The 258,658-nt window shown below is 54.7% G+C and overlaps 16 protein-coding genes and 1 non-coding gene across 39 annotated transcripts; 4 read left to right on the top strand and 13 right to left on the bottom strand.

The window, feature by feature from the left end:
* Window positions 1–19,723: 19,723 nt before the first annotated feature.
* On the bottom strand, window positions 19,724–29,962 carry Efna2 (ephrin A2). Its single transcript, XM_021175191.2, has 4 exons — window positions 29,730–29,962; window positions 22,593–22,906; window positions 21,142–21,207; window positions 19,724–20,981 (listed from the first exon to the last, which is right to left on the bottom strand). The coding sequence occupies exons 1-4, from the start codon at window positions 29,855–29,857 to the stop codon at window positions 20,860–20,862; spliced, it is 630 nt and encodes a 209-aa protein (XP_021030850.1). The 5' UTR covers window positions 29,858–29,962; the 3' UTR covers window positions 19,724–20,859.
* A 4,763-nt stretch (window positions 29,963–34,725) lies between these two features.
* Window positions 34,726–37,914, bottom strand: Fam174c (family with sequence similarity 174 member C). The gene is made up of 4 exons (XM_021175067.3): window positions 37,341–37,914; window positions 36,685–37,216; window positions 35,531–35,647; window positions 34,726–35,040 (listed from the first exon to the last, which is right to left on the bottom strand). Coding segments are annotated over exons 2-4 (327 nt in total). The 5' UTR covers window positions 36,894–37,216; window positions 37,341–37,914; the 3' UTR covers window positions 34,726–35,039.
* A 282-nt stretch (window positions 37,915–38,196) lies between these two features.
* Window positions 38,197–42,697, bottom strand: Cirbp (cold inducible RNA binding protein). Of its 2 annotated transcripts, XM_021174040.2 has the most exons (7): window positions 42,570–42,697; window positions 39,948–40,056; window positions 39,747–39,853; window positions 39,529–39,667; window positions 39,363–39,444; window positions 39,091–39,161; window positions 38,197–38,873 (listed from the first exon to the last, which is right to left on the bottom strand). In XM_021174040.2, exons 2-7 carry the CDS (start codon window positions 40,048–40,050, stop codon window positions 38,857–38,859), a joined length of 519 nt encoding a protein of 172 aa, XP_021029699.1. In that variant the 5' UTR covers window positions 40,051–40,056; window positions 42,570–42,697; the 3' UTR covers window positions 38,197–38,856. The 2 variants fall into 2 exon arrangements, with proteins under 2 accessions (XP_021029699.1, XP_085699114.1); XM_085842988.1 differs by lacking the exon at window positions 38,197–38,873 and having other exon boundaries at window positions 38,880–39,161.
* A 10,395-nt stretch (window positions 42,698–53,092) lies between these two features.
* Window positions 53,093–62,480, bottom strand: Midn (midnolin). Of its 5 annotated transcripts, none has more exons than XM_021174335.3 (9): window positions 62,348–62,480; window positions 60,387–61,019; window positions 59,226–59,313; window positions 58,966–59,028; window positions 57,002–57,130; window positions 56,588–56,905; window positions 56,237–56,375; window positions 55,373–55,645; window positions 53,093–54,313 (listed from the first exon to the last, which is right to left on the bottom strand). In XM_021174335.3, exons 2-9 carry the CDS (start codon window positions 60,620–60,622, stop codon window positions 54,036–54,038), a joined length of 1,524 nt encoding a protein of 507 aa, XP_021029994.1. In that variant the 5' UTR covers window positions 60,623–61,019; window positions 62,348–62,480; the 3' UTR covers window positions 53,093–54,035. The 5 variants fall into 5 exon arrangements, with proteins under 5 accessions (XP_021029994.1, XP_021029991.1, XP_085699113.1 ...); XM_021174332.3 differs by having other exon boundaries at window positions 56,237–56,378; window positions 62,348–62,479; XM_085842987.1 differs by lacking the exon at window positions 62,348–62,480 and adding an exon at window positions 61,109–61,126 and having other exon boundaries at window positions 56,237–56,378.
* A 2,412-nt stretch (window positions 62,481–64,892) lies between these two features.
* Atp5f1d (ATP synthase F1 subunit delta) lies at window positions 64,893–68,425 on the bottom strand. Its single transcript, XM_021174220.3, has 4 exons — window positions 68,105–68,425; window positions 66,724–66,877; window positions 65,399–65,487; window positions 64,893–65,287 (listed from the first exon to the last, which is right to left on the bottom strand). Exons 1-4 carry the CDS (start codon window positions 68,243–68,245, stop codon window positions 65,165–65,167), a joined length of 507 nt encoding a protein of 168 aa, XP_021029879.1. The 5' UTR covers window positions 68,246–68,425; the 3' UTR covers window positions 64,893–65,164.
* A 2,914-nt stretch (window positions 68,426–71,339) lies between these two features.
* On the top strand, window positions 71,340–79,894 carry Cbarp (CACN subunit beta associated regulatory protein). The gene is made up of 10 exons (XM_029482510.2): window positions 71,340–71,626; window positions 73,288–73,387; window positions 73,493–73,632; window positions 73,737–73,801; window positions 74,181–74,325; window positions 75,142–75,313; window positions 75,442–75,570; window positions 75,910–76,117; window positions 77,524–77,704; window positions 78,460–79,894. Exons 2-10 carry the CDS (start codon window positions 73,295–73,297, stop codon window positions 79,418–79,420), a joined length of 2,094 nt encoding a protein of 697 aa, XP_029338370.1. The 5' UTR covers window positions 71,340–71,626; window positions 73,288–73,294; the 3' UTR covers window positions 79,421–79,894.
* A 347-nt stretch (window positions 79,895–80,241) lies between these two features.
* Stk11 (serine/threonine kinase 11) lies at window positions 80,242–94,695 on the bottom strand. Of its 3 annotated transcripts, none has more exons than XM_021174235.2 (10): window positions 93,584–94,695; window positions 85,840–85,923; window positions 85,157–85,246; window positions 84,565–84,697; window positions 84,361–84,497; window positions 83,944–84,071; window positions 83,621–83,678; window positions 82,618–82,814; window positions 80,600–80,806; window positions 80,242–80,455 (listed from the first exon to the last, which is right to left on the bottom strand). In XM_021174235.2, exons 1-9 carry the CDS (start codon window positions 93,871–93,873, stop codon window positions 80,613–80,615), a joined length of 1,311 nt encoding a protein of 436 aa, XP_021029894.1. In that variant the 5' UTR covers window positions 93,874–94,695; the 3' UTR covers window positions 80,242–80,455; window positions 80,600–80,612. The 3 variants fall into 3 exon arrangements, with proteins under 3 accessions (XP_021029894.1, XP_085699112.1, XP_021029895.1); XM_085842986.1 differs by having other exon boundaries at window positions 93,775–94,695; XM_021174236.3 differs by lacking the exons at window positions 80,242–80,455; window positions 80,600–80,806 and adding an exon at window positions 81,951–82,327.
* An 11,027-nt stretch (window positions 94,696–105,722) lies between these two features.
* On the top strand, window positions 105,723–154,367 carry Sbno2 (strawberry notch homolog 2). 9 transcript variants are annotated; one of them, XM_085842982.1, is made up of 33 exons: window positions 105,723–105,786; window positions 107,714–107,799; window positions 125,146–125,321; window positions 127,115–127,188; window positions 128,669–128,780; window positions 138,878–139,039; window positions 141,322–141,405; window positions 141,666–141,762; window positions 141,939–142,093; window positions 142,186–142,319; window positions 142,403–142,493; window positions 142,707–142,850; window positions 143,762–143,879; window positions 144,219–144,324; window positions 144,452–144,605; window positions 146,551–146,727; window positions 146,814–146,911; window positions 147,302–147,381; window positions 148,270–148,461; window positions 148,696–148,865; window positions 149,790–149,921; window positions 150,114–150,249; window positions 150,333–150,445; window positions 150,573–150,644; window positions 150,736–150,844; window positions 150,999–151,073; window positions 151,161–151,304; window positions 152,505–152,599; window positions 152,672–152,767; window positions 152,858–152,989; window positions 153,069–153,145; window positions 153,252–153,442; window positions 153,534–154,367. In XM_085842982.1, the coding sequence occupies exons 3-33, from the start codon at window positions 125,241–125,243 to the stop codon at window positions 153,980–153,982; spliced, it is 4,050 nt and encodes a 1,349-aa protein (XP_085699108.1). In that variant the 5' UTR covers window positions 105,723–105,786; window positions 107,714–107,799; window positions 125,146–125,240; the 3' UTR covers window positions 153,983–154,367. The 9 variants fall into 9 exon arrangements, 8 of the variants coding, with proteins under 8 accessions (XP_085699108.1, XP_029338291.1, XP_021029392.1 ...); XM_085842981.1 differs by lacking the exons at window positions 105,723–105,786; window positions 107,714–107,799 and adding exons at window positions 109,261–109,351; window positions 119,477–119,620; XM_029482431.2 differs by lacking the exon at window positions 105,723–105,786 and having other exon boundaries at window positions 107,701–107,799.
* A 624-nt stretch (window positions 154,368–154,991) lies between these two features.
* Window positions 154,992–157,951, bottom strand: Gpx4 (glutathione peroxidase 4). Of its 2 annotated transcripts, none has more exons than XM_085842985.1 (7): window positions 157,803–157,951; window positions 156,910–157,004; window positions 156,674–156,818; window positions 156,404–156,555; window positions 155,481–155,505; window positions 155,329–155,388; window positions 154,992–155,245 (listed from the first exon to the last, which is right to left on the bottom strand). In XM_085842985.1, exons 1-7 carry the CDS (start codon window positions 157,884–157,886, stop codon window positions 155,213–155,215), a joined length of 594 nt encoding a protein of 197 aa, XP_085699111.1. In that variant the 5' UTR covers window positions 157,887–157,951; the 3' UTR covers window positions 154,992–155,212. The 2 variants fall into 2 exon arrangements, with proteins under 2 accessions (XP_085699111.1, XP_085699110.1); XM_085842984.1 differs by lacking the exon at window positions 157,803–157,951 and adding an exon at window positions 157,218–157,719.
* A 14,758-nt stretch (window positions 157,952–172,709) lies between these two features.
* Window positions 172,710–176,903, top strand: Polr2e (RNA polymerase II, I and III subunit E). The gene is made up of 7 exons (XM_021174174.3): window positions 172,710–172,878; window positions 173,849–174,023; window positions 175,428–175,624; window positions 175,865–175,923; window positions 176,021–176,099; window positions 176,253–176,324; window positions 176,551–176,903. Exons 1-6 carry the CDS (start codon window positions 172,822–172,824, stop codon window positions 176,316–176,318), a joined length of 633 nt encoding a protein of 210 aa, XP_021029833.1. The 5' UTR covers window positions 172,710–172,821; the 3' UTR covers window positions 176,319–176,324; window positions 176,551–176,903.
* Window positions 176,904–181,788: 4,885 nt separating this feature from the next.
* On the bottom strand, window positions 181,789–197,366 carry Arhgap45 (Rho GTPase activating protein 45). 4 transcript variants are annotated; one of them, XM_021173902.3, is made up of 23 exons: window positions 197,133–197,366; window positions 195,967–196,291; window positions 193,270–193,413; window positions 193,064–193,148; window positions 192,905–192,977; window positions 192,635–192,701; window positions 192,406–192,543; window positions 192,232–192,296; window positions 191,922–192,032; window positions 191,754–191,834; window positions 188,728–188,916; window positions 187,979–188,116; window positions 187,147–187,337; window positions 186,936–187,060; window positions 186,750–186,827; window positions 186,557–186,661; window positions 186,280–186,452; window positions 185,756–185,944; window positions 185,525–185,662; window positions 184,592–184,818; window positions 184,291–184,501; window positions 182,892–182,979; window positions 181,789–182,521 (listed from the first exon to the last, which is right to left on the bottom strand). In XM_021173902.3, exons 1-23 carry the CDS (start codon window positions 197,223–197,225, stop codon window positions 182,205–182,207), a joined length of 3,351 nt encoding a protein of 1,116 aa, XP_021029561.2. In that variant the 5' UTR covers window positions 197,226–197,366; the 3' UTR covers window positions 181,789–182,204. The 4 variants fall into 4 exon arrangements, with proteins under 4 accessions (XP_021029561.2, XP_029338718.1, XP_029338717.1 ...); XM_029482858.2 differs by lacking the exon at window positions 197,133–197,366 and adding an exon at window positions 196,948–197,111; XM_029482857.2 differs by lacking the exon at window positions 186,750–186,827.
* A 1,139-nt stretch (window positions 197,367–198,505) lies between these two features.
* Abca7 (ATP binding cassette subfamily A member 7) lies at window positions 198,506–217,455 on the bottom strand. 2 transcript variants are annotated; one of them, XM_021173810.3, is made up of 47 exons: window positions 217,329–217,455; window positions 216,227–216,299; window positions 216,048–216,141; window positions 215,754–215,895; window positions 215,553–215,665; window positions 215,388–215,461; window positions 215,069–215,149; window positions 214,319–214,529; window positions 214,090–214,229; window positions 213,083–213,199; window positions 212,815–212,982; window positions 212,184–212,413; window positions 211,692–211,868; window positions 211,226–211,448; window positions 210,903–211,124; window positions 210,622–210,823; window positions 210,043–210,153; window positions 209,391–209,562; window positions 209,093–209,224; window positions 208,848–208,987; window positions 208,155–208,292; window positions 207,760–207,947; window positions 207,409–207,466; window positions 207,018–207,295; window positions 206,796–206,832; window positions 206,478–206,570; window positions 206,255–206,406; window positions 205,928–206,052; window positions 205,745–205,843; window positions 205,276–205,563; window positions 205,145–205,177; window positions 204,876–205,053; window positions 204,619–204,788; window positions 203,654–203,831; window positions 203,423–203,538; window positions 202,479–202,623; window positions 202,261–202,384; window positions 201,820–201,949; window positions 201,627–201,747; window positions 201,476–201,538; window positions 200,660–200,766; window positions 200,318–200,459; window positions 200,099–200,233; window positions 199,745–199,848; window positions 199,516–199,608; window positions 198,884–199,124; window positions 198,506–198,764 (listed from the first exon to the last, which is right to left on the bottom strand). In XM_021173810.3, exons 2-47 carry the CDS (start codon window positions 216,290–216,292, stop codon window positions 198,612–198,614), a joined length of 6,504 nt encoding a protein of 2,167 aa, XP_021029469.1. In that variant the 5' UTR covers window positions 216,293–216,299; window positions 217,329–217,455; the 3' UTR covers window positions 198,506–198,611. The 2 variants fall into 2 exon arrangements, with proteins under 2 accessions (XP_021029469.1, XP_029338556.1); XM_029482696.2 differs by having other exon boundaries at window positions 206,255–206,382.
* Window positions 217,456–217,859: 404 nt separating this feature from the next.
* Cnn2 (calponin 2) lies at window positions 217,860–225,413 on the bottom strand. Its single transcript, XM_021173809.3, has 7 exons — window positions 225,161–225,413; window positions 222,421–222,542; window positions 221,541–221,607; window positions 221,300–221,437; window positions 220,574–220,690; window positions 220,330–220,476; window positions 217,860–219,530 (listed from the first exon to the last, which is right to left on the bottom strand). Exons 1-7 carry the CDS (start codon window positions 225,221–225,223, stop codon window positions 219,267–219,269), a joined length of 918 nt encoding a protein of 305 aa, XP_021029468.1. The 5' UTR covers window positions 225,224–225,413; the 3' UTR covers window positions 217,860–219,266.
* Window positions 225,414–228,246: 2,833 nt separating this feature from the next.
* On the bottom strand, window positions 228,247–228,353 carry LOC115032273 (U6 spliceosomal RNA). Its single transcript, XR_003837913.1, has one exon. It is a non-coding gene; the product is annotated as a U6 spliceosomal RNA (small nuclear RNA).
* Window positions 228,354–229,648: 1,295 nt separating this feature from the next.
* Window positions 229,649–236,644, top strand: Tmem259 (transmembrane protein 259). Of its 3 annotated transcripts, none has more exons than XM_021174799.3 (11): window positions 229,649–229,940; window positions 234,030–234,269; window positions 234,380–234,479; window positions 234,557–234,667; window positions 234,775–234,897; window positions 234,971–235,071; window positions 235,159–235,216; window positions 235,340–235,372; window positions 235,444–235,576; window positions 235,702–235,801; window positions 235,911–236,644. In XM_021174799.3, exons 1-11 carry the CDS (start codon window positions 229,719–229,721, stop codon window positions 236,343–236,345), a joined length of 1,656 nt encoding a protein of 551 aa, XP_021030458.1. In that variant the 5' UTR covers window positions 229,649–229,718; the 3' UTR covers window positions 236,346–236,644. The 3 variants fall into 3 exon arrangements, with proteins under 3 accessions (XP_021030458.1, XP_021030457.1, XP_021030456.1); XM_021174798.3 differs by having other exon boundaries at window positions 235,289–235,372; XM_021174797.3 differs by having other exon boundaries at window positions 235,159–235,372.
* Window positions 236,645–236,659: 15 nt separating this feature from the next.
* Window positions 236,660–243,393, bottom strand: Grin3b (glutamate ionotropic receptor NMDA type subunit 3B). The gene is made up of 9 exons (XM_021174796.2): window positions 242,968–243,393; window positions 240,839–241,431; window positions 239,383–240,415; window positions 237,970–238,115; window positions 237,773–237,888; window positions 237,544–237,695; window positions 237,203–237,367; window positions 237,059–237,126; window positions 236,660–236,969 (listed from the first exon to the last, which is right to left on the bottom strand). The coding sequence occupies exons 1-9, from the start codon at window positions 243,391–243,393 to the stop codon at window positions 236,660–236,662; spliced, it is 3,009 nt and encodes a 1,002-aa protein (XP_021030455.1).
* A 1,531-nt stretch (window positions 243,394–244,924) lies between these two features.
* On the bottom strand, window positions 244,925–254,401 carry Wdr18 (WD repeat domain 18). The gene is made up of 10 exons (XM_021175036.2): window positions 254,157–254,401; window positions 253,421–253,531; window positions 249,078–249,211; window positions 248,782–248,923; window positions 248,024–248,167; window positions 247,878–247,942; window positions 247,679–247,803; window positions 247,421–247,587; window positions 246,760–246,828; window positions 244,925–246,677 (listed from the first exon to the last, which is right to left on the bottom strand). Exons 1-10 carry the CDS (start codon window positions 254,364–254,366, stop codon window positions 246,549–246,551), a joined length of 1,296 nt encoding a protein of 431 aa, XP_021030695.1. The 5' UTR covers window positions 254,367–254,401; the 3' UTR covers window positions 244,925–246,548.
* Between the last annotated feature and the right edge of the window lie 4,257 nt (window positions 254,402–258,658).

Raw genomic sequence — 258,658 nt, 5'->3', positions numbered from 1 at the left:
CCTGAGTGACAGTCTGGGGCTTGTGAGGTGAGTCCCTGATCCTTCTGTAGCCATGGTAATATATTACACGCCAGTCCAAATAGTCCATGCACGTGCCTGTCCCCCATGCTGACCCCAACTTCCTTTGGAAAACATTTTTGTAGCAAATGACAGGTTTGAGTCCAGCTCCGTTTTGGGGAAACAGGTTCCCTGGTGTTGTGAAAAAAGCTTGCAGAACTCCCAGGGAGGTGGGAGCCCCTTCCTCCCCACCTGGCCTGCATGAGGCCAGCTGCCCACGAGTTATAAATCCCATGACCAGGACAGACCCGCTCCCCTAGCCTCCTGGAAGTGGAGACAAGATGATCCAGAGTTCAAGATCATCACTGGGAATTAAGGACAACACAGGCTGTAGGAGTCACTGTAACAGGAAGAGTATCAAGTGGGCAGGCAGAGACACTCATCCTTAATCCCGGCACTCAGGAGGCAGAGGCAGGCGGGTTTCTGAGTTCAAGACCAGCCTGGTCTACAGAGTGAGTTTCAGGACAGCCAGGGCTACACAGAGAAACCCTATCTCGAAAAAAACAACAACAAAGAGAGAGAGAGAGAGAGGGGAAAGGAAGGAAGGAAGGAAGGAAGGAAGGAAGGAAGGAAGGAAGGAAGGAAGGAAGGAAGGAAGGAAGGAAGGACGACAAAATGTGAAGACTGAAGGAAGAAATAAGGGAGGGGAGAAGGCAGGGACGAGGTGGGGAGGCGGCAGGAATTGAGGTGTTCAGTGGGGCAGAGCACTTGACCACAAGCCTGGCAACCTGTGTTCGATCCCAGGGCCCACAGCGTGGAAAAGGAGCCTGGACTCCCACAAGGTGTCCTCTGACCGTAAATTAAAGTAATGCAAAATAATAAGCCCGAGGGCATGGCAGCACACATCGTTCTCAACCACTACTGACGGCAGCCCTCCACCAGGGCCAACAGTGCCCCCTGAGCTTTAACAGGGTCAAGGACAATTGCCACATCCCATCCCGTTGTCAGGTTCCATCACTGCTACACACACATTTGGGACTGAAGACAAAGCTCCAAACGGGTGTTAAGGTGATAAGGATTCTCCCAGATTCCTACCCACACAGTGCAGGTGGTGGGAAAATTGTTGCGGATATGAGCGCACCAAACCCCACCGACCCTTACATCCGATCTGGCTTGGCTCAGGCTGGGTGACATGACAGATGGGCCTCGGGGGGGGGGGGGAAGCAGCCTGGGCTTCCAGAGGCCACCCGGAGCCAACAGGTATGGAATGCCCCTCACGAGTGGGTCATCCCAGTCTTGTGCACCCCAGCAATTAGAGGATGAGCGACGGCTCATTGATTGCTGCCTGGGCATCTCTGTGCGCACTCCAGCGAGCCCGGAGCCTCATCTGTCTCTCAGCCTGCGGCCTGATTATGCATTCACTGTGGGAGAGGAGAGCTGGCTGCAAGCCTCCTGTTTTATTCATGGAACCGCGCTCCCCGGAACCATTACCGGTTTTTAACACGGAGGCCTAGGCCTGCGTGTGCAGGGTGTGGAGTAGCGGTTCCCTGCGGTCCACACCGTAGAGGATGGAAACTTATGTAAACATCGTGTAGACCTGGGATCCTCGCACAGCATTAGGGTCTGATGTGGAACACAGGACAAACCCTGGAAACCAAGTGAGCAGTGAGCAGTAAGCTTCTTTAAAAAAAAAAAAAATATATATATATGGGAGGGTTGGTTTCTTGAGAGTCAGGGTTCCTGGCTGTCTTGGAACTCTCTCTATAGAGCTGGCTGGCCTTGGACTCAGAGATACTTATGCTCCCCTCTGGAATACTGGGACTAAAGACTTGTGCCAACACTGTCCATCTCCGTTATGTTTTATATCAAAAGATGATGAGAGACAGCCCAGTGGTTAAGAACTCTTGCTGCTCTTGCAGAGAGTCCCAGTTCAGATCTCAGCACTCAAGGCTCTGCTAGCAACCACTTGTAACTCCAGCTTTGAGGGGTCTGACACCACCTATTGCCCTCCAGGGACACACACACACCCAAGCTCACGCATACACATATACAATAAATAAACAAACAGTTTTAAGATGTATATGACACATGCCTTGCTCTCTTCTGTATTTGGTAATGCCAATCTTCCCCTTGGCAAGTGTTGTGTCCCTTGCTCTTAACCACAGAGCTCTGGAGGCAGAGGGAGGAGATGATAAGGTCAGGTCTACAGACTGAAACTCTTGTCTCAAACAACAGCACAAAGTCCTGATCACAGTTCAGGATACTGTGGGGCCTGGACCCATCTCTTCTTGGGAAGGAAAGGGCTGGCGACCTTGCAGGAGCTGAGTAACTGAGGGCCATCCCCCCCCTTCCCATAAAGGCAGCTAGCCTTCAGACACACATGGGTCAAGCGTGACAGCCCCCCTGCTGAGAGCTGTCACCCTGGCCTTGTGCAGTGGGCGGCTAGAAAGAAAGCGTACCCTACTGTCTCCCAATGGGGACACAAAGCCCCAATAAAGACAGCCTGCCTGGAGGAGGCTCAGCTCTAGTTTCCTTGGCTGCCTGGGGGCAGACAGAGAACTACAGAGATGGAGATTGCAGAAAACTCGGGTCGACAGGCGACATTGTGCACCCAGCTTGAGAGACCAAGATGTCTGCAGCCGTGGCGGTCTGATTTGGGGGAGATCCAAATCAATAGAAAAACTCAAGGGGTCTTTTATAAGTCCCCATGTCCCCTTGGCCTACCCCAGACCCTTCCTGGCTCCTGGGGCTGCTCCCCCAGCAGATGTCTACATGGGGACTTTTGGACAAGCTGATCAGGGTCAGTCTGGGACCTGGAATCTCTGCCATCCCTAAAACTCACTTGGAAGAAAAAAAAAAAAAATCCCCAGCTGCCTTCTTTCTATCCCTCAAATGGGACCAGAAAAATCTTCAAGAAGAAGACATGGGTCCCAGAGTGCACACAATACACCTCACATCAAGCAGCTGGTGATGGACAGACAAAAACACAACCAACCACAACTGCCCCGGAAAACCAAAGCCTCCAACTGAGCGATATGCATATTCAAGTTTCAATGCCAACAGACCTCTGGGACTTTCAAATCAGGCAAGAATTCAAGTTAACCCAGTGCAGCCCCATACACTGCAAGCTCAGGGTGCTGTCCTGAAAGCCCCCAAAGAGTCACATGTGTCCTAGACCCTTACTGTAGGGACTGTCCCCAATGGTAGGGTCACCCCAAGCCTCCAGGGTACAGCAGGTTTTACCCAAGGCCAGGGAGGGGAATCAGGTGGCCTCTATAGTCAAGGGGCTGAGGAGTGCTATAGCCTAGCGTGCAGGAAGTCCTGGGATCTCTCTCCAGCACAGGCTAAACTGGACCTGCTAGTGTGCACCTGTCCTGGGAAGGCAGGTGGACAGAAAAAGCAGGAACATCCTTAGCTGAATAGTGAGTTCTAGCCCAGCCTAGACTACATGAAACCTTGGTTAAAAAAAAACAAAAACAAAAACAAAAACAGCAACAGCAGCAATGACAACAAAACCCTAGCCTTAGAGAACAAAGTACAAAGAAAAAGGCATGATGTTCAAGAAGTGTTGAGTGACAGATTTGAGATTAGCATGCATACATTCCATCTCTGCTCCACATGGTTTGTTATGTATTGTATGTGTGTGTTGGGGCTGGAGAGACAGTTCAGTAGTCAAGAGCACCTCTTTCCTTTTCTATTGCTTTTTTTTTCTTTGTTTTTCAAGACAGGGTTTCTCTGTGTAGCTCTGGCTGTCCTGGAACTCACTCTGTAGACCAGGCTGGCTCAGAGATCTGCCTGCCTCTACCTCCCAAGTGCTGGGATTACCTGCAGAGGACTGAGTTTGGTTCCCAGCTCCCTCCTAGGACCCACTTCATACAGCTCATAACTGACTCTGCCTCCAGAAGATCTGAGAGGCCTGAGGGGGGGTCTGTTTCCAGGCCCTGAGCTGTGTCTTCCAGCCTGGGGTACTGTTTGTAAAAACCTTTAAATTACCATCCAGGTTCAGGTATCCAATCCCCACACAATATACTGACTCCAATAAAGCTGCTATCCAGGAGAGGGAGGTAGAAAGCTAAAGGCTTGGGAACGTGGTCTCTTTGGATATGTAAAGACAGAGACAGAGAGATGGCATGGGGGACAGTAGACACAAAGACACAAAGATAGACAGAGCCAGACAGAGACACAGAAAAAGGCAGAGAGACAAAGAGCAACAGAGACAGAGAAAGACAAAGGCAGGGAGACAGATATACGGACAGATATATTTGGTGCCCGGCAATTGACCTGAACCCCATCTCCCTGGCCCTGCCTCCCTGGGCCCCAGGCTAGACAGCTGCAAGGTTAGGATTCAGCCCAGGAGCCACTCAGCCCTGTGTTTCCTGGTCATCAAGGACCTGCTGAGAGCACTCTACCCTTCCCAGGTATCACATGCCTCCAGCTGCTGAATGCGACCCAGATGGAGTCTGCTCACAGTGAGAGCCCAGTGTAGCTCAGGCCCAAGCTAGGAACCACCCTTAGGGTGTTCCCACTGTCTCCTGCATGGGTACCTAGGTGTTCCAGAAGGATCCATCCAGACCCTGAACCCTGGAACCTGTGAATGTGACCTTAGGAGTTGAGTCATTGCAGATGTGAGTGAAACCAGAGAACACCTGCATGGCTGACCGCCAGCTGTGCATTCTGGGTGCGAGGTAGCAGTAGAAGGAAACTCCTGACGCTTGGATCCTTGGTAGTTTTCAGCATCCCCCTAGCCTCTGAGAATGGAAAAGAGAGGCCTGAAGCTCTGATGGGTAGGACCCTTGTCCTGAGTCCCTTCTTCATCTCAGCACAGCCGTTCTTGCTGCTCCCTGCCGTGGCACATCTCACACTAGGTCTCAGCTGCTCACATGACTGCTCTGACTCCACTTCACCCTCCGCATGGTGGGGATCCGCTTCCAGGCAGCCCGGGAGGCCCAGGTCCTGCTTCAGGCCCCAGTACAGGTTGTTCCTTCTGCTGACCACTGATCCTTATAAGAGGCCTGGCTTTCCCCTTTCAGTTTCTTTTTTTTTTTTTTTTTTTGGTTTTTCGAGACAGGGTTTCTCTGTATAACCCTGGCTGTCCTGGAATTCACTTTGTAGACCAGGCTGGCCTCGAACTCAGAAATCCGCCTGCCTCTGCCTCCCGAGTGCTGGGATTAAAGGCGTGCGCCACCACGCCCGGCCCCTTTCAGTTTCTTTGAGCCCTCCTGCCTGCTCTACCAGGGTCTTCCAAGACAGGGGACAGGCCGGGCAGTGGTGGCACATGCCTGTAATCCCAGCACTTGGGAGGCAGAGGCAGGTAGATTTCTGAGTCTAGGCCAGCCTGGTCTACAGAGTGAGTTCCAGGCCAGCCAGGACTACACAGAGAAACTCTGCCTCAAAAAAACCAACCAAGCAAACAAACAAACAAAAGACAAGGGACAGACAGCCAGACAGCTCAGGCAAGTTTCACCTGCTTTCTGTCTGTCTTTAGATTGCTCTTTCTCCCCTCCCTTGCTTAACTTCTGCCTTCCTTCCACGGGGGTCTCACACAGCTCAGTCTGGCCTCCACATTGCTGTCTAGTGGAGGATGGCCTTGAACTCCTCATCCTCCTGTCTCCATGTGGGATGCTGGGTGTCACTACCAGACCTGGTTTATGAGGTGCTGGGATAGAACCCGGGGCTTTGTGGTGCTAGACGAGTGCTCCACTGAGCCGCAGCCACTTTGGCATCCTCTTCAATATTTGATTTTGAGACACCGTAATCTGATCTTCCTGCCTCAGCCTCCCAAATGCTAAGATGGCAGGCCTGGGCCACCAAGGCCTTCCCTGTCTCTCTGTGTCTCTATGTCTCTCTCTCTCAGGATTGGACAGGTATGGACAAAGCCCAAGCTAGCCCCCAGCTTCACACACTGCTTGCCCATCCCGGAACTCTCCCTCTCAGCCATCCCTGAGGCCCTGCTGATGAGGGGCTCCTTGGGGGTTCACTTAACAGATTGGAGAAACTGAGACTGGGACTCTTCTCCCTGGACAAAGAGCTGGAGCAGGAATCCGGGTGCCCTCGGGTTCCCAAGCCCAGGTGTGGGTGTCTGGCTGGTGACCCACTTTGTATTCTCATTCGGTATTTCAGGTTCAGGAGCAGATGCAGGGACAGAAATTCTCCCTCTGTGCGTGTGCGCGCTTTCAAATCCTAATGCATTGTTTAGACAGCAGCTTTCAAACCGCGGGGGAGGGGGCTGGGAAGGAGGGGCTCCAAGAGAAGGTCACCTTTTTTTTTCCCTGCCACAAAGGTCATCCCAAAGACTGTTGCCAAGAGGCAGCTGGCTTAAAGATGAAGGTTTAAAGAGGAGATGGTTTCACCCCCCAACCCCCCAAGATGCTGTGGGTGGGCTGCTCAGCGGACCCTGGGGACAGAGTGGAGGGCTTGGTGAGCAGTCAGATAACACTGCGGGCAGGAGCAGGGTTTCAGGGAATCTGTTTCCAGTCTCCCTGTGCTTCTCATTCAGACTTGGAAGACTAGGGGTAGATTGAAAAGGGATCCAGTGTGCATGGGAGACACTGGTGCAGGGACTGTGGGCCACCTTTGAGAGTGATGGCAGGCAGGGTTGTTCCTGGCAGATCTGGGCAGGAAGCACCTGGCTTCCACTATAGGGAAAGAGGACTTATGCAATGTCTGGTTTTGGGTAGTTACCAAATAAAAAAAAGAATATTTGTCTGTATAAATATTGGACTTATGCAAAATTCAAATTTAAAGTAAATTGTATCTATTATCAATGGATTATTTTAGGTTTTTGTTTTTTGAGTTTTCTGGTTTTGAAGTTTTTTTGTTTTGTTTAGTTTTGTTCAATTTTTTTTTTTTTTTTCAAGACAGGGTGTCACTATGTAGCCCTGGCTGTCCTGGAACTTGCTCTATAGACCAGGCTGGCTTCAAACTCAGAGATCCAATTGCCTGCTTCTGCCTCCCAAGTACTAGGATTAAGGGCACGTACCACCACTGCCTGGCACAAATGTATTTTTTTTTTAAAAAGATTTATTTTATTTATATGAGTACACTGTAGTTGTCTTCAGACACATCAGAAGAGTGCATCAGATCTCTTTACAGATGGTTGTGAGTCACCATGGGTGGTTGCTGGGAACTGAACTCAAGACCTTTAGAAGAGCAGTCAGTGCTCTTAACCACTGAGCCACCTCTCCAGCCCCAAATGTATTTTTAAATAAAGAAAAGAGTGGGGCAGTGGTGGTTCAAAAAGAAAGATGGCATATAACGAGGTGTGATACCCCACACAAGTAATTCTAGCACTCCAGAAGCTGAGGCAGAGGGATGTCTGTGAGTTCTAGGTTTGCCTGGAATACAGCAGGAGACAGACACCAATCTTTAACCTTGTCACAAAAGGGAAGGCAAATGGAGACAAGGTAGGGGGTATGTATGCTACTGCTGGGGACATTTGTAATAGAACAGAGAGTACAGGATGCTTGTCAGCAAGCCAGCCTGCTCAGGGGCCAGAGACCCAAGCAAGACATCAAAGGTAACAACGCAGGGTCCTAAAAGTGGCAAGTCCTTTCTTGTGTAGCTTGCTGTCCCACACTGGCACCAGGATTCTGGCCAGTGACTAAGGACTCTCAAGAACAGGCCACTTCCCTGATGACTAAAACACAATTTGGAAATTTAAAAAGATCATTAATAAAGCACATAGGCTTGGAGACTTGGTGACAGCTCAGCGAGTACACTGGTCACCATGCAGGCGTGAGGGCGTGAGTTCAAGTCCCCAGCACTGTGGAGATGGAGCCAGGCGGATGCTGGGTCTCTCTGGCAGCCAGCTCAGGAGTACTCTGGAGTGGGAGTGCTGGGCTCAGTGGGAGGGACTGTGACACAGATGACAAGGTGTGTGTGGGGGGATTGAGGAAGACAGGGATCACACACACACACACACACACACACACTCACACACACTCACTCACAATATTCTCAGCACTCAGGAGCCTAAGGCACATGGAGTTTTGTGAATTCAAGACCAGCCTGTTCTATATAGTGAGTTTCAGAACAGTCAGAGCTACATAGTGACATCCTGTCTCAAAACAAAACAACTACTCAGTGGGTAGAGACGGCGGCTCAGGGGTTAAAAACATTGGCTACTCTTCAGAGGACCCAGGTTTCCTTCCCAGCACCCATCACAAGCATCTATAACTTCAGCTGCAGGGGATATGGCTCCCTCTTCTGGGCTCTCCTGGCAGATAGATAGATAGATAGATAGATAGATAGATAGATAGATAGATAGACATAATTAAAAAAATAATTCAAACAGTAAATCTTTTTAAGCCAGGCAGTGGTGGTGTACGCCTTTAATCCCAGCTTTAATCCCAGTTTTGGGGGAGGGGGGGCTGAGGCAGGCAGATCTCTGAGTTTGAGGCCAGTTTGGTCTACAAAACAAGTTTCAGTTTCAGGACAGCCAGGGCTACACAATGAAACCCTGTCTTGGGAGAAAAAAAAAAAAAGGACTTCTGAGAGGGCTTAGTGGGTGAAGTGCTTGCTGCCAAGCCTGAGTTCAGTCCCTGGGTCCCACATGCTGAAGGGGAGAACTGACTTCCTCAAGTTGTCCTTTGACCCAACCCTGTATGTAAAACATACACTGATAAGTATGTAAGTAAATATATTAACAAATGGTTGGTTTGTTTGTTTTTAGTTTTTCAAGAGAGGGTTTCTCTGTGTAGCCCTGGCTGTCCTGGAACTCACTCTGTAGACCAGGCTGGCCTTGAACTCAGAAATCCACCTGCCTCTGCCTCCCGAGTGCTGGGATTAAAGGCGTGAGCCACCACGCCCGGCAACAAATATTTTTAATTGGTTATTTTATTTATTTACATTTCAAAGGTTATCCCCCTTGCAAGTTAACAAATGTTTTTAAATAGACAAAATCAAGACAAATCTTTAAAAACAAGAAACATTTGACTCTGAAATGATTTTTTGTTTTTTCGAGACAGGGTTTCTCTGTGTAGCCCTGGCTGTCCTGGAACTCACTTTGTAGACCAGGCTGGCCTCGAACTCAGAACTCCGCCTGCCTCTGCCTCCCGAGTGCTGGGATTAAAGGCTTGCGCCACTACAATGAACAGACACAGATTCTCCCCTGCCCTGGTGCTGTGTCTCCTGGTCAACAGAAACCTTGTCTAGAATGTTCTGCTCCTGAGGGAAGTATGGAAGCCTAGGGCAGCAAGAGCTGTCCCCTACATCCTGCAACCAGCACTCTTAAAAATCCCAAAATTCCTAGTTGTGGTGGCCCGGGAGGGGCCTGAGAGACCGGAGCCTTCCAGCTGGGCCAGGGCCTGGCGTGGCGACACTGCAGATGAAGCACCCTGCAATTTCCCCCTTTCTTTTCCTGAAGTCAGACCCTGTCTCAAGCAAGGACTGTTCTGACACCACAGATTTTCCGGTTCTTTTATCACAGCAGCCTGAAGCTACAAGGAGCCCAACCCTGCTCACAAAGGCCCCCTAAGCCCTCCTCATTCATCCCTACACCCCAGATTCTCAAAGTAGCAGCCTTCTCTCCCATTTCCTATTAACTTCAAAAGTCTCAATCCTATTACAGTGTAGGGCGGAAAGCTGCCTTTTTCTCCACCTGAGCCAGGCTGGGTGGGGATCCTGGGGATGCCCTGTGAGGAGACAGGGCTGTCTTCTGGCCTCCACCTGTTCTCAGGCACACATGCAGGACAAACCCACATACGGCGCATTCTACCTGCCCTCTGGAACATCAGTCAGCAGTGAACATGATGGACAGACTGACAGGCCAGCTCTCGGTCCCAAGGCTCAGAGTGATGGGGATGGACCTGTGCAGAGGCCAGCCAGGACAGCTGTGCTTTGATTCTAGGATGAGAGAGAGAGAGAGGTCTGGGATCAGAAGGCAGGGATCCAGGGGTGGTGACATCCCGTAGGGACCCAGAGGTGCCTGCTACAAGGGAAACCCATGTGGCCATTATCCAGAGGGGAACCCATAGGTACCAACACAGGGAAATGAAAGCTCATGGTGAGTACGTACAGGGGATGCAGGGGTGCCCGTTACACGGAGACCCTGCAGTTGCTTTCTGATGTCCCTCCCTCTTTCTTTCCAAAATTTATTGAGAAGTAGAAAGACAGTGAAAGGTGTCTCAACCATGTGTTTTCTGTCAGCCAGGTTTGTAAGAGGGTCATGCAGATGGTACCAAATAAATGTTGAATGAATGAAATAATGCCAGAGGAAGGACCCCACGACCTTGGTGTCCGCTCAGGGTGTGTCTGTGCAGAACTGGCGCCTGCATTCCACACTCCCCACTGAGCCTAGCACTCAGGGCTCCCCTGTTCGCACTGTGGCTCAGCCTCAGTTTCCCTAGCCATACCTGCTCAGCCACAGGGATATTGGCTATGCTGGGCTCAGCAGTGGCTGGGTCCCTCTGGCAGGCACAGGCGGTCACATGTCCCAGGGGAAGTGTTCTGGCCACTAGTAGCATTCTGGAGGCTCTTGAGCCAAGCTGGGTCTCTGTTGGCCTCTTCACTCCCCCTAGTGGCCACTGATGCTGTGGGTGACACACAGGCCAGGAGACAAGACACAGGCCAAGAGACAAATGGGCAGCTGCTGGGTTCCACTTTACCTTCCAGACTCTAGGAAGCTGGAGGCACTAACCCAGTGTCTCTATGACCTTCTGCAGAGACATCCTTCCTCTGTGGCCCTCAGTTTCTCTTCTTTATAAAATGGGTATAAACAAACAGTTTTGTGGGTCCAGCAAGATGAAGAGGGTTGGTTGTTGGCACACAACGGGCACTCCATCAATGTTGATATCGACAGTTAGTAATAATATTACCACCTTGGCGTACCACCCTCGGTTCTCCCCTCCTGTCCTCCCCCTGAAAGGACTAAACTCCTCTTGCCTCTCAGGTGCCTAAGGACCTTTCCATATGCCATTACACCTCTGAGATCACCTTCTCTCCCCACGCCCCCTTCTTTAAATTAACAACTTCAGTTTTTACGGTGCGATTCCCATCCTTTCCCTCTGCACAAAATCAAGCATACAGTAGGCATATAATAAATAGAGGACTACCTATTAAAGGTGGTAGCCACACCTTTAATCCCAGCACATGGGAGGCAGGAGCAGGCGGATTCTGTGAGTTCAAGGCCAGCCTGGTCTATAGAGTAAGTTCTAGGCAGTAGCTATGTAGATGGAGACCCCCATCCCAACATAAATATATAAACAAAAGTTTAAAGGATGAGAACAGGCAACAGCAAAACTAGCTCTGGGATTGCACGTCCCCTTCCTTCCTCACCCAGGGAAACTGAGGCTCGAACAGACTCAGTAACAGTAGAGCCCCCTACCCCACCTCCCACTCTCTTACCCTCCAGGGAAGGGTCCGGCTTCAAGGCAGAGACCAGGCCAAATTGAAATTGATCGTGGGGAACAGCTCAGCAGGGTGGAACAGACATGAGCCCACCGGGGAGCACACGGGCACCGGAGCATGCGAGCACTTTCCTGCTTGTGGCGGAGGAGGGCTTAGCGCACGAAAGGCAGGGGTCGGGTGGGTGGGGGAAGCTCCTACCAGAGGCCACAGAGGACCCAGAGGGCAGGGACACACACACTGTCATCCACTCATTCATTCATTCATTCATTCCATAGCTTGAGGAAATGATTTCTTGTATGTGGCTTCCCCAAGGAAACCCTCTAACTTGTTTGTGGCTTTGTTTGTTTGTTTGTTTGGGTTTTTGTTTTGTTTTGTTTTGTTTCAAGACAGGGTTTCTCTGTGTAGCCCTGGCTGACCTGGAACTCACTCTGTAGACCAGGCTGTCCTCGAACTCAGAAATCTGCCTGCCTCTGCCTCCCAAGTTCTGGGATTAAATGTGTGGTATCTGCGTGTGTGTTCATGGAGACCAGAAGAGGGTGTCAGATCCCTTGGAACTGAACTTACAGATGGCTGTGAGCTGCGTGACACTAACTGAATCTGGGTCCTGTTCTGTAACGGAGGAATCCGCTGCAAGGGAGGCAGTCAGGGTACAAAGTCCTTCCTGTATCCTAGGCGAGGTGTCCTCTCTCTTCTCAGGGAGCTGTTTGATTATTCCCAGTGGTGTGTGGTGATACAGAGAAGTCAAAACCTAAACTGCCTTCAATGACTACAGAGATCTCCAGGTCCCCAGGATGACTAAGAGACAGCAAGGCAGAGGGGCTCTGACACACAGCACTCAGGCAGCAGGTCCTGCACGGATGGCAATATCTGCAATATCTGGGCCTTCTGCAGGCTCTGCCTGTCCTCTGTACCTCAGTTTCCCGCAGTGGCCTCCCAGCTGGGGTGACCAGGCACGTGGCCAAGGGGCAGCCATGTTCCTCTGTAAGCCCGCAGACCCTGACCCGGAAGCCTCCCCTCGGTGCCTGGGCCGAGGGTCGAGCCCCAGATCATCTCCTGGGACTCCTCTTGGGGAACAGTTTCAACTCTGGGATTAGGGGGCCGGGGTCAGGGGTCAACAGCATTTGCCTCGGCTCCTTTCACTCTGTGAGGGGATCGGTTCTCCCTGCCATCACGAATTTCCTGAACAAAAGCCAAGCCAAGGGAGCACAAGGACTGTTGGTGCGCCCTGGGGATGCCCTAGAGCTCTGGGACATTCCCACAGTCTCCTCCGCCCACGTGACCCGCATTGCACCCTCGGACAACTCAGGGAGAGGAACAGAAGGGGCATCCACATTACAGGTGGGGAAACGAAGGCAGGGGGTTGAAGGAGGGGCTCAAGTGGGGGCGCTCCCCAGTGGCCAGGCAGACAGGGGACCTCAGCTAAGTGACCGAGGACCCAATGCACAATGCACCCAGGCTCAGGGAAGAGGTGGCGGCCGTTCCAGCCAGTGGACAAAGGCGGGCAGACCAGCCCGCAGGGGCGCGTTCCGCTCGTCAGCGTCTGTTCCACTTGAATCCACCCTGGACAGGCCAGAATAATCCCTCCCTGGGCCACTGCTGGGCCGTGACGACTTGAAGGGGGCCTGGTGGACCTGATTGACAGCTGGGGGTGGGGAGGTAGGGGAGCCCTGAGCCCCAGACACCCTGAAGCCTCCCTCCACCCCCACCAGGGGCTGGGAACAGCAGGGAGAATCATGGTGGTCATGGTAAGTCACAGAGCCTACCTAGGCCTGGACTCTGAGGTCAGCCATGGGGTTCCAGGGGTGCGCCTGAGACATCTTTTTCTGGGCCTGGGTGAGTTCTGGTAATCACTCACCCCCTGTTCATTTTCTGTGCATCTGGGTACCCAGTTTTGGCAGGTGTCTGGGCCTTAGGCCAGAAAACAGGCCCTATATGAGGCCAGAAAATACAGTCCTAATCAACTGAACTCAGTTTACCCAATCATCAATGAAGCAGGTTCTGAACTCCATACACAGGGAGAGCTGCCCCTTCCAATTTCCTATGTATGCAGTTGGGTAGGGACCCTGGGGAATGGTAGGCAACTTCACAGCCATGGTTGGATGTGGGAGAAAAGAGTTGGGACACACAGCCCCCACAGCCCCACAGGGAGGCTTAGAGGTCAGAGAATTCTGGGAGAAATGCCAGAGCCATTTAGGGATCAAAAACCCTCTGCAGCCTCAATAGGAGAAGCAGGGCATGGTATCACACTCCTGTCTTCTTAGCACTGGGACAGGAGGATTGTTGTGAGTTTCAGGTCTATAGCCTGGACTATAGTCTCAACCAACCAACCAAGTGGGAAGTTTGCCCTAACCTAGCAATGCAGGAAGCCCTGAGTTCTGTCCCCAGCACCCCATAAAACAAGGTTGGTGACTTGAGACTGTCACCAAAGCACTTGAGGGGTGGAGGCAGGAGAATCAGGAATGCAAGGTCATCCTCAGCTACATAATGAGTTTGAGGCCAGCCTGGGCTACATAAGACACTTTCTCAGAACAAAACAAACACCCAAACCAAACCAAACCAAACAACATCAAAATAATAAGAGAAACTCCCCAAATAAAAAGAAATAAAAGGGAAAGATAAACCCGCACCAAGCATCCTTCTCCTCCAGGCTTCCGTCAGCTCCCAGCTCTGAGCAGAGCCGTTCTGTGACCCCTGCCCACCCCCACCCCCACTGCTGTGGGACAAGGTTCCCCTGCAGCCAGTCCTCATCTGCCCCAGTTGCCCACGGGACCCTGAGGCTCACAGCCTTCCCTTTTAAGGTGGCGACCTCAGCATCTGACCTAGCAAGCAGTGACATTTTCAACACTGTCAATGTCATGGAGGAACATGGGTAGCTTCAAGGAAACCGGACACCATGGTGGGCTCCACAGACTTTCGAGCTCTCTGGGACCCCTGCTGCTCTGGAGGGCCTTGCTGGTCAGGATTGAATGCTACATGTTTGGGCCTGGGAGACCCAGCCCTCACCAAGACTCCTTTTTAGAAACCGAGGGAAGGACAGCCAACAAAAAGAGCAGCCCCTGGCTGCCTTAGAGAAGACGTTCTCGGAGGGACACCTGCACCCACGCTCTGGGCTTCAGTTTCCCCAGCTATAAAACTGACATCTTCAGCCTGGCAGTGGTGACCCACGCCTTTAATCCCAGCACTTGGGAGGCAGAGGCAGGCGCAGGCAGATTTCTGAGTTAGAGGCCAGCCTGGTCTATAGAGTGAGTTCCAGGACAGCCAGGGCTACACAGAGAAACCCTGTCTCGGAAAAAAACAAAAAACAAAAAACAAAAAAAACAAAATTAATAAAACCTCCAAAAACCAAACCAAACTAAAACAAAACAAAATAACTGGCATCTCCAGGGACTGCTCTGTCCCAAGCCCTCAAGGGCTGCCCCCCTCCATCGGCTAATCCCCCCGCCAAGCCCGCACCTCGGTTTCCCTCCCAATAGCCTAATCCCGGGATTGTCCAGGCCATTTACATTGTACAGGGTTTTCAGAAAAGATTCACTGGGCCCCAGAGCGGCCCTCTCTGGCGATTAGCTGATTCCTAATTGAAAAATCCCCTCCTGCCCTCCGCCCCTCTCCGTGGGGCTGGGAGAACCCCGCAGTTGTGTGGAGGCCCCCGGGGGGCCTCCTTGGGTCCGTGAAAGCAAAGGAACAGACTGCAACATCTCCCGAAGGCTGGAGGCCTGGCTAATGCCCCCTGGAGAGACTAGGACCCAGAATCAGGAATCCTGAGCCCACAGATCTCCCTCGGGCCCCTCTGCATCCGTCCCAAGTCCCTGGCAGGGAGGAAGGACATGTGTGGGAAGGTCGGCCCAGTAGGATGGGGACAGCTGAGGCGTGAGAGTGGGCTATAGTTCCCAGTCCTTGCATGCTGTCCCAGTGTTCACTGCCGGGTCCCCAACCAGGCAACTTAATTCTGCCTGTCACCAGGATATGGGCCTGGGTTATTTATCCGGTGTATATATGTATTTTAATTTAAAGATCTGCCAGCCAGCACCACTGGCTCCCGCAGAGTCCCCCGCTGCCTCCCTCATCCAAGAGAGGCCTTGCCTGCTTACCAGCCCTGTCCCTGGCCTTCCGAGGGGGGAGGGGACAATGGAGAATGAGGCTAGTACCTCCAGCCGTGTCCAACTGATAGGGGAGCAGTTGACTCAGAGTCCGCCCTAGCGCTCCTTTAGATATGTAGCAAGTGTTCCTGGATGGTGGCTGGTTTTGTGTGAGATACAGGGATGCCTGGGTCAGGGCCTGGCCACTCAGTTCACAAAGGAGCCCTCCATGTTCTCAGGTGTATCCTGATTACCCAAGCGGAACTGCTAGAGGACAGGGACTCGGCCTGTGGTGGGTGGTAAGGAAGGTTCTGGAAGCCAGGCTTCAGTCCCCGATGGTGCCATCTCTGTCTGAGTGCCACTGGACATCTCTGTCCCTCAGTTTCCCCTTGTAGCCAGTGACATGGCTACCGAGCCACAGTCCTGTTCATGTATGATACAGGACACTAACACCACCTGAGTGTGTGTGTATCATTGCTCACACAGGGCTGGAGGATGTGACATAGTCTTAACTCTAGCTGGACTGTGGTGGACTCCTCAGACAGGACAAGGTGGGGGTGGGGCCCAACACTGGGACAAGTACTGGCCCAACCCTGCCAGGACCAGGGTTCCCAAAAGTCGCCAGACTCCCTGGTAGGGTCCCTTTGCACACCTGGCTCTGGCTCCCATGTCTGTGAGAGAAAGGACCCTTGAGGTCTGTCCCATGTCCATGAGCTCCGCACACTGGCGCAAGCCTGGAGGGCCGGGGGGGGGCAGCGCCCGATGAGAGTTGGCTCCCCACTGGCTGGGGTCTCCAGAGACCCACCCACAAGTCACGAACAGGGTCCTGACTCACATGGAGCCTGTGGCTGAGCTCTCCTTCCTGAGATACAGTAGGTCTAGACTGTGGGTAAACTGAGGCCCAGATGGAAAAGCAGCCATCTCTTTCCCTGAGAGAAGAGGCCGAGCCCAGTGAGGAGCACCTGGAGCTAGACAACATCACTTTGTTTTCTGGTCTATTCTGGTTTGGTCTGGTTTGTTTGTTTGTTTGTTTGTTTGTTTAGGCAAGGGTTTCTGTGTATAGCCCTGGCTGTCCTGGAACTCACTTTGTAGACCAGACTGGCCTCAAACTCAGAGATCCACCTGCCTCTGCCTCTGGAGTGCTGGGGTTAAAGATGTGCTGGAAGTGTCTTTTATCCCCAGGAGTCAAGTTTACTCCGTGAGAGCAGGGCTGGGGTAGAATTTTAGCCCCTTTAAAGGCAAAGATGGAGAAAGGCCAGCGAGAGCAGCAGTGCAGGGAAGGGACCCTGTGTGTGTTCTGGCTCCCTCATGCTCCAGCCTTGTCCACCCGGAGACCTCTCTACTCATCCCCGAGATCCTCGTCCTATAGTCCTGTAGGCTGTAGGGCATCTCCACCACCCAGCCTTCCTCCCGTTGGATATACGGCACATAAGGCCAACGGAACCGCCCTCTTGGGGTTCCTTTGGGGTTCCGTTTTCCATAGATGGGGTTAGGACCCTTCTTAGAGGACCCAGGTGGGGTCCTTCTCTCTCTTAGGATTGGTCTGTGGGCCTGTAAGTGTGGAGGGTGGGGGTAGGGGAGCCCAGAACAGGGATTGGGTCCCAGGCCTGCAGGACCCACTGAGCAGCCTGGTCCCCAGCCCTTCCTCCTCCCAACACCCTCCCACCTCCTGCCCTGGGTTCAATAAAAATAGAAACGCCTGCCTCTGTGCAACGGGAGTGGCTTGTGGGAGAGCCCCAGAAACCCTATTCACCAATGGCTGGGGGATACAGCTCTCTTCCAGCACCTGCAGAGGCTCCAGGAGGCGTCTGACCCCAAGACTGAGAACCCAACCCTCCCCAGACCTCCTCTATCCCACTCTGCACCTACCTTCAGAGGCCACACCCCTCCCACCCAGGACTTGCTTCCAAGCCCCGCCCCATCTGACCCCAGTCCCGCCCTCAATGAGTGTTTGCTACCCCCACCTGAGACCAGGCATCCCCTGAGGGGAAACAGGATTAGGGGTCTGAAGCCCCAGGTCTGTGCGTGTCCCTATGGCCACGCAGGGTAGTTGTGTCAACTTTCTTTCGTGATTCACGGTTCCCTAGTGGCTTCGGGCTATGTCTGGGTGGCCCCTGTAGCTCTATTCCAAGACAATGGAATAGCCCCAGAGGCCAGGTGCCGAGATGGAGGAGAGGCACTCCATAGGGTCTCACTTCATGCTTACAAGGAGCTCTGACCTGACTATGAGAAATGAAATGATTTTTCATTTAATTTTATATTTTTACTTATTCACATTACAAGAGAGATGAAATTTTTTACTTATTCATTTAATTTTTTCATTTTCTCTTTTCATGCAAAGGTTTATTTGTTTCAAATGGGGGCTCTTGCTATGTAGTCAAGGCTGGCCTCACTCACTGCCTCAGTCTCCCGCCTCAGCCTCCCCAGGACAATTTGTAATAAATGCTCTTTTTTTTCTTTCTTTTTGATCATGTGGCTTTGCCTGCATAAACATATACAACATGTTTTCAGTCGGTCAATGAACATCGATTGAGGGCTCACTGTGTACCAAATGTATTCTAGGTGGCAGGAAGGAAGGAAGATGGCGCTGGATCCTAACCCACAGGGCAGAGGGTCTAAAGATAAAAAGAAAAGAAATATCCATACAAAGGAGATTTAGTTATATAAGAGAAAAAAAAAATTTCAAGTTGGGCGTTGCACACACCTGCTACCCCAAGCACTGGGGTAGAGAGAATCTGGAATTCAGTGTCATCCTGGGCTACATAGCAAGGACAGCCTGGTCTACCTGAGACCTTGTTTCCAAATGAAAAGAAAAAGAGAAGGAGAGAGAGAGAGAGAGAGAGAGAGAGAGAGAGAGAGAGAGAGAGAGAGAGAGAGAGAGAGAGAGAGAGAATAAAAGAAAGAAAAGAAGGGCGTGGCGTTCGTTTGGGGTCCGGTCTGGGAGTGGGAAGTGGGTGCTGTCTTCAGTTGCTGGGACAAGGGAGATCTGATGGGCCTGAGCCGCCATCAGGATCCTGGGGGACCTCGAGCCTTGCTGTCCCCCACGCCACCACCCCCTGTCCACGGCGGCTACCGAGGCGGCAGTAAAGGGCTGCGGGAGAGAGATTGCTTCTCTCTGGAAGCTTCAGGTGGAAAAGACAAAGACGCGGGACCAGCATACCGATGCCGCCGCGCTGCGCCGGGTTGGGGGGTGGCGAGAGGGGGCGCCCCGGGGCGGAGGGACAAGGGACAAGTCCTGAGTTTCCGGCCTCGGACACCAGCACTGGCCCCGGCTGGACAGCGGCACACGGAGAGATCCCTGCGCCCGGGTCCCCAGCTGGGTCACAGACTTGCATGGTCTGGCCTGGCTTTTGCACGGACTCTGCAGCTTGCGCTTGGGGGTCCTCGGTAAAAGGGGGCCCTTCTTCATTCTACAGGGGCTCACTCTGTAGCCCAGGCTGGACACGAACGCAGACATTTCCCTGCCCCTGCCTCTGGAGCCCTGGCTCGTCGGTAGCGTTGCTCCCGGGATCCCTTCTGAGCCTAGCACTTGTCCTCGGTGCGGCGGGGCCTCTCCAAGGCCACGTCCGCCGTCGGTCCGCCTCCGTGGGCAGCGCCGGCCGGGCTGCGGACACAAGGTCCTTTGTACGGTCCGCGGCCTCATTAGGAAGCGTCCCCCGTTGCAGGGCCCAACGCGGCTGAATTAATGCGCTCGGAGCGTGGCCTCAGCTAACTGCCGGCGCTGCGGGTGACACGCTGGCGAGGGGAAACCGCGGGGATCTCAGGCTCGCCGTCGGATTACCTGTCGCCCATGAGCCCAAGTGGGGCTTAGCTGGGGACTCCAGGTCTCTCTTCCCTCAGAGAGACATTTTAAAATCGCCACAGCTCACACCCCTGAGTCAGATGGGGAAACTGAGTCTCAGCAATGTCCATTCATTGTGTATTCGCCTGTGGGAGCGCGGGCACAAAGGCCAGGGGCGACCTCGGTGTCAGTCTCACCTCCCACCGCGCTGTCTTTTGTTTGCCGGTGCTTGCTACCGCTGGCCCGAATAGCCTCAGCTGCCATGTGCCACCGAGCCGCGGGTGACAGGCCCGCCATCAAGGCCGACCCTCCCAGTAAGTAACCGTGAGAGCGGACAGGAAGCAGTGGGCCCTGTCCGCAGCCAGGGGACTCCCCGGAACCCCCAACTCTGTCGGAAATCTAGCACACCTGAAACAGAGAGGCCCACGCTTAACAGTTTGTCCATTTTATTATAAAAAAATACAGACTTCAAAGCTGATTGTGATGAGGGGGCCGGGCCACCCGTCCCCCGCCCCTAGAAAAGCCCCAGCCACCACTCGCCATGGCGGCCATCCACAATATATATTTATATAGAATATATAGAAAACAGAGTGAGGAAACGTGGGTAGAAATCCGAAATCCGTATAAACGTGTGGTGTGGCCAGCTTCACTCAGTCCTTTGCCTGCTGTATTTTTGGTAGGTAGCTCCCCTTCCTTTCCAGTCCTGTATTTTTTTTTCCTTCTTCTTCTTTTTTTTTTAACTTTTTTTTTCTTATAAACATTACTAGGTCACATGATCAAGGGGGAGGGCTCCAACGGAACAAAAAAAAATGAGTTTATTGCAAAGTGCTGCTTCTATCCTAAAAAGTCCACCCCGCTCCCCCCACCAAAATAAATGACCCCTTGAATTGAAGGTCGGAAAAAAAATTTTTTTTAAAGAATTTCCATTCTGTCCTTAAGAATACATTAAAATAAATCACAGTATACACTTGCTGGTTTCTATTTACAGAAATAAACCGACAACGTCCCGGCTGGCCCCCGGGATGGTTGTGCCTGGTGGGGGTCCCAGGGGGCGAGTTGCGAGGGCTGAAAGGTTTCTGAGATGATGTGGGAGTGGGGCTCGACAGTGGCTGGAAGAAGAGTGGGGGGATGACACCCCCAGAGTCCCCGAGAGGGGCTGGCACCATGCACCCTTTCTGGCTCAGGCTTGCCCGGCCTGAGGAATGCAAGGCAAGTCTGCGGCGGGCTCCATCTGGGACCCAAATAACAGGACACAGAAGAAAGGAGCAGCTGGAGGTCCCTGGATCTCCGGCCCTCCAGGAAGGCCAGAGATGGCTTCACCTCATCCCTGTGGCTTGTTCCCTTCCCAATGTCACCAGCAATGTCAGGGAATAAATTAAATTAAAAGAAAAACCTTAAGTCTTTCTGACTGTAATCAAACAACACTGGGTGGCCCTGGTGGCCCTGGCGAAAGTGAGTCAGCCTTGGACGGGGGAGGGGGGGTCTCCTCCTCAGGCATTGGGACCCCATGTTGCATCCCAGGGACGGATGGATGGCCTCCTCCGGCGGGACAGCACCATGAAAGAGAAGCAGCAAGGATTTTGTCTCGGAGGTGGCCGTGGCAGGTCAGAGGGCAAAGGTCACGGGGTCCAGGTGGGGCTGGTGTTCTCTGGTCTGACACTAGGAGCCCAGAAGGGACCACAGCACAGGGACGGTGGTGAGGAAGAGGTGGCAGCCACCCAGGCCGCTGCAGGAGCTGTTACTGGTGAAGATGGGCTCTGGAGCCTCATACAGGGTCTCATCTGTGAGCACAAAAGGGGACATGTTGTCAGCCAGTTCTGGCTATGCACTCTCAAAGGTCCCAGGATTGGTAGTCCCCGACCCCAGCTCTTTGGATTAGTCATGGGGTCAAAGGGAGGGTAAGGGGACCTGAGTCTTTTCCATACCCCGACTGACACTTACTGGTTGGACGCACATAAACCTTGAGCCGCAGGCAGGGTCGGTCCACGAGGTTGGGAGGTGTGGCAGCTGGAAAAGAGGGCACATCCTGGGGCTGTATGCTCCCTTCTCCACACTGCTGACCTTACCCACAGAACTCCTAACCATGTGTTAAAACCCCAAACACAATGCCCTATGGTTTTTGTGAAGTCTCATGTTTCCTCCACCCAAACCTGACTCCAAAGGCTGAGTTATGTCTCAGACCAACTAGCCTAACCCCTGGCAGGACAGGGTAAGATTTATTTATTTATCTATTTATTTACTCAGGCTGATTTGCCACAGGGTCTCTTTATGCAGCCCTCGCTGTACTGGAACTCTCTATGTAGGCCAAACTAGCTTGAAAGTCAGAGATCCCCTTGCCTCTGCCTTCCACGTGTTGGGATTCAAGGCCTGCACCACTGTGCCTAACCGAAGGTGAAGTTTGAAGCAAAATAAAAATAGAGCAAAGTGGGAGCCGAGGGGGTGGCTTAGTGGGTACAGCGAGCGAGCAAGCGAGCAAGCCCTGGGACCCAAGTTTGGATCCCAGCATGCACATGAAAAGCACCTGTGGGGCCTACCCACTCATGACCCACAGAGCCGAAGAGGCAGAGACAAGGGGTTGACTGGGGCTCACGGACCAAACGGGCTCTGCTCCTGGTTCAGTGAGAGCCTCCAAGAACAAAGGTGGAGAGGGAGAAAGACAGGACACTCAGACCCAGCCTCTCGGCTCTGTCCACATGGGCACTCACATCAACATGTATATGCACAAATACAAAAATAACCAAAACATTTGGGTGTGCACATGCCGTCATAGAAAAGGGGAGAGCATAGCGAGTTCAAGGTCCTGGGCTCCATGTGGAGTTTGAAGCCAACCTGGGCTACATGAGGGTGGCTCCTTGGCAGCTGGAATGGGAGATCTGGAGCCCAGGGAGCAACCCCTGGTACAGGGATACCACCTCATGGCCTGTTATAGCCACCCTTACCCATCTCCTCATGCCGGGACTGAAGATTAAAATGTACAAAATAAAAATAACATTCGTCATGGAGAATGGAAGAAATTATTATACTCATTATCTTTCTGGGATTCCCATCTTGCAAAATATCATTTTTTTTACCCTCGTATTCTAGGATTTCATTTTAAACACCTCCTGCCCTCCCCACCCACTGAAATTAAAAGGAGGAGGTGGCGGAGGAGGAAGAAATGGGTGGGGCCTTTCAAGGTTTGATTTGAGAGCCTGTTGGCAATGCAGGATCTGCTGCAGCTTCAGGGGCTCTGAGGCCCTCTTCCCCACTGAGCCTTCCTAGGAGACACTCAGAAATGGGATCCCTCTATTCCACTCTTCTTCTTCCAGGGTCATTGGACATGGGGTCGACAAGAGCTGAGAAGACCGCCTCGGTTTCACCATTTGCTAAGGGGGCTAGCCTGGGCTACTCACAGATGTAGTAGTATTCGTGGCCAGGCCGGAACTCAAAGCCCAGGGAAAAGGGGGTAAAGAGTTGGAACTTCTCTGAGAACTTGAGGGGTCCCCCGGGCGCTGCTGGCCGGTTGCATTCCCAGCGCTTGAAGCCTCGCTGCCGGTGGTCACAGGAGGCGTGGCCCTCGCCGTTTACCATGTACAGGATGTACCGTTCCATGCGCTCAGCTGGGGGCAGTGGCGCCCCGTAGTGCGGGCAGTAGATATCCAGGTAGTCGTTGATGCTCACCTCCACCGTATAGCCGCCGCCATCACCCACAGCGCTCACCTGAAACCTGCCAGGGAGGGCCGGTCAGCGGGAGATGGATCTGAGGTCCACACCCATCCACACTGCCTGACACCCCAACCCCCCCACCCCGCCCCCCCCATCGGCATCATCCCTGCCTGGGTTTCCCTGCGAGGAGGCAGAGCTCAGAGGACACCCCACTTCCCTCTCTTAGCCTCTCACAGGGCCAGATCATCTTGGAGATACCTGGGGATCAAGCCAACGTGCCATGCTGTGTGACTCTGGTGTGTATGTTGCCCTCTCTGTGCCCTTTTTTTGTGACAGAATATCTTGAAACATAGGCTGGCTCTGAACTCTGAAAGCCGCTGGAATGACCTTGAACTACTGTCTTCCTTCCTGCCTTTGGGAGTGACACCAGTGCACCACACAATCTTTCTCTCCAGCAGGTTCCCAGGCTCATGGCCATTGCACCCCCCCCCAGTCCTGATTTCAGCCTCAGCCCTGGAGGTTGCTGGGTTGTCCCCCAGCTGTCCTCAGGGGGGGGACGGGCCTGACCCAGCCTCATCTTAGAGGACAGAGGTTGGCTTGCCAGGTTGGCCTGCTGTTCCCCTTCCATCTCTGCCTCAGGCTAAGGCAGCAGGAACCGTCAGATCTCTCCAAGTGTCCCCCGGGTCCCTGTCATGTAAACGCAGGCCGAGGGAGGCAAAGGGGGGCCCTGGGAGAATGTTTATTAGCATATAAAAGCCTAGTAGCTGGGAGTGGGAGGCTGCCAGACTTTCCTTTACCTCCCATAACAGCTGGGGAAACTGAGGCCTGGCTCCCTGCAAAGGGGATGGGCGCTTCCTGGTGCACTGTGTGGGATTCACTGCATGGCACAGCAGTGACTGAGGGCCATAGGGTTCAAGGTCATTCTCAGCTACGCATCGAGTTTGAGGCCAGCCCTCAACCGTGAGACCCTGTCAACAAAAGCAGAAAGTGCTGTTCTTGCTGTTTGCTGGTCCATGCGTGCAGCCTGTGAGGTGTGAGCAACGGCTGAGTGCGGACTGGACTGGGTGGCTCACGTGTGGGTATCTTTAGGATTGAGGGGGCGGGCTGGGCGTTGATGGCATTTCGTCTGGGCTCCGCCCCGCCGTTACCTGGCAACAGCCAGGTGTGCTCCGCCCCACAGTTACCTGGCAACAGCCAGGTATGCCTGACTCACTATAAAAGGGGCTTTTGCCCCTCCTCTCTCTCTAGCTTTCTTGTTCCAGTTCTGTCTTCTGGCCCCTTATCCCCTCTCTCCCCATTCCCCTCCGTCCCTACGTGCTCATGGCCGGTCTCTACTCTCTCTCTCTCTCTCTCTCTCTGCCTTTTTCTGTTTCTAGTCCCCTCTCAACTCCAGTCTCCATGCCCTGAATAAACTCATATTATACCATATTATACCGTGGTGTGGCTGGTCCCTCAGGTGAAAGGGATGTCTCAGCATGGGCCTGCAGAGGCACCACCTTCCCCCACACCTTACTGCATATCCAAACATATTCCTTCCCTCCTTACATTTTTATAAAATACAACAGGCGTGTCCATAGTCCTGACTCTATAAGGGTCAGCACAGCAGGTGGCAGGTCCCTGCTCTGCCAGCTCAGCCATATTCTGTCAGCCTGTTCTCAATGCGCATGGTCACCAACGCAGGCAGGTAGGGTTATTCTCGGAGGTGGGGGTCTCTCACTGACCTGTGGCTGTTGATCAGCTGGCTCACACCACCCCAGATGCCTTGCCTAGATGCTGGGATCCAGGCAAGCACTTCACCCACTGAGTCATCTCCCCTGCCTAACCCCTGCTCTGTGTATGCACAAGTGTCTGTCTGTCTGTCAGTCTGCACGTGCACGTTTGTAAAGATCATTTTCTCGGCTCCACTCACAGGCAGCACTGGTGTTACAGGTGCACAGAGCTATGCTCACCTCTTTTTTCTTTTTTTTCGAGACAGGGTTTCTCTGTATAGCCCTGGCTGTCCTGGAACTCACTCTGTAGACCAGGCTGGCCTCGAACTCAGAAATCCACCTGCCTCTGCCTCCTGAGTGCTGGGATTAAAGACATGCGCCACCACGCCCGGCTAGGCTCACCTCTTACGTGGGCTCAGGATTTGAACTCACATCTTCACTTCTCAGCTGCCCCCCGACACCTGGCCTTTCAAAAATCATCGACACTCCTTTCTAGATCACAGACAGAATTGCAGTGGACCACAGCAAAGGCCTGCCACGCTCATAGTCCTCCCCCAAACCCATGGCCAGGTTTTCTAAATATAAACCAGACCCCCAGACCCAGAGGCCTAGCACTGTTCATTTTTCTTGGTAACTCCATATGACCCATGGTCTCCAGGTTGGGACTCCTCCTTGGGGCACTGTGGTCACTCTGCTCCATAGCACTGTCTACACCTCAGGACCTTTGCATGTGCCCAGGACAGTACTTACACACACACACACACACACAAAACCGGCATGTACCATTATCCAGTTATTCTGTCCTAATCTGTAACTGAGGCCAACCCAGACCCTGCATACAGTGGTGCTCAACCCATGTTTGAACAAGAGAATTTAATAAAGCCAAGGGTTGGAGGCCTTAGGGATTCCTAGGGAACAGTTCCAGGGTGGGAGACTGAGGAACGACCCTGGTGGCACCCCTACCCACCGGATGGACAGTACAGGAACAAATAGGCCATTTTCTTTTTCTTTCTCTCTTTGACTCTAAAATTGCAACAGCCTTGCTGTGCTAGTGATTCTGGTTCCAGGTAGGCGCGTGTGTGGTTCAGGAGCCAATACCATCACTGACTCTTGCTCCAGGTGGTGCCAGCAAGGGTGTCTCAGAGGCCGGAGTGGGGACTGTGCACCTCTAAAACAACCCCCTCGGAAACAAAACAGAGAAGCACGCAGATGGAAATACTTCTCATTAAGGGGTTAGCGACTGCCTTGAGGATTCTCTTTCTCACAGAGAGGCCTAGGTCCCCGCAGTCCAGTCCTTGAAGCAATCTGACTACCCCATGATCTTGGCAACATCTCTCCTGGGGACCCAGATGGACTGGTGAGAGGCACATGAGTCCTGAAGCCCAGGGGAATCACGGCCATGCAGCACGCACTTTGGACATAACCACACAAGGATAGACCATGATGGCTGACTCATGGATGACAGGATGGGCCATGTTTCTTCCTATGAGAGAGAGACATGACAGAGGGACCCATGAGGTGCCTGTCAGATCCTTAAGGACGGGGTGCTGGAGGGCAGTGACAGACAGCTTGCATATGGCCTGGGAGAGACTGGGGATCAAAGGCCCCACATAGCCCAGGCTAGCCTCTAATTCACCATAGCTGAGGATGACCCAAAATTCCTGATCCTCCTGCCTCCACTTGCCGATTGCTAGTAGGATAGGCCTTCGCCACTGCCTGCTTTGTGTGGCAGTGGAATGAGCCAAGGGCTTCACACTGTGAGTGCTCTTCCCACTGAACCTAGCTCTAGGCCTTCCCACCCCACCCACCTATGTACTCATCCATCTTAGGGCAGGATTTCATATCACTCAGGCTGACCTGAAACTTACAGCAATCCTCCTGCCTCAGCCTCCTTCCAGTTGGCAGATGGCTCCTTCTGGCTCGTCCATCACGGAAAACAAACATTTGCCTTATCCCTGGCTATAGCCTCCATTTCACTCTAAACACTTTGATCGTCCACACAGCCTCTCCCGCAAGGTCCACTACCCACAACGTCCTCAGACCCCCAAACCCTCGGGCCCTTGCCCAGAGCTCCGAGCACCCCTAATCTTGGAGGACAATCTCCCGTGAAACACAAAGAAGAGCACGTGGCCAGGTCCCTCCGCACAAACCACACACTTGGGTGCGGCTCACAACATGGCATACACTCGCACATGCGTGTCACATGCAGAGCTGCGTGTACACCCCTCCCATTCTAATCTAGGCACACACGCTTTCTTGCTGGGAAGGGCGTCATCTTCCTATTCAGATGTCTTGGTGGTGACATTGTTACTGCCCACATGAGGTCACCTGGCACAGGACCACCAGGCTGCCCCATGCCCAGAGCCTGGCCAAGCTGAGCAATGTCTCAGAGGTGAGTGACACCTGGAGGGACTGGGCTTCTCGTGTGATATCAGCTTTCCATCCTCATGACCTGTCTAAAGGGAAGAGTGGGACCTGGTGAGGCCACTTCTGTGGATGGCCTTGTGGCCCTGGGAGGGCAGAGCTGTCCCCGTACCAGCAGCCCTCCTCTGCGCAAACCATACAGCTATGACCACACAAGGGTGTGGCTCATAACACGGCATAGATTTGCACATGCGTGTCACATGCAGATCTATGTGTGCACCCCTCTACTCTAATCTCTGTACACACGCTTTCTTGCACAACCATGCACACACACACACACACACACTCACCCCAGCTTGAGCTGCCGTGTCACATAAAGTCTGCGGCAGCCAGCTCCATGCAGACACACACACATCCTGGGTTCCCCCAGAATTGTGGAGGAGAGCATGCAGCCGCAGACCACTGCAGACTCCATGAACACAGGTGCCCGAGCTGGGGCAGAAGCCACACTAGCCACAGTTAGGCCACAGAACAGCCGAGCGGTCAGCACCGGGGGGGTGTCCTGGTCAGTCCTGGTAAGCAGGCGGCATCTGGGAATAAGTCTAGAGATCTGCATAGGTCAGGACAGCGAGCCTGCTGGGCTGGTCAGACCTGGATAGGGGCTTTCAGGAGTGCCTGAGCAGGGGGATGGAGTGACCCATTGTGGATGTCCACCCTTCTCTGCAGAGCCATCGCCTCTGGGAAATGCACACATAATCAACAACCTTTGGGTAGCTGTGGCTGGCCCGGTGGCAGAGAACATGGCCGGTGTATGTATATACCCGTCCTAGTTGGACAGGCACTTCACCCTACACGGATGTGGGTGCTCTGGAACAAGTCCACCCCTCCCCCACTTCTGTTCACAGTGTCTTTTGTGTGTGACCCATACTCAAGCTTGGGGTCCCAGCGTCCCCTACATTTTATGTCATCCCTATCCTGCTGTACCTCAGCTCCCCAGACTGTGCCCTGATACTGGGCCCCTTAGATGCCAACCTGGAATCTAACCTGTATCCCCCAGCCACGAACACCCATTGAATCTTAAGATTCCACAGCACACCCACACCCACCATGTGCTGTACCAATGACAATGTCATGGGCAAAGCTGGGGTATGGTGCTCATCTGTCCTCAGGCCCCACTGTCGGGTGCTCAGCAGGGTCAACAACAGAAAGAAACCCAAGGAAGAGACAAGGACCTAAGGAGCCCTCCAAACACACACACACACACACACACACACACACAAACCTTAGGGGTTGGCTCTGCTACCTGCCTAGCTGTCTGTCCTCTCAGGCAGCCTGCCCCGATACACAGCAACAGGAGGTGGCAAGCCTGAGCTGGAACCTGGTGGTGGCAGGGGACACCTCCTTCCTTCCAGAGTCAGGGTTCCAGCCTGCAGCTCCATGGCCTTGTCTCCACGGCAAGTAAGGCCATTAGGGGCAGCCATGACCCCTTTCCTTCTTCTCCATACCCCCTCCCTCCATCCTCTGTGCTTTTTCCAGACAAAGGACAGGCCATACTGGGGACAGAGACTCCACAAGCTAAAACTAGAAAACTTAGGCCAAGGAAGTCTCACCCTGCTCCCTGCACGGCCACTGAGTGTTAATCAAACCCACATGTGACCAGTGTAGCTGGCGGGCCGTGGGGGTAGGGGGCCCACTGAGCGATGGTCCTGCCAGGTTGCTGAGAGGACCTGGGGTCCCTGCCCTCAGCCCAAAGGAGCTGACCTCACAGCTCTACCTTGATGGTAGGGGACAGAGAGCTCCCACTCCCAAGGAGAGACACTGGTGGCCCTTGTGCCATAGCTTGCCTCAAAGACCAGCTTTTTTTGCAACTTTCTGTCGATGGATCAAGAGGGCAGCTTGGCTGATCCATCAACTAAGTTCCTCACTGGCCAGCCTCGGACACATGGGGACTCTCGATCTATACTGCACCCAAGCCTTGGAACCCCAAAGCCTATCTCCCAAGACCCCCTCCAGCATGCCCCCACCTCTGAGACCCTTCAATGACCCGGGAGGTTCTATGCTTTCCAGAATGTGGTAAACTTTTTACTCAGCCTGTAACAGTGGCTTCTGCTGTGTCCCCTGACTGTACCCAGTGCCTGGCAGGGTCTGACCCACAGGGTGCCACCAAACAGACAGGCAGGGCCCGGTGCCTTGCTGGGTGTGGCAGGCTGGGTACTCGACCACCAGGGTCTCCAGCCCTAGCTCCAGCTCTCTGGGCATGACCTTGAGGCAGCCCCTCCTGGCTCCTGCATCTCAGTTTCCCTGGCAGCTAAAAAGGTGGAAAATGATAAGCCTAGGCTGCACCCCTCAAACTGACCTCTGTCTCTTTGGTGCCTGGTCCCCTCTGTTCCTCTAAAGTGTCTGGGGGATTGGAGCACCCCTTGGAGTGAATGAGTGAACGTAGGGGTAGAAAGGGGATGTTGTAACTTCCCCAAGTTCATCTGGGGAACCAAAAACTGGACTCTCTGAACCTTCTCAAAAGAGCCAAGTCCGGGGATTCCTTGGGTGGAAGGGAAGTCCCCAGGGATATTTGCCAAACCTTCAGCCCTCCAGGGTGCTCCCTCCTCCAAGAGGCCAGGGGTTCAAGGGTGTCCCCCAAGCAAGTCCAGAGAAGGAACTCCTGAGTCTCAGGGTGCAGAGGGCTTCTCCCAAAGTCCAGGAGCCCTTTGGGGAATACTAGGCACCCCCGAAGTTCAGGAGGAGGTCTGTGCGCTGCAATCCCCAGGGCTAGGGCCTCTTGGGGTCCCCGGGGGTTCCCCCAATCCAGCTCACCTGGGGTTGCTACGGTTCCAGTAGACTGCGTATCGGTCAGCGTTGGCCCGGGCCGGGTCCTCGTTGCGCGCACGCAGCGGCAGCAGCAGCAGCAGCAGCGGCAGCAGCGGGCGCTGCGCGGGCGCCATGGCCCCGGTGCTGCCGCCGCGCTCGCTCCCTCGCTCTCCAGCCGCCGCCTGGCCCCGCCGTCTCCGCCTCCGCCTCCGCCGCCGAGCGGGCGGAGCGCCGCGCGCGCTTGGAGATCTGCCGCCCCGCCTCTGCGCGCGGCCCCCGCTGTAGACCCTGGGCGCCGAGAAATCAGGCGGCGGCGGCGGCGCGGGACAGAGGCCCGAGCGGTGCACTGCGCAAGGCGCTCTCCCGGGTTCCCCGGGCGCGGGGGCTCCCCTCGCCTTTGTCCCCGCTGGAGCGTCTTGGAGGGTCGCGGGCGCCCCCTCCCGCCGCGCCCCGGACCCTCCAAGCCTCAGCCCGGGCCCCGCCCCGGCCAGACTCGCGCAGACTCTGCCGCGGATCCCCAGGGTCCCGCCCTAGCCTCCCGCATCGGGAAGGGGACCCCCAGAGCGCTGAGCTTGTACGGGGGTTGGGGGGGCTTTGAGGCCCCGCCCTGTGCGAGTTATAGCGAAGTACTTGTTTGCGCCGCGCCTGGCATCTCAGTACTTAGGAGGCTGAGGCAGGAGGATTGACGCGAGTTCCAGGCCATCCTAGGCTACAGTGTAAGATCAGATCTGAAAAAACAAAGAAGTCGTAGGCCAGTTGTGGTGGTGCACACCTGCCCTCCCAGCATTCGGGAGGCTGAGGCAGAAGGATCAGACATTCAAGGTCATCCTCAGCTACAAAGAGAGTTCGAGGCCAACCTGGGCTACATGAACCCCCCAAAGTTCCAAGTCACCCTTTCCTAGCTTTCCATCCTCCTCGACTGTACATCCCTGAGGCCTCTGGGAGTCACTTCAGGAACTCTGGGAACCACCCCCATTCCTGGCAGGTGAAAGGATGCTCCTTCCACTTGCCTGCTCACTCCGGGAGGGCTTTCCCCGACAACAGCCAGATCAGAGCTGTTTGAACCAGATGGGTTTGCTGGCTTGGTTTTCATTTGCTGGGTCCTGTGCTTGGTGTTGGGGACCACAGAGCAGTTGGATTCTAAAATGTCCTTCTGTGTGCCGACTGGGAGAAGCCAAAGCTGGTCAATGTTATTATTACCTGGGACCAAAAAGGCTAGGGTGGCACTGTAGAAATTAGATATGTGGCCTTCTGTGATAAGTTCCCCACATGCCACACACATAAACGTGTGTTCACGTGTGCTTGTGTGTGTCACACACACACACACACACACACACACACACACACACACACACACACGGGGTGGGCACAGATGTGAAATCTTTACCCAGACCTGGAAGTGATCTATCCCCACTCTCCACTGAACTACGTCTCTCCTCTTTGTAGGCCCGGCTTTACTTAAGGACCTGAACTTGGCTGTCAAGGATATTCTGGGATTTCCAGGTCAGGCCCTGGTGGCACCCACAGGACACAGGGCCACATGTCTAAGCATTCTGCCCATAAAGGTAAATGTTGGGGAGCTGCCCTGTCTGGGACATGAGCACCCCCTTTGCACTAGGGAGGGCAACCAAGACATAGTCTCATCTACTTGACTGTATCTGTTAGGTTCTCAATCACCAGGGCCAGTCACAAGGACACCTAGCAAGGAGGCCACATCACCAGGCCTCATTTGCATGCTGGGGCCACCGAGTTGAGAGCTGCCTGCCGCCAGTGGATTTGAGCAGAAAGCTTTGCCTTCTGTTCTTGTCTGTTGTCTCAAGGTCAGATCCAGAGCGAGGACAGGAACAAAGGCGGCTGTCCCCCACTCTACCTCCCGAGCCTGCCTGTCGTTCCTGAGGACACACAGATGAGGGGAGAGCAGGGCCTCAGAAGGCCTTTTGTTCCAGGGAGCCCTGCCTGGCCACCATAGTGACAGGGAGCCTAGGAAGCCCCATGCCCTCCGCAGGCATCCTGCCTCAGACCATGAGGCCAGTGGTCACTGGAAATCAGACCCTGCCTTGGAGATAGTCAGAGGTCAGAGGCCTACCATGGAGACAAGCATCAATGAAGGTCAGGAGTTACCAGGGTCAAAGGTGGCTTCAGATCCATCAGGTGAGATCTGTTATGGGATATCCGGGTCCTTCAACCATCTGCTGGGGCTGTGTGCTCAGGCCATCGCTCACCCTATGATTCAAACCCACACTGATGGTCTTCAGTGGCCCTGGGCCAACCCTGTCTCCAGGCTTCACTCATCAACCCTGGTTGGTCACCCATGCCCCACCCATGCCACTCTGGTACACAGGGCAAGGCCTCAGGTTCCTGATCTCAGTGTCTGGTGACTCTACAGCCATCAAAGGCCACATTGCCAGGCAGGAGGCTAAAAATATGCAGAGAGAAATTTCTCATTACAGAATAAATAGTACCAAATTGCCCGCCTGAACTGAGACAGAACTGGGCAGTTGGGAGTTGTGGGTGGGTTATGGATCCCACAAGTGCCCCCCCTTCTAGCTTGCCACCTGCAGAGTAAGGACAGGGTGGATATTCACCCAACCCAAGCAATAGGCACCCACTGGAACCCAAAGAAATAATAATCTTTGTGTTACTGGCAAACAGAACCCCAGAGGGAATCCTCCCTCCCTCTTGCCTTCTTCCTTCTCTTCTCAATGTAAGCACTCCCCCCTCCCTGTCTCTCCTCCCTTTTCTATACTCTCCCACCACTCATCCTCCCTCCCACCCCTTCTCATTCTCTCCTGCCTATCATCTTCCCCTCCCCTCAAGCTCAAGACACAGGTCAGGCTTTGATCCCAAACCCATCTTCCCACAACTAGAACTGTCCAAGTCCCGGCAGACTGCTGTGCCTACCCAGGCCCCTGTTGGGAGAGGCTAGCCTTAGCCCTACAGAGGGACTCAGGGTACCCTGGTCTGCCTTCCCTTTGTGGAACTCCATCCATGTAGGGTCACATCTGTCAACTCTTGACTTCCAAAGAAAATGTGATTGGTCTGCGACATGCACCTGTCCCCATGTCCCCAATGGAGCAGCTGACAGCTAGCTATTTGGGGGCGGGGGGAGCACCAAGAGGCTTGGTTTGCCCATATCTGGGGGATGATGATTCGGGGGACAGTTTTTTTATTTCCTGTATTGTGGTGTGGCACTGTGAAGGCAATTTACAGGAGTTTGTTCTCTCCTTCAACCACGTGGGTCCAGGGATCAAACTCCGGCTTGGCAGCATGTGGCTTCACCTGCTGAGCCTTTCTGCCAGCCCAAGGCTCAGATTCAGGATGGGTACAGGTGGCAACAGCATTCTGAGTCCAAGCCCCTGGCTCTGCTGTGTGTGCTGGTGCTGAGAGCCACCCCAGGTGCACACATTCACCCCAGGGGCACACACTCACTCCTTGGGCACTCACAGGCTGGCCAGGGCCCAAGGCCTTCCATCTTGCCTGACAGGCCCTTCTCCCGGCTTTCAGCTGTGCAAGAGCACTGGCTAATAGTGCATTAACCTTGATGGAACTGCCAATTACCCCTGCTAATGCTGGGGTGCAGTGACTGCTGATGGTGGTGGGGCCACCCTCCCTGCGAGCAGAAGCAGGTGGGGGCTGGGGTCTCTCCTGACCTCATTAGACTAATCACCCTCTCTTTTGAAGCTCCAGCAATGACTGAGCTGAGGAGCCTGGGGCACAGATCATCAAGTATGGGGGACTAGAACCAGGCCCATCTCAGCAGTCACAACACAAAGATGGGGAATGACCAACAGGGCACAGGACCCCCAGAGCTGTGACTCAGGAGCTCTGGATTCCCCTGGTTACAAGTTGGGAATGCAGAACAGAGGTTTCCTGCGGGGAGCACCCCTGGCTGAGGAGAGACCCAGCCACTGAAGGGGGCAGATAGAGACATACAGGGTGGGCTGTGGCCTGGCTCTCTGTCACACCCAGCCTGACACCAACATTCATAGTAAGTAGACTCAGCCAGCCTCAGGGACCCAGCTCAGACCAGCGGGAGTATCAGTGGGTATGGAAGTGGATTAAGTCTGGACACCCATAGGGCAGGAGCTGGACAAGGAGTTCCGACTATGAGGGTTCTGAAAGAGGACCAATAGAGGGGCTAGAGACCTAGTCCCAGAATAACGGGGGGGGGGGGGGGGGGGGGGCTGGGAGGCAGGCTAGGTGGTATGTGGCTGCCACCTGGTGGCAATTCGTTGTTATGACCAAGCAGAGTAGACTCAACACTGAGGAAAACTGAGGTTAAGACCTCAAACTGCAAGTGACTTAGCATCCCTATCCCTCTTCCCTAAATTTAAGCACCAGAGAGGCAGGTGACTGGCTAATTCTGAGCTGTAGCCCATAGGCTCCTGAGAAACTCTACAGTAAGTGCCTAAGTGCCTATACACTGAGCCAGAGTGTCACAACTGGAGCCTTGGAACAAGTTTAAAGAATGAATAGTCTCTCTCGCTCTTACCCTCTTGCCTCTTGCCCCCTTACTCCTAATTCCCTTCCCCCCTCCCTCCACATGGCCATTGGCTGGCCCCCATTTCTCTATTCTCTCCTTCTCTCTGCCTTTCTCTGCCTCTGCTACCCTCTTTTTTTTTTTTTAAGATTTATTTATATGTAAGTACACTGTAGCTGTCTTCAGACACTCCAGAAGAGGGAGTCAGATCTCATTACGGATGGTTGTGAGCCACCATGTGGTTGCTGGGATTTGAACTCCGGACCTTCGGAAGAGCAGTCGGGTGCTCTTACCCACTGAGCCATCTCACCAGCCCTCTGCTACCCTCTTAACTCCCCTCCCCATGCCCTGAATAAACTCTATTCTATACTATAAAAAAAAAGAAAAAGAAAAAGAATAGTTTCTAGGGACAGTGACATGAACAGGAGAGCCCTGTCCTAGGCAGGGCAGCCAGGCATGACACCCTCATTCACTTCACCAGGATACCTGAGTGTGGCATCAAGGGGGAGGTCTCAGATAAGCTACAAAGCCACTCTTCATTTATTATTGCCAAAGCAGCAGGAAGGCGCACAGAGATCCCCAGGCCCCCCTGCTCCATCACACCTTATCAGACAATGCTCTTGTCCCTTACAGGAGGCAGACTGATGGAGCAGCCCGCATCAGCCTGGCCTTGGGGGCCTCTAGTCTGTGGGCTAGTCTCAATGAGGTCTCTATGCTGTCTTGGCCCATGCAGCCCCCTAGGGCCTGTGCAGGCTCCATCCAGGAAGGTTGACATCAGAGCTCACAGAACTACATGTTCTCTCTTGTTCTTGCAGCCTGCCATCTCCATCTCAACATCTGCAAGGGGAGGAACAGGACAAGACAAGGGATTGAAGGATGGGACTGGATGGACCTCCTTCCAATCCAGCCCAGCCCAGCCTTCAGAAGGTTTATGTCCCTTGCAGGTCCACCAGGGTAGGGAGAAGAGACCACAGAAGATGCTAAAGTTGGTGTCCAGGGCCCTTGGAAAGCCAGATCTAGTGCCTATTGTGGTCCTGGCTCTATACCAGCCATCACCAGGACAGGACAATCAGCTCTGCTCAGAACCCTGAGGAAGCCACCTCTGTTCTCATTGCAGTTCTGCTCTACCCTCTGTGGTACCACGTTCCCTGTGTGGCACTCTCCTCCAACATCTGTTTCCATTAGAGCTTCCAAAACCCCTATTAACACTACACCTCCTTGGCACACTCCCAGCCCCTCATTGGGGGATTCTAGCTCTGAGCTAGACCCTGAGCCCTTTTAGAGACATTGTCCCTTGAGTTTGTCTCAGTGATGAAGTCCTTCCTACCATCTCAGATTCCTGGTTTCAAAGACAGTCTCTTCCTCGCTGTCCTGAGAGGCCATCTCTTCATGCTCCTCCGTGTTGGTCAGGAGCCCATACCTCCTTCGCTGTGACTTCTTGAGTCTGCAGGACAGAAACACCCTCAGAAACAACTTCAGCACAGGTGACACCAAGTCCACGGGACCCACTCAGTGCTTCCCTCCACCCCCAAAGCACTTGCCAGATGTGAATCCTTTGTTATAAGAACTACAAGTGCTCAGGGCGTGGTGGCATACCTTTAATCCCAGCACTCGGGAGGCAGAGGCAGGCGGAGTTCTGAGTTCGAGGCCAGCCTGGTCTACAAAGTGAGTTCCAGGACAGCCAGGGCTACACAGAGAAACCCGATCTCGAAAAAACATACAAACAAACAAAACCAAAACAACAACAACAACAAAAAAAAAACCAAACTATAAGAGCAACTGTTGGCATAGTGAAAACTACGGAGGTAGAGGCATGGATACTATTGGGTTGGATTGCCAGCCACAGCTTCCTAATTCAAGCACAAGGCACTGTCATAGCAGCTAAGAAAAAAAAAAAAAAAAAAAAGGAAGATGAAAGGCTGGTTCCTTTTTAATTTGAGTCAGTGTCTTGCAGCACAGGCTGACCCTTAACTTCTGATCATCCTGCCTCCAGTTCCAAGTGTTGCGATGGCAGGCATGTATCAGCACACAGCATTTTGCAGGTGTTAGGCAAAACTTTTATCAGCCTCAGCCAAGGAAAGAATTTCTGCAGTTTTTGCAGCACAGCACGTTTTTTTTTGCACCCCCATCACCACAGCACCAGAGAGGCTGCGGTAGAAGGATGGCCATACTCCGGTCGCTGTCCACCTCGTCAGCCTTAAAATCACAATTAAAGAGACAGGAATAAGAACCAGTCCGGCCGGGCGGTGGTAGCACACGCCTTTAATCCTAGCACTTGGGAGACAGAGGCAGGTGGATTTCTGAGTTCGAGGCCAGCCTGGTCTACAGAGTGAGTTCCAGGACAGCCAGGGCTACACAGAGAAACCCTGTCTCGAAAAACCAAAAAAAAAAAAAAACAGTCGGCAGCCTGAATTACGTGCCCTCCCGCCCATTTCCTCCGCCCCCTGACTCACTAGATGCTGATTGGCCGCGCTAACGCACCTAAAAGCCCGGATGAGGAAGTAAAGCGAAATCAGGCCACAGAGCCCAGTGATTACGTAGAACAAGCGGAGCAGCGCGGAGCCCGTGTCCCTGTCCGGGAGCCTCCCGCTTGTGTGGTTATAAGGTGGGGCCGGCAGGCTGGAGTTTTCGGCGGAACCCGGGGTGCTACACCGGAGGAGCAGCAGCAGCAGCAGCATGCGCCGTGCCATGCCGGAGCTGAGGCGGAAGTGCACACAGCCCCGCCCCGCCCACAATGCCCTGCGCAGCCCCAGGATTGTTCATCTTAGCGCCTTATTATGGAGTTGGGTGGACACTAAGACTCCTCCCCGCTGCGCCCTAGTCACCCCATCCCTGCCACGTCTCAGACCCAAGCCACACAGTCGGGGGTTCTGGGTCACAGCCCTTTATTCAGGCAACGCCCCCCCCCGCCCCCGCAACATTCTGTCCCAGCGACCACGCCAGCCCAGCTTCTTTCTCTTTTCCCACAGGAAGCCTGCATCGCCCACGAGCCAGGTGCTAGCTCAGGAATTGCCTGGAAAGGAAGAGAAGAGATCAATCAGGGAAAGTCCAGTTCAGCTTCTAGGGGTGGGGGCTCCCCCAACCCTCTGAGCACCCGGAGTGTCCAAGGACCCCAGGCCTTGACCTCCAGCACTCACCGAGCAAACTGTGTGCAGTCTATGGCTCCAGATCCTGTGAAACCCTCTAGGACCCAGAGTCAGCCATCCTTCCATGGCTCAGGTTGGCTCCCCTTCATCCTGCCAAACAAAGGCGCGTGACTCTGGCATCCCCATGGGCCTGCAGCGCCCTCCCACTTCCCACCCTCACGGCGCCCATGTGGTTCGTCCCAAGGTGGCCATGCCCAGGGCGTCAGCGCCCTTTTGCAGCCCGCCTCGAGCAGAGCCGGGCTCTGTCCCGCTCAACAGCCTCACGGACTCTGGGCAAAAACTAAAGGCAGCAGCTCAGGTCTAAAGCCTGTCAAGCAAGGAACAACAAAAACATGCCCACAAAGGCAGGGCGCCCGGTTGCTCTGGCCGGCCGCGTTAGACTGGCAGGAGGTACCACCAGTTTGACTCATACTTCCAGGAAGCAAATGTCAACCCCAAGTCTTAAGTTTCTGTCCAAGTGAGCTATAAACCGGAGGGATGCGACACGAGCGCGAGCGAAAGTGTTACCTCGAGGCACAGGCCAGCTGCAGAGCTAGCGGGGGAGCAGCGGGCGAGTCTCGGAGGGTCTGTGGCTCGCGTCTGTCCCCCGAGGGCTGCGGCTTCGGAGGCTAGCAGAGAATGCCTGGAACTGGCGGGGCGCAGCCGCTAGGCAGCCTCGCTGGCCCTGCCTGCACCCGGCCCTGCACTGGGCGAGGCCTCTGCCGCCCCGCTGCCCCTCAGCACTGCCCACTCCCGTCCCCACTTGGCTGCTTGTTGCCTCCCGCACTGCCCTGCCTTCCTAGCTGCTCTGCTGGCCACGGAGCCGCAGCTCAGTGTCGGCAATGAAAGGGAAATGGTCAGAGCGAGATTCATTTCACACGGTCTTTTAATCGGCTTCGTGAAGCCAAAGAAACTGCGTACAAGAATTCCTCAGCCACTGTGAATACAACATCGATGGAGTATATGCATGTCTTCGGTAAAAAAGGACAATATAAATAAACATTTTCACAGCCTCCCGGACTGCTATGCTCCCCACGGGCTTGAGACATGTGCCCGATGGGCAGGACCTGCTGCAACTCCGCAGCAGGGCTGGGGAGCTGGAGGGCCATGGCTTGCTCAAATCGAGTCCATTCCATCTCAGGAGGGGTGGGGCGCCAGACTTCAGGGGCGACCACACAAAAAAAGAAAAGAAAAAAAAAATCCACAACCAAAAAACCTGAAAAAACAAAAACGAGTAACCAAAACCCACACAACCCGACAATTTAGAAAAAACAAAAACCCATGGCTCATGGTAAACAGTAAAATCTGAAGTGCTTTCCAAAACGTTTTTAAGAATACTTAAAAACAGACAGCGCTTCCTTAAAAACAGGTCTAGTCACGAGGCCATCTTGGGTCAGAAGCAGGCTGCTGACGGGTCAGAACGGAAAGGACTACAAAAGTGGGAACAAGGTGCTCACTACACAACGATCAGCGAAGCTCCCCCATCTTAATTACAGCCATGGAAGGACGATCTGGACGCGGAGGGCTTTTACTCGTTGTGTGTAGCTGAGGACAGAAGCGGGACAGTGTAAAGTCACTGGAGCTTGTGCTCCGCCCGCGCGCGTGGGAGGTGGCACAGGGTTTCATGCACCTGGTGCCCTGACCTGTGCGGCAGGCCTGGTAGCTGCGCCCCAGGCTGAGCGGCTTAAGATGCTCTGAGGACACAAGGGTTCACCGAGCCCAACCGCAGCCACTCAGATGGCATCCTTGGAACTAGACTTACCATAACTGTCATAGCTGTCTCTGTAGGACCCTCCCGAGCTCCGATAACCATAGCTGCCACCCTGACTCCGGCTGTGGAAAGACACACATGGACACCCAGGCTCAGCCCCATACCAGGTATAGTTGGCAAGAGTTGGTTCTCAGCAGAGAACAAAACCAAATGACCTACACTAGTCTGCCCTTCCCCTGGTGCACCCCCCTCCCTCTGTTCACAGCCCAGGCCCAGCTGCCACCACCGAGGCTAAGCCTTCGCGAGGCTCCCATCTGGCTCACCTGGCATAGTAGTCTCTGGAGCCTCCATAACCCCCACTCCGGGACTCAAAGCGGCCACCTCCATAGCCCCGGTCTCCTCCTCCTGTAGATGACAAAGAACAGAGTCAGGGAGTCCCTACTCCTGCTGCAGTGCCACCACCAGCTGCCAAGGCACCCCAGCACTCACCTCTGGAGAACCCTCGGCCCCGGCTTCGTCCCCCACGGAAAAAGCCCCGGCCTCCAGCAGAGCCACCCCGGTATCCTCGGGACCGGTTGTCAGAAGACTTGCCAGCTTGGTCAACTCTGATCTGCCGCCCGTCCACAGACTGCAGGAGAAAGGTAGGGTCACTGTACTCCATTCCACACCAGGTCTATCCAAGCTAAATTGGCTGACCTGATCCTCACCTTCCCATTCATAGCCATCATGGCGTCCTTAGCGTCATCGATATTTTCAAAGGTGACAAACCCGAAGCCTCGGGATCGCTGGGTCTCCCTGTCCTTTACCACCACCACTGCAGGAGAGAGGCATTAGATGTGCCCAGTCCACCCTCTGCCCTCCCACCCCCAAGCAGAAACTGAGAACAATGATCCTGACCCAAGACTCACCTTCGGAGATCTGGCCATACTTGGAGAAGACCTGCTCCAGTGCCTGCTCGTTCGTGTCGAAGCTGAGTCCTCCCACGAAAAGCTTGCCTTCATCTGATGCCATGGCAGCCTATGCACACACCATAGATGTTTGCCTTAACCACCACCCCTTCCAGAAACTGAAGCCAAATAGCATATTCTTAGCCTTTTTTTAAAAAAAAAAAGGAGTAACATATTTTATGTGCACTGGTGTTTTGTCTCCATGTATGTCTCTGATGTTGTCAGATCTTGGGAGTTAGTTATGAGGTGCCATGTGGGTGTTGGGAATTGAATCTGGGTCCTCTGGCAGGGAGGCAGTGCTCTCAACCACTGAGCCAACTCTTCAGCCCCTCACATTCTTTGCCTTTAAAAAATTGTTGAGACAGTGTCTCCTTTTATAGTCCAGGGTGGCCTTGGAACACCTGTAAGGATAAGTCACTGAAAGCTTTAAGGAGTTAAAGCTGCCTCTTCCCATCCCTTACCTACATTATGTATGTATGTATGTATATAAATAAAAGTAACTCACAGCTGGACATGGTGGTGTACGCCTTTGATCCCAACACTTGGGAGGCAGGCAGGCAGATTTTGCTGAGTTTGAGGCCAGCCTGGTCTGCAAAGAGCACTCGGGAGGCAGAGGCAGGCGGATTTCTGAGTTCGAGGCCAGCCTGGTCTACAAAGTGAGTTCCAGGACAGCCAGGGCTATACAGAGAAACCCTGTCTCGAAAAACCAAAAAAAAAAAAAAAAAAAAAGAGAGAGTCCAGGATAACCAGGAGTACACAAAGAAACTGGGGGAGGGGCTGGCGAGATGGCTCAGTGGGTAAGAGCACTGACTGCTCTTCCAAAGGTCCTGAGTTCAAATTCCAGCAACCACATGGTGGCTCACAACCACCCGTAATGAGACCTGACGCCCTCTTCTGGTGTCTGAAGACAGAAACAGTGTACTTATTTATAATAATAAATAAATATTTAAAAAAAAAAAAGAAACTGGGGGAGAGGGGGCGCTGGGAGGGGCAGCAGGGGGAGGGAGGACCCCATGGTCTTTTTTTTGTTTTGTTTTGTTTTTTTTTGTTTTTCGAGACAGGGTTTCTTTGTGTAGTCCTGGCTGTCCTGGAACTCACTCTGTAGACCAGGCTGGCCTCGAACTCAGAAATCCGCCTGCCTCTGCCTCCCAAGTGCTGGGATTAAAGGCGTGCGCCACCACGCCCGGCTGACCCCATGGTCTTACTGGGAAACCTCAGCCTCAAGTGGGGTTTCTTTCACACCTCTCATCCAGCCATTCAAGTCACCGAGATGGGAAGATCAATGAGAGAAAGGTCACTGTGGATCAGTTTGAGAGACTGTTTCAAAACAAACACCCATCTCGCCTAGCCTGTGGGAGTTGGAGGCAAAGGAACAGAATCCAAAACCAAATACAACTGCACAGCAAGTTCAATACCCTTCTGGGCTACACAAGAGGGAACTCTTTTTGCTTTTATCATCCCAAACGCATATGGAAGACTTTGTCATACAGCTGACAGCTTTTTTAAAAAAAAAAAGCCCACCGTTAAAGTCGGCCTCGGCCCCGGGGGTGATGCGCGGTGGAGGACACCCTCCAAACAAGCGTGAGGCCCCAGTGTCCTGCTGCCTTAAATGATTCTAGGGCTTGATACTCTAGTTCCTTTCCTGCTGTGGGCCTTTATTACACCTGGCCAGAGAATCCCATGGTTAGGATCAAAACGGCACGGTCACTTTGCAAATGTGTGTGGTTGGGGACAGAAATGATAGTGACTGCCTACCCTCACTAGCATAGAGTTGTTGGGCCAGAGAAACTTCATTACTGAAATACGCTCTTAGGGTACTGTCTGGAGGTGTGCCAGTTGTGGGATGCCTTGCTTACTCAACCAAGGGCTAGAGAAATGTTTTTGCATGATGGACTCAAGGGAGAGAGGAGGTTGGCCCAAGAGGCGTGGCTATCGAAAGGGGCGTGGTATCTAGACAAAGTCATTATTGGCTAGGGAAAACCAAGACCGGACAACTTGGAAAGTAAGTCCACTATACCACGAAACCAGTCTACCTTGGGGCAATAAACTTGGGGCACAAAAGGGCAACATTCAAACCTACATGTGCTTTTTTGTTCCCCACGTGGAACCACAAGGGAAGAGAAAACCGAGGTAGAGCCAGCTGGAGTAAAAGGGTCGCACGCGACACAGCTCCACATCTACCGACAACCGGACTTTGGAGGTAGGCGCGCCCCGCCCCCGGAGCAGCGCATGCGCCAAGCGCGCACCCTGCGCCATTCCATCCGGGCACTCGGCAGTCCCGCCATTTCGCCGGCGAAGCTTTTCAAAGCATCGCGGCGGCCATTTTACAAAAATTAAAAAAAAAAAAAAAAAGCCCACCGTTAAAGTCGGCCTCGGCCCGGGGGTGACGCGCGGTGGAGGACGCCCTCCGACAAGCGTGAGGCCCCAGTGTCCCGCTGCCCGCCTCGCCGCCGGCGGGGCGGACTCCAACCCGGGCCCGCCCCCAAGTCCCAGGGGCGTGCCGCTGCGGCTCCGCCTCGCCCGAGAGTCACAGGCCGCCCGCCGCCCCGGGCCCCTCAGAGCCGGTGCCGCCAGAGCCCTCACCGCTGAGTCGGGCAGGTCCCTGACGCGGGCGGGAAGACAGCGCGCCACACACACCCAAGCTTCCTAAGGCGCGAGTGCGAGGGGGAGCGCCCGAGTCCTGCTTGATATACTCCACCCCTGGAGCCACGCCCCTGAACCCGCCTACCACGCCGTACTGACCAATCCGATGCCTCAGATTCGGCATCTGCGCCTCGATAGAGGGGCGGGACTCCGTTGGCTTTGCCCTTGTCCGCGCGGAGGCGCTGAGTGTTTTGATTGGCTGGAATCTGTCCTGGCCGCATCCCTCCCCTCCTCCCCCGCCCGCTAGAGACTAGGAGGCGGGGACAGCTGATTTGGGGGCGGAGCTGACCCACTTCCGCGTTCCCGGCCCGTTTGTCCAGCCGAGGGAACAAAGAGCTTTTGCTACCTCAATGAGACTCTCAAAAACGGCTCCAACCTTGACTCATCGACTTAATACTTTTCCGTTCTTTTTTTTCTTTTAATATTTTATTACAGTTATTTAACTGAGGCGCATTTGTGAAGCCAGAAGACAGATGGAGTCTCTCCTTCCATCATGTAGATCCTAAGGATCATACTCAGGATTAGCCACAAGCAGCTTTATCCACTGAGTCATCTTGCTCGCCCCTCTTCCCCATTCTTGCCCATGAAACCAAAACCACCGAATTACTCTAGTCCAAAAGAACCTCCCAATACAACTACTGCCTAACAGTTCTTTGGACCCCAAGGACACTCCATAAGATCAGCCCTAAAATTTCCATCCCAGTATTAATCACAATGTCAAGATTTCCTTTTTCTCTAGATTTGCTGCAGCACTTCTTCTGCACCCAACTCAGTTTTCCTACAAATCTCAACCTGCTCTATAACGACCTGATTTCTGCCCATCTACAACCAAGTGTACAGTACCACATCACACAGATGGCAAAACACCGCTCTTTTCAATGTGTACCTGCATTTTCTAGGAGAGACCCCAGAGTCTCAAGCATGCCATGGAAGGCTTTCTATCCCTGAGCCACACCCCCTAACCCTTCACTGCAGAATTCTAAACAGTGGCTAAACCAAGCTACATCCTTAGCCTTCTTAAACACACACACCACAGAGAACAAAACAAAAAAGTGCATTTTAATTTTAATTTTATGTATATGGGTGTTTTGCCTGAATGTCTATGCAGCACTCGCCTGACAAAGACCAGAAGAGAGTACTGGATCCTCTGGATGCAGAGGTCCAGAGAGCTGTGAACCTCTATGTGGATTCTAAGAACTGAACCCACATCCGCTGCAAGAGCCCTTTACCACTAGGCCATTTGGTCCTTTGAGACAACCTACATTTTTCAATCTATCCTTGAAATCTGTAGTCTCACCTCCCAAGTAGCTGTGATAGCAGACCCTTGTCTCCAGGCTACATTTTCTTCTCCCTCCACTGTGGTTTTGAGAGTCCTGAGTCCTGAGTAGCCTATGTAAGGATCCTTTTGTTTTTTTGGTTTTTGTTTCTCTGTATAGCCCTGGCTGTCCTGGAACTCACTTTGTAGACCAGGCTGGCCTCAAACTCAGAAATCCGCCTGCCTATGCCTCCTGAGTGCTGGGATTAAAGGCATGCGCCACCACGCCCAGCTTTATGTAAGGATCCTAACTAACCCCCATCTAAGGCAGTTCACCTCTCACTTCAATGGCTTCTGCTTACTATACGGCCTGAGAAACAAGCCAGTGCAGACATCTCCCTAGATATCAGTGATAGGAAATCCACACTTCAGCACTGCGCCTTGGAGAGAGTACAGTCTGGTGACATTGAGAACTGAGACATCCCAACCCTGCTTTAAGCCTCAGACTCACTGACCTTCAGATGAAGTTGGTCGAGGTGACCCAGCTGTCACCAGGAGAAGAATGCCAGGACCCCTCAGGGATTTGATGCTCCCCTCCCCCTAGACAGCAGCTGGTGACTCATGGCCACCCCCTCTGCACTTCGCTCTCTGCACGCAGCCCTCCTATCCCCGTCAGAGCAGCCTGCTGCGTCAGCCACTCACGCAAGGAGGTTATTAAAAAGAGCTGAGAGACCAAGATGTGTTCCCTCCCTCAATGTGCGCAATCCAGGAGGGGAGGGGATCGTGCCTTGCAGGGACCGCTGGACAACAAGCCAGCAGAGCCAGAGCAACAGTCCTACTATGTGCTCACAGGAGGGAAAATTGGATCCCTGTAATCCCAGCTCCCAGGATCATGCTGGGCCCCTAGCCTGGCTCACATTCTGGCATCTTCCAGTTCCTGGTTTTGAGAATTGCTGTACTTAGTCTTTGATTCATTCATTCATTCATTCAAGCAGCACCCACTTACTAAGCTTACTACCAACCGGCTCATTTGGGCCGGGCTCCACCATTACCCATAGCCATTTTCGAGCCCCAGAAAAGCGTGAAAATGTCTGACCCATGGATAAGGCTTCAGGGTGCATTTCTTGCGCCTTTGGCGTACTTGTGTCTAAAGCGTGTCCCGTGTACTTACCTGTGACTACGTGGACAGGTGGCTCAGCGTGCCACCATGACCCTTTGTTTCTTTTGGTGGGCTTTAAAGGAGGCTGAAACTCTCTCTTACACACACCTCATATCCACCAACGCTGTAAATCCCTGAACCACCGGCCAATCCAAAATAGTGCTCTCTGCTCGATAAGGACAGGAGAGGGCGCTACAGCCTCGGCTGGAGTGTTCAGGACTCATGTCCCACCTCTTTTCAGGCGGCCACAAGCTGCTTGGGCAGGCTATGGCCACTAGACGTCGCCATCGTGGACAGTTATCACTGACGGAAACCAGAACTGTCAGTGTCAGTGCTGGTTTACCTTCGTTGTGCCCAGCTCGGTGGTAGCTGGACTGCACCCTCGAGGTTTGCTCCTGCGCGTCTGGGCAGAGCAGTTGGCCCAGTGTCGCCCATCGGGACACTAGTGACTGCTCCCAAAGGGATCCCATGTGTCTTGTATAAATCCGAGATGGGGGCAGGGTGTCAGCCTAGAAGGAGAGTTCAGTCAGTCCTGATCTCGGGCTTACCCTGCACCCCACTCCGCTGCTCGGCGTCGCTATAGAGACGATGAGGGATGACGCCTCCACCTCCCCATCCCCGGTTCTCCGTCCGCCCGCGGAGTCCTCCCGGACCCAGGCTAATGACCGGGCGGGAGATGGTAAATAAGCGTCTGGGTTGGGGACGGGCGTGGCCCGGGATGAAAGGCGCGCGTGTGGGGGGGCACCCCGGGGCCCGGTAATTACCGCCTCCTTCTCGGCCGGGCGGAGGCCGGGGACACTGCACCTGGCCTCTGCCCGGCGGGGGCGCACAAATGGGACCGTGATGGCAAAGCCTGGAACCCGCCCAGTTAGCCCCGGATCCTCTGGGACCAGAGCCAGGGTGGAAGATGCAGCCTATGCATGTGTTGCCAGGTGTGGCGCACATGTGTGCACGTGGGCAGAAGACCTGGAGGGACATAGATGGAAATGTAAGGATTCAGAGAAAACATCTGGATCCTGTGGACAGAGGAAATGGGTTTGTCAAATATGTGTGAAGTGGACACAGTCACCTTTGCATGACTGACCTGTGTTCCCTAAGGACAGGATGGGTGGGCAGGGTGCTGTGACGCCAACATACAGGAACACAACCTGGATGTAGATGCAGGGTTAGGTGTGCATGACTGGGTGGGCCAGCACCCACAGAGGTAATGTAGCCATCTATGGCTGTGACTCACGTTCCTAGGTGGGCACAACAGAGCTGTGTCAGAAGCACCTGGGCTCTCCCTATTAGTGAGTCCAGAATCACCTGGAAGGGTTAAGCTTGCCTTTCTGCTACAGAGTGGGCTCTGATTTCTCAGAAGGCCCCAGATGTCTGGGGCCCTGCCACTCAAAAAGACTGCATTTTGCTTCTGGAAGGGGTCTGCGGCCAGAGCGGGCTAGGCTCAAGTTCCTGTGACTCATCCCTCCTGCAGCCCTGAGTCACACCCCAGGAATGGAAATAGGAAAGCCTGGGAGGGCCAGGCCCTGCAGGCTCTTGCCCAGACCTGGGCCTTGAGCGGCAGAGGGACGCCTCAGACAGCACACACATCCTATGACATGCCACGCCATACACATGCACACCCACGCCCTCTGCAGCAGACTTGTTGGGCTCACAGTCACAGACTCGACATGCTTTTGGTATCTGATAGATCTCGTGGAAGGTCCTCACGGGTTTCTATACCTGCTTGCCTTTTGTTTTGTTTTGTTTTTTTCGAGACAGGGTTTCTCTGTGTAGCCCTGGCTGTCCTGGAACTCACTCTGTAGACCAGCCTGGCCTCGAACTCAGAAATCTGCCTGCCTCCTCTGCCTCCTGAGTGCTGGGATTAAAGGCATGCGCCACCATGCCCTGCTACTTGCCTGCTTTTTTTTTTTTTTTTTTTTTTGGTTTTTCAAGACAGGGTTTCTCTGTGTAGCCCTGGCTGTCCTGGAACTCACTTTGTAGACCAGGCTGGCCTCGAACTCAGAAATCCTCCTGCCTCTGCCTCCCGAGTGCTGGGATTAAAGGCGTGCGCCACCACCCCCGGCACTTGCCTGCTTTTAATAAATGGCTGGGACTGGAAAACAGTGCACGGAAGCCAGGTCAGGGATGTAGGAGCAGGAACATGCACTCATTCTAAAGGCACAAGGTCTGTATCGGATGTTGAAAAACCACCAGCGACCCTCCAGTGATGCCCAGCAAGCCCTGGAAGCTAGGTTCATCAGCCTGGGAACTGACCTATTTGGGTTCCTAAAACTAGTGGAAGGGAGGGGATGGAAGGCATCTACCCCAAAGGGTTCTCAAATGCTGCTGAGCAAGGGCCACCTCCACCCCATCACCCCTGGGGCAGGAAGAGCCACCCCTCCTCCATCCTGTCCACTTACAGTAGGCCCCCTCAAACACATATCTAACAGTAGTGTGACCTTCCATGTAGGGGTAACACACTAACAGGCTCCCTGGAAACAGAGGTAAGCAAAGCCACTTCTGCCTCGGGCTGGTGGTTTGCAGCACTTCCTCTGCACTTAGCTGCATAGGGACAGTCACATGTGTGCACAAATCCCCAGGTCACCAAGCATCTGTCCACCTCAGGGTGCCTGGAGGGTCCCCATGCAAGTGGACACCCTGGAACACCTGTCCACCCAGGTGCAGAGGGTCAGCTGTAGCCCACAGGCCCAGCTGTCTGGGTAGGCGGCACCCAGGCACCTCCCTGACCCCATTGCTTCATCTGAGAAGTGAGTGGGATCCGGGGAGCCTCCAGGGTCTGCCGGGGACTAGGTCAAGGGTCAAGGGCAGCAGCTGGGCTGCCTCCTCCTCTGCGATGTCTTCTCTGGCTGTCAACTCTTGAGCTGACACCTAACTGCCCCAATTTGTGTGGATTTCCAAGATTCTGCAAATTTCTTCCTTTTTGTTCCTGTGAGACAGGGATTTGGGAAGGCCATGTGTAGCGGACAGTGACCTAGAACTCTGATCCTCCTGTCTCTGCCTCTCCAGTGCTGGGATGACAAGATAATAGTCACTTTCTTAGGGCACATCTGTCTCCAGCAAACACACCTATTTCCCACCAGTCGGACCAGAGGCAGTGCAGGGAGACCCTGACTTCTCCTTGGCTGGCCTGTGGTTGTGTTTGAGGGAGGAGGCTGCCTTTAGACCGGGGTGTGAATATCCCAACTCTTGGGGCAAGAGCAATATACCAGCAGTCAAAAGCACTGGCTGCTCCTCGGGGAGGGGGGGGGCGTCTGGTGGACTCCCAGCACCCACATAACTTAAAACCATTTGTAAGTGCAGTCCCTGGGGATTCAACCCAAGTCCTCTTGTGGCTTGCCAGCCTGCAGTCATGAACATGGTGCACATACGTATTCTCACACAAAGCACTCATACACAGGAAAGAAGTCAACTTAAAACAATAAACATAAACAAATGCTGACTCTTCTTCTTCCTTTTTTCCTGTGGGGAACACAGAACTCCAGGCATGCTAGACTAGCCCTTACCACAAAGCTATGTACCCAGCCTGCCCAGCTGTGTGTGTGGGTGTGTGTGGGGTGCATATCACTAAATTGCCCAGGCTGACCTTGAACTAGCAATCTCCGACCTCATCTTCATCTAGGAACACTCACTAGGACATGTATGACCCTGGATGCTCAAGAACCAAAGTGTGGGGTATGGATGAGTTACATGGGGTGTTGTGCAATGGGAGCCAGGCCCAAAGTCCTCAGTAAATGCTCCTGGCCTGTGCAGCTGCACCGAGTGTCTGGAGGCCTCTTGGTTAGTGGTGTTCTGCTTCAGTATTGTGGGGCATGACAGCTGTCTGCGGCGGCCTGCTGGGGTGAAGGCTGGGCTCCTTCTTCCATAAGGGCCTGTCCCGCCCACATTCCAGAAGGGTTAGGGGCCCCATCTCCTGTCCCCCCCCCCCACTCCCTGCCTGTTCTCAGAGGACCTCTGACCCACCTCCCTATCCTTCCCCTGGACACCCAAAGCAGCAGCTGGCCCCACGTCTGTGGGCGGGGGAGGAGGTTGGAATGTGAGGGGGGGAAGGGTGAAGAAGGGGGCGGAAGTGGGGGAGGGGAGGGGTGGGACAGCCAGTGAAAAGACGAAAATAGAGGGGCTTGGATGGAGACAGAAATAGAAAAAAAACCTTGAAGGGACCAAGCCAAGGAACCAGCCAGCCTTGCCCTGGAGGAGCAGCGAGTCTTGCAGGTGACAGCCTTCCTCCTCCACCTGGCAGGCTGAGCGGCTCACCTGCCCCGCGTGACACCGGGGAGGACTAGGTGGCCGTGGGTGGGGCTGGAATCAGACTCCTGGGAAGATCTCCACGCCCAGCCGTCGCCCGCATAGCCTCCTTCCCAAGGCCCGGCAGGAGGGTGGTGCTGTTTGGGGCCCCACGGAGGCGGCTGTGCCCTGCGGGTACCATCTCTGGCCTCCTCCACGGGTTCTGCTCCTCCTAGCTGCCCACGCAGAGCCACCTCCAGACCTCTGACATCTCAGAACTTACTGCCAGGTCCCCAAGTCCCGACTGGAAAATGGCCACCCCTCCCCCCAGGGGACTCCAGACTCTGGCAGGAAGCCATGACCCGTAGTGACCTCTTTCTGCCCGCCCCCGGCTGCCTGGTCACAGAGACCTGCCCATCTGCGAGGTTACCCTCTTGCGGCTTTGGCAAACACCACCATTCCTTGTCGCCAGCCTCTACTCTGGTCTTCTCACCCTAGGCCAGCCTGGGCATAAGCACCGACTGGTTTTGACCTTGCACTCATCCTTCTACCTCAGCCTCTTGAGTGTTGAGATGACACCTGTGCGCCACCCACCTCTCCCTGACTTCTTTATGGAGACCACGGGCAAGGACAGCTGATGATGACCTGATGTCCCGGACCGGGGGTCGTTCTCTGCTCATCCAAAGTGCGAGCATGCATTTTAAAATCTTTGCCCTCCCCATCCTCCATCCCTTCCATCAGCCCTCGCAGCTTCTTCCGGATGATTGGAATTTCGTGCAGTGCAAACCTGTTCTACTGTTTCTGCCTCCACCTTCCAAAGGGTGATTATAACCAGGGTCATGGCCAGGAGCACCACCCCCATCTACTCAAGTCTAGACTTGGGGGATCTTCTTCAAGGCCCTTTACCAGCTTTTCTTTTTTCCTATCTCGTTAACCCCTTCACAGCTTGACCTGAATGCAGCCGCAACACACCCTATCTCTCTTCCAACAACACATGGCAAACTCCTATTCGTCCCGCAAAGCCCCCTCCTACTGGTTGCCTTCCATCCTCAAGTCCTCCCATGAGGCAGGGAACTGCAGGGGAACGGGGAAAGGTCAGTCAACTGGAAGTTGATGCGGCAGGAAATGCCAGTGTGCAAAGCGGGGGTGCTCGTTGCACGCCTGTGCTGGGGGGTCCACGTGCGACGCCCCCAGTGACGCCCCCTCTTCCGTCCCCGCCCAGCAGCAGCCGTCAAGCCTGCGTTGCGAATCCCGCCCCCAAGTTTGCATACACGCGGACAGTGGGGCGGGGCCCCTGCGCCTCCGCGCTCGCGCACTCGGCTTTACCAGGCTAAAGTCCCGCCTCCAGAAGGCAACCTCGAGCTATTGGTACTTCTGGAAGACGGAAAGGAGGTTTCACCAATAAGCTCTTTCCCATGGGGGCGGAGCCTGGGCCGAAGCTCAGGCGGGGGCGGACAGGGCGCCCTCCCCGCGATGACGTCGGGAGCCCCTCCTGGCGCGTTGCCCTGACAACCGCGTTTCCATCTCATCGGGTTTCCGGGGGGCGGCCCCCTCCCATTCAGCTTTTTCCTCAATGGGGTGTTGTGGGGGGAGCGGAAGGAAGTGAAGGCATACCCCGCCCCTCTGCGATTTCGGCAACCATTCCTGTCTGAGCCTCAGTTTCTCTCTCCTTACTACCGTACGCACTGGGTCTCCGCCTTGGGGCTTGGGTGATTGTACCCTGGGGTTGTGGGTCCTTACGCGCTGTGCAGGAAGCACTGTGGTTTGGGAGTGTCACACCCTCACAAGGTTATCACATTAGACTCCCCAACACATGTGCACCTTTAGGACAGTCATCTCAAGGACCAGACCTTGAGGTGCCCTGGGACATCTCTCATCGCCCTGCTAGTGGACTTGATTGGCAGATTCCTGCCTGGCTGGTGATGCAGGCGCCTCGCCTCCCTTCCTGGTCCCTCAAGTAGCCCTGAGCTACAAGGGGCAGCTGTCCCTCCCCAAGCCTGACACACGGGTACTTCCCACCCTCATCTACGTCGTGTGCCCTCAGATGTCCCCAAACATTTTGAGCCCAATGATCATGAACTCTCCAGGGATCAGGACATCCGCCTTCCTAGTGTGGGCGGGCGCGGGACGATTTGGGTGTTACTTGGTGGAGGGAGGGGCAGCAAACCCTTCAGTTGTTCCAAGCCACCCTTGGGGAAGGCAGCTTTTCTCACCCAGTGAGGCTCAGGGCGAGGACTAGCTTCCAACCACAGGCCTAAACCACCAGGCCCAGCGCTGTGTTGGGGGCCAGGGGGCTCAGTTTTCTGGGCTGGAAAATGGGAGTGTAATTACTTGTGACTGTGGGCCTCGGAAAGCACTGAACAAGAGAATTAACAGTCTGATAGATAACTGTCTCAGCCCTGCCCCAAGAAGCACCTTATGGAGCCGTGAGGAACATCAGGTCGGCCTGCCGATGGGGGCAGGAAAAGGTGGGCGTCCACCTTGGCAAGTTCCCAGGCGTAACCAGAGATTGTTGTGCCCATATGGGGCATGGCTGGAGCAAAGGCCTGGAAGGTGCATGATCCTTATGGGTGGAATGCGCAGGTGTGGCCACCGAGAGGAGAGGCAGGTCACAAGGCTGATGAGGTTTAGCTGCTCCCTGAGAACCTCAAGTCACAGCGCTGACTCCCTCTGCCTGGCTGCCTGGCGTGCGACTCTCACAGGCACTTCCCAGTTTCTGGGCTGGAGCAACACCTCCCACTCCTGGGAGCTGGGAAGCCCTGCCCCAGTACTGACTCCTAAGTTCCCGTCTTCAGCCCACTTCAGAGCCAGGAACTGAGGGTGAAAGCGTCGCCCAGGGCAAGCCCCGGCCCCACGCCCAAAGGTACTTCCGTCCTCGGTAGCAGGAAGTGGCCAGCCCCCCCCCCCCCCCAAGCAGCTTCCTGCCGGTCCCAAGCTGGGGGAGCTGCTTGGGAAACCATTTGCAGGAACTAGGGCTTGCTACTCACCAGACAAAGGGCTTGGGGACTCCTCAAGGAACAGCCAGGGGCAAGAGGTCATGTCTCATTTTCGTTTATTTGAAATTCGGTGCTCGTGTAAGGTTTTTCTTTTCCCCTCAAATTTTATTTCAGTAAAAGGAGACTTGGGCGAGGTGGATCCCCCACAGCCGGATTCTTCCCTCCCCCCGAGGGTGGCTAATGCTATCTGGTGAAGTCGTCATAGGGAAGAGAACTATGGGTGGGCTCCTGCCTGAGGCCTCCACCCTCAGCCCAGTACTGGGACATATCACAGGCAGCTTAAAAAAAATCCTAAAAAAAAACCCCCAAAACACATTTAAATAGGTATTCAAGACAGCTTTAAAAAATGCACCCACTCACCCCCTCCCTTTTCTTTTTGGGAAAAAAAATAGAAAAAAAAAACAAAACAAAACCGAATTCTCGCTTGGCCTCTACCGTTCAGGATCCCCTTCCCACCCACCCACCCCAAAAAACCTTTACAGCTAGTCAACACACGTTCACATCCCAAACCATTAAGGTTTAAACACACAGTGGGGGAAGAGACAAGGACGGGTTCACAGCCTAGAACAAAGGAACCGTGGACAGGTGGAGTCTAGACAACATGGACAGATGTCAGGGGTGGGCACATATCCCATTTATCACAAAATCTCAAAATGTGGAGGAAAAAAAACCTCCCCACAAGATTCACTCCTGCTGTATCAGCCCCAACTCAAGGGGAGGGCTCCCCCATGGAGCCAATGTGGACCAGCAGAGCGCCCTCCCCAGTGTGGAGTTAATGCAGGCACAGTCCAGCACCCCTCTTCCCATCCCCAGCTGCAGGCTGGGCCTGGAGAAGAGGTACAGGGGTGTCTTTCTGGGCCCCCCTCCTACAACCTACCCCAGTTTCTTTTTTTTTTTTCCTAGAGGATAGCAACCATCACTGGCTCAGTGAGAAAAATGAAATCTATAAATAGTCCCCCAAGCTCCATTGGGAAAGAAGGTTAAGGAAATAAGTGGGTGTGTGGAGGGAGGAAAGAGACGGTGAGACCAGTGTCCAGAGAGGGTGGCCGCCTCGCCTCGCGAGGAAAAGAGGCATCCCCCCCCCGACCAGAGAACAGCCACTTGCTTCAGCTTTTTCCATCCAACGAGCTTTTGTGGCAAGAGCAAGGCCGGCCAGGCATAGTGGCAAAGGCCCATCATTGTAGCACTTGGGAGACTGAGGCAGGAGGAAGGCTGTGAGTTAAGTGGGCTTCGTGGACAAAGGTATCCTCTGTGAGTCTATCAGCTTTCCGGGGTGGGAGGGGCAGGGGAATCCAGCTGGCCTGAAACAGTGGCCAAGTCTGCAGACTGGGGTGGGGGTGGGGGTGGGACTCATCCTGGGGTCCCCAACCCTCATCTGTAAAGTGCTTGGAGAATCTACATTGAGTTAAAAACCTGAATTGGGTTATGGAAGGGGGTGGGGAGAGCTAGGCAGAGCGGAAGGGCTGGGGGGTGGGTGGCTTCCTCCGTCTGGGCCATCCGGGAACAGACTGCTACATATTTGGAGCTGGAGAGGTGGGAGGGAAGGGCCCTGTCGCAGAGGCCGTGACCATGGTAAGGGAAGAGAGAGAGTGGGCATGTGACCAGGGATGCAGGGTAGACAATCAGGGAGCTAAAAAAGAATCAGAAAGGCAGGTAAGTGGCATCGGAGGTGACCTCGTGCCCCCCAGAGCTGGGCCGCTCAGCGTCCAGTCTGTGGCGTCCTCCTGCCCCGTGTATGGGATAGGGGATGTACAGACCCAAGGGGACTGGATCCTTTAAGCCACCACAAACTCGGACTGGATGTCCGGGTTGACTTCAGGCTTCCAAAGGGAGTCCTCGAAGTCGAGGCCCAAGCCTGTGGCCTCGCTGGGGCCACTTCCACCCCCACTGCTGCTGCTGTCGCTACGGCCAGCTTTGCGGCTGGGGGTCCAGTGGTAAGGCCCCCGGGCGTCCCGCCGTGCCTTCCTGCGCAGGCGCTTCTGCTGCAACAGGAGCTGGAGGCGTTCCACTTTGCAACGTGTGGCGCGATTCTCTGTCTGTCGAAGACGGTCTCCTACGAAAAGAGACAGACACCTGTTAATCTTGAGGCCCATTCTGAAGGGCTGGAGCATCAACTGCTGACAGCAAGGACCTCGCAATGTACAAGGAAGCACAGGGCCCCCGGTCTCTCTCCTCCAGTTACTGGAGCACACTGGGAGAGCAGGCAGGTCTGTGGGCTGAGTAAGTGTTGCACAGGGGTTTAGTCACAAAAGAAATGCAGGAAGTCAGCTGGGCTCCGTGATGCACACCTTTGATCCCAGCACACAGGGAGGAGAAGCAGAGGCTGGGAGATCGAAGTGAGTTCCCTGGACAGCTAGAGTTTCCTAGTAACACCCCGGACCAAAGAGCAAAGGGGAAAAAAAAAATGCAAGCTTTGGTTGGGTACACCTGTCACCAGTTATCTAGGAAGCAGAGATGAAAACTCAAGTTCAGGAAAACCCCTCTGAAAACAGGGCTGTAGGCTTGATGGAGCGAGAGGAAGCCTTGGGGAGGATTCCCAGAGAGGGGCTGGGGGGGGGGGGCGGGTCTTGCTTATGACAGAAGCCAAACAAACAAACAAAAAAAAAACTGAGGAGGATTCCCAGAGAGGGGCTGGGGGTGGGGGGTGGGGGCTGGTCTTGCTAATGACAGAAGCCAAACAAACAAAAAAACTAGAAGAATCTTGTTTCCAGAAAAAATTGGTACAAAGCTTGTGCCTCAGTTTCCCTTTTGTGACTAGGGCTTGGAGGCAGGTGATCTAGGTAGTGCGGCTGTAAACCACCCCACAGCCTGGGTTGGGCTGGGTTAGAACTGAGTCAACCATTCAGGGAAAGTGCCAAAGGCCATCTGGAGAGGGGCCTGGTGTGGGGGTGGGGGGGAAGGAAGTGGAGGGAGCCCTTCAGGGGACACAAGGGGACACAAGGGGACACTGTGCAGCAACAGTTGCCTCCTTTTCTCCTAGCTAGGGCAGGTCTGGGGGGGAAGCAGCTGCTAGCTCCAGGAGGTCCCCTGGCAGGTCAGCTGTCCCCTCAGGAGCCAGCATGCACAGAGGCAGCCTTGAGGAAAGGGAGGCTGGGTGGGGGGTAGGACTCACCAGGGGGCTTGCACATTCGGATCTGGCTCTGGCCCTGGAGCAGGGATGTGGGGGAGGTGGCTGCCAGCTTTTCACAGGAGGTAGTTTTGGGGGTGAGGTCGGGGGCTGGTGAGGCAGGTGAGCACTGAGCGTGGCAGCGGAGCTGGGTCAGTGAGGGTGGCATGCCCTGGTAGTGCCTCGTGGCACTTAGGAGGTCATTGAGTATCTGCAGAATGGTGCCGATGTCACGCCGAGGCCGCCCACTGCTGTCCTGGCAGTTGGGGTGTAGTGTGCCTGCAGGAAGAGAGAGAGAAAGAGGGTTATGAGCCCAAGTGGTCAGAGCTCTAGCAGGGTGTCAGCAAGAGAAGGCAGACACACCTGCACGCACTGACAGAGTATGCAGGCGTCCAGGGCTGCGCAGTGGTGGCTTACACCTTTATAATCCCAGTACTTGGGAGGTATGGGCATAGGCAGAGACAGACAGATCTCTGCAAGTTCAAGACCAGCCTGGTCTACAGAATATGTTCCAGGACAGCCAGAGCTACAGCAAAACTCCATCTTGAAAAACACAAAACAAAACAACAAAAATCCTTCCTATCCAAGCGGGAGAACTAAGGATGCTCCTACCTCAAAAAACAAAACAAAACCCAAAAACCCCAAGGAGGCTTGGAGCTTGACGCAGGGTAGAGCCTCTGCATAGAATCCCCCACTGGAGAAGGCGCTGAGGGCGTGGCTCAGCAGCAGGGTAGCCTAGGGAGGCACTATCCCAATGTCCCAGTCCAGCACACATAACCACAGTTACACGGGTGCATGGCCCAGACTCCAGCCAGCACACAGGATGTCAAGTTTGAGATGCCTACACCACTTGTGTACAATGACACCTACCAGAGAAGGTCCCTGAGAAGACCCCTGGAGCATGGTTCACGAAGCTCTCAATGACCGCACCAGGTTTGCGGGATCGAGGGGTGGGGCTGCTGCCTGGGGTGGATGTGGAGCTGCTGCTGGCGGGTGGAGAACAGTCCATCTGCTGGTGGGAGATTGGCAAATGGGTATAGTTGTGATGTGTCTGTTCCTCGGCTCTGACTTCCCCAGCCTCTAGGGCAGTCGGTGTCAGAGATTGTCCAGGTTCCAGACTCACTGTATCAGCTCAACAGCATTTGATACAAGGCTACAGCTGGAGCCCTCAAAATCATCCCCCATGTAGTAAGTAAGAATCTGTATCCTCTGCATCCTCACCTCAGGACAGGTTGTGGAGGCTGCGTGGGATCGGAAGGAGCCAGCAGTGACAGGTGAGGGGGGTACAGGTGAGGAAGGGCTGCTGGATACTGGGGGTACACGGGCGGCACTGGACACTGGCCTACAAGGCGAAGACACTGGGGTGGCTACACTGGAGTCTCCCCGGGCGGCGGCGGCTGCTGCGGCAGCGGCAGCGAGCACATGGCGGTGCTGGAGTGGGGTGTGCTGGGCTGCCAGTTGCAACTGTACAAACATCATGTGATCCCCGACTCGCAGGGCCAGGGTCAAAGGCGAGCGGCCTGACAGAAAGTCACTGACCTGCAGAGACAAGTGGGGGCCCTCATCAGCCATCGCGGCTCTCGCCTACGATGCCCCCGGCCCAACCCTGCCCAGCTCTTCCCCGCAGTATGTGACCTGGGGCCTCTCGCCGCCCCTCTCTGGGCTCTGGGGTCCCTGTCGGTGCCACGGACGCTTAAATAAAATCAATCTGTATTTCCGGAAGCCTCCTCCGGCAGCCCGGCCTGGCCCGGGTGTCGCTGGGGGCTGTGGGGGGGACAGAGGTGGGTCAGATCGGCCTCTGGCTCTTCTCAGCCAACTTGGGTCCTTTAAAGGGGAAACTGAGACCAGAAGGGGTGGGGCCCAGCTGATGGTCACTGCCCTCCCTGAAGTGTCACACACCTGTCCCTTTCCCACCTCAGTGCCCAGATCCTGTCTGCCTATGAATCTAGCAGAGGAGGAGCCTGTCAAGCTAGCCTTCACAGCTAAGCTGTACCAGAGGCAGGCTGAATCCAAAAGGGACTCCTCCGTTAACCTTTGCTTTCCCAAGATAAATATTTATGTGTCCCAGGCTGTGAGAAGACAAGGGGAAACCTGGAGACTGTCCCCAAGGGCCTCCACATGCTCTGCTAAGCAGCTCTCTGACCTGCTCATACACACCCCCACTCTGTGGGGGCTGATCTGTGGGATTACCTGACCCTTGGATACACTGGGCACCCTCCCTCCCACCTCTGGGGCCCTGGCCATCAGCCTTGTTCTCCCCAGAGGCCAGGGTGGGGGGCGGAGGTTTCTGAGAAGTGACATAGAGGCTATGAGTCACAGCAGACCGCCTGGCAGAACTCCCTCCCCTGGCTCTGTTGGCAGGGGGCTGGAGGAACCTTCTTCACTTGGGGCCCAACGGGGAGGGGACAAAGAGCTGGGTGGGGAGGGAGGCAACAGACCCTGAACTCCCCCCATCTTGCCAGCCACAGAGCCTCAATCCTACCACCCTTCCCAGGGAAAGGCCTGAGCACCTGGGGTCACCCCTCTCCACTGTGGGAATCTCGAGGCTCCACCCACAAACCCCCTCTGACTTCCTCATACCAGGCACATCCCCCACGGGCCAACAGGCAAATCTGCTCAAAGCTGGCCCAGAAAAAAAAGCCCCTGCTTCCGGTTTCTAGGACCTCCTTGTTCTTCCCAGACCCCTCCCACAGAGGCAGGACCACCCAGCTCCCGAGCCCGTGTGCCCCCTATACCAGGAGGCAGGACAACGGAGCAAGGGTTGCTGTATGTAGGCCCAGGCAGGGGAGTCCACGGACCTTGCCCAGTCCCCCTCATCAAGGCAAGCAAGCAGCAGTGAGTGCACACCCCGCTCCCCAGGGCAAGCTAAGGACGACTGTGTCACTGTACTGGAAAAGCTAGAGGCTGCTAAGGAGGAGGGCCCTGTTGTGGCCAAGAATCCGAGAAAAGGAGGAAGGAGGGGGAAGCCCTCAACAAAACTGGGAGTCCTCCTGAGAGCCAGGCCCAGCCTCCCTCCTGGCTGCTTACTAAATATTTTCTTAACATCCTGTGGAGGCCTCCCTGGCCCAGGGCTGGGTGCCCCTGCCTGTCCCTCCCCGTGTTGGGGCAGAGAACAAAGACCAGTGAGAGGAGGAGGGAGGGGAGGAGGAGGAGGGAGACAACCCCCCTTGCACCGGCAGAGTAAGTTTTGCCATCTTGTTCTCACAAAGGTGAGAAGGCATTGAGTGACTTATCCTATGGGCTGCGTCCTCCACACTGGGAGAGTTTATGGGGCCTGTGAGCATGGCCCAAGGTCACCCACAGTTAGGGCTGGTCTAAAGATTGCCCCCACACACACACCGTGGCAGCCACCGTGGGAGAGAAAACGTCTCAAGGTCAGGTGGTCAGGTGCTGGGGGAGGCAGGGAGGAAGAGGAAGCGGGGTGACCAGGCCAAGCTGGCACCAAGGCGGGGCTTTTATCCCCTCCCCCACAGGCCACCAGGGAAGCACAAACAACCGGAGACTCTCTAAAGGTGTCCTGAGAGTTGCCAGGTCCCTAGGTGTGGCCACTGCCTCTAGTCCCCCCTCCCCTTGTTAGGGGGAGGGTGGTGGGTCCTTACCTGGGTCTCAGTCAAACTTTCCAAGGCTTGCATAACGGACTGTTCCGGCCTCGAGGCCTGGGACTACAAAGAGAGGGACAGAAGAGTAATCTCAGAGTGTGTTTAGAGCAGTGGGGGGGGGGGAGGTTTGGGGGGGTGAGCCTTGCGTGCTAGGGGCAGTGGGAGAGCTTTTTGCAAGGGGAAGATGGTGGGTGCATTTGTGGAGTGAGGTGGCCAGGGGATTATAAAGCCTCCTGGGCACGCGCCCCTCAGTCATTTACCATGAGGCCAGCTTCCACCGTGGGCACGAGCGTCAACTTGCTCCCATCCCCCACGCCGAATTCCTGCAGCTTCCCCGAACTGAGCCGGCTGGGGGTAGGAAGGAAGAGGGTGAGACGGGAGACAACACAGAGACGCGGAAGCGGAGGCCGAGGAGGAGGAGGAGGAGGGCTGTGCCTGCCCAAGGAGAGGGGAGGACAGAGGAGCGTTTTCCACCCCACCGCTCTCCAGGCCCAAGTGCCTGTGGGGAGGCCTACTGGCCTGGGAGCCCCCTAAGCCATGACACTTAACTCCAGGTGAGAGCACTAAGCACTAACCCATCTGCAAGAGACAAGAGACTTTGCTATCACCTGAACCCCTGTGGGCTCTCTGCCACCCTCCCCCGCGCCTCTCTTCAGGCCAGCTCCTGCCTACAACTCTCCAATTCTTGCCCGGGCTCGTCTTTGTGGGCGCCGCGGGGCTCCAGCCCTCTTAGAGAGGCCTTCGGGGGCTCTGCCGACCCAGGCTCCCCCTCCTCCCTCGCCAGCGTAGGCCCGCTGCTCAAACAAAGGAGACCCTCCCCCTCTCGCCCCTCCCCCACTGGGGCCCCTCCGCTGGGGATGGACATTGCGTGTCCCCAGAGGCCCGCCAGGGGACGGGGGGGGGGGGGGGGCGACGGGGCTCCCCGGCCTGGAGGCGATTTAAATACCAGGTGAGGAGGAGGTGTGGGGAACCGAGAACAAAGGGGGGTAGAGAGACGCAAGTGATGGGGAGACAGCCAGACGCAGAGGGGGCCGCCAAGCAGATGCGGAAGCGGCGAGACCGCCGGCATGAGAGGGGGTGGCTGTGCATCCCCCCCCAGGCACACAGCTTACGGACCCCTCCTCGTGCCATCCCGGGGGCCCACAACTCCCCTGTCATCCCTGTATTTCCCGTGCACCCTGGGGCCCCGCAGGGCGCTCCTGCCTTTGTGCAGACCCCGGCGGGGGAAGGGGCCCAAGCAAGTAAGGCCGAGCAGAGGGCGCCCGAGAGCGTGCGGCGCGCCCCCGACCCCCTCCCCCCCCCCCCCGTCTGGCTGCCCCTGCTTCCCCGCGCGGCGCGCTCTTTGTTCCCGCCCGGGGCCCGGGCCCGAGGGGGCGGCCCGGTGCCAGGGGGCGCGCAGGCGGGGGCGGCGCTCTACCTACGTGTCTTTGTGAAGCAGCGCTAGGCGTTCCTTGGGTACTTTGAGGCGTTGGGACAACCTTTTGCGCAGCCCTTCCACGGTCTCGTCGTGGGGCACCGACAGGTCGTAGCGGGTCCCCGTGGTGCTGTGGATCGCCAGGCTCATGGGTGCGGCCGACTCCGTGGCCGTGCTCAGCTCGCAGGCGCCGCCGGGGGCCCCGCGCCGGCAGCTCCGGGCACCGCCGGGCTGCGGCTCCATCCCCGGCGCGCGCTGGAGAACTGGGGGGCCTGCGGGTCGCCTCCAATCCTTGCCGGGACTCCCCCGCCGAAACAAGGTCCTCCTCCGCTCCGCGGGCACCCAGGGACAGGAGCAGTGCGTGCGCCCCTTGGGAAAGGTCCCAACGTTAGGAATTGAGCCGGCAATCAAGAATCCGAGTGGTGCTCCGGGGTCGTGTGGGATCCTTGGGTTGCGCCCCGGGGTGGGGTCTGTGATCCGTTTTCAAGGGCGGATGACAGCGACCTGGGTACGGCACGGGGAGGGTCCTAGAGAAACGGGGCAAGCTATCCTGGTTCGCACGGTGCCTGGATCCCTCTCGGGTCGTGCTACCCCGCGCGTCCCTTCCCTTAGCAACAGCCGCAGCCGCCGCTCGCAAGATCTGGGGGTGAAAGTACGAAGAAAAAAAAAGTTATCATGTATCAACGTTCCAATGGGCGGGACCACCGCCCCCTCCCATTCACTACTTACTCCGCCGGCCTGGCGGCGGCCAATCAAAACACACAGACCGCCCAGTCCGTCGCGGTACCGGGCCAATGAGAATCGCAGTGGGGCTACCCCACGTGGCAGCGAGACCCTCCCTTTCTCTCCGCCCCGTCCCTTCTGCGTCCAATGGAGATGCCAAGAGGGTTGGGCTGAGGCCGCTCCTGACCAGCCCCTGCGACCCCCCACCCGCTCCCAGAGCCATTCATAAGGCCCAAAGACCTTAACAAAGGGCGGGCGGGCCCAGAGGGTAGCGGACCTGAGTATGAGGACTTAGCACCCTCCCTCCCCGCCCCTCTGCGTGAGCCTAACCCCTTCGTCCGCAACCAGAGCGGTCTGGAGAAAAGGCAGGGAGCCGGCCATTGTTCCCGAATAAGGAACAGGAAATCGTGGCGCCTCCCCGCAGGGTCTGTCCGGGAAGCTACAGCCTGCGGAAGCTGTCGCTTGAGCCCTGAGCCTCATGGTCAAGGGTCGCGAGCTGGCCTCTCAAGGACAGGGCCTTCTTCCGCCCCCGTGGGTGGGTGGATGCAATGATATTGGAGAACTTGGGCGGAACCCACAGCTTGGGCAGGGCCATGCAGGTCGGTGACGTGGCTTTGATTAGATCCGTCCCTCCCGAACCAGTGCCACTTCGCGTCCTAACCTAACTCACCCTCAGTTTTTTTTTTTTTCTGACTTCCCCCCCTCCCAATCCCGGGTCGGCCCGTTTCCCGAGGTGTGCCCGCCCAAGCCGTGACGTGATGCGGCGTCCCCGGCTGCGCCCGCGCGCGCCCCGCTTCGGGCAGCGGTGAGTCAGCAGCCCCGGCGCGCCCTCTGCAGTCCCCACCCGGGAGCGCTGCCCGAGTCCCGGGGGAGGAGTGCCGTGCGTCTTGGCTGGGGAAGGGGTGCGCCAAGAATTGGGGGTCTGCATGTGGGGAGGGTCCGTTGAGAATACTTAGCAATGCAGAGAAGACTTAAGACCGCACATAAAGGGAAACTGAGTCTATCTACAAATAGTTCAAGGTCACTGGCTGGAAAAGCAGAGTGGGGGGGGTTGGGGGCGTGGGCTGCAGCCCCGCCAGGGCGGTGCCCATAGCGGGCAGCCCCTCCCACCCCACAAGTTGGAGGGCTCCCGGTCCTGAGGCACACTAGGTGCAGACGGTTCAAAGAACAAAGAGTGGGGCAGCCTGAGAAGTTTACGGCGGGTGGGGGCCCCTCTCCATTTCGTGCGGCTCCGCCCCTACTCACCGGCTCCGTAGGTCCTGGGTCACCACTGCTCCAGATGACCTGCGTATGGGTCGTGGCGAGAGGTGGCCGTGCCGGTCTGGGGCCGGGCGGGCGGCCCCTGAGCCTTTATCCGCGCCGCCTTCCCTGGGGTGGAGTTTGGGCGGGCAAGGGGCGGGGGGCCGGGCAATGGTGACGCATTCCCTAACCCCCACCCCACCCCACCGCCTGCTGGCCTGAACTGGGACACCGGCCCTAGGGCTTCGCAGCACCCACAGAGCAGTGCCTCAGGGGTGTCACCGACCTGGGTAACTCCTACCTCCCCAAGTACTGGGGTTCACCTCACATTAGGATTGGGGGTTGTCTGGCTTGCTTCCCTGCTCCGCCCCCTTTCCTGTTGGCCTGGTGCTTCCGCCTGGGGGCGCCCGCGTGTGGAAGGGGGGGCGGAACGGGAAGGGGTTCCTTAGTCAGCAGCCTGGGTCCAGGAAAACAGGGTAGTGTCACCTGCTAGGCAGTAGGTGCCCCTGACAGCTGCCTGGCCTCCTCATCCTTTAACGATGACTTCAGAGGCCATTTCTGTGACGATTCATCCATCCCTGGCCTTGCTTAGGCCAGTCACCTGTGTGACCTCTGAGTAGCCCAGTCCCTAATGCACCCTACACCATAGCATAGTTGGTTCTCACTCCAACATATGGGTCTCAGAAGTCAGTTCAGGTCATCAGTGGGCTTGGCCGAATGTGTCTGTATCTCCAGGCCCCTCTGGGTTAATTACAAAGTACCAGACAAGCAAAGGAAGGCCTTCTGCAGCCTCGAATGTGTGATCTGTTCTCACAGCACAGATGCATCGGCACATACTGGCCCTGGCCTTTGGGGTGGATACTCACTCACCCACTCTATGGACCAAGGAGCCAGCCCTTTGTCATTTGAGCGGCCTCCAGGCCGCTTCCTGATGATGACTTTGAGTGTGGCCAGACCCTCCATCACTTCCCTAACCTTCCATCTCCTGTCCACGTATGCGGTCTCCTGCACTTATCTGGTCTGAGCACCACCACCACCCTGGGTGCCCCTCCCAGGCCGGTTCCTTCCTAGGTCACCTTCCTCTCTGGCTGATCATTCTGGACAGGCATGCTGGGCCCCCAAGCAGACAGGCGTGCCCCGACACTCCCAGTTTCCCAGGGTCATGGTCAGGCCAGAGAACACTTGGAGGCCCAGAGACTTTGAGGGATGAGCAGGAGTTTGTTCAGAAGTACAAACTGAAGCTTTGCAGTGTGGAGGTCAGAGGCAGGGTTTGCCTCTGGAGGGACCTCAGGGAAGGGACAGGTGAGGTGGGCTGGCTCTGACACCATTCAGACTGAAAGCCAGTGTAATAAATGCAGGGTGCCCAGACTGCTTGCTTCCTGTCTCTTCTTCCTGTGTGGTCCTTTGTCCTTAGCATGAAGCCCAAGACTCAGTAATCTGTCCAGGCCCTGCCCTCCAGGAAGGTCCCAACCTCCAGGTTCTCAGTCCCGCCCTACTGCTCTGCTGTCCCAGGACACAGCCCAGCCAGCACAGGCTGTCCTGTCCTGAGGCCAGGCTCCAAAGCTCACACCTCCTCGTAGGAGATACCTCCCTGAGTTTTGGTGGGGAAGATATGAAGGATTCAAGATACTAGGCCAGGCCAGGCTGCTCTGAGGGCCTCCTGTTGACATCTGTCCAGCCCGATGACCTCAGTGACCTCTGTGGCCCACACACCACTGAGCTGGGAACGTGGGGCTCTAGATGACCATGTTGTGACTTATCTTGGAATACCCCCAGGCTGCAAGTGTCGGAAGGGAAGGGTTCTAGCACACTCATGCCCAGATCAGGCACATGTGGTCATAGGGAGTCACCCACACAGGGCCCTGATACAGTGCGACAGGCCTCACTCAGGCCCTAGCTCGCCTGGTCACTGTCCAGGTGTTTCAGATGACCCAGTGATGGCAAGCTCAGACCTACTCACCACCCTCAAAGCCTCCCTGCTCCCCCTATCCCCCATGGCACTCTACTCGGGTTGCTGAAGAAGTGGGGATAAAAGGAGGGCAAGCCAGCATAGTACCTGGCCATGGGGGTGGGGTGGGGTGGGGTGGGGAGGGGTGGTTGTACAAAGATATGGGGTGGTGCCAAGGCCACCCCCTACCAGGCCTCCCCACCCCACCCAGGGGCAGCTAGGGGCCTAAGTGCCTAAGGAGGTGCCAACCGTATCAGGGACTGGGAAGGCAGCCAGCCAGGCTAGGGCCACCCACAGGTTGGGTGTGCCTAGGGCGGAGCCTCTGTGGGAGCAGGTGGTTCCCGCTTCTTCCCAGAGCCTGTGGGGTGGGGCAGGGGGGCCTGGCTGGTGGTCAGGGCGCTTTGCCTGGCCGGCAGCACTAGTCACACCCATTACTTCATGCCCTGCCCTCAATGCTTGCCCATCCCACCCATTCCAGCAGCCAGCACCCCAACAACCAGCCACCATGTTTCCTACCCAGAGTCGCCAATTGCCTCTGGGGGCCCAGGCAGGGGTGAAGAGAGCCCTAGCTTTGTGCTGTGCAGTTAAAAACAGAACACTCAGTTGGTTCCTGGTGTTTAATGGAGACAGGCTGGGTAAGTTGATGACGGTTCAGGTGGCTTTGAGGGGCAATCAAGGCCATCTCTCCAGAGGGATCGTGGGGATCCCAGACTCGGGGGAGCCCTCCATGACCTGGCAGGCAGGCACCAGGAAGCTTTAAGCCCAGCAACTGGAGCACTGCTGACCCCCTGGTGGCCACTTCAGCCCACTGGGAACTTCTCATAGGCCTGGACCTGGCTCAGTTTCCCCATGGGTGACAAGACAGTAGGTACCATCTACTCCAGGGCCTTCACTAGGGCTTCATTGGCCTCAATACGGATCTGGATCTCGGCCCGTGCTGCCTCATCCGCCGCACCTGACAGTTCTGACTGCGCCTTCTCCAGGTTGGCCCGGGCTGCCTGCAGAGGAGTGGGCCAGTGTGAGGGAAAGGCAGGGCCGGAAGCAGGACAGCACACTCCTGTGAGCAGCACCTGCCCTGCCCTGCCTCAGTTTTCCCATCCACTGCTCACCCCCAGGTCCAGCATGTCCAGCGTCACAGCTTCTTCAGCTAGTAACTGCACAGAGGAGTCAGCATTCACAGTGACGGAGCCGCTGCTCACTGTGGAGGAGAGGGTCTGAGCAGCCTGCTTGGGCAGCGTGCACACAGCCTCACCGCCCATGTGTGCTCAGGGCCACCAGCCCTCCGCCTCCCCAGGCCAATGCCCACTCTAGGCCACTTGCAGAGTGACCCTGCAAGACTGGGGCTCAGGCCAAGCATGTGGATGGTGGCAAAGGACGGCTAGGCCCGGTGCATACCTGTTGCCTAGCCCCCTGGGGAGGCTGAGGTAGGGGACTGCCAGTTCAAAGCCAGTCAGGACAACACAGAAAGGTCTTCCCTCAAACTAAGTGTAAAAGAGGAGCCAGGACTGAGGCTCAGTGGGTACTGTGCTTGCCTGGCATGTGCAAGCTCCTGGGTTCAACTTCCAGCAAGGCAGAAACTGGGTATGCCGACATAAACCTGTCACCCCTACCACCCAGGAGGTGGAGGATCAGAAATTCAAAGTCAGCATGGCTAAGGAAACACTACTTTAAAATCAGAAAGCAAACCAAAAAGGAAACTGAAGGGCCCCAGAACCAACGCAAAGAGTACCCACTGTGCAGATAGAAGGAGCAGAGTTTGCGGGAAGCCAGAATCCTAATGGTGAGGAGTAGGGCAGGAGAATGTCTGTGACTCACTGGCCAGCCTGCCTAGCTAAGAACGTGGCAAACTCAGGTTCTGCCCATCTCAAAGGAACAAAGACAGAAAGAGCTTATGAAGGAGGGTGCCACCAATGTCCTTCCGTCACATGTGTGCATACACCTTTCCCACCTTCACCGCCACGCCTACTCTGGTACTTGCCCAAACATAACCATACAGAACAATATTGTGTGGGAGCCTGACTCGTGGACGGAGCCCTCGGCTGGAATCCCCCAGTGATGACCGTGGGCTGTATCCCCTGCCTAGAAAGCTCCAGGCCCTGGGCTCCATGGTGGGTATTGTTAAATAGTGAGATATGAGAGAAGATAAGACACACCCCTTCATCTGGAGAAGGGGCAACATGGAAGTCTAACCTGGAAACGTGGGTCCTTCAGACCGGCTTCCTCCTACACCAAGGCTATCCTACCCTAAAGGCTAGCTCCTCAACAGTCATTTCTACATGTCTTCCTGCCCAGCTACGGCGAGGTCAGCTGCTGGCTTTCCTCTGTGCCCCAGATGACCACATCTTTGTCATGGCAGGCTGGGCAAGCTTCTTCCCTTTGCTTTCTCCCTGCCCTTCTCAAACCTGAACCTCTATTCATCCTGGGCCACACTCACCAAAGTACTTAGTTGTGGTGCCGTCTTCTGCGTGAACCACTACCAGCCCAGGCCGTAGGACCTGTAGTGTGGGGACATGGGATGCCAAGATGCCAAAGGCTCCAGTCAGCGTAGGCACGTCCACTTGCTTGACATTGGCACCGTCAAAGAACACCTGCAGAGAGTGTACACCATGGGGTAGACATTACCCCATGCCTGCTGTACAGTGGGCACAGGGAGGATGGAATTCTTATGGGACACAGACACTACCAAGAGCTGACGTTAGACTCAGCTTGCTCACCTGTGAAATGTCTATGTCTAAAAGAGTGTCTAGAAGAGGTGACTGAAACAGAGGGCAATGCAGTGTAGTGCAGCAGGTGCTGATCCAGCCCCTGGTATGGGGTTTCTGAGAAACCCAAAGGCTGTCTCACAACTACTCAGGAAGTTGCTATGAGGGAGTCAAAAGTGTAAAACCAACCCAGGCTTACAAATAGCATGGCAGTAAGTTGGTAAAACCCTGGCTAAGGTCTATCCAATTAAGGATATTAGGTCCAGGGCTGGAGAGATGGCTCAGTGGGTAAGAGCACTTCTGCAGGTCCTGAGTTCAAATCCCAGCAACCACATGGTGGCTCACAACCACCCGTAATGAGAACTGATGCCCTCTTCTGGTTTGTCTGAAAACAAACAGTTTACTTACATACAATAAATAAGTAAATCTTTAAAAAAAAAAAAAAAAGGATATTAGGTCCAGGCAAACCCAACAGGACGAAGAGCTTGGGTCAATCCCAGGTGACCCCAACAGTGGCCAGGTTTCTGTTCTGAGTCCAGATGACCCTTCAGGATCTGGGTCCAGGCAATTTCCAAGAGCTCCAGGTCTGGGTACTGGTGACCCCTATCTGGGCAACAGCTTGTGGACTTGGGGAATCCCCCTACGGGTAGAAACTGTGAGCCATGTAAAACCCAAAGGCATTGCTCTGTGCTCCATGGTTCATCCTAGCTCCAAGTGACACCACCTAAGCCTTGAGTAGAGCCTGGGGTTCATATGAATCTCGGGTACAACACCCAAGGACGGGGCCTGAGTGACCACCACCAAGGTGTAGAGCCTGGAACACCCCAAAACAGAAGGGTTTGCGAAGGCAAAATCTGGGTTCCAGGTATAGGTGATCCACCTCCCAGAGGGTGGAGTCTTATGTCCAGGCAACGCCCTCAGGGGTGGAGCATGAAGTTTTAGTGAACACAGAGGTCGAGCCCTGGGTCCAGGTGACCCCGTTCAGGGGTGAGGTCTGGGGTGGGAGGAGGTTCACAGGGCCCCATGGGGATGAAACTAATGACCTAATACAAGAGAACCTCTCCCAAGGGTCAGATCAGGGGCTTGACGAGTCTGGGGGCTGTAAGTTCGTACCTGCGTCGGGGAGGCAAAGGTGAAGGACATCTGTCCCGGCCCGGCGGCGGGGGCAGGTGCAGCGGCGGCCTCGGCGTACGTACGCGCCTGAAGCATCAGGCGGCGCAGGCCCGGGTGACGAAGCAGTGAGGCGGGCAGCATGGTGGCGGAAACGTCAGCGGACTCTAGCTTCGCGGGCGGCCGACACACTGGGCAAGCGAGGCGGCCTTCAGGGAGGGAGAAGGACGACGCGCGGTGCCTTCTGGGAGGCGCAGTTCCCACAAGAACGCACGCGCACACGATTCTCCGAAGGCTGCGCGATGCAGCACGCGCTGAGCATTCTGGGAGGTATACTTTCCCTTGGACCCACCCCTTGCAGCGATGCTTAGAAGTGGGATCCTCCTATGCCGGGTGGGTCATTCTGGGAATTGTAGTTTTCTTCGCCTTCTAACAGCAAAAGACTCTCTGGGTTCTTGGGACGCGGTTCTTTCTGCAAACGAACACATTCCTTCAGGAGGGGAATGTTTGCGCGGAAATGATGCGGGCTTGATATCAGGTACCAAGCATTCGAGGCCCAGAAGAAGCAAACCTGTAAGTGTTGGAACAGAAGAATTAAAATGTAGAGTGTGGTGACACACTCTTGCAATCCCCGCACTCGGAACAACCTATTTCCAAAAGTGCATCAAATATAGATGGGCAGTGGTGGCGCGTGCCTTTATTCCCAGCACTTGGGAGGCAGAGGCAGGAGGATTTCTGAGTTTGAGACCAGCCTGGTCTACAGAGTGAGTTCCAGGACAGCCAACAGCCAGGGTTATACAGAGAAATCCTATCTCGAAAAACATATATCTATATCTATATCTATATCTATCTATCTATCTATCTATGTATAGATATATATGTGCATATGCCAGGCGCAGTTAATCCCAACTCCCCGGAGGAAGACTCAAGCGGGGCTCCGTGAGTTTGAGACAAACCAGGACTACATCATGAGAAGCTGCTAAATAAATAAATAAATAAATTTCATGATGCCCGCTGCGGTGCGTGCTGGGGAGAGGTCGTGCCAGGAAAGAAGTGCACCGAAGAGGTTACTGGGTGGCATGCAACCCGAAGGCGGCAGAGGGCGCGCGAAACCTGGAAATGTACTCGCTCTTCTCCGCAGTCCCCTCCCTGCGGGCCTCCGCCCCTGCGCTCCACTGACGCAGGAGCCCGTGCGCAGGCGGCCAAGGGGCCCCACTGACGCCAGTCGTGTCCGCGCAGCCTCGCTCTCGGTTATGACGTCACCACCCTGCCCCCGCACTCACGCAGGTTCCGGCCTCCGCTCAGCTCTTGGTCCCCATGCCCCACCACGTAGGTTCACAGAAAATGCAGGCATAGGCTTGATGGGGCAAACAGAAGAAAAGCCATTCGTTTTGTTGGATCTTAGAGGAGCAGCTGGCAGCTAGAGGGTCGTGGTCACTCTTGAACCAGAGTCTGGCAGATGCAAGACTACAAACTAGACTACAAACTTATAATTCTACAAACTAGAAACTCTGGAGCTCAGACCTGCTCAAAAGCCAGCAGTCCTGGCCTTAATCAATCTCTGTGAGAGACACCTAGTTCCCAGTCTCTATAATCTGGACAGTTTCCCTGGGCAGTGGGCAGCTAGAAACCCCATTCCCTTCCCTACTCCAGCTCTTAGACACACGCACGCGCACACACATACACACACACACCCACACCCATATCCGTCCCAGGATCCCATATCTACTCAAATGCTCCATGAAGCAAGAACTCAACCCTAGAAAGATCATACTTGTCCGGTGGTGAGTGTCCTCTTCCCACCCCCACGGCCACTGTGCCTTACCAGACAAGTCTTCTAAAAACTAAACCTAGAGTGCTGGAGAGATGGTTCAGAGATCAGCAACGAGCACTGTTCTTCCAAGGGACGTGTGCTTCATTCTCAGTGCCCATGGGGGACATCTAACAGCTGCATGTAGCTTCAGAAGATCCGACATCCTCCTCTGACCTTCAAAAGGATGTGAATTCACGACCCCTCCCCACACACAGAATATTTAGTATTTGGAAAGTCTATGTGTGCTGACACACTCATGAGCTTGAGACCAATCTGGTTGGGTTCGGAAGTCCATCATGGTGGTGTGGGCCAGCCTCGGGTCTGTGGGTTAATCCCCTTCACTGAAACGAAAAGGAGGATGGTGTCCTGGAGGTCAGTGTAAACGACCCACCTTCATGATGACACTTATCAGAAATAAGCAGGTATGGTCTGGGAGCATAGGCTCTTCTTTTTTTTTTTTTTTGGTTTTTCGAGACAGGATTTCTCTGTGTAACCCTGGCTGTCCTGGAACTCACTCTGTAGACCAGGCTGTCTTCGAACTCAGAGATCCACCTGCCTCTGCCTCCGCAGTGTTGGGATTAAAGGCGTGCGCCACCACGCCCCGTGCATAGGCTCTTATAATGAGACTGACCCTGGGTTCGAACGCAAGCACCACCGGGAAGAGAACTGTCTGCAAGTGGAAGGAGTTATAAGGTATGGATCATTCCATAACAGACCTCTATGGATGCAAGTTTAAATGTTATTACATTCATTTAGTTAGTGGGCAAGGGGATAGCAAATCTTTGGGTGTCAAAGGAAAACTTGTGGGGGGAGGCACTCTTCCTTTCCTATTCAGGACTGAGGGATGAAACATGGCTGCTTGGGCTCGGCCGCAGGTACCCTAGCTTGCTCAGCCCTTTCACTACAGTTCTCTTGTTTGAGAAGGGGTCTCGTGCTGCTCAGGCTGGCCTAGAATTCTGTGTAGCTGAGGTTGACCTTGCGCTCCTGATCCACTTGATTTCACCTTACAAATGCAGGTGTGCGGGACCATCACAGTTCTGAGGGCAAGTTCTGAGTAGGTGTTTTACAGCACTAGCTATATGCTGGACCCATAAAGGAACCTGCCAAAGAGCAGCATAAGAAAAACATGCAAGTGGGGATGGGGATGTACCTATATCTCATGGCTTGTAGACCAAGGGGATATGCAAACTGGAATTGCACATCTGGAGTGGCAGGTGACAAACTAGATAGTTGAGGGTCCCCAAGACCTGAGATACCCGCGTTAGTTTAGGGGCGTAATGCGCCCCAACAGCACCGGGTTCTGGGACAGCACCAGGTAGGCTGAGTCGTGCAGGGGTGAGGGGGGCGGGACTGCGCGACAGCGGGAGGGGGCGCGGGAGCTCAGGCTCCGCCCCACGCCCCCGCCGGAAGGGAAGGGGAGGCGGTGGCCATCGCAGTGAGAGCCAGACGCGGCGGCGAGAGCGGCGGGGGCGGTCAGGCTGCGGGACCGGGCGGTTACCGGGTGCACAGAGCCAGGGGCCGGAGCGGGAGCACCGCCAACGCGGTCACGTGCGCGGCCCCACCTCTCCTGCGCGCCTCCCCCGTGCGCTGCTCTCCCCATTCATAAATTCTCCGTCGGCTCCGCGGCCACCGAGCTCCAGAGCCAACCGGGAGAGCCGTGTATCTGCCGCCCGCCCTCCCGCCGCCCATGGGCCGCACGCCCCGGCGCTGAGGTAGGCGCGGCGGGCCCTGGCGCGCGGGGCCGGGCGGGGACGGGCGGGCGAATGCGCGCGGCCAGGGGATGGCGACCAGTTCCAGGGTCCGCCCTGGCCCACTGGCCCTGTCGCGCGCGGCTCCGGGAAGGGAGCGGAGCGTGGGAACGGCCTGAGCCGCCCTGCACCCCGCCCACCGCCCGCAGCCCCGAGAGGGAGCCAGCCCACGCCTGCCCTTGGCCTCAGTTTACCCTAGTGACAGGGCGAGAGCGTTGTCGCCTTGGCCTCCTGGATCCTCACGCGCCTGGCGTCGCGTTCTCTGCGCTTTTCCGCACCGTATCCTACTTGGGGGGCCTGGTGGACGTTCTGTGGGGACTCCATGTCTAGGCTTGCGTTCTCGCTGGCTCTCATGACCTGGCCTTCCTCGCCTTGGGTCTCCAGCCATCTTCCTCCCCCACCTCTCATTACCATCCGCACCATGCCCCACCCCCTCCAGCCTGAATTCATTTGCCGATCTACGGATGCGCCCCTTGCCACCCACCGAAATTGATGCCCGCTGCTCTCTGCCTGGGTGTGCTGAGGAAACGTAGCCTTCTTGGGGGGGGGTGTACATCGTTTATTCAGGTTTCCCCCCACAACTCCTCCACCATCCAGTCTGAAAAACACTGGTGACGGTGGAGCCTGCGGGCTCTTCTTCCATGGGAAAGGGGTTTGCATGCTCACGCTGGTGTGGGAAGTAGGGATGGATGGCCAGAATGGCCTTTATTACTCCAGAATCATCTTCATTCCCGGACTGAGTCAGGTGCAGTTTTAGCAGGCCCTTTCTGAATCCACCCCACCCCATGATGTGCCCTAGCCTCAGTTTCTCCACGCTTCTGGCAGAGGCCTGGTGAGCAGCCATCTTGGCCAAGCCTTGGGGCGCCCCTGTGGGCGGCCTCCCCCGCGCCCCCGCCCGCCTCCCTCTGCTTGGCAACAGTCCCCCCCACCCCCCCGTCACTGCGAGGCCCTGCGCACCGTTGCCATGGGAACCAAAATTTTCAGGCCAGGAACAGATGAGCGTCTTTTGTCCTTTGCACTCCCACCAGTGTGGGGAACAAGGACCTTTCCCTATCGAGTCGTGACTGGGGGTGGGGGAATCATTAGTACAGCCCCGCCCACACCTCAGGTGCACTACCTTCAATTCCTTTTCTGCACCATGAGACCCTGAGACAAGAAGGACACCTGGGATGTTGCCTGAGTGTGCTGTGGAGGCGTCGTGTGTTTGTTCCTCCAAGGGTGCTTTCCCTTCCTTGGGCATGGCTGCGCTACCTTGCCGGTCCGGCCACCCCAGCCAGCCAGGGAGGTGGTTGGCATTTGGGAAAGCCACATTTACACACACACACACACACACACACACACACAGAGAGTTCTGCGCAAGCGTGATGCCACCTTTTATGTGATAAAAGATGGCGAAAGAGAGGTCCTGGCGTGGGGGGGGGGAGCCTTGGCTCCAGGCACCCCTGCGGGGATGGGGAGTTGGGGGGGCACTCACATTGTAAGACTCCGCCCCACCTGTCCATGAGTCACCCCAGTGACGGCGGCGGCTGCTGCTGCACGGGGACGTAGGGGCTGACTTGCAGGGGCTCCTGTGGGGAGGGGCAGGCAGAGCTGAACCTGAGCTGGCTCTATGCCCTACTTTGTAGCCTCAAAATGCAGCCCACGGCCACCATGGCCACAGCGGCCGCCACTACCGCCACTGTTGCCCTGACGACTTCGTGGGACAATGCCACCAGCCGCCCCACGGTGGGTTGGGTGACTCCTGGAGACTCGGGGTAGAGGTGGGATGGAAACCCCACTCTGCTGTGGAGCCCTGACACGCCCCGCCCTGTGCACTCAACCCCGACTCAGGCGGAGCCTGACCCCATCTTGGACAACTATGTGCTGCTGGTGGTGGTGATGTCGCTGTTCGTTGGAGGCACGCTGGTGGTGCTGTCTGGCGTTCTTCTGCTCTGCAAACGCTGCTGGGAGGTGCACCAGCGCTTCAACAGGTGCTTGCCCTGGGAACCTCTTGACACATGCCCAGGCGCGCTTGCAGAGCCTCAGAGTGGAGACGCCCCATTCCTGCTCACTCTTCTTCCCATCTCTTCCTCAGGGCCATGGAGGAAGCAGAGAAGACCACCACTACTTATCTGGACAACGGCACCCACCCTATACAAGGTGAGGGGCCCGCGCGGCTTGCAGCACCCCTAGCTGCACTTGACTGTGCCTCCCGCCGCGCCCCACCCCTCGGCCCCCTGCCCGCCCCCTCGGGCCGCCTGACGGTCTGTCTGTCTGTCTCCCCCACCAGACTGGGCGCAGTTCGAGTCCGACTCATCTCTGTTTCCTTAACGCCCAGGCGTAGGTGCGCACAGGCGCGTGCTGAGAGCGAGTGAGTGTGTGAGCGGATGAGCGAGTGCCCGCCGCCCCGCCCAGCCCGCCCCGTCCTGCCCTCACTCGGCCCGTGCCCCCCTCCCAGCCCACCCCGCCCAGCGGCCTGCCTGGCAGCCAGACACGCGCGGCCCACCCCGGGCCCACCCTCTCTTGGCTCTCCTCACAGACCCCGACTGCAGGGGGGAAGACCCCGAGGGCCAGGACACCGAAACAGAGCGCTTCCTAGCCACCAGCTCCACTGGCCGCCGAGTGTCCTTCAACGAGGCTGCCCTGTTTGAACAGAGCCGCAAGGCTCAGGACAAGGGCCGCCGGTGAGAGAAGTCAGGGGGAGGTCACAGCAGCTTGGTGATGAAAGCTGGGGATCCTGGCTCATGTCTCTTGGTATGGGCTGGCAGGGTGGAGAGTAGAGTAAGTATCAATATCGAGGTCTAAGCAAAGCTGAGGCAGAATTACTAGTTATTTTTAAAATTTTACCTATTTATACGTCTTTGTGTGGGGGTATGTACATGTGGTTTCAAGTGCCCACAGAGGCCAGAAGAGGGCGTCAGAGCTCTCTGGAACTAGAATTACAGGTGGCTCTGAGTGGCTCAGTATAGATGCTGGGAACCCAACTTAGGTCCTCTGCAAGAGCCATAGTGCTCTTAATTCCTGAGCCATGGTTCCAGCCCCAATTGCTACAAATTTGAGACCCCGACTGGTCTGCATAGAAAATACACATAGAGAGTACCAGGTCAGCCATGGGTGTATTTCAAAGACCTGCCTTTAAAAAGAACACCCGCACATGGTGGGCAGAGCCAGGAAGATTGCTGCAAAGTTCAAGGCCAAACCCAGGCTAGAGAGTGAGACCCGGTCAAAAAACAAACAAACAAACAAACAAACAAACAAAAATGGCAGTCTCCAGCAGAGGCAGGTGGGTATTTAGTGAGTTCAAGCCCGGCCTGGTCTACATAGAGAGACCCTGTCTCAGAAATTAAACAAAAACCTGTCACCCCAGCATTTGATAGGTGGAGGCAGGAGAATTAAAAGCTCAAAGTCTTGAACAGGGAGAGACCTGTCTGTCAAGATGTTAAAGTGTAGGTGCTATGCGAGGGACTGCCAAGGGCTGACTGCTGGGGTCTCCAACATAGGTACACCCTAACAGAAGGGGATTTCCATCACCTCAAGAATGCCCGCCTCACCCACCTCCACCTGCCGCCCCTCAAAATCGCTACTATCCATGAGTGTGATTCGGGGGAGGCCAGTGCAGCGGCCACACCCCACCCAGCTACCACCCCCAAGGACAGCTTGGCTATTTTCCAGGTGAGGTCAAGGTTACAGCTGCCTGTGGTCTTCAGCAGGTCTTGGCAGGCTGGGGTGGGAAGGTGGGGTCACCCCTCACATACTTGTACTCTCTGTCCCTCCTCCCTCACCAACCTCTCTGTTCATAGCCCCCTGGGAAGACCCTCACCGGCCACTCAGTCGGCCCCAGCTCTGCCCTGCCAGGAGGTCCCTACAACTCCGTGGACTTCTCAGAGATCAGCCCCTCAGCCTCCAGTGACTCTGGGGAGGGCACTTCGGTGAGGGTTCCCTCTGGTGTCCCTATAGCATCCCAAGATCATGGTGACTTCTTTCTCAGAACCACTCTGCTCCCAGACCTTAGGATTCCCTGTAAGAGCCAGGCTGGTGGGAAGAGTGGCCAGCTTCACTTCAGCCTAAGGAATAGAAGTTGTAGGCAGGATCCTTGCCCATTGAAAGGCAGGATTCAGGGCAGGATGGCAGAGCTGGCTCAAGAAAGGTTGCCAGAAGGGATTGGCCAAAGGCACACTTCATAGGGACCCAGGGATTGGGCCAGGGCCTGCTGGGGAGGGATCCCGGGCCTGCCTGACAGTTATCCCTACTTCCCCCCACCCCTCCAGTTAGATGCAGGTACCCGGGGTGCCAAGGCTGCTGGGCCTGAAACAGTGCCTGGGGAGATGGGCACAGGCTCCTCCGGGTCGGGCACTGTTTTGCAATTCTTCACTCGGCTACGCCGACATGCCAGCCTGGATGGAGCCAGCCCCTACTTCAAGGTCAAGAAATGGAAGCTGGAGCCCAGCCAGAGAGCGTCCAGTCTGGACACGAGAGGTAAGACATCCTAGAGTGACTATGACCTCCAGGGGCCATCTTGATGGAGGTCTCTCAAATGGCCAGGGACTCCCAGGGCATGAATCTCTTTAGGAAAGCTGTCAGTTGCTGGTACCCTGCCTCTTAGGCACATGACCATCCTGTCACCGGTGCTCCAAGGCCCCCGGGGTACTCAGAGCTGGTGTGGTCCCCCCTTCATCCATCAGCACACCGATCCCCTAGCTCCCTGAACCTCCACCTGGCCCTTTTGCCTGTATGACTTTGAGTCGTTGAAACAAGTCATTGGGGTAGAGGACCTCGCCAGCCTGCATGAAGCCCAGGCTCCCTCTCCAGTGTTCTGGTGCACATTCCCAGTACATGGAAGGGCAGCGGTTGGAGGACAGGAGCTCATTGCCAGCCTCAGCTATGTAGATTTGAGGCTAGCCTTGGCTACATGAGAGCCTATCTCCAGAAAAGACAAAAGGACCATCGGACTAATTTTAGGATTTATGAATGCCTTTTATTTTGAGGTGTCTCATTGTGTGTCCCAAGTAGACCTTGAACTTCCTGCAACCCTCTTGAAGTGCTGGGATTAGCAGAAGCACACGCCATGCCCAGCTAATCCCCAAACACTTTCGATAAGGCCCTAGACCGTAACAATCTGGGTATTTGTGAGGACAGTGTCCCATCTCAGCTGTGGCTTTAGGGACTATGGACACGGAGGGTCTCCCATGGGGTCTGGGCCACTCCTAAGGGACTCATATGCAAATGAGTGTGGCCTGTGCCCACAAACAGGTGGCAGCCTGCTGACCCTAGGATACAGGGCTGCCTAACTGTAGGGAGGGTGCCCTGGCTTTGCTTGAGACAGTGCCACCTAGGTACTGGCCTTCCCTGTGGGGGAGGAGGTGGAAGACACAGGGTGAGGGAGTACCAGGGAGGACCTGGGTGGCAGAGGGCTCACTTCACTTCCTTTCCGGGGTGCTCTGGTCGGAGGGGCAGTCCTGTTGACTGCCTGGTGAGAACCTGGGCTCTGAGCTGGAGTCAGGATTCCTGGTGCAGATTGGCCATAGCCACTGGTGCAGCCCCGTGGCTCCCAGCCCACCTGGAGGACTGCCCACTCTGGCAGTTCTATTTGGGGTAAGATCCTGGCTTCTGGCCAGGAGCTGGGGGCACGGGTGGTGCAGTTCACCCAAGCTTCCCAGGGCACGGTGCGACCTGCAGGTGGCATCTTCCTCCCTCCCTCCCATGCAGGCTCCTTACAACCCCAGCTTGCTTAGGCAATGACTTCAGCAAGAGCTGGGCCATTCGAGGCTCTGGGCATCCTTCTCATGGCCACACCGGTCCAGCCAGGGTCGTCTGGACTGCTGTCCTGTAAGGGCTTTCAGCTCACGCCTAATCTCTGGTCCTGGCCTGATCTTCAACTGCAGGTTCCCCTAAGAGGCACCACTTTCAGCGGCAGCGGGCAGCCAGTGAGAGCATGGAGCAGGAGGGGGACGTCCCCCACGCCGACTTCATTCAGTACATTGCCAGCGCAGGCGACTCGGTGGCCTTCCCACCCCCCCGCCCCTTTCTGGCCAGCCCCACCAGCCCGCCCCCCACTCTCGGCAGGTATTTTTCAGTAGATAGAGGTGCTAAGGGTGGGCCTGTGGGCCCCTGCCCTGCCCCGTCCCCCATAGGTGGCCCAGGGACTGCCCTCCTGGCCCTGTGGACACGAACTCGAGTCACCCTGGCCACCTCGTGGGGGCCACCTCTCCAACGCAGACCGGAGAAGGAGGAGGGAAGCAGGGAGAGCTTGGGTAAGGGTAGGTGGGCAGTTGATGGTCCCAGGGTTTCCAAGATGAGACACCCGCCAGAGCAGGGCAGTGGGCTGGGGCCTCCCGTGGCCTTGCCGATATGTGGCAGGCTCCGAGGCCTGAAGGCCTCCTCGGTGGTGCCAGCATCCCTTCTGCCTACCTGCACTCCTGATGTATGCCTGACCCCAATCAAGGAGCGGCCTTGCTAACAGCTGCAATCAAAAATAACCTCCCTTCCCCCAAGCCAAAAACAAAACTCCCAAATGCTTAAACCACTGGGATGCAGGCTGAGGCCTTGCAAACTTGGGGCTGACCCTTAGCTTCATTGATTCACACCTGGCTGTATCAGCCCTTGACCAGTGGGTGCAGTAACCTAGGACAAGGGGCTGATGATTTGGAGTCTGGTTCAGGTCCATTCTCTTGGTACCCTTGCAAATCAAGAGAGTTACTTAGGAGTGGCCCAGACCCCACGGGAGACCCTCCGTGTCCATAGTCCCTAAAGCACAAACATGTGGCCGGCAGGGCAGGGCAATGCCTCCAGGCTCTGACCACATGGGCCTGGCCTTGCAGGCTAGAGGCAGCTGAGGCGGCGGGAGGAGCGAGCCCCGAGACTCCTCCGGAGCATGGCATCAGTTTGGGGCCCGAGCATGCGCAGCAGCAGGACCCGCAGCAAGAGCAGGACGCCGAGCATGCACAGTGCAGCTACCGTGACCTGTGGAGCCTTCGTGCTTCGCTCGAGCTCCATGCAGCCACTGCATCGGACCACAGCAGCAGCGGCAATGACCGCGACTCAGTGCGCAGCGGAGATAGCTCGGGCTCGGGTTCCGGAGGTGGAGGCGCAGCACCCGCCTTCCCGCCCCCTCCCGAGTCTCCACCTGCTTTGAGGCCCAAGGACGGCGAAGCTCGCCGCCTGCTACAGATGGACAGTGGCTATGCGAGCATCGAGGGGCGCGGAGCAGGCGACGAAGTTTCGGAACTTCCTGCTCCAGCCCGCAGCCCTCCCCGCAGCCCGCGAGCCTGGCCACGCAGGCCGCGCCGCGATTACAGCATCGACGAAAAGACGGACGCTCTTTTCCATGAGTTCCTGCGCCATGACCCTCATTTCGACGATGCACCGCGTCACCGCACACGTGCGCATCCTCATGCGCGGAAGCAATGGCAACAGAGAGGACGGCAGCACAGCGACCCCGGTGGTGCACGTGCAGCCACGCCCCCTGGGGTAGCCCGCCCTACACGTGCGCCATTACGCCGTGGGGACAGCGTTGATTGTCCTCCTGAAGGCCGTGCGCTGCCCATCACGGGTGATGACCCATCCATTCCTGTCATCGAGGAGGAGCCTGGCGGTGGAGGTGGTGGTGGTTGCCCAGGCTCTGGGTTGTGCGTTGAGCCCGCCGGGGCCCTGCTAGACAAGCTAGCAGCCAGCCTCGACGAGAGACTCTTCTCTCCCGGTCTTGCTGAGCCAGTTGCCTCATCCCAGGTGCTGATTGTCGCTGCTGCTGCCCCTACATCCCCTGACCACAGCCCGGCCTAAGCTCTGTACTGGACCTGCCTCTCTGCTGCTTCTCCGGCAGCACATGGGGCTGCTGTGGGAATGGTGGCGACAGCGGGTGCAACCTGAGGTGGCCGTGCATGGGTACACGGCCCCCAAATCCCAAGTGTGCACATATAGTGTCCCCTGGGCACTTAGCAGGGCGCAGTGGCCTCCGGAAGCATGAGGCTCCAGGACCCAGGCTCAACTGCAGGGAGGATGACGAGATTGGACTCTCCAGTCCATATATGGTTGACCCCAGCACCCAGCCTCTGGCCACAGATGCTGGTGGAGCAGGTTCTGAAGTGCATGTGCAGCCTCCCTCCAGGATCAGCTGACCCTCCACTCGTGAGCACATGCTAGCAGTGTCACTGCTTGCCACTGCGTGAGCGAACCTACTGGAGGCGAAGTGACTGTGGGGCACTGAGGATCAGAGAGGAGCTCGCCGCCCCAGATTCTGAATTGATTTACCCTGTCCATGGTATGCGCTCCACCTTTCCTCTCTGAGCAATAACCGACCGCGCCTGCTCTCTGCATGTGCACAGGCTCCCCGTCTCATTCCTCCCCGAGAGCCTTGGGCTTTGGACACACGGACAGAACAGCCCAGGTGGCAGCTTCAAGTTTCCCAAGCTTTATTTATTGCCAAAAGATAGGGCAGCCTCGCTGTGAGTGCCCGCCCACTCCCTGCCCTGCGCCCTCTGTGGTTGGTCATGTTGTCTGGTTAATCATAAATGTCTCTGCATATTTGTTTGCTCTGGGTTTTCTCTGCAGGCCACCCTGTGCCCCGCCTGCTCCATATTTCCAAACACCCTCATAGCCACAGCTCAAATCCACCTGTTTTATTAAAAAAAAGAAACCAACCCAAAGACAGCGAGGCTCGCAGGGCGGCATGCAGGCAAGGCCGGCCAGTGGTCTCGACATAAAGTGCTTCAGGGGCGGCAGGTCCGCCCTCGGCTCCAATGTCCCAAAGTGAGTGATCAGGCAGGTCCAGAAATCACAGCCTTGCAGGGACACCTGCCCAGAGATCCTGGTAACACACTGTTGGTAGAATGGGTGGTCACTTAGTACCACCTCAGCCACCAGACCTTCCCCCTTGCAGCCCTGCCCTACAGGAAGGAGCTAGGAGCCCAGCAGACACCCACTGTGAACACCAGGCATGGCTGGACCCGGGCCCATGCCCACCTGTAGGCCTCAGTCACTGCTGCTTGCAGGCCGAGAGCCGGCGGATCTTGTTGCTGGAGCACACCTTGCGTGCAGGGTTGGCGGTGCCAGGTCGGCCTTCTGGCTTCACCTTGCTGCTGAGCTGGGGCTCTGTGCCATTCACACAAACAGCCTTGGGCAAGCTGTGGCTCTGTCCATTCTGACCCACTTCCTCTTCTAGGACCTGTCCTGCGGGAAGATGGCAAGCATAGCTTGAGCCAAGGGGCAGGTAGCTCAAAGCCCCAGGGCCCAGCCAGCCCCAACTGTGCCAGAGGCTGGTCAGAGGTGCTCTAGCCTCTAGTGCCACCCACCCCTCAGTAGCTCCAAAGGCAGGCAGGCCCACTGCCTTCACAGTGCTATGCCCTGGCCCTCCTGCAGCATGCCCACGCTCACCTGCCTGTCTAGCCTGGGCAGCCCAGCACCAGCTCACAGAGCTCTCCAAGGGAGAGGCTCTAGACCCTCAGTACAGGCACAAGGAGATGAAGCATTCGGCCTGGGAGCTACTAGCTGCGATGAGCACGGGGAAGGAGACCATCAAGCTGGGGGCTGCAGGCCAGCTTGCTCTGTTGGCCTGCCCTCGCAGTGGGACAAAAGGTGGCCTCTCCTGAAGCTTCTCAGGCTCCAGAGGTCAGTGTCTACATGTAACTACATGTCCAGTGCTCGGCAATGCAGCTGTGGAACCCAACACACACACCCCACTGTCCATGCTCCTGGATCCAGAATTTCTCTCCTAGACCCTCTGACTCGGCTACACTAGCAGCACCCACTCTGGCTCACTCTGCACGGGACTGAGGCTTGAGGTCAGAGGTCAGGTGGACTCTGAGAAGGCATCTGTCCCCTCCTTCACACAAGGCACTGAGTAGAAAGCCCCTGTCCTGTTGCTGCAGAGTCCGACCCTCATGCCAGGTACAGAGGGATCAGGCTATCCTCAGAGCACTGTCACTTCACTCTGTGCAACACTACCCCAGTTGACAAATGGGCTCCATGGCCAACCAGTGTCCCCAGACCCTTGCCTTCCTTCAAACCACAGGAGCCTTAAGGGTCCCTCATGCAACCAGCACCTAAGTACATCTCCTCCCCAGCAGAGAAACCAGCTCTCAGCCAGGAGCCCAGCCTGTGGGACAGTCTAGACAAGGGCTCCAGGTGACAGAGTAGAAGACACTATTCCCACATAGGGATGCCTTAAACCTTAGGAAGGGCTGTGGCCAAGGCCCATAATGGACACCAGGTGTCCACCTGTCCTTGAGGATCCCACCTGGCACCCAGCGGGCACTGCTACTAGAACCCTCAATTGCTACAGGAGACATAGTAGCCCAAGGTCCTTACCCTCCCACCAAAGCTATTTGAAAGGCCAGGAGCTGAGTGGGACTGGCCTGCAGGCCACAGGAACAAAGGCCCCAAGAGCCCTGGCTGGCAGCCACTCTGGCACTGAGGAGCTGGCTCAGGCCTTGGACCCAGGCATGTTCTCTGAAACCCTGGTGAGGAGCCTGTCAGGGTAGTGACAGGAGTGAAGTCGCGACAAGCATCCACCTGCAGACATAGTGGACAAAGCTTTATGGAGGACATGGGTGGGGCAGCAGACAGGGAGCTACACTAAAGCCCCAAACCCCTCCTCGGGCTCCTCTCCAGGAAGGCCTGCGCCCTGGCTCTTCCACATGCATATGTCGCATGCATCCTCGCTAAGCCCTGCCTCGGCCGCCTCCTCGACACCTGGGGAAGAAGGCGATATAAGGTCAGGCATGGCCAGGACCGAGGGCCACTGGACCCTCCCTCAGGTGGCTGTCTCAGGGCCCCTACCCACTGCCCTCCAGGGTTCCCCTCCTCCTGCTAGATGCAGCCAGGGAGCCCTTCATCTAGCCCAGAGTGAAATGCCACAGCCACCAGGATGGCTTTGGCAGTCCTGGTGGCTCATGTTAGCTGGCTGGAGACTTGGGAAGAGGACCAGCCCCAGAGTGCACAAAGTCACCAGCTCCAGCAGGAGCTGCACCAAGCCAGCTTACCAGGCACTGTGAAGTCCTGGGTGTAGATAATGCCGTCCTCAATGTCAAACAAGTCTTCCTCCTCCTCCTCCTCTGCACGGCCATGCAGGTCCTCCAGGTAGGGCACTACAGTCATACTGCGCCAGCGGTCCTTAGTGTCTGGGCTTGGTGGGATAGGTACGAGCGCCTCAGCCAGAGGGTGTTTCTTCCGGAACCAGCTATAGAAGCCCAAGTGCAGCACAGACATCAGGTGCCAGGCACTATGACCACGGCTGGCCAATACCCACCAGAGCCCACACCATGGCTGTCCTTACATAGGACGAGGCCTCAGTGTTCCGGCTACAGGCTCGAGGTAGCCTAACACCCATAGCACTGGCACAAACCACCACACCACCCACTGATGACAGCCATAGCGCCTTGGACTATGGTGGGCAATCAGGTCCCTGCACCTATTAGTCCCACCTGCCTTGAACACGGGTAGGCTAGAAGCCCTCCCTGGGGAACACCCAGCTGAGCCAGTCTCAGTCTAGCATGGAGGGAAAAGAGGACAGAGAAGCCTGGACCCAAGGGCTCCGACCAGCTGGTAAATAAAAAAAGGGAGGACAGAGGCTCCACTGCTACCCAGAAGGCTCTTAGCCTCATGTGAGGAAAGACACCATGCCTCAAACTTCCCTCAAACTTCCTGTTGGCCTCCCTAGACACATTTCCATGTCCAGATGGCCAAGGAACAGCTGGGGTCCAAAGTGACACTTCACCATCTACTCCTTCCCTGCCCACCATGGGAGGATCTAATTCTAGGCCCTGAAATCCCCAGCTTCTTTCTCAGCCACATAACTGCCTGCACTCCTCAACAAAACGATAAAGGTAGGGAGGCCTGCATGGGGCACCCCTGTCACACCCCAAGTTCACACACAGCCTTCCCAGGACATTAATACACACAGCACACCTGTGATGACCTAGTATCTCTGAGACCATGTTCTCAGCTCAGATCCCCAGCAGGCTGAGACAGGCCGGCCATGCTCACCTGTGCTGCCTAATCTGTCGGATGGAGAACCTCTTGGCCGGTTCGTACTCCAACATCCCTGTAGGACAGAAGAGATATGTGAGTGTAGCTGGTGCCTGCTTTGTGCCACAGCCCCACTCCACCATCCATCCCCTTGGCCTTCCTAGGCCCCATAGCACTGAGACCCCACCCACCCACCCCGGCCCCAGATGGGGGGAAACAATCTCAGAAACCTCCCATCCTGGCAGACAAAGGCTGTTCTGACAGTAAGGTCAGAACCCCTCCACAGACCAGGGGCTCTGTCCCTTGCTGTCCTAACATTTGGGTGATCTAGAGATGCCCACCTCGGAGTAGGTCAGAGAGTGGTGGGCCGCAGTCACAAGGGATGGTGAAGTCTCCTCTCCCGATGTTCTCAAAGAGTTTGTAGATATTGTCCCCCTCAAATGGGTACAGGCCCGTGGTGATGTTGTAGCTTCACATAGGAAAAGAGTGTCAGTGCTAGCCATATTGGAGACCAGAGGACAGGTGCCCCAACTCCCAGGCAGGACACATGTTAACTGGTAGATGTGCAGTGATGGCACCTACATCTGTGTGCAAGCAAAACCCTGTGGGGTGGGGTGGGGTGGGGTGGGGTGAGGAACCACACCCACAGACCTGGAATGTCCAACCTGCTAGCCACACACTGAGGGTAAAAAGGCCCAAGAACACTAGAGAAAATCCACAGCCCCCCATCTGCTACAGGGTACACACAAGACACTTACAGTGTGACCCCAGCTGACCAGATGTCCACCTTGAAACCTGAAAAGGTGTCCAGTCCATTGGCAATCTCAGGAGGCTGGAAGGCCGGGGAGCCCTGGCTTGTCCGGCAGGTGTCATCCACAGCGAAAGGGTGCAGGGCCTGCAGGGCAGTGAGAGTCAGGGCAGCTCAGGAGAAGCGGCCCATGATCCCTGCACATGGTGCCTACCTCGGCAACACCGAGGTCGGAGATCTTGAGTGTGCCATTGGTGGTGAGTAGCAGGTTGCCCGGCTTGATGTCCTTGTGAACAATGCCCTGGCTGTGTAGGTATTCCAGGCCGTCAATCAGCTGGCGGAAGTACCTGAATGGGTGGGACTGGCTCAGGCCCCAAAGCGTCTCAGCCCATACCATGGTACCTACATAAGTTTGCTATGAAGTTTGAGAGACTCATGAGGCCTGGCCTACAAGGTGATAGGTGTTTAGGGCTCAGGCAAACAGACCTGAGAGTCAGAAGGCTGGGCCACTAAAATTACACAGGGCAACTGGCAGTCACTGCTGCCCAGGCCCAGGGAGCCAGGTTTCCCCTCTGGCTTCCTTCCCTTCCCTTTGTTCTCTGCTAGCCAGGGGATGTGATTCTGCTGAACCTGGGAGCGCTGAACAGGCCTCATACCCACTACGGCTCTGCAGGGCAGCGGGACCACAGGGCCTAACAAGAGGGTAACCCTAAGTACGTACATTGGCTGGACTAAAAACTGGGGGCCCAGAAACACCTGGGTTTCCTGACAATAGCTGCTCCTCCTGCACCCAGCAGGGCACTCACCCATGAGCTTGGCACACAGGGAAGCGCTTCTCCGGCACACTGTCCAGCATCTCCTGCATGCCACATACGCAGTACTCCATCACCATATACGTAGGGCGCTAAGGAAAGCAGCACACCAGGCCCAGGAGCCCTGCTCCTAGCAACAGTGGTCTAGAGGGCCCTGCTGGGCCAACAGACCACCAACACTCTGCTCTCCCGCCATTCTGTGCTCCCTATCAGTACTCACAGGGTCCACAAGGCCACAGCAGTGCCTTGGACCACATGGAGTCAGCATAGGTCACAACAGGACTGAAATCAGCTGGTGTACTAGCCACAGGGAGAGATGGGTACCAGGAGTTGGGGCTGCAGGGCACTGGGTTCTCAGAATGCTCCCAGGACTGCCCAGATGCAGTGTAGGCTGTGCAACCTCTACCTCTGGGAAGGGGGAGCATGGAAACCTCTAGAACCAGCCGGGGCCCTGTCAATGTACATAGGCCCCAAGTCCCTGTGAGGCCATGCCCAGTCCCAGCCACACTGCTCAGAACAGGCTGGCACCAGGTGGAAGCTTCGTGCCTTGCTCCCCTGCCTGCTGAGCTGACAGGCACCACAGGATGACATGTAGCACTACTGCAGCCAGAGGCCTTGCAGAAGGCTTCCAGCCCCTAACACAGGGGCCACCCCAGCCCACTCCACCCACAGGATATATCTTCTGCTTCTCCTCATTGTACAGCACGTCCACAAGCTGGATCACATTCCGATGCCGCAGCCGCCGCAGCAGCTGGATCTCCCTGCAACAGAGGACATTGCTTAGCTGACCCTGCCTGCTGTGAGAAGCCTACATCTAGTCATGGCACACATGCCCATCTCTGGTGGAGCCTCCTGTTTGCCTGTGACATCTGGCTCAATCCCAGGGAGAGGACAGTCATCTGGGCTGTGGTGGTTTCCGGCCATAGTGGAGAAGGACCACCAGGACAAGCAAAGCCCCATGGGAGGCAGCACAGGTCCAGCACCTAACGTGCCTCTGGCTAGGCTAAGAGGGCTTCTCCCAAGCACCGCCCCACCTCACAACCCTGGCCTGCCCCGCTGAGCTGAAGGTCAATCCTGAGACTGGCAACAGGCACCACGATACCATCGAGGAAGGTGCTGGTCCCACATGAGAGCCACTGTGTGACCAGTTGATGGGGCCAGTGGCCTATCCCAGAGGCTTCCCTTAGCTCAGGTCTGATACCCAGGCAATGGCCCAGCACCCCAATTTCAGAAGCTCCCAGACATGTACAGCCTCATCACAGAAGTCACCCAGCGGCCAAAGGGGCAGGCACTGACCCTAACAGACACTGACAGGCACTACATGACCCACCTACATAACAAAGGAGAGTATCACACAGGTGTAAACAGGAACAAGGCTCTGACACTTGTCATAGTCTAGAGGGACCCTTGACATCTCGCCCAGTGAGAAACCCTGACACAAAAAGGCCACACAATGTGGGCCTCCGTGATAGCAGATGTCCAGAACAAGTGACTCCAGAGACAGGAGGATTCACTGGGGCATAGGACTATGGCTGTAGTGGACAGCTCATAGGGGCTTCACAGGGTGATTGAATATGCACGTTCTCCAAGAGGCTGGTTGGCATGCCAGGATGGCTGAGGGCAACATCATCTACCCTGAAGGTTGGTTTGCACACTCACCCAAAAGCTCAGCTGGGTGGACAGTGCCCCTCCCTGGCCTGTCTTCACCACTCCAGACTCCTTTCCTCAGAAGTCTCCCTGAGCATAGCCCACTGGGCATCCACCCTATGTTCTGGGCTGTGGAAGCAGGCCTGGGTCCAAAGTCAACAGCCCCCCCCAGTCTAGGCACACGGCACTTATGGAGATGGTCTGCATTGGGACAGACACAACTATCTTTCCTCAAAGTGTTGGGAAGAGAACTTCCAGTTCAACCCTAGTTCACTTTCTGTCCCCAGGAGCCACAACCACAAGAGGGAAACAGCACAGCTAGATACACACTCAAATGTGTCTTGGGCTTGGGATTCTTGGGAAACCAACTCTAAGATACCAGTGCTCAGATACAGCATGACCCAAACCCCAGACTCTACCAGCTCCCCACTTCCACACTGACTTCCAGGCAGTTACTATAAAAACTAAGGCTGCCATCCTGATATCCCACGGCACAGCAAGGACTGTCAAAGGCAGGGCTTGAAGCCCACTAGGGAGGTAGGAGCTGAGGTAGACGCCACACCAGTTGACACCCCTGACAGAGAGGCCAATACTCATGCCAATACAGATGAAAATCAAGGTAGAGAGGACAGTGAGCCAGCTGACAGCTGTGCCCTGGAGCCAGCCATGGTGGCACACGTCTTTAATCTCCACTCAGAAGGCAGAGGCAGGCAGATCTCTCTGAGCTCAAGCTAGCCTGTCTACAAAATGAGTCCGAGGACAGCAAGGACCATATAGAGAAACCATGTCAAAAAAAGAAATAAAGTGAAAGCCGGGCGTGGTGGCGCACGCGTTTAATCCCAGCACTCGGGAGGCAGAGGCAGGCGGATTTCTGAGTTCAAGGCCAGCCTGGTCTACAAAGTGAGTTCCAGGACAGCCAGGGCTACACAGAGAAACCCTGTCTCGAAAAACCAAAAAAAAAAAACCAAACAGATAAAAAGAATAGAGGAGAGAAATCAGGTAACTCCAAGAATCTAATTTCTTTCCTTTTGTTTCATCTTCAACCAAACAGCAACCAACCTCCCTAATTACATCACCAACCTTGCCTAGGGGTTGGGGCTCACTTTTATGTACCCGCTGAAAATTCCCAGAATTCCAAATGTCACACAATCTCAGAAAAGAACTGCAGCTGGCAAAACCACACCTCCGCTAGAGCACGAGGCAAATCATAGTCAGCTGCTGGGGACAGTCCGAAGCAGCCCTGCACCTACACCTGGGGTTAAAACAAAAACACATTCTTATGTCTGTGTGGTTTGTTTGTTTGTTTTTTTTTTTGTTTTGGGGTTTTTTTTGTTTTTGTTTTGAGACAGGGTTTCTCTGTGTAGCCCTGGCTGTCCTGGAACTCACTCTGTAGACCATAGGCTGGCCTCAAACTCAGAAATCCGCCTGCCTCTGCCTCCTGAGTGCTGGAATTAAAGGCGTGCGCTTTGAGAGCCATCGCCCATGCTGGGGAGGGCCTTGGGGATTCAGCCATCTCCGAGCCATCTCTGCTCCTCTAAGTAACCCCAATAAACCTCACTCACTGGTTCACCACACTGGACCTTGGTGGTATCCATACTCTGGTCAGCCGTGGGCTCCCTACCTGGGGTGAGCAGACAGTGCGTAGCATCTCCCCAGGAGAAGTTACACAGCAGATGTTGTGGTGGTTAATGGTGATCAACTCTATAGGCACTGGCCAAGTCTCAGGGAGTCTCCAGATTAGACTGAGCAAGGACAAAGTCCTACCCCAAAAAAAGGGTTGAGGGGGAGTCTGCCTCCTGCCTGCAGATATGCTGTGACGTCATTAGGTGCCTCCCCCACAAGGAGGAACTCTGCCTGCAATCGCTTCCTTCCTCAGTGGCCTCAGTCAGGTGCTAGGTGACAGCAAGAAGACAAGCGGATGAGACAGCATCACAGCATCCTCATGACTGGACATGGTGCTATGTATCTGCAACCCAAAACCCAGGAAGCTAAAGCAGGGGGATCATGAGTTTGAGGCTAACCTGGGCTGCTGATGACCCTGGTTCAATTCCCAGCATTCATACAATGGCTCACAAATACCCAAAACTCTAGTTCCAGGGGATCTGATGCCCTCTTCTGGTTACCCAGGTACATTTGGAGCACAATATACAGGCAAAACACTCATAAAGTTTTCATAAAAACAAACAAAACCACCTTACTGAAGCCTCCAGCATCCAACTCTCACCCACGGGAAAGTACTTGAGGGCATCAGGGAGCCTAAGCGCCCGGGCAGGTTCAGACCCAGGAAGGAACCCCAACCACCTGGCTTCAGAGCTTTCTGCCATCCTCCTGTGTTCAGGATTTCTTTTAGGTAACTAAGAAAAGCAGGTGAAGGGCTGGAGAGATAGCTCAGTGGTTAAGAGCACTGACTGCTCTTCCAGAGGTCCTGAGTTTAATACACAGCAACCACATGGTGGCTCACAACCATCTGTGATGGGATCTGATGCCCTCTTTCTTCTGGTGTCTGAAGCTAGCTAGTATACTCATATAAATAAAATAAAACAGGCATCCCACATCCTAAGCAGACTCTAAACTTAGGAGAGGGGACACTCCCAACTCAGTTCTCAGGAAGCAGAGCTCAGTGACAGGGCGCCTGCCTTCACGTGCCAGGCCCTGGCACTGGGAAAGGAAAAGAGACCCATGCCTGATGCAGAGTCCTGAATTCTGCCCGCACAGCAGATGCTCCATCCTGCCATTCCAGTGCGCTGGCTACCCCGTACTGAGTCTGTGGACCAACATGGTTCCCTTGTGGAAGCATCAATTCCCTGCCAAAAAAAACAGCTAACAGTGGACTTGGGAGACAGTAAATCTTGACAAGCAAGCCTGAGAATCTGAGTTTGATCTCCTAATACCCATAAATATCCGACTGTGGTGGTATCTACCTGTGAGCCCTGTCACTTCATCTAGTCACAGGTTCCAGGTCCCTATCAGTATGAAAGGAAGTGCTGGGCACTGAGAGGTGACACCTGAGGATGATCTCTAGATGCCACAGGCACAACAAAGTAAGCCACATGAGGCCATAGCATAGGTGTGGGCACGCAGAGTGTGGGCACACAGGGTGGCCTCACAGTACAGGCAGGCAGCAAGAGCAGCTCGTCAGGGCTGCTTTGGATGTTTTGTGAGCTGAGGGCTGAAAACCCAACAAAGTCCTACAACTCGCTAATGTCCTAACTATTCACAATCCACATCACACAGCCCGCCAGTCACCATGGAATGGCCTCCAGTAGTCCCTGGAAAGCTGCCAGCATTTCCCATGGCCCCAGCAACCCAGACAGGTGCAGATCTGGACAGGGTGGTGACACCCAACAGCTGAACACACTGTCTGCACTGTCTTTAAGTGGCCAGTGACCATCCAGCACAAGCCACTCTGCCCAGGCAGGTGCTCCCTATCCCCAAAAGAGATGGTGGCCAGACAATTTGCAAAGGACAGGCAACTCAACTAAGCACGGTCCACACTGCCAGGACCCAGCTTCTGGCTGCCCGGCCTTCAGTCCTAACCACTTACCTACAGGGCAAGCAAGGGGAACTAGGAAAGAAGAAGGTCAAGAGCAAGGGCAAGCAGGAGCCCCCACCTAGTGGACTCAGAGAGCACAGGCACAGCTGACCACTCATGACCTGCAACTAGCAAAGAGCAACCAAATGAGCCAAGCAGTGGTGGTGCACGCCTTTAATCTCAGCAGAGGCAGGCGGATTTCTGAGTTCGAGGTCAGCCTGGTCTACAGAGTGAGTTCCAGGACAGCCAGGGCTATACACAGAAACCCTGTCTCGAAAAACAAAAAACCAAAACCAAACAAAAGAATGTCTTTGGCCATCCCAGGCTACTTGAGTTCAGTTCCTAGTACCACGTTAGTCAGCTCACAAGTCTAGCTCCTGGAGATGATGCTCTTCAAGCTTCCACAGGCAGGTGTGCATTCTCACTCACCAGACCCTACACATGTACAAAAGCAAATCCAAATGGTCAGGGAGTGGTGGCCAAACAAACGCCTGTCACCCCAGCACTCAAGAGGCAGGAGTAGGTGAATCTCTATGTTCAAAGCCAGCCTGGTCTACAAAGTGAGTTCCAGGACACCCAGGGCTAGGTGAGGGAATATAAAAAAAAAAAAAAAAAAGGAAGACATCAATGTCAACAACAAAAAGATACAAAAAAAACAAAACACCAACAAAAAGCAAGTATGCAGAGGCATTCTCCTGGTGGTGAGGGCATCAGCTGGAGAGAGATCCATGCCTTCCACTACACCATACAGACAACATGGAAATGGAAGAGTCTCATCGCCACCATATTCTGGGTTGGCTTTATCAACCTGTCCCATCTGGAGGATCTCAAAGTATATCTATGCACAAGCAAGTAGCAACAAGGCCCATGCACATGGGGTTTTAACCACACAAAGCCCCACAGGTAAGGCAGAGCAGGACAACCACAGTACACTTGAGGGGTGGGGGGCTTCAAAGCCATAGAGCCATAGAGCTAGCAGCAGGTCACCAGCAACTTCCTCAACTCTCCTGTCAGCTGGTACTAAGATCATGCTACTTGAGGCTACAGAGATGGATCAGTAGCCAAAAGTACTTGGCTACTCTTCCAGAGGACCTGGGTTCAATTTACAGCATAACAGCTCATAACTATCTCAAAGTCCTGTTCCAGGGGATCTGACACAGATGCGCATGCAGGCAAAACAGCAATGTACGTTAAAAAAATAAAATAAACATTAAGAAAAAATTCTTGCGACTTCTCAGTGGGGCTGACAGGAGCCAAGGGCACAGGTCCCTGCAGCCTTCCCAGGAATGGAGGCACTATACTACCTGATGCCTTGGCATGCTTCCACAGTATGGTACTGGAAGGAGAAAGCTCTGTGTGCAGACTGGAGGACAGGACCCCAGAGGCTTGCCTGGAAGGTTCCAGACACTTCACCATGAGAGAGACAACAGGAGTGCAGTCTATTAAGCCCCTGCAGACAAAGGAGCCTTTCTGCCCACACCAGCTGTCGCTCGCCAAGCTGCCCCTTCCATGCTGTGGCTGAGTGGGGATCACACAAGCAGGTGCAGCAGCCCTAGGCTTTGCCCTGCAGGAGCCACTCAGGAAGTGGGGAACACCAGCACTCCCATGGAGATACCTGGCTTTGTATCCTGCCATTCAAGCACCTCACTGCTGGGCAGAGTGTCAGTCTGCAGCTTTTGCTTCAGTTTCTCCTCCTAGTTTTTATCTTGTGTGTGTATATACATGTGCCACAGCACACATATGGAAGTCAGAGTAAACTTGTGAGAGCTGAGTCTGCTTTCACCTTGTGGGTCCTGGGGCCTTCACCCTACCAGCCAGTTTCCCTTATGAAACCAGGTTTTCCCATGCACTCCTAGCTGGTCTAGAAACAGAAGCAATCCTCCTTCCTCAGTCTCTCCAGCACTGCAATGAGAGGCATGTGTCTACTTGCCCAGACCAACTCCTGTCTTGAGGAACCATGCAGGCTCCTACCTAGTGTGTAGGAGCTCCCCAGTCCTGAAGACCTCCAGTGTGGACTGTGTCCAGCATCACTGACTCATGGGGGAGGGGGGGGGCGCGGTCACTTTAGGATCTAGGGACCAATCTCTCTCAGCTGAACCCGACTGGCTCTGCAAGCCACACCCCAACCTGGGTGTTGAGATGGCAGGAAGCCTAAAGCAGCAGATGAGGGCTAGGAAGTCACAGATAGAGCTCTGGGGCCCTCTGTCACAGGCAGAGAGAGCACACAGGCTTGCCATGTGTACAAGGACTGCGGCTGACCCAAGCCAGGATGCAGGCCCGGGCAGCCTCACAGACATGGTGGGCTTCCAAGAACCATTACCCTGAAGCCAAAGGAAGCCACTTGCCTTGGAGACCAGCAGATACCACCTGGAGGCGAGCAGCCTCTGGCACCTCCACCTTGAGACAATGATTTCAAGCCAGGAATTTCCGAGCTCAGGCCTCTGAAGGAACACCTGATGCTGGGTGCCCAGGTTCCCCAGTGCAAGACTGACCTAAGACCACTCATACAAAAAAGGCCAAGGAGGTCCTGTGAGGAGCCTAGGCCACCAGCCTGCCCTGCTCCACCGCTGGGTCCACACATCTGATCCTGGATATCTGTCCACCTTCCTGTAGGTACCACTCAGAGCAGTGCCCAGCTGGCAAAAACAAGAAGCTGCCAGCCTTTCCTGGGACAGGACCACAGGCAAGGTCAGTTAGGCAGAGTGTCGCCAGTGCTGGCCCCAAAGATAAGGCCCCTTCTTGGAAGCCGGTAGGTGAAGTTCAGGCAGGCGATAAAGAGTCCCCAGGGGCAAACGACGCCAACTACGCGCAGGACACCGCAGGGACCTGCGCCAGCACTGGCCGGCTACCCCCCTTCACCCCGAGTCTCTATTCACCATTATTTTTGGCCCCACCGGTTCCCTCTAGCTGCGTAAACAAACTAGCCACCCGCCTGGCAACGCCCGCCAAAGAAGCCAGGCGCGACTTGCGCCAGGACCTGGCCCAAAGAGGGGGGCTGGAGGCGCAGTTGGCCGCAGGACCTCCCGCTAGGACAGTCCTGCAGGCTGCCCCAACATACAGACTCCACGAGGTGACGCTCAGGGATAGATGGGGTAGATAAGGCAGTAAAAGGAAAGAGAAGAAAAGGAGGAAGGAAATGAGAAGAGAATACGGTTAGAGGGAAGAGAAGAGCCAGAAAGTAGAAGGGCTGCCCAAGGAGCTCAAGGCAGCGCCCGCGTCGGCCCCAGGCCCTTGGCACCTACTTCTTGACGTTGGCCTCGCCATTGGGGATCCTGCGCAGCTTTTTCTTCTTGAGGATCTTGACCGCCCTGCGGCATAAGGTCTCGGAGTCCAGCACCTCCTTCACCTTGCCGTACGAGCCCTCCCCGAGCAGGTCCCCCATCAGGTACTTGCCGATGAGCTTGGCGCGTTTACGGCGCGGCTGGTAGATTACCTCGGTGGAGTCGATGCGGTGGATGAAGGTGTCCATGCCCACCGACATCAGCTCGCCCTCGGGGAAAAGGCCCAACGGCTCGGGGTCCGCCACGTCCATCCTGGCCCACTCTTTGTCCTCGTCCCCTTCGGGACCGCCAATTCTTTTCAAGTTCGAATTTCCCCCCCACCCGCTTCTTCCAAATGTTCCAAGAAGGGGAAAAAAAGGAACGGGGAAAAATAGGAACGACCTCCACAACACTCCCGGTCCCCACAACCGGGTCCACGTCCGCTTCCTGGGCGCCAATTCTTCACTTTTGATTTTCCCCTTTTCTTCTAGGTGCTCAGGGAGAAAAAAAAATGAAAATAAGAATGAAAAAAAAAAGCAATGAGCCCCCCCAACCCTCGCGTCCCCCCAATTCGGGTCCCCGGGGACGCTGCTTCCGACGGAGGCGACGGTCCGCCGTCGCGGCGCGCGGACCGCTAGGTCATGGTCGCCACTTGGGCCCCGCGCTCAGGGGCCCAGGCGGCCGCATCGAGGCCGGTCCGCGCCGTCCATGTCCGGCCCGCGCCGAAGCCGCGCGCGGCCCCTTAGTTCTACGACTTCTCGGGGCGAAGAGTCCACCCGGACGCGGGACACCGGGACACCCGCAAGTCGCGGGCACGAAGTCCGGACAGGAAATCTTCCGGGGATCGAGGGGGGAAAAAAACCACCCCGGGCGGCGCGTCCCCCTCGCCGCCTAGCCGCCGCACTACAGGCAGGAGGCCGGAGCGGCGAGGGGGGAATCGAACTCCAGGCAGAAAGATGCTGCCCGCGAGAGACAACTCCACGCCGGCGCCGCCCTCGGCGACTCGCGCCTCACTCGCGGACGCCGTGAGCCGCCTCCCCTTTCCTAGACCGACACGCCGCCGCCATCTTGTTTACCGCCCTGCGCCGCGCCGTCGTCGCACGTCGCAACGGTGGACACGCCCCCTCGCGAAGCCGACGTGCGCGGCAGTTGGCTGTAGCTTTAGGCCCCACCCTTTGGACCCGCCTCGATCGCCAACGGGGATTGGGCTCTTTGGATCTAGGTGGGCGCCCGAGCTGACATTGGACAGTTCGGGTTCCACCTGAGAAGGCGTGATCTATATTCTCATTGGTTGTCTCAGACGCCCGTCAATGGGAGTAAGCAAGCGACTGTAAGGGAGCGGCCGTGGGCTGTGGCTTCAAGCCCCGCCCCTCAGTGGTTGGCCCTGAGGGGGGGGGGGGCGGGACTTTATCTGTCAGTGGCTGTCCCAGACGCCCGTCAGCAAGCGCGACGGGCCAGCGAAACCCCTGGGCTGGCTGTGGTGACCTCGGAGTTTCGGGCCTCCGGTTAGAGTTCACGCGCGTCAACGTCCTCCGGGGAACGGCCGCGACTGGAGGCATGGGGGAGGGTGGAGAGGCTCGTGGATCCCTAAAGTGATCCAGCCCAGGCTTGCTCTTAACAGCCTTGGGGGCGGGGTCAAAGGTCAAAAAGTAGCCCAAACTTGACACTTCCGAACCTGAAGCCTTAATGTAGCGCCACTGAGATCCATGACATAGAGAGGAGCGTTTCCTGTGCAAAATAAGAGCAGCTGGGCTTGTGAGATGGCTCAGAAGTTGCGGGCATTTTACGTCATGAGTTCGATCCCCGTAAATTCACAAGGTGGCTAGAGAGAAATACCTCCCTCAGGCTGTCTCTGATCCTAGGTACTCCGTGGCAGACGCGCGCGCGTGCACACACACACACACACATACACACAAAACACAGAGTTTTAAATAACAGCTATCAAAAAAGGTGGCTGGGTAAGATTGACGTCGCCGCTGGCCTCAACTCACCTGTGCTGCAGTGTTTTGGGGTGGTTTGGTTTTTGGTCAATATATATATATATATATATATATATATATATATATATAATATATATATATATATAATTTTATATTTTTATATATATATAAATACTTGGTTTTTCGAGACAGCAGGGTTTCTCTGTCCTGGACCTCACCAGGCTGGCCTCGAACTCAGAAATCTGCCTGCCTCTGCCTTCCAAGTGCTGGGATTAAAGGCGTGTGGCACCACCGCCCATCTTCTTTTTAATATTTTTAATCTATTTATTTTTATGTGTGCCCTTTTTTTAACTGCACGAATAAAAAATAAGGGTTGGCTTATGACTGAGGGACGAGTGCTCACCCTGCCTGACTCCCTCTACACACTACTTTATGCACTGGCCGGTTACAAGGTCCACAGTAAGTCTATGGTTCCCTCCGAGGCCACTAGGGGGCAGGGTGGACTGCCAGGAGAGTCCTGGGGGAGGGAGAGACCTAGACTCCAGGAAGGGTGGGCAAAAATGCTTGCTCTACCTGTGTTCAGCCCTCAGGACTTACATGGAGGAGAGAACTGACTTATGCAAGCACATAAATTAAGAAAAAAGATCAGAGAAACAGACGTGAAGACAGAAGTCCAGGGAAAACACAGACTAGACAAACAGAGAAAGAGTCAGGCTGGATGGAGGGACAGGTCAGGGGTGAGGAGCACGGGCTGCTCTCCTGAACACACAGGTTTGCTGGCCAGCACCCACGTCACACACTCACCTCCATTTCATTGCTCTGACATTGCCTTAAACTATGGCAGGGATAGGTAAGTCTCAAACACCTCCACCTCCACCCTTCCCCTGACAGACTCCAAGGACAGATCCAGAAAGAGTCAGGGGCAATAGACAAGATTCTGTTTCCACCCGATCTGTACCTGAGCTCCCCCAGTGTGACAGCCTCACACGTCCCAAGACATTACCCTGAATTCTCTGAGCGGAAGAGTTATCACGCTGGTGAGAAGTCTGGGTCAGAGATATAGTTAGAATTATTTAGAGATTTATCATATTTACCTCTGTGTGTCTGTCATATTCAGGACCCCACTGAGGCCTCAGATACCCTGGAAATGGTGTTGCAGATAGTTGTGATCAGGCATGTGACTTTCATGTGCTGAGAACCGAACCTGTGACTTCCAGTAGAGCAGCCACTTTGTAAATTTGGGAACTCAGTACCACTTCAATAGCATTAATTATCCCTGAGAGGCCACAGATTCCAGACCAAAGAAGCACAATGGGAATGGTGCCCGGGGTTGGGGGATGGGGGGTGGGGGTAGAAGCCACCAGGAGGGAAAACTTCAGACTAAAGATGAAGCCTGCAGCCAGGCAGTGAGTAGAGCACCAGTTTGAGGGGACAGGATTCCTGTTTCCATCCCTGCTGCCACATAAGTCACACTTACAGGAGGCTCAGGAGGTGGCAGGAAAGAGTTCACCCTCAACTAAATAGTGAGTTCCAGGCCAGCTTGGGCTACATAGTGCTACTATCTCTGTATTAGTCAGGGTTCCCTAGAGTCACTGAACTTATGGATAGTGTCTATACAGTAAGGGAATTTGTGATGATGACTTACAGTCTGCAGTCCAACTTTCCAACAACAGTCAGCTGTGAATGAAGTCCAAGGATCTAACAGTCGCTCAATCCCACAGGCCAGTAGATTCCAACAGCTGTGCTGGCAAGTAAATGCAAGCAGGCAAAGAAGAGCGAACCTTCCTTCTTCCAATGTCCTTGTAGGTCTCTAGCAGAAGGTGTGGCCCAGATTAAAGGTGTGTACCACCCGGCCTGGATCTGGGACTTGTTTTGTCCCAGGCTGACCTTGAACTCAGAGGTCTCTCTGTCTTAAGTCTCCTGAGACTCATAGTCACTATGCCTCAAGATCTCCATGCCAAGATCCAGGTCAGAAACTTGTATCTTCCAGCCTCCAGATCAGTATCCCAGGTGAGCCCTTCCAATTCTGGATTGTAGTTCATTCCAGATAGAGTCAAGCTGACAACCAGGAAGAGCCATTACAATCTCCAAAGAAGCAGAAAACATAAAAATAAAAACATCAAAATTAGGGTTGGTGAGATGGCTCTGACTATGATTTTAAGGTCCTAAGTTCAAACCCAGCAACCACATGGTGGCTCACAACCACCAGTAATGAGGTCTGATGCCCACTTCTACAGTGAACTTATGAATAATAATGAATCTTTGGACCTGAAGGAGCAGAGTTGACTGGATCGAGCAGGGCCAACCAGAGCGAGCAGAGGTCCTAAAATTCAATTCCCAACAACTGCATGAAGGCTCACAACCATCTGTTCAGCTACAGTGTACTCATGTACATAAAATAAATCTTTTTAAAAAATATCAAGCCGGGCGTGGTGGCGCACGCCTTTAATCCCAGCACTCGGGAGGCAGAGGCAGGCGGATTTCTGAGTTCGAGGCCAGCCTGGTCTACAAAGTGAGCTCCAGGACAGCCAGAGCTATACAGAGAAACCCTGTCTCGAAAAACCAAAAAAAAAAAAAAAAAAAAATCAAAACTAGGCCAGCAGTAGTCGTTCATGTCTTTAATGCCAGCACTTGGGAGACAGAGGCAGAGACATGTGGTCTCTGTGAGTTCAAGGCCAGCCTGGGCTGCAGAGTGCAAGAGTGTCTCAAGAAGAAAAAAAAGGTAAAAACTCTAATAAATGTTTGCATAATTTGAGCCAAAACACCCCTCCAGAAACTGTCCAGTGAAAACCTCTAAGTTTGCTGGACAGTGGCAGCACATGACTTTAATCCCAGCACTCAGGAGGCAAAGCTCTTAAATTCAAGGCCAGTCTGATCTCCAGAGTGAGTTCTAGGACAGCCAGGGCTACACAGAGAGACAAAAACCATGTATGAAAGTCTCAATAAAATATCATATTAAAAATTGTGTGAACCGGGCATGGTGGCACATGCCTTTAATCCCAGCACTCGGGAGGCAGAGGCAGGCGGATTTCTGAGTTCGAGGCCAGTCTGTTCTACAAAGTGAGTTCCAGAACAGCCAGGGCTACACAGAGAAACCCCCAACCACATGGTGGCTCACAACCATCTGTAATGAGATCTGATGCCCTCTTCTGGTGCATCTGAGGACAGCTGTACTTACATATAATAAGAAATAAATCTTTTTTAAAAAATTGTGTTCGGTGTTGTCATGAAGCACTCTTTTTTTCCCCTTGCTTTTTCAAGACAGGGTTTCTCTGTGTAGCCCTCGCTGTCCTAGAACTCACTCTGTAGACCAGGCTGGCCTTGAACTCTCAGGAGATCCACCTGTCTCTGCCTACTGAGTGCTGGAATTAAAGGTGTGTACCACCACATCTGGCTATAGTGCACACTTTTAATTCCACCAATGGTGAGGAGAAGCTGGTGGGTCTCTGTGAATTTAGGGTGACTCGCAACTGCCTTTAACTCCAGCTTGAAGTGGGGTGTGGCTCTGACTCCCTCTCCTCACCTCCACCATCAGTTGCCCACACATCATGTGCACTGTCTTTGATGTTCAAGTCCATCAAAACAAAGGGTTTATGGGGCTGAAGAGGAGGCTCAGAGGGTGCAACACCGGCTACTCTTCCAGAGGATCCAGGTTCAGTTCACAGCACTAGCATGATGGTTCCCAACCATGCCTCTAGTCCCAGGGGATCGACGCCCTCGTGGTTACCTCAGAACTACATGCCAGTGGTACACACACATGCTAGTCAAAACCATCATAGATATGAAAGAAGATAAATAGGATTTCAACAAGTCAAAATGGTCGGGATACAGTGGTGGCGCATGCCTTTAATCCCAGCACTTGGAAGGCAGAGGCAGGTGGATTTCTGAGTTCAAGGTCAGCCTGGTCTACAGAGTGAGTTCCAGGACAGCCAGGACTATACAGAGAAACCCTGTCTCAAAACCCACACACACACACAAAGAAGAAAGAAAGAAAGAAAGAAAGAAAGAAAGAAAGAAAGAAAGAAAGAAAGAAAGAAAGAAAGAAAGAAAGGAAGAAAGAAAGAAAGGAAGGAAGAAAAAGAAAATCCAAGGGGAAAGAACGAGTGCTTCAGGATGACACCGAACATAGTTTTTAATATGATATTTTATAGGTAAGATAGGTGTGGTGGCAGGACCAGCTCAAGGTTATCCCACACTGCATGAAGAGCTGTACGGCCTGCACTATGTGGGGGTCTTCTATGTCCCTGCTGTCCTGAGCAGTGCCACGTGCAGCTCAATTCTGCCATCCCAGGCCCTTTGTACAGTCTGTGCCTGGGTTTCGCTCCACCACCCAACCTCATGAATCAGTGATGCTCAGTGTCCTTGACGTTAATTAAGGAATGAATGAGTGAATGAATGCTGTTTTGGGGTCCTTTTGTTACTTAGCCATAGCTGGTTGCTACAAACTGAATGATACTACTAGGACCCTGGGTCTTTTCTTTCCTGGGCCCATGAGAGAAACAGGCAAAGCTGTCTTACCCTGTGAGAGTGGGTACCCTGAGAACAGAGGCCTGAGGACCTTTCTCTCTGCCTGTGGCAGAGTGGGAGTCTGGGATAGGAGCCTCAGGGCTAAGTCCCCATCCTCCGGTATGGCAAGCTGAAGGCTGGGAGAAGCCTGGGCTGGGAAAAGCCTGGGCTGGGAATTGACATAAGGTAAGACCTACTCTCCGTGCCCACAGTCAGCCTTCTGCCCCAGCCGCCTGATGCAGAAGCTGGGGTCTCAGTCACCTGATAGGCATCCTTGCCCTGGTTTAATTTCACCTCCAAGAGCAGGACTTTCTCTTCTGGGCCTTTGAGGGTTCTGCCTTAAGGACCCCCACCCTGCCCTGGCTATGAGCTGCTGCCACAATCTTAGCACATGGGGCAGAGCCAAGGTCACTGCCTCAAGAAAGTCTTCCCTGACCTTCATGGCTGCTTCAGTGTTTGCTTGTTTGGAGACAGGGTCTCCTCCAGTAGCCAGGCTGGCCTTGAACTTGTTATGTACTCAAGAATGACCCTGGGGCTGGTGAGATGGCTCAGCCGGTAAGAGCACCCGACTGCTCTTCCGAAGATCCAGAGTTCAAATCCCAGCAACCACATGGTGGCTCACAACCATCCGTAACGAGATCTGGGGCCCTCTTCTGGAGTGTCTGAAGACAGCTACAGTGTACTTACATATAATAAATAAATAAATCTTTAAAAAAAAAAAAAAAAAAGAATGACCCTGAACTTCCACCTCCAGTGCTCCGAGGTCAGACCTGTACCTTTTTTTTTTTTTTTTTTTTTTTTTTTTTTTTTTTGGTTTTTCGAGACAGGGTTTCTCTGTGTAGCCCTGGCTGTCCTGGCACTTACTTTGTAGACCAGGCTGGCCTTGAACTCAGAAATCCACCTGCCTCTGCCTCCCGAGTGCTGGGATTAAAGGCTGCGCCACCACGCCCGGCTGGACCTGTACCTTTTTACCATTTTTTTTCCCTCTTTGTGCTTTTCTTCCCTTTCTATCTGCCCAACCATCTGTCCTTTCCTCCCTTCCTCTGTCCTTCTCTCCCTCCCTCCTTTCTCTCTTTCTAAAATCTACCCATTTGGCACAGGTTAACCTCAAACTTTCCTGGCTTCCTCCTTTAAAAGACCCAAAGAGTTGGTGGTGTACCTGTGAATCCCAGGCTTTTTCCACGCTTGGGAATGACCCTGGCCCCTGTCTCACACAGGTGTGATGAACCATCACCCTGCCTCTCTTTTTACACACATCTGCAAGAGGCACTGAAAGTTCCAAGTCGCTCCAGTCAGGTGGAGAGAAGACAATGGATGTGGTAGGTTCCGTGTTTGTAAACAAGAGAACATGAGTTGCACCACAGAACCAGCCTACAAGTTGCGCATGCAGGACATGGGGGCGCATGCCTTTGTACTCGACCTCCTGAGGTTGAGACTGACGCAGAGGCAGGTGGATCTTGGTAAATTCAAGAAATCCTGCTTGGCATAGGGAGTCCCAGGCTAGCCAGGGCCACACAGTGAGACCATGTGATGACAGGGGTCGGGGCTGGGGAGATAACTCAATAGTTGAGAGCACTTGTTCTTTATAAAGGACCTGGATTCGAGTCCCAGCTCTCACATGATGGTTTACCACCATTGATAATTCCAGTTCCAGGGGATCTGATGGATCCTTCTGATCTCTGTGGGCATCGGGCTTCTGCTTGGTGCATAGACCTACATTCATACACATAAAACAAATGACTCTAACATGAACACAATTCTGCCATGCCTCTCCCAGCAGACTCCATCATCAGAGCTTTAATCCAGGGAGCAAGAGCTCTAGCAGGATGGGTGGGCTCACCAGTCCGGTCTCTACTTGAGACTCCATTCTTGATCGGTTCCTCCTTACAGCATGAGCAGAGAACCCAGCTGTATCTATCTAGCTAATCCAGGGGCACAGTGAGGACCGTTCATACCATGCTCACTGCAATTGGTTACATAGCTGTGGCTAACTGATATTGGTAATACAACCAACCAAGGCTATCCATTCCTCCAACCATCTACTCTGTATATCCTGAATATCTGTATTTTTTGGGAGGGCTGTTGGCAGGGGTTGGGGGTGGGAGTGGGGTGAGTGGGTTGTGGCCCTGGCTATTCTGGAACTCGCTCTGTAGATTAGGCTAGCATAGAACTCAGAGATCCACCTGCCTCTGCCTCCCAAATATTTGGGCTATAAATGTGTACTGCTCGTGTCTAGTTATCATAGTTTATTTTATTTTATTTTCGAGACAGGGTTTCTTTGTATAGCCCTGGCTGTCCTGGAACTCACTTTGTAGACCAGGCTGGCCTCGAACTCAGAAATCCGCCTGCCTCTGCCTCCTGAGTGCTGGGATTAAAGGTGTGTGCCACCATGCCTGGCTACTTGTGTTTAACTTAGGGTTTCACATATATTAGACAAGTAGTCTATCATTGAACTGCATCCCCCACATAGCCCAGGCTGGCCTTAAATTTGATTCTTCTATCTCAGTCTCCTGAGTGCCGGAATGGCAAGCACATCTCACTGTTCTGGATCCCTCTGCTCTAGACATTTCCTGTCATGGAGGCCCATGCTGATCTTTTGTGTTCTCAGAATCAGAGGCGCATTCCTCTTCAGGACCACATAGTACTCCAGTGTGTGTGGACCACACTGCACCTGGGGCTCCCCCTACCCCACTGCGAGAATTCATTCTCCAATGTGTTCATTTCTTACTATAAAGTCATCACTATAAGGCTGGACATAAAGCATATGGCTTGGTGGTAAAACACTTGCCTAACACACTTGAGGACCCCTGTTTCATCTGGGGCACTGAAAGGGCAACAGTGTTTCCATCAGAAAAACACACTTGGCCATGGCTGGCTTAGTGGCGCATGCCTTTAATCCCAGCACTTGGGAAGCAGAGGCAGGCAGATTTCTGAGTTCAAGGACAGCCTGGTCTACAGAGTGAGTTCCAGGACAGCCAGGGCTACACAGAGAAACCCTGTCTCGAAAAAAAATAAATAACAAAAAAAAAAAAACAAAAGCAAAAGACACACAAGGCTCCATTCCCTGTGTCTCCATAAACTCTACAAAACTCTTCCAAGAGTTGCTGACATGACTTTTTTTCTTTTCTTTTCTTTTCTTTTCTTTTCTTTTCTTTTCTTTTCTTTTCTTCTTCTTTCTTTTTTTTGGTTTTTCTAGACAGGGTTTCTCTGTGCAGTCCTGGAACTCACTCTGTAGACCTCAGGCCTCGAACTCAGAAATCCGCCTGCCTTTGCCTCCCAAGTGCTGGGATTACAGGAATGCACCACCACTGCCCAGCTCTCTTTCTTCCTTTCTTTTTTCCGTGCAGCCCTGGCTGTCCTGGAACTCATGATGTAGCCCAGGCTGGCCTTGAACTCAAAGAGATCCACCTGGCTCTGTCTCCTGAGTGCTGGGATTGAAGGTGTGCACCACCACTACCCTGTGAGATGAGGTTTGTTTGTTTGTTTGTTCTTTTGAAGTGGAAAGACCTATTTTTTTTTAAGATTTATTTTATTTATATGAGTACACTGTACCTGTCTTCAAACACACCAGAAGAGGGCACCAGATCCCATTACAGATGGCTGTGAGCCACCATGTGGTTGCTGGGAATTGAACTCAGGACCTTTGGAAGAACAGTCAGTGCTCTTAACCACTGAGCCACCTCTGCAGCCTGCTGACATTCATTTTAAAAACAATGTAGTGTAAACAGGTTATAAGCCTTGTCTGGGTCTTGCTCACTGGCACAGCTTGTGGGAGAGCTCCTCTGTCCTTGCTGTCACAGTAGCTGGAGACGATCCAAAATGACAAATACCCACCAGTGACCAGGGTATACCTTCCCTCAGACTGCCAGAATTACAGACTGAAGTGCAGTGGGGCAGCTGAGCTGAGAGCTGGATGGCTGGTGGAATTCCATGCCCTTCTCTAATGCCCCTGTCCCACCAGGATGGGGAGTGAGTCACCACTTCCTGGAATCTCCCAGGCCAGGATCCAGGACTCCCCGGGAGCAGGTGAAATCTCTGCTCAGGGCCAGTTATTACCACTGGTTAGGACCACAGGGACGCCTGAGGCCAGTAGCCAGGGATTCTAGTTTCTTTCCTATTCTGTGCTGAGGATCCCAGTGCTGGACCTGGGGCCTGGCCTCAGGATATCCAGTAAACATGCCGTATAAAAACAAAACCAAAAACAAACAAATAGTCACCTCTGCTCTGTTTGCACCTCTCTCCCATTCTACAGACACCCAAATTCTGAGCCCTAGCCTCTGCCCCCCTGTTATCCTTATCTGCTCCTCCTCCACCCTCTGCCCCACCCCACCCCCACCGTGGTCCAGATTTCTCAGAGATGGAACCAGAACTCTAGACCTGACATGGGAGGCCCTCAGTCCAGTAATGGTTTGGTCCTGGGAGCTCAATGTAGAATTTTTGTTGTTGTTGTTGTTGTTGTTGTTTTGTTTTTCTTGACAGGGTTTCTCTGTATAGCCCTGGCTGTCCTGGAACTCAGAAATTCACCCTAACCCTAACCCTAACCCTGCTAGGCAGGCAGATTTCTGAGTTCAAGGCCAGCCTGGCCTACAAAGTGAGTTCCAGGTCAGCCAGGGCTATACAGAGAAACCCTGTCTCGGAACCCCCACCCCCCAAAAAAAAGAAAAAGAAAAAAAAATCTGCCTGCCTCTGCCTCCCAAGTGCTGGGATTAAAGGCCTGTGCCACTACGCCTGGCTTAATGTAGAATTAAGGAACTCCTCAGGGTCCTCTTCTCTCCCCCACGGGGGTGGGGGTGAGCTGGGTGGTATAGTGTCTAAAGTTGGACTCCCTTCTCTAGGTCTGTCACTAGCTGAGCCTTTGGGTTTTAGTGTGTGTGTGCATTGTGCATGTGTGTGTGTATGAGTATGTGAATACGTGAACGTATATATGTGTATATGTTTGTGTTTACATATGTGTGTATATGTATGTGTACATGTATGTATGCATGTATACATATGTATGTGTATTGTGTTTGTATGTTTGCATCCAGCTGGAGGGTGGGGGTGGTGGCATACGCCTTTAATCCCAGCACTTGGGAGGCAGAGGCAGGCAGATTCCTGAGTTCGAGACCAGCCTGTTCTACAGAGTGAGTTCCAGGACAGCCAGGACTACACAGAGAAACCCTGTCTCGAAAACAAAACAAAACAAACAAAAAACAGCTGGCCAAGGCTTGGGGTGTTGCTGGTCTGCGTCCCAGAAGGCTGCTCCCTGGGATAACATAGTACTATGCCACCATGCATAGCTCCAACTGACTTCTGTCTCTGCCCTGGCTGTACAGTATCCCTTGCTCTACAACCCTCATGGCTTCCTGTTGCCCTCAGCTCCCTAGTGATCCCCACTATCCAGCCCTGGACCTTCCCCCATCATTCCCCTGTTACGATTCCGATTCCCATTGTTCTTCCATTGTCCAGCCTGTTGCTCCCCAACCTCAGGACCCACTGGAGACAAAGTGGAGGTGTGCCGATGAGCGTTTCCCTGCAAGTTCCAGGTGTCTCAGCCTCTCCCTAGAGAGGAGGAAGGCCTGGGCTGGGTGGATCTCAAACCTGTCAGGCAGGTTAGCTCTTCCCCGAAGTCTTGGCACAGACTGCAGCCCTAACAGGGGCCTAGCAGGATCTGGCTGTATGTCCTGGGGCAGAGAGCTGGGAGCCCCAGGTCCTGGGACAGTGGCCTATAGACACCTTGGGAACACCAAGGAGCTACAGGTGGGTCAGCCGCTGGAGGAGGAAGATGCCTGCACTGGGCCGTACTGGCTGTTGGGGTGAGGTGGCTGTGTGAAGAGAGACAAAGTTGGGAGGAGAGAGAGACAGGGAGATGAGGTGGGGGGGTGGATATATCCTTCTGCTGCTGCTCCTGCCTCAGTGTCCCCTTCTACACTGAGGAAAACCCAGCTAGAGCTTGAGAAAGGGAGATGGAAGGGTGGTGGAGGGGAAGAGGGGAAGAGGAGGTGCCAGACTGGGCCCCCCCCCTCCAGGGGAAGTGGGTATAGAAAACAGAAGTGGCCAGGGGGACCATGAGGAGGAGAAGCTTTGGTGGCAGCCTGGGAACACCGGGACTTTCCAGATTGTAGGGAAACAGGAAGTGAATCCCTAGGTCCTGGCCTGCCTGGCCAGGCTGGCGCACCTGCAGCTTGGTACCTGCTGAGGGCTGGGAACCTGGAGGGAAGCTAGCTGCTGCGGGCAGGGCGGGGGCGGGAGGTAGGCAGATCTCAATAGGGGAGCTGGGGCTGGGGCTGCTCCAGTCTGAGAAGCTGAGGGCTCCAGAAGTTCCTTAGCACTCCCTGGCAGGGCTTTCTATCCTTTGAAACAAAGACATGGGCTGTGCAAAGCTGTTCAGTGCTGGTACTTTCCTATTTAGCCTAAGGTGCTGGGCTTCATCCCTCCCTATGTATCTGACCCCCCCCCCCCATATCAAATTGTAAAGCTAAAACTAGGCTGGGGCTCTGAAGGTGGGCTACCCAGCATGCAGAGGGCCTGGGTTCCATCCTCAATACCACATAAACCAGACATAGTGGAACATGCCTGTCACCCCAGCACATGCCTGTCACCCCAGCACATGCCTGTCACCCCCAGCACTTGCCTGTCACCCCCAGCACTTGGAAGGTGGAGGTGTGCGGGGATGGGTGGGGAGCAGGGAGTTCAAGGTTATTGTTTTTTGTTTTTGTTGTTGTTGTTGTTGTTTTGTTTTTGTTTTTCGAGACAGGGTTTCTCTGAGTAGCCCTGGCTGTCCTGGAACTCACTCTGTAGACCAGGTTGGCCTTGAACTCAGAAATCCGCCTGCCTCTGCCTCCCGAGTGCTGGGATTACAGGAATGTGCCACCACCGCACTGGTTCAAGGTCATTATTGGCTACATTTTTGAGTTTGGGGTTGGCCTGAGTGCATGAAACTGTTCTCTTTTTTGTTGTTGTTGTTGTTTTGTTTTTGTTTGTTTGTTTTTTCAAGACAGGGTTTCTCTGTATAGCCCTGGCTGTCCTGGAATTCACTTTGAAGACCAGGCTGGCCTGGAACTCAGAAATCTGCCTGCCTCTGCCTCCCGAGTGCTGGGATTAAAGGCATGCGCCACCGCACCTGGTGAAACTGTTCTCAAAACAAACAAAGCCACAGTTTGTCAGTGTGGTCAGTGGAACAACCTAGCACATAGCTCCTTAGTTTAAAGGCTCAGAGGAGTAAAGTTCCCGGGGGTCACACAGCAAGCCCATGCTGCTGCATATTTAAAACTGGGCCATGGCCAGGCATGGTGGCGCATGCCTTTAATCCCAGCACTTGGGAGGCAGAGGCAGGCAGACTTCTGAGTTCGAGCCAGCCTGGCCTGCAAAGTGAGTTCCAGGACAGCCAGGGCTACAAGGAAACCCTGTCTCAAACAAACAAACAAACAAAACAAAAACCCTGGGCCATGGACTTAGAGCCAGGTCCCTGTTGCTTTCTGAGGCTGACTCCTGTGTTTCCTTGGAAATCCCCAAATCTGACTAATTCCCTAGCCATCCCCAGCTTGGCAGATTCCTTCGGGCTGACAGGGCTAGATACACCCTGGGCTGGGCAAACTGCCCCCATTTGAGGCAAGATTATTCACAGTGACTTCATGGCTTCCCGTGCTGGACGTGTGGCAGAGGTCACTTTCATGCCTTTCCTTAGGTGACCTGGGACTAATTTCAGGATAGTCCTCTGCCTCCATTTCTTCTCCTGGGGAATGCCGGTGACACCTATCTCAGAGGACTAAGGTGAGAAGGAACTGGGTTCTTGGGTGTGGGACTCAGGCCTCCTAGTGGGTCTCACACTTCCAAACTCTTTATTCTGTGTGTGCGCGTGGGGGGTGTATGTGTTTGTGTACAGTGTGTGTGTGTGTGTGTGTGTGTGTGTAGGTCAGAAGTTAACCTTGAAAGTTACTCCTCAGGTACCACCTGTATTGCTCCCTGAGACTTGGTCCCTCCTGGACCTGGAATGTGCCCACTAGGCTAGGAACCCTCCTGCCTCTGCTTCTGCAGCAACGAGATGATCTTCTGAGCCCATGCCACCACACCTGGGCTTGGGAATAGAGCTCAGGTCCTCAGCCCTTTACCCCAAGCTGGCTGCCCACCCACTATACCAGGCTTTTTTATTGTTGTTTGGTTTTCAAGACATTGCTTCTCTGTGTAGCCCTGGCTGACTTTGAAATCACTGAGATGGCCTGTTTCTGCCTGCCCAGGGCTGAGATTAAGTTAAAGGAGTGTGCCACCACTGCCCGGCTATACCAGGCTTTTAAACAGCTTTTCTTTTATCTAGACTGTCTTTCCTTTTGGTCTGTGTGACAAACTCCTGATTAAACTTAAAATCCAAGTTTCTATAGCCTTACTGCTTAAGATCCCCAGTGGTATCCTTAGCTTTATGCAGAGACTCTTGCCTGGGTCTCCTTCCCTGAGGACAGATAGTCCTGGTTTCCTGTCCCTTAGACAGGGTTTTTTGGGGGCACAATAAAGAGCCAGGTTCTCATCTGGGATGGCGGCGCATGCTTTTAATTTCAATACTTGGGAGGCAGAGGGAGGAAGATCTCTGAGTCCAAGGCCACCCTGGTATACAGAGGGAGTTCCAGGACAGCCAGCTACATGGAGATAAAACAGCATCCATACAGTTCATTTTTTTATGGGCAAATCTAATCTCAGGGTTGCAGGACACAGGCTTCTGAATGGTGGTGCCTCTGGACCTGAATTCATGATACCCAGCTGGGAAGGGGATGGTGACTGAACTGGCTTTAGTCCCACGGAGGCCATTGTCCTAGGTCTGGACTGAGAAGGGAGACACGTGAATTAGATCTATAGTGGGTTTAAGAGATTGGACCAGGCATGATGGTTTATGCTTGTAACATCAGCACTTGTAGAGTTCTGGTGGATCTTTGTGAGTTCTAGGCCAGACAAGGCCACATAGTGAGACTGTCTAAAAAGAAAAGAAAATAGGGCTTCTAGATAGTTCTAAGGGAGCGGAGGATGGCAAGGGTGTGAGAGGTTGGTGGGGTCTGATGTTGCAAGTGTGCCAGGGCATGTGCAAAGCCCTGAAGGGTAAACTGAGGATCAATCGTACAGCCCAGCAAGGTCAGGCAGGGGACAGAGAAGGGGTCCAGTTCCCTCAAGTAGCAAGAACTGCCCGGCCCCAAGAGGCCCCGCCCCTAAGGCCGCGCCCCTTCGTAGAAGCGGAAGTGCGCGCCGCCGGCAACATGGCGCCCAGAACCCGGAAGTGAGCGGCGGCCGCTGAGAGGCTCCGGGAAACCGAGGCGTCGCGGGCTCAGCGATCAGGTCTGAGGTGAGGCGCCGGCCCGAGACGCCACTGTGACCCTTTCGCGATCCCCACGCGACTCTTGCGGCCAGGCTCTGGTTCCGGGCTTCTCGTGGCCGTTCCTTGGCTGCAGGGCGGGAGTGGACGCGGAGGAGGGTGCCGCACCGCGCGCGACCTCTGACCCTCCCCGCGACCCCCTGACCCCGCCCCCAGTTACGACCCCTGTGCGCCCCATCTCTCTCTGTGAGGCGAGACCCCACGTTCCGCGTGGACTTCAGGCTCGGTCTTGACCCACGAGTCCTGACCCCACGTCCGGTTGCGACCCCTGCCCCTGCCCCAGGCAGTGAGCCTCTTGGCTGTTCCCGTGAACTCCCCCATCTCCGGGGACCTCTCTCTCATTCCCGCTTTGACCCAGCTCCCAGGGAACCCCGACTCCTATTGCGACCTCCATTTTGACACTGACCCCAGTTTCCTATGACCCCCTACCCCCCTTCCTTTTGGCTGACTCGGATTCCTGCCTCTGGTGGTGAGAACCCTTCCTTCCCTGAAAATCTTGTCCACAGCCTGTGAATCCTGGCCTTGACCCTGGTATTGGGTCCTTGGAGGTACCCCTCATTCTTTCCGGCACCTCGATTCCCAGACAATCTACTTTGAACCTTGACCCTAACAGACCTCTACCTTCCCATCTACAGTTGAACCTCAACCTCACCTTGGGACCCCTGTTCTCCCAGTGAACCTTAACCTCATCCTGGGTACCCCTTCCTCCTAGACCCAGGACCTTCCCTCTCCTGAGACTCAGGTTGCACCCCGGGAACCTTCCCCGCCACTCCTGCCCTTGACCCTGGTCCTGGGAGGGAACCCCAACCCCCACCTTGTGCCATGATCATTTGACCCCAGGCTCAGTCATGACCCCTAACCTTTCTTTTCAGTTGTCTTCTATCAACTCCTGTTCAGTGTCCTTTTTGACCCCTTTCTTTTTCTGGTGGTCTTTGACCCTGGCGCCCCCTGAGGTATTTTTGTCCCTTCCTACCCAACTTGGTGTCCTCAGCGTTGGGGGTTCTCAGGAACCCTGGCTATCAATGAGTCTCCTTACTGGGTTTCCTGGGTGGGTGCCCAGACCTGGCCCCACCACTGGTCCCAGCCACGTCTCTCACGTCTCCTCTTCTGGTTTGGGTTGGGGGAGTGTGTGGTAGAGAGTGACTTTGAAACCACCTCACCAGGGAGCTAAGTGGGGGAGAGTGGGTACCACCACCCCAGGTACTAGAGATGCACTAGAGGGACACAGCTGAACTAGCCTGGTGGTGAGGGAGGGATTTCAGGGAGTCTCCTCAGATGTCATGATTAATGCTCTGAAAAGTTAAAAAAAAAAAAAAAAAAAGGCATGAGTGTGTCAAGTGTCTGGGCCATCCCCCGGCTCTGCTTCCCGGAATGCCTGTGAGTCCCTGAGTCCCGCCCGCTCTGGAGCGGCGGCCTTCCTGCCTTGGCTGTCTGGTGCGGGCCACTGAACCCTGAGAGTGGGGAGTGACGGGGAGCCTGACCTTGGGGGTGGCACAACTGCTGGTGAGTTTTCCAATGTGGTAAAGGGCCCCGAGGTACTAAGCTGAGCTGGGACCCCAGTGAACACGTTAGATTGAGGCATTGCCTGGAACCTGGCATGGTTGGGACTGGCTCTGCTGTGTGAGACTGGGGACATTTGAAGGAACAAGGGGCATAACCTGGTGCCTCCCTCCCTGCAGTCAGCCGTGCTAGGGACCTGATCCAATAGCAATCAATGGCTGGACTCTATCTGGGAGGCCTGGCTAGCTGAACCCCCAACTTCTCCTGGCCCCTCTCTACAGCCCTTGGGCCCAGCTTTGGATTGTCCCAGGACCTGGTTCCTACAGGTGGGTTGCTGAGGCTCTTTTCCAGTTGGGAATGATGAAGGCGGGGACCTGCCAGCCCAGTCGTGGGTATGACAGTGACAGAGAGGCACCTCTGTGGCCATCAGTCAATCCTGGCAGACTTCTGCTTTGCTTCCACCTTTAAGGAGAAACGGGCACATGCTGGAATGGGCAGCCTGGCCCTACCAGTGGCGGCTTCTCTGGGCTCTGGAATGTGGGCAGTTTCTTTCCCTGGGTGGAAGTGGATGCAGGCACATAAGAGGGAACTGAGGCCCCGAGAGTTCACATGCCTGCTTGTGCAGTCCTGACACCAGGGCCCCTTGAGCAGGGACAGTGGGAAACACTGGCCAAGAAGCAGAATAAAGAGGCGACTGTCCCTGCTGCCTCTCCTGACCCCCACAGGGTGAGATGGACTACTTTCCTGCTAGGGATGTGTGTGACAGAATCTAAAATTATGAGTGGGGAGGTTTGAATGCAGATGAAGGTCTACATCATACATTGTCAACATGGCCTCAGCCCTGTATGTGCCATCCAGTGAATTGTGTGAGCACAGTCAAGTCTATGCTGTGTGCATGTGTGTGTTTGCACGCCAAGTGTACTTCTTAGTCACTCCTGAGGTTCACATGTTTGTGCTATCAATTGTGCAGTCTGCAGCTCCTTTCACTGCTTCCGTAACTAAGGGCCCTATGGTAATGGGAGGGTCAGCATGGAGGACAACCTGAGGACAAGGTCACCCGGTTTATCCTGGCCTGTCCTCAGCACACTCCCACCCCTGGAGCTTCAAGTCTACCACCTGCAAGGGCTTGGGGTGAGGAGCTGGCTTCCTTTGGGACCATTGGTGACAGTGGCTGCCACCTCTCTGGTTGCCCTGCTTACTCCCCAGGAGAGGTGGGCACCTGTTTTGGCTGGTTTAAGGGATTTCAGAGCCAGGACGTAGCTGAGACTTTTGTCCTTATGCTTGTGGGCATCTCGTGCTTGGCACAGTGTGGAGAGACCTCAAGGACATTGTGTTCAGAGATACAGACACAGAAGGCCACACATTCCCTGTGGTGGGAAGGATCCAGAGTCGGGAGGAGGGTTTGTAGGGCCTGGGGCAGGGAGGTTGGGATGAGGTAACTGTTGTGTGGACAGGCCTACCTTTGGGAAGGGTGTGTGTGTGTGTGACATATTCTGGAACTATGTAGAGGTAATATTTGAATGACTTAGTGCGTTGGAAACTCTGCAGATGAACTTGATACATGGGAATTCCAAAGCAAGGTGGATTGTGTACCTCCGAAGCCCATGGGTGTGATTGTAAGGTTGGGGATGGGTCATAGGTCTGGCCCCTAGGGACATTGGAGAATGTCTGAGAACCTTCTTCTGGGCCCCTTAGATGAGGACGGGCACAGTGGCCTATATGGCCGCAGCTCAGCTCTGTATGTGGTGAGGACTCTGTGCTGGCAGTTGTGAAGGGGCAGTGTGCCGACAATGACTAGAGGTAGCCCTGATGTCAACTGTTGTCCTGTCCTCTTGCTCCCAGCAGTGGATCCTGTATGGTCAAAGGGACAGAGATGGTCCCGCTGGTCTATGAAGAACAGCCAGCCATGCCTGGGGCTGTGTGCTGAGTGTCTGGGGATAGCAGAGATATCTTATGTGCTGGGGAAGACATTGGCTTGGCCGCTATGTGTCCACACTGACCACAGGGAGATGGATAGTGGGTCAGATACAGCATTCCTAGGTGGCTTCAGAGTTGTCTGTCTGTCTTGTCCTCCCTTGCCTCCATCTTTTGTCCCTAGACCCTGCTGCTTTGTTCCAGACTTGCACCCCCACATCCATGTGCAGCTGTGCTGTGGTGAGCAGACTTACAGGCTCTCAGACTGGCCCTATCCTGGCCCCAGTGCAAATCCAGTATGGAGTGAAACTGAAAGGGGCGGTGGCTGGGATGGGGCAAGGTCCTGCCACATTTCGAAAGTGACAGTGCAGGGCCTGGAGGAAAACTGCTCATTTGCCTTTTCCGGAAGTCCCCCACCCATGGAGGGTCAAAGGCTGCAGATCCGGGCAGGACAGGTTGAGGGTCCTGGGAGGGCAGCAGATCTAGGTCTTTATGATGGTGACTCATCGTGACAAGGGTGGGGTCACTGTACCAGGTGTGCCAATAGGTCAGAGAGAAAGTCCCTGATGCTAGAACAGCAGCTATATATCCCAGTTGCTCTCAGGCCATTCTATAGCCCCGGGTGGCCTTCTGCACATCAGGAAAACCAAGGGCAGTGTGGTCCCCTTGCTCTGTCTGCAGCTTGTGGAGAGGGCAGTGTGGTCCCCTTGCTCTGTCTGCAGCTTGTGGAGAGGGCAGTGTCTTTGCTACTTTTCCCACCCTTTATCTCACTCCTTCCCCCTTGTTTTACTCCCTATCACTAAATAGGAGAGAAAGAAGGATGGGGAATGGGGAGAGCCCTAGATCTCACTTCTCCTTCCAGCATGACTACCAACAACCCCTCCTGAACAAGCATGACTACTAACAACACCCATCCCCGCTGAACAACCACCAACCCCGCCTCTCGGGTCCTAGCATGTATATACCCTCTGAAAAGTTCCCAGAATCCCAAACATCTCACACTCCCAGAAACTTTCTGCAGCTGGCAAAACCGCGCCTCTACTAGAGCACAAGGCAAATCATAGTCAGCTGCTGTGGACAGTCCAAAGCAGCCCCACCCCCACACCTGGGATTAAAACAAAAAGACGCTCTTTTAATATTTCTTTGTTTTGTTTTGTTTTGTTTTTTAAAGAAACCAAAATTACACAGTTCTCTCTATAGGGTGGGTGCAGTTTTGGCCCTGGGTCCTCGTGAGTGGTTACGGGGGTAGTCTCATATGCCTGGTGGGGACCAGAGGGCCCATGTCATGTTACAAATGAATGGTTGGGAGCAACCAGAATGTTCTGGGTTGGGCCAGTGAGGGCTCTGTGTGTATCCCAAGTGCAGTGAGTGAATTGTGGTATCTGAGTCCCTGTGTACTGGCCAGGGGTGTTCATGTCTAAGCCTGGCTAGAGGCCAGCTAAGGAAACCAGTTCCTGTCACCTGGGCACAGGCATACTGGAGCCCAGGGAGATGGCCTTTTGGATTCTGAAGCTTGGCCTTCTGAGCCCCAGGTAGAGGTTGGGGACTCAGGGATGCCACTAGGGGTGTCCTGGAGTTGACATTTTTACTCTGGCTCTGTGGGAACCTGGTAGCACTGAGCATTGGGGGCTGGGTATGATATCCTGTTTTGCTCACTTTAGATAGTCAGGGGTTGCCACCCCCAAACTCCAGTCCTGGGCTTCTCCTGAAAAACCAGCCTGTCTGGATACCCAGAGCCACATTCCTTTCTCCTGCCCCCTCCTGCCATGCCTGGGCCTCTCCAGTGTGCCCCGCCCACCTGCTTCCTCCCCCCTGAAGGGCGGGGCTGGGGAAAGAGCCCCAAAGAAGCTGTGGGACTCCAGACACTCCAGCATCTGACACTGTGTCCTTGGACCCCTGCTGATCATTCAAGAGTCTCAATTTGGGGACCAGTGGCTGGCCTGTGTAGTGTTGGGATCTGAGGTGTGGTCTAGAGAGTCATCAGAATAATTGGCCCTGTGGACATGCTGACTTCCATGGTCAAGACTGTCTCTCAGGTTTTAGTAAGAGTCCCAGGTGAGGGGCTATAGCTCTAGGGACAGAGCACTTGCCAGGCGTGCATGCAGAAAGCCCTGGGTTCCATTCCACAGCCATATAAACCTTGTGTTGTGGGGTGGTTCACACTGTCACCCCAGCACTCTGGAGTTCTGCTACAGAATGAATGAGTCCAGAGTCAAAACCATAGTGGGTGTGTCTGAGTGGTCATGGTGTCCCTGAGGTCTTCTCAGGCAGAGGCCTCTCTCTTTCACTTGCAGGCAGACCCCAACTTAGGCCACACTGTCTGTCCTGCAGGCTGTGGAAATGGGGATAGCACGAGTCAGTCCTCTGGAGTCAAGGCCTATCCATTGACAGCATTGCCAAGGTGAGGATTCCACCGACCACCAGCCTAGAGCCTCCCCTATAGGCCTGTGGGAACCAGCCCAGGTCCCATTCGGAGGCCCCTGTGCTTATGTTGCTGGACCTGTATTCTCTTCGTAGTGGAGAAAGAAGTGTGTGCCTTGGCAGCAGTGTCAATCAAGCCTGCTTGTCCTAGCATGGAGCATGGACCCTCACTCACACAGACACACACACACTGCTCCTGTACCCACAGCCCAACTCCAAGCTAGAGCTAGCTAGCCTCCACTTTCCTCTGGACATTAGAGAACCCTCATGCTGGGATAGAGATCCCTGTGTTGACACTGAGGCTGGACCAAAGGATCTCAAGGAAAGTGGTGGCCAGCCCCAGCTACCACTTGAGTTCTCCAAGAGGCTCTGAACTTCAGGTGGGATGGCAGCAAGCTCTCTGTGGACCATAGACATACCAGGTCATCAGTGTCAAAAGGAATAGGAAGGAAGCCAGGCTCGGGTAGAAAGTGACCTAACAGAATGACTTGAGAAGCAGAGATCATAGCTCAGCACTGAAAGACCAGGCTGAAGCTTGAGACCCAAGCTGGCACTTCCCAGGGCTGGGGCTAGGGCCCTGGAGACGCAGCCTGAGGCTCTGTCATGCTTCTGGGACAGGTAGCTGTAAAGCTAGGCGATATGCCCCTGTGCTTCTACAGGAAGTCAACTCTTCAGATGCTGCACAGAGGCTCCTCCAGGCCTGCCTCCAGCATGAACAGACTTTGCCCATGGCGTCCAATTACTAGCTTCTATAGTTTTGGCTGATCTGTATGCAAGGGGTGGACTAGTGAAGCACTGGGCTGTAAGTAGATTGTCGTCAGAAAATCTCTTCCCTCACTGTGATTAGTTGTCACTCTAACGGAGAATTACCTACAAGTGCCTTTGTTGTAGAAAAAGAAAAATGCTAGGGGATAGGGATGGCTGTACCCCAAAGCTGGGCATTGGGGCCTTTCTTCTGAGCCTGGCTTCCTCCCTGGTCCTTTAGAACTGGCAAGGCCTGTGTGCCTGGCTTCCTGAGACTCCGCCTCTCTCTGGAGCCTGGAGAGGTTGTGTGAGCTCATGGGCTCTGGAAAGCCAGCTGATACTTCCAGTGGGGGCTGAGTCCTCCTCGTGGTTACTGTGAGGTGATTGTCCTGGCCCTGATGGCACCTGTGGGACTGGAGTCTAGAATGTCCTCCTCAGAGGAGGTTTTCCTCCTGGTGGTCGCAGCCTCCGCAGGACACTGACTGCGATGGACACCTACTGTCCCAGGACTTTGGAGGCTAAGGTAGGAGGATGAGTCCCAGGCCAGCTCCAGGTAGCTGAGACTGTCCCAAATAAGAAAGCACAGCAGCTTAGCCTGTGTCCCACCCTTGGCTCTGTGAGGGCAAGGGTTGCAGACAGTTGTCTGTCTCTGTCCTTCTCTGTGCTCCTACTGGCCTCCAGTCCTCCCTGCACTCCCTGGGTCAAGTCATAGGACAGCAGCTAGTGGTCTCCCCTAATCTCTGTTCCCAACTGGGCTTTCTTCTAGTCTCATGGTCACTAGCTCAGTCTCCTCCAACCCCTGTCAGTGGGTCAGACTAGTGCCCCTGAATCCCCCAGCCTGTGCCCTCTCCTGTGAGCAGGGCCATGGCCAGTTGAGGGGATGCCAGGCACTGCCCGCCAGGCACTGCCCACCAGGCCTGACATTTTAAGCTACTTCCCACGTAGTCATCTTTGTCGCCAGCTCTGCCAAGGGCTATGGGGTCTCCAGCCCTCCACCCTCACTCCCGAGCATACTGCTGTCACTCGATCCCAGCACATGGTCCTCTGGACTAGGCCTATGTCCAGCCAGACCAGAAAGTTTTGCAAGGGAGGGTGGGCAGTTCAGACTCCAGGCTCCTCCCTGCCTCTGGCAATCTTGTCTTCTAATATTCCCTCCTGCCTGTCTCTGTCTTTCAAAAGATCCTGGAAGGCAAAGGTGCTGAGCCTCCCACACTGTGACCTCCCGAGTAATCCTGGAGAAGGGCTATGGTTGTCCTTTGACCATTGTCCCAAGGACTCATGTACAGCCAGGAGTGAGAGCTTTCCAAGCCACCCTAGAGCCAAGCTCAGCTGCTACACTTTCTTTTCCTAGATGGGGGTGGGGGTGGGGTTTCTCTGTGGAGCCCTCGCTGTTCTGAAACTCACTCTGTAGACCAGGCTGGCTTTGAACTAAGAGATCCACCTGCTTCTGCCTGGAAGTTGTTGCAAGTAGAGGTGTGCACTAGCCAGCACTAGCCAGCACCCCATGCTCTCTCTAAGGGATGACATGAGATTGGTGGAGGGGCATCCTGGGCTGAGGTGTTAGCTGGGGGTCAGAACTAGGACTTGAGTTATAGCCCACATCCAGACCCCTGCATCATGGCTACTCCCCAGCACACTGTCCTCATTATACAGTGCGGCTCCTGCCACCAGCCTGCTTGTGACACCCTGTGTCCATGTCCTGAAGAACCTGGGGTTAGGCTGGCCATGGCCTCTGCCTGTGGTTGGCATCCCCATTGTTGTGTTCTAGGGGCCTCCAGGGAACTCTGGAAGCTCAAGGTCATGCCCGGGCCTTCATATTCAGTTCTGGGAGTCAGCGCAGGTCAGAGCTGCTGCCTCTGGCACAGTGCAGATGCCAGGGCTTAGAGACTTCCAACCTGGGTAATTTTTAACCATAGAAATAGAGAATTCTGAGTTCTGGAGACCCTGATGCCTGTTTGATGTCTCCAAGGCCAGGACCCTGAACTTGGGAGTGTCACTGGGCTTGGGGTCAGCTACCGGAGGATCTCAGGATCATGCACTGTGTCCAAAGACTGTCTGCAAGTGAGGCTCTCAGCCAACCACTGCCCACTCTCCGTCAGCGAGGAGGCTCTGGCTTCTTCACACCTAGCCACGTTCATCTGGGTGCAGAGCAGTGGAGGGCCATACCCCATCCTGTGCCCACCCCATCCCTCCAAGTAGGGAGAGGTCAGCCTGGGTGACCTGTGTGTCAGGTGGCAAGATCGATGGTGGGAATCCCTGCCGGGTGAGCTGACGGGCCTGACCGTCCAGTTACTTATTTGTTTGTTACACTCATTCATCGTGCAGGGGGCATGTGCAGCACAGTGTGCGTGCGTGCGTGGAGTCAGAGCACAGCTGTGGACGGTGGTTCTCTCATTCAAGCATCTGGGTCCTGGGGATGGACTCAGGTTGCCAGGCTTGCCAAACCTAGCTGGCTGGGATCTGCCTCTTGAGTGTGGGGAATGGTTTTAGGGGTCTCAGTTTGGGCCCCTGTCCCAAGCTCCCACAGAAGCCTTAGGCTTCCTGGCTGTAAGGTGGGGAGAAGAGACTGAGCTTGTGGGATCCTGGCCAGACAGCCGATCCTGTAGCCACTGGCACCAAGCCTGCCTTCTCTAGCCCTTACCAATGATTAAGACAGTACTCAGCACCCACCCTCAGTGCTTCTAGCAATCACAGAGGGGAGACCAGACCTCAGGACCACAAAAAGGAAGGTCCTGTTGTTCTCAGCCCAGGCTCTCCAGAGCCACTGCTGCCCAAGGTCAAGTCTGGTTTATGAGAAACTCCCAGGCCTTGGGGACACCCAGGTTAACTCTTCCTGAAGGCATGGGGAGGAAGGGGGCCCAGCTGGACCTTGGGGAGAAAGTGGGCACACTGAGCTCCTGAGAGTGGCTGTCGACATGTTTGGTGTTGCCTGAGTATCCTGTAGGTTTGGGTATTCTCTGAGACACAGCCTTTCCCACAGCCAGGCTGACCTCTACAGAGGCCAAGAAGGGGGTGTTGTGCTGGGGTTCTTGGCAGCCAGGTTTACCTGGCCACTGGGAAGATGTCAGGGTAGCCTGGCTGGACCAGACTTCTGGGCTGCTGTCCTTGGCCAAGGTAAGACTTTGAGCTATGGAGATGCAGTACCAAGACTCATGGCTCATTGTCTCTCATGCATGGCACGTTAGTTGTGAAGCAGGGCAGCTGTGGGTGTGGCTGAGTACTATGCCACATACTTGTTCTGTGGACACGAAGAATGGTGACTGGGGAGGGGGGGACACAGCCTTCCACCCCTCAGCTTGTGCACACATTAAACTGTGTGTCAGTTCTCGAAGCTGACTGCCCCCTCTCTAGGTTCTGAGGGCTGGCTCTGTGCAAGGACGTTCTGTGGCTGGAGTCCAGTACTACCCTAGCATGCACGCAGCCCTGCTTTCCATGAGACCCTGTGTGTTAAAACACAGTACAGGAACCACCTACTCTCAGTGCCAGGCCATTTATTCTGGAAGTTTCTGTTTCCAGGTCACAGCCTTGGATCCAGTGGCTCTCTGCACTCATAGGTCTGCCCATGTCTGCCTGTCACCAAATCAGCTTGGTTTTGGAGATGATTCGATTCACTTTTTTTTTTCAACCAAAACAACAACAAAAAAGCCAACAAAACACCAGGTATGGCAGTGACTTAGTAGAACCCCATCTAGAGTTCCCAGTAAGGGGCTGGGGGTGAGGCTTAGAATCCCCTGATAAGGGATTGAGGCTCTCCTCGGTAGAGCCCAACCTAGAACCCTCCTCTTCTCCTTGCCAGCGGCTCACTATCAATGGATTTTGTCAACTTCAACACATCCCTGCCAAACCCCAAGAGTCCAGGTCATCTCAGCTGGCCCTTTTCCATCTGTGAATGGACACACCTCTAAATATGTTTGCAGTTGGCACCTCTTCTAGCAAGCTCCCAGCTGTTCAGACTCTTCCCCATGGAACTGGCCCCAAAGGTTCCAAAAAGGCCAATGTCTGTACAGAGGAAGGGGCTACCTGACCCTAGTCTCTGTGACCAAAGGCTGGGTCTCTAGGACCTGAGATGACCATAATGTTCTTCCCACTGGACAGCGATAGCTGAACCAGTTGAACCTAACTAGGCATCTGAATGGCCTAGGACTCCACCTCACAGGAGCTGAGCCTCCTGCTGCCTGGGCTAGGGCCCGGGGCCAGGCACTCACTGGATTTGGGAATGTGAGGCGTGTGGGTCAGTCATGGTGAAGGGTGAGCACCAGGGCTCTACACTGTCTGTCTGCTAGGCCCTAGCCCTGTTCCTCCTACATTGTCCCACCCAGGACAGTCTGGCTGGTCCCTGCTAGGCAGCAGATGCCTGGACATCACTTCCGGGGGTGATTCCAGAGATGGTAACTCACAGCTGAAGCACCACGAGGCGTCTGGAGGGCCAGCAGCCGCTGCACAGTACGGAGGCCAGAGGGGCTGTTAGGGACTGGAGGGCCTCTCCACCTTAGGGCGGCTCTTTGTTTTGTGTTTTGTCTGGAGCCCAAGTTGGCCCAGCACCTACTCACAGATATTGTGATTAAACGGGTATGCCACCACACCTTCCTTCCCAGCTCTCTGCATTCTTGGTCACAGGCTAGAATGACAGGTATGCACCAACATTGGTCAAACCCAGAGCTTCATGCATGCCAGACAGGGCTTTTCACACTAAGCCCTAACCCCAGCTTGTCTGTCTGTCTGTCTCGTTGTTGTTGTTGTTGTTTTTCAAGATAGGGTTTCCCTGTGTAGCCCTGGCTGTCCTGGAACTCACTCTGTGGACCAGGCTGGCCTTGAACTCAGAAATCCGCCTGCCTCTGCCTCCCAGGTACTAGGATTAAAGGCGTGCGCCGCCACTGCCTGGCTTAACTTTCTTGTGTTGATGTAGAGTCTCCATCTGAAGCTCACGCTGTCTAAGAACTTGGCAGAATCCTCCTGCCTTAGCTTCCTGAGTGTTGAGCCTGCAGGCACATTTTACTGCTCTCTGATCAGGTTTCCAAGAACAGAATAGGGACCTGGTGTGGCCTCCTTGAAGCCCTTGTGTCTTCAGAAACCTGGAGGTCCTGAGAGGCTGCATGTGGGTGGGACCCCCACATCCTCCCCATGTGTAGAGGGACCTGAGTCAGTCTCAGAAAAGGGAGGAGCAAGGCAGGTTGAAGCCACCCTGTGTTATCCAGGCCTGTTCTCCTCTGACTTATGCTTTGCCACCCTCAGCTGCTCTAGAATACTGTTACAGCTCTCTGGAATGTGGTGGCAGAAGGAAGCCATGTGATCCTGCAGATTGACCAAGATCACTGCTTGGAGTCTGTCTCCTATCGGGAGTAGGGAGGAAAGCAGTGCCTAGCCTGTACCACTCCTGGTATGAGACACACACCTAAATGTAAACACAACAGGCTGCTAGCAGAAGGCGCTTCCATGCCCTCTGGTCCGCAGGTGCAGTGTGGTGCACACCTGACTCAGAAATTTGCTTATTACATGTATTTAGTGTATGTGTCTACTTGCACATGTGCGTGCAAAATACTGTTCTTTTGTCCAGAGGATTCAGCAGGGCGTGTGTGACAGCGCAGCCTTTAATCCCAGCATTTGGAGACAGATATAGGTGGAGCTCTGAGTTCAAGGCCAGCCTGTTCAACATAGACACTGTCCATAAAAAGTCTTTATCCACTGAGCCATCTTGCCAGTCCCCACCTGAGTTTATTCTGTCAGTGTGAGTGTCTGACTAGATGCCCTGTGGTGTACGTTCAAGACAGGAAACAGATAACTGGGGGACAGACTACAGAGAGAGCAAGTCAGTGTGGGGCAGGATGCCTAGACATGGGCATCTTGGGAGGTAGGATGACTGTAGGGCATGCTGGGAAGGATGGAAGATGTGGTGCCATGCTGTGGCTTCTAGCACGGATGGTGCCCTGCCCTGTGATGGTGGCCAAAGGGGATCATGCGAGTGAGCAGCAGGTGCAGACGTCTTCTCCACAGCCCGGCACTCAGGAGTCCAGCTCTGTGTCTCAAATGTTTACTTATTACTCTGTGTGTGTGTGTGTGTGTGTGTGTGTGTGTGTGTGTGTGTGTGTGTGTGTTGACCATGGGGTGTGTATGGAGGTTGGAGGCTGGCTTGCAGGGATCGTTTCTTTGCTCTTGTCAGCCTGTATTCTGCATGCATGTTCTTGTCATGGAGTCCCACACTGGTTTGTGCTTGGTTCTCTTCCCAAGTGTCCCTGTTCATGGCTGTGCAATATTTCAGTATGTGGGTGCTACACACCGTCTCTCGGTGGAGCCTGGGCTGTGTGAATGGTGAGGTTTTGACTTTCACCTGGAGTTTGTGTGGACCTAGCTTTGGGCACATAGCTAAAAGCAGAATTGTTGAGCCTTGTAACAGCTCTGTTTAACCCTTAAGGAACCACCAGACCCTTTCTAGGGCTTTGCCATATTGCTGGCTTGCCTGTGTTGTAAGCGCCTGGCTACTTCCTCTATAATTAATGGTGCTCAGTGGCTGCCTGGATAGGTACCCATGTTGTCCCCACCCACCCCAGGTTCACCGGTGAGCTCTTTGCCTGGTCAGAGGAGCCAGTTAGGATCACGGAAAGCACAGCCCCCAACCTCCACTTGGTCCTGACTCACCAAGCATGACCCTTGCCTTCCAGGACAGGAGGGAGCAGCAGTGCTCCACTCAGGACAGAAGGGAGCACGGGTGCTCCCTAGTGGGAGAGGAGAGGATACAGCACAGTGCAGCCAAGCCTGCTGCTGCAGAGTCCCAAAGACCGAGGACCGCCTGAGATAACCATTCTCTCTACTCTCTAAGACAGCAGCCCCCAGCCAGTGCATACCTAGGGGTGGGGTCCGTCTCCTGGGAGCCTATGAGGACACCACAGGGCTGGGCTCTCAGGATAAAGGAGGGTCTGCCCTCAGGGAGTGTGGTTGGGAGGCAAAGGCTGTGGCAGAGGAATGTCTGAGCCTTTCAGCCTCTGCAGCCTGTCAGCTGCCAACATGGAGCCAGGGCTGGCCTGCTATGCCCCTCAATCAGTCATCAGTCAATCAATCAATCAATCAGTCTCTTTCTCTCCCCCTGTCTCCCCCCTCTCCCCTCCCTCCCTCTTTCTGTGTCGGCCATCCTCTCTCTCCCTCCCACCATGTGTGTGTGTGTGTGTGTGTGTGTGTATGTGGTGTGTGTACATACATGCTTGTTTGGGTACATACCCAGAGACCTAAGGACTTTATCACTCTCTGCCTTATTCCTTTGCTTAAAAACAAAACAAGGTGGTGGTAGTGCACATCTCAGCACTCAGGAGGCAGAGGCAGGTGGAGTTCTGAGTTCTGGGCTAGCTTGGTCTACAGAGATCGTTCCAGGACAACTAGGGCTACACAGAGAGACCCTGTCTCAAAAACCAAACCAAACCAAACCGAACCGAACCGAACAGAACAGAACAGAACAGAACAAAATAGGCTCTTGGGCCGGAGATACAGCCCAGTGGTTAGGAGCACTGTCTGCTTTTGCAGAGAACCCAAGTTTAATTCCCTGTACCCACATGACAGCTCACAACCATCTGTAACTCCAGTTCTAGGGGACCCAGTGCCCTCTCTGGCTTCTGCGGGGACCAGGCATATACACGATGCACAGACAGGTACAGGCAATGCTCATACACATATAGTTAAAGTAAATACTTAAAATATGGTTTAATGTAGCACAGGCTAATCCTTGAGCTTGCTGTGTTGTTGAGGGTGACCTCAGACTCCTGACCATCCTGTGTCAGCCTTCCTAGTGCTGGGATGACAGGTGTGTACAACACCTTTGTGTCTCACCGTCCGTCTCTCACTGAACCTGGTAGTGTCTTGTAGTCACTGCTGGGGCTAGAAGTAAGTGTGGTCATGCCCAGCAGGTGCTGGAGATCTGAGTCTGCGCAGTGAGCATTCCAACCTAGTACAGCATTTCTCCAGTTCCTTTTTTTATTTGCAGGACATGGCCTTGTGTAGCTCAGGCTGGCCTCTAATTTCCTATGTAGCCCAGGATGATCTTGACTTCCCCATTTCCCTGCCCCACCTCCCTAGTGCCAGGATGGCGTGGGTAGCACTACAGCTTGTTTATGGGGTGCTGGGGATCAGACCCAAGGCTTCCTCTGTGCCTGGCGAATACCCACGCCATGGCCCCACAGCTTAGGTTTATTTTTTTTTGAGGTAGTCACACTCTATAGCCCAGGCTGGTCTTGAACTTGTTACCTTGCTTCCTCAGTTTCCCAAGTGCTGTGATGACAGGCTTGCAGAACTCAAGGCCACCTGCTAGGCAAACATTCATCACTGAGCCACATCCCCAGTTCACCCCAAAATATGAGTTCGACCAGTCCCCCAGATCACACAGTATCCATCCACCATGAGCCTCTGTGAGTGCATCCAGTTGTGACCAGACTCCCAGGTCTGGGCTTGCTGGGCAGCTGGCCTTCATAGCTGGGACTGGTGCAGAGCATGACTTCTGGCCTTGCTGGCAGTCTTGCCTCTGCCCACTGGGCCCTTTTCCCTCCCTCCTGCCAGCATCCCCAGGCAGGCAGGCTGGCTTCCCCTGGCTGGATTACACAAGCCACTGCCTGCTACTTGTGGCCTGGGCTGTGGGCAGTTACTGGAAGGCCCCCGCTCTGCTCCAGGGCTTGGCTGGGCGGCGTCCATCTCCCCTTCCTGTCTCTGGTGATTAACCTTGTGTTGCCCGCCTGAGTTCCACCACCCTCCTGGATGGTCTGGGACTCTGTTCTAGGCTGGGGGGTATGGGGGGAGCTTGGGGACCTTGATGTGCTCCAGTCTGTGTCACAGACCTGGGGCAGGGCATAGTTGTCCTGTGTCTGACCATGTTGGGCTTAGGGTTCACCACCCTCCAGCCAGGGACACCTGAGCAGGCTCTGTAGGGTCTGGCTCAGAGGGAACTTCTGGGGTTCTTCTGAGGTGTTTAGGTTTCCTGATATGCTCTCGGTGTCTGCAGTGTCTTCAGAGGTCCTGCCTGACCCTCCCTGTCGGGTCACAGTGCCAGCCTCAGCCTGTGCTACTACAGCAGCTTGATCCAATGGGCAGCGGCCATGCTATGACCAGTGCTTATGGTCACAGTGGGGCAGGAGCCACATTTTCCAGATAGGCTTGCCAGGAGTTGGGGAACCTGCACAGTCCTTTCATGATGGCTTCCTCTCCCACCACAGGATATGACATTACAACTGCCGCTGCCAGCACCACAGAGTAAGAAGTCCAGATAGCCGCCACCCGAGGGTTGCGGAGCGCCGCCTCCACCTGCCTGATGCTGGCAGTGGAACCCACCATGGATGGGGACTTCCCTCCACATGAGCTCCCACCCCCTGGAGGTGGCATCCAGCTACAGGTGATCCTTGTCCTTGATCTTGAAACCACCCCAGGGGACAAAGCAGATTTCTTGAGGGCACTCGGATCATGACAGCACTTTCTGCTCCCCAGCTGCCCTGATACCCCCATGGTCGTGATATGTCCCCGATTGAAAAAAAGGGTTGACCTCTGGGTTGATCTTGGCCCACAGCATCTTCCCCTCACGTCTCCTGCCCCACAGTTTGCCATGGAAGGAAGGGCTTTTGTTGTCTTATTGTTGGTTTTGGTTTTTTCTTTTTCTTTTTTTTTTTAATTTAAATTTTTTATTAGGTATTTTCCTCATTTATATTTCCAATGCTATCCCAAAAGACCCCCATACCCACCCCCCTTATTTTGCTTTTTCAATGCTGGGTTTCCTGTAACCCAGACTGGCCTCAAGTTTGCATGTATAGAGTGATCTTGAACTCCTAGCTCCATCTTCCGGAAGCCAGGTGATAGGCATGTCCCCACGCCCATATATGTGGGACTAGGGATTGAGCCCCATGCTTGTGTGCTGTAAACCGAGTCCTGAACCCAGACTTGCTTCTGGGTTCTTTGAGACAGGGTCTCAGTCTGTAACCCAGACTGGCCTGGAACTCATGGTTGTCCTCCTGCCTCAGCTTCCTGAGTGCTAGGATTCCTGGCAGGGGCTGCTCATGCTGTCCCAGGCCCCAAGGATGCAGGACTCCCACAGTGTTCCAGGACACAGGAAGTAAGTGGTCAGACAGGATGAGGGTAAGCCAGAGCTATGCTGTAGCGCAGTCCCAGGGACACAGGTGGGGTGACAGGGCCCTCAGGCACTGAAACAGCTATGTAGGCTGCCGCTGACCCAGGACCACACCATGCCCAGCTGCACTATCACGCGCTCCTGTGGGGGAGCATGGAAGAGGAAATATCATTAATGGAGCTTCCAGATTTTGGGGTGGTGGAAGCAACAGCGACCAATACCCATAATGTCACTTGCAACTCAGAAACCCTGGCTGGCATCCAGTAACTGTGGCCAGTAGCAAGCAGGCCATGTCCAGCTCCTAATCTCTCTACTTGGCCCTCTCTGTTCCCCGCCCACTGTTCCTTCATCCACAGCCCATAATTTACTTAATTATTTCCCTATTGTCGGGCCTTTGGAGAGAGTCCAGTTTCCTCTGTTATAAATAGTGCTGCCTTCTCCTCCTCCATCCATACTGTGGTGTGATTTCACAGGATTCCAGAGACAGAAGCAGAGGTGGTGGACTGTCAGTGGACTGAGCTGGGAGCACAGCATGTATCTATCTTATGGTGCCATTCCAGCGATATGCACTTAGGGCAGGAGCAAAGCCCCATTAGGAATAGGGATAGGTCCCCTGTTGAAGAGGTTTTGGGTGAACCTCAGCTTTTCCAGGGTACACTTTGGGCCTCAGAGCCTGGAGTCACACACACACTCCCAGCTTAATCCACTCCCAACCCCCCCAGGGTGGGGGTGGGGATTCTAGACAGGGGCTCCATCCCTGAGCCCCACCTCCATCCTCTCACTGGGGAGTTTGGGAGAGGGGGCTCTGCCTCTGAGCATGTCTCCAGCCCCTCCCAGCACAGTGTCCAGGCTCTTTTTGGAAGGGGACATACTGAGCCCTCTGGGGCCATGCACCCATACTCGGCATGTCCTTCTCTCCATCGGCCTCTCAGCAGTCCCCATGGCTCTTGTCATGTGTGGGGCAGCTGAGACCCTAGCTGACAGCCTGGTTCTCCAGGACCCCTGTCCCTTGCACACCAGGGTCTGCTTTCCTCCCACACCTGATGCCTATGTTTCTGTGTTTGCAGAACCGACTTCTGCACTGTCCTTGGTGGGGCAGTTTCTCACCGTCATTGTACCCCACCTTCTCCAGTGAAAACCAGTAAGTGTTACTGTGAGGCCTCACCCCCCTCTTTGTGAGCCCTATGTCTCATCATCTGGGTTGGAAATGGATGAGGCTGCTGGAGGATGGGCTCTGGGGCACCCAGAGAGGCCTGGCTTTTAAAGGCTTAGAAGGAGTTTGCCTGGGGAGATGCCCTGTGGTCTGAACTTCCTGGGTACTTGAGATTCCTCCTGCAAGTGTGTGTGCGTCTGCGCTTACATGTGTGCACCTGTACATGTGGAGCTGGAGGAGGTCAGTGGTGGCTAGCTCCCTCAGTCACTCACTATGGTTTTTTTTTTTTCTTTTTCCCATTTGAGGGAGGGCCTCACTCTGTATCCATGACTAGAGTTCCCTATGTAGACCAGGCTGGCATGGAACTCAAATATCCCTCTGCCTCTGCCTCCTGACTGCTAGGATTAAAGGGGGACTGTCACATTCAGTTCATAGGTGTTTTGACTGCACATATGTCTGTATATGACATGGATGCCACAGAGGCATTGGCTGTCCTAGAACTAGTGTTTATAGATGGTTGTGAGCTGCTGTGTGGATGCTGGGAATGCGGGTCCTTTGGTATGACAGCCAGTACTCTTTAAACACTGAGCCGTCTCTCTAGCCCCACGTACCTGGGTCTTTTCTTTGTTCTTTTGGTTTTGGAGTTTCTTTGGTTTCTCTGTTTAACAGAGCCCTGGCAGTCCTGGAGCTTGCTCTGTAGACCAGGCTGGCCCAAACTCACAGAGATCAGCCTGCCTCTGCCTCCTTAAAGGTGTGGGCTGCCATGCCTGACCTACCTTGATTTCTGAGCCTGGATCTGTCACACGACCTAGAGCTCACCACTCTTGGTTGTGTCTACCTCTTCCAGGGCTGAGGTTAGAGGTGTGGCCACACCCTTCTCACCTGCATGAAGCTGGCTGCCCAGTGCAGGGCTCTGGGGTGTATTATGTAAACTTAACAGCTGCACCCTGTCTGCCTTCACATTTGTCTTAGCAAACCTCCTCAGATAAGAGGTAGAGGCCTTGGGATGGCTACTGTCTCTCTGCCCCAGGACTCAAGGAGTTGGAGCTCTGAGCAGAGAAGCTCTGGGGCCCCACCCCCAGCCCAGTGAGTTCAGCCCCTCACCTGCAGGACATCATTTCTCAGGTGGGAGAGAGGTGGCCAGGAATCGACTGGCCTGTGCTCTGGCCACGCCCTCCTCACTCTTCTTGGCCATGGAGAAATAGGGCAAGGTACAAAATTGGGCAGGGAGAGGACACAGGGAGGGTCTTAGGTTGTACTTGTTTGTCCTGTCCTGGAGTCTGACGGGCCATGTAGGAAGGGCTGCTTGGTGGACTGTTTCAAGTCTGCCCTAGGATGTTCTAAGGTATGTGTCTGAAGCACAGGGCTGGATCATGACTGCCCTGTGGCTAAGCTCCCAGCAGCTAGAAGAAATGCTGTGATCCTCTGTCCCCAGGCCCATGGTCACCATTCTTACTTCTTTTTGCAGACAGTTCGTGGGTTCCACCCCATTCCTTGGTGGCCAGTCTTGCCCTGAAACCAGCTACCCCACCACAGCCACCGTCCCCAGCTTCTTCTCCAAGAGCAGCGACTTTCCTCAGGTAATGGCCACCCTCATGCCCACTGCATGGGGCCCTGAGCTGTCACTGTGGCCACTGGTCTTCAGTGGGGCTGATTGAGACAGGGCTTTGAGGCTGATTTGGACAGGGAGGATCAAGCCAGCCAGACTGGCTGTGGCATCCTAGGATTGGGGTCTGTCACTGGCCTTTAAGACTTTGCCTCGGAGTGGTGTCCGGAGCTGTATGAGGAAGGCTGAGGGCTACCAGGGTCTGTGCCCACTGCTAGGCCATCCTCACTGGACACCATAGGGTCTCATGCCTGCCTCACACTGGCACTGTGGTGGGATTTCCCCAAAGCCTCCACACAAGTGTCTGTGCTCTGTGCAGCATCTGTGGCCAAAAAGCTCACCCACAGATCACAGGAAAGAGTTGAATCCCATTCCCCATGGGACACCAGGGTGGCTACCCACCAGTCCCTCTCATACCACCCAGGGACTTGTAGCAGTGAACTGTCTAGGGGTCTCTGCTCAGCAACTGGGCAGTGGCAGACACATATCTCTAGAAATGTAAAGAGGCTCCTCAGACCACCACAAGGAAGCCACTTCTGCTAGCCCCCATCTCTCTGCCTTGTTTGCCTGAGTGTCTCTGTCTGCCTGTGTCTCTGTCTCTGTGTGTTAGGTTTCTGAAGGAATAGAACTGATGAATGAATATATGTACATGTATAATGAACATGTAGTATGTGTCACACACACATGCAGATAGATACAGACATGAGTGGCCCCTCAGTAGAGTGGCTTATTGTCTGTGCTCAGCGGTTGTCTTTAGTTGCTCAGTCCTTGAAGCTGGATGTCCCAGCAGTCCAGATCCAGTGCTGGAGTCCTGTAGGATTCCTAGGGGATGCTGGTCTTGGGTCTGCACTGGAATCCTGAAGAACAGGGTTCTGACACCAGCGAGGGAGTGCCTCACCAGCAGGGTGGATGAACCTGCCAGCGAGAGTGAGGGCAAGCAGGCAAAAAGCAAAAGCATTCTCCTTCCACACCCTCTTATGTGGGCTGCCACTGGAAGGTGTGGCCAAGGTTTAGGGGGGTCCAGGCACGAGCCTCCCCACCAGGTGTGCCCAGTGGCTTGGGTGAGTTGATTCCAGCTGTAAAGCTGGTGACCAAGATCACCCAATCAGGCTCTGTCTCTGTGTGTGTCTCCCTGTCTCTGTCTCTGCCCTCTGCCTTTGTGTCTATGTGTCTCCATCTCTCTTCTGATGTCAAAGGCCCACATCTGCCTCCCTGTGGCCAAAACTCCCAGAGGTGAGCTTCCCCGCCCCCCTCCTGCCAGCTGTACTCACGTGATCTGCTTGTCTGAACCCCATTTGTCACACACATCTGGCAAAGTGGTGGCTGCCTGTTATCTCTCACTGGCAGATGGGCATCACCATCCATTGGGTGAGCATTTATTGAATACTTGGTGTTTGTGTGTCCTGTACACACTGCCCCCTGAATGCCTGTGGAGGGGCCTACCCTTATGCCTGTCGCCCTGTCCACAGAAGGTTGGAGCAGGGGATTCTATCCTAGCCTCTGACTGTGGGCCTGAGCTTGTCACTTGCCTCTACCTCCCTCATCTCCCCAGGCCATGGATGGCCTCGGATTCCACAGAACAAGAAGGAGCCAGACCTGAGCCAAGCCTTACCACAGGTCAGAAAGGACATGAAGAGTGGCTTAAGTGAGGCCCCTGAGCTGGGGACATCTCCCTGTGGCCCTCAGAGGCCCTGCTCCGTGCCCTCTGCAGGGGAGGGGCTGAGCATCCTGGAGATGTGGGTGTGGCCCAGCCCCACCCGAGTGGGCGTGGATCCGCCTTGCAGGTGGCTTCAGGACACAGCTTTCCACAGTTTGTTCCAGTGGCAAGAAAGCGGATACCCTCATGCTACCTGTGTGCTCTGTGTGGACATGTTCCCTACCATGGTATGAACCAGGAGACAACAGAAAACCCACCTCTGCTTGGACCCAGAGCTAGGAACTAACCATGAGCCCCGAGTTTCCTGGCAGAAGAAGCAAAAAGAGAAAAGAGATGAGTCACATGACTGACCCGTACACGAGGAAAGTCTGTGGATGGCTTCCTGTGTTCTCACTCTCTACTCAGGAAGCCAGGCAGGAGGACGGAGGTTTTAGGTGTTTCTGGGCTATATCCTCAGAGTTTATCTCGAAGCAACTAGAAAACTAACAGAAAGAGAAATAGAAGAAACCAAATATTGTCTGCCATTCAGTCTGTCCCTTCCCTGTGGGTAGGAGCCTCCTGTGCACTTGCATCTTGAAAGTCGCCTCTGATGTCTGCCATCTTCTGCTCTTCGTCCTTCTGCTGTGAGCTGTGGGAACCCTTCCCACAGCATACATGTCCCACAGTGCTGCATAACTTTGACCCTTGGGGCCCCAGTATCTGCTGACTGGACCCAGCACAGCACACACTGGTCATTTCAGGATCCCACAGAGTGTCTTGAGTGCCTGACAGTCCCTGGAGCCCTGCCTTCCTTTGCAGCCGGCCCCAGCCCTCGGCCTCCTACTTCTACAAGGGAAGGGCCCGTGTACTCCTGCTCAGCCCTCCAATCTCCAGGTGGCATGGAGCCCTCCCCATAGGCTCTGATAGCCCTGCTCGGTGACCGGAACAGCTCCACAGTCCCCTGTGGGAATACCCACCCTGGGCGTGCAGGTGCGTGGCTACCCGACACCTGCTCTTGTCTCCATTCTTGAGTTTTTTTAGTTGAGACATCATGTGACTCCCAAGCTACCATGTCACCCATCCCATGAACTACCTACCATCTTTCCCTCCTTAGTCCCCAGCCCCCAAGAATCCTTTTCCTGTCTCTAGATTCTCCTGCTCTGGACATTTCCTGTTATGGAGTTCCACACAGTGTGACCTTTGTGTCTGGGTCTCTCACAGTGTCTTGAAGCCCCTCTACACTATGGCCTGTGTCTCTACCTCTCATGGCTGAGTGACACTCTGCCTATGTGCTGTCTGCTCATCTTCTGCAGAGCTTGTTTATCCATCTGACCATCGAGGATGGCAGAGTTTCCATGGGGACTTGTTCCTGTGGTTCTCGAGGACATACCCAGGAGTGGAAGTGTGGGTAGAGGTGACAACTGTAAGCTGGTAGTGAAGTCTTGTGTACTGGGTGTGGGGGCCTTGGTTCTTACCTCAGGAGGGCAGGTACAGCACACTTGGGGCAAAGCCTGTGTCATGAGAGGGGTGCCAGAGGCTGTGGGAAGGACCTGCTACCTGGAGCCATCTCTTCTGCACTCTCCCCAGGCCTCTCGGGCTGTCCCCTCCTGGAATGCCCTGGGACTCCTCTGTTCCCAGGGCTCACCCAAGCCCTGCTGCACCTTTCCTGAGGCTCCCTGTATGGATGCAAAGCCATGCAGACCCCACCTTCTTGGTCATGGTCCTGTCTCTCATTACCCCCAGCCCCTGTACAGGGAAGGCAGCCTCCAGGACCCCGGTGTGCACAGGTAGGCCCGCACCCCAGGCCTCCACTTCCCTCCAAGGCTGTATGTCCCGTAACATGCTCACTTGGCCAGCTGCTGGGAAACTAGATGAGCTCACAAGCTCAGGAAGGAGCGATGCCGCCTCCCGCCTCCCGACTCCTACCTCCCACCTCCCACCTCCCTCCCAGTGGCTGCATTGACTACTCCGCAAATGCTAGTCAGGATCAGAGGTCTGGCCACTGCCTGCCCAACAGTTTACTGGCATCGGGGGAAAAAGAGAGCCAGAGAGGGGCGCTAGCTTACAGGAAGCCACATTGGCTGCTGCTTCGTGTAAGAGGTGGGCAGTGGAGACCCTGTACATCGAATTCCATACACACTGTGGTCCAGGCTATACTCTTTTGGAGAGGCAGGAGTGGGCAGGGTGTCGGGGACTGGAGCCAAAACCATTTAAGAACCAGTCTCTCCCAAATGGTGAGCCTGGTGGCCCAGGCAATCTGCATAGTGCCTCCCTGGCCACTCCCATCATCCCAGGCTCCCATGTACCCCTGAAACTGTCTCCAGCCTCCTGTATTACCCCTTCTCCTTGTGTCTGTCCCTCAGTCTCGTAGTGACACTCCTGTAGTTGGGTAAAAATTCACCCTGACCCCGTGGGACCTCACAGTAGCTTAGTATTTCTGCAATGACTTTGTTCTCAGGAGCCGGGGCCAGACATAGGCTGTCCTAACAGGATATTTTATTGATTGATTGATTGATTGATTGTTACATGTTTTATAGTGTGCTCAGTGCAGGTTAGCCCTGAACTCATTATGTAGCTGAGAATGACCTTGAACTCCTGATCTTCACTCCTCTGCTTCCATTCATGGTTTGTATGGTGTCTGGGATAAAAACCCAGGCTCTCTGCATGCTGGGTACCAACTCTGTTAGCTCTCTCTGTTTGTTTTGTTTTTGAGATAGGGTCTCTCTACATAGGCCTGACTGTCCTTAGAAGTCATTATTTAGACCAGGCTGGCCTTAAACTCACACTCACCTGCCTCCTAAGTGCTGAGACTAAAGACTGCCAGGCCTGACTCATTTCATTTTTCTTTTTTTTTTTGGGGGGGGGGTGTTTCGAGACAGGGTTTCTCTGTGTATCCCTGGCTGTCCTGGAACTCACTTTGTAGACCAGGCTGGCCTTGAATTTAGAAATCTGCCTGCCTCTGCCTCCCGAGTGCTGGGATTAAAGGCGTGCACCACCACGCCTGACTTCATTTCATTTTTCTTAAGATGAAAGTCTTATGTAGCCCAGGTTGGCCTTGACCTGGTGACAAGGCTCCTGCCTCAGCCTCCTGAGAGTTGGGATTACATGAGCCACTTTGTCACTTTAGCAGTTGGGATGACCTGCTGGCTGCTTGCACCTATCCAGGCCAGCCCTGCCTCTCTGCACAGGAGCCTCCCATGTTAGGCAAGCAGCCCTCCCTGCCCTGCTCTATCCCCTCACTGTGGTACAGGGAATCCCCAGCCTGGCCACACAGCCCGATACCAAGTGGTCAGGAAAATGAGGAGCCAAGGCAGAAGGAGATGCAGTAGAGAATTAAACCCAAGCTCTGATGGTTCAGGCTGTCCCTCTAAGGGACATCCACTCCCACTGCCTCTGCCAGATCCAAAGACCAGTCTGGGAGTCAAGGGTGCCCACAACTCTGTCCCTGCCCTCCGTGCCCATGACTCTCACCCTGGCCATCAGCCACATCAGCAAACATCCCACCATCAGGCCTTGTACTCTAGCTTGGCCCTATCCATCAGGGTCAGCACAGGCCACACAAATGACTCTTGTGCTAAAGTCCTCATGTCCCTCGTTCCCATGTTCCCAGCTCTCCCTCATCCCAGGCTCACTGGCCCCAGCCCCTCTGAGCCCTGGGCTTGTGTTCTCTTGGCCCTTAGATCTCTCTTGGCTGACAGCTCACATGCCTGGCCTCCAGGGGCTGAGAGGCAGAGTGACCCCCTCCTGCCACCCTATCTCCTCATACCTACCCGACTCTGACCCCTGGGAGCACCCTCAGGCCTCTGTACTCTCACAGTTTGGGTGTTTTGAGACTTCAGTTTTTCATATTGGTTCCATCAATCCCTGTACACCCCTAACCCCCAAGACAGGGTCTCTCTGTGTAGCCCTGGCTGTCCTGAAACTCACTCTGCAGACCAGGCTGGCTCTGCCTCCCAAGACCTGGGATTAAAGGCGTGCGCCACCAGCACAGGGCCTTCAGTTCTTACAGACAGCTGTCCCTTCAAAGTACTCAGCACCCACGGGAGAGGCAGGAGCTCGAGATTAGTCTTGGATGCATAGACTGTAGACACAGGCAGCCCTCACCTCTATCTAGAACATTCTGTCTCCTCAAAGGAAAGCATAGCCCCATGACAGAGTATTCTATCTCATTCGAAGCCCTTGGAGCCCCAGGCCCTCTGTGCTCTTGTGTTTGGCTGTCTCTGAGCACTGTCCTTGAGGTCCCTCCATGCTGGAGTCTCTCGTTCATGGCTGTATAATACTCCTGCCTGTGGACAATGCGTGCTGTGCTGTATGCATTGGTGGACACCAGCTCTTCCCATGTTAGTGCAGTGACTCACTGCTGTGGGTGCTCCTAGTTTTCCTATGCGTATTTTGGAAAGGTATTTGTAGAGTCAGATGGAAGCCAGCACTTTGCTGTCTGAGAAGCTCACTGCTCCAGAGGCCACGGGCTTCAGCCCCCCACACCCTTGCTACAGTTGCAACTGCTGGCTTTTGAGTCTAAGCTGTCCTTGGTGGTATCCCGCTCTGATTTCTGTTTTGAGTTTATTGAGAGAGGGTTTTGCAGTGTAGCCCAGGCTGTTCTTACAGTCCTCCTGCCTCAGCCTCTCAAGGATGTGCCACAATGCCTGGCTCCACTGTACTGATTGGAATTGAGGCTTTGCTCCGTGCCTGTGCCTGTGGCTAGGGGACAGGATGTTGCCAGGGTGGGCAAGGGCAGCTCCAGGTGCTGCCTCTGGGCCAGTGTCCTGAGCTATGTGAGTCTAGTAGAACCCTGCAGCCCTGCTGTCCTGACAAGATGGCCAGGGATCTTCCTTGATGGATGGGATCCTGCTGGCTTGGGCTCCTCAGCCTTCTGCCCATGAGCACTGACATGGGGTGGCCTTCTTCCTGGGATACCTCACCCCCAACAGGAGGCCAAGTCCTCAGAGACCGCCAGGAATGTAGCCCTGTGGGGGGGGGGGGGGCAAACCCCTGTGTTGCACCCCTGCCTGCCTACAGTGGAAGTGTCTTCTCCCATTTTTGGTGGCCCTAGGGTCTCCCTAGCAGCTCAGCTCATTTGAGAATACCAGAAATGATCGCTTGGGACCCTGGTATGAGGAAACTGGAGGCTGTGGTTTGATGAAGGGGTAGGGAGCCCTAGCTCAGCTTAAGGGAGGTATAGAAGGGTACCCAGGCCTCAGTTTCCTCTGGCCCAGCTTCTATAACCCCTGATCCCTATCATCCCTGGGGGTGGGGGTGGGGTGGAGTGGGAAGGGGGCTGGTACACAAAACAGAACCCGATGCTTCAGGAGTCCCAGGGAAACTGAAGCTTCAGCTTCTTCCCCCAAGGGAAGTCCCAGAGAAGTGGGGTCAGGCCAGGCTCTGGGCCCAGCAGGGTGCGCCGTTGTTGACAGCCCTTCTGGGCTGATCCGCCCCCTACAGTAATTCTCTGCGCTCTGCCAGTAACTGCCCTGACTTACCAGGCAGGCATCATTTCCTGAAACCCAGCCCAGCCTTAGGGGAAGTCAGAGCGGGTGACTAACCCTCATGCAAATGGGGCCGGCTAGATCGCTTCTGCCTCTGTCCCTGACGGAGCCGCCGAGCCTGCGGCTGCCGTGGTCATGAGGCTGGTGCTCCCCAGCAGCTCTTCCAGGGGGACACGGCGGCCACCATTCAGCGCCCCCGCACCCCAACCATGTCACAGCTGCGCTTCTGGCTGCAGTTCGCTGCGCTCAACAAGGTAACTGGCCAGGGATCAGCAGGGCCACCCAGAGCCACCTGTGGCGCCCCTGAGTTCCCACAGGTGGCGGAGCTGTGGCACGGGACGCCCCCAGCCCTGCCCACTCTCAACTTTTCTTGGCAAGTCACAGTGAACATGCCAGAAGTTTTTAAACCAGAGACTTGAGGCTCAGTGTAGTGGCCAGTGTGAGGATGGCTGTGGGAGGGAGCCTCGGGTACAGGTGTCCAGAGCTGGCCCAGCTGCTCTCTGTACCGGGAAAGGGATGAGCTGGGGTGTCCTCGGTCCAGGGGGACAATTGTCAACACTTCTGCGTGGGCTAAGGCAGGACTCAATCTCAGCAAGGTCTGATGGGATAGGAAGAGGCAGGAGCCCATCTTTCCTCTGGGTTGTCAGTCCAGAAGGGGTGGAGGGTGTCTGTATTTCTGTGGGTCTCTTCTGGGTTTGCCTTCCTGGGCTGGGGAGATGTTTGCTGTATGACCTGGGACAATCAAGGGCTGGTCCCTGCCAGTTCCCTTCGCTGTGGCCTTTCCCACAATGTGGGTCTGTGTAGACTAGCTAGTGACAATGGAGTGGGGTCCTGAATTGTCCTGGGGCATTACTTATCAGGCCTAAGCAAGGCCAAACACAGGGTCAGACCGAGGCACTCCAGAAGCCCTGTGCCCAGAGGAAGTGGGTCAGGAAGTTTATCTCTACTGGCCTGGTTGGTAAAAGTTTTAGACTAGTATTGAAGGCTCCAGGTGAGGTGCTTGCCTGCCACCCCAGTACTAAAGGTGGAAGTAGGAGGATTGGGGGTTCAGGGTCAGCCAGAACAATGTGAGACTGTCCCAGGGTCGCACCGTGCAATCCTCAGGGCTCTCACTTCCTATCCCTATGTAATGCCCATCACACGGGGTGAGGGGCTTTTGACTTACACATGGTACACTCAACCATAGTGGCCTGCTGCTTCCAGTGCCTCAGTTTCCCTTCAGTTCCTTTCTCTGTCTATGATCTTTTAGGACATCAGCCATCCTCTTTCTTCAGGCTGTCTCCCTGGGACAGCTGTAACTGATGTCCCATCTTAGGCTGAGGCCACTGTGGGAGTCCCTGGGTTTGCCTCCACCCGCCACAGCTGTGGAGACCATCACTGACTAGCTAGAGCCATTGTGGGAGTGGGGGTGCTGGGTCTAGAGAGCCCTGAGATACACAGCCCCAGTGCTCCAGGCTTCTCACAACTCCTCTGCCTCCTCCCTTGTCCAGGCCTGGGTTCTCTTGGAATTTTCTCACCATATTGGAGACCAAGGATCGTTCAGGGTCCAGACTGGGTGCTGTGCTGGATGGTGACAGGGCACAGGCTGTGACTGTCCAAGTCTGTTCCTAGTATATAGTGGGAAAACGGGTCTCAAAAGCCTATCAGGTCCTTTCCTGTCCCCTGAATGCAGGCTGCCACCTCCACAATGGGGTCATAGTGACCTGTGTGGTGGGGGCTATTGAACCCAGACCCATAGCATCCCAGGGTAACTTGGGGTTCCCTAGGAAGTCACTAGATACCCAGACAATTGCCTCCCCTTTTCTGGGTAAGACCAAATGGCCCTGGACATGCTAACCCTCAGAGAAGGTGGGCAGTTACCCAGGTCCAAGACTCCTGAGTCTAAGAAAATAAGCCCTGGATGGCAGCCTCACACCAGGCTGGGTAGGCTGAGGGCCATACTCAGGGCTCTTCTGTCTCTCCTGACCTTGAAGCCTTGAAACCCATTGCCTAGTCACTTAGCCTTCTTGTCTTCTGGGGCAGAGCAGGTGACCTGTAACGGGTTACCTAGGTTCAGGACAGCCCCTTCACTCAGCACAGCCCTATCCTCCCTGGCCTCTAAGTACCCGTTCACCTTGGGTGTCTCTCAGGCAGAGCCTTGGGAGCCTGTTGTGCACCCTTGAGTGCTCACTGTCAAGGCTGGGGGAGGATGTGTAAATGGACTTTCCACAGCAGCTTACCCCTGGTCCTGATTGTAGCCCTGTGGGACCTCCTGGGCTCCTGCCCTGCCAAGGTGATGCTCCCCGGGCTTCCTGGGAGCCGTCAGCAGGACAGGTTGCTCTGGTTACCTGATCCTGGACTGAAGAGTACTATGCTGCAGCTGTGATTGCTATGGGACACAGGTACAGTGAGACAGACAGGGTGACTGCCAAGGCTCAGGCCTCAGGGGCGGCACCCTGGCCTCCAGTCCCTTATGCGGCAGGGTTGGGACATGGAGAATCCCAGCCTGCAGGTGCTCTCAGGGTTTCAGGGTGGAGAAAGGACTCCTGTCTGTCTGGTGTGGTGGCTCACTCAGGAGGTTGAGGGAGAACTGCAATGACTCTGAGGGCAGCCTGGGCTACAGTGTGGTTATTCAGTTTCATACATATTCCATAGTTCCCTCATTTAAACTGTACATTCCTGTGGTTTTAATGTCGTCGTCTGTGGCCATCACCCCACCCTTCCCCAGCTCTGGGAATGCTGAGCCACTTGCCATGCCTGCGTCCTCTAGTCTGGACATTTTCTGTTATGGAGTTCCCGCTGTGTGGCCGGCTTTGTGTGTCTTGCCCTCACTGAGCGCCATGTCCTCATGGTCACTCCATGCTGTGGTGTCCTGTTCCTGGCTGTGTGATACTCGGAACACATGGTTGCTTGCCTGGACCCTGAGTGCGCACACAGCTGGCCACTGTGTCACTGCTGCCTGTCTCCTAGGACCCCTCGTGCCTCGAGGACCTCTCCAATGCCTCTGTCTTCTCTTCGTCTGTGGATTCCCTGTCAGACATCCCAGACACACCTGACTTCCCGCCGGCCGACAGCCTCAACGAGGTGCCTACCATCTGGGATGTCAGCACCACCTCAACTACCCATGACAAGGTCAGCATTCAGGGCACCTCCAAGGGCACTCTGGTGACACAGGTGGACAGGCTGGCAGAGCTTGTGATTGACAACAGTGTGTTCAGGCTGGGTATAAGGGGTCCTATACCCCAGGCTGGCGGACCAGTCCCGCAGCCCTAAAGGCCTCCCACATACCCCATGTCCCCTCATGCCCCACACTGGGTCCCAGCTGTTGTATACCTGCTGGGGACACAGCGCTTCCTAGAGAGAGTGGAAAGCAGTTTGAGTTTCTTTTTGTTTGGTTTTGTTTAGTTTCTGAGGCAGGATCTCACATAGCCCAGACTGGTGTCAACTTTACTCTGTTAGCCAAGGTTGCCCTTGGGCTACCAATCCACCTGTCTCAGTCCCTGAATCCTGGGGTGACAGGTGTGTGCCAGCATGTCTGACTCCAAAGGCAGCTTGGGTCACCAGTTCTCATCCCAGGCTCTCTGCCCTCAGTGGACCTGATGGATGGTCTACTGTGACCGACCGCTACTTTGAGGCAAGCAGTGTCTCTCAGGGGACCCTAGCTTCTGGGGTCGACTTCTCTCTGTCCACCCACTCAGCAGGCAGGTGACTGTGGGACACAGAGGCTTCCGGGTGTGCAGGACTCTGACCTAGAGGGATCTTAGCCAGCAGTTATTTTTGCCCCCGGGGGACACTAACAGTGTCTGGGAGGCATGTATGCTTAGTCCGGGAGCTCCTGGCATGGACTAGGCCTTGCCAGGGTCTTCTAGATGGAAGCCTCTAGACTTTGAGAGTGTAAGTTAGGAAGGCTCCCAGGAGTCTCCAGGAAGGAGGCCTTGGTGCCATACAGCTCAGAGTTAAGGGCTGACGGTGCAGTTGGTGCAGAGCAGTCTCTGTGTGTTCCCCACCCCCTACTGTGTGGAGCTATGAGATCAAGGCCACAGGGTACTGCCTATCCTGCCCAGGGCCCCAGGCTGCCTGGACCAAGCACCACAGCCATATCTGAAACCCAATACCCTGTGCTGCTCCAGCCCGGAACATGACTCAGCCTTCCAGGAACTTCCACAGTCTGTTTGGGTTTTTGTTAATTTAAGAAAGGAAAAAAAAAAAAAAAAACAAGGCAGGAGGGTTGAGTGTGGACTTGTAACCTTCCCAAGCTTCCGCTGGCTTTCAACACCCCTGGCCCTGTGCCCAGCAGAGCAAGGGACATGTGACAGTGACTGTGCCTGCAGTGCCCCAGAGACTCCTGTCCCCCCTCAAGGATGCTGCATCTGAAGCAAGCCCTCCAGGTTAGGGCTGGAGGCTGAGCAGCTGTGCCTGTGCTGCCAATCAGAGGGACTGTGGCTCAGTGGGGAGAGTGCTCCCTGGCATGCACCAAGCCCTGAGCTCCGTCCTCAGCACCAGATGGCCCAGGTGTGGTGTTGTCCCCATAATCCCAGCACTCAGAAGGTACAGGGAGTTCAGGGTCATCCTTGGCTCGTTAGGGTGTTTGAGAAGACCAGCCTGGGCTATATGACCTTGGTCTGAAAAAGACAAAACAAAACAAACAAACTAAGGGGTATGATGCCTTTACAGAGGACACAGGCTCTGTCCCCAGCATCTACATGGTGAGCACAGCCATCTGTAACTCTAGTTTTGGGGGGTCTGGCACCTTCTTCGGGCCTCGGTAGGCACTGCCTTCACACAGTGTGCTTTACATACATGTAAGGAAAGCACTCATATGTACAAAACAAATAAATCTTTAAAATCTATCTGTATGTCTCTAGATTGAGGAGTTGAGAATCAGTGTGCAAAAGAGAACCATGTACCCTGCGTGGATTTAGACTCAGCCCACAGGCTAGGCCACACCACTTGTCCAGACCTGGTCAGCCCTGTGGTCCATCCATATCTCCTACAGAGGGACATTTGCAGTTTGGTCACAGTGTTGGGGACATTCTCACTCTGTTGCCCACAATGGAACCTTCACCCTGAGGAGGCCCTCAGCTCCCCACACACACACACACAGGTAGTAGGGCTGCTCCTTAGCACAGATTACTCCCAAGGACATTTGCCCAGCCCTCAGGGCCCAAGTCTGCATCCTGGGACTATCTGGCTGGCTTTTGTCCACTTTTCGCTGGACCAGGGGCTACCATCTTGGGGTCCCCCATGTGCCACAGAGACACAGACTGTTAACAGCCCTCCCTACCAGGGTCTGCCAGGTCCCAGGATGAGTCAGGCAAGGCTTTGGTCTCTAAGACTGAGCAGTCCCCTGTCTAAGGACACAGACACTGCCATAGAAGGCCATGGCTCACACTCTGCCCTGCTGTCCCCTACAGCTGTTCCTACCTAGTGGGCCATTCTCGGCTCCCGAAGACCCGGTGACTTCGATCTCCAGCACTCCACTTCTCATCAGCTATCAGGTGATCTGAGTGGCTGCGGTGTTTCCTGGGAATCTAGAGATTCTCCGAAGGCATCTCCAGTGTGCCATGCCCTGGGCATTACGGGTGCTGGGATGCCCTGCCCATTTTACAGTTGGGAAAACTGAGACCCTGCCTTAGGCCTGAGGGCAGAGCCACGTCAGTGTGCTGGGGCCATTTTGTGCAGCATCCCTGCTGCCCTTGGGGAAGCTGGATCACTGCAATGTGGACCAGACCCCTGAACTGTCACCCACCCCCTATAGTCACACAGCCAGCCTGAGGAGGAGGAAGGGGAGGAAGAGGAGGAGACTGAGGAACTGGGCCATGCTGAGACCTATGCCGACTATGTACCATCGAAGTGTAAGTGTCTGGGCCAGGGATGGCATGGAGACTCCGCTAAGAAGACAGGGGTAGGTTTATCATCCATAGTGTGGGGCGTCAGGAGCAGGTTGTGCCTGCAGTGGATGACTGGCATCCTGCTGGCCACTATTCCTTTGTCATGTGCCAAGTCTGCCTGCTCTCTGTCCCCTGTCCAGCCAAGATTGGAAAGCAGCACCCAGACCGTGTGGTTGAGACCAGCACACTGTCCAGTGTCCCACCTCCGGACATCACCTACACCCTGGCACTACCCACCTCAGACAACGGCACCCTGTCTGCCCTACAGCTGGAAGCCATCACCTATGCCTGCCAGGTAGCTGGCCTCCCCTGCACCCCCTGCCCCGGCTCATAAGGAGGGTGCCAGGCACACAGGCCTGACCCACCTCTGTTCATGTTTACCCACAGCAACACGAGGTCCTGCTGCCCAGTGGGCAGCGTGCTGGTTTTCTTATTGGGGATGGGGCCGGTGTGGGCAAGGGCCGCACAGTGGCTGGCATCATAGTGGAGAACTACCTGCGGGGCCGGAAGAAGGCTTTGTGGTGAGTACCTGCCAGGCCTAGTGGAGCGGGTAGGTGGCATAGGGTGGTACAGGGAGGCGTTCCTGACCAGGCGACTCCTGTAGGTTCAGTGCCTCCAATGACCTCAAGTATGATGCGGAACGGGACCTGAGAGACATTGAGGCCCCAGGCATTGCAGTGCATGCACTGAGCAAGGTAGGCCAGGCACAGACTGACAGCTGAATCCAGACCCCGTTAGTAAGAAAAGAACTGAGGCAGGGGACTGTCCCAGCTGAACCAGGTTTCCTTTATCAGGGGGAAAATGGAGGCTTGTGGGTGGCCTGGCTATGCCAAGTAATCTTTCCCAAGAGGGAGTCTAAGCCAAGGACAACCCTGAACACATCCCCATGTCTGAACCTGTGTCCACAGATCAAGTACGGTGACAACACTACCTCAGAGGGTGTCCTCTTTGCCACCTACTCTGCCCTGATTGGAGAAAGCCAGGCAGGTGGGCAGCATCGCACACGCCTACGCCAGATCCTGCAGTGGTGTGGTGAGGGCTTCGATGGTGTGGTATCCTGCTGCCAGGGATGGATAGGTGTGTGGGTGGGTGGGTGGGTGGATGGATGGGCATGGAGAGGGCAGAGCTGAAGGACTAGGGCTGTACTGAGTGGGTGTTGAATGTGAGGGGCTCAGTTTAGGAGAGGCCCAGGTGGAGACGAAGGCATTGGCATGCACTGACCAGAGAGGAGTGCCCCATCATACTAGGCCTGTGTCTTCACCTCTGCCTGGCACAGCCCCTTTCAGAGCCATTCTGATATTGGGGACTGAGCATAGAGCAGGACTCCCACATCGTCCTTACATCCTCCTGGTCTGCTTCCAGCCAGCCTGTGGGTTGTAGGCAGCCAGGCTCTCTGTAGTATTAGGGGTGACTGTTGGGAACATTGTGGCTACTGTGAACACCAAAGGCTGGCAGTGTTAGACAGAACTTGTCCATTCTGGGGCTCCCCAATGTGGCCACTGGCCCTCCAGGGATGTGCCGAGGGACCCAGGGGTGGTAGGTGTTGGGCCCACAGGCTCTGTGCTGCTGTGGAAAGAGCTCAGCACGGTTCTCCCGCTGTCGTGCTCTTCTGGGTAATTTGGCCTTCGGTCTTAAGAGTTTTTCTGTGTAGTCTAAGCTGTGTCCCTCCTTGGTGCCCCCCCCCCCCCATTTTTTGAGGCAGGGTTTGTCATGGCAAGGTAGCCACCAGGCCTGGCTTGTGTGGTGCTGAGCATGGAACCTGGAGGTGCATGCATGCTAAGCAAGCGTGGCTACCCCTGGGCCCCATGCCACCCGCTCCCAGCACTGTTTTAACCAGCATTGAGTGGTCCTCAAACTCCCAAGTCCCTCCACATTTCCCCAGTTCCCTATGCTGCATTGTGGGATAAGTGCTTGGGGACACCTCCTGTGCTCCTGGGAAACTCCTTAACCCATAGTGTCTCAGATTGTGTTTGACGAGTGCCACAAAGCCAAGAATGCCAGTTCCACTAAGATGGGCAAGGCCGTGCTGGACCTGCAGAGCAAGCTGCCCCAGGCTAGGGTGGTGTATGCCAGCGCCACAGGTGAGATGTGAGGTGGCAGCTGAGTGGGATGGGCAAGCTGGTCATGTGGGTGGCCTCTTAGTGCCGTCACCTACACAGGGATGGGGGTGTCCTGCCACAGTAGACTGCACAAGATTGGATCTGTGCCCTGTTTTTGCTTGGCACCTGGGGCGGATATGGAGCTTGCTGTGTCTAAGCCTACCTCCCCTTGGACATCTTCCTCAGCACCTCAGTTCCCCTCCCTTGGCTCCGAGTCTCTGGGACTGCAACACTGTACCCCACTCAGCCTCCATATGACCCGCAGCACTTCCCAGCTGTGTGGTGAGTTGCTGGCCTTAGTGTCCTTCTTCCTACCCCTAGGTGCCTCTGAGCCCCGCAACATGATATACATGAGCCGGCTGGGCATTTGGGGTGAGGGCACACCCTTCCGGACCTTTGAGGAGTTCCTGCATGCCATTGAGAAGAGGTGAGCCCTATCTTTGCCTGTGGGGGTGGCTGGTCTTGCCAGGTCGTGGCCTGTGCATATATGGTGTGCTCTGCCTTGTGGCTCCCATGGGGTGAGTCGCTCAGAGGTGCGCTCTATCTGCCTGCAGGGGCGTGGGTGCCATGGAGATCGTGGCGATGGACATGAAGGTCAGCGGCATGTACATCGCTCGCCAGCTCAGCTTCTCAGGGGTCACCTTCCGAATCGAGGAGATCCCGCTGTCCCCCGCCTTCCAGCAGGTCTATAACCGGGCAGCCCGGCTGGTAAGTTGGGCAGTTGTCTGCACTTGCTGGCATGTGTCACACAATCATACTGTAGGGTGGGGGCAGAAGCTTCCGGGTTCATGTCAGAGCCACGCCAGCATCAGGTTACCTGGAGCAAGTCTTTGGGTTTGTTTCTTTTGTTTTGTTTTTTGTTTTCACTTTTATTTTGCGTTTGTTTGGTTTCTCAAGACAGGATTTCTCTGTATAGCTCTGCCTGTTCTTGGAATGCCCTCTGTTGCTCAGGCTGGCCTCGAACTCAGATATCCACCAGCTGTGACTAGAGGCATAGATCACCACTGCCTGGCTACTTTAAAAAAAAAAAAGATTTATGTATTTGGGGTGTGGGGGAGGTACAGCGAACTTTTTTATTGATGGTATTGAAGAGAGTAGGGAGGGATCTCTAAGCCCCTCCTGTTACCCTGGGAGGATTTGTGTATTCTGATTCTATGTTCATCCGTGTTTGCCTGCCTGCGTGGATGGATGTCTGTGTGAGGTGTCAGACCCCTGGGACTGCAGCTGTAGACAGTTGTTTGCTGCCATGTGTGCGGGTGCTAGACTTGAACCAGGGTCCTCTGGAGGAGCAGCTCCCCAGCACCCAGCACTTTGACTTTTAGTTCTGAGACTATCTTTTTTTGGGTTTTTTTTTTTTTTTTTTTTTTTTTTTTTTTTGGTTTTTTTAAGACAGGGTTTCTCTGTATAGCCCTGGCTGTCCTGGAACTCACTTTGTAGACCAGGCTAGCCTCGAACTCAGAAATCTGTCTGCCTCTGCCTCCCAAGTGCTGGGATTAAAGGTGTGCGCCACCACGCCCGGCTAGTTCTGAGACTATCTTATCTTACTGTAACCCAGTTGTCCCAACCTCTGGCAATCCTCCTGCCTCAGCCACCCATGTGCTATAGATAGTAAGAGGCATGTATCAGAACTCCTGGCCTTTGCCTGAAGGAGTCACAGCTATGACACTGGCAGTCCTGCCCCCGTCCTAGGACTCCCAAGCATGTTGTCCTAGATGGTAACATGGGGCCAGTGACCATGTCCAGTCTCCCTGTGGCTGTGGGCACTGTCTGGGCCCTGTTCCCACCGTAGCCCTCCTGCCTCTGTTTCCAAGTGCTAACATGACAGGTGTGCACCATCACCCCCAGGTTGTCTACTATGTGCAAGGCCCTGAGTTTAACCCCAGCACCACAAAATACAAAAGAACAAACTAGGTGTGGTGTCACATTGCTGTCACCCAGACACTCAGGAATCATGGGCCAGCTGTATTGGAGAACAAAACAAAGGGTCAGCATGACCAGCAGTGGACGCCTACAGTGCCTGCTTCTGTGGCCGGCCTCCAGTGAGCGTTCATCTGTAGGACAAATGTGGCTGTCCTGACAGGGAGCTCCTGGCAAGGATGGTGTGGCGGCTGGGGCGCTGCTCAGGACCTTGCAGAGCCTGGGGTCAGGCTGCTCTCCTGGTGCCCAGGAGGCCTTGAATTCAGCTGCCCTGTAGAAACTCTGAAACTAGGTGTGGGGACTCATGCCTGTCATTCCAGCACATGAGAGGTAGAGGCAGGAGGATCAGAAATTGAAGGTTATCATAGGCTACATACCCAGCTCAAGGCCAGCCCTCTTCCCCAGTAAGTCAGACATAGAGTACATCTGTGGTCTCAGTGTCCAGGAGGCTGGAAGGCAAGGGATCAGGGGTTCAAGGCCAGCCTGGGCTACCTGAGAGTCTTAATCAAATAGCAACAATGGCCCTCCGCAGCCCCAGGCTTGTTTGCTTTCTTTGAGCAGTTCTTTGAGAACTGTGGGTGTGAATGCAGTATGGGTTTCTGGAATCTGCCCTGCACTCTGGCTCTACCATCCTCACTGTACTTCCCTCCCTCACCGTTCCTCACCCCACATGCCACCTGCCCCAGTCCCCACCAAAGGCTGGCTGCCACCCTCAGCATGGGCCTTGCTTTTGTAGTGGGCCGAGGCCCTGAGCGTGTTCCAGCAGGCAGCTGACTGGATCGGCCTGGAGTCTCGCAAGTCCCTGTGGGGTCAGTTCTGGTCAGCGCACCAGCGCTTCTTTAAGTACCTGTGCATCGCAGCCAAAGTGCACCGGCTAGTGGAGCTGGCACAGCAGGAGCTGAGCAGGGACAAGGTGAGTATAAACACCAGCCTGGGAAGGGGACAGTCACCCTGGAGCCCACATGGAGCTCAGACACCCCATCTCCCCACCCCCCACAGTGTGTGGTCATCGGGCTGCAGTCCACAGGGGAGGCGCGGACCCGAGAGGTGCTGGATGAGAACGAGGGCCGCCTGGACTGCTTCGTCTCCGCAGCAGAGTGAGTGATGGGGCAGAGTGGGACCGCCTGGCGCCTCCCCTGACTGTGCCCATTGCTGCCCCGAGCCCCTCACAGCTGGGGAAAAGTCATCAGGGAGCAGGACTAGACAGGAATCTTGTGGATCTGGAGGCCACATGGGTTTTGATCCTGGGACATCTGCCCCCATACACTGTGGTGCTAGTTCAACACAGTTCCATGGGCTTCTCAGGCCTGGCATTCACGATCCTACAGATCCCTCTCAGGAGTCACCTCAGTTTACCCCAGTGAGGCTCCTTCCTGCCTGATCCTACTCAGGGACCCCAACCTGGAAGCCACTGTGTCCTGCCAGCCGTCTCCTTGAAGCAGCATGGCTGTGACTGGCCTGTATGCTGAGCCCTCTCTCCCTTGCAGAGGCGTCTTCCTGTCCCTGATCCAGAAGCACTTCCCTTCCACCAGGCGGAGGCGTGACCGCGGAGGAGGAAAGAGGAAACGTAAATGCCCTCCCAGCTCCTCCTCTGCTTTACATTCCCCAACCTCCCCCAGACCCGCCTGGGGTCTGTCCCCACTCCAGTGTCCTGCACCAACCAGCTGGGAGTTTTCACATGGGCACCGCAGGCAGTGGGAGCATGTAAAGCTGACCATTTCCCAGCACAGTGCTCAGAGAAGCAAAGATCTGGGGCAAAACCCTGGCAGATTCCAACCTCAGGCTGCCTGTCCGTCCAGCATGCACTGCCCAAGGCCCTGGGGACCTCAGCAGGCTGGCAGATCCCAGCTCCAGCCCCACTGGTTGGCAGGCAGGCAGGCCCTGGGGGCTGCACTGCCTGTGCTGCTCAGCTGTGCACATGCTGACCACAAGCACTGCAAGTGCCCGAAACATGCAGGCATGCAGCCTCCTACCTTCCAGTTCCCAGATTTGCCAAACCAGGCTCAGAGAAGCCAGATGCCTCCCCTGCAGACACACTGCCAGTGAGGGGCGGCAGGACAGTGTAGGCTCCTCCACTCCAGACTCCCCAAGACACTCACAGGCTCCTCACTCTCCACACACCATGCTGTCTGGAAACCAACAGCACTGTCACATGAGGTGACTGGACTTGTCCTTTGACATCTCCAATCATGAAGCCATCAGGGCTGGAGATGTGGACATGGCACCCCAGGTGGCACTGCCCACCCGAAGAGGGGCTGAAGGGCTTCCTGGAGGGAATACAAGACACATCCAAACCAAACAGAGGAAGCCGGCCAGGCCAACCTTAGACGGTGCCTGGGTCCCTCCATCCCCAGAGTCAAGCCTCAGCACCTCCTGCTCTCTACCTTGCCACCCCAGCGTCACCCACTAATGCAGCCTCCACTTCTGAACGCTAACCCATGACTTCTTTCTGCAGGGCGGCCTCGGGGTCGTGGCCCCAAGGCTTCCAGACTGTCACTGGAGGCAGCAGGAATTATCCGTATTAGTGATGGCAGCAGCACAGAGTCAGATGCTGGCCTGGATAGCGACTTCAATTCATCCCCAGAATCCCTGGTAGACGATGATGTGGTCATTGTAGACGCCCCCACACTCCCCACAGATGACCGAGGTGAGCCTCCATCATCCAGCCAGACTCCAGGCAGCAGACAACCACATGAGGCCCTTTCCACCAAACACCCTTGTTACAGATGGGGAAACTGAGACTCACAGCCAAGGTCAGGGCTATGCTATCAAATACAACAGAGTGACTGCTGTTGTACCCATGGGCCTCCATTCCTCTCCCGTGAGTCTTCTCATTCTGGTCCTGCAAAGCCACCTCACTGACCCTCTGCCCCATCCCCAGGTTCCCTGTACCCACTTCAGAGAGACCTGCAGGGCCCTGGTGTCCTGGAACGGGTGGAACGGCTGAAACAGGGTCTGCTGGCCAAGGTGCGAGCGCTGGGCCGGGAGCTGCCAGTGAACACGTTGGACCAGCTCATCCACCAACTTGGGGGTCCTGAGTGTGTGGCTGAGGTGAGCCTGGCTGCCCATAGACAACTCTGAGGGGCCTATGTCAACCCCTGGGGACAGACAGAAGCTGGCTGCATGTGTGTGTTCCATCCCCACCCCCACTGGCCAGCCTGGTCTACATGAGATCCTGTCTCAAAAAAAGAGAAAAAAAGGGACTGGCAAGATGGCTCAGTGGGTAAGAGCACTGACTGCTCTTCTGGAGGTCCTGAGTTCAAATCCCAGCAACCACATGGTGGCTCACAACCATCCGTAATGAGATCTGACGCCCTCTTCTGGAGCGTCTGAAGACAGCTACAGTGCACTTATGAATAATAATAATAAATCTTTCTTTTTATTATTAAAGATTTTATTTATTATGAGCACACTGTAGCTGTCTTCAGACACACCAGAAGAGGGTGCCAGATCCCATTACAGATGGTTGGGAGCCACCATGTGATTGCTAGGAATTGAACTCAGCACCTCTGGAAGAGCAGTCAGTGCTCTTAACCACTGAGCCATCTCTCCAGCCCCATAATAAATCTTTTTAAAGGGAAAAAGGGCTGGAGAGGGATTGCTAGATAAGTGCACTTCCAGATGCAGCTGGGCCTCCATCCCCAGAGTCAAGCCCCCTTCTAGCTCCTACCTCCTGCTCTCTCTCTACCCTGCTATACACACACACTCACACATACATGCACCTGAGAGCACCACCACCTACGTGCTACACACACACACACACACACACACACACACAATAAAAATAAGTGCCAAAAAGAAAGAAGGGAAAGACTTTGGTAGTGGCAGGAATCCTCATGGCTGCTGGGGCCACACTGGAAACCAAGGGTCCCAGCAGAGTCACCTTATACCTCAAACAAGGACATAGTGTGCCAGGCCCCCGGACCACCACACTGACACTGTCGGGGACCTCCTTTCTCCCCCTCTCAACCACAGATGACCGGCAGGAAAGGCCGAGTGGTATCAAGGCCTGATGGGACAGTGGTCTTTGAGTCCAGAGCAGAGCAGGGCCTGTCCATCGACCATGTGAACCTCAGGGAGAAGCAGCGCTTCATGAGCGGCGAGAAGGTGGGGCCTGCGTCGGACAGCTAGGGACAGGGTCGGGCTGCTTCCAACACAGCTCTGCCAGCGGATGGCTACTAGGTGGGGAGGGGTGTGCCTGCACTCCTGAGGACCTGTTACTTTCTCCCTGGGTATCCAGAGTTGATCAGTAAGGAGGGAGGCCCCCAAGCACCCTGACCCATCTCCCCCCACCTCCAGCTCGTGGCTATTATCTCTGAGGCCTCCAGCTCGGGTGTCTCCCTCCAAGCCGACCGTCGAGTCCAGAACCAGCGGCGCCGGGTACACATGACCCTGGAGCTGCCTTGGAGCGCAGACCGTGCCATTCAACAGTTTGGTGAGGCCCCCTAGCTCCTGGCCCAGGTTAGCCCCTTCCTCATAACCCCTTATCCCAGTCTCTTAGAGCCTTTCTGCCCTCAGGCCGCACCCACAGGTCCAACCAGGTCTCAGCACCCGAGTATGTCTTCCTTATCTCAGAACTGGCAGGGGAGCGCAGGTTCGCCTCCATTGTGGCCAAGCGGCTCGAAAGTCTGGTGAGCATGCTGGGCCTGAGGCAGGGGCCGAGGACTGGGGTTGAAGCCTTGCTAGGTGGGGCCTGGATCAGGTGTTCTGGGGTATGCTGGAGCCTGAATCACAAATTGTCCTTCGCTACCCTGGCAGGGTGCCCTCACCCATGGAGATCGCCGTGCCACTGAGTCCCGAGACCTGAGCAAGTACAACTTTGAGAACAAGGTAAGTCAGTCAAGGGTAGTGGGGAGGCTGCCATGTGTGTGTGCAAAGGCCTCTCTCTACCCGGGCCTCACTCACCTGGTCTGCCCCACAGTATGGCGCCCGTGCGCTCAGCCGCGTCCTTGCTACAATCATGGGCCAGACGGACAACAGGGTGCCCCTGCCCCAGGGCTATCCAGGAGGGGATACCGCCTTCTTTCGGGGTGAGCCAGGGATCCTGAGTGTGTCTGGGAGTTGTGTGGACTACAGTGGGGCTGGTTCCAACAGGATTTGGGGACTGGGTGTGGGTGGAATTCTAGGGAGAGCAGGGCAAAGTGCCCTAGGATCCCAGGGTAAGCATCAGGTTTTCCTTCGCAGACATGAAGCAGGGCCTGCTGTCGGTGGGCATCGGCAGCCGGGAGTCACGCTCAGGCTGCTTGGATGTGGAGAAGGGTGAGTCCTGGAGGTACTGGGAAGATGATGATCCCGGGGCAGTTGGGAGGGTGACGCCAGTGGCCTGAGACCCAGCTCCACATGCAGACTGCTCCATCACCAAGTTCCTGAACCGCATCCTTGGGCTGGAGGTGCACAAGCAGAACGCCCTGTTCCAGTACTTCTCTGACACCTTTGACCACCTCATCGAGATCGACAAGAAGGAGGGCAGATATGACATGGGCATCCTAGGTAAGCCTCAAGGGCAGGACTGGGCCCTGCACCCTGTGCCCAGGAGCCACTGGAGCCCTGGTGGCATCTGAGGCCCACTGTGTCTGTTATGCCAAGGCCATCATTGTGTGGCTATAGACTAGGACCAGTTGACACCCAGTGTGGCCTCCCTGGGCGGGGAGGCTCAAACTTGAGACACACAGTACAATTACAAAAACAGAGCAAAAGTAATCTCAGTGCTTTGGGAATGTTATGTCTTTTTGTCAGGCTGCACTAAGAGCCAGCCTGGGCTGCATGTTGGCTACAGGTTGAACTCAGTGGACAGATGATGCTATCCTAAGCTAAGGTTTTAGACCCTGAGGACAAACGGTCATTTGTAAATGTGGTGGCGCTTGCCTGTCAACTCAACACTCATAGAGGCAGGAGGAGCAGAAGTTCAGGCTCATACTATCAAATTAAAGGGTAGCCTGAGCCACCTGAGATCCTGTCTCAAAGCAAACAGAGCAGAGAGGCTGGAGAGAGCACCACAGTAAAATCAGTCCAGTTCTGCCCTCTGCTGCCTGCATACATGCAGATGGCACTGCAGAGACACACATACCGGTTTAGAAATGTAGTTTCAAAAAGACAGACTGGGGCTGGAGAGATGGCTCAGCAGTTAAGAGCACCGACTGCCCTTCCAGAGGTCCTGAGTTCAATTCCCAGCAACCACATTGTGGCTCACAACCATCTGTAATGGGATCTGATGCCCTCTTCCAGTGTGTCTGAAGACAGCTACAGTGTACTATGTATATGTACTCACATACATAAAATAAATACATCTTTTTTAAAATAAAAGTCAGACTTGGGGCTGGAGAGATGGCTCAGCAGTTAAGAGCAGTGGCTGCTCTTCCAGAGGTCCTGAGTTCAAGTCCCAGCAACCACATTGTAGCTCACAACCATCTTAATGGGTATCTAATGACCTCTTCTGGTGTGCAGATAGAACACTCATACATAAATAAATACATCTTTAAAAAACAAATCCACAATCCCTGGGTAGCTATGCACAGCAGGACACAAAGTACCCCAGACCAGAGGGTTACCTGACATCTACCTACAGGACATCTGACCTCCAGGCTTTTGGTTCCTCTGCTCAGTGATAGGGTAGTCACCTCATATGGGGTGTATCAGAGAAGAGACTCCCTCTGTGTAGCCCCTGGCATCAACCTCCTCTCCTTTCCTCAGACCTGGCCCCTGGCATCAACGAGATACATGAAGAAAGCCAGCAGGTGTTCCTGGCACCTGGGCACCCACAGGATGGGCAAGTGGTCTTCTACAAGGTGAGCAGGGAGTCACTGAGCACCAGCCCTAGCTCCAGCCCCCAAACCTGCTAATACCCCCACTTGCCACAGCAGATTAGCGTGGACCGCGGTATGAAGTGGGAAGAGGCATTAACTAGGTCGCTGGAGCTCAAAGGCCCCTATGATGGCTTCTACCTCTCCTACAAGGTGAGTGGTCCCACTCCTGGTGGCGGGTTCCCTGCCAGCCACCTACCCGGAGATCCTGGTGGCCGTTGACCTCACCACTCTGGCTCCTAGGTACGAGGCAGCAAGATGAGCTGCCTCTTGGCAGAACAGAATCGTGGCGAGTATTTCACCGTGTACAAGCCAAACATCGGCAGGCAGAGCCAGCTGGAGACCCTGGACAGCCTGTGCCGGAAGTTCCACCGGGTAGGGAAGGCCCTACCCTCTCCTGGCTAACACAGGGAGCTTCTGAGCCTCTTCCCCTGCTAACTTACTGCGTCCCCAGGTCACTGTGGAAGAGGCCCGGGAACCCTGGGAGAGCAGCTATGCCCTGTCCTTGGAGCACTGCAGCCACACCACCTGGTGAGGGGGAAGCCACAAGGAGGGCGGATCTGGGCGCCCAGTGTCCCAGGGCCTTGTGGGCTGTGAAAGCACAGGCTGTGAGCTGACCAGCAGTCCCCTGGTATAGGAACCAGCGCTGCCGACTGACACAGGAGGGCAAGTGCTGCGCCCAGGGCCTGCGCCTCCGCCACCACTACATGCTGTGTGGGGCGCTGCTGCGTGTGTGGGGCCGCATCGCTGCTGTGATGGCAGATGTCAGCAGTAGCAGCTACCTACAGATCGTGCGCCTTAAGACCAAGGACAAGAAGAAGCAAGTGGGTGAGTAGGGCAGCGGGTGTGGGGTCCCTGGAGAAAAGGTTCCCTAGTATGGTCCCCAGGCAGACCTGACTGCATGTCCGTGCTGGCACAGGCATCAAGATCCCCGAGGGATGCGTTCACCGGGTACTGCAGGAACTGCAGCTGATGGATGCAGAAGTGAAGCGCCGCAGCACCCATGGGTTGGCAGCCCGCCCACCCACTCCACGCGCGATTACACTTCCTTGCGGTCCCGGTGAGGTGCTGGACTTGACCTACAGTCCCCCAGCTGAGGCTTTCCCAACGCCTCCGCGCTTCGCCTTCCCTTCGCTGCCGCCCCCAGACCCCAGCTCTCTGATGCTGGGTGCTAGAGACCCTGCTACCAATCCTGTGGAGCTGGCACACCAGAGCTGTGACATCAATTTCCGGGAAGTGTTGGAAGACATGCTCCGCTCTTTGCGCGCGGGACCCACCGAAACCCCTGCACCTCTGGTGGGCGTGGGTGGCGGGGGCACAGAGCGGCAGAGCGTCATCCACTTCAGCCCACCCTTCCCAAACTCTTAGGCTGCTACTTCAGCCTCTGGATTACAACTGTACTGGGCAGCAAGGCCTATGGGCTCCCATGACTACTGAGGGTGCCTGGCCACAGTGCCTTCCCAGTCAGTGGGGAGTGGGGCCTCTCTGTGCCTTCCCTGCTACAGCCGCGCAGCCTAGAAGCCGTAGGGCTTGGTTGTCCCAGAGAGCTGGTAACTCAGGAAATCGGTGCTCGGGCCCCGCTGGCTATGGGGGCTCCACAGGGCAGACCCCGTTAATATATGCAATCCCCTGCCCCCTAAATTATTGTCACCCGCCTCTCCCCAGCTCCGGAATCTGTGGGCAGCCAGCGGGCCCTGGTTTCTATGTATTTATAACAAACTCGTGTACATATGTAAAGATCTTTTTTAAAATATATGTGCCTTTTGCTTACTTCCCATTGTGCTGTGGCCTACAGGTCAGTGGAAGGGGGGATCTGAGGATCACAGAGCTGAGGCTGCCACCCACTTGAGAGTAGCCTTGACCCAGGTTGGCTGGGGCTGAGGATCCTGGGTCCCAGGCCCTGCAGAGGGGTTGGGGAAGGGCAGGTCTTCAATAAGTCAGTGGAAAGGATGGCAGGGAAGACCAGAGGAAGGCAGCCTAGTCCTAAGGTCACTTAAGCCTGGAAGCACAAAGCTCACAGTTCCAAAGGGAGTGAAAAGGCCAATAGTCCGGAAGGGCAGGGGACATTCTCAAACCGACCGAATGACACCACTCTACCTACCCACCATAGGTAGTCACCCCACAATCCTCCCCAGAGAACATGGGATGTGGCAAACTCAGCTCTGCGGCAACCTTGGCTCAGCATCCCAGACCTCAGGCCTCCTAGTAGATTACCACCCTCCTAAAACAGCCCTGTCCACATCCTGGTCCTTCCGGCTGGCCTGGGCAGAGCCTCGGGATCAGCAGCCGACCCAGACCTGCACCTGCAGAGTCCTGGAGCACAGGCATTGCCTTCTGATCCCCACTGCTCAGTTCCTGACCCAAGGACACACAGCAGCACATTTCTACATTTTATTCCCACAAGGCAGCCAGGGTGAAGCTCGAGCCCAGGGCCACAGGCCTCTGGACCTTCCTCCGGCAGGGATGCACGCCAGGTCCTCAGGACTGCCCCACCAGCAGGCTGGTTTTCAGGCAGACCTTCATGAGTGCCGGGGTGGAAGGCTCCAGGGGTCACAGGGCAGGGGGGCTCGGTGTGGGGGCACACACTTGTAGGGCTAGCTAGAGATAGCACGGCAGGTCCTTCTCTATCACCTGTAGGGAGATAACGTGTTCAGACGTGCCCCTCAGCAACTGCACACAGCCCTGGCTCGGGCTGCTTTGGCAAAGGTAATTACCTGGGGCTCCTCCATGGGACCGTAGCGCTTCACCACGCAGCCATTCTTATCAATGAGAAACTGTAAGACAGAGGAACATGTGTTGACAGTTGAGCACCAGAATGGAGGAGGGAGTGGGGCTGGGCCACATCCCCACACTGTATGCCACTTACCTTGGTAAAGTTCCATTTGATGGCACTGGGAGGGGAGGGGGAAGGAGAAAAAAGAATGTTTACAAGTGGTACCTGCCAGGGCATGGTGGTACACAACTTTAATCCCAACATTTAGAAAATAGAGGCAAGTGGATATGAGAGTTCTAAGCCAGCCTGGTTGGACATAGTCCGTTCCAGGGAAACTGAAGCAGGAGCTCCCTCGGTGGTTAGAGGAATGCACTGCTCTTCTGGGGAATGGACTATACTCCCAGCACCCACAGCACAGGACGGCTCACTATACTCCCAGCACCCACAGCACAGGACGGCTCACTATACTCCCAGCACCCACAGCACAGGACGGCTCATGAAAAAGTCTGTTAACTCCAATTCCCAGGACTCATAGGCCATCTTCTAGCCTTGGAGGGCTTCAAGCATGCATGCATGACACAAACTTGCATGCACAGAAAACGCATACACAAAATGAAGATAATCTGGAGTGGTGGGGGCAGACAGGCCAAAGACTGTGAGCACTGGCTGCCCTTAATAGAGCGCTCAAGCTCAGCCCCCAGGCCCCACTTGGTGGCTACCAACCCACCAACCCCAGCTTTGGCAAATTCCATGCCCTCTTCTAGTCTCTGCAGTCACTGTACCTACATGGTGCACATAAAACACTCAGGCAAAACACCCATACACATAAAATACAACTAACGTCATCTTTGAGGCTCACAGGTGGTGCACACCTTTAATCCCAGCACTTTAGCAGGGCAGGCAGATCTCTAAGTTCTGGCCCAACTAGAGCTACACAATGAGACACACACACACACACACACACACACACACACACACCAAAAAAACAAGGAAAAAAAACAAAACTAAAAACTTGGCACCTGCTCCCCACCCAGGTCCAGAGTCATCTGTCCCCTCCCTCCCCCAGGGCCACTCACTTTCCCAGCATGCCCCTGCCCTTGGGCTGGACTTTCATCCATTTCCACAGTGGGTGGGCATCGTCCCCATTTACACAGATCTTGCTGTACATGTCAAACTTGACGTTGTAGCCGGCTGCAAACTCCTTGATTTCTTGATTACTTCCTGGCTCCTGCAGGAAGCAACATTTACTTGGAAGATGCACTACACTGTACACTGAGACACACACACACACTGACACAGCCCCCCCCCCCCGTGGGAGGGGCATTGTCTGGGGAACAGCCACGCACCTGCCTCCCAAACTGGTTGCAGGGGAAGGCCAGGATTCGTAAACCACACTCAGCATATCGGGCATGCAGATCGACTAGCTGAGTGTAGTTTACGTCGGTTTTGCCTCATTGCGAGGCCACGTTGGTGACGATGCACACGAAACCCCTGGGAGAGAGAAAGAGTGGGAATGAAGCCAGTCAGGAAATCCCCATTTTCAGACCAGCAATGCACACCACCCACATGACTAAAAACCCACCTGTACTTATCCAGGCAGACCATGTGCCCGTCGATGTCCTTGGCTGAGAATTCGTGCATGGAGCGCGCACAGCGCCAATCATCGCGGGATGCACACTGTAAAACAGGAAAACTGAGTGTCCTACCCCAGGTCCCCTAGGGGAGAAGAATCCGGTGCCAAGGAAAGAAAGTCCTGGGGCATTGGGTGGAGGAATCTCAAGGTTCCTTCCATTAAGTACGCCCCTTTCAGGTCGTCCTGATAAGATCTGTGGACACCCCTAGAATATGCTACCAGGGAAGAGGACGGCAGGGGTATCCCTGGCCGCACACCAAGCCCAGGAACTCGGAGCTGTTGCAGTACTGGGGAGGCTCCTGCAGCAGAGGCCCCGGGTTGAAAGGTTCGGGAATGGGCTCCATCCGGCGAGGGCGCGCCCTCCTGCGGCGGCGCGCGCGCGCTTTCCTTCGCCGAGGGCCCGGGCGTTTCCTAGGACTTTGGCGTCCAGGTCCACGGCGTCGCCGGCCTCTCGGGGATCCGCCGCGCTGTCTGCAGCGTCCCCGCTTGCGGGCGGCCGCGCGGCCCATGCCCGCCGGTCTGTGCGTCCCAAGCACAGCGCGGGGACAAAGAGCCGGTAGCCAAGGCGCCGCCGACTGTGACGCACTAGGCCGGACAGGGCGCGTGACCAGGTCAGAGCCCGCTATAGTGACCCCGACACCGGTTCCCACCGCCCAAGGACCTCCCCCGCCGAGGCCTAGCCTTGTTCAACCCCGGAGATGCCTATCAGACTCCGCTTTCCCACCTGGGTGCCCCCTTCTCTAGCTAACTGATCCCACGACCCCTGATCTCCACCCTGGATACGGTGACCGGACTCCGAACCCTGCCCCCACCCGCGATCCTCCAGGTCCCCAGTAGCCCACCATGGTGCCTGCCAGACCAGGCGCAGCCAGAGCCCCGCACAGCAGTGCTGGCTTAAGTAAGCGGCTCAGACGGCCCCAGCTCATCTCGGCGGCCGGAGCCAGCGGCTCCTCCCCTCACGCAGCCGACCAATGGACGCGCGAGGCCGAGTCTGGCTTGCCCGCCCTCGGGCACGCCCACTGACGTCTCTTATTGGTCAGATGCGCCTGCGCTGAAGACGCGAGGCCCCTGCAGCCAATGGGAAGCCTGAATGAAGGGACCGCTTGGGCGGGGCTGAGCTTACGAGTTTGTTGTTGTCAGCAACTGCGCATGCTCAGTGATGGGGACGCGGGAGAAACGGGAGCCGCGTCCACGCGGACTACGCGTTGGAGAGCTGTGGACAGTTATCCGCGAGGTTGCCTGCAGCGGAGCAGGGTGTCAGGGCGCTTTGGGGAACCTCTGGGAATAGAAAGTGTGTCAAAGTCATCCCCTTAAAGAGCCCCTTTGAGTACAGGAGTCTCCTTTTTCTACTGGAAACAGAATCTCATGAAGCCCAGGCTAGCCTTGGACTGTTTATATAGCAGAGGATGACCTTGAACCCCTGGACCCCTGGACCCTGGACTGAGTGCTGGGATCTCGGTGTCGGCCAATCCCCACATCCCTTCCATTTCTATTTTCTTTATCAGAGGTTGTCTCATGTAGCTCAGGCTAGCCTAAACTATGGAATGGCAAAAGTGTGCTGCCATGAGGTGTAGGGATGGAACCTAGAACCTGCAGCATGCGAGTGAGGGCTCTCAATCCATTGAGTCTCGAACCCCAGATGTAGCTTCTTCTTCCCCCCCCCCCAATTTTACAGTTCAGCCAGGCTTAGAACTCAGAGCAATCCCGTCTTAGACTCCTGGGTACTAGGGTGATAGGTCAATGACACCAGGCCCTATCCTGTCACCTGTAGATATTGATTCCTGTGAAGTTGATAAGAGGGCTTGGTGAGAAAGCCATTGCCATGAAAACATAGGACTACATCCTGACCGAAGCACCCACACAATCTGGTGCACAAGGATGCTCTTGTAATTCCAGAACCTGGGATTCCAAGGCTGGAGCATCCCTGCGGCTAAGTCAGGTCAACCAAGTACTCATGGTCAGAGAGAGAACCTGCCTCAAAACTAAGATGGAGATGGGCCTAGTGGCCACACTCTTCACCCCAGCCCTTGGAGCCTAAGAGGGCAGCCTGGTCTGGTAAGCAAGTTCCAGGTCAGCCAGGGCTACAGTGAACCCTGTGTCAGGAATGCAAGGTGGCAAGAGACAAATAAATAGTTACTATTGTCCTCAGAGGTCCCTGCCCACATCAAAGAAGCCACAGGTCTTGGGGGCCTAAATGAGAAGCTGAAGGCCCCACAGTTCCCCCTGCAACTTCACCTATGGCCTTGACCAGGCCCCACAGCTCTCAGCCCAGCACTGGGCCCTTTGCCCTCCCCGTGTCACAGGAGTGACTCAGGACATTCCTCAGCCCAGCTGCCGGTCCACGCCCTCGCCTGGACTCTAATCCCTTCAATCCTCTTTTTATGAACCCTGGAGTAAGCCATCCACAAGACAGGAGCCCTCCCGGGGATCTGGGTCCAAGGGAGCTCACGCCCCACGGCAGACCTCCCCCCCCCCCAAGTTTAAGATGACCAGTGACCTGGGGTGTCAAGATACATTCTTGCCCAATCCTGTCCTGTAAGTTCTCAGTTGCCCTGAGGGCCCCTCCCACCTCAGGAAGTCAGCTGTTTCCTCCCAGCCCCCAAACTGGGGTGACACTAAGAGTCACTGAAGACCTCTAAGGGACTTGCACTTGAGCTTTAGTTTTAAGTTGTAAACACTAGTGCCACACCCTCACAGGGCGTCTCAAAGGCCCCTGCTTCTGGATGAGGGGCTGGGGCTGAAGGAGGCCACTCAGGAACCCAGCCCCAGGCTCTGGGAGGGATCTGCATATGGAGTGCCTTCCTCTCCCAAGTGACCCCAACTTCACCCTAATTCAGCCAGTTGGGAAATGAAGATCTGGGCCACTGCAAGAAGCCACTTGGTGGTTTCTGAAAAGCTACCAGCTTCTGGACAGAGCCTGACTTTTACCTCATTGTTATTTTGGAGACAGAGTCTCATGTAGCCCAGGCTGGCCTGAAACTCACTTTGTAACCAAGGATGACCTTGAACTCCTGATTCCCCCACTTCACCCTCCTGAGTGCCTGCTGGGATGACAAGTTTGTTTGTTTATGGGGTGTTGGTTGTGGACCTCTGGTTTTACACATACCAACTGAGGTCTTAAGCCCCAGCCTTTGTTTCTAATTTCCTTTGTTTTCTGAGACCAGGTCTCCAATTTCCCCAGGCTCCTCGGAGTTCTCGCCTCTTGCTTCCCAAGCACTGGAAAGACAGAGCCACTGCCACCAGCAGGGGACCTGGGAATGAGAAGTAGCGGTCGTGGATGACCTGCAAGAAGGACTTAAGAAAAAAAAAAAAAAAAGAAGGACTTAAGAAAGATTAAGTTATGCAAAGTGGAATTTAACTAAGGGGTTGCTCCGGGTGGAGCAGACTCCTAGGGACAGTAGGCCGGGCCGCTAAGCAGAGGACAGGGAATAGCCTTCAGGTTTGTGATTAAGATTAGCCAGTTAAGGGGGGGGGGGGGGGCAGATTTAAAAAAAAAAGAAAAAGAAAAAGAAAAAGAAAAAGGGGCTGGTGAGATGGCTCAGTGGGTAAGAGCACCCGACCGCTCTTCCAAAGGTCCAGAGTTCAAATCCCAGCAACCACATGGTGGCTAACAACCATCCGTAACGAGATCTGGCGCCCTCTTCTGGAGTGTCTGAAGACAGCTACAGTGTACTTACATATAATAAATAAATAAAAATTAAAAAAAAAAAAAAAAAGAAAAAGAAAAAGAAAAACAGATTAGCCAGTGAAGCTTCATCCCCATAACAAAAGGAGACTGCTGCCTCCAGGCTCACAGCTGGCCTGTAACTGGGTCCCCCATATCAAAGCCCTGGGGTTCAAAGGCGGCCCATGAGTCCTGTGGTTAGTCCATCCCCTCTTTCCTCAAGGCCACTCGCAGGAAGGGCGGGATTCTGTCAGGCAACAGGCCCCTAGTCTGTGACCAAATGACTGAAATTATACAGCCTTGGAGTTTCTGCCTCTGTCGAACATGTTTAACTGATCGAAATAAGTTGGGGCCGTGAAACCATATAAGCGGAGGCAACCTTGGGTGGAGGCCCCTTTGGGGACTCTTTCTCGGAGGTTCTTCCCTATCAAATCATCTGCACACTAGATATTTACATTACAACTCATAACAGTCACAAAATTACAGTAGCAATGGAAGGTTTATGGCTAGGGGGGTCACCACAACATGAGGTCACATTTAGGGTATTTAGGGTCACAACGTTAGGAAGGTTGAGAACCACTGGGTTAAGTGGCTTATTGTTACTGGCTTCACCCTTTGTGCCTTGGCCAGAACCGGTCAGGTGCTCTTGGGAATTTCCCTTCAGCGATCTGTGTTGAGAGATTTCTCACTGTGCGAGTGTTGGGAGCCAAACCAGCCCCAGGCTCTCTCAGACCCTAGTGCAGGACAAAGGGAACCCTAGTTCTGCGTCCTTGTCTAGGGGCACACATGGCAAGGTCCAGCCTGGGGTTGGGGCCTAAGCCTCAAAGTTAAGGTTTTGTTCCCCCAAGAAGCCAGATTTCCCCCCTGAAGGGCTGTGATGACAGGCCCTAAGGCAAGCCGTGTCTGAGATGTCCCCAGTGCGCTTTGCAAACATTGTCTGATTTCACTCTCTGCTGTCTTAGGAGACCATTCCCCACCTGGGAATAGGATGCTGGATTTTGAAAGTTTGTTTGTTTGGAGACAGGGTTTTCCTGTGTAGCCCAGGGTGGCCTCAAACTCACAGAGCTCCTCCTGCCTCTGCCTCCAGAATCAAAGGCGGCGGGCATGCCACCACTGCAGGGGGATGCTGTTCTCTTTAAGAAACTTGCTTGGTTCCTAGGCCCAGCCTGCTGCTGTTGCCTTTACTCTCCAATCCCCACTCCTCCCACACACCTCACCCTGGGGTTTGAGACCCGTATTCCTCTGCGCTTGGGTCAGGAAGGCATGTTAATTCCTGTTAACACACACCCAGTGTAACTCCTTTCTCTTTAAACATTTATGTAGTTGATTTTCATTTATTTGTTTGTGTATGAGTGCTTTGTCTGCGTATATGTCTGTATACTGTGTGTGTGCCTAGTGTCTAAAGAGGTCAGAATTGGACATGGATCCTCTGGAACTGGAGTTCTGGGTGGTTATGAGCCGCCCGTGGGTGCTGGGAATTTAACCTAGGTCCTGTGCAAGAGCAAAAAGTGTTCTAACCAAAGAGACCCATCTCTCCGGCCTGCTTTCTTTTCTTTTCTTTTCTTTTCTTTTCTTTTCTTTTCTTTTCTTTTCTTTTCTTTTCTTTTCTTTTCTTTTCTTTTCTTTTCTTTTTTTCTTTCTTTCTTTCTTTCTTTCTTTCTTTCTTTCTTTCTTTCTTTCGACAGTCTCACTATACAGACCAGACTGACCTCTTTCCTCCAGTACTGAGTGTAGAGAAAATTCTGGAATTTTGGTTTCTTAAACAAACAAACAAACAAAAAACAGAAATATTACAAGAACGTGTTTTCATTTTAACCCCAGGTGTGGGTGCGGGGCTGCTTCGGACTGTCCACAGCAGCTGCCTATGAGTTGCCTCGTGCTCTAGCAGAGGTGCGGTTTTGCCAGCTGCAGAAAGTTTCTGAGTTTCTGTGTTTGGAATGTTTGGAATTCTGGGAAGTTTTCAGAGTGTGTACAAATGCTAGGGCCCTGAGAGGTGGGTTTGGTGGTTGTTGGTCGTTCGTGGGGCTTGGTTGCAGTTTGTTAGTAGTTGTGCTCAAAGAAGAAACAAGAAGAAAGTTCAGATCTCCCTCTCCCTCTCCCTCCCCTTCCCCCCTTTCTCTCCTCCCTCCCCTTCTTTCTCTCCTATCTAGTGATAGGATGTGAAACCAAGGAAATAAGTGGTGGGAAAAAGAGGAACCCACAAAGTAGTTAAGGTCCAAGGCCTTGCTGTCACCATGCCTGTCACAGGATCCTTTTAAAAGAAGTGAGGCTGTGAAGTTCAGTGGGTAGAGCTTACCACCCACCCTCACCCCTCACATGTCAAATTCCCCCAGTTCCTACCCCAGCAGAGGAGGGACGGTGTGTGCACCAACTGTCATCCCAGCAAAGCTCCAAAGCTGAAGGCAGGAGCTCATCCTGGGCTACTCAAGACCCTGCATCAAAACAAAACAAGGATAATGAAAGACCATACTCCTGAGACCTCACTCTTCGATGTGGGTCACATGGAGGTGGCTCTGGCTCTCAGACAGTGGCTCCTTTGTGCGCTAGTCAATGGCGTGGGCAGGACCAGCCTAAGACGGTCCTTGCTTAGGAGAAAGCCAAAGCCAACCTCCATGTGTTCCTCAGATGGTGTTGGCACCAGGAATCCCAGTCAGCCCTGGCTGAGGTCATCACCTGTTTGTAACAAGAAAACAACTCTGCAGATGGCTTTGTTTGTTTGCATTTTTCTCTCATACATTACACCCCAACTGCAGTTTCCCCTCCCTCCCCTCCCCAGATCCGCCCATCACTGCCTCCCCTCAGAAAAGAGCAGGCCTCCCAGGCACTTAAACCAAACACTGCATAACAAGCTACAATAAGCCCAGGCACACCAACACATCAAGGCTGGGCGAGGCAACCTGTAGGAGGAAAACCGACCTACAAGCAGGCAAAAGTTTTCACATTGTGAAAGTCTGGGGTTTTGCCTGCATGTTTGTTTCTGAGGGTGTCAGATCCTCTGGAACTGGAGTTACAGGCAGAATGCTCTACCATGGGTGCTGGGTCCTCTGAGCAGCCAGTGCTCTAACCACTGAACCATCTCTCCAATCTTTTTTTTTTAAGGGGGTGAGGCAGCACTCTGTAGACCAAGCTGAACTTGAACTCACTGGAATCCTTCTGCAGAGCTCCCGCAATTAAAGTGTGTGCCCCCCCCCCAAGCTTATTTTTAGCCTTTTCACTTTCCCATGCCGAACAAGTTTTTTGTGTGCCTGTTTTCTCAGGCTGCTCCTACAATGGAATCATTAGATACTACAGTCATTGTTGAGCCGTCCATTTCTCTCTGTGTGTACGCACCATAAAAGGCAGTGTCAGGTCCCTAGCGCTGAAGCTACAGGTGGCTGTGAGCCACCACACCGGTGCTGGAAACCAAGCTCAGGTTCCCACCGCATCAGCGCAGGCTCCTACCACGAACTGGCTCTCCATCCCCTGTTCACAGCACTCTGCTGTCTTCACTCCCACTAGCCCTTGTCGTTTCTGGCCCCTGACTGGGCAGTGAGTCCCTGTGCTAAGACCCCAGGGCCTGAGTTGATGCTCAGGGCCCTGGAACACAGACGCTCCAGACAACACATGCTTTCCTCCAGCCGCTGTCCCTACCGCTCATTGCACTGAGCAGGGACACTGCCCCAGCAGCTGCGCAGCCAACCATGTCAGCCTGCCACCCACTCCAGGCCCTTCTGCTGTTCCCATTCCGCTCACCCCTCACCTGGCCCAGGGCCCCCTCCTCCCTGCTGCTCCCCTCCGCAGGTCTGCCTGCCCACCTCCTCCGTCCCCACTCAGGCCGCAGGCCCCCAGTCACCACTGATTTTGCTCCTAGGTCAAGGCAACCTTGTCCAACTTGGCATTGCTTGCCTCCAGACACCTTCTTCTTCGGGTTGCCACAACACCTGGCTCCTCTTGCCCTTTGTTCCAGTTCAGAAACGCTGTGGCAGCAGCTTGGTCTGGGTGGGATTGCCTGCTGCAGACCCAGCTCAGCTGCATGCGTGGGGACAGTTCCTTTCCCTGGTGTGAAGGACAGGGAAGGGACCAAAGAAGAGCCAGGAGGACACAAGCCAGGACCAGAGCCCAGGGACCTCCAAACCTGTGCTCCTTACTGGTGTGGATTCCAGCAGAGCCTGAGGCCCCCCAGGAAGAGCAGAATGTATCCTAGCCCCTCCCTGGCCCTTGCTAAGGAGCTGGCCCCAGAGCCCTCAGCCCCAATTACAATGGCCATAAAGAAACCCCACACAGAGTTAGTTTGGCTGTGTTTGTTTTGTTTTGGGATGCATTGCCTCTGTAGACCTGGTAGGTATAGAGGGCATTACTATCCTAGACTGGCTGAAAAGTTAAAGCAATCCTCCAGCCTCAGCTTCCCAGTTCTGGGATGACAGCCAGGTGTACCTCCAATACATGTGGAGCTGGGGAAGGAGCCCAGGGCTTCAGACAGATGCTACTACAGTGTCTACCACTGAGCCCCAACCTCTGCTGATTATTAGGTTTTGTGTTGTTTTATTGAGACAGGGTCTGTCTTAGGGTTTTACTGCTGTGAACAGGCACCATGATCAAGGCAACTCTTGACAACATTTAATTGGTGCTGGCTTACAGGTTCACAGGTTCAGTCCATTATCATCAAGGCAGGAGCATGACAGCATCCAGGCAGGCATGGTGCAGAAGGAGCTGAGAGTTCTCCATCCTCACCTGAAGGCTGCTAGCAGAAGACAGGCTTCCAGGCAGCTAGGATGAGGGTCTTAAAGCCCACACCCACAGTGACACATCTATTCCAACAGGGCCATTCCTTCTAGTAGTGCCACTCCCCGAGCAGAGCATATACAAACCATCACAGGGTCTCATTATGTAGCCCTAGCTGGCCTGGAACTTGCTATGTAGACCAGGCTGGCCTCAGACAGAGATCTGCCTGCTTCTGCCTCCTGAGTGTCTATTTATTTATATTGCTTTTAATTATGTCTTTGTGTGCGTCTGCATGTGTATTCATGCGTGTGACTACATGCGGATGGATGCCCTGAGGCTGGAGTTAGAGGTGTGGTGACTCACCCAACACGGGACACAGGTCCTAACAGTGGAAGCATCTCCTCTCTGCTTCCGCAGTACAGGGATGCTGCATGCTCCTCCCCTGTTCAGAGCCACTGTATTCCCATTTGCATCACATAAGGAAACGTGGCTTACCATAAGGGGATAAGGCTTAACAAGAGACATGACCAGCTGGCAGGTGTGGAGACCTGAGAGAGAGGATGGGTTTCTGTAATCACACGCATGCACACACAACCATGTGGGGAGGGGCCCTCACTCCATGACAGAGCTAAGAGACTTCAGAGTGAAGGCCAGCTATTCATTCTGCAAGATCCAGCATCAGCCTGGACAGAAGGCAGCCACAGCTGGCAGGCTCTGTGACTAGGGAACAAAAGCCCCCAGCACCATCACCCCACCTCCCAGTAGGCTGGCCCTCCAGACAGTCTTCCCAGAAGTCCCTCCCAGAATTCTCCATCCTCCTGGGTCTGTCAGCAAGTTTCCAGCCTTAGGGTGGTCTGAGAGCAAGCTCAGGAGGCTGCTCATGGCTGCCCAGGCATCCTGATTCTCCTGTGAACTTGAACAAACCTCATTCTGAAAATGGACCATAATCTCTTTTGTTGTTGGTTTTTGTTGTTGTTGCTGTTTTTCAAGACAGGGTTTCTCTGTGTAGTCCTGGCTGTCCTGGAACTCACTCTGTAGACCAGGCTGGCCTTGAACTCAGAAATCTATCTGCCTTTGCCTCCCGAGTGCTGGGGACCATAATCTCTTATTCCTTAAGTCTTTACTCCTTTTGGAGCTTATAGGTCCTTAAGTTTTTGGTTGTTTTTTTTTGTTTTGTTTTGTTTTTTGTGTGTGTGTGTTGTTTTGTTTTGTTTTTGTTTTTGTTTTTTAAGATTTATTTATGTACACTGTAGATCTCTTTAGACACACCAGAAGAGGGCATCAGATCCCATTACAGATGGTTGTCAGCCACCATGTGGTTGCTGGGAATTGAACTCAGGACCTCTGGAAGAGCAGTCAGTGCTCTTAACCATCAAGCCATCTCTCCAGCTCCTTCAGTTTTATTTTTACTTCTCAAATTGACCTAAGGTTCTTCAATCCTGTTTTGCTGTAGGACTGATGTCTGGCCCGTGGGGACAGTGTTAAGTTTGTATTGCTGGGTTATGAGCTTTTGTCTGCTGGCTGCGCTTTCCACTGTCCGTCTTCCTCCCTTCCCTCAGTCCTCTTCTTTCTTTTTTCTTTCTTTCATTTGTGTTTTTGTTTCTCAAGTCACAGTTTCTCTGTGTAGCCCAGGCTGTCCTGGAACTTGCTCTATAGACCAGGCTGGCCTCAAACTCACAGAGATTCTTCTCCTGCCTCTGCCTCTGCTTCTAATGCTGGGACTAAAGGTGTGCAGCTACATACACACACACACACACACACACATACACACACACACACACACATAATTTTTTTAGTTGGTTTATTACACCAGAGCAGAAACCTATTAGGGAACAAAATCCATCCCCCATCATGTGACACATGGAGATGAATTCACATTAAATCTGCTGTGTAGGTCTAGGCAGCCAGGAGCAGGAACAAGACTGTCTCATTTACCCATTGTCCTAATCCGAAAGGAGGCCAGCTTGCAAGGTGCTCCAGGCCGCCTGCCACTGTCACAGCCCAGCGGGGGAGGCACTCCTTTATCCTGGGGCCTTGTCACAGGAATGCAGCCACAGGAATGCTGCTGCTGCTGTGTCATGCCTACACTGTGATCTGCCACCCAGTCTTGGGCCTTGTGTCACTGAAGTCTCAAGTCCCTTAGCCCAGATTCTGTGAGGACTCGGTTCCTCCTCTGCTCCCTAGGAAACAGCCAGTAGCTGTTTGTTAGGCCTGACAAAGACATGGAACTGGGTAAGCAGATCCAAACCAGCGTGTTCCCGCCACCCCATCGCCCCACCTCACTTCTCCACCTGCTTTGTGGGCTATGAAGAGAGGATCATATTCTAGGCCTATAGACCCTTTTAGGGTACTGATTTGAACTCAGGACCTCTGGAAGAGCAGTCAGTGCTCTTAACCGCTGAGCCAGCTCTCCAGCCCATAGCCACAATTTCAAATCAGTCAAGTGTCTACTTTTATTTCTTTTAATTGAAAAATACTTTCACAGGCTGGAGAGATGTCTCAGAGGTTAAGAACACTGACTGCTCTTCCGAAGGTCCTGAGTTCAATCCCAGCAACCACATGGTGGCTCAGAGCCATCTACAATGAGATCTGACACCCTCTCCTGGTATGTCTGAAGACAGCTACAGTGTACTCACATAATAATAAATAAATCTTTGGGCCCGAGCAAGCGGGGCCAGAGTGAGCAGAGGTCCTGAGTTCAATTCCAGGCAACCACAAGATGGCTCACAACTATTTGTACAGCTTCAGTGTACACATATACATAAAATAAATAAATAAATCTTTAAAAAAAAAGGGGGTGGCTGGTGACATGGCTCAGCAGTTAAGAGCACTGACTGCTCTTCCAGAGGTCCCGAGTTCAAATCCCAGCAACCACATGGTGGCTCACAACCATCCATAACAAAAATCTGATGCCCTCTTCTGGAGTGTCTGAAGACAGCTACAGTGTACACACATATAATAATTAAATAAATCTTTAAAAAAAAAAAAGACCATAACAAGACAAAAACATAAACTCAACCGAGTTCAATTTGTCTTGGCCGACTCTGTCTGCTGGACTATCTGGAAGTGTGGTTAAGGTACACAGACTCCTCTGGAGGAAGCTTGTTGCGCTCACCTTGTCCGGCAAGGAAAAATGCAACACGGTCGGATTCTTCTCAACAGCTTTACTGCAGGAATACCTCAATGCTACTACAGGAACTCCGGGAACCCAGGGAGGACTGCTTATATACACCCCAGCACTGGGGAGGGCTATGTGTCCTCCTGGGATTGGTCAGTCTGCCGGCACTTTAATTTGTATGCACCCGCTCGGGAGGGGTTGGCGCCAGATTTGGGCTAGCACCTGCGCAATGGCATTGTTTACGGAGATGGTGTACCGGAGGCTGGCGCCATCTTTTAGGCGCCGGCTGCCTACAGAAGCTCACTTCTCCTTTGCACAGGGATGACAGTTGGGTTAATGGTGGGAACTCATGTCCACCTCCCCTCTCAGCTTGGGGACGCCCTCACTCCTCTGGTTGTTGTAAGCTTTCCTCCTCTCCCCTGTACATCCCTGAGTCCTGGGTGGGAGTCAATGAAGACACCCCTGTTAGCGCTGAGAGTTCTGAAGTCCCTTGCTCGTCGCACATTGTCCAGCCCTGGGTCTCTGTGCCCATCTACTCAAGACGCGTCTCCAGAGAGGGACACACACAGTGGGCACTGCGTCGCCAGAGAGGGACATGCACAGTGGGCGCTGAGCTCAGACTTTGCCTGATAGCCTGCATTTTTCATTTCACTTCAGTCAAGACAGGGTCTCTCTGTGCAGCCCTGGCTGTCCTGGAGCTCTTCTGTAGACCAGGCTGGCCTTGAACTTGCAGAGCTCTGCCTCCCGAGTGCTGGGACCAAAGGCCCGTGGCGCCACTGCACCTGGCTTGATTCTCTGTCTTTGTGAACTTCTACTGAAAAATATAATGTAAAAACAAAATTCTAGGCCTTTAGACCCAGGCTTGGGAATGTGACCTCTGTGACTCAATACTCCAAGGTATGCTAATCATAAAACAGATAGCGACATTCCTCCACCCACCCGCTTCCTGGGTTCAAGGAGTGTTAATTCAAAGAATGTGCTATTAATAGGGGCTCTTAGAAACTGTCTTAAGAGATAACCTGAACAATTATCAGGTATTCCTAGTGACACTTGTAACTTTGCACTTCCTTGTGACTCTTAACTGGTATCTTTGGTATTTTCCAACAATGCCCTCCCCACTTCCTTGAGTTGTGGTTTCTTCCTTTAAATACCCCCTTATCCAGCTACTCGAGGAGCCACGGTCCTCTACCCCTGAGTGATGTATGACCGTGGGCCCGAGAGCGCTCTTGAATAAAAATCCTCTTGCAGTTTGCAGCAAGACCGTTTCTTGTGGGTGATTTGGAGTGTTGCCTCTCCTGAGTCAGAACTTGGGGGAGTCCTCACGTTGTGGGTCTTTCACTACCTCTGTCTTCAGTTATTTTCATGACTTCCTTCAGCTGCAGTCAAGGATTTATCCGTGCCCAGTTTAAGGTCCTGGAGCTCCTATAGTTACTACTTTCCAGCCCTGGCCTGTGCTTCAGCTGTCTGTGTCTCTCAGAGCCTGCCTCCCTCCACAGGGTTGCTGGCCTTCCCCGCCACCCCCCACCCCACCCCCAGGAGGAGCTCTATTATCCTGCTGTTCATGTTTGTGTTTGCTCTGCTGCTCTGAGGTATCCACCAGAGAAGCCAGGAGAAAGTCTCTGTTTTCCAGCCAGCAATGCCCCCTGGGTGTTCAGGATCCCAGTGTAGCACTGAGCCTTTCTCAGGAGGAGCTTTTAGGCACAAAAGCCATGTTTTGGGTTGACACACTTCACTTAGCAAAACCTTTTTGTTTTGTTTTGTTTTTGAGACAGGGTTTCTCTGTGTAGCCCTGGCTGTCCTGGAACTCACTCTGTAGACCAGGCTGGCCTCGAACTCAGAAATCCACCTGCCTCTGCCTCCCAAGTGCTGGGATTAAAGGCATGTGCCACCACTGCCCGGCTAAAACTTTTTTTTGAAAGATTTATTTATTTATTTATTTCATGTATGTGGGAACACTGCCACTATCTTCAGATACACCAGAAGAGGGCGCCAGATCTCATTACGGATGGCTGGGAATTGAACTCAGGACCTCTGGAAGTGCTCTTACCCACTGAGCCATCTCTCCAGCCCTAGAACATTTTTTAAAAAATGTATTTATTTATTATATGTAGGTACACTGCATCTGTCTTCAGACACTCCAGAAGAGGGCGCCAGATCTCGTTACGGATGGTTGTGAGCCACCATGTGGTTGCTGGGATTTGAACTCAGGAGTTCAGAAGAGGAGTCGGTGCTCTTAACCACTGAGCCATTTCTCCAGCCCTAGCAAGAATATGTTTCCAGGGGCTGGTGAGATGGCTCAGTGGGTAAGAGCACCCGACTGCTCTTCTGAAGGTCCAGAGTTCAAATCCCAGCGACCACATGGTGGCTCACAACCATCCGTAATGAGATCTGACGCCCTCTTCTGGTGTGTCTGAAGACAGCTACAGTGTACTTACATATAATAATAAATAAATAAATCTTTAAAAAAAAAAAAAAAAAAGAATATGTATCCAGAGGCAGAAGTACAGAGGCCGAAAAGCAAGGTTAGTATATTTAGAGACTTTCCCAGAGCTATGGGCTTTGACGACTAAGGCCTGTGTTTTTGTCTTGGCAGCTGTTTCAGCTGAGTTTTACAGTGTGTGTGGCTTTGTCATCAGCTGTGCTAAGGTCACGGGGCCTTTACACCGGGATCTGAGCATCTGCTCAGTTATTTGGTTGTTGCCCTCTGTGGATCCTAGGCCAGTGTGGTTGTTGTGGGGTCCCTGGTAGAGAAGCTTCCGTAGTCAGCTGGAGATGGGCTGGGGAACTGGCTGGGAGGGGCCCAGGAAAGGGGCCAGGGAGACCCCAGTCTCATCAGTCACACCAAGGGGCAGGATCCCAGGCACAGAGGAGGTGGGAGGAAGGGCTCCTACAGGCAAGGGCTGGAGGACACCCTCAGTGGCACTTATCCACATGGCCACTGGGAAGCTCCTAAGGCCCCAAGTACACATACTTAGGCTCTGACTGTTTATTACCACCAATAATGAGAGGGTCATGTCTCCCTCTGAAAGTGGAAGTCAGGGGCTCCCCTGCTGGGGGTGGGGAGTGTTCAGCACAGAGCTCACAGAAAGCTACCCACTTGGCCTCCAGAATCAAATGCATCCGCCACCACTCCCAGGCCCAGGCTACTCTCTCTTCTCCCAGAAACGTCTTTGCCCATGTCCCCTTCCTTTGTACTCATGGCTCCTTTGGCCAACCATAGCAGCCTCAGCCCCCTGGTCTACAGGGCAGATGGTGGGCTCAGTGGTCAGGTGTACTTGGCAAAAACTTGTCTTTCCCAGTTGGGATCAGCCTAAGTTCTCAGGCAGGAACTGGTGATGATCTGTAGATGAGCTGTCAGATGCACATCAGGACAGAATGGAGGCATCTAGACTTCCAAGGACAGACCTTGCCAGTCTTGGTGGCACACGCCTTTAATCCCAACACTGAGAGGCAGAGGCAGAGGCAGGCCATTCTCTGTGCTGTTGAGACCTGGTCTCTATACCAAATTTCAGGTCAGCACACTCCCCCCAAAGAAAAGGAGAAAGGGGCGTTCCTGTGAACTCCCATTGTATAGTTGGAAGGGCTTAGCCCTGGAAGCCCTTTCCCTAGGATTTATTTTTCTCACCACCTTGTCAAACTTTTCACGAGTTAGCCCACCATATACACACTTGTTTGTTCATTGTGTGTATGCCCACACATTGATTGTTTTCATTTTAGATTTTTAGTCGTTTAACTATGTTTATCTGTGTGTCTGCATGTGGATATAGACCTGTAAGTGTGGCCCTCAGAGGCCAGAGGCATCAGACCCTCTGGAGCTGGAGTTACAAATGGCTGGGGGCCACCTCATGTGGGTGCTTGCATCCGATTTCTCAAAGTGCAGATACACTAATAAAAAACTTGCATAAAAAGGGAAACTGAGGCACATGAACCTGGCTACTCATCACTGGCCTCCTGCTTTCTTTTGAGACAGGGTTTTCCTCTGTAGACCTGGCTATAGACCAGGCTGGCCTCGAACTCACAGATCTGTTTCCGGAGGCCGGGGATTAAGGACAAGGACTACAGCCCGGGATTTCTTTTGCAGAGGCCTAAGGGGGAGAAATAAAACTATTATCAGGTCGAGTATCGCGAGATCTTCCCGACCCGCGACACCGCCCCGGTGAAGGCTGGGGCTGCCCAACGCGCAGCCTGTCGTGGAAAGTAGGTTTATTCCGGCGTTCACCTTAGACAGCACGAACCTGAGCGGGGCCTTCCCAGCCCTTGGCGCAGGCGCAGTGCCGGGGACGGGGAAGGGGTGGGGGGCATTTTGTGCGTCCCGCGCAGGCTCGGTGCTGGCTGCTCTACGAGCGCGCGTGCACAGTTGTTAGGGAAGCGCGACAGCATGGACGACGAGGAGGAGACCTACCGGCTGTGGAAGATCCGCAAGACGATCATGCAGGTGAGTTGCGTGACGAGCTTTAAGCGAGTGCTCAGTTGCGGACTAACTGCGGGTGTCCGCCGAGGCCGGCCTCCCGCAGGGGCCAATCCTCCTGCCTCAGCCTCCCAGGAGCTGGGATGCATCCCCGTTTAAAGTGTGGAGCCCACCCACGCTGGCTTCAACTGTTAGGAATCCTCCTGCTTCCACGTCCTGACCCTGCCTCACAGGAAAAGGCCTGCGTGGGCTCCGCTTCGGAATTGGGAGACGGGGCTGCAGCGTGGTCACACTTGGTTTTCTGCGAGCTAGGTAGCCGCCCACACGGAAGCTCTCAGCCATCTGTAACCCCAGTTCCAGGGGAACTGACGCCCTGTCCTGATCTCTGGAGACACCAGACACACATAGGGTGAAAAAACAGTATTTTAAAAAACAGAACAAGCCGGTATGATGGTACACGCCTTTAATCCCAGCACTCTGGAGGCATAAGCAAGCGAATCTCTGTAAATTAGAAGCCAGCGTCATCTACATAGTGATTTCCAGAATAGACAAAGTCACGCAGAGAAACACTGTCTTGAAAAAGAAAAAGGGAATAAAAGAAAAAATTCTTGGTTGTTTTGAGTTGAACACATAAGACACCATTATTAGATAAAGAGGTATGCATAGTTTTGACTTACACTGTGTTGGTGGAGCCCAGGGCCACCTCATGCCTGTTCCTCAGCCCTGATCCTGGATGATGCTCTAGTCTCCCTCATCAGGAGGACTCAAGACTGGGGTCAGGAAGGTGCCTACAGTTGCCAGGGGATTAACCCCAGCCTGCTCCACTGAGGTTAGGGGCATGGGGGAGGAGAGGCTTGGCCGGGGCCGCTGTGGTCTGAGCCTATACAGAGTTTGGGTCCTGCTGGATCAGTTCAGTGTTAGTCCCCAGCTAGCCTTGGCCATTCAGGGTCAGGTCTGCGTGCTAAGTGCTCAGGCTGACTGCCTCTTGTCTCTGCAGCTGTGTCATGACCGTGGCTACCTGGTGACCCAGGATGAACTGGACCAGACACTTGAGGAATTCAAGGCGCAGTTTGGGGACAAGCCCAGCGAAGGACGGCCAAGGCGCACAGACCTCACAGTGCTGGTGGCCCACAACGATGACCCCACAGACCAGATGTTTGTGTTCTTCCCAGGTGAGGTCCTTGGACTGGCAGGAGTGGTCTCCTCCAGGCCCTGGCTCAGGTGCCAGTAAGTGTGTGTCCCACTCTGGCCTAACACTGCCTGTAAGACTGTGGCAGCTGCCTGCTTTTGTCCCTGTCTCCCCTGGAAGCCTCCCTTTTGCTGGTGTCGTTTTTACCCTGTAAGCCCCAGAACCAGCTCTCAGCCTCCCCCCACCCCGCCCCCCTGGCTCCTGTATGCTGTATTCTATAGCTTCTGCCTGAGAGTCCCAGGGCCAGCTCTCAGCCACCCCCCCACCCCCCACCCCCCACCCCCGCTCCTGTGTGCTGTATTCTACAGCTTCTGCCAGCAGCGCAGGTGTCTTGTGGGAGTGAAGGCTATTGGGGAGCCCAGTACCTCCCTGTGCAGCTGCACTGAGTCTCCCCAGACAGCATGTCTCTTTTAATACCTAATGCTTTGTGGCCCCGGGGCCTGGTTTTTAGTGTGAGAATTGGGGGTGCAGGGATGGGCATGGTAGCATATGCCTGTAAACCCAGTGTTTGAGAGGCAGAGGCAGGCAGTTGAGGCTAGCCTGGTCTACACAGTGACTTCCGGGACAACTAGAACTATGGAGGGCATTGGTTCTCAGCCTTCCTGATGCTGGGACCCCTTAGTACACTTCACGTTGTGACCTCCAACCATAAAATCTTCATTGCTACTTCATAACTAATTTTACTACTGTTATGAGTCATAATGTAAATATACCTGTGTTTTCCAAGGTCTCAGGGCTCCAAGGCCCCCAGGTTAAAAACTGCTGATGCTGAGCCACCAGAAAGTCTCAAAAAAAAAAAAAAAAAAAAAAAAACAAAAAAAAACAGAAAAAAGAAAAAAGGCTGTGTAGAGTTGGATATCCAGCAATTTGCAAACTAGGTGGCCTGGGTCTGCTCCTGCACTCTGCCTGAGGAGACAAGACTAGCCCCATGTAGACACAGGATCCATCTCTTGGTCAGTCAGTTTCTCCTTGAGGCTATCTAAGCTGACAGTACCATATCCCCCAAACCCCAGAGCTGTTGAGAACCCCCACCCCCTGTTGCAGGGGGGCCTGCAGTTCCTTTTTTTTTTTTTTTTGGTTTTTCGAGACAGGGTTTCTCTGTATAGCCCTGGCTGTCCTGGAACTCACTTTGTAGACCAGGCTGGCCTCGAACTCAGAAATCCGCCTGCCTCTGCCTCCCAAGTGCTGGGATTAAAGGTGTGCACCACCTCCGCCTGGCTGGGCCTGCAGTTCCTGCATACCCTGCAGCTTTCTTCTGCAGTGATAGCTGAGCCCCCTGGTAACCCCATCATGGCTGCTTTGATGTTCTAGTCTTCCCTTCCAAGCAGAGAAACTGAGACCACAGGCTCCAGTAGTGGGTGTGAGGGTGGTGCTTGTGTGCCCACAGAGGAGCCCAAGGTGGGCATCAAGACTATCAAGGTATACTGCCAGCGCATGCAGGAGGAAAACATCACACGGGCACTGATTGTGGTGCAGCAGGGCATGACGCCCTCCGCCAAGCAGTCCCTGGTGGACATGGCCCCGAAGTACGTGCTGGAACAGTTTCTACAGCAGGAGCTGCTCATCAATATCACAGAACACGAGGTGTGTGTGGTGTGCCTGGGTGGCGTGGTGGGGCGGGGCGCAGTGCTGCCTGCAATCTGGACACAGGCTGGGGCGGGGTGCTTCCCCGGTTTTGGTGCAGTGGCCCTGAGCATCCAACTTGGTGATATTAGTAGCCTAGTTTTGTCCTCTGTCCCAGCCCCATGACAATACCCATTAGCCTGTTGGTCTGTTGAGGTTCCTGATGGGCGCGTGCCTGTGGGTGGGTCTCTGTCTCCACAGCTAGTCCCTGAGCACGTGGTCATGACAAAAGAGGAGGTGACTGAACTGCTGGCTCGATAGTATCCTTTACTCTGTCCCCACACCCCCCCTTATCCCAGCGCTGCCCTCCCCCCTTATCCCAGCGCTGCCCGCCAGCTGCTTCCTTGACTGTTCTAGCAAGCTTCGTGAGAGCCAGCTACCCAGAATCCAGGCTGGGGACCCAGTGGCACGGTACTTTGGGATCAAGCGAGGGCAGGTGAGAAGCCACAGTGGTTGTTCCCCTCCTAGGCCCTTTGGGAATTATTGGAACTCCCTGGTTCCTCCATCTCCTCCCTGTCTCTGAGACCAGGACCACCATGGCCATAGGCCAGTGGTCCCAAGGCCCTGCCACCACCACCTGCTCCCACAGGTCGTGAAGATCATCCGCCCCAGTGAGACGGCCGGCCGCTACATCACCTACCGCCTGGTGCAGTAGCCGCAGGTGAGCCCAGCACTGCCCAGATGAGCCTGCTACCTGTCCTTGACCCGGTAGAGGGTCAGAGCTGCACCCACAAAAATAAAATGTAACGGGAGGGTAGGCTTGAATCCTAATGCCCGGGGCAAAGGCAGGCAGATGTCTCTGAGTTCCAGACCAGCCAGGGCTACATAGTGAGCCTCAGAAAGCAAGCAAACAAGCAGAAACCCAAAACAACCCGTACTGTTGCCAGGGGAAACATAGCGCTCAGAGACTGAAGCAGGAGGATTGCTGCACATCTGTGGACTTCTTCACGGTGTGAGTGTCTCCAGGAAAACAATGAAGAGGAGCTCACAGCAGCACTGCATGCAGGGAAACCCAGAGCCCAGTGCTCTGCACAGTGCCCTGACAGCTGTGGGCCACAGCCTGTGGCTCATAACTGGATTGCCTTTTGACTGACGGGTTCTGAACTGGCCATTGTCGCAGGATGAGTGACTTCAGAGCTGCAGCCACACCCCCACTCCTCACTCCAGGGTCACTGTTTTATTCAGAGTTCTCCATTCTCGAAGGACTCTCCTGAGAATTAAAGGATACTTTGATAAGTTACTGTGGTGTAGTCCTAGAGAGCCTTGGCTCGGGGTGCGTTCTGGAGCTCCCAGTTGCTCCTGCCTAAGTGGCCAAGGCCTTGCCACTCTTACTCTATAGAGTGGTTTCGGAAGACACACTTGAGTTACCACACAGCAGCCTCCCTGTTGTGGAACTATGGAGGGACTTGTACCACGCAATTGCCGGCTCCTGGGCCACACCCAGCCCTTCCTATCCACTTTGAGGTTTGAGACAGGGCAGTACAGGGGCTTCCTGAGTAGCCGGAGTGACCCTTCAGTCCATGCTCTCCTGCCCACCTCTGCTGAGGTAATAGAGTCCCAGCCTGTGCTCAGATTGGCCTAGAAGCTGAGCCTCCTGTCTATGGCTCACCTATGCTCTACCCCCAGATACCGGCTAACGGCAGTTTGAACCAATCTGTGCCCAAGTCCCCACCCTTCCTTACACAGCTCAGTAGTGCTGGCTATGTTCATGAGGTCCTGCAGCAATCAGGACAGCAATTCCAGGACAGTATGTCAGCCAGCCAGCCAGCCAACCCTGCCTCTCCAGCATTCAGGAGTTCACTTCCTGTTCTGGTCTCCTGTCATTGTCCCACACGGTTGCCTTTGTCTGGGTCTCATGGAGCAGGGTGTCCCTAGGGTTTTGCCACACTGGCTGCTGCTAGAACCTCATGCCTGTTGATGGCTGCATGATACTGGGCTTGTCGCATCTAGCATTGCTGTGTCTGGCACCCACGGGGGGGGGGCGGTGAGGGTTGGGGGGGTTCATGTGCTGAAGTCAGATGGCTCCAGTTTGGGACAAGGTCCCCCAGTATGTGTAACCCAGGCTTCCCTGAGACTTAAAAGCCTCCCTCCCTCAGCCTCCTGTGTGCTGGGCTGAAAGGTGTGTGCTACCACAAATAGGTTAAAAACATTTGGTTTCGCCCTCTGCCCTGCTTGTGTGTGGAGGTGAGGATAGCCAGGCTGTCAGCCAGAGAGCTTCCTGGGCATCTTCTACCTCCCATCTTGCTTCTAGGAAGCTGGGATTAGATGTTCAATATGGCTCCTGCTTCCATGTGTAGCCCTGGCTGTTCTCAAACCAAGCTGGCCTCAAACTCAGAAATACGTCTGCCTCTGCCTTCCAAGTGCTGGGATTAAAAGTGTGCACCACCACTGCCCGGCTATCCTACAGGTCTTCTGGAGATGAGAGTCAGGCCTGTGTGGCTTGGAGCTCAGAGTTCCACCTGCCTCTGCTCTACCTACCGTGCCCAGCTTTTTACCTTTTGTCTAAGTTCTGAAGATGCTGCTGTTCCCATCCCCAGAACTGAAATTACAGATGGTTGTGGACCAACATGTGGGTGCTGGGAGCTGAGCCTGGGAGAATGGCCTGTGCCCTTGCCTCTTAAAGCCGACTCCATCCTTTTCTTTTTGTTTATTTTTTAAAAATATTTCTTTATGTAAGTGTTCTGTCTTTATACACACCAGAAGAGGGCAACAGATGTTTGAGAGCCTCCCTGTGGATTCTGGGAATTGAACTCAGAATCTCTGGAAGATCAGTCATTGCTCCTAACCACTGAGCCATCCCTCTCCATATTTTCTTAGACACACATTGGTCACATTGAGTTCCCCAGAGGGCTTCAGTGCACCTGACCCTGTGTCCTACAGTAGAGTGGAATCCTCAGAAAGGCAGCCTGAGAGCTGCTGATTCCTGGTCCTCCTGCAGAGCTGTGGGCACCTCAGGTCATGAGTGAGATTTCTGGAGTTCCCAGCAGGCTTCCCCTCCTGGCTGTAGGAGGATGAGTCTGCCCTCTAGAGGAACACTCAGATTCATCTTGGCTGAAACCTGCCAGGCCTAGAAGGGCTTGGAAGTCTCCCTCCCAGAGGCCCTCACTCGGAGTGTTGGGGTCCCTATAGGCAGGAGCAGGGAAGGGATAGAGTTTGTGCCTCCAAGGGGCACAGCTTCAGTGTGGGCAGATGGAGAATGGAGACAGGTGACACTGAAGGGTCTCACTCAGTTCTTTGGTCACCATAGGCTAAGGGCCGAGAGCAAGCTTAGCTAAAGTTCACCCTCTCTGAAGTCACACAAGAAGAGCCAGGGAGTCTATTGTGTCCCTCAGCGTTTGGTGGGTGTGACTTGAACACCCGTCTAGCAGTGGGAAGCCCCGGGTTTCACGCTCAGCGCTGCACTGTCAACTTCCTAGCAGCCCCACCTTGGTAGCTTTTTGTGACCTATACTGTTTGACTTACTGAATAGGGCACACCACTTCTCAGCCTCTGGGCAAGGTTCTCGTGATTTAGCCTGTAAATCAGGATTAGGGTGTGGCTCAGTGGGTCAGTCATGGGGGCAGGAGGGGGGAGGGCTTGTTTCAATTCCAAAATAGTGCAAGGCAGAGCATGAGCCATCTCTAATCTGAGCACTTGGGGAGGGGGCTCTGTGAGTTCCAGATGACCCAGGGCCACATACACCCGGCATAAAAACAAACAATTTCAAAAGAAGAAGACAAATTATATGCATGTGAGGTTAACAAATACATTCACTGGCAACCAACCATGTGTTAGTTCCTCTCTTGAAGAAGAACTGAGTCCAGACTACCTTCATGTCTGAGTCCTGGCCTGGGGCCAAGACATTTTGTTTACCAAGATCAGGGCGGCCCCTGAAGTGCTGACCACAACTCTACGTCTGTCCCGACCATCTCTGAGTCACCCTGCATTCAGGCATTTTATCTGTGCCTGTGGTGTGCTGCAGGCTTCTGGCTGACCCTTCACCAGGAAGCCCCCCAGAGGAAGCCCCACTCCAGGAAAAAAGGCCCTTTCCCCTCTTGCTGATAGCAGGGTGGCTGAGAATTCTTTTGACTCCTGTCCTTGGGATAACAAGCTGGCCTCTCCTTCCCAACATCTCTAGCCTTCAATTCACCACATAGCTGAGAAGGACCATGGACTTCTGATCTGTGCTGCCCCATACCCCCACCTCACCCCGTGTCCGATGTGCTGGGATGCCAGGCGTGCTCCACCCCAGCTTCTCGAGGACCTGGGGATTCCCTTGGGTCAGGCAAGCACAATCCTTGCTGCAAAGTGGCATTTCTTCTGAGACCTGCATACTGAGTTGATGTGGGGAGTGTCCTAGGGCCACCTATGTGTGAGGACTGGGGCTGAGAAGGGTGGCAGGTGCTACTCGCCCCTCCCAAGGCTGAAGCTCTGCAGGACAGGGGTTCTTCCCCAGAACTACAAATAAATAAATAAATAAAATGTAGTTTGTAAACAAAGAACAAAACCCACAAAAAGACTGGCATGGTGGTGACATGCCTTTGATCCTAGCACTCAGGAGGCAGAGACAGGCCAGCCTGGTCTACAGAATGAGTTCCAGGACAGTCAAAGCTATGTTGAGAGATTCTGTCTCAAAAAGCCAAAAACTAAAAATAAATAAAATGTAGTTGGCAGACTGGGTATAGCGTATAGACAGCGGTCATCCCCACACTTGGTTTGCTGAACCTGTAGGACACTGTTAGTCAAGTAGCCTGGACTACAGGCTAGTCCTCCAGACATTCAGTATAAGGCCAGTAATGGCCCAGCGTGTGAAGGGGCTTGCTGCCAGCCTGACAACCCACATTTAATCCTCAGAGCCAGCATGGTGGGAGGAGAGAACTGTAGGCTGTCCTCTGACTTCTTCAGTGTCTGTGTACAAACAGCTTACACTACAAATAATAAAAACAAGAGACAGAGACATCCCTGCATCACTCAGTCAGGAAATCACAGAGGAACCTAGAGCCCTGGTCAAACTCAAGACCTTAAACTACTAAACCATAAAATTAAAGCAAGTACCTGAGCCTGGGCTCAGTGGATAAAGCACTTGCATGCGTGGAACACTGTCGTCCTAGCACTCCGGAGGTAGAGGCAGGAGGGAGGATTGGTAGTTTAAGGTCTTCTTTGGCCACACAGCAAGTTCGAGGCTAGCCTCTGAAATCCAATCTCAAAAGGGAAAAAGTAAAACAAAACAAAAAAACCCAACCAATCAACAAAAACCATACTTGCACACTCTTCTGGGCAGCTCTGCCTCAAGTGGTCAGAAATTGTCACAAGTATGTGTTCAGGACTGCCTGGCTTAATACCTCCCCAGAGTTGCTGTCACAGGATGGTCCCCACAGCTTGGGCCACCTCCTGAGCCTTTGCTTGAACTGGACTCAGAAAACAGACCAAGGAAGATGGATTTAAAATGTAGGCCAGTCCCTCGAGAGCCGAAACACCTCAGGTGCAGGATCTGGGCCCTCTGCTCACCTCTGCAGGCATAGCATGAACATGACTCACAGACCCACAGGCAAAACACAAAGTAAATGTTACAAAAGCAAGATGCAGTTGGGTGTTGTATTGGCTAGTTTTGTGTCAACTTGACACAGCTGGAGTTATCACAGAGAAAGGAGCTTCAGTTGAGGAAATGACTCCATGAGATCCAACTGTAAGGCATCTTCTCAATTAGTGATCAAGGGGGAAAGGCCCCTTGTGGGTGGAACCATCTCTGGGCTGGTAGTCTTGGGTTCTATAAGAGAGCAGGCTGAGCAAGCCAGGGGAAGCAAGCCAGTAAAGGACATCCCTCCATTGCCTCTGCATCAGCTCCTGCTTTCTAACCTGCTTGAGGTCAAGTCCTGACTTCCTTGGTGATGAACATCAATGTGGAAAGTGTAAGCTGAATAAACCCTTTCCTCCCCAACTTGCTTCTTGGTCATGATGTTTGTGCAGGAATAGAAACCCTGCCTAAGACAGGTGTTGTGGCACTTGCCTTTCATTCCAGTGGGTAGGATGCTGAAGGAGGCAGATCCCTGTGGGTTCAAGGCCAGCCTGATCTAAATAAGGGACTTTAGGATAGTCCAAATGAGACCCTGTCTGAGAAGCAAAAGAACAAGATCGGGCTGTGGCAGTTGGTTAAGAAGTTTATTTCAAGAAAATTGTGAGTTCATGTGTAAAGCTCCTTTACTGCTCCTTGGGAGAGACCCACTGTGTGCCCCCACCCGTCGGTCCATGTCCAGCCTCCTACAAGATTCCTGAAGCCAGAGCTACCTCCAGCTCCACACACAAAAGTCAGGGCTGCACCTGCTCAGACACATCCAGACTGATGGGGACCATGGGAGAGATGAGGCCATCATGGGAATCCGCAGCTGCATCCCCACAGGCACACAAAGGCCAGGCAACTCCATCTGGGACCGTTGTCCATCTGAGTCCATGGTACCAGGGGGCCCTGATCTCCCTCAAGTTCCTCAGCATTGTGAGGAACACCTCCCTCCCCCCCAGTCAAAGGGTGACAGTGAGCTGATGGTCCCTGCCTTCACCACCCAGCTCAGACGAACTGTGGCTGCCGCTCCTGACCGGTGCCGCCTGTGATCTGCCCTCCTCGGAGCCGCATGGTGGGCAGAGGGGCCCGTGATGTGTTGTTGGACTGGTTGGTGTTGAAGTGACACAGCTGCGGACCCGGGGCTCCATCCTCACCCTCCAGCTGTTCCTCACTGCCACTATGGCTCTGGGGACCTTCCTCCAGGCCTGCCTCGGTCTGCTCCAGGAAACTCAGGCGGTGTAGAGCACTGGCGTCCGAGGACGAAAGGGGGTCAGACGCGTCTTCCAGCTCAGAGTCCGAGTCATTGGATGCCGCGTGAGATTCTGGGGCCAAGAGAAGAGGACACAGGGAGGGATGAGGGGAGATGAGAGTGAGCTTGAGTGTGCGCACACAAACACACACACACACACACACACACACACACACACACACACAGACCTAAAGACAGGAGAGAAACATGTCCTGTGACCAAGACAAGCCATAAGAGACTCCGTTCTTTCCCCTCTGCTGGCTCTACTGTGGGTCTACAGACACAGGCCCGCCTTTCTGCCTTCTGTCCCCTCCCTGGGGTGGGTGGCCACTAACACAGTACGGGAAAAGGCAGCTCATGAGAACAACCCATCACGACAGTGAATGGGCGTGACCTGACCACCCTGGGTCACTGGCCAGGGTCTGTTGGGCCCCACTCCTCACCTCGGCTTCCATCCTCCGCCTCCTCCTGCAGGGGGAAGACAATGCCCTCAGCAGACTCCAGCTGGCCACACTGGGTGGATGCCCCCTCCTGAATTGAGAAAGGGTGTGGGCTAGCTCCAGCATGCCCCACCTCTGCTTCCAGCCTTCATGGTATGTAATCTTTATTTTTAGTGTTTGGGTGTTTTGACTGCACAGACCTACAGGTACTGTGTGCCTGTGTGTATCCTCTCTGCTCATGAAGCCAAAAGACTGCGTCAGATATATCGGAAATTAAAGTCACAGACAATTGTGAGCTGACCCTTGAGAGCTGAGAAAAGAATCCAGCCGTCTGCAATAGGAACTGGAACTTGGACTGCTGAGCCTGACCATCTCCAGCCCCTTCACCCCAGAAACTTCTCGGTGGGTTGGTCTTGGGAGACAGGGTTTCTCTGTGTAGCCCTTGCTGTCCAGGAACTCACTCTGTAGAACAGGCTGCCCTCAAACTCACAGAAATCCTCCTGCCTCTGCCTCCTGCCAGCTGGAACTAAACGCATGCGCCTCTACTGGGCAGCTCAGACTTACTTTTTGTAACTTCTTTTTATTTGTTTGTTTGTTTATCATATGTAAGTACACTGTAGCTGTCTTCAGACACTCCAGAAGAAGGAGTCAGATTTTGTTAAGGATGGTTGTGAGCCACCATGTGGTTGCTGGGATTTGAACTCCGGATCTTCGGAAGAGGAGTCAGTGCTCTTAACCGCTGAGCCATCTCTCTAGCCCCTTTTTTAAACTTCTTAATAATTTACTTAGTTGAGATAGGGTCTCAATATATATCCTTGGCTGGCCTGGAACCCTCTATGTAAACCATAGTAGTCTGGAATTCATAGAGTTGTGCCTGCCTCTGCCTCCCCAGTGCTGTAATTAAAAGTGGTGATTGTTTGTTTGTTTGTTTGTTTGTTTTTGGATACAGCAACATAAGGTTCTCATGTAGCCCAGGCTAGCTTCAAACCTGTTCTGTAGCTGACGCTAGCCTTGAAGCCCTTGCCCTCCTCCCTCCATTCCTGAGTCCTGGGATGAGAAGCCCACATAGCAGGCCGGGCGTGGTGGCGCACGCCTTTAATCCCAGCACTTGGGAGGCAGAGGCAGGCGGATTTCTGAGTTCGAGGCCAGCCTGGTCTACAAAGTGAGTGCCAGGACAGCCAGGGCTATACAGAGAAACCCTGTCTCGAAAAACCAAAAAAAAAAAAAAAAAAAAAAAAGGAGAAGCCCACATAGCAACCAGGCTTACTGGTGCTGGCGATGGAACCAGAACCTAGGGCTTCCTGTAGGCTGGTCCAGCTCTCTACTACTGAGATGGGCCCAGAATCCTGCGAGCATATTTGTGTCACTTCCCCATCGCCTAAGGGGCTTCCACCTCCCTTACCTGGCTGCCAGGCGCCTCCTCTGGCTCCTCCTCAAAGACCAGGCCGTAGTGGACAATCAGAGTCTCGATAACTCGGGCCTGGTGGGGATAGTCCACCAGAGAAGAGAGGGACACGGTGGCGTCAGTGGGTCGAGGCCGCAACAGTGTGGGCCCGAAAACGATGCCCAGGTTCCCAGGGGTCATCTTGTTATCCTGCTCCATTTCCACGATCCTGGGGAGGGACAGAGTGGGGTGTAGGTGGGTGTGGCTCCAGGGACACCCCCACCCCCACTCAGCTCTTGCACCACTCAGGGACCCTCACCTTCGCAAGTGCCTCAGCAGGTATAAGAGTGTGGCCCGGTTTTCGGCTGGCAGATCCTGCATGAGCTCACGCAGGCGACCCACCATAGCCAAGGTTGCAGCCTCACTCTCGGACCCGCCCTGCCGACCCCGGCTCGCTGCCTTAGCTTCGGCTTCTGCCTTTAGGCTGTCCTTAGCTAGCCCCACCAGCTCATGGTAGAAGCGAAAAGAGATAAGGGGTTCCGGCAGCTGCAGGGCGACACATTCAGAGAGAGGTCACAGGGCCTGGCCTAGCCAATGTGAGTACCTGACGAGCCCCTCCCCCTGCCAGGTCCTGGTCAAGCCCACCACCTTAAGTCCCGTCTGGTCTCAGACCTGCTAGAGGTTTGTCCATCAACGTTAGTCACGCCCACCACAGCAAGAGCCCCACTGTACTATACTCACAATTCCCCATCCATTCCTGTACCAGCCACCCCCTGCCCATCCACCTCTAGGCACGCCCACCAGCTTAGAACCTGCTTTCAGCTCCAGCCCAGCTCTGACCACGCCTATCGTGCTTGGGTCCCACCCACTGCAGTGTCTGGGTCCACTTCATCCGTGCTTCAAACCTTCACTAGTCCTAGCAATGCCCGGTGGTGGCTGATCCAACCTTGTTTTAGCTCCACCAATATAGAGTGACTGAAGCCCATCACCATGCCGCTGCTCAGGCTCCATAGCCATATCCACCCAGCTCTTGCCACGCCTATTAGCATAGAATGTGAGCCTCTCCCATTTACAGTACCACCCCACCCGTCCCCAGGCACACACCTATCCGTCCCCCTCACCCCCCAGTCTCTAGCAAACTCACAGTAGAGGCCCATCCATTCCAGCCTCTGACTGTCCCCTACCATGCTAATGCCCCGCCCCTACTCCACCCTGGCCACGCCCTTCCCACAGTTCATCCAGGTTGGCTCACCTGCCGCAGGTATAGCTTTAGGACATTGCTGATGTCGTGGGGTGAGGCCTGTGACAACTCCACCAGCTCTTTGCCATTCTCAAAAGCCTGGCACAGCTTCTCCACACGCGTTTTCACGCCATTGACCCGGTAGATCCCCTGGGGAACCAACAGTCACTCTCAAGCCTAGACTTGCACCAGCTCCGGGCCCTCTGGGTTCTCCACTAAACCCCTCTTGTCCCAGGACCTCACCTTGGTGTGCAGTGCCCGCCGCTCAATCTCACAGACACATTTTTTGACAATGAAGGGCACCCCATCAGGGGTGCTGAGGGCTGCCTGGCTGAAGTCTTGTCCAAAGAGCTGCAGGCGGCCCTGAAGCTTCTTGTGGCCACACTGGATGGCCAGGGTCTCCAAACACTTTTTGTGACAAGCCAGACAGCACTGAGAGATGACAAAATGTCACTTTTCCAGACATCTACTGTAAATGCTGGGCCCCACTTCCACAATCCCGGTGTCTTTGCCCTGTAGGATCCCTGCACCTGGAGAACCTTGTCAGACCTAAAACCTCCCCTGCCTTTCACAGGCTATTTTGATCTTTCTGAGACAGGGTGTCATGTAGCCCAGGTTTGCTCAGACTTGCTCTGTATCCAAGGATGACTCTGAAGTCCTGATACTGGAATCGGAACCTAGAGCTTTGCGCTTGCATGACCAGCCCCTGATTTACACACTGAGCCTCAGTCCTGATCCGTGATGACACCCAGGGGGCACCCACACACCTCTTCACATTCGGCTCCTTGGAAGTAAACATAGCTGTTACACTCTCTGCACTTGGCTGGCGTGCGCAGCTTGCGAAGTCGGTGTGTGCGGGCTGCCTTGGACAATCCCACGTGGCGGAAGGGTCCACTGGGCATGGCCACAGGTAACTCGGGGTCCATGCCATTGAGGTCAGCTGCAGACAGGTTGGAAGGCCAGTGTCACTGGGACAGCTGAAGGCCAGCTGGATAAACCATGTTTAAATTCCTCCCATCGTCAGGGCTCACTGGGGGCCCTCACCTGAATCAAATGCAGAGGCTACCAAGCCAGCTTCCTGATCTCCCAGCTCCTCACTGGATGACATCGTCCCACTGGAAGATGTTCGATCGAACTTCTTCAAGTCCCCTAAATAGAAAACAGTTGTGAAACACTGGAGCCAGGCTGGCCCTGCCTGGGACTCCCCTGTGTGACACGCACCCAGGTGCCACTTCACCTGAGCTGGTGTCTAGACTGACTTCAGTGTCTGAGATGGAGATGGGCCAGGACTTATGAACCTGGTGACCTCGTCCCCCTGCAGGGTGAGAGAGGGATGAAGAAAGTGTGCCCCTCCCACCCCCAACAGCAGGTAGCAGGAGCCATCAGAATGCAGCATCCACTCTGTGTGCTTGCATATGCTCACCCCTGTGGTCCTTGTTGGGAGCTGCCTCAGAGGTGCCACCTTCCTCGGGGGGACTGCCAGCAGCTTCGGGTCCTGAAGCATCACCAGGGTTGAAGCTGCCCTTCCGTGTACGCATGATTGGGGACCTAGTGGTGGGGGTCAGTAAGAGGCCTTCCCAGGTCTACCACCCACACTCCCACTGGATGCATGTGGCTGCACAGGGTGAAGGTACCAGGAGTTGTTAGAGACATAAGGCTCAAAGTCGTAGCGCACGTCCGGCTCCTCCCCTCTCTGCAGCTGACGCACGTGAGATGCGTACTGTTGGCCCGGGTCATATAGTTTGCTGCTCTCACACAGCATCTGGAAGTTCACGGGCAGCGGTGCTGTCTGCATGTGCATCAGCTGGTAGTAGGAGATGGTGGCCTGGAGGAGATGTGTTAGTCAAGGGTTAGGCCACGCCCACAGCCACGCCCACATCAAGTCCCTCCCACAGTCCAGCACCTTGTCCCAATAGTTCTGCCCCTATAGCGCTCCATCCCAAACCACACCCGTTGTATAGCACCCACCAGACCTTCCCCCTGTCCACTGCCCAAACCCTCTACTCCCATAGAGTTCACACTAGACAAGGACCGTTTCGTGGCACTTTGCCTGTTGCCCCAACCTATCTACTAATCCACACCCTTCAACTTTGAAAAAACTAACACCCAGCCCCTGCACTCTGCCCAAAGTCCCATCACTGCTCCTTCAAACACTGCCCTTTGCACAGTTCACCTTCAGCTCCAGGACACCCTCCCGTGGCAACGCTACCCTTGCTGGGACCCTGCTGCATTATCCAGCTTGTAACAGAACAGACCAATCCCTCCCGGTGACCTCTGCTGCTGTGAAAGGGTTTTGCCCTGCCCCGCTCCATCTATCCACTGTTCTATGCCACTAGAATCACCGTGCCAAACCAAACCCTGCCCTTGCCCTACCCACATTATGCCCCGCCCATTTAGCAAATACACCAAATCCCGCTCATTGCCCCCACCCCTCCAAGTTCAGCCCACCCAGTGCCCATCACACACCGACTTAATGGTCTGATCACTCTGCCTGATGACCTCCTGAATCTGCCGCAGCGCAGTCACCTTTGTGTCCTCCAGCTCCTGCTTCTGTGTCTTTGCGTCTGCCACGCATGTGCGGTAAGTGGCCATGGCTTCCTCGGCCTGAAGGATTGGTTAGGGGCAAGGGTCAGTTGAGGGTACTGACACAGAAATCCAGGAGAGACCATTATGGTGTGTAGAACTGTCACCAGAGTAACTAGAGACCCTGAGGGATAGCCTGGGAAATTTAGGGATACTGTCTCTAGATAAAATATAAGAGGTAGGCCAAAGGTAAGGCTCAGAAGTGGAGTTCTTGGCTAGAATCACCAAGTGAGGGGCTGGGGCGTGGTCAGAGGCGGAGCCCCGCCTAGACTCCCCCAGTGAGGGGCTGGGGAGTGGTCAGGGGCGGAGCCCCGCCTAGAATCCCCCAGTGAGGGGCTGGGGCGTGTTCAGGGTGGAGCACTTGTCCTTATGATGAGTGTGGAAAGGCCTAGAGATCCATTCTCAGTACAGCCAAAAACTAAATAGAGAAACAGTAAAGGGTCATATAGTTTGCTGCTCTTGCACAGCATCTGGAAGTTCACGGGCAGCGGCGCTGTTTGCATGCATGTGCATCAGCTGGTAGTAGGGGCGATGACATAGGCCTGGAGGTAGCAACTACATGCATGTCCCCTGGAGGCACCTCTCTCTTCCAGGATTCCTCGGCCCCACCCGCCCCAGCCCTGCTAATGCACCTTGTTTTTGGCCTCTTCCTCCAGTCTGCGCCTCTTGTCCAGGGCCTTAGAGGCTGCAGTCCCTGCGCCTGGGCCTGTGCCCTGTTGTTCCTCCTCAGCCTTGGCCACCTGGAGCCGGGCCTTGTCGTGGTCTTCACAGCGTTGTTTGTAGCCCTGTTTGGCCTTGCGCAGGTTGGCCTCTGCCTCTTGCTGTGAGAGGAGAGAGGATCCAGCCTGTGACCCTACATTCCCAGCAAGCCAGCAGGGGACCACTGACAGCACACATTGGCAGCATATGCAGTAGGATCCCACGGGGAAACTGAGGCATGACTCAGAGCTGAACAAAAACACAAACTGAAGCACATCTCCCCTCTCCCCAAGCCTGGTCTTGCTAAGTTTCACTTCCTGTCTTACAGATGAAAACAGAGAGCCGCCCAGGCAGGAAGCCTAGCACCCTGGGGTGACAGGAAGCACTGAGTCACAAAGTAACGGGTCTGGGTGGGGAGAGCCCACATCCCACAGTCTGAAAGTCAGAACCTAGACACAAAGAATAGGGACTGTAGGTGATACTCCAGGGTCTCAGAGGAAGAACTCACATTAAGCCTGGATTCTCAAAACAAACAAACAAACAAACAAATAAACAAACAAACCTCAAGCCAGGCAGTGGTGCACACCTTTAATCCCAGCACTAGGAAGGCAGAGGCAGGTGGATCTCTGGGAGTTCAAGGCCAGCCAGGTCTACAGAGCAAGTTCCAGGACAACCAAGACTACAGAGAAAAACCCAAAACCCCCCGAAAAACCCAAAATACAAATAGATAGATAGAGCCGGGCGTGGTGGCGCATGCCTTTAATCCCAGCACTCGGGAGGCAGAGGCAGGCGGATTTCTGAGTTCGAGGCCAGCCTGGTCTACAAAGTGAGCTCCAGGACAGCCAGAGCTATAAAGAGAAACCCTGTCTCAAAAAAAAAAACCAAAAAAAAAAAAAAAACCAAAAAAAAAAACCCAAATAGATAGATAGATAGGCAGACAGACAGATAGATAGATATTCCTCACAGCAAAGCTAGGAGCTGCTGCTGCCAGCACAGCGGTTCTCAACCTGTGGGTCACGACCCCTTTAGGTCAGGGAGCAGCATATCAGATATCATGATTCATAACAGTAGCAAAATTAGTTATGAAGCAACAACAAATCAATTTTATGGCTGTGGGTCAGCACAACATGATGAACTGTATTTATTATAGGGTCACATGCTGCATTAGGAAGGCTGAGAACCACTGTCTGGGTGGGTAAAGGCACTTTGCCCCCAAGCCGAAGGACCTCAATCCAATCCCTGCGCCCACATGGTGGAAGGAGAGAACTCACCTCCACAAACTGTTCTCTGACCTCCCGATGAACGCTGTGGCATTTCCATCCCCACCCACCCCACTAAGCAAACAACTGTAAAACATCTGAAAACTCTACTGGCTTTTTTCTTTTTTTTTTTTTTTTGGTTTTTCGAGACAGGGTTTCTCTGTGTAGTCGTGGCTGTCCTGGAACTCACTCTGTAGCCCAGGCTGGCCTCGAACTCAGAAATCCGCCTGCCTCTGCCTCCCAAGTGCTGGGATTAAAGGCGTGCGCCACCACGCCCGGCCCTTCTTTTTTTTTTAGATGAGGTCTTTCTACACAGCTCTCGATATCCTGAACTCACTATGTAACCCAGGCTGGCCTTGAACTCCCAGAGATCTGCCTGCCTCTGCCTCTACCTCCTAGTGTTAAAACTAAACAGTTCCCACCAGCCTGTCCTGAGAGCTTTTTTAAAAATGTCAAATTATTACAATTAAAGTATTAAATGACAAAATTTGGGGGAGGGACTCCCAACAGTATTGCAGTTTGTATTCCATAATATGTACAGAGCTCTAGGAAATCAATAACAATCTCCTGTGTCATCCACTCTGCGCAGAGGATATAGACAGAGAGGATTCACAGAATCCTCTAAGAGGGGCTGGCGCTGGGAGGGAAGCAGGGTGCATGCCCCCAATGACTCATTCACTTTGGAACTCCAATCAGAGACGGGGGTGGGGGGCACAGGCTAGTTACCGTGAGGCTGGACACCATCTCTGTCTGCTGTGTGTCTGTCAGTTTTGAGGCAGAGCCTCACTATGCAGCCCTGACTGGACCGGGACAGAGAGCCTCCTGCCTCTGCCTCCCGAGTACTAGGATTAAAGGCACGCACCACTACCAGCCACACACCCCCCCACACCTTGTTTTCTGAGATAGGTGTCTCAGTGAGCCCAAATTCAGTTAGGCTTTCTGGCCATCGAGCCCGAGAACCACCCATTCCACTTGGGTTGGGTGCTGGGGTTACCGATGCAGGATGCCATGCCTGGTTTTTGTTTTTTCCCCCTTGGTTTTTCTTTTTTTTTTTTTTTCTTTCTTTTTTTTTTTTTTGGTTTTTCGAGACAGGGTTTCTCTGTGTAGCCCTGGCTGTCCTGGCACTCACTTTGTAGACCAGGCTGGCCTCGAACTCAGAAATCCGCCTGCCTCTGCCTCCCGAGTGCTGGGATTAAAGGCATGCGCCACCACGCCCGGCAATTTTTTTTTTTTTTTTTCCCCTTGGTTTTTCGAGACTGGGTTTCTCTGTATAGCCCTGGGTGTCCTGGAACTCACTTTGTAGACCAGGCTGACCTCGAACTCAGAAATCCACCTGCCTCTGCCTCCCGAGTGCTCCTCGCCCGGCTGCCATGCCTGGTTTTATGGGGATGCTAACCAAGTGACTCAGGACCCCATGTTCTTCTGTCAGGTGCTTTACCCACTGAGGCATGCCCCCCAGGCCACCTCCATGCCTTTAAATGCCACAAAAGAAAAATGGGGTACATGGAGTGTGCACCAACCGAGGCGGGGACTACACTCTTTTCTCTCTGAATTTCTGAACAGCTGACAATGTGTGGGACTTTTGAGTGCCCTGCTGGGGTTGGGTCGTCTTAGCGTCTCAGCAATGACTGCTTTTGCAAGCACAGGGAACCTGCACCGACCAACGAGGGGGGCACTGGCCACACCCCCGCTGTCCTTACCAGCTTCCTCTGTGCTCGATGCCAAGATTCTTTGATCTCCTTCCTGCGCCTCTCATGCTCCAACCGCCGCAGCGTCAGGGGCTAAGGGAGGCAGGAACAGACTGTGAGTGCCAAACTGATGGGTGGCATCCGCAGCGGGCAGGCCATCTCACCTCAGGCACAGCCCACCTGCATGAAGGTCTGGGTCTGCAGTGTGCCCACTGCCTGCACCATGCCATGGCCAAACTCCAAATCTTGTTCCAGGGCCAGTGAGTAGATGGACAAGAGAGGCATGTGGGGCTGTGGGGCAGGACAGCCGGTCACCAGGATGAGGACAGAGGGGTCCCAGCACCCTTCAGCCACTCTTAGCAACAGACGGGCATCCTCCTTCTCCCAAGGGCATCCAACAGAAGCCCTTGGCAGGAGGAGGAGGAGGGAGCGGCCACGCCTATCAAACTCCTATGCATCCCTCTTCCCACACCTGTTTCCCCCAACTCACCTCATGCGTGACGCTCTGTCTGCAGTTGTGGACAACCTTCTGGAGACCTTTGGCGAATTCCATCTCTACCAAAGAATGGGATGCAGAGTGAGGCTTTGGAAACAGCCTTCCCTAGACCCCCCACCCCACCCTGCCCCTCCCACTCGCCCCGCCCCAGGTGTCTCAGTCGCTCACCCAGGGTGGTCCTCTTCTCCAGGTAGCTGATGAGGTCCTTCATGTACCTGGCCATGTCTTTTGCATACTGCAGTGCAGCGTCCACACCCCCTTCGCATCGCTGCAGAAGCAGGTCCACCTCCTCGGGGGGCAGGCAACCTTCGGGGGCCAGTGCTCAGTCTAGATGTCCTCACCTCTCGAGGCCCCTACCACCTCCTGCCTCCCCAGCCCCACACCCAGAGACACTCACCTTCTTCACATTCCTCCACGCTATGTGGGGGCCCCTCCGTGCCAGCCCCATAAAGGTTCTCCATGGACTGTGTGAGGAACCACGTTCTGTTCAGGCCGCGCCTCTGCCCTGCCCCTCCTTAGCTCTAACACCCTTGACGGCTCCTCAGAGAGACCCACACAGCCCAGCCCAGGAGATAGTCACACAGCTGAGCCAGGTGCCCATCCTATGGGAGATAGCCACTCCTTCCCACAAACATCTTGACCTGGATGTGAGCTGCTGGCTGCTCACCTGGCTGGGGTCCCCCGGAGGCACGGCCAGGAGAGTACTGCTGTCCACTTCACCCAAAAGGAACTCGGACACACTGCAGGGCCAGGGGGAGTCATTCCAGAGGTCCACATCAGCCATACTCCCGAACTCCACTCTGCCCCCCACAGGCCCCGAGCTCACGTGCAGCTGAAGGACACAGCAATGGTTTCCAGAGCCTTCTCAAATTCCCTCTTATCTGATTCATTGTTGCATTCATAATGAAAGGCTGAGAGGCAGACAAGGCGGGAAAAGTGTGTTGGTCAAATGCCTATGCACCCTTCAAAACCCCACTACAGAGATTCCCCTCTTCTGGGAAACCCTCCCACTGTGGACCTCACCGGACTGACCTTTGACCTTGGCAATGAGTGTACCAGCGGCTGTGAGTGTCTCCACGGTGTTGAGGAGTGGGTATCTGGAGATGACCTGGCGCATGACTCGCAGAGCTTCACCCAGGCACTCATGGGCCAGTGGCCGGCGGGCCTCGAGGAGGTCTGCCGAGCAGAGTTAGCATGGGTGAAAAGGAAGAGGCTGGCCCCAGTCTTTCCAGATGGAGAAACTGAGGCAGGGGTAGACAGAAGAGACGATTTTCCCAAGCAAGTTCATTAATTTTACTCTCTCCTGGACTTACGCCCCGCTGGCCCTGCAGATGTGCACAGTGAGGGAAAGCCACTTGTCAGTGGTCACCCAGCTTTCTGTGGAAGGAGGACCTTGCTGGGCTTTTGTGTCATTATACCTCTGAGCAGCAGGGAGCCACGGAAAGCATCAGAGCCAGAGGATAGGCATCCCATCTAGATGCTGAACAAGCCTTAACACTGTCCCTGTGCAGTTCAGAACATCCTCCTGCCTCTGCCTCCACAACGCTAGGAGATCACACCACAGCCCTCCATCCTCAAAAGCCCTCAGTTGGAAGGCAGAGATTTTTGACTGTTTTTCCACCGTTGCACAGTGCAGGCAAGCCCAAGACCTTATGCGACATGATAGGACATTGAAGACCGGAGCACCTCAAACCCGAATCTGAAAAAGTTCCCTGGCCTTCTGCAGACACCAAGGCCCCGGTGGAATGCCACCCTGGAGGCCATTCCCTCCACGTTTTGGTGGTCAGAATCTGAGCCCACGTCTGGGAGGTGCATTCTGATCCAGGAATCCCCGAATGCTGGTTGGGAAGCCACGCCCCCTCCTGGGGCATTCCAGGCGCGTACCCTCTGGGCAGCTGGTGTCCCTGCGGCCCCTCACATGGGCCATCTCAAGGCAGGATGGAACCTGAGATGCAGCCAAGAGAAGTGCAGAGCTCCTGGGCACCCTGGGATTGTGCAAAGGCCCTGAACAGGCCACGTGTGCAGGGTCCTGGCCTTAAGTGGGGGGACCCACACCCTGCACTGTCCTCTCACCTCCGGCGCGAGTCTGGCAGCACTGGGGGTCGTGGTCCAGCGCTGGATGCAGAGTCCCACAGACACACATTGCTCAGTAATGTATGGAGGGACAGAACGCTAGTACGTGGTCAAGGGACCTGGGTCCTCAGTGCCTGGGAGTTCTTAGGGGGATAGTCGACAGCCAAACCGGCTTAGGCCGGTCATCAGGCCCCGCCTCTCTCTGGGAACAACCCCACCCCTCATATCTCCATAGGCTAGCTCAAGGGCTGTTTCCTAACCACAGAGGAGGAATTTGACTGGATGTGAGGGTGGGGTTTTCGGGTAAACTGAGGCTGGGAGTTGGATGCTCAGGGCAGAGGAAGGCTTCAGAGAAAGAGCCTTTGAGGGCCCTGTGTCCACCCCCAGTTGCAGCCTTAAATGCCCCGGAATCTCTGGGGACTCTGTTCTTGTCCTGTTTTAAAAAACCCAGGCCCAGAGGCTGGTGCACGCAGAGCACCAGTGCGTGTCCTATACAGGTTTGGGGGGTCACAGTTAGCTGATGACCCCGCGCATGCGGACCAGGTCTCCAAGGATGCCTGGGTAAAGAAAGGCCGGAGATTAAGATTTCCCCAGAAAAGCAGACTCAGCCTCCACCCGGGAGTCCAGATAAGCCCAGTAGCTCTCCAGGAGGGAGTGGCCTGCACAGGCTCCTGGGTGAGGCCAGACCCAGCCTCCACCTCTCTGGATCTCTCTGGATCTGTGGGAGTGGGTAACTGGGAGGACTGGAGCTGCGTGCTGGGCACAGCTCTGACATGTGGTTTCCGGGGAGCAACCGGGGGTGGGGGTGGGGGGCTGAGTCTGGTGCCCGACCCATCTCACTGAGCTGCCAGAGACAAACAGGAAGGAGGTGAAAATAACTCTGGAGGAAACGGACGGAGCCATCATCAACTGCGTGCAGGAGAAAACGGAACGGGGCCCTCACTTCCAGTACCTCCCGTGGCCTCTGCTTTAACACCTTCCGTGTTCCGCAGTCCCCCAGTGCTGCAGCCAGGGTCCTTCTGCCTCTGCAGCCCACTGTCCTCACACAGTGCTCCTAACATACAACCTCAGTTTCTGTGTATCTGAGCAAATGCCTAAGACATTCCCCCTGTAGGGCTGGGCACGCCAGCAAACTCCTACACATCCTTCAGAACCTTAGTTGACATATGCACTTCTTTTCATCCTATTTGAAACCTCCTCATATCCCCGCACCCCCGTCCTTTTTCTTCTTCTACTTTTTTTTTTTGTTTTTGTTTTTGTTTTTCGAGACAGGGTTTCTCTGTGTAGCCCTGGCTGTCCTGGAACTCACTTTGTAGACCAGGCTGGCCTCGAACTCAGAAATCCACCTGCCTCTGCCTCCCAAGTGCTGGGATTAAAGGCATGCGCCACCACGGCCTGGCTTCTTCTTCTACTTCTTTTTCTCCTTCTCTCTCTCCCTCTTCCTCTCTTTCTTTCTTTCTTTCTTTCTTTCTTTCTTTCTTTCTTTCTTTCTTTCTTTCTTTCTTCCATTCTTTTTGAGTCAGGGTCTCACTGTAATTCTGGCTGACCTGCATAAGACTCTCAAGTGTAGACTCACAGAGATCCTCCTGCCTGAGTGCTGGGCTGAGAGGCCGCCCACCTCCTGCCCTCCCTCCGTGCTGCTCTGAAGATCCTCACCGTCCTGCAGCACACACTCCTTGAGCTTCTCCAAGCCCTCAGCAAAGCGGGCCACATCCGCCAGCAGGGTTGAGATGTCTTCTACGCCATCAGGGAAAGCTCCCTCAATGGGTAGCTCTGCCGGACTGGCCGCAGAAAGGGGGCTTCGGTACCCACGGCCCAGGGTCCAGGTGGCAGTGCCCGAGAGCGGGAAGCCTGCTGCACTGGCATGGCGGCTCAGGCTGGTGGGTCTTTTGAGTGTCCCTGTGCCCTTGGCCACCGTGGACAGGGATGTGGCTGGTGGCTCCAGGCCGGGAGCTTCTGTCCAGTCCTTCCTGGGCAGCTCCTAGGTAGGCATAGGGAAGAGGAGTCAAGGGGATCCCCCATCCCAGGCACTGCCTCAGTTTTCCCAGAAAGTCCTCACAGGGGTCAGAGGTCAGTGGGCAGAGAATTTTAAGTCCCCCCCCACCTGTTACCCAACATCCTCCTGTCTATAGCTTTCACAAACAACCGTCCTTACCCAAACCACAGCCAGAGGCGTGGCCTGTGGGGCACAGGAGGGAGGGGGCACCCCACTTCCTGGTGGGGGTGGGGAGGACCCTTGTGGGTCTCTAGCCCTCTAGCCACCCCAGATACCTCCACGGGTGTCCACTTTTTAAAAACATGGATAACTTCTGTGACCTGAGAAGATCATCAGGCTCCTGTGTCTCCGGACACTCCCTAAACCTCACAAATTCTCAAAAGCTCAGCAGGCAGCAGCAGGCCCTGGAGAAACTCGGAGACCCCCCAATCTGCTCTGTACACCTGCACCCCAGTTCAACACCAGTTCCCCATTGGCTTTCAGAACCCTAAAATTGCCCAGACCCCCATATTACAGTGCAGTCACTAGACTCCAATATCAGTTCTACCCACTACCCACAACCTTCATTGGCACATGATGGGGACGGACATCCCTCATCAAGATGGGTGACTTGGTTGCCACCCAAGGCCATCCCTACCTACCGTAATGCGGCCTCCCAGGTTCAGGCCACTCCTTGTCGCCGGCCATTCTGCCTGCTGGGGACTATAGCTGGCCCGGTTCCCCCAGCGTGGACCCAGCATGGTGCTGTAGTTGCATGCTATGCCCATCAGTGACCACAGGCTGTGAGTGTCATCCTGGGTCCCCACCCGCTCTGTGCCCCACTCACCCCTGAGGAAGACTGCGGGTTGGGGCTCCCCGCGCGGTTCTTTTTGGAAATAGAGGGAGTTTTCATAAGTTCTCGCTTCTTCCGAGAGAACATGGTGGAGCCAGCCCCAGTGGCCCTAGGTGAGGACAGGCGGGCAACGGCAGGGTGAGGGTCTGGGGGGTGGTCTCAGTCCTGCAACTCCTGGTGCTGGCTGTCTCTGGACCACATTGCTCAGGGCCACCCCCTCCCCAGCTGTCAGAGCCACACGTGACTGGCTTGGCCCTCATTGGCGCTTAAGTCTCCTACACAGGAAAAGGCTCCCCAGCAGAGGGAGGGAGGCGACACCTCAGATCCGCCCCCAGTGTGACTGTCCCAAGTGTCAGCTCTTATAGGACTCTGCACACTGACTCTGACACAGGTTCCCCACAGCAGGCCACCTTCCACTTGCAGCCTGTGTCCTGTGTGGCCACCCGATCCAGGCATTAGCTGACCCTTGCTGGGACATAACATACAGTCAAGAAAGGCAGTGTCATGTGTATACTGATATGCAAGACCAGAGAGGAGGCTGAGCAACAGGTTCACACGCAGATCCAACAGACACCCCCTGAGTCCCTCACCATGCACAGGTGACCCCCATTCCCTATAATCACCAGCCTTACAGTCTTCTGGGGACCACAGGACCTGAAGGTGCCATGCCTGGGTGGCTTCCATACTGCAACCCAGGAGCTCCACTGCCCTGCTGTCCTCCACTTAGCTCCCATTCCCACTCTGCCTTCTATATCCCAGCTCTGAGCTTCAGGTCTCAGGACCCCCAGAGGCCCTATTTAGTAATTTAGACACCATGTCCCTTAACCATCCCAAACTCCACTGACCTCAGGCACACTGGGTGGCTCTCCGGGACACAGCCCAGAAAGGCCGCAGCCTGCAGTACCTAGGCCCGCTCTCCAAGCTCTGGTCCAGCCACAAACCCAGCCGAGGAGCCCCTTAAGGGTCCCGTGCCTCCCACTCATAGTTGGATGGCTGGGGGTGGGCTTGGGAGGTTGTCTCAGGATGAAGACTGGCTGGCTCTGGGGTGGGCTTCTGGTCCGGTCAGGCCAGGAAAGTACCAGGGTCCTCTACACCGTCTGGAACATTCCACAAGCCTGACCTCATCTCTACTTCACGGTCAGAAACACTCACAAGTCCCGCCCTTGGGTGTCAGACCCACATAGGTACATGCAGGTCAGGATACGTGTGAGTGGACACCTGGGAAATGTCCGTGTTGCAGGCACTTCACAGCAGCCGTCACCTCTGTGACCACAGACACACGCACATACTGTATGTGTGATAGTGTATGAGACTGTACAGAGCTAAGACTCCTAAAACACAAACTCAGCCGTGGCCTCATTCTCATTCTAGTTTCTTTTTATTTCCCCCAGAGCCCAAGGCTTTCTGGGAGCCAGCGGACGGTACAGAGATCCTCTGTCTGAGCTTTGCCACTCAGTCCCAAGGCAGGCACGCTCAGATCATGGTCTCCACAGAGCTGGGGTCTTCCAGGAATCGGCTGAAACGTTTGGGATGCTGCTGGCCAGGTGTGGAAACCTCCTCTGCTTCAGCCTCCTGCCGACTGCTCTCTTCCTCTTCCCCTTGGTCTTTGGAGAAATATAGGAACACCTGGCAGGGCAGAGACATGGAGGGGACAGAAAGGCATGGGGGGGGGGGAAGATGTCAGCCCAGGGTGCTGAGGCACCTCAGCTCTTCCCTTCAAACCCTTTGATGGTGCCCGAAGTCACCTCCTCCAGAGTGGTCTGGCTCACAGAGAAGTCCTCCACACCGTGGGCCTTGCCCTGGGCAGCCAGCTCCCTGAACACTCGTGCCAGGGTGCATCCGCCCCCAGGTGGCAGCTGGAAGCGCAGACGGCTTCCATGCACCTCCCGGAGCTCAGCCCCAGGGAATGTGGTCCTGATGAAGGCTATCACAGGCTCAGGCTGGTCCGGTGGGACCCTTAGAGTCAGTGTGTGGCCAGCCCCGAACCTGGAGGGGACAGGACCAGGGATGCAGGCCATGGCCCCTATTGCTTCTCGAAATCTCGCTGCTCCCTACTTCCGCTAGACCTGTCCTTGGCCTGCTTGGACACCTGGACCCAACCCAATTCCTTCTCACCCTACCCTGCTGCGAGCCACGCCCACGAGTCTAAGAGACCACGCCCAATCAGAGGACTTGGCACACCTGTATCGAAGGACAGACACTCCTCACCTCCCCTGGACTCCATCCAAAAAGCTCCTCTGGGCGCTTCCACCTTTCCAGGCTTCCCTCATACAGTCGGGCTCCGCCCCTATGGTGCATATGGCCCGCCCCTATCTTCTAGCCCTAACCACACCCACAGCGCTATTCTCTTCCTGCCAGTCCATCCTGCTCTGCTCACCTGCCTTTGAGATGCTGAGAGCTTCCCAGACAGCGGAACCGCCCGTTCACCATGATGGCCAGGCGCGTGCAGAGCGCTTCGCACTCCTCCATGCTGTGGATGACAGTGTGAGCACAGCTGGGCCCAGCCTGCCTGCTCGGGGACCATGCTCTGCTCCACCCTAGGGACCTCACCCGGTTCAGGATCACCTCATCCTGCGAGGTGGCCAGAGTGCGACCATGGGGCTCACCTGTGCGATGTGAGCACTACGGAGCGGCCCTCGCGCACCACGGACAGCAAGCTGTTCCAAAGAAATCGCCGCGCACTTGGGTCCATGCCTGTGGTGGGCTCGTCCTGCAAAGGAGATATGGACTCTGGTGGGACCGCAGTGACAAAACCTGCCCACTGGGACTCCGTCCTGTGTAAGCCAGAGCACACTTCAATCAGACCCCACTCTGCTTAGGTAAAGCACAAATGAAGCCAGATTTTGCACAGCCCCCCACCCCCTGTCCCCCATGGCCTCCGACAGCTCAGACCCCAATTCACCAAGGCTCGGCACCAGTAACTCCCATTCACAACCCACTCAGATCCGGTCTTCACGCACCAGAAAGACCACAGCTGGGTCACCAACCAGAGCTAGGGCTGTCGCCAGCTTCCGTTTGTTGCCTCCGCTGTAGGTACCCGCGGGTCGGTCTGCATAGCTAGGAAGGCCCAGGCGCACCAGGCCAGAGAGCGCAGTCTGCGGAACGGGGCCAGGTGAGCGTGGGCGGGCCATACCGAGAGGGATGAGGTCCTAGTTAGCACAGGGACCGGGCATGTTCACCTGGGCAACTTGGGCCTCGGGCACCCCGCGCAGGCGAGCAAACAGTTCCAGATGTTCCCGGCCGGTCAGCAGGTCGAAGATGGCATCAGACTGGGGACAGTAGCCCATGCTGCGGTGCGCGGCAGACGGCTCCTGGGCCACGCTGGGGTGGGGACAGGAAGCTAAAGAGCTTACAGGCCACCCATGTAGGATTGCATGGGTGTCTGCGGAGAGCACAGGAGTCTCAGGGTATGTGGGCCATGCACAGAGGGGCGCAGGTCCCAGGGACCTGGTGAAGGACCATGTTCACTCAAGGGACACATGGGATAGGAACCAGGGTTCAGGGTACAAGGAGCATCTTACTTGTGGCCTGCCAGTACTGCTTCACCACTGCTGGGCAGCGTGTCCCCTGTCACCATGCGGAAGGTGGATGTCTTCCCTGCCCCGTTGACACCCAGCAGCCCGAAACACTGCAAGGAACATGCATAGTTTGTTTTGTTTTGTTTTTTTTTTAAGATTTATTTATTTATTATATGTAAGTACACTGTAGCTGTCTTCAGACACTCCAGACGAGGGCACCAGATCTCGTTTCGGATGGTTGTGAGCCACCATGTGGTTGCTGGGATTTGAACTCTGGACCTTCGGAAGAGCAGTCAGGTGCTCTTACCCACTGAGCCATCTCACCAGCCCCACTATGTTTTTAAAAATATGAGTACACAGTAGGTGCCTAATGAGGGCTGATGGCTCCATAAGGAGCTCAGAGCAGGGACATAGCTCAGTGATAGAGTGCCAGTCTAGAGTGCCCTGGTGCCCTCACCAGGCATGCTGGCGATGTGGACTAGCTGTATAGCTTTGGGTAGGGACTTCTGAGATTCTGGGTTCTATTTCTAGTGCCACAAAAATAAATACAAGTCCAAAAACTAGGTGACAGGAGGTGCTTAATGAAAGATGATGGGTGCACAGTACGCACACAGCGAGCATACCACGCACGCAGCACATACGAAGCGCGCAGCATGTACACAGCACATACGAAGCACGCACGCAGCCTGCGTAGTAAAGCCCAGTGGGTCATGCTAAGGGTCTCGATAGAGGTGGGCAGAGAGGGAGGAAGTAGTCAATTCTATCAGGGAGCTTGCCACCTCGCAGGACTCAGCACTGGGTACTCTGCAAGGGACTCACCTCCCCAGGGGGGATCCCTAAGCACAGGCGATCCACAGCTGGGTTCCTCTGCCCACGATAAACCTGCAGGGATCAGGCGCCTTTAGAAAGGATGGAGTACTCATGTCACCCTCCACTGACTGGGCACTTACTTGCCTTACCCTGTGCCTACCTTGGTCAAGTCCCTGAGGACCAGCACATCCCCCTGGGTGGCCCCCTTGGTCACCCGCTCACGCTCTTGAGCCACATCCTCATCCTCCTCCCCCAGGGGCGGCAGCAGTCTTGGTTTTGATCTGAGGATAGACAGGTTAGTAGACCCCGGGAAGGACTCTGGCCCCTGCTGCCCTCACCTGGTCCCCACTGACTGTGGCAGGAGGCGGTTGCGGTGTTGGAGCAGGAGTGTGATGAGGAGGAACAGAGGTCCTTGGGCCATCATGGCCAGGAGGTTCTTGCCAATGATGTCCCAGCGTAGGGGTGACTGAAATTGCTTGTCTCCTATGGGGACAGGAAGAACTGGGTCTTGCCCCCTGTGCAGACCACCCTAGGCTCAAAAAAGTGACCAAGACGACTTGTACTGTTAGGGTAGAACTGACTTAGACTATAAGGTTTCACATGCTCCTTTATGTATAGTCAGAGCTAAAATGTAACCTTTTAGTTACATTTTCTTCACCTTTAATTTGACACAATTTTTGTGCCACCTAAAATTGTTCACTTAAAGGCAATGTGTCCCCATTCCATATAACTGAATTTGAAGGTGGCATTCTCAATCATGCTCTTCACAGTCCCCACCTGACAGACAGTCTCACCTAAGCGCTCAAAGGCATCTGCCATGGCCTGGTTCCGAACCATGTCAATGAGCCCTCGGCCAAGGCAGAAGTGGGGGAAGATAAGAAACACTTGTTTCAGGATCCGGCTCACTTCTTGCAGGTTCTGTTCAGGGTAGGTAGAAAGTCAGTGGCTAAACCTAATTGTACCCAATAATTCAGCCCCATCCCCAACCCCAGGTTTTGTGCAGAGTTATCACCTGATCTGAAAGCAGTTCCAGCACGAAGGTGGCCATGCTGCTATTGATGCCAATGAAGAGGTTGATGCAGGTGAGCACTACATAGGCCGTGCTGGGCACGGAGAAGAAGAAGGAGGCTGGGTACATGAGTGGTGTGATAGACCACCTGGGAAGAAAGAGTGACAGGTGCTACCAGTGACTTTACATGCTGGATGTCCCCAAGGGCAGCCACACATCAAATTTATGCCATGTGCTAGGATGTGATGAGCTTTTAAGGCCACATTGGCTTAGCTCATAATTCTGTCTCTGTCTGTCTGTCTCTCTCTCTCTCTCTCTCTCTCTCATTCTCACAATGTAGCACAGTTTGTCCTTAAACTCACAGTGATCAACTTGCCTCTGCTTCCTAAGTGCTGGAATTAAAGGTGTGAGCTACTATAGCCTTTTAAATTTTTTAAAATTTTATTCTTTTTGTTGTTGTTGTTGTTGTTGTTGTTTTTCTGAGACAGGGTTTCTCTGTATAGCCCTGGCTATCCTGGAACTCACTTTGTAGACCAGGCTGGCTTTGAACTCAGAAACCTGCCTACCTCTGCCTCCCGAGTGCTGGGATTAAAGGCGTGAGCCACCACGCCCAGCAAGTTTATTCATTTTTATTTGTGTGTATAAATGTTTTGCTGCTTCTATATACATACATCATGAGTGTGCCTGGTGCTTGCAGAGGTCAGGAGAGGGCATCAGTTCCCCTGAGACTGGAGTTACAGGTTATGAGCTGCCATGTGGGTGCTATAGACTGAACCTGGGTCCTCTAAAAGAGCCGCTAGTGTTTTTAGCCACATTGCCATCTCTCCAACCCGTGAATTCTATCATTTTGGATCCTATTGACCTCAGTGTCTTTTTCTTCAGTTGCTACAGATCCCCTTTTCCCCCACACCTCAGAGGAATAGACCCTAAGGGACAGGGGTTCTCACCCATACAGCAGAAGCAAGAGTAAGAGAGCCGGCAGATTCTCTGGGGCCACATAGGCTCTCTGCTGAAAGGCCAGGAAGATGAGCACCACTATGCACACTGCCACCAAGTAGTTACACTGTATCCAAGACAGAAGTCACCTCTTTAGTTCAGCAGGCCAGGGGCTGTGCCTCCCCTTCCCTCTCTTGTTGCCAGGTGCCCATCATCCCTACCAGGCAGTTAGCCACACATACCATGTCCCAGAGGAAGTTGCCAAGCCAATAGAGGGTTTGGGGCAGGCCGCTGACCAGCTGCAGATGCTTGGCTCTGGTGATGCGTTCCTCTATGAGGACCAGGGTAAAGCTGGCTGGGACAAATGACATGGCGAAGACCACACAGATGGAGACAAGGACATCCACAGAGGAGGCTATCCTGTGGGTGAGAGATCAGGGGTGGCTCAGAGTAAAATGGGTAATGGTATTGAGGTCTTTGGGACTGTTCCCCAATTGGAGTGAGGGCAAGGCATTTTGGGGGGTATAGGCACGTGAGGTCTGGGTTTTTGGTAAAAGTGGGACAAGTTCTGGGGTATGTGGATGTTTCTCAGCCTGAAAGTCTCTCTCTCTCTCTGTTTGTTTGTCTGTCTCTCTCCTTTTCTTTGTTTTTTTTTTTTTTTGGTTTGTTTGTTTATTTTTGTTACTGTTTTTGGCTTTTTTTAGGGTGTTTTGTTTTGTTTGTTTGTTTTTTGAAACAGGGTTTCTCTGTGTAGCTCTGGCTGTCCTGGAACTATGTAGACCAGGCTGGCCTCGAACTCAGAAATCTGCCTGCCTCTGCCTCCCAAGTGTGGGGATTAAAGGCGTGCACTACCACTGCCCGGCCTGGTTTTTTTTTTTTTTTTAGACAGGGTTTCTCTGTGTGTCCTGGCTGTTCTGGAACTCACTCTATAGACCAGGCTACTCTTTTCTTGAGACAGGGTGTCTATATATAACCTATAACTCTCTGTGTATATAAAGCAGGTTGGCCTCAACACAGAGAGCACTACCTGCTCTGCCTTTTGTGTGCTGATATTTAAAGGTTTGTGTTTGTGCTACCACGTTGCCTGGCTTTTGCAGTGTTTGTCGGAATGACATTTTGTCACCAGCCCTGAGCACAAGAAATGTTCCAATCCAGTCTCCACCACACCTGAGCAACATGACCACTGATAGTAAATGGATGGACTCACAGCGTAGCTTCAGATAGCTGCTCCTTGGTCAAGTTCAAAGGATGGTTGAGCGTAGTGATGCTGTGGGTGTGGTGGACTGGACCAGATGGTAGGAGGGCATGTAGGAGCCCATTGTTGGCTCGGTTCACAAAGGCCACCATGGCATGCCAGCCCTTGTTGTTGAACCAGATCTGGGCAGAGCAAGGGCCATAAGGTCCAGAGATGCACATGACCTTGGATCTCCTTGACCACCCCCGCCTGCCAGTCCCAGCTCCCACCTTGAGGCTGTTCCGAGCGTCGAGGCCACGGGCCCACTGAGTGAGGTTGTTCAGGATACGGTCTAGCGCATTCCCAGGTTGGGGGCTCAGCAGTGCCCGAATCTCTGCCAATGTGTGGACCACCTCATGCCCTGTGGGCAGGTCTGGATCTTGGCCTCCCAGGGAGAAGCCCCCATATCTGGGAAATGGTTTGGGGTGGAGACAGGGAAAGTGAGCAGCTGGGGAGTGGGCAGGCGAGCTGGGGGTTCCCGGGCCAGGTCTCTCCTCACCTGACCTCATCCACCCACTTCTTGGTCTTCAGGCTGTGGGGCAGGGTACAGAGCAGTACAGCAATGAGAAAGGGGACCTGGGAACCTGCCCAGCCTCCCCAGTAAGGGGCACACAGAGTCTGGGTGCTCACCCTCGGCGCACCAGGCTGGGGTATGTCTTCACCAGAAAGTCAGACACATTTCGGCCAGTGAGGTTCTGGATCACCTCCCCCAAGCCAGCCACAGCCTGGGGGGGTGGTGGACCCCCAGCCCCAGCCGGGCAATCTGGCAACAGGCGGCGGGCTCCAGGCTGACTGCATTGGCAAGCTGGGGATGGAGATTCTGGCGTCCAGTTGCCGCTGGCCAGGATGCTGGCCACATCAGGAGGGACCTCAGGGACCGTGAAGTAGCAAGCTAGCGAGTTTGTACACTCAGATCCCCTGTGGAGTGGAGAAGGGCTGTGGGTGCTACGCTCAGGAGACACAGGCCCCACAATCCAATGAGACAAGGGAGCCATGCTCACCAGAGCCCAAAGGGCACAGAGGCAAGGGGCCATGGAGGGAAACTGAGGCAATGCCGAGAGGGTAAGCAGCCGAGGAGAGTCAGCTGGGTGGGCCTCACCTGGCAGCTTTGCCCTGCACACTGGGTTCCTGCAGCCCAGCCTCCCCTAGCAGAGCCTCCAGCAGCTTCATCCGGTTGGGGTCCCCAGGAGCATCCTCACTGCAGGGTGACAGGCACAGCACTGTGACTGTAGCCATCCTATCACCCACCCAAGGTTACCTGCTCACTGTGCCCAGCACCCACCTGAAGAAGGAGACCTGAGGGCCATACATGGCAGGGCTGAGCTGCAGAGGTGGGTACTGGCCAAAAGGAGGCACAATGAGGCTGAAGAACAGGGCCAGGCCCACAAAGAGGGCAGGCAACACAACCTGGGGGACAATTCTGTCAGCATCCACCTCCACACACTCTACCCCGCCCCCACCCTGCTCTACCACCTCCCAGGCTCTCCAGCCCCCTCCACAAACAGCAAGAAATGGTTTGTTGTGGAATGTAGTCACTGAATGACAGCCAACATGGACAACAGACACCCCAGGACAGTCACCCATCCTCCTCAGTGTTAGGCATGGTCACCTGTGCAAACAGGCCCCGGCGGCTGCGGCGAGCAAGCAGAAAACGCTTGTGGAGCAGAGCCCGGAGCTGTTGACAGGTAAGTGTCCAGCCTTGCACTTGGGCAGCGTTGGGTGCCAAGCCCTGTGGGGCTTGGGGATCCAGCACCAGCTTAGCTGTGGGGGATGGGAGGGTGAGCTCCCGCACCCTGCGGGCCACGAGGGGTGTGAACAGGGCAGAGACTCACCCAGCTCCCCATTCTCCAGAACTGATGCCTCCGGCCCTGTGGGGGGCTGTGGAGTGGATGTGCGAAGGTGCAGCTGCGGTCTGGAGTCCCCCCCTGTGGAACCAATGGGCTTCAGGGCTGGGGACAGGGTCTTGCTTCCAGGGAAAAGGAAGCCAGAGCCTCTGGGGAAAATGGAGGCCAGAATTCAAAGGGAGGACTTATTGCCAGTGCCAGGGAGGAACTCAGGGTTCAGCACCTAGGAACGACCCAGCCAAGGACGGGGAGGGGGCTGGGGGAGGGCTCAGGCCTGGTTTGAAGGCTCACAGAGCTAAGACACACCTTCTCTGTGCACGTCCTCCACCACCTTTAGGAAGATCTGAGGAAACAGAGAAAGAAACTCACAGGAGGGAACCCTCATACACCATTGGTCCTCACAGACCTCCTCAAGAGACTTCCAAGCAGTCCACCTTCCTTGAGAGCCATCCTTCCTCTCCGGAGTTCCCCCTTGCCATCCATCAACAGACTCCTATGCATCCCTCAAAACCCTACTAGGTTCCACACCTCCTCCAGGTTAGTATCCGAGATCCCGTAGCCTGTGAGCCCCAGGAGCTCCAGCTGCTGATCCAGCTCCTGGAAGACCATGGCGAAGCTGCCATCCAGGGCCCCCGCATAGGGCAGCACAAGCAGAAGCTCATGGGGCAGGTCCTCCACAAGTTGTGCTCCAGGCACATGCTGCCGCACTAGCTCGAGTGTCCGGGCTGTGCTTGGGGTGATGGGAACGGTGCCAGGAGCCGGGGCCTGGCTGCTCTGGTCCGAGGCTCCTCGTGTGAACGCTGTGTCTGTGGGCAGAGGTCAGGGGTGAGACCTTCTGGGCCAGGGTACAGAAGCAGAGGCTCTTGAGTTCTGTTGCTGCCCCTGCCCTTCCCTCAGGGGTCTCCTGGCCCAGGCTCACCTGACGTCCTGCCCTTGCCATCTGACTTCTTTTCCCTTCTGGGGTCCTCACTGTCTCCCTTCAAAGAAAGACAATGGTCGGGGCTGGTGAGATGGCTCAGTGAGTAAGAGCACCCGACTGCTCTTCCAAAGGTCCAGAGCTCAAATCCCAGCAACCACATGGTGGCTCACAACCATCTGTAACAAGATCTGGCGCCCTCTTCTGGAATGTCTGAAGACAGCTACAGTGTACTTACATATAATAAATAAATAAATCTTAAAAAAAAAAAAAAAAAAAAAAAGAAAGACAATGGTCCATCTTAGCGGGACAGAGCTGGGGACAGGGTTCAGGGACCAGCTCGAGAGCTCTCACCTTCGCGTCATGGGTGACGAGGGGCTGAGAACTCTTCACCAGCGTCAGGTAGTAACCGCAGCCCAAGTGTCGGCGCAAGAAAAGCGGGGACCCACAGCAGCACAAAGAGCCACCTGCCACCATGGCCACGCGATCTCCCAAGAGCTCTGCCTCATCCAGGTGGTGAGTGGAGAGAATCAGTGTCCGACCTGGACATAGGGACCCAACCCAGGTGAGTCACTGGTCTCATCGGGTAAAGACTCAGGCAACCCTATGCAGCAAACTCCAGTACAACCCTCAAAACCCCACGCCAGCATAGTTAGAAAGCTTTTCATAGTTAGAAACGGATTTTGGTCCCTCAAGAAGAAACCAAGGGAACCCCCCCAGGCCATTCCATTCCATCTCCCAACTCTTACCTTCTCTGTACTTAAGTAGCAATTCCCAAATGCCACGGCGGGAAGCGGGGTCCACGCCAGCAGTGGGCTCGTCCATGATGACCACACGAGAGCCACCCACAAAGGCAATGGCCACAGAAAGTTTTCGCTGCATTCCACCTGGCCGGAGAGAGTAGCAGGTTGGTCTGACGCTGCTTGTATTCAAATGCTGAATTCTCTATCCCAGGATCTGGCTGCTTCAAGAAGAGCAGATCCTCCTGCATATCAGCTTTTGTTGTATAAACTTGCCCCCCCAAGTTATCTGTGATTGGTTAATAAAGATGCCCACAGGCTGTAGCTGAGCAGAAGAGAGGGAGGTGGGGCTTCCGTTCCTGGGCTTGGGGTCAGAGGTAGAGATCTTAGGGTTACTGACAGGGAAGCAGACAAAATAGCCCAGAGGGTTGATATCTGCCCAGCTCTAGTGCTTTTAACACTTATTATAAATATAAAGGTTTGTGTCTTTTATTTGGGAACAAAATGATCTAAGGTGGGGTAGAAACCTCCAAATAATATTTACAGCAACAGGAGAGACATTGTTACTGTGACCCACCTAGCTCTATGCAGGCCGGAGATGGCCTCCTTTCCCCACCTGAGTGTTCTGTAGTGCCCTAGTCAGCCCCTGATGCCATACACCTGCCTCCCCACCATGGAGGGAACCTCTATAGGCCAGCTCACCAGAGAGGTGGCGCGTCTGTGTGTCCCGCTTGAGGGTGAGCCCCACATCTCGTATCAGACGTTCCCGCTCGGGGCCCATGGCGGCTGCACTCACGCCTTTCAAACGGCCATAGAACCAAACATGTTCTTCCACTGTCAGCCTGTGGCCAGGAGCGATGGAAAGAGACTCTCTTGGTGTGTGTGTGTGTGTCTTGGAGGATGCCAGCCCCCTCCCACCGCCTCCATCCAAGCCCACCAGAACTCACATGTCAAACAGCACATTGTACTGCGGGCAGATGCCCAGGTGGGGCCGGATGGCTGCCATGTTGGTTTGTACATCATGGCCCAGGATGGAGGCCGAGCCACTACTGGGTGGGAAGAGACCACTCAAGATGGACCTGTGGGTTTGGGGGTCTGAGAAGTGGCCCTTCATGGAAGGAAGATCCACCCACACGTTCAGGGCACCTTCCACAGGGTACCCGGGACTCCTCCAACCCCAGTTGCCTAGGGAATCAATGGGAAAGCTGGGGCCTGGGAAAGACAGCGTAGTGACTGGCAACTCACAGTGTGGTTGTCTTGCCAGCCCCGTTGTGACCCAAAAAGGCAGTGATGTGGCCTTCGTAGAAGTCAAGGTTGAGCCCTTGCAGGGCTGGCTGCGGACAGCCACGAAAATGTTTCTTCAGGCCTCGAATGGAGACACCAGGAACCAGGCCAAGGGGTGGCTCTTCCACCAGAACTGTGGACGGGGAGCAGGGTTGGCTGTGGGCCTGGGAGTCCCTCAGAGCCATCAGCGGGATTAAGAGTTAAGGGAGATGGGCACAGCGGTTAGATCTGTTAGCTCAGTTACTCTGGAGGCTGAGGGAGGCTCAGCCTGGGCAACTGTCATGACACTCTGTCTCCAAAAAAAAAAAAAAAAAAGTATAGGGTGGGGGTGTGGCTCAGTTGTAGAGTTTCTGTCTATAATCTCTTCAGGGAGGCATTGGGGGCGTGGCTCAGGGAGAGAGCTCCTGCCTAGAACCTGCAGAGGGGCTGAGAAGGCACTCAATGGTAGAATGCTTGCTTAGTGTTGCAGGAGGCTTTGGAAGGGATCCCTAGGGGAATGGGCCAGAGCCTAGGCATCTGGAGTTCCCAGGGGATTGAGTTGCCTTGCTGGACCTGTTTCTCTAGGGAAGAGAAGGGACACCATGAAGGGTTACTAAGAGTCATGGGACCTCACCCTTGGGATCTTGTGGGGCAGGGGCCAAGACAGAACTCTTGGGAGGTCCAGGTCCACACCAGTAGCTCCTCCGAAAAGGGAAATTCCATGGTTCAGGGATTCCATACTGGCCTGGTGGAAAGTGGCACACAGTTACACTTGTAATATCCATGAGATGTGAGAACTTCCGGCTACACGCTTGGCATCAGGGCATTTAGAAAGAGTGGCCAAGAAGCCCAGCCTTCTCCCTTGGTCCAGTCTCTGTTCCTCAGAGAAGGCATAGCTAGGAAGTGACTTCCGGGAACCCAATATCTAAAAGACACACCCTAAAATAGGATCTGTGTCAGGCCAGCGACAGTGCACTCCAGCAGGAAGCTCCGCCTATCCTGGGGGCAGTAATCTAAAGCAGGCTGTTCCCAGACACCAAGCAGCAGGAGACCAAGTCTATGCACTTTAGCCACAAGGTCCTGCCTTCTCATCAAGCCTCTAGGTGCACAATATCCCAGAGACGCAACCTAAATCATCTCTCCTTGTGCCCAGACATACTCTACCTTGTGTGCCAGTGTGTTCTCCACCCAAGCCCCTTCCACTATGGCCCACCTGGGCACACAGCCTCTAGGTACCAGAGGGCAAGGCCGTAGATGACGGCGTCAAGCAACAGGAAGGCAGACACCTGGGCCAGGCTGAAGACATCCTCTGCGGGGCCTGTGCCCAAATTGTGCCACTGAGCCCCGTCTCCCTGCTCCTCTAGTAGCGCCAGGCTTTCGCATCCAAAGCCAAAGGCTACAGGGGACAGCAGGCTCTGCAGAGAAAGATGGATCAGGGAGTTGGCAACACATTGGGGGTGTCTATCCCCTTACACAGATCGGAATGCCCCTTACCGCAGCTAAGAGTCCGCCCAGGGGCAGGCGCTCGCGCCAGGCGACACACAGTACGTAGGGCAGATAGAGCGCGAAGTAGGCGAGCCCCCCGCAGGCTGCTGCCAGGTTGGCCCTGGAGAAGAAGGCGCTGAGCAGAAAACTCTGTGCGACGGTGGCCACTGCGAAGGCCGCCAAGAAAAGGAAGACTACAACCGGGTGGCTGTAAGGAAGGATGTTCCCTAGCTGGGAAAAGCACAAGAGTTTCAGGATCCCGTTCCAAGATGGGGGTTAGGGATGCATGCCCCAAGCTTCACTTCACCAGGGGGACCTCGAGGATCCCTCACCTTAAGCACTAACACCAGCAACGCAGCGCTGACCAGGAAGGGTCCCAGGCAGCTGAGGAACCAACCAAGCCAGAGCACCGCGCGGCTCAGCCCCATCGCACGCATGGTTTCTCGCAGCCGTGTCTCTTTCTCGCGCACTACGGCTTTCACAGTGAGCGCCACCGAATAGATCCAGGCCAGAGTCAGAAACAGAGGCAGAGACCGGCTCAGCACCCGCAGGAACCTAGGGTGGTGGGATTATGTAGTGCAGCTGGAGGGTGCACACACACACACACACACACACACACACACACACACACGCATGTGGCACAAATGTCCATCAGGAGTCCCCAGTCTAAGGGTCCCAGATCCCAGCACAGGCCACTCTGTTTCTTTAGGGGGAGACCCTAAGCCCCCTCCCCCTGTGGGGTTCCATGCAAGGTCCCTCCAAACCACAGAGCCCAGACAGGTTGCAAGGTACTCTTACACATCATCCACGTAGCAGGGGTGTGGCATCTGCTGCAGGTAGAGACCTGCTCGGGAGTTCCCGCCACCAAGCACTCGCACAGCTGCCTGCTCCAGCAGGTCCTGCAGGTACACGAAGCCGCCCCACACATACCGAAGGTCCATGAGAGGATCTGCTGACGGACCTGGGTCCCAAAACCTGGGAGATGCCAGATTCATCAACTAAGCTACATGGCAGTGAAGAGGTTGAGGGTCCCTGTCCATGATACCTCTCCCCCAGCAATCTCTTTTCCAGATTCAAGAATGGACTTAGCTAGCTCCCCCACCCCTGCACTTGGAAAGTCCCTCTCTTTGTACTAGGTTGGTCTTTCACTGCTCTTGGCTAGCCCCCCTCTCACCTTATCCCACACCCTTGGCCACACCCCCATGTAGTTCTATCTATCACCTCCAATAGCCACGGTCTTGAACCCACCCACCACACCCTAGGTACCCTCCACTGAAGCATTCCCCTCACTTGTCCCTGATCTTATTGGTCCTTGTGACATCATCGATATCCATTCGAATCTTGAATCGTAGGTGGCCAGGACTCAGGGCTGGAGATGACAGTTCGGATGGGTCCAGAGGATGCTCTGGGCTCAGGAACACAATGCCTGCCCAGAGGCGGCGCTCACCCAGCAGCTCCAGGGCACGGGACACAAGAGCTTCCTCTGAGGGCACAGCCTCCAGCTTGTCCAGGGACACACACTGTAGCAGAACATGAATCCCAGGATCTGGGGTGTGACTAAAACCCCAGTCCCTGACCCCTTCCCCTTGGGTTCCTCATACCCCTAGGTGACCATATACATGGCCAGGAGGTTCCCTCTTGAGACTTAAATAAAGCCCAGATGTCTCTTTGCTCCATCCTCCAAGACAGAGTCATTCGGGAGAGAGGCTCATTCCGCCTTCTTTTTTTTGTTTTGGTTTGGTTTGGTTTGGTTTTTCGAGACAGGGTTTCTCTATGTAATCCTGGCTGTCCTGGAACTCACTTTGTAGACCAGGCTGGCCTGGAACTCAGAAATCTGCCTGCCTCTGCCTCCCAAGTGCTGGGATTAAAGGCGTGCACCATCACGCCCAGCTTCATTCCGCCTTCTATGACAACCTCTTACCTCCATGATTTGGCCTAGTATTCTAGCCAGGCGTCCCACGTCTGCGTGGGCCTCTCGCCAGCTGTAGCCACCCCTACTAGGATCCAGAAAGTCTCTGATAGCCTCCAACTTCTTCTGGGCTCTGGGTGTCTGCTGCCTCTGCCCTGTGTCCCCCACATCCAGAAGCCTCTGGGGAAGGAGAAAAATGACAAGTGACGAGAGATCCGCATCCTCCCTTCCTGACCTACATACCACAGTCCGAAAGAGGCCCGCTTCCATCCTGGCCCACCTGAAGCATGGCCACGTTGGTGCTGTCATTCATGAAGTTGAAGATCTGGGGTCCCAGCACCCCCCAGAGTTCGTGTAGGTCCCTCAACAGAGCCAGCTCCTCAAAGGTCTGGTTCACCTGCAAGTGGGCAGCTGAGATAAGCCAGGCTGCCTGTCCACATCTCTGTCCTGCCCCTGGTCATGCCCCAGTCTCTGCACCTCTGGACCTTTGTCTCTTCATCATCATTGAGCCTCATTGTGTCGCCCTGGCTGACCTGGAACTCAGAGATCTGCCTGCCTCTGCCCCCAATGCTGGTACTGAAGGCATGCGCCAGCACACGCAGCCGTTTCGTTATTCTGAGACAGCATCTGACCCTATAACTTAGGCTGGAATTCCACACATTTGGCCTCAACTCTAAGCCTGTGTGGTTAGGCTCTAAGAAAGAGCCATCACTTTAAGTTGTTTTTCCTTAAAAAAAAAAATTAGAGTGCCAGGAGTGGTGGCACAGGCCTTTAGTTCCAATACTCAGGAGTCAGTGGCAGGCGAAGCTCTGTGAGTTCAAGGCCAGCCTGATCTACAAATTGAGTCCAGTACAGATAGGGGCTACACAGAGAAACCCTATCTGGAAAAACGAAAAACTAAATGTGTGTGTGTGTGTGTGTGTGTGTGTGTGTGTGTGTGTGTGTAGAGCCCAGAGCTCTGTGCATTTTGTGCATTTCAGGCGACCCCCTAACCACTGAACCCTGACCTCCCAAGCCCCAAGTTCCTATCTTCCCAGCTCCTACATGGGCTGGGAAGATGTGAGGGTCGGAGGCTTGGGAGGGTGGGGCAGATGTTCTACAACCCCTGCCCCTATCTGGGGATTCCAGGCAGGGTCTCCATGCTGACCACACCCCCACAGTCCCTCACTGAGGGAGTCTAGGCAGGGATTCTACTCCTGAACAAGCCTCAGCCTCACCTGAGTCTTATTCACTGCTCTTGGCCACCTGACTAAGGGTACTGTCCCTTCTTTGACTCCTGCGTCTCACCTGAGCCATGAGCTTCCGAGTGAAGTTTGTGTCAGGTGCAAAGAGAATTTTCCCGAGGATCAATGGCTTCAGGCGCCTCCAGAGCAGCCGAGACACAGGGTGGTCATCCAGTGTCCCCACAAACTCGGAGCAGGCAGGGCCTGGTAGGGGAGGATACAATGAGCCCCGGGATAACATGCTCTGCTTTTCACCGGCCCCACGGGGACCCAACACAGCCCTAAAGACTTACTGAGACTGCTGTCAGGCAGGGCAGGGGCCACCTCTGGCCCCATGAACTCATTGAGCTGGTTGGCTTCGTACCAATTGAGGGACAGGCCCCCTGGACTGCTGGGTCCCTTGGTACTGCAGAGGGCCTCCGAAACCAGCTCCAGAGAACCAGCTGACCCTCGGGGCCTCCGCAGCAAAGCTCGGAGCTCCATCAGGCTGGGCAGTGTCAGGAGCTGCAGAGAAGTCACCCAGTGCGGCTGGACACCTCCTGCAGAACATCTGACAACCTTTTTTGGTTTTTGGCTTTTGTTTTGTTTTGTTTTGGGTTTGGGTTTTTGTTTTGTTTTGTCTTGTTTTTGAAATAGGGTTTCATGTGGCTGCCTGGCCTTCCTTGCTATGTAGCCGAGGAGGACCTGCCTCTACCTCCCGAGTGCTGGCGTGACAGCAGTGTCACCTCTCCTGGTTTATGAAAAGTTAGGGGTGGGATCCAGGGTTTCATGCATGCTGGGCTGACTTACACCCCTGGCCCATTTGGTTGCTCCAGATAGTATCTCGATCTATAGCCCAGGCTAGCCTCAAATTTGCAATTCTCCCACCTCGAGTCTGGAGCACACCGCTAGGAGGGAGGCGTGCACCACCACACATAGCTTTTTCTAACTTGGAGCCTGAACCTGGGCAGGTACCCGGTCAGAAGCACCTGTTCTGTCTTCCTTCCCTTCCCTGTCTGTATATTGCTTCCTGGCCAGGATAGAGGCTGGCTGGGGTTGCTTACCTCCTGGGCAAGATCCCTGATAGCATCTGAGAACTTTCTCATAGAATCCTGGGTTTGACCCAGCACAGGATCCAGGGACACCTGTGAAGAAGACAGCAACGATGGCTGAGACCTGGGTGGACTGCTCAGTAGTCCCCTGGCCATAAATGACCCTGGACCCATGATCCTCCCACAGAGCCAGAATGGAGGTGAGCACTCCCCCCACTGATCCCCACCGAGCTCCTATCACCCCATTTTACAAATGAGGAATGGAGGAGTTGAAAGGGGCAAGGGCTCATCCCAGGCCAACACCGGAGTTCCTCACGCCAGCCCCCCTCACCCTTTGCAGGATCTTCTCCCAAAGCTCAGTCACTGACCCTTGACTGGTCGGCTGGTCACTCTCCTGTGGCCGCGCTGAGGGGAGGAGATGCCAACAGGCAGCCAAGCTCAGTCTGCAGTGCTCCCTCCCCGACCCCCTGCCCGAATTTCAGCCCCAGGTCTCTACCTCCACCTCCAACTGCCCTGAGCACGGGGATCAGTTTTCTCAGGGCATCCAACATGTCCTGGGTGCTGTGGCCCCCCAGCACTGTGCGGGTATCGGCGAGGAGCCTCGAGATCCTGGGGAGCAGAGAGGGAGTGGGAGGCGGGGTCTCAAGAGTCCCGGACCCCATTCGCCAGCCAGCCCCCACCTGCCAAGTTCACTCACAAGGAATCCTTAAAGTTACTCAGGACCCCAGGCTCCTCGCCAGGCGTTGGGTGCTGGAAGCAGGAGTTGTTTACGTTGCAGACAAGGCCCTGCAGCCAGGGCACCGTGCCCGCCGATGGTAATGGCTTGTTTGGAAAGTGGCCTGGAGCGGGGAGACATCTGCTCATAGTCGCCCTCACTTCTGTTATCAACTCGTTAAATGATATGGCCACCCGCCACACCCAGCTCAGACCCAGCGCCAAGCAGGGCGGGAGAGGCTTGTCACTGTCCCACCACACACACAGCGGCTCTCACATTCGTGATGCTCCAGAGGCGGGTGGGAGTGACGGACCGCCACTAGGATGAAGAAGAGGAAGAGGGGCCAAAGTAACTCCACTAGTAGTTGGATCTGGGGAGAGAATGGGTAGGAGACTTTGGGGGGCCGTGATGGACACCTGCCATCGCTCCCCCGACCTGCATACCCCGAGCGTTACCGGTTGTCTCCGTCGATAGGTGTAATTTTTCCACAGCAGAAGCATCAGCTGCGTGCCTAAGGCCATGATGACTCTGGACCGGAAACAGCGGAGAGGACAGGACAAAGAACAGACTGAGAGTGAGCTGTGTGGCTCCGGACAAATGCCTGCGGGTCTCTGATCCTCATCCTTCCACACATCGGGCTGAGCCTCAATAAATCTCCCGCAAAGAGCCCGGCAAACAAGGCACCATAGAAAGAAAGGGAAGTGACCAATGGGAACCCGGCGCGCAGCCGTCCTCGTAGCTGATTGGCTGGGAGGGCTATCGATGAAGGCTGGGGTCTGGAAGACCCTGTTTGCATTCTTAGGGGGCGGAGCTTGGGTTTAAAGCTTGGGGCTTGGGGCTCCGGGCTCCAAGGTCACCCTCATCCCGGACGGGGTCTCGGTTCCGTTCGCCCCAGGTGGACCCCGGTGAGACCCGGAGCCTGTGTCTCCTGGGCGGACCCTGTCTCATTTGTAGCTGGCCTTCTATTTTTTAAGAGATGGGAACTGAGGCTCAAAAAGGGGCAAAGTCACGCTCCCAAGGAAACCAGAGACGAACGAGGGCCCGCCCTCCGGAGTCAAAAGGAGGGTACAGAAGACCACCGGCTAGGAGGAGTCAGGGACAGGTTCCTTGAGCACGCCATTCCTGATTTCGTACTTTTATTCCCCCCAGAACTGTATGCCTGTGGCCTGCTTCATGATACCGATAGGGAAACTGAGGCTGACAGAGAGGGAAATTGCCAAAGTTTAACCATCTACATGGAAATTGGCGGCTTCCACTCGGGGACTTTTTTCTTTCATAAAGTGAAATTTGAGATCTGGGGGTAGGGGGGGACAGGCCTCATTTGGAAAGTGGGGCACTAGAGGTGTAGGTCGGCAGAGGTCCCTCGAGGTGACCAGATGACCGCTGTGAGGATCGGTGGTCCATTTTTCCCACACTCCCCGGAAGGATAAGGAAGGGCGAGGGAGAGTAGGCACCTGGAACCCCAAATTATCAGGGAACGTGGCTCCGCCCACCCTCACCCCACAGCATCCCCAGTTCTCCAGGCTCCACCTTCCACCCTCTCGGGGATTTTCTCACCGTTCTGAGGCCCCCAATCTCCATCCACTTTCGCTCCTCTCGGCCTCGGCGGGGGAGCGCGGCCCCTTTAAGAGGAGCCCCACTCAACTGCGGACGACGCCCTTCGCAACCCGGCGCCCTAAGGAGCACCCGGCCCCGCCCCCTAACGCTACTATTGGATAATGCACCTGCTACTCAGGCGACTTTGCCATTGGAGGAGGCGGGACCACAGCCCGGCTCTCCGAGCCGGGTTTCTTAAAGGGACCACAGGATTCCTGCTGCATTAGTTTGTCTTCACTGGGACGCGACAAAGAGGGGGTCAACGGGTCACCCGTGAGTTCACATCTTGAAATGGCAACTCCCCACAGCAAGACATTCTTGTCTCCTCTCCCCAAGGACTTCTTTTTAAAAATACTTTTTAATTTTGAGAGTGGCTCACACTGATATGGTAGTCCTGGAAATCACTGCTTAGACCAGGCTGGTCTCACAGAGATCAGCCTGCCTCTGCCTCCTGAGTGCTGGGATTAAAGGCGTGCGCCACCACAAGTAACCTTTGTTTTTAAATTTAATTAATTTGTTTATTAGGGTAGGACACATGCATGCATGGCATATCTGTGGAGTTCAGAGGACCATTTCCTGGAGTCTATTCTTGCCTACCATGATGTGGGACCTCAGGCAAAGACCAAGTTTAGGTCGAAAGGGTTGCACAAGGTCTTTATATCCTGTGCCATCTCCTGCCACCAGCCAGAATTGTACCCCAGCCTCTGAGAGCTCATCTCCAAAGTAGAGTTTCAAGGACCTGCACATTCATTTTAGAAACATCCTCTGGTCTAGACGATTTCAGGATCAGGTGGCAGCCCAATATCCTAAGATTAGAATCAACAGTTGCCTGGATTGTAGGCAAAATTCCCAGATGTCTCCTACTCTGGAAAAAAAAAAAAACTGGTTTATTTCACAAAGCATAGAGGGAGATAGGTGTAGATCACCCTGGCAAGGGTGAGTTAGGGGGCCTTAGAGTTGGGGTTTTGCGGATGTATAGGAGTTGGAAGGAAGCTGGTGAGGGAGACTCAGCCTCTTCCTCCACCCTAGCCCCGATCTCACATCATTCATTCAACTGTGCCTGTTTCGCCTTCTCCCTAACTTTTGTGCAGGGCTTGCCCCTGCTTCTAGACAGCGCCCCCTCCATCACGGCCAACTTCAGGAATGTACTTTACTCTTAGAAACAGAGGTTTTTATTGGTTTTTTTTTTTTTTTGGTCCACACAGGGAATTTCACATTTTCTGGCAGTGCAGGGGCCCGTGTGGGTCATGTGTGGCACCTTCCGAGGCTGAGACTCTAGCACACCTAATCAGGACCTGCACAGGGACGCAGGGAGACCTTCAAACACCAGAGGATCGAGGGAGGGCTGCAGGTGTTGGGGTCACATCTGGCTTGCCTCAGTTTCCCCATGGGGCACAGGAGGGTGAAGTCTGAGAGTTGTGGGAAAGCAAATTTAGTCCCTCAAAATGCCTGCAGTATTTTAAAGCCCAGTGTACTCCAATACTTTTGAGGCAAAACCCCTTGTTTTCTTTCATTGAAACTGCCTGTAATTTCCCCGGGTTCCCAAACCACAAACTGCTGTGAAAGAGATGAAGAAACAGGAAGCCCATTGGGGCCAGCCTCTCCCACAGCCCACTGGGAAACAAACGCACAGCCTCACTGTCCCACCAAGGACACCCATGCCCCCTGTCTGGTGGGTCAGTCCTGGGAAGGAAGCGAGGCATGGTGGGTGAGGAAGGAGCATAGATAGCACAGATCTGTCATCCCAGCCCTTGGGAAGCTGAGGCAGGAGGATTGCAGTGAGTTCCAGGCCAGAGAGAGATACAAAGAGATGACCAGTTTCCAAACACAAAACACAATGAAAACCCCAAAGCCCACACAGGGCTGCTGATGCAGTGGGGGAGCTGGTATGCCGGGTGCTCAGTAGCCGGCTTCCTCCTGGCAGTAGGCCAGGTACTCAGGGGCCTCGCCTTGGCCGTCACCCGCAGGAGCCCCGTCAGCTACAGAGCCCTGTGGACAATACTTGGGGTCGTAGATCTGCCGCCCCAGTCCGAAGACCTGGCCGCTCTGGTTGGCGCCCTGCGTGTAGCCCATCTGCAGGGACATGGAAGAGTTGTCGCACTTGTCGGTGCCCAGCTTGGTGTCATAGATGTGCCTCCGGGTCCCTGGAGCTGTCATGCCCACCTGGAGACAGGGGAGAAGGTAAGTGGGGCTCAGAGGAAGAGCAGCTAATCCCCTCAGTGTACTCCGAGTAACTCTCTACAGGGCTCCCAAAGCTTAGACAAAACCCTTTTGTTTCTTGAAGGCTTGATCTTGGACTAGAGAGATGGCTCCGTGGTTAAGAGCACTGACTGCTCTTCCAGAGGTCCTGAGTTCAATTTCCAGCAACCACATGGGGCTCACAACCATCTGTAATGGGATCTGATGCTCTCTTCTGGTGTGCCTAAAGACAGCTACAGTGTACTTATATAAATAAAAATAAATAAATCTTAAAAAAAAAAAAGACTTAGTCTCATGTAGCACAGGCTAGCCTCAAACTCATTCTGCAGTGGAGGATGGCTCTGGACTCCTGCTTCTCTGCTACTTTCTGAGGATGATGAGCGCATGCCCAGTCTATGCCGTGCTGAGTCAGGAGAGCTGCGGAGAGCTCCAGGCTACCCTCGGCTACATAGTCAGCCCCTGGCTCAAACCCAGCCCTCTGCACAAAAACAAAACGAAATACAACTTTTTGTCCCAACCTCCCACTATCTCCTTCTGAAGTCCCCAAAACCTCAGGGACACACCCATTCAACTTAACAAAAAGGTGAGAGTATCAGGTGGGGGTGGGCATTTAGGCACAGAGTAGGGCTGTCACTTCTGCAAGCAGGCACAGTGAGGGAGAACCAGAGTTGAGGCTAGAATCTCCCAGGCTGAGGTGGGGGTCACAGCCGGGGTGTCAGGGTGCAGGGGCACGAGGGCACGGGGGTGCTGGGGTGGGACCCACCTGGCTGGCACACTTGTTGGTACCCATCTGAAGGCTGATGGTGCAGTGGTCCATGGGAGGCAAGATGTGGTTCTTGGGGTCATAGAGATGTCTCCTGGTACCGTAGGCTGTCATGCCAGACTGGCTGGCACACTTGTTGGTGCCCATCTGCAGGGGGCAGTAGGGGATTAGAGTGCTGTCGGCAGGCTCTAAACCTTCCTTCGAGCTCAAGGGGTTAGGGCCCTGTCCAGGCTCTGGGACTGACCTGCAGCCCGATGACGCACTGGCCAGCCTTCATGGTGGCGTCGTCAAAGTTCCTCTCCTGTTTCTCCGAATACTTAACCCCAATGTCCACACCACTCTGCAGCCCCTTGGTCTTGGCCTGGATGGAGGGGGGGTGAAGGAAGCTGTCAGTGGATACAACCCTGCCCCTCAGGTGTCTGGCCCTGCCCTCAAACCTCCAAGTCCACTATAGGGGCTTCTCACCACCTCCCCAACTTCTTGTTGAAAGGTGGTAGACTCTAGACAGCAAATTTTTCCTTCCTCCCCACTTCTGGCATCAGGTGAAGTGACTTTTATTTGTTTGTTTATTTATTCTATGTATATGAATATACTATAGCTGTCCTCAGACACACCAGAAGAGGGCATCAGATCCCATTACAGATGGTTGTGAGCCACCATGCGGTTGCTGGGAATTGAACTCAGGACCTCTGGAAGAGCAGACTTTAACCACTGAGCCATTTCTCCAGTCTGTTTGTTTGATTTTTTTTTTTGACACAGGGTCTCACTATGGAGCCCTAGCTGTCCTGGAACTTGCTTTGTAGAGCTGGCTGGCCTTGAACTGAGAGATTCACCTCCTCTGCCTCCCCAGTGCTGGGACTAAAGGTGTAGGCCACCTTGCCAGGCCAGAGTGACCTGTGTGGGTCTGGTTCCTTACTCACTGACACCAGTCTTCTCGCTGGTGGCACTAGCCTGCCCACCCGGACCTCACCTTTCCAGCCAGTGCAAGCAGAGACACTTGCACCTGTGTCATGTTCCCACTCTCGAACAGGTCATTGGCCTCGAACAGGTCCACAGGGTTCATGCCATAGCTGACCATGGCCTTGATGAAGTTGGAGAGATTTTCTAGCTGGGAGAAGGCAAGGGAAGGGTGGTGAAGCTGGGATCACAACTACACATGGGCTGGGCGGGCCATGTCCCCTGCTCTCCTGGCTGCTCATCAGCCCCCTCACCTGGTGCCAGTTCTGCATAGAGCGGTTGATTTTGGGGACAGAGCCCGGCTGCAGCTTGTTCATGAGTCTGGGAAGAGATGACCAGGACCTTCTATTGGTTTCCTGACCTCAGCAAGCTTATGCCTTTCCAGGAAACCTCAATGCCTCCACCCAGCCTCAGTTTCCCTTCACCCACCACGCAAACAACACTGCTGCTGCTAGATGCTAGGAATGTAATCTTAAACCGTGGAGTTTGGGGGAAATCTGAGAACTTTGAATATAATTTTTTTCACGTGCATAATTGTGGAATATCCAAATATGTGCATAGCACGCAAGATGGCGAAATTTCCAGAAGTGTTATCTACTGAAGCAGGAAAGAAAAACCTATGGTAGGAATGCTAAGAGCTAGGGTGTTCAGAGAAAGCAAAAAAGCAAAGAAACGTCGGACTGAACAGAGATGTGATTGGAAACCAAGCAAAACAGCAAGAAAAGGCACGGAGGGACCGGACAGAGGGCTCAGGGCTTAAGGGTGCTAGCTGTTTGCTGCTCTAGGCCCTGGGATCAGTTCCCAGCACCCATGTCAGAACGGCCAGCTCCAAAGGACTGGAGCGCCCTCTTATGGCCTCTGAGGAAAGTGCAATCATGTGCACATAGATGGGGTGGGGGTGGGCAGGAAACAGACACAAATAAAAATTAAGTAAGCCCTAAATAATAATAATAATAATAATAATAATAATAATAATAATAAAAAGACAACACAGTGAGCAAAGAGAATGAACGATAAAAGTGAGATCATGCAATAAGACAAGAAAAAAAAAAAAACCAGAAACATACAACATACAGCAGCCATGCATCAAGGAGTGCTCAGGGGCGATGCCCTTGTGCGCTGATAAACACTCACGTGCATAGGATAACCCCATCTTTCAGACCCTTCTGGAAGTCAGGGCCAATGGAGAGGCCCGTGAGTCCCTCTATCCAGCTTCGGAGTTCTGCTTCCTTTTGAGGGTCATATTTGGACAGGAGCTGGAAGAGCAAAGAGCTAGGGCTGAGGTGGGGCACAGACACACCCCGTGAGAGTGGCCTCGTAGATGAGACCAGAGACAGCCGGGCAAGAAGGGTGTCTGAAAGCCCAGGCTACCTCCTGCTGCCACCTCCCTAGAGCAGGATGACACGTGTCACCTTGGTGTGCTGGGGATGAAAGCAACAGGCTGTGTTAAGTCAGTACTGTACACCAGCTGAGCTGGTGGCCCAGCGCCTGTCCATCCTCACAGTGTCTGAGCACTTCCTATAGGCAGAGGGCTTTGCATCCAGAAGGTTCACTACTGACACTTGTAGAGGCCTGTTCTTTTTTATGGCTGAGCAGTATTCCAGCTGGCCGACCGACCTCTGAGGAGGCCCGACTTACATACTCAACTTCCCACCGACGCACCGTGCTGGGAGCCCGGGGCGGGCACTCCCTCTACAGATTTCTCTCATGTTCTCAAGGCAGCAGGAGAGCTGCCCTGTGTGGGCAGTGAAGAAACCTCAACTCTCCTGGCCTCAGTTTCCCCATCTCTTTCTTTTCTTTCCTTTCCTTTCTTTTTTCTTTTTCTTTTTCTTTTTCTTTTTTTTTTTTTTTTTTTTGCAGGGTTTCTCTGCCCTTACTATATATAGACCAGGTCAGAGATCCACACAGGATTAAAGGAGTGCAGTTTTTTTGTTTTTGTTTTTGTTTTTGTTTTTGTTTTTGTTTTTTGTTTTAATCTTTATGTGTCTGTGTGACAGTGTGAGATTTTGTAGTCACAGTGCTGCTGGGTCCTTCAAAAGGGCAATCAGTGCTCCCAACCATCTCTCCATCCGCCAATCCCCTGCCCCAGGTTTTTCGAGACAGGGTTTCTCTGTGTAGCCCAGGCTGTCCTGGAGCCCAGTTTGTAGACCAGGCTGGCCTCGAACTTAGAAACCTGTCTGCCTCTGCCTCCCAAGTGCTGGAATTAAAGGGGTGCACCACCACCACCTGGCAGTTTCCTATCTGGACTGGTATGTGTAAGAGTTCGCTGTCAGGAGCTCCCTCTCCCCTTCCTGTCTTTTAAAAACCTTCGAAGTGGGATTAGCTGGGTGCAGGGGCAGCTGGGGCAGCTGTTCCCAAGACTAGGAGCCACCCTGTCCCACAGGAAAAAACAAGGACAGCCCAGAGGGGAGCAGGGGTCGGCCAGGGACGCCAAACATGCCTGGTCCAGCTGTGCCACGTCCCTAGCCACTCTGAGGACCAAGGAGGAGGGCAGGGTCTCAGTCCCGCCCGCTAGGGCCACCTCCCTCCCCACTGCCCTTCAGCGCATTCCTGCCCGCCGGCCACAAACTACCAGGAATGCGGTGGTCTAAATCAAGACCAGCTGTTCCCCAGTGGCCAGGCTCCTCAACCGGACCGAACAAAGCCCCACGGGATATGGGCCAGCTAGGGGGGTAAACTGAGGCACGTAGGTCAGGCAGAAAAGTCTCCGGATCCCCCCTCCCAGTGGACAATGCAACCCTTCTGTGACCCCTGCAGGCTAGTGTGGGCCGTTCCACCTCCCAGCTCCACAGTCGGAGGAGATCTGACAGCTCATCCCCTGACTAGGTGCTGACCTGTCCCTGGCCCCACCCAGCTCCTAAAACTCTATCCTTGGGGCTGACCTGACTCTTTCTTTCACTTTCTCTGTTCCAGGGAGGTGTGTCCAGTCTGTCCAGGAAGAATTGGGCAGGGTCGTCAGAATTGCTGTGTGTCTCTGGGGAACTAGAGCAACCTCTCTGAGCCCAGGGTGGGAACTGAAATAGCAACTTGTCTCTAGCAGGCTGAGGATAGCAACATGGGTGGCATGAGGTAGGTATGCCTCTCCTGTCACTTGTAGGGACCTGGCAGGTGCCAGTCGGAGGTGGGTCCGACTGGTAGCTTCAGCGTGCCTAGGCAAGTTGCTTGGCTTTAGCTGACTGTGAAACTTGTATTCCCAGGTGCCAGGTGTGTGCGTGTGGTTGGCGGATCTATCTAGAAGGTTTCAGGATGTCAGGCCTGAGCCCCCTAAGTCTGGGATCAGTGTCTCTCTCATCAGCTCAGGACACCTTGCTGTATGGCTCACCAGATGTCCCTCCGAAACTGGTGACTTCAGTGTTCTCCTGCATTTGCGGTTCCTCTCAGTGAGCCCTTTCCCAGGTGTGTGTGGGAGTCCTGGAACGGACCACACCCTGTTAAGAAGGCCACCGGCCCCGCCCCCTTCCCTGTCCCCAACTTAAGTGGCTTAGATGAAACGGGAAGTTTCGACAGGTAATGAAGATGGGGCCTCGGGGGCACTCTCAGACTCCCGGCTCGCTCGTGTGCTCTGTGCTCGCTTTCTTTCTCCCGGACCTTAAGTTTCTTACATCCTGCAAGGGGCTCAGAGTGCAGGAAGCCCGGGGCGCGGGGGACTTAGAGGTCCAGGGGCAGGGCTGGAGGTGACATCCGGGATGCGGATAAAATGGGTCCCCAGCCTCCCAGACGCCACAGCTCCCCACAGCACCCCAGACCCTCCGGACGTCAGGGTAAAGCAAAGCCCGGCTGGCCCGGCTCCTGCATCGGTCGCGCGTTCGAGGCTGGCGAGCCCCGCGCCCATCGGTCGTGCGTTCGAGGCTGGCGAGCCCCGCAGCCCACTCACCCGGTTCTTGACCTCGGCCGAGAGCCCGTAGGACGGGCCCTTGTTGAACTGCGTGGAGCTCATGGCGCGGGACCCCGGCGCGGGACAGGAGGACCAGCGGGACCGGCAGAGGGTCGGGCTGCGGGCAGACGGCCCGGGACAGGGCTGAGCGCCGCCCTCGCCGCCGATTGGCTGGCATAGCAAATGTCCTTATAAGGCGTGGAAGCGCCGAATTCCTGTGGCCGCGACTTCCTGAGCCCCACTCGGCCGCCGGGACCCCCGCCCGCCAGAGCCACCCTAGCATCCCGGCGGATCAGGAGGGGCCCGCCGTTCTGTTCGTAGTTGCGGGAAACTGAGGCAGCGAAGGGCGTGGGCTTCCGACCTGGGCCAGAAGTCAGTTTACTCCTCCTGTATCATAGTGAGAGACAGAAAACTGTTCGGTGGGATCCTAAATCCTAAAATCTTGCTAGAAACCTTCTCTGCCACTACCGGCACTTACCAGCATCTTGCCCCCTCTCCAAACATCTCAGTGGGAAGGGGCAGGGGGCGGCATAGACAGGAATGGGGGGTGGGGGAGCTTCTCAGAGGAGGAGGCCTCGGGAGCTGGAGCACTGATGGATTTCTCAGTCCAAAAGGAAAAGGCTTTCTGCTAGAACACCAAATATGCAAAATATGGAGGGTGGGAGAAGGCGATCGGTTGGAGGTCGGGGTGGGGCTCCCAGAAGGGCTGAGGGTTGCTGGCTGATTGTGTGAGGGTGGATCAAGTTGATTCCTGAGGGGCTGGTCCTGCCCCACATAACACAGGCAGACAGATGCTGGGAGTCTCAAAGAACTCTCAGGGTTTGACAGAGAGGCCTTGGCCATAGGGCGGAAGCATAGTTTTTTCGAGACAGGATTTCTCTGGAACTCACTCTGTAGACCAGGGTGGCCTCGAACTCAGAAATTCGCCTGCCTCTGCCTCCCAAGTGCTGGGATTAAAGGCGTGCGCCACCACGCCCGGTGGTTGGATACTTCTGAAGGGTGGCTTTCTTCCCACCTCTCTGGGTTTCTGTGATTTAGACAAATCCTTCCTCTCTGGGCCCTGCTGGAGTTTTTGAGTTTGTACATTGGAGCACTGGACTCCAGATGGTCCCAAACTGTGGACAGCACAGGTTCCTGTGACCAGGCAGGAAGCCCCAGGTGTCGGGACACTGAAGACCTTTTTGGAATAGTGAAAGAAAGCACTTGTCAAGAGCGGCCATGCTGTGTGGGGTGCACACAGGCTTAGCAGGGTATCAGGGCATCCAGGCCACTGTGCTGAGCACTGAGACAGCAACGGCAGGTGTCACACCCAGGTCCTCTGCAAGAGCAGCTAGTTAGTGCCCTAACCACTGAGCCATCTCCCAGACCTGAGCCATCTCCCCAGCCCACCCTCCCCGCCTCCTTTCTCTCCATCTGCAGCGCAACTGTATTCACATACACAGCCCTCACACCCCCAGTGTTCACAGCCTTCTGTGACTCCAGCTTCAGGGTACCCGACGCCCCCATCTGGCCGCTGTAGGCACTGCATGCACGTCGTGCGCAGACAGGCACTCATAAAAAATGAGTAGATGAGTCCAACTTCCCTCATTTTCTTAGCAGGGGCTGAAATTTGAACAAAACACTGTGTATGCTGTGAAGTATGGCCACGTCTCTGCTCCCGCCCAGCAGCAAGGCCAGCCACTCCCTCCTTCTGTCCCGCCCCTGAGCTCAGAAGAGCTTTCTGAGCTTTAAAGTGGTTGAAAAATAAGAACAAATAAGGAAACTATTCCATGCCGAGACTGTGTGCCACATTCAAACCCTGGCCCTGCTGCTCTGTGACTGACAATCCCAGAAACAAAACCACAAACACCCCAGAACCCAAGATTCTGGATTTCTAGCAGCTTAGTGTATTAGAACTCTGTCCTGAGATCGCAAATGAATGGAATTTAACATTCCATGTAGCTGGGTGGTGGTGGCATGTCTTTAGTTCCAGGACTCTTGAGGTTCTCTGTGAGTTTGATGCCAGGCTGCTCTACAGAGTGAGTTCCAGGACAGCCAGGGCTATACAGAGAAACCCTGTATTGAAAAACAAACAAAAATCCTCCTTCCCCATTTCACTGTGTGACACTAATTATCAGCTCTCTCTGGACTCCAGGCTCTTTGTCTGAAAATCAGATGAGTTAATATTTGCAAATTCCTCTTGGGGCGGCTAGTATAGATGTAAAAAATCTTAAGAATTCTGGCCCTAGCTGCTGGAAGCTGGCCGGGCCCCAGGATGACTCTGCCTGCCAGGGCCACACCTCCCCGGGGAAAGAGCATCTCTGCAGTGCCTGGGATCTGGGTGGTAGTGCTTCTGCTGTGGGTGTGGTGACCATGCCCTTGAGATCACCACTCAGGAGGCAGAGAGAGGCAAGAGGATCACTGTGAATATAAGGCCAGCCTGCTCTACAGAGCAAGTTCCAGAACAGTCAAGGAAAGACCACAAACTCAAAAAATAAATAAAGTAAAATCCCATCTCTCAGTCAAGCCTTGCTTGCTCTGGTCATGAGCGATATGACTGACTGACATGTTGGCCTGTGCTGGAGGGAACCCCATTGCTTCTCCACGGAGGTCAGGCTAGGTTTTTCTAAAGCTCGGGTCACCCAGGGACGTTTCGTATTTTCAAACAAGTGACAAGTGTATTCCATAATAGTTTCAAGACTGGTACATTTATTAGGTGCCTACTGTATGCAAGGTGTTCTGGGCAACAGTAGACAACAGTGACTCTGGGGTATCTGAAAGCTAGGAGGGAGGGGTTCCCTTCGCTCAGCCCGTGAAGCGCCCCGCCCTTTTCCTGGCCGCCCAGTCCGGATGCAGAAACTCTCATCTTGCTCCATCATACAGAATCTCCTAGTCCTTCCTTCAATCTGGAGGTATATAGAAGGCGCACAACGTTAGGGCACGGTGCTTACAGAGACAGCTCTGCTGCGTCCTAAAAACAGACAACTTCCTTCGAGTGGGCAGTAACCGGTCAAAATGCCCTTGTTCAGGCAGATTGTACGGGAATGTGGCAGCTATAGTAGAAAAGGAGACTTCAAAGTGTCGATTGCTTTATTTTGAGATGAAACAAAAATATGGAACGCTTCACGAATTTGCGTGTCATCCTTGCGCAGGGGCCATGCTAATCTTCTCTGTATCGTTCCAATTTTAGTATATGTGCTGCCGAAGCGAGCACGAATTACGTTTGTTTGCCTCAGATATTTAAAGCCAGAGAAGCAAATTACTTTTCACATACAGTAATTATGATTTTTTTTTTTTGATAAAGTAATGTCTTCACATGTCAAAAAAGAAAGGCTACCATTCGTAACACCGCTCAAAATAATTATCTATCCGCGTGAAAAGCTCACATTTAATTAATTAATATAGCTGTCTGGGAGAAGCTTGTGCCAGCGAAGCCTTCTGGGAAGTCATATGCAAATTAGACAGGCACGACGAGGCTCCGCCCCTCAGTGGTAGCCGGATCAGCGCGGAATCCGTGATACTGGTGCGATGGTGAAACTGTCTGCTAGTAAGCTATCCATGGAATTTCGCCCTTCAGCGCTGCGGCCGCCAATGAAAACATTATGCTAATGAGCAGTTAGGAAGCCCTGCCTCCAGGGGAGGGTGGGTAATGAGTCCTCAGCAGACCCCGCCCCTAAGTGAGACTGTGGCCATTGTGAAGCCCTATGTAAATAGGCCTTACTAAGTGCGTCTCCGCCCCCTCTAATTCTCCGCCAATAGGAAACCATATGCAAATACAACGAGCAACGTCGTTCCGCCCTCTGGTGGATGCAAATGTTTTAGCTTGTTTCTGAGACCACGCCCCACAGCTCGCCCACCGCTAACCTGGATCCCTCCACAAACCAAACGGATTACACCCGACCCTGCCGCTCAATGCTTAAGATAGCGCTCTGAGCTAAAGACATGGCTAAGAGCACTGACGCCTCTTCCAGAGATCTTGAGTTGAAGTTCCAGCCTCCGTTATGGTGGTTCACAACTCCTTTCTAGTGTATCTGATGCCCTCTTCTGGTGAGACTGAAGACAGCGACAGTGTACTCACACATATAAATATAAAGCTCAATGCAAATGAGTCCTGATACACGACTCCACCCCAGGCCGTGCCACAGTATATGGGAGTGAATTTATGCAAACGAACGGGGCTGCTCTTTAATGCACTCCGTGTAGCCCCTGGAAATTGCAAGCTCACTGCAAACGAGACCGGGCAAAGCTTGAAGGAGCACTAGGAAAATAAACTGAACTCCATGGTACTCTGCCCTTTAGCGCTGAGGCGACCCGCATGAAATGCGTGATAGTCAGGCTCCGCCCACTTCTTGTGGTGCCCGCCTTCCGGCCCTGAAGCCCGGCCTCCTCGGGCGGCCGCGGCGATCCCAGCGTGCCCCGCGCACGGGCGGCGCTCTGGCCCGGCGCTCTCGCCGGCGTCGCGGGCCGGACGGACGCGAGCAAAGGGGCAGGCGGCGGTGGCCGGGGGCGGCGGGGGGGATCCGGCGGCCGGGACGCGGCGGGGGGCAGCCGGCGGCCGCCGGGGTAACGCGGGGCGGTGATGTCGGAGCACGCGGCAGCCCCAGGGCCTGGGCCCAACGGCGGCGGGGGTGGCGGCGCGGCGCCCGTGCGCGGCCCTCGCGGCCCCAATCTCAACCCCAACCCGCTCATCAACGTGCGCGACCGGCTCTTCCACGCTCTCTTCTTCAAGATGGCCGTCACCTACTCACGCCTCTTCCCACCTGCTTTCCGCCGCCTCTTTGAATTCTTCGTTCTGCTCAAGGTGACCTCTGACCCCTGACCTCTGACCCCTGGCCCCAGCTGTCATCCGCTCGCCCACCCCCGGCAGCTTTACCACTTGGCTTCTGACGCCTGGATACCCTGATGCCAGTCTTCTCACAGATGCTACCCTCTGGTCCCCACTTCCTCAGCTCTCAGGCCCCGCCTCCTGCCCTTTGGCCTCAGTCTGCCACTTGGGAGCCTAGGCTCCCAATTTTTCCACTCAAGACCAGAGCCCAGTGTCCTCTTAGAGTAGGATTTTGGACTCGAGGTCCACCTTCCCACCTGTCACTCCCATCCTGTCCTGCACTTCCACTGAGAACAGTATGGTCATTTCCATTCCATCCTGAGTTTCCACTGTGGACCACCTCCTGTGCTGGAGGCCCTGTCCCGCCTGTCATTTCTATTCTACCCTGATTCTGAGTCCAGTCTCTACTAGTCAGTCCCATTCCAACACACCCTGAACCAACCCCCTGGGGACAGCCCCCTACATACCCCACCCCACCCCCACCCCTGTGTCACTGCTCAAATTTTCTGTCACTTCACTGTTCTCAGACTCTTGCCAGGTCTTCTGTGGCTTTGGGTGAGGTCACCTCACTAGGGTCAGCCACAGAGTCACAGCCAGATTGGCCAGGGACCTCTACAGCCAGCACCTGCCCTGGCTGTGTCTTTCTCATGTGCTCCCGGGAGATTCGGGTTCTCGGTCACAAAGGCTACTCAAGAGGGATGGCACCAGGTTCTCTCTGAGGAGCTGCCTGGGCCTTCTGGTGTTGGGGTCATGGCTTGGTGGCTGGCATGTTGATGTTGGAGGGCATTGGTGAGTTTGAGACTCACTCCTGGCGCTGTTCAGAGCTGTGCGTTCGGGGGTTTCATAGACGTTGTTCCAGCTTGAGCTCAAGACAGCTGTGGGTATCCCCTCAGGACCCAGTCCATTGGCTGCAGATGAGCCATGTCCCATCTTCCTTCCTGCCCTCCACACCCTCAGGGCTCCAGGTGGGTGCCCAGTGTCTAGTCAGAGACAGGGTCGGCTGGATGACAGTAGACCTTACCCTCTTTCTTAACTTGGACAAACAAGCCACGCAGCAGCTCGTTTCTGGAGCTGCTGAGGTTTCCGGGAGCCCATTTGCTGTGTTTCCTGCCCGTCCTGCCTGCCCAGCTTCCACCCAACCTTCCTAGAGGGGACGCCTCACAGCCAAGGCCTGCTAGGCTTGTACCACCCTGCGCCCTGTCCCCACCCCAGCCTGGACGTCAGCTCCTACAGAGGCCCAGAGAAGAACTGTTGGGCTTGGTGTCTCCTCTGCTGGCTTCAGAGCCTTAAGGACCGAAACTGGGCGGCCGTGGGATAGGGGGGCACAGCATGGTGCCTTAGACCTTAGGATGTGGCAGGGGTCAGAGGGCAAGGAGGTGTGTGGCACCAGCTCAAGTCCCTGCACCAAGTGGATTTGAGCCCTGGAAGGTGCTAAGTGATACCCTTGGGTGGGTCATGATCTCATGGAGATCGTGGCTGAGGCTGGTATTTGGTTTTGTCTTTATAGTATAGAATAGAGTTTATTTGTGGCTCGGGGAGGGGAGTTAAGAGTATAGTAGAGAGCGGGGCGGTGGTGGCACACGCCTTTAATCCCAGCACTCGGGAGTCAGAGGCAGGCGGATTTCTGAGTTCGAGGACAGCCTGGTCTACAGAGTGAGTTCCAGGACAGCCAGGGCTACACAGAGAAACCCTGTCTCGAAAAAACAAACAAACAAAAAAAGAGTGTAGTAGAGACAGAGAGTAGAGAAGTCGAGGCCGGCCATGGCCGTGAGCACGGGGAAAGAGGGGGAAAGGAAGAGCCCAAGAGGACAAGATAGAAGCAAGAATATGAGTGAGGCTGGTATTCTAACCCCAGTGCAGGCTTCCCATGGGTCAGATGAACTGACAGCCCCAGACACCAGACTGGGGTGACAATGCAATACCCCACCCCACCCCCGCTTACAGGGTAGGAGGTGTCCCGAGAACCCTAGGTCTTGGCATTGAGGTGTCTGTAGGAGGTGATGACGTGCAGCCCCACCAGGCCGGTATGACCAAGTTCAGTGCCTGTGTATGTGGCACCAAGTGGGCACATGAGGGAGGAGTGCCCGAGGGCCTGAGTGGGGTGCCTGGCACGAGTCAGTGACCAGTGAGGACTCCTGGGCTGGCAACAGTGGCCATGGTGGGAAGAGAGGTCCCAGGCTATAACCCCTGTCCAGTGGCTATCTTACGTTGACTCTAGATGCCCAGTAGGTGGAACAGGGCCTGCGATACAGTTCCTGACTCTTGGATTGGACTGGGAGGAGTGGCTGCTGGGGTCTCAGCCTGGGCTGCTTGGCCTTCAGTTCGCCTGATACAGAAATGATTTCTTGCCCAGGGTGAACCTCACAGTTGACAGGGTGGGTGCAGCTTCAGGTGTGGCTCGCTGGAGACTGTAGCCTTGGTCTCAGTCCCTGGGCCTTCCACACATGCTCTGTATTCCCTCAGGTCACTGCTAGGAGGGCTGGGTGCTTTGTGGGTCCAGCTCTGTCACTAGATTGCAGAGGAGAGGCCTGGCTACAGGCACACCAGGTTATGGAGCAGGGCCTTTCTGCCTGCTTCTGTCCCTTACACTGCTGCCTAACAGCAGGTGGGGAGGGCCCTACTGTGCTTGCTGTGGCTGAGTCCCTTAGGACTGTGGTCTGGGAATCCAGTCTCGTCCCTGAAGGGTGCAGGGGTGTGAGTGCACACAGTGGGTGTGCTGGGATGTAAGGACCTCATGAGTCCCATCACCCTACTCTATGTTGGGCACCTTATTGGGCCAGGGTCCTATGCTGGCCAGCAGAGACATGGTGGGAAGCTAGGGTGTCAGTTGGGGCCACAGAGGAGGGTGACCCTAGACAGCTGCATGGAGTACTGGGTCTCTTTCAGCCCAGTGCCCATGGTGTGCATGTGGGGACTGCAAGTGTTGCACGACATCCCTGCCTCCACTCAGCATGGGTTAGGGCAGCGAGCAGTTCTCTTCCTGATGCTGCAACCCATTAATACAGTTCTTTATGTACTTCATAACTAATTTTGCTATTATTAATTGTAATGTAAACATCTGTGTTTTCCAGTGGTCTTAGGCAACCCCTGAAGGGGTTGCGACCCACAGGTACCACTGAATTAGGTGACCCCCCCTACACACAGACACATAGCCACCCACACACAGAGCAGGAAAAGAGAAGGATGTTCCCAGAGGCTGGGACCCCTTGAGTAACTCTGCTCCAGCATAGGGGCGTTTGAGATTAATAAGTAATATTAATAGTTGGTGCATGCCTTCAATTCCAGAGTCAGAGGGAGGGGGATCTCTGAGTTCAAAGCCAGCCTGGTCTACAGAACAAGTTCAAGGCCAGACTTGTCTACACAGACACTGTCTTGAAAACAAACAAACATACTTATTTTGTTATGTGTGTAGAAGTCAGAACAGTTTGCAGCTGTCAGATTGCTCCTGCACCTTACATGTATGGCCTGGGGATTGACCTCAGCTTCTCAGGCTTCCTGGCAAGCTCCTTTATCAAATGAGCCATCTGATGGCCACATTCCCTCCGCCACCCCTTTTAAATGTACTTGAACATGTGTGGCTGGGTCAGCGTCAGCAGGGCATCCTAAAGCCTCCAGGGTACTGAGCAGAGTTCATGCCAGGAGCCACCCAGTGGTGAGCCACTCATGTTCCTAACATGCCCTGGCTCTCCTGGGTGCACCTTTTCTAGGTGAAGCCACATTTCCCAGGCAGGGTAGCCTGGTCCTGCTGAGGTGCCTGGGCCGATCAGCTGTGTCCTTGTGACTCCTGCCAGCCCCAGGAGCAGGGCAAAGGGTGCCTCCCTAGGGACAGTGGCTATTCTTAGCCAGTGAGATCAGGGGTCCCCAAAGGCAGCTTTGCGTTGGAGCACCTGCTGGGCCTGAAGGTCATGAGACAGCTGGAGGGTGGTGGTACAGGGAACACTTGCAGTGGGGACCCTCGGCCAGCTAGTTCCCAAGGAGGCACAGGCAGCAGCCATTGCCTCTCCTGCCTGGGAGGGGTGTGTCCCTTGCCCTGCTGACTGCTCACCCCAACCCCCTCACTCCTAGGCCCTGTTTGTGCTTTTCGTCCTCGCCTACATACACATCGTCTTCTCCCGGTCCCCCATCAACTGCTTGGAGCATGTTCGAGATCGATGGCCACGGGAGGGTGTCCTGCGGGTGGAGGTGCGCCACAACTCGAGCCGGGCACCGGTGATCCTGCAGTTCTGTGATGGGGGCCTGGGGGGCCTGGAGCTGGAACCCGAGGAGGAGCTCACTGTGGAGATGTTCCCCAACAGCTCCATCAAGGTGAGCGTGCTCTGGGCATGCATGCATGCGGGCTTGAGGTCACCCACCCAGTGGAACATCAGACTGCCTCCTGCAGGCTCCACTGACACTGGTCTCCCCTGTGCTTGCAGTTTGAGCTGGACATTGAGCCAAAAGTGTTCAAGCCACAGAGCGGTGCGGACGCCCTGAACGACAGCCAGGACTTCCCTTTTCCTGAGACGCCAGCAAAAGGTGTGCAGCCCAGGCAGGGAGGGTTCCAAGGCCATGCCGAGGGTGGGACCAGCTGACCACTCTGTCCCTGTCTGCAGTGTGGCCACAGGATGAGTACATTGTGGAGTACTCACTGGAATATGGCTTCCTGCGGCTGTCGCAAGCCACACGCCAGCGTCTGAGCATTCCTGTCATGGTGGTCACCCTAGGTGAGGCAGGCTGGGCGCCCTGGCAGGCTGGGGCTGGGCCAAGGATGGCTCAGCTGCCGAGGGCTTCCTGGCCTCTCTGACCAATACTGACCCCCATTCACTCGTAGACCCCACGCGGGACCAGTGCTTTGGGGACCGCTTCAGCCGCCTATTGCTGGATGAGTTCCTGGGCTATGATGACATCCTCATGTCGAGTGTAAAGGGTCTGGCAGAGAACGAGGAAAACAAAGGTGGGCCTGGGGAGGAGAAGGGGGGTGGGGAGGGCGGGCAGGACCCTGGCTGCTCACAATCCCCCTCCCGTAGGCTTCTTGAGAAATGTGGTCTCTGGGGAGCACTACCGCTTCGTCAGCATGTGGATGGCTCGCACATCCTACCTGGCAGCCTTTGTCATCATGGTCATCTTTGTGAGTGGCTGGTGCTCCGGAGGCGGGGCCATGTGGGCTGAGGTCACCCTGGCCTCCCACCCCTGACCCTGCTCCACCCTCCCACAGACCCTCAGCGTGTCCATGCTGTTGCGATACTCGCACCACCAGATCTTCGTCTTCATCGGTGAGTCCCAGCCGGCCGGGGGTGGGGTGGGCTCTCCCCAGGCCCTCATGGGCGGCCGCCCTGTGCCCGCAGTGGACCTGCTGCAGATGCTGGAGATGAACATGGCCATCGCCTTCCCCGCAGCGCCCTTGCTGACCGTCATCCTGGCTCTCGTCGGTGAGGACCCCCGCTGCACCCCTGCCCCCGCCCCGCCCCACCCACGCCAACCCCGCCGCGTGTCCCCGCAGGGATGGAAGCCATCATGTCTGAGTTCTTCAACGATACCACCACGGCCTTCTACATCATCCTCACCGTGTGGCTGGCCGACCAGTATGATGCCATCTGCTGCCACACCAACACCAGCAAGCGGCACTGGCTGAGGTGGGGACGGGATGAGGTGGGAAGCATGGGTTAGGTGAAGGTGGAGTCAGATGAGGGGCAAGCTGGACCCCTGGGTGGGATAGGGAGGGGCCTGTCTGGCAGGGTAGCTTCTCCCGCCCCCACAGGTTCTTCTACCTCTACCACTTCGCCTTCTATGCCTACCACTACCGCTTTAACGGGCAGTATAGCAGCCTGGCCCTGGTCACCTCCTGGCTCTTCATCCAGGTGAGGCCTGTGCCCCTTTAGAGGGCAGCCCCTACCGTGCTGTCCCCCGGTGTCAGGTCGGCCTTTCTGCTGGTGGGCGGGTGCTCACCCTGACACCTGACCTCCACAGCATTCCATGATCTACTTCTTCCACCACTATGAGTTGCCCGCCATCCTGCAGCAGATCCGAATCCAGGAGATGCTGCTGCAGACACCACCGCTGGGGCCCGGGACCCCCACGGCGCTGCCTGACGACCTCAACAACAACTCTGGCTCCCCTGCCACCCAGGATCCCAGCCCTCCCCTGGCGCTGGGCCCCAGCTCCAGCCCCGCGCCCACTGGTGGGGCATCTGGGCCTGGCTCACTGGGTGCTGGGGCCTCAGTATCCAGCAGTGACCTAGGTTGGGTGGCGGAGACCGCCGCCATCATCTCTGACGCATCCTTCCTGTCGGGGCTGAGCGCCTCTCTACTGGAGCGGCGGCCAGCAGCCCCTAGTACCCCGGACAGCTCACGACCTGACTCTGGGGTCCCTCTGGAGGACGCAACTGCCCCTGCCGGGTCCTGAGACCGGTGTCGTGCCCGGCTCCCAGCGGAGCCGCGGCCCGAGCCCAAGAGAGCTGTGGTCTGCAGGGAGAGGGGCTGGTGGCGAAGGTTCTGGAAGCCGCCGGGACAGGGCGGCGATGGGCACGAGGCCACCGGCCGCCTGGTGCTCCCCAGTGCCTTCCACACGGCGCCCGCGCGGGGCCGAGCGCCCGGGCCCGGACTAGCAGGTGGCGGCTCAGGATGCGGGGCGCACGTTCCACGCTATTTAATTGCAGTGTACAGAGTCGTGTTTGTATATAGAATAAACTGTCGTGGACAGTGTGACCGTGTCGTTCCTCAGCTCTCGGCGGGCGCTGCATGCAGCAGGCGCAGTGGCCTGAGTCGGGTGCCATCCCCAAGCTGGGCCCGCAGTTCCCCTCGCCGCAGCAGCGCACTGCGCAACCGCTCCCGTGCAGCCTCAATGCGCAGCTCCAGCTCCCGCAGTTCTGCTTGCAGCCTAGGCCCATTAGAGCAGAGCCATGGACGGTCCCCACCAGCCTCCCCAGGTTCCAGCAGGAAACGCACGCGCCGTTCCCTTTCCACGGCCCGGCGCACCCGCCTCCAGCGCCCCGCACCGTCAGCTGCAGGTTGCTCCTCCTTGGGGCCGCTAGGACGGAGAGGAGGAGGCAGTACAGCCTGTCTGCCCGCTAAGCCTGGGACCCCGCTCCGCCCCGCCCCGCCCCGCCCCGCGCTCACCTGCGCTCCTGCTCTACCCTCTCCTGTTGCCCCTCTGGTGGCCCTGTGTTGAGGGCTCGGTGGATCTTCTAGGGGCACAGACAGGTGTTTGGGTAGGCTCCTGAGGTGCCCTCCACCCCGCCCTACCTTGTCTTGCCTCCTCACCTGGCTCGTGTGAAGCCAATACTGCAGCTTATTGCCCCTGCGGATGCGCGGCAGCACCAGGCGGTAGAAGACGTGCTCACCCAGCGAGGTGAGAAGCGCGCTGCCCAGCCCGAGGCACAGCAGGACAAACAACCCTGACAAGTGGTAGACCCCCATCTGCAGCGTCTGTGAATGGCAAGAAAATCCCCACACAGCGTCGGGATGAGGACACCCCATCCCATCCAGCAGCTAGGGAGATCTCTTGAAGGAAGGGACGCTGGAGCTGGGGTTGTTTAGGGCGAGCAAGAATGCATGCAAGCATAGCCTGGGCTCCCCACCCTGTGTCTCGGGCGCCTGCCCACCTCCGTCACGGCGAACACCCGCTTCCCGCAAGGCACCATCTTGTACCACTTGTCGTGGAGCAGATCAATGAAGCCTGAGGACTTGTACCTACTGATGAACTCTGACAGGTTGGAGGTGAGCGGCGAATTTTGGGGCAGCCCTATGCCGTAGCCTGCGGAGATTGAGAGGGCTCCACTAAAGCTGCGGGCACCTACAGCTGCGATCCCCGGAGCCCCACCACGCACTCACCCTCGATCGCAAAGGGTTTGCCCACAGTGAGCAGCTTGCAGTCCGCATCTATGGACACCTCGTAATCCAGTAGCGACTTATCCATGATGAAGGCGTTGAGCTTGGGCGGGTCGCTCCTGTGGGGCAGGACCAGGCAAGGTCAATAGGGTCTGAGAAGCACTTGGCCCTCCGAAGTTGCACGGTACCCACAGACTCACGTGAGCATGGCCACTCCGTGTGGAGTGGTAGGTGCGCTGTGGCGACGCATGTGTGCGTGCATCTCGGGGAAGCTCGCCTTGATGTAGGCCTCCGCGCTGCTCTCCCACACGGTGCCAAAGCGGAAGCCTTGGGAAGGGTGGTGCAGCTGTAGGGGAGGCATGCTCAGCCTGCAGCCCACATCCCCACCAGGGCCTGCATGTGACCACCTGCAGGGACCTTGCACTGAGCTCAGATTCAGTAACCTGCAAATATTCTACTTGAGAACCCCAGAGATACCAGTTTCTTCTGCTCTTATCCCCCTGGCCCCCCTCCTGCCCCCAGTCCTCACCTGGCCACAGCCATCAACCACTTATGGTATCTAGAGCATTAGGCAGCACCCAGTTGCAAGGGACACAAGGCTGGGGGGGAGGGGGCGGTCAACAGGACATGAGCAGCTAGATCCCTAGGAGGGAAGTTGCTGTGGAAATACCACGAACTCCAGAAAACATAAAAGGGGGAAATAAATCCGAATGTGCTTCAGCCTGCCAACCCTGCAGTGGGATCTGGTGGTTTCCAGGCTGAAGGCTAATTGCTTAGGCCAGTCGTGGTGAATTCCAGCACTCAGGAAGCAGAGCCAGTCGGGTCTCTGTGAGTCTGAGGCCAACCTGGTCTACAAACTGAGCTAAGACATCTGTGCTTAAGAATGGGGGTGTGGGGGCTGGTGAGATGGCTCAGTGGGTAAGAGCACCCGACTGCTCTTCCAAAGGTCCAGAGATCAAATCCCAGCGTCTGAAGACAGCTACAGTGTACTTACATATAATCAATAAATAAATCTTTAAAAAAAAAAAAAAAAGAATGGGGGTGTGGCCGGGCAGTGGTGGCGCACGCCTTTAATCCCAGCACTTGGGAGGCAGAGGCAGGCAGATTTCTGAGTTTGAGGCCAGCCTGGTCTACAGAGCTACAGAGTGAGTTCCAGGACAGCCAGGACTACACAGACAGAGAAACCCTGTCTCAAAAAAAAAAAAAAAAAAAAAAAAAATGGGGGTGTGGAGCTGGGCGTGGTGGCGCATGCCTTTAATCCCAGCACTCGGGAGGCAGAGGCAGGCGGATTTCTGAGTTCGAGGCCAGCTTGGTCTACAAAGTGAGTTCTAGGACAGCCAGGATTATACAGAGAAATCCTGCCAAGAAAAACCAAAAAAAAAAAAAAAAAAGAATGGGGGTATGGTCATGATTGGAGCTGGGGGTGTGGCAAAAATAGAGAAGTTCTTGGGATGGGGCAGGGGCAGGGCTATGGTTTCATGCCAGCGCTTCACTTAAGTTAATGAGTCTCTCGATGAGAAGAGAATGGGTGGGAGATGGTACTGTCCACACTGAGCCGAGTGTCCACCCCGTCCTGACCATAGCTCTAAACCCTTAGGTTTCCCAGCCCTCACCTTGGGATCATGGATTCCAGACAGCTCCTCAAAGGTCTTGTCCCCAACCATAACAGCTGCCAGGTTGGCTGTGTAACTGGATAGCACCAGCAGGCAGAAGATTGCCCAGAGGTTCATGAGGAAGCGTCCGGTAGGACACTTGGGTGTCTTACTGGAGACAGTGCGTCCGAAGAGAATGGCGTAGCAGAGGTTGAGAGCAGAGGAGTAGGAGAAGACAGTACCACGGTTGCGGCCGCGTGGCGTGAGCCCGTAGGGACTCCGCCATTCGTACAGGGTAAGGAAGAGCGCTGTGAGGTGCAGGGCAGCAAACACGCCCACCCACATGGACCAGTGCAGGGGCCACATGAAAGCCCCGATGGGTGAGGCTGTATCTCGAGTGCGTACCATGATGCCCAGGCTGGTGGAGAAGAAAGGGCTGGTGAAATCCACCACCTGGGAGCGAGCCGAGTTGATACTGAAGCTGGTCACGGCCATGTGTGCCCGACCGGCCAGCAGGTCACCCACCAGGCCTGTCCAGCGTCCATCACGCAGGGCCCCGTACTTGCCATCCCCCACAATATAGAGCTCAAAGTCAAAGGCCAGATCCTCGGCCAGCCGCTCCAGCAGGTCAATGCAGTAGCCATAGCAGCATCTTCTCAGGGTGCGAGGCACGGAGCCATTCTCCAATGCAGTGAAGAGTGCGTCCAGCCTGGCCGAGTCATTGGTGCCTGGGTCTAGACACAGCTGCCCAGCCGGGCACTGCCCATCTTCATCAGATTCCCTGGTGAACACAAATGGGTGTTCCACCAGAGTTACCACTCGCAGTTTGGGCCGGGCCTGGGTGCCAGATGGAGATGGAACTCGGAGAGCAGCCGCCCCTGGCTGGAAGTCCAGCTGTCCATCCTGCCAGCTGCCTACTGTTGCCCAGGCTGGGGCACCCAGCGGGTCCCTGCGTAAGCTCCATACCTTGAAATGCCGAGACACATGCACCTGAGAGGAGCCTGCCACCCACACAGCCCCTGTGCGGCCCTGAAATGAGGTGTTGCCCAGAAACCTGGAATATAGAATATAAGAATTGTCTCAGCCGGGTGTGGTGGCACATGCCTTTAATTCCATCCAGCACTTGGGAGGCAGAGGCAGGTGGATTTCTGAGTTCGAGGCCAGCCTGGTCTACAAAGTGAGTTCCAGGACAGCCAGGGCTACAGAGAAACCCTGTCTCGAAAAACCAAAAAAAAAAAAAAAAAAGGATAAAAGAATTGTCTCAATTCTGAGAGAACTGCCCCTCCATTGATAAATACCTGCCTGGAACCCATGGGAGATCTAGTCTTGAGGATGGAGGGACAGCCATCCAACCCTCTAAGTTCTGTTCCTACTGGGACACCCACTCCCGATCACTCCATCACTCTCATGGCCTGACACACAGGACCCTGTCAGGCTCTGGGTCTGGACACCTTCCCCTAGGCTTTTCCCTACTCACCGAGCCAAGGTGCGTGCTGTTGACTCAGAGCTGCCCGTTTTCAGGTCCTCACAATTTACCACCCCTGGAAGCAGGGCCCGCTCTGGGTGCACGAGGGCCATGCTGCTGAGTGCCCGAGCCACAAGCTCCACCATGTCGTGGACGGCAGCTTCCAGGGAAGGCTGCCCGGTTTCCCCCAGCACCAGCACCCCTGGGGGCAGACCGGTTGTGGGCAGTGCCTCAGCAGGCAGTGGTGTGCCCAGCAGCCACTGGGGACCCGGTGGTGCCGCCTCTAGGACCTCATGTGCATGGGCAGTGCTGCAGCCCAGGAGGATGGCTGCAGACACGGGGGTTCCCCCTCCTTCCAGCGTCCCCAGGAGGGCCAGTGCAGCCCGAAGGCTGTCATTCCTGCTGTCCAGTCGGCTCAGGTCCAGCACAAACTTTGGAGCCTGGCTAGCATGGCTGGTCCAGAGTGTCACCAGGCCACTGGGATCCCGGACACGGCAGAGCACTAGAGCAATGTCCTCCCAGGCGTGTGCCCGTACCAGGGACACCAGCACATCCAGGATGGTCTCCAGGGGACTAGCCCAGTCCAGCTGCAGGTGGAACGGAGTCTGGGAAGAGGTGGTCCTGGTCAGGGCTGTCCACCTCTGTATCCACAGCTCCACCCACCCCACCCTGATAAGGAATCTACATTGTTCTTGAGAGCTGGGTGTTATCTTGTCTCACCTTTAGCTCACTGGTGTTCAGTGGCTCCCCAGTACCCTCCTTTTTTTTTTTTTTTTTTTAAGTATTATGTTGCTCAGGTTGGTCCTGAACTTGCTATGTAACTAAGTAACTATGTAACCTTGACCTGCTAGGTTCTTTTGCCTCTGCCTTCTGAATGTCAGGATGACAAGTGTGTCCGACTAACTACTTCCAGTTTATGCCATGCTGGGATTGGGATGCAGGCCTTCCACATGCTAGACATGCACTTTACCAAAGGAACGGTGAGCCCAGCCCTCCCTTATTTTACTTTATTTGAATATAGCAGTCTTCTCTATGCCAACCACCTCCTATGCATCCTTCAAAACCCAGCTCTGTTGGCTCTCCTTTATGGAGTCCTTGCTGCCATTTTTCAGGGAGAGCCTTGCACATCTCCAGAGCTTACTCCTCTTAAGTTCTGACCTAGCTCTGGCCACCTCCCCAGCAGTCCCCTTGGTAGTCAGCACATTCAGAAAGTTCTGGGGCTGGGGTTGGGTTGCATATTTGGAATACAAGACAGTCCAAGACACCTAAAAACCACAGGGTGCTGCCTGGCAGCACAAGTACTGAGGATGCCACAGCTCTGTGTAGGGAGGCCAGGCTAATCCCAGAGGAGACAAGACTGGCTCAAAAGCTGGCAGCACACACAGGTGCTGCTCACAGGTCAGGAAGCAGGGGTCATTGTCAGCTTGGGTCTGGAGTTTCCCACCAGACCCAGGAGGCCTTAGGGATACCAAGACATAGGTCATTAATGCTCCTCTGGGGCTAGGGTCTCCCTGAATGCAACCTCATGACAGGTTATGGAGGAAGACCTGAGGTCTCCTGTGTCCCAGGTCCCTGGGTGGGACCTTTTGCTGGCCTGCCTTGGTAACAACCCAGTTGGGTGTAATGTCACACACCTTTAATCCCAGTGCTAGGAAGACAGAGGCAGGTGGATCTCTGGGTTTAGGCAAGTCTGGTGAGAGACTGTCTTAAAACATCAGAGAGAGAGAGAGAGAGAGAGAGAGAGAGAGAGAGAGAGAGAGAGAGAGAGAGAGAGAGAGAGAGAGAGAGAGAGAGAGAGAGAGAGAGAGAGAAGACAGAGAGAGAGAAGACAGAGAGAGAGACAGAGACATACCAAGTACAGGGATGACTTGTTCTGCCCTGAAACTCAAGGCCACCACAAAGCTCTGAGTAAGGAGTTGTCTGGCTTTTAAGGAGGGAAAGGTGGGGTTTCTGGAAGGATTTCCCACACTGTCCAAGCCCAGGAAGAGGAGAGTGGCATACTGTTCTAGCCAAGGCATGTTAAGGCATCTTGAGAGGGAAGGGCTGGGACAGGGGTCCTTTCCATCTCCTGATTGGAGAAGTGTGGGGTTCCTTAGCTTCCCCGTCCCCCGCCCCCAGGGTTTCCCGCGCTCTCCGCGTACCGGGGCTCCGAGGGGCGCGCGCACCTCCCTCCGTAGGACGCTCAGCACCGGGGTCTCTGTGGCAGCTGCCAGGAACTGCAGTAGCCGTAGCTCAGGCCGCGCCTCGGGAAAGGTTATAGAGGCCACCACGCCGGGCGGTGCCAGAACCTGGCACAGACCTCGAGCCAGCGACGCGGGGTCCCGGGTTGGGGACGCGACGGCCACTAGCTCCAGACTCAGGTTGTGCGGCAGCCCCGGCGGAGGGGTGGCCAGGGCGGCTAGGACGCGGGCGCGGGCGGCGGGCGCCCGGGGTAGGAGCGCAGCCAGGCGCACGGAGGCCCCGGCGCGCGTGGGAACCCCGCAGGGCTGAGGGTGACCGCGCACCACCCAGGACCCTCGCGCCAGCGCCAGGGCCAGGCTGAGCCACAGCATCCGCACAGACTCCATCCCGATGGAAGTTACCACTGTGCTGTGCGAGGGGAAGGAGACACCCCAACCAGCCCCGCTCTTGTTCCTCCTGCCACAGAAGGAGGAGCTGGGCCACTGCCTAGGTTTACTGTGCCACGCAGGGCAGAGTTGGGTGATGCCTTCCACTGCCCAGACTGAAGCTCCCAGAGCAGTCTGTGGCCAGTACAACACTGTGTGCAGCCCGGGGGGAAGTGAGGCAGGCACATCTGATAGAAATCTGTAGGATAGATCTCCTGTCCTCCAACCCGGGCAACAATATTGAATCACAAACTTAAAAAGAAAGAAGAAGAAGAAAAAAAAGCACATGTATTTATATCTTGTGTTTGTTGGGGAAACACTCCCCACACGGGGACAGTTTTTGGAGATTTCTTCTCTCCTGTGGGTCTTGCTGATCAGATCGGGGCCATCAGACTTGACAGCAAACATCTTTACCCACTGAACCATCGTGTTTGGTTTTCGTTCTCTTTTTTTTTTTTCTCGAGACAGGGTTTCTCTGTGCAACCCTGGCTGTCCCGGAACTCACTCTATAGACCAGACTGGCTTCGAACTCAGAAATCCACCTGCCTCTGCCTCACAAGTGCTGGGATCAAAGGCGTGCGCCACCACCGCCGGCTTCTTTCTCTTTTAAAATATTTACCACCAACACCAACACCAACAAAAGTAGCAGCAGCATTCTTCTGAGACAGGGTTTTATTACATAGCCCTGACTGGTCTGAACTCCTTATTTAGACCAGGCTGACCCTGAACTCTTTAGAGAGAGCCATCGGTCTCTGCATCTGGAGGGCTGGGGTTGTGCGTGCACGAGCGTGCGCGCCCCCATGCCTGTGAAACCACTGCTCTCGAGATCACAGAGTTCCCTGGTGCTGGATATGAGCCACTCAGTGTTGCTAGGAACCAAATCGAGTTCTTTACAAAAGCAGTCTGAACCAACCATGGAGAAATCTTTCTGCTTTCCAGAACTCTTCTTCACCCTTCAAAACCCAGGATCAAATGTCCTGCTGAAAACCACGGCCACCCAGACCGTGCATCACATCCCTCTCATGTGCTCGACTTCCTACGGACTCATTTAGTGACCACTGCCCCTGTCAGTTCAGTGAGCACAAGGGCAGACGCTGCCCTCCTGGGTCTCAGGGCTTGCATTACAATAGGCACTCTATAACTGTTCTGGAACCTTCTACAGCTCCCAGTTGTCCAGGTCCCCCAACTCAACTGACTCAGGGTTCACTTGTAACGTGGCCTGTAGATCAGGGAACAGAGGCTTCCCCAGCCAGGAGGCTCCTGCTGGGAATTCTGAGGACTGTCCTCACAGACGCTCTGGAAGATGCTCTGGAAGATGTGGCATTCCCCCAAAATCCTGCACTGCAGATGCCTGCAGGGAACACTCAGCCCTGATGAATGAATGAATTTACACTTGGTCAGCTCCCCCCACCCCCAACCTCACTCTCCCTGCAAAGCAAAAAAACCAAACCAAAAAAACATCCATCAAGCAAATAAAGCCAGCAAGACGGACTGCACTTTGAGCCGGTTTTTAATGAGATGGCTTGGCTCAAGATGGCAGGCTGTCTAGGCACCTGGCCAGGGATCCAAAGGACATCAGGCTAGGGGTCCTTCAGGGTTCCAGTCTGGGGCTAGTCTGTCCTAGTTGCCATTGTCACCAACCACTTCAGAGATCCTCAGGGCGCTCTTCCTGAAGCCGAGATGTTGCCAGCCTTAGATCCCCTTCCTCTGACATCTCCTTTTTGTCCATACTGTCACCTGGCACTCTTTCAGCAGGTCACCAAACAGTCCTGGGTGCTGGCTCTATTCCACTCACTGGACATGAGACAGCTGGACTGCAGGCCTGTCAGGACTCACTATCACTCCTAACAGAAGGGCCGAGTGGCACCTTCCACTGCAGCTGAATGACAAGCAGTTCCTGTAAGGTCGTTTTGGGGAGTGGGAAAGCAAGTCTCACAAATGTGAATTTACCCCCACGAGTACTGTTCCAGACATTTCCTGCCATGGAACCCTTCAGTGGCCTCTGTTCTCAAGGTTCCTCCGTACTTGATGGCTGGACCACACAGCATCCACTTCCCTCCCACGGGGACTAGGGCTGTGCTGGTCTACACTGCCCGACTCCTGTCACCCGAGGAAGTCTATGGGGGCTTGGTGCAGGCTGCCCCATTGCTCAGGAGACTGGGGACTTAGATCTTGCTTGGCATTGAGCCAGCCTAGTATTTACATAGGCTGAATCCCCAGTCAGTAAGGGGAAGCTGAGGCAGACAAATGAGGGAATACAGCAAGGCTTAGTAAGGAGGCTGGGACAGATGAAGCAGATCTGCAGGGGGACCCTGCCTTCCAAGCCAGCCTGGGCTAGTGAGGTCCTGGCTTGGATGGGGGAAGTACAGGCAGTTGGTCTCAGTCCAGCCACAGCAGGTGGGGACCCAATATTTGGGTGGCAATTTATGGCTCCACACAACATCTGTCACTGTCCCTAGCCAGAATCTGAGTCATAATTAGGAGTATAATGAACACCCCAGTCTCAAGAGACCTCCAGAGGCCTTTGGTTGGGTGCTGGGGACCCATGGCTGGTGGAGTGCATACCTTCTTGTCTCTCTCCAGACCTTCCCTGAGGGAGCAGCAGGGGGCTGGGGGAGGGGCCAGGGTGGAAGGGAAGGAAAGTATGGGGAGGCCCTTGTCATAGGAGGCTTTGGCCCCCCAGGGTAGGCTCACATCCTGCCACCTGAGGGCACTGCTCTTCTGAGTTGCAGTGGTAACAGCTCTGATAAATCACAGATCTTCTGGATAGTTAAGCAGGGCTGTCAGTTGCAGGCAGCTTTCTGGAAGGTTCTGTTCGTATTTGGGCTGGATTTGAGGTAGCCCCAGGACACGATGTGGACACTGAGCTTTGGACAGCTGTGAAGGACTGATTGCTGCCTGATTGGCCCTCATGAATGGGGACTCTGCAGTCAGCCCCCCACTCACTGCACCCCATCCCCCAGGCCTGAGGCCTTTCAACCAAGCCCCAGCCCAGCCAGGGACAGAACAACCAAGGCGCACAATTTAAGAATTGTCCATCCTTTAGTCCATCCTTTGTTAAAACACTAGATCACAGCCCCGTGGCAAGTGTTTGTGTGGCAGCGGTCCGGCACATCTCACTTGGAGGGCCGTGTGATGATGCGCGTGGAGAAGTCGAACAGGTCCCTGTTGATCTTGCGCAGGCTACGCACCTCCTCCTCCAGATCAAACACACGTGCTGGCAGAATCTGGCTGCCTAGCATGTTCTGTGGAGAGAGGGGCCGTGGGTGGGGCTGTTCCTGTCCGCCTACCCTGGACCTGCCCAAAACCAGGACTAGCCCTGCTTACCTTCTCCAGGTAGCTGGACAACACTGCCTGCAGCTGTTCTAGACGCTCCAAGTAGCTAGGCTCTTTGCCCTGTAAAGTAGCATGGTCACCCCCGCTGTTCCCTGCCCTCAGAGGACCCAGCCTCCACCACAGGACCAGAGTCCAGGGCTGAGGGCCACGTGGGGACCTGTAAGATCCAGGCCAAGAAGACTGCAGAGCATAAGGCAGGTTGGGCCAATGCCCAGATCCAGCAGTAGGACTGCAGGGGTGGGGCATGACTGCTGAGCTTCTTGGACCCTAGACCCTCACCCTGTCTGTCACCTTCTGTGAAAGAGCCTGCCACTGTGGAGTGGCACAGACCTGGGTCAGAGCCCCAGGGGCAGCACTGAGGACACTGGGTAGAAGCCCCTTCCTGGTGAGGTGTCTCCTGACCTCAGGCTGCCCTGACTCTCTCTCTGACCACTCACTGAGAGCAATGTGACAAGTCAGCTGACCTTTTAGGCTGACACAGTGCACCTTCAGATAGGCATATGTTGTGGGGACGGATGGCAAGAGCAGCAGTGGGTGCCAGTGACCTGGGTAGCAAGGGTTCAGAAGCTGTTGATGCCAGACAGGCACACCAGCAGCAGCAGGAGGAACTCTTGAGTATGGATTGTTCTCGAAGAGTGGCTGTGGGTCCTACCTGCAGGTGGAGCCCTAGCTGCAGGCGCAGGCCCCCACCCTGGGCTTCATCTCCATGCTCAGCCCCCAGCAGGTGCTTGTTGAAGTGGGGCAGGGGCAGGCTGGGCCTGAATTCAGGGTTCAGCATGCTGGGTGGGGCCAGAATGATGGCTGCATTGGTCACTGGGCCTGAAGGACACAATAACACAACATCAGGGGCCTGGCTGGCAGGACAGGGCCCTGCCTTGTCCCTGTGTGGCCACGCTGGCCTTGGGCACACCTTTGAGGGTGACTGTGCGCAAGCACTGCTTGCTCTTTATGTCCCACAGCCGCACTGATTCATCGTGGGAGCCGGAGAGCAGAACACTGCCGTCTGTTGACACCGACAGGCATGTCACTTGGTTCCTGGGAGAGGAGGACGGGGGTTAGGTGCTTCACGGTGTGGGGACTGTGCTGACCCCAGCTCCTGAGGTGACTACCTGTGTCCTCTGAAGACCTTCCCTGTGTTCTGCTCAGGCTGGAAGCTGTGCTCCCTCAGTCCGGGCTGGGGTGGAGAGAGGTCGTTAAGTGCCTGGGATGTAGGGCAAAGGACTGTGGGCTCCCTCAGTCCCACAGGGCCACTCACCCAGCTGCACAGGTCCACCTGGAAGATGGAGCCATCACTGCCTCCACAGAATATGTGGTGCTCCGCCAGGTCCATGGTCACAGACGTGATGCCCATGTCAAACAAGACAGACAGCAGCAGGTCCCCCGAGGAGATGGCCCAGAGCTGCAGGAATGGGAAGCCTGGAGCTGTGGACATCCAGGCACACAGCCAAGTAGGGGGGCCAGGAGGCATGGGGGCCATCGCACCATCATGCCCATGCTACCAGCCTCTGAACCCCCACACCCAGCCAGGGAATATGTCTCCAATCCTGCCCTCAATCCCTGTGCTCCTGGGCAGAGAGAGGCAAGGGGTCTGTGAATCCCTAGCCAATCTGGTTTACACACCAAGTTCCAGGCAAGCTGTGGCCACACAATGAGACAGTCTCAAAAAACAAGCAAAAAACTGTCTAAAACTAGAAGATAAAAGAGGGCTGAGGCCAGGCTCAGGTAGAGCACTGGTCTAGCAGATGCAGGGCCTGGGTTCCATCTCTCACACTGTGCCAATAACAAACAAACAACTCTACACACTCAAGGGCATCTGGCCACTGAGGCGTGGACGAGTGGGAATTTCCAGCAGACAGGCTGGACAGTCCATCTCTGGGTGTCCTTGGTCGGGCATAGGGATTATGGGCTGTCTGGAGCCCAAACAGCCAAGGCAAGGGAGATGCCAGTCTCCCTCCCTCCTAGCTGAGATCCAGTGGCTGCCAGGAATTCATGGGCCGAGGCTGGGGATGCTACCTTCACGGTCTGGTCCAATGAAGCGGTGGCCACCCGGGCCATGGGGCCTCCGAAGCCGCAGTGCAGGTCTGTGATCGGGAGCGTGTGCTGGGACCAGACATGTCTTGGGGCAAGGATCCTGGATGGGTCTGCCTGTAGCACACTGGGCACACAACAGCAGTGAGGCCACGTGGAAAGCCCCTGGCCTGCCTCCCCAAGCCGCCAAGAATGGGATACCCCAGTAGTCCCCAGCCTATTGCCTGCCCTGAGACCTCCATACATAGCCTTTCTGGGTAGATCACTGGCACATGCCCTACCTGCAGAGGCTCCAGGCCAGCGCCAGGCAGTCCTTGCCCGCGGAGACAAAATGGCTGCCATCCCCTGTAAACTTCAGGCAGGCCACGTCCTGGTAGTGCCGGCTCAGGATGACCAGGAGGTTCCCGGTGCAGACCTGTGAGAGGCCGGGTGCCAATGCTCAGAGGCAACACAGAATATGCCAACCCATAAGAACCCCATCGGCCACAGGCCCTCATCACTGCGCAACTGGCCAGCTCTGGCTGTGTCCTCAGTGTCTGACAATAATGGGACTCCACCCTGTCCCCAGAAGAAGCCCCTGCTGGCTCGAAATGTGTGAGCCTCCAGCTCAGCACACAGAGGGGCAATGATGGCGGTGTCCTCCCACTACTTGGGAGGCTGAGGCCATGTGGGTTAAAATGGTGTCCCATGTCTAGTTTGCCACAGGGTCAGGGCCACTTGTAGAGGCAGGACGCAGGAAGTTTGACTGTGCGCACCCCATGCCGTCAAGGGGCGGGGCACTGGGCTATGAGAAGCTACAGGACCCCATTATGGGGGTGCAAAACTTCTGGAATTGGCTCAGGGTCCCCCCAGCCTGCATGGAGGCTGAGGACTACAGGTTCTCACTCTTGGTCAGCACAGACGCCGCTCGATGCTGCGGAAGAGCTAGCTAAGGCTGGCATCTAGACATCCCAACGGGCAACAGGGGGAGGCCTAGGGGCTGCAGAAGGGACAGTGTGGTAAGCCCAGGCCTGCATTGGGGAAAGGTTGGGTTCTAGGCCCAGGGGGGGTGAGTTTCTGTTGGGTGTCTGGGTTGACTAAGGGTGGGGAAAGACAACATGGCTACCTACACGCTTACATCTCCAAGGAAGTGTGGGCCACAATTGTCAGCAGAACCTTAGGCCCAAGAGGCTCCTGGGTGCCACACAGATGCTGAGACTTACGGGTCCTTTGTGAGCACCCCACCCCAGAGAAAGGGACAATTCCCATATCAGCCTTAGCCCAAGAACCTGTGAGCTGGGCAGTACCCCTTGGTGGCCATCAGAAATCTTTATAGAGACACACGGTGGAGCAGAAGCCAGCCAGCCTTTCATCAAGAGGAGGCACCAAGCTAGACAAGAGTCACCTGGAGAAGGAACCTCAAGTGAGAAACTGCTGCCACCAGGCCGTCCTGTGGGCCAGTGTCTTAATTAAATGTTTAACCTGGGCACTCCACCTATGAATGGTACCAGCCTGGGAAGGTTGTCCTGGGTCACATAAGAAAGTAAGCTGGGAGCCGGGCGGTGGTGGCGCACGCCTTTTTTTTTTTTTTTTTTTTTAAAAGATTTATTTATTTATTATATGTAAGTACACTATAGCTGTCTTCAGACACTCCAGAAGAGGGCGCCAGATCTTGTTACGGATGGTTGTGAGCCACCATGTGGTTGCTGGGATTAGAACTCTGGACCTTCAGAAGAGCAGTCGGGTGCTCTTACCCACTGAGCCATCTCACCAGCCCCTGGCGCACGCCTTTAATCCTAGCACTTGCGAGGCAGAGGCAGGCAAATTTCTGAGTTTGAGGCTAGCCTGGTCTACAGAGCGAGTTCCAGTCTCGAAAAACCAAAAAAAAAAAAAAAAAAAAAAAGTAAGCTGGGGCTGGAGAGATAGTTCAGTGGTTAGAGCACTGGCTGTGCTTCCAGAGAACCTGGGTTTGATTCCCAGCACCCACAAGGAGGGTCACATCCACCAGGGAAGCCTACACCTCTGGCTTCCAAAGGCACCAGACACACTCGCAAGCAAATACTCATATACAATAAAAAAAAAAGTCTGCTTTAAAAGGTCGAGAGATATCACAGGGCTCCCAATGGAGAAGCTAGAGAAAGTACCCAAGGAGCTAAAGGGATCTGCAACCCTATTGTCGGAACAACATGATGTACTTACCAGAACCCCGGAGCTCTTGTCTCTAGCTGCATATGTATCGAAAGATGGCCTAGTCGGCCATCACTGGAAAGAGAGGCCCATTGGACTTGCAAACTTTATATGCCCCAATATAGGGGAATGCCAGGGCCAAAAGAATGGGAATGGGTGGGTAGGGAAGTGGGGGGCGCTATAGGGGACTTTTGGGATAGCATTGGAAATGTAACTGAGGAAAATATGTAATAAAAATATTAAAAATTAAAAAAAAATAATAAAAAAAAAATAAAAGGTCAAGAGAGGCAGGGCAGCAGTAGCACACATCTTTAGCTGCAGACTCCAGAGGTGTAGGCGGAGGCGGAGGCAGAGGGATCCCTTAGTTCTAGGCCAGCCTGGTCTACTGATCAAGTTCCAGGACAGCCAGGGCTAAACAGAGAAACCCTGTCTCAAAAAGACCAAAAACAAAAGAGTTTAAAGAGTGCTTTAAAAGGTTGAGACGGCAAGTGTTGAGTCCCTGTCCAACATGCTCGGTGCTGGGCTCCACCCCAGCACTGGGGAGGTGGTACCAGGTGGGTCTGGAAGTCAAGGGTTACATAATGAGGTCAAGACCAGCCTGGCCACATAAGACTGACAATGAAAATCAAAGGACATGTAGTTGCCACTTCAATGTGAAGATCCAGCTTCCGATCTCCAGTCTACAGTGATTGACTATGGCATTCTGAGAATTCTTGGAAACTGGAGACAGTGGGGTCCTGTCCTATACAAGATGGAAGGCAAGGACCAACCACTGAAGGTTCCCTGCTGCCTACATGCAAATACTCCCATGCAAAGCATGTACATATGCACACAATAAAGGGGACGTCTCAGACACGGGGCCCTCAGTACACAGCAGCACAAGCCACACTGTGGGGCCGTGAAACCTTGGCTTTGGTTTTCCTCTCTGCCCAAGCCAGCTTCAGCATCATGGGCTGAGAATGCCATGCAGGTCCTGGCATGGTTTGGAGGAAGATGAAGCCAGGAGGAGCAGAAACATGGCTGAGCTCAGCTCTGTGCTGCTGGCACCTTCCCTCCACATAAGGCCAAGTCAGGACAGCTTGGACCCTTCAGTTCTCCAGGGTTACTAACTAGTCCCGACACAGAGGCAGGCAGCTGGGGCCAGCAGAAGGACCTCTGGCTCCGTGGGAAGCAGGGTGCTGGTACCTTTGTGCCTGACTGTGAGACAAGGGGGTCTGGCTATCACGGGGCTTGTGGTAAGCTTTACTTTATTTTTTTTGAAAGTTTACTTATTCATTTTATATATTTGAGTACACTGTGGCTGTCTTCAGATACCAGAAGACGGCACTGGATTACAGATGGTTGTGAGACACTGTGGTTGCTGGGAATTGAACTCAGGACCTCTTGAAGAGCAGTCGGTGCTCTTAACCACTGAATCATCTCTCAGGACCCTGGATAGTTTTATATTAAATTTCCTTTTTTTTCTTTCTGGTTTTTAGAGACAGGGTTTCTTTGTGTACACCCGGCTGTCCTGGAACTCACTTTGTAGACCAGGCTGGCCTCAAACTAAGAAATTCGCCTGCCTCTGCCTCTCAAGGACTGAGATTAATGGCGTGCGCCACCACTGCCAGGCTTTAAATTTTTTTGAAGGTCTAGGGGTACTCTCAGAGGTCAGATTTGAAGGTGCTTAATTCCCTGGAGCTACAGACAGTTGTGAGCTGCCATGTGAGTGCTGGGAACTAAACCTGGATCCCCTGAAAGAACAGCCAAGGTTCTTAACTGCTGAGCCATCTCTCTCATTCAGTAGACAGTTTTCTTTCTTTTTCAGGTTTATTTCCTTTATGAGTATTTTGCCTGCATGCCTGTATGTGCATGCAGCGGGCAGTCTGGTGCCTACTGAGATGAAAAGAGGTGTCAAGTTCTCTAGAACTGAAGTTATGGATGGCTGTGAGCCAGTCTGTGGGTGCTGGGAATTGAACCCAGGTCCTCTGCAAGAGCAACAAGTATAGTCAATCACGGGAGCATTTCTCTTTGCTGCTGACTGTGGATGTTAACTGACTTTCTGCTTCCTGCCCTGACTTCCCTCATATAAACCGCAAGCGTAAATAAATGCTTTCCTCCTCCTCTGCACTGCTTCTGGTCCCTGCCTCCTCCTCCTCTGCACTGCTTCTGGTCCCTGCCTCCTCCTCCTCTGTACTGCTTCTGGTCCCTGCCTCCTCCTCCTCTGTCCTGATTCTGGTCACTGCCCTTTTCTAAGTTCCTTTCCTGGTTGCTCACGACAGCACTAGAGCCACCAGCAGGCTGAACACTGTCCTGTATTTCAGTCACAAATGAGGACCCTATAGACATGGTCACATTTTTGTTTTCAGAAGTCATGGGTAAGATCTCCAAGACCACCTGCCTACCTCAGGTAAAACTGGACACCAACCAGCATTACAGCATTCCCAAGTGACACATACATGTGACAAGCTGTTCTCACCTCCCACAGGTAGATGCTCTCTGCAATTCCTGCCAGGACATACAAGCCATTAGGTGCTGTGGTCAGACAGGTGACAGGCCCAGGACACATGATTTTCTGTTGGAGCTGATCCTAGGGACACAGGATACAAGACAAGCTATGTGAGTATTAGAACGGAGGCAACGGTAGGGAAAAGTTTTTAGTACAGAGAGCAAGAGTAAGTGGGTTGGGGAGACATACTGCTCAAGTGAGGGGTTGGAGGTGCGGCTCAGGGTTAGAACCACTGCCTAGAACCTCTCAGTGAAGGGCAGGGTCAGGGCTCAGCAGTAGGGATCCTACCGGACAAGAAGGAAGCTCTGTGTTCCAGAAACATCAGAACCAGTAAGACCCCAGGCCTCAGTCAGTCCTGACTGTGAAGACTCTTTACGAGGGTAACAAAAGGGCGGGCCGTCGGTCTCTGTCTTCCTGCGGCTCCTCAAGATCTCTGATCTGCCATGCCGTCCAAAAGCATGACCTCTAACGGACCCCATTTTCCCTTCTGTATCAAAATTAGCGCCCCTAACACTATAAAGCGTGCAAAAGCGGATTCGCCATCGATCTTCATCTGAGCATGCGCGCCTTAGCGCCCTCCCCCTAGGAGGAAACCCCTCGGCCTCCGAATACGTCCTGTCAGGCAGCCACCCCAGGGTCGCCGGGACCCCAACCCTGGCGGCGCCCCAGGACTCTCGGCTGTCCCGCGGACACTGAGGCCCCGCACCTTACGCTGCAGCTCCCAGGCGCAAATGTAGTTCTTGCCCTGCTGCGCCGCCAGCAGGTACTCGCCATTGAGTAGCGCCAGGCCTCGCAGCCCTGCTTGGCCGCCTCGGTAGGTGAGCAGGTTGGCGCCCGAATGAAGCTCCCACACCACGCAGCTCCAGAGCTGCGCCGCAGAGTCAGTACACACCACCACTTCCATGGGCGCCGCCATCTTGCTCTGCCAGTCCCGCCCCCGAATCCCATCATCCTTAGCGAGACTGTCAAGATGGCTCCTGGCCGACGAGAACGGTCATAGCGCCTCCTAGAGGCCAAACTGGAAAGTCTACGCATGCGCGGTAGCTTCACCAAGCCGAGGAGGCAGATTGCCTGGTGCTTTACCGGCTCCAGGAGCCCTAACGTGAGCATGCGTACAAAGTTCGAGGCTCTGGGGCGGAGCTAGCAGCCGGTGAGAGGGCGGAGCCGAACGACCTGCACATGCGTACAAGCCAGTGCGTGAAAGGCGTAACGCTAGACCTAGCCATGCAGGTTATAGAACACGGGCGAGCTCCTTCGTGGGCGGGGCGGGGCGGGGCAAGGTGGTGGTGGGGGAACTGAATTCCTGCACATGCGTAGAAGACTGGGGGTGCCTTGCCGCTCAGCACCGTATTATCTCTGTTTAGTGGAAGGTATTCTTGCTACCTGTTTGCTGGGTTTGTCTTTTTTCTTTTCTTTCTTTCCTTCTTTTTTTCTTTCTTTCCGAGACAGTGTCTCTTTATGTGCTGGGTGGCCTTGAGCCTCCACCACCGGCGATTTTCATTGGATAGTTTCTGCTAGGTTTGACTCAAATGATCTAAACTTTCAGAGTATTTTGTTTTCTTTTCTTTTTTTTTGGTTTTTGAGACAGGGTTTCTCTGTGTAGCCCTGGCTGTCCTGGAACTCTCTTTGTAGACCAGGCTGGCCTCGAACTCAGAAATCCGTCTGCCTCTGCCTCCCAAGTGCTGGGATTAAAGGCGTGCGCCACCACGCCCGGCTGTATTCGGACTCTTGGCAATTAATCCTGCCTCAGATGACACACCTTTTTCTTTTCTTTCTTTCTTTCTTTCTTCTTCTTCTTCTTCTTCTTCTTCTTCTTCTTCTTCTTCTTCTTCTTCTTTCTTCTTTCTTCTTCTTCTTTCTTCTTCTTCTTCTTTCTTCTTCTTTCTTCTTCTTCTTTCTTCTTTCTTCTTCTTCTTCTTCTGATATTTACTTTATTTACATTTCAAATATTGTCCCCTTTCCTGGCTTTCCCTCCGAAACCAGTTTACTTCTTAAGCCTTGTTTTATAGCAAAAATATAAAGCACTGACTTTTATACTTTATTTAGACCAAATGAAGTTAGTGACTTACTGCATGTAAAATCAGGCTACATACTCATCAAGGATAATACGTCTGGCTGAGGCGAATTGGTGATTAAACTCTTACCAATCGACCCACGCCCTTTATGGATTTGCCGCCTCTTTGGCCTTTCCTCTTTCGAGCCATAAATTTCAAATTTGTATTCGGTTCACTCCGTGTAGACCCAAAAGGTCAATCTCTAGCCAAGCAACCTTTAGCCTCGGGTCACAGCTGCTGGTCATAGGCCAGGTCTAAAACCAAGTGTCCCCTCCCTCCCTCCATGTGCTGTTAGCAAAGGATGCAAGTGTGGAATCCCACAGCTGGGAATGTGGCCGCCAGAGCGCTGCGCCTGCCGTGGCGGCAGGGCTGGACGCAGGGTGGGATGGTGAGCTGGGTCTAACAGCAGCTGTTGGACCTGTGAAGGGAGCAAGGTTGCATTGGGGTGCAAGCATTGGACTCGGCGACCCTGCGACCTCAGACCTCAGGCCAGAAAGAGAGGAAACGAGTCCGAGAGAGGCGTGCCACCCAATGTGGCCACAAGATGGCAGGCACGAGCTGCGGGGGAACAGGGAGGACACGGGAGGTGATTCTCAAGAGAAGGCACCACTTTGAGCAAGAAACTCAGGAACAAGATGCTGTCCAGAGGCACAGAAACAGGTCTGGCGGAGGATGGAGAATGTAGAGCTGCATTTGAGAACGTTGGAGGGGACAGTCATGTGTCACTTCTTTATGGGAGAGAGGAAATTCATTCCCCAAGACTTAAGCTCAGGTTGTTCTTAAACACCAGATATTCCTCCCTCAACTGCCTATGAGCTAGGATGCAGCTACTTTTAATGCTTAAGTGTGACTAAGAAGAGAAATGAGAGGTTTTCAAGCAGGCTCAGTGGGTAAGGACACTTGCTATTCTTGCAGGATACCTGGGTTCAGTTCCCAGCACCTTCTCCAGGGTGGTTCACAGTCACCTGTAACTCCAGCTCCAGGGATCCAACACCTTTGGCACTCAGGGGGACCTGCATGCCAGTGAATGTACCCCCCCCCAGATACATACATATTTAATTTAAAAAACAATGAAACAAGAAACAGATGGCTCGCCAGGCGTGGTGGCGCACGCCTTTAATCCCAGCACTCGGGAGGCAGAGGCAGGCGGATTTCTGAGTTCGAGGCCAGCTTGGTCTACAAAGTGAGCGCCAGGACAGCCAGAGCTATAAAGAGAAACCCTGTCTCGAAAAACCAAAAAAAAAAAAAAAGAAAAAAGAAACAGATGGCTCAGTCGGGCAGCAGTGGTGGCGCACGCCTTTAATCCCAGCACTCGGGAGGCAGGGACAGGCGGATTTCTGAGTTCGAAGCCAGCCTGGGCTACAAAGTGAGTTCCAGGACAGCCAGGGCTACACAGAGAAACCCTGCCTCAAAAAAAAAAATAAATAAATAAATAAATAAATAAAAGAAAGATAGAAGACAATCTATCTTCTTTGGGTCCTCAGCACGGGGGTCAGGTATGTGTGTCAAAGGCCAACTTGGGAGCTTGAACTTGGGTGCAAAGTTCCACTTGTCAGGTCTGAATGGTGGGTGAGCTCCTTGTAGGATTCCAGACCACTGGTTCCTTGCCTCCCCCCACCCCCCAACAACCTGTGGCTGATGGGCTCATGTGCTTCAGGCCCCAGGTACATCTGTATCTGACCTGAAGCTTTCTCAGCCTCCATTCTAGGGTGCTGGGCAGGGACAGCAGCTGGGGCAGGCTCCCCTGCAGCAGGCCAGCCCTTGAGGCTTGGTCACGTTCCTTCCCTGGGGGTGGGTGGCCAGGCAGACTCTGAGGTTAGAGGTCAGCCCGCCCCCAGCCCAGCCCCTGCAATGAGGATAGTCCAGTTGTGTAGGCTGTAAGAACAAAAGCCACACTTGGGCGTTCGAGACCACCCAGTTGCCAGACCTCTGAGAAAATGGAAGGAACCACCAATGATTGAGGGAGCCACATCAGGGGAAACTGAGGCACAAACATACTTATTCCCCGTACAGTAGCCCCAATGTCTCCGTTCTGTCAGTGCCTAACCATCCCCCCATGGATGGCCCATCATCTGGGGACTCCTTGGGGGGGGGAAGGATGATAGTGGATCCCCCCCCAGGAGGGAGGGAGGGAAAGGATGATACTGGATGTCCCCCAGGAGGAGGGAGGTCCAACTGACCTCCCTGGAATTTTGTTCTGCCGGTCTGAGTAGTTTCGGATCCCTGGGTGGGATGTGCTACAGGGCTCTGAGGCATCTCAGAGCTGTGCAGCCTCAGGGCCACTCAAGTTCCCTCTCTGATGCTCTTTGACCAAGGAGAGAAAACAGCAGGACCAGCTAAGCCAATTTTCCTGAAAGATGCCTTCCTTTTAAAAATAAATAAACAAATAAACAGCTGGCCCTTATCCTTCACCTGGGTATCAGGGGCAGGTGGATGGCATCCTTCCTCAGGAACAGGGTATAAAATGCTGGTTTGAGGGGGTAGTAGGAGCCAGCCAGCAGCTATTTTCCTCAATTCTGTCAGCAACCTGAGGAGGGACTAGCCTGGGCCAGCCTCAGTCAGAGCAGGCAGGATGAGCATCGGGTGGGCCAGGTCTGGACCTGTCCACCAGGCCGCATCTGCCTTGAGTCATGCAGTCTCCCGAGTCCCCTGCGTGAGGTCACTGCCCGCCCGTCAAGGTGTGCCCAGGGACCCTCTCCCTGGTGCCCACTGAGGCACATCACAACTGGAAGTGGCCAAGCCGGGTGTGGTAGCACACACCTTTGATTCTAGTTCTCTGGAGGCTGAGGCACTCGTGAGCCAGGAGGCAAGTAGGTGGCCTGCTCTCCTGGAGGTTACCAGGAGCTTTGGTCCCTGGATGATGGGAAGTGGTGGCGGTGGTGGTTGGTGGCGAGCCCTGGGGAGTTAGTTGGCTTTAGAGGGCTCCACCTGGTTGTGTGTGTGTGTGTGTGGGGGGGGGGGGGTGGAGGTGTGAGTGTCACATGTAACTAGCCCAGGGGACAGAGATGGGATGATGTTGTCTCAGCATGAGCTGAGGGTAGGGCTAGAAAGGAATGGCTCACAGACAGGAGGCCGACGGGGAAGGCATGCAGGGGAACAGCCTGTGCAAAGGTCCTGAGACAGGCCATGCATGTGGCTCCCTGCTTTAGTTCCA

Source organism: Mus caroli, unplaced genomic scaffold, assembly GCF_978045245.1.
Source record: "Mus caroli unplaced genomic scaffold, Mus_caroli_1 scaffold_9, whole genome shotgun sequence".
Lineage (NCBI taxonomy): Eukaryota > Metazoa > Chordata > Mammalia > Rodentia > Muridae > Mus > Mus caroli.
This window is presented reverse-complemented; position numbering and strand designations above follow the sequence as displayed.

Excerpts from the sequence above, each read along its gene's own strand:
- Efna2 (XM_021175191.2), bottom strand. The coding sequence starts at position 29,857 with ATGGCGCCCGCGCAGCGCCCGCTGCTGCCGCTGCTGCTGCTGCTGCTG. Across the intron at positions 22,907-29,729 it reads TGGAACCGTAGCAACCCCAG|GTTTCAGGTGAGCGCTGTGG; the intron begins GTGAGCTGGATT and ends CCTCCCTGGCAG. Across the intron at positions 20,982-21,141 it reads GGTTTATGTGCGTCCAACCA|ATGAGACCCTGTATGAGGCT; the intron begins GTAAGTGTCAGT and ends TTGTGCTCACAG.
- Fam174c (XM_021175067.3), bottom strand. The coding sequence starts at position 36,893 with ATGGCACGGCGCATGCTGCTGCTGCTGCTGCTCCTCCGGTGTAGCACC. Across the intron at positions 35,648-36,684 it reads TTCCTCATCCGGGCTTTTAG|ACTCAAGAAGTCACAGCGAA; the intron begins GTGCGTTAGCGC and ends TCTGTCCTGCAG.
- Cirbp (XM_085842988.1), bottom strand. The coding sequence starts at position 40,050 with ATGGCATCAGATGAAGGCAAGCTTTTCGTGGGAGGACTCAGCTTCGAC. Across the intron at positions 39,668-39,746 it reads TGATGGCTATGAATGGGAAG|TCTGTGGACGGGCGGCAGAT; the intron begins GTGAGGATCAGG and ends TTTCTCCTGCAG. Across the intron at positions 39,162-39,362 it reads TCCAGAGACTACTATGCCAG|CCGGAGTCAGGGTGGCAGCT; the intron begins GTGAGCCAGATG and ends GTCTTTCCACAG.
- Midn (XM_021174332.3), bottom strand. The coding sequence starts at position 60,622 with ATGGAGCCGCAGCCCGGCGGTGCCCGGAGCTGCCGGCGCGGGGCCCCC. Across the intron at positions 59,314-60,386 it reads GCGCTGCTTCACAAAGACAC|CCGGCTCAGTTCGGGGAAGC; the intron begins GTAGGTAGAGCG and ends TCCTACCCCCAG. Across the intron at positions 56,906-57,001 it reads GGGGCGGCGAGAGGCCCCAG|GTCAGTGACTTTCTGTCAGG; the intron begins GTCACATACTGC and ends TTGTCTCTGCAG.
- Atp5f1d (XM_021174220.3), bottom strand. The coding sequence starts at position 68,245 with ATGCTGCCCGCCTCACTGCTTCGTCACCCGGGCCTGCGCCGCCTGATG. Across the intron at positions 65,488-66,723 it reads CACCACAACTAAGTACTTTG|TGAGCAGCGGCTCCGTCACT; the intron begins GTGAGTGTGGCC and ends TCTCCTCCACAG. Across the intron at positions 65,288-65,398 it reads TGGACATGCTGGACCTGGGG|GCAGCCCGGGCCAACCTGGA; the intron begins GTGAGCAGTGGA and ends ACTCCTCTGCAG.
- Cbarp (XM_029482510.2), top strand. The coding sequence starts at position 73,295 with ATGCAGCCCACGGCCACCATGGCCACAGCGGCCGCCACTACCGCCACT. Across the intron at positions 73,388-73,492 it reads ATGCCACCAGCCGCCCCACG|GCGGAGCCTGACCCCATCTT; the intron begins GTGGGTTGGGTG and ends ACCCCGACTCAG. Across the intron at positions 74,326-75,141 it reads GCTCAGGACAAGGGCCGCCG|GTACACCCTAACAGAAGGGG; the intron begins GTGAGAGAAGTC and ends TCTCCAACATAG.
- Stk11 (XM_021174235.2), bottom strand. The coding sequence starts at position 93,873 with ATGGACGTGGCGGACCCCGAGCCGTTGGGCCTTTTCCCCGAGGGCGAG. Across the intron at positions 85,924-93,583 it reads GGCGAGGCCAACGTCAAGAA|GGAGATCCAGCTGCTGCGGC; the intron begins GTAGGTGCCAAG and ends CCTCTGTTGCAG. Across the intron at positions 85,247-85,839 it reads AATGAGGAGAAGCAGAAGAT|GTATATGGTGATGGAGTACT; the intron begins ATATCCTGTGGG and ends TTAGCGCCCTAC.
- Sbno2 (XM_085842982.1), top strand. The coding sequence starts at position 125,241 with ATGCTGGCAGTGGAACCCACCATGGATGGGGACTTCCCTCCACATGAG. Across the intron at positions 152,600-152,671 it reads GGCAAGTGGTCTTCTACAAG|CAGATTAGCGTGGACCGCGG; the intron begins GTGAGCAGGGAG and ends CACTTGCCACAG. Across the intron at positions 153,443-153,533 it reads GGACAAGAAGAAGCAAGTGG|GCATCAAGATCCCCGAGGGA; the intron begins GTGAGTAGGGCA and ends GTGCTGGCACAG.
- Polr2e (XM_021174174.3), top strand. The coding sequence starts at position 172,822 with ATGGACGACGAGGAGGAGACCTACCGGCTGTGGAAGATCCGCAAGACG. Across the intron at positions 174,024-175,427 it reads GATGTTTGTGTTCTTCCCAG|AGGAGCCCAAGGTGGGCATC; the intron begins GTGAGGTCCTTG and ends GTGTGCCCACAG. Across the intron at positions 176,100-176,252 it reads TTGGGATCAAGCGAGGGCAG|GTCGTGAAGATCATCCGCCC; the intron begins GTGAGAAGCCAC and ends CTGCTCCCACAG.
- Arhgap45 (XM_029482858.2), bottom strand. The coding sequence starts at position 197,073 with ATGGGCATAGCATGCAACTACAGCACCATGCTGGGTCCACGCTGGGGG. Across the intron at positions 186,828-186,935 it reads TCCCAACAAGGACCACAGGG|GGGGACGAGGTCACCAGGTT; the intron begins GTGAGCATATGC and ends CTCACCCTGCAG. Across the intron at positions 184,502-184,591 it reads CTGCTGAGGCACTTGCGAAG|GATCGTGGAAATGGAGCAGG; the intron begins GTGAGGGTCCCT and ends GTCCCTCCCCAG.
- Abca7 (XM_021173810.3), bottom strand. The coding sequence starts at position 216,292 with ATGGCCTTAGGCACGCAGCTGATGCTTCTGCTGTGGAAAAATTACACC. Across the intron at positions 207,467-207,759 it reads TCGTCACCCATGACGCGAAG|GGAGACAGTGAGGACCCCAG; the intron begins GTGAGAGCTCTC and ends CTTTCTTTGAAG. Across the intron at positions 205,564-205,744 it reads GTGCAGGGCAAAGCTGCCAG|GGGATCTGAGTGTACAAACT; the intron begins GTGAGGCCCACC and ends TCCACTCCACAG.
- Cnn2 (XM_021173809.3), bottom strand. The coding sequence starts at position 225,223 with ATGAGCTCCACGCAGTTCAACAAGGGCCCGTCCTACGGGCTCTCGGCC. Across the intron at positions 220,691-221,299 it reads TGCTTGCACTGGCTGGAAAG|GCCAAGACCAAGGGGCTGCA; the intron begins GTGAGGTCCGGG and ends CCCTCCATCCAG. Across the intron at positions 220,477-220,573 it reads AGTGCGTCATCGGGCTGCAG|ATGGGCACCAACAAGTGTGC; the intron begins GTCAGTCCCAGA and ends TGCCCCCTGCAG.
- Tmem259 (XM_021174797.3), top strand. The coding sequence starts at position 229,719 with ATGTCGGAGCACGCGGCAGCCCCAGGGCCTGGGCCCAACGGCGGCGGG. Across the intron at positions 229,941-234,029 it reads AATTCTTCGTTCTGCTCAAG|GCCCTGTTTGTGCTTTTCGT; the intron begins GTGACCTCTGAC and ends CCTCACTCCTAG. Across the intron at positions 234,668-234,774 it reads TGTCATGGTGGTCACCCTAG|ACCCCACGCGGGACCAGTGC; the intron begins GTGAGGCAGGCT and ends ATTCACTCGTAG.
- Grin3b (XM_021174796.2), bottom strand. The coding sequence starts at position 243,393 with ATGGAGTCTGTGCGGATGCTGTGGCTCAGCCTGGCCCTGGCGCTGGCG. Across the intron at positions 238,116-239,382 it reads CTGGAATCCATGATCCCAAG|CTGCACCACCCTTCCCAAGG; the intron begins GTGAGGGCTGGG and ends CCTCCCCTACAG. Across the intron at positions 237,889-237,969 it reads CACGGAGTGGCCATGCTCAC|GAGCGACCCGCCCAAGCTCA; the intron begins GTGAGTCTGTGG and ends CCTGCCCCACAG.
- Wdr18 (XM_021175036.2), bottom strand. The coding sequence starts at position 254,366 with ATGGCGGCGCCCATGGAAGTGGTGGTGTGTACTGACTCTGCGGCGCAG. Across the intron at positions 247,804-247,877 it reads AAGGTCTTCAGAGGACACAG|GAACCAAGTGACATGCCTGT; the intron begins GTAGTCACCTCA and ends CTCCTCTCCCAG. Across the intron at positions 246,829-247,420 it reads AGCTAGGGCTCCACCTGCAG|GGCAAAGAGCCTAGCTACTT; the intron begins GTAGGACCCACA and ends GCTACTTTACAG.